General features: G+C 38.4%; 3 protein-coding genes across 9 annotated transcripts; 1 reads left to right on the top strand and 2 right to left on the bottom strand.

The window, feature by feature from the left end:
- Positions 1-42,935: 42,935 nt before the first annotated feature.
- Positions 42,936-130,095, bottom strand: ENPP3 (ectonucleotide pyrophosphatase/phosphodiesterase 3). Of its 2 annotated transcripts, XM_067011305.1 has the most exons (27): positions 129,774-130,095; positions 128,714-128,804; positions 109,819-109,959; positions 106,039-106,114; positions 101,904-102,026; positions 100,011-100,136; positions 96,218-96,278; positions 91,926-92,023; positions 87,106-87,185; positions 84,637-84,756; positions 83,960-84,069; positions 82,044-82,109; positions 81,462-81,534; positions 79,252-79,360; positions 77,721-77,849; positions 77,306-77,337; positions 74,295-74,422; positions 68,665-68,731; positions 66,589-66,676; positions 64,866-65,044; positions 63,177-63,228; positions 61,415-61,569; positions 54,710-54,845; positions 52,324-52,401; positions 51,454-51,586; positions 49,374-49,530; positions 42,936-43,270 (listed from the first exon to the last, which is right to left on the bottom strand). In XM_067011305.1, the coding sequence occupies exons 3-27, from the start codon at positions 109,894-109,896 to the stop codon at positions 43,100-43,102; spliced, it is 2,625 nt and encodes an 874-aa protein (XP_066867406.1). In that variant the 5' UTR covers positions 109,897-109,959; positions 128,714-128,804; positions 129,774-130,095; the 3' UTR covers positions 42,936-43,099. The 2 variants fall into 2 exon arrangements, with proteins under 2 accessions (XP_066867406.1, XP_058939066.2); XM_059083083.2 differs by lacking the exon at positions 128,714-128,804 and having other exon boundaries at positions 42,937-43,270; positions 129,774-130,055.
- A 103-nt stretch (positions 130,096-130,198) lies between these two features.
- MED23 (mediator complex subunit 23) lies at positions 130,199-172,777 on the top strand. Of its 6 annotated transcripts, none has more exons than XM_067010797.1 (31): positions 130,330-130,460; positions 130,665-130,709; positions 130,816-130,847; positions 131,006-131,093; positions 133,871-133,995; positions 136,333-136,444; positions 137,894-137,992; positions 138,564-138,665; positions 139,150-139,219; positions 140,505-140,617; positions 141,940-142,035; positions 142,580-142,597; positions 147,643-147,843; positions 149,414-149,557; positions 151,184-151,329; positions 152,307-152,552; positions 154,762-154,904; positions 156,051-156,225; positions 156,909-157,072; positions 159,818-159,942; positions 160,986-161,191; positions 161,280-161,460; positions 162,630-162,800; positions 163,242-163,458; positions 165,119-165,355; positions 166,340-166,502; positions 167,058-167,130; positions 167,933-168,147; positions 169,037-169,157; positions 169,904-170,035; positions 171,680-172,777. In XM_067010797.1, exons 1-31 carry the CDS (start codon positions 130,413-130,415, stop codon positions 171,845-171,847), a joined length of 4,176 nt encoding a protein of 1,391 aa, XP_066866898.1. In that variant the 5' UTR covers positions 130,330-130,412; the 3' UTR covers positions 171,848-172,777. The 6 variants fall into 6 exon arrangements, with proteins under 6 accessions (XP_058938991.1, XP_058938993.1, XP_066866899.1 ...); XM_067010796.1 differs by having other exon boundaries at positions 166,337-166,502; XM_059083010.2 differs by lacking the exon at positions 130,665-130,709 and having other exon boundaries at positions 130,244-130,460; positions 166,337-166,502.
- A 167-nt stretch (positions 172,778-172,944) lies between these two features.
- Positions 172,945-195,017, bottom strand: ARG1 (arginase 1). The gene is made up of 10 exons (XM_067010802.1): positions 194,931-195,017; positions 186,799-186,981; positions 186,320-186,525; positions 181,944-182,016; positions 179,394-179,568; positions 177,414-177,573; positions 176,122-176,216; positions 175,694-175,798; positions 175,338-175,474; positions 172,945-175,092 (listed from the first exon to the last, which is right to left on the bottom strand). Exons 3-10 carry the CDS (start codon positions 186,374-186,376, stop codon positions 174,926-174,928), a joined length of 969 nt encoding a protein of 322 aa, XP_066866903.1. The 5' UTR covers positions 186,377-186,525; positions 186,799-186,981; positions 194,931-195,017; the 3' UTR covers positions 172,945-174,925.
- Positions 195,018-240,133: the final 45,116 nt, after the last annotated feature.

The following is a 240,133-nucleotide window of genomic DNA, read 5'->3' as shown; positions in this document are numbered from 1 at the left end:
TGATACTTTGTTTTTGAACTAGGACACGGACAGTAGGCTATAATTCTTGGTGGGTTTTGCTTCACTTTTGATTCTACAACTTTTACATTTCCTTGCTCATCAATTAGAAAAACCACAAGTGTGTAGTGACGTGAGTCTTGGTTGTCAAGCGGAAAACAATGACTTTCCACACCCGGAACTGACTTTAGTGACCAAGGAAAGTTATACCATCCAATATCAATTAATTTTCAATTCATTTTGATTTCAGGAATATATACAAATATTTTTTTAAATGAGAATTGATGCTTAATAGATATGAGATGTGTGTTGTCCCCTTTAAAATAGTTAACTTGGGATGCTTTCCATTTATATTGCTTGATTGATTCATTTGTTCAATAATGAATCCTTCAGTTCAATCTCTTGGCTTCCAACAATGTCAGTGGTCTCCAACAATATCAAAGATGCACAGAAGTATATCTTTCCCAAGTGGCTCTCAGTCTGATCAAACAGAGTGAAGGCAGTAAACAAAAAACTAAAACCCAAATTATATATGCATAATAGAATCACACATAGGATGTTATGAGAGGTTAGTGGAAAGGGTAACTGACATCTGGAAGAAGTAAAGGCCATCCCTCAAAACACTATTGAGCTCTTTTTTGGGGTTTTTTTTTTTTTTAATTACCTTTGAGTCAGCTTTCAAACCAAACCACCCAAGAGAAACAGGTTTTCACTACCACATAGTCACATATTTTTTTACCCCAAACGTGGCTCTAAATTTTCCTTTGACTGTTTCCAAAAATCAGAGTCAAGGACAAAGATTTACAGAGACTGGTCAAATGAGTGTCAAAACTTCTAAAAGCAACTCAACAGAGTCATTCCAAAGTGGCTTTGAACTTGAGAAAACAAATGAAATAAGTGTATTGTCTGTATCCCAAGTCAACAAATCATTTTAAAGACTCCACCCATTGGTGGCGAGGACTGCAGGGTCACAAATGCAAACATCCAGGGACCAACAGGAACCATAAAAGAGTGAGGCAGCCCCCTGTAGGTGAGTGCGTGCCCTGTTAAAGACTATGGCACTAACTCAGAAGGACTGTGTGCCCATTGTGGCCAGATAGTTAGATTTTTCAAGAGAAACAGGAAATGTAGATGTTTGTGTGAATTCTCCAGACTGCAAAAGTTTGTCTACAAAATTCAGAAAAACAATTTCTTTAAATACTTTCAAGGCCAAACAAAATGTAACACATCAGCAGGGTGGGCCTGGCACTCAGGCCAACAGGATGTGGCCTCTGCCTTATGCCCAGGCCTTGCCTGTGCCAACTGGGACTTTTATGGGTAACTATAAAAATCCAGTTGAAACCCTAAAGTTAGAATAAAAGTGGATCAAGTAGGCCACTCATGTTGTTTAGCCATACACTGAGCTATAGACAAGTCTTATCTCCATCTTGTTTATATTCAAAATGATCTGAGGGACAGCTTCACACTCCAAAGTACAAAAGTACAATAAGGTCAAGAGACAGAAACTGCAACAAAACTTCTCCGGTTAGTGTGAAGGTGAACAATGAATGTGTTATCCTTAGTCCTAAACCACTCTGCCTCTAATGATTGAGAACTCTAATCTAGTACAGCAGAAAAGATGAGGGTGTAAGATTTTATGATTCCTTAAGTTGTACTGTACAAAAATTTGTAAACACTTCCCCCTTGGTGCCTGCAACTTTGGATATGAGTAAGGCCAAAACAGCAAACACAACCAACTTTTTATCTATGTTTGAACTATGACTTCTCAAAATGGAGAAACAACTCTTCTCAGCTTTTAAAAAATGAAATATACTATAGAGTAATTATTTTAGCACCTGCTCCAGAGCTTCTCCAGCTGAAATCCCTCCAATTCTCCAGTGAAACATGGAAGACACCTAGCCCAGTCTAAAATGAAAAAACAAGTTTCTTTCATCTTTATGAGATCTAGAAAAACAATTTTTTTTCCATGGCATTAATTTATTTTTAAGACTTTGCCTGACATCCTGATTTCTCTTTCTTTTTTGTAAGTGCAAAAATACTCCCCCTGGAAGAAGCTTGGATTGCAATGTGACCTTGTACAGAGTACAAGAACTCTCTGAGCCTCGGTTGCCTCATTTATAAACTGGTGTTACAAATAATAACATAAAATTACACGAGTATCTCTAAATGTCAACAAAATGTTTTACATTTTCCCAACTTTATATAAAAATTTAAATAGATCCTTTCCATATTAAATCACCCAATCCTTAGAAAGAGAAAAAAATGATTTAATTTTACATAAATTATGCATGATTTAAATATTTAAATAGAACAACTATAAATGATTTAAATATAATTTCTGGGAAGGTTTGAGAGCTCCCATTGGATATATGCATCTGCAAAGGGAGAGCCCATGGGATCAGGAAGTGATACTGACCCCTCTGTGACAGAGAAAAAACACCTCATTGTCAGGTAACAAAATCAGTGAAGTGAGTGCAGAAAGTGAATGCAATTGAGTCACAGAAACTGTGGAAAAATGGCAAATGCAGACTCCATTTAAAGGGAACTGCTGTCCAGTCTTCACTTTTTGGTTGTCCACAGCCTCTGCCACCCCCCACTGTCTCTTTTATACCTCGTGTCAAGCAAAACCTGGGGTTGCCAGATAATCTGAATTCATGCCTGCCATTTTGCTATTTGTTTTCTCTATGCCTCGTGTCTTTTTTTTTTGTCCTTCTGTTTCTCCTTCACTTCTTTAAAATTGTATTTTAAATATATTTTATTATACCATGTTAATTCCTCTGTTGAATTTTACCTTTTCTAAAGAGTTATTTTCTTAGTAGTTGCTCTAGAGGTTATAATATGTTTCTTTAATTTACCATCTACTTCAGATTAATACTGACTTCATTCTGGTAAAATATAACGTTGTCTTCTGTAATAGATCTCCATGTTCTGATTCTTCAGTTCTGCCATTATTATCATATGTATTAATCTATATGTTATAAAGCCAGTGATGCAGCATTATGATCATTGTTTTAAACCTTAGGTTTTTTTAAAGAAATTAAGAAAACAGAGTATGCATACAGACACACACACACACACACACACACACACACACACACATACACACACACTGATTTTATTTTCATGAATCTGAGTCAAACTTTCTTGCCTCCTTGCAAGTACTGTAATTTTTGGTTGAAAACTGGACTTGTAGGTAATATGTTATAGCTACTCTGGATTCTGATTATTTTTCTGAGAATTTTTTCTTTCCGTACTCTCCTGGACTTAAAACTTCAGATTCTTCCTGCTGTTTTCTATAGATTTTGCCATTTTCACACTCCACCATCACCTCACGAAATCAAGTCTGCCCCTCTGATGGCTAAAGGCTACAAACTCCCACTGTTCTTATCCAACCCTAGCAGTTTTTCAAGATTAAATGCGTTCTCAACTTGTCTGCCTTTGGTCAATTTACGGAACCCTGAGATGATTGTTAGGGTCATCTTATCTTTGACTATAAGGCCCACTAGGTAACTCCACTGGCTCTCAACTCAGGTAACTTCCACATCCCCAAAAGGCATGCGAGAAATTCAGTATTGCTCCCTTCCTATAGTAGAGCCAACTTTCATCCGCTACATCAGATTCTGCCTAGCCACACGGTGTAAACATTTTTCATTTGGACGAAGCCCCTCCATATCGATGAGGGGAACATTCTGCCCACAGAGGCCCAATCAGGAAGTAGGGTAGAAGCATCTCTGCTTCAGGCTTTCTATTCAACCTACCTAACACTTACGTTCCCATCCAGGATTTCAGCTCACAAAAGGTAAAGCCATCATAAAGGTGTCTAACTGAGCACTTACCTCTCACCCTTCTCCTTTCCACACTCTACAGAATCCAAGAGTCAACTTTCTCTCATTGCAGTGTAGCAGGGACTTTTCATGCATCATCTCCTGAGTTCTGTATTCCCACGGTTTATAGTATACTGAACATTCAGGTCTTTCAGGCCTCACACTTAATTTGTTTGTGGGAGCTTAAAAAATTTAAAAATTGTTTTGTCTCTTAACAACACCTGGCTTTGAAGTAGGTGTTACATATCCTTGAAGTGGGTATTACAATTAAATTCTTGCAGTTGAAAACTGATAGCAATTCCTTTATCTTTGTATATTGGGCATAATAAAGCCAAGTCTGCCCACCTTATCTTCCTCTCCCAGCTCTGAGGCAGGTGGATAATTCTAGTTGGTCAGGTATCAGATCCCTCACACAGAAAAAAAAAAAATTTAACTCACCATTCTTTTCAAAATTAGTATCCATTTTTACCCCTGCAAGTATATAATCACATATAACATGTATATAGGAAAGATCCTGACATTTTTTGATTCATCAATATGGGGAATCCCATTTTTTCTGTTGATGTGGTGATCAAAGCTGGTTAGGTATGACCATGGGACACACAGGACCAAGCCTGAGACGAGTACGTGGCTTTCCTTCTCACTCATCTGAGAGAACATTTGCTACAAAGATGCCATAGTTGCAGGATAGTCTAAAATCTTTGGAGACAAGGAGGAAAGTTGCAGCTGTGAACCCCAAAGAGTAAGAATTTCCTCTTCCTCACTGTGCTGGTGACATCATCCAGAACATCAGATGCTTAAGTCTGGCCCAGTGTAAGACAGATTTGTTCATTCTCGTAATATGGAGAATAGTGGGGAAAAAAGCTTTGTACTTCTTTATACCTTAAGCCACCTAAAACCAAAATATTGGAAAAAACAGTATAAAAAAAGATATCTCATATTTTATTCCAGTATAAACCTCTAAAAGATAACAATGTGAACATAAGGCTTCCCTGGTGGCGCAGTGGTTGAGAGTCCACCTGCCGATGCAGGGGACACGGGTTCGTGCCCCGGTCCGGGAAGATCCCACATGCCACGGAGCGGCTGGGCCCGTGAGCTATGGCCGCTGAGCCTGCGTGTCTGGAGCCTGTGCTCCGCAACGGGAGAGGCCACAACAGTGAGAGGCCCGCGTACCGCAGAAAAAAAAAAATGTGAACATAAACACATGCACAAAAAACCCTCAAATGCATATGAAAAATATATAGGTTATTATCAAAAACTACCTCATAGCTCCTGGTTTCTCAAACAAACGTTTTTTAGAAGAATGAATAAATGAGAGAAATAAAGTATGATCTTTCTTAATATGCAAGGAACTTTATAATCATTTAAAGTTAATGATATTTTGAAAAACTTAAGTATTTTAAAAAATGACATAAAGCCCAACTCTTTTTATTTAAAAAAAAAAAAAGGCACTTACCAGAAATAGAAAAGTATATGGCCAAGAAAACATTCAAAGCAATGCCCTAACTAATAATAGAATTGCCAATCAAAGGAATACTATATACCAATAAAATAAAATTAGACAAAACATATTAAAAATGTCTTTTCATCATATTAATAATGGGCAGCTAAGGACTGTTATCTTTTATATAAAAGAAACAAACATAGTGAAGGATAGAAATTAATGAAATCAAAACCAGAAAGAAATGGAGAAACTCAATGACACCAAAAGATATTTCTTTACAAATCTTAATAAAATTGATAAGCCTCTAATTAGACTTATTGGGAAAGAAAGAAATTCCTAATATTGTGAAACAGGTGGCACAAACACTACAGATTCTACAAACATTAGGAGGATAAGGGAATATTATAAACAACTTTATGTGAAATTCTAGAAGGACACAACTGTAGTGACAGAAAGCAGGCTTGTGTCTCCTAGGATCGGGTGAGCAGAGGAAATTGACTATAAATGGGCACAAGGGCACTTTTTGCAGTGATAGAAATGCTCTACATTATGATATTGGTGGTTATATGACTGCATATATCTGTCAAAACTCATTGAATCATAGACCTAAAATCAAAGAATTTTACTATGTATCAAATGTACCTCAATAAAAGTGATTTTTAAACATTAAAAAAAGAAAATCATGCAAACAGGGACGTCTGGAAAAAGATGATGGATCAAACAGGTACATTTGCTTTCACTTTCTCCCCAGACCATACTAAGACAAAAGAATGCCTTTTTTAAAGGCATAAATCCTCGGGGACAAAGAGAATTGGCAAGACATGACGAGAATAACACAATGGTGGATGGAAAAACAGGGGGACACTTGATAAATGCTTTAACAGACCAAAGAAAGCCTAACCCTAAACCAAAAGAGAAGAAAACCAAGATGTAACCAGACATATGCAAAATGGGCTACACCAGATACTTCTGTTAGAGGCTGTGAGGGTAGGACTAAAAAACAGGCAAATTGGTTCAAAGTCTGTTTAAGAAGCAGTTAGAGGGCCAGAACTTCTCCCCAGTTCCATGCAGCTGGTGACTATCTCTTCCCCTTTGTCAGCAGAAAACTGGAGGTTTATTCTGTGGAGAAAATAAAACAGAGCCTTTGGACTCTAGGGTTCCAGAACTGAAAGGCAAGAAATTACCACATCAGCATATTTGGCTAATTACCATAAAATTACCCAAAAAATATATTTAGTGTGAAAAATACGTTGCATATATGCATACTGAATGCTAATCCTCCTGCCCTCTGGAACACACATTTATTGATTACTTACTATATACCAAGGACTGTACCAGAAACATGGGATAAAGAAAGAAAAACAAAAATGGTCCAACCTCACGAGAAGCTCCTAGCCCAGTGTGGAAGCCAGAAATATTCACAGTTCATTGTAATACAGTACGTTGAGAACTATGAAAGGGCAGCACAAGGTATTGGGAGCCCATAGAAAGGTACCAGTCCCAAATTGGAGGGCTATCGTCCTTATGACTATCATTGCTTATACCTCCTGTAGTCCACTTTAGAAAACCTCTCCTCCTGAGAGCCACTAGAAAGGACAGGCTTACATACCCTGGGACATGGCCCTGCTCTTGTGGTCCCAAATGATTTGATCAGATGCCTCACAGAAATCCAGCCCATGCATTCACTCTGCTGTGACCGGGGTTTTCTCTGGCTTGAGCTTTAAAGTTTGCTGTCGCTTGAGAATTATGCAATCAGACAGAGCCGAAAGTCACAATGTAGAAAGAGCAGCTGACAGAGACCACGCTGGACACTGTGCAACATGAGTCAGAAGAGGACTCTGGTAGATACAGAAAGGGAAGCAGGGAGTGGGCACTTGGAGAGAAGCAGAGTCAGGAGAAAGCATGAAGTGACCTCCTGATTTTCAACACCCTAACCCACTATAGGTGTGACTCAGTTCTACCTTACTTACTGTCTTTGGATCTTACCTGTTGTTGTATTCTCAAAAGAATGCCCCTCCTTTTGGCCATGATCTGATTTTAGTGGGTTTCTTTCCCTTCATACAAAAAGAATAGAACAGGGGTCATGGAAGACTTCCTGTTATTAGTCTGTTACTTCCAGGGACCAGTGACAGTCAGGCAAAGAATGAGAAGGATGGTATTTGAGGATGAAGGAGCAGCCCACACAAAACTCACAGGCACAGGAAAGAGTACTTGCAGTGAAAGCACTTGAGTACAGCTGAAGCCCATCGCAGCGGGAAAGAGACCAGGAATGTACAGCTGGCATCTAGGCACTGAATGAGAAAGGTGATGGGGTGAACTGAGCCCAGCCGTATATGACAAATTTGTTTCTACAGCTCAAAAAAAGGTAAATCAGTTTACTGGAAAGTTTGACAAGGCAATTAAAAGACAGAATGAGTTGTGACATTCTGGTTCCAATAGAAAAATTAATAAAAGTATTGCTGTGTGTAAATGTTCTGTTTAGAAAATAATTTCAATGGGAAAAAAAGTGCTTTCAAAATATCTTCATTGTCTATGAGCTATAAGTAAATTAATTTTAAGAAATCAAATGTAACAATGGAATGGTAATTAATCACAAGTCTCAAACTTTCCATGTGGATCTAATACCAAGTAATTCTGAGTCCTTGCTATCACTAAATTGAGAAGCAAAATGAAAATTAACTTTATTTTAATAGAAAAATAACTAATTATCCAGAAATCCCCATATAATTGAGATTATCATATTTTATTCTAAAGAAAAATGAAGTCTTGAACTTGCAAATTTTATTAAAGTGTTCAAATTAAAAGGAATAAAATCAAACTTTTCAAAAAATGCAAAAAATGTAAAAGTGATTAACCTTGTTTACTTCTGGTCATATACTCTTGATTTTGGAAGTCCCGATAAGAATTGATAAAACTTATACTAAAAATTTAACTGTTTTAATAAGAAATTAAATCAAGGTGTATATATGTTATAATATGCATGATTACTAAATAGAAAAATTATTTCACATATTTTTATATCTAAAAAATTATTGATTTTTTCCTTATTAACACAGTCACATGTACACATACACACACGTGTCTCTTTCTATCTCTATCTACATGTTTGTCTCTTGCACAACTATAGAAAAGAATTCAACTGTAAGAAACCACGTGTTTGAAAGAGCATGTAACTTTGTTTCTGAAGCCACAATCAAGACTTCAACAAACTAAAATATTCAGCAAATTGATTTGATCTGGAATGGAGACCAGCAATAGTAATATCAACTACCATTTCATTGAATGCTACAGTATACTGGTCACAGTTCTGGGGACTTTAGTCATTCATTCATTTTCTTTCACCTCTCTTTATTCATTTATTCACTACATATTTGTTGAATCCCTACTATGAGCCAAGCGTTATTCTAGACTCAGGATACATGGGTAAGAGAATATCAGTCTCCTCAAGGAATTTAAGAGTCTAGTGAAGGGAGATGGATATTAATCAAATAAATGCTGAGAACTATAATAAAAATGGTAATAAACACTATGGTAAAAAAGTATAAGAGGACAGAATATATAACTGGAATGTCTGAACCAATCTGTGGTAGGAGGATTTGGTCAGTGAAGGGTTCCCTGAGGATGGAATGCTTTCACTGAGATTTGAAAAATAAGGAAGAAGTAGAAGTAAGACCACAGTTCTAGATGATTTTGAAATATGGCTTTTGCTAGTTGTGTAAGATCTGTGCATAGGAAGAAATGAGATATATTGACTATGAGTCATAAACTGGAAACTATTCGGACATCAGTTCTTAATCCACCAGTTTTATGGGTTCCCTTTTATAAATGAGAATAAGTCAAGATCCCCCCTGACAATGCCAGAAATAGTTTGATAATTCAGAGAACAGGGAAGCACTGGAATTGACAAGTTAAAAAAAAAACAAAACTTGAAAGGGATGATAACGATAATATACATTTGAAATGTGATTCAGGTATGTACATTTTGAACATAGGAAACAGTGAATTAGAAGATCGATTCAAATATCTATTTGAAAATAAAGGTTTTATCCCAGTAAATGAGGTGGTATACATCTGAAAGGAGATTTGAAAAGAAAGCAAATCACTGAATGATGTTGAGGAAGGAAAACAATAAAAATATTTCTTGTTTTAACTTGAGTTCTAAGACACTCTAAGTAACAAGTGATCTACAATAGGTTATAAAGGAAATTGAAAGTTGTGCCTTGGGCTTCCCTGGTGGCGCAGTGGTTGAGAATCCGCCTGCCGATGCAGGGGACACGGGTTCGTGCCCCGGTCCGGGAGGATCCCACATGCCGCAGAGCGGCTAGGCCCGTGAGCCGTGGCCTCTGAGCCTGCACGTGTGCCCCGCAATGGGAGAGGCCACAACAGTGAGAGGCCCGCATACCGCAAAAAAAAAAAAAGAAAGTAGTGCTTTTTCTCCTCAATCTTACACAGTTAAAGTTGCAAAAACATTTCAGAGGAATGCGTGCTTGACAACATGAAAAATTACAACATAAAGATTCATCCGGGTTATTTTTACACTTTCTTCAGACTAGAAATATTTGAACCTTGTCACAAATTGTAAAATGTATCAAAATTTTATTTCCGTAAATTATTATGTGTCTTTCCAACTGGGGTTGGGGGATGCGGACTCTGTGGGTCACAATGTTAGGCCTTTGTCCACAGGGAAGCGATTGGCCTCCCAGCTGGGAGCAGAAGTTGCCGCGTGAGCAGCGTGGCCAGCACTGCTCTCTAGCAGTTGCTGTACTGTAAACAAGTGAAGCAATCCCAAGCAGAGATGAAAAGAACTTTAAGGATTCACTCAAGCATGCTCTCCTGCTCCCTGGCTGTAAGCCATGACTGGGGCTGTCTGGGAAACAGCTGCTTGTGACAGACCCGTCTGGCAAGCTGCTGAGAGATGCTTTTTTTTTTTTTTTTTTTGAGCAAAGGCTTAAAGCCAATGATATCTCTAGTAGACATTGATACAACTCCAGATGGCTCGTGGAGCCCGTGGCAATGTGGCTCTCTTATATGGAGAAAATAAATGATGACAAATAATAAAACAATGCCAGTCACCACTTTGGGGGCCTTTACAATACGCTAGGCACTGAGCTGTGCAATTTACAGACTGTTTTTGCTCCCTTCTCTTCACTGTTTACAAGACAGTGACAGCTAGAGAGCTGTGCCCTCACCCTCCCTCCCTACTCATGAGGCAGTTCTCATCATCTGTTTACTCTGAGGAGACTGAAAGGTTTTCAGTAGTTTCACAAGATTTTATTGTTCCAAGGAACCACATTTTAAAACCAATTCCCTGTGGATGGAGTGCGATATTAGGCTGTTTCTAGTCTTGCCACTACAAACAATGTTACAATGAATACCTCTGCATATACCTTATTTCCCAAATGTGGACCACATATGTAGGATATATACTTAAATACATGGAAATGCTGGATTGTCACTTCTTTTAGTTTCTAAATATCCTGGCAAATGGCCCTTACGTGGAGTAAATGAATTTACTCTCCCACAAGCAATGCATGTTTTCCAGTCCCCACCCCCAGCCTCTCAATTTAGCAGTAATGACTGCAATCCCTTATTGATGTCTATTATAATGCTGGATGCTGTTTTAAATGGCTTACATACATTAAGTCACTTAATCCTCACAAAACCCTAAGAGATAAATACTATTGTTATCATCACCATTTTACAGATGAGGAAACTGAGGCAGGCAAAGATTAACAAATTTGCCAAAGGTCAGCCAGGCAGCTTTGGATTCCAAAGTAATTCTCACACTACTACAACCAGAAAGTACTTTTCATGATTAATTGCTTTTTAGTCTCCAACTCCTGGAATACAGCTCTGCTGGTGAGAATGCACTAACAGCTCTCAGAAAACCCATGAGCAAGGTTGAAATCACATATGCTGAACACTCAGGAAACAATCAGGAAATGTTAACACATACATGTTGTGATGTTGACCTTTTCTTATGGAGAAATAAAGACGGAAGTCAGTTTGCCACACAGAGTAACAAATGGGAATTGACCAAAACAATGATGAATTGGCTAGCTTTCTACACCTAAGAGTTACTGAATATTTACATTTCTTCCTGATCAATGGTGATTCCAGAGGAGTGAAGCCTAAAGATTTTATGGTCTCTACATTCTCTCATCAAAAGTAAAACACCTACTGTACATGGATCAATCTTTCAAGGACCCTGAGGGTCCCCAGCCTTAGGAAGCACAGAACTGAAGATGTCAGCAAGGCTGGCTGGCTGCATTTCGTCTACTTGCTCACCGACAAAGACTCTGGTCTCAGAAACCAAAGCCTCCAGGTTCCAGTATCCACCACCAACCAGGAGATGCTGAAATTACATAATTACTGCATTAAGAATGCCTTTGATTGGCTTAACACTTTATTTACCTATATCTACAATTTATTTACCAAAATGCAAATATTCTTGAGAAGGATAACAGCGTTTGTTCCATCTAGTGTTTATAACTTAATGGAGAAGGATTTATGACAACTCGAGAGCTGGTTCTGACAGAGAAGGAAGCGAGAGAGGATGAAGGTACTGAGCATCTGAAATGACTGTGACAAATGAGGGGGCACACAGAGGACACTGTGGACTCTGAAATCAGTTTGCTTATTTATTTTCCAGCCTTATTTTATTGAACCTATCCCTGACAGCATTCCCCTTTTACGATAGCATTGGTTATCTGGATAAAAGCAAGCAGAAACTAGTGAGCTAGATGAACCAGGATCCCGCGTCTGATAAGGCAAGTGGAACAAAATGGAACATCCCTTGGTCAGTAGGGATGAGAAAATCCAGGGTAAGTGGCCGGGCACACCTGGAGAAGGTGTTACAGAGGGCACACGTGGACATGCTCTAAGAACACATCCATATTCCCAAAGTATTCAGGTTGCCCTAGTTTCTACTGCATCTCAGTGTTCTCTCTGCTCTCCTACCCTCCTAGGGCTGTCATATCTATACTCCGACAGCTTATAATATCCTCCATCCCCATGACCCTTGGATTCCTGGGTTGTCCTCCTCAGGATTCTGTTTTCAGAAAACTGTGCTCTTACTTAATATCAGTGACATGATGGCCCAGGAATTGTCACCAGACGTCTAATCTCCTTCCAGTGTAGAACTAGGTCAGAAATATGTTTAATCTCGCCAGGCCCATCAGACCTTCTCAGTCCCTCAGTCTTCCCACCTCATGGTCAATCTACCCTCCTTGCTACCTATTTGAATCTCTACTATTACCATCACCACCACCATCAAGGCCCTTACACCCATTATTTATTGGGCATCCATCCATGTATCAGACAGAGAGATACCGGGAGCCTGCTACATGGCTGACACTGGGAATCTAGCAGCAACTGAAAGAGACACAGATCCCTGTCTTCCTGGCATTTACAGTTTAGTGGGGGGGGGGGGGGTGCAGACAACAAGGAAAATAAATAAATACGACATCTGGTATATTAGCAAGGGGTCAATTCTGTGGACATAAATAAGTGGGGAGAGAGAGGTGGCTGCAGTTTTTACCATGGTGGCCAGGGAAGGCCTCACAGAGAAACTGACAATTCAGTAAAGACCTGAAGGAGAAGAGGGGGGACATCTGGGGACGAGTGTTGCAGAAAGCAGGAAGTGCACAGCCCTGAGGCTGGAGCCTGCCTGGCCGGTCCCAGGGATGCTGGGGAGGCCAGTGTGGCTGGAACAGAGTTAGTGAGGGAAGATCAGAGCAGGTGGGGTGGAAGAGGTAAAGATGATGGGCCCTGGAGGTGAGAAACAACTCTGACCATCCCCAGATCCCAGAAACGTGGAGCATTCCTCTAGGGAGCCCTCCACAGGGACTTTATATCCTTTTTACCTGAGAGCAGCCAGAGGATTTACTGTTCATTTCTAGACATTCTGCCCTCCATTTGGAACCTCTGCCAATTTAAGGCAAAACACTTATGTCGGGGCTTCCCTGGTGGCGCAGTGGTTGAGAGTCCGCCTGCCGATGCAGGGGACACGGGTTCGTGCCCTGGTCCGGGAAGATCCCACATGCCGCGGAGCGGCTGGGCCCGTGAGCCATGGCCGCTGAGCCTGTGCGTCCGGAGCCTGCGCTCCGCAATGAGAGAGGCCACAACAGTGAGAGGCCCGCGTACCAAGGAAAAAAAAAAAAAAAAAAACACTTATGCATTTCTTGGTTCCTTCAATGGCAGTTACATTGATAGGTTTTGTCAGGAATTGTTTTGCTCACAGTTGCTACAAAGATAGAAATTTGTGGAGGTTTGTTTGCTGTTGACTCTTCAGTCAATTAATTCAAGATCAAAGGAGGTATACAGGAGGATTCACAACCAGAGATATATGCATTTTTCAGCCATGTCACTAAGAATATTGAGGTAAGATAGTGACCCACAGAATATGGGAAATGTGGTGATGCATTCTAAAAGGAACACATGGGCTTACACCTGTTGCTAGGGAGCCCCAGTGCCTAGATCGCATCACAATGATGTTTCATACAACTTCTCTGTATTAAAAGCAACTATTTAGAACACTTAATCTGTACCAGATATTTTGATAAGCATATATTTTTACATATATTAATCCATAAAAATGTCTGATGTATTCTATTATGCCATTTTAAAGATGAAAATATCGATGCTTAGAAAGTTACAGAAATTTTCACTGTGTTGCTATGTGTAACTGCCAAAGGCACACATTTTCATTCACTCTGCAGAGGGAGGCATGGAGAACTGGTAAAATATATTCAAATCTCAGTAAGCAATACCATTTTCATTAGATAATGATACCAATATCATTAGATCTGTCTGTGATATTTAATCTATCCAGAGTTAATTCTCTGATGGATTTCTCTGATGGATGAGGGAGACATTCCCTTAAGGAGCTGGGTGTAGGTCAGGAAAGCTGTGGGAAATCTTGGCTTTTTCAGGTTTTACAGGCCCACGAATTGGCCTGAAAACCGTGGAAAAATAGATACAGACACGTTATCTCACTTTTTCCACATCAGAGTCCGGTTTCAACCAAGGTCAGAATTGTGTGCTTCAGGAGAAATCACGGAAATAAGCTGAATGAACTGAGATACACTGAGGTACATCGCTGTTCTGCTGGACCTCATGCAGCACTGCTCCCCTGGGCTTTAGCTGCGCTTTCCTTATCTCAGGATGAGGAATTCAGAAATGTGTAAGAAGTGAAACAAGTAGGATGTACTTGTTTCACTTGGGTCTTGGCCATTCCTTTCTTCAACCTCAGCAGACAGAGAAGTGGTTCTGAGACCCCAGAAAACTCCCCTGTGGGGACACTGGTGAATCCAAGGACACGTTGTTTACTTTCCTTGTGGTCGGGTCCCTCAGAAGCACACAGAGGGCCAAGTATCTCAGAATCCCAACTCCCCATGGTTTCTGCATCAAGATCCTCCACCCACTTAACCCCACACCATTTCCTTGTTCACTTATTTCAGTACCATCTACTTAAATCCATAACGTTTACATAAAGTGAGTCTTTCTTTACAAGCTTGTAGCATTCTAGAAAAGTTCTGATTTGCTTATTTGCAATTTTTATAAATCTTATTCGTGTTTTTCCCTGGGATGCATTGTCATTTCAGACATGCCATCTCACTTGAAGAGAACAATTTATATGTATACATGTATCTTTTTGATTTATATATTTATATATGCAAATATTTAATATACATCTATCAATTTACAAGCTATATTAATAGTCACATGTCCTGATGCCTCAAACTTGTCAAAATTCTCATATCTAGGACAAATATAATTTCTGATAAAATTGTTTTTTTAGTCTTGAATTAAAGTTAGTGGATACTTCTGGTAAAATGGCATGGTAATGAGATTTGAAAAATTCAAAAAATATTTTGTTCTTATCTCCACATATTTACAGATCAACATCCCTCTTCCAAATTAAAAAAAAATTCATTCTTTTAGCAAATATCAATTCATTCAACAAATACTTATTGGGTGGTTGATATGTGCCTTGAAACCTACCACCTGCCAGGCACTACTGCTAAGCAATGGTAATAGAGTGACCAAATGAGCACAAACAAAGGTGATCCCTGCCCTCCTGGAGTTTAGAGTCTAATGAAGGTGCTAATAAAAGAATCATACCAACAATATAATTATAAGCAAATAAGGACTATGAGGGAAAGGTACTCAGGGCTTACCAACAATTCAAATCATATATATGGTAAATGACTTTTATTGATAAACTGTATTAGGATGCATAAAACTGATTGAGACGTACCCAACTGCTTACTCAACTACTGCATTTAGATGTCTGATCAATATCTGAACCTCAAGGTGTCAAAACTAAGCTCCTCGTCTTCTCCCTAGCCTTTTCTGTTTTAGTTAATGCCAACTTTATCCTTTGAGGCAGAACAAATACTTTGGTGTCATCTTGACTTTTCTTTCTACTTCAATCCTTGTATCTAATCCTTCAGCAGATCTGTGGCTCTATTTTCAAAATGCATGCAGAATCTGACCACTTATTCCCTCCACTGATCCCACTGACATCCGGATTATCAGAATACAAGTGATATTAAATCTTGCCTGGCTTTTGCAATACCTCCTAAATGGCCTGCCTTCTACGTTCTCCCTGTTAACAGCCTGTTCTCAACGTGGGTGATGTAGTGATGCTGCTCAAAGTTAAGGCAGAATGTATGACGCTTCCGCTCCAAACGTTCCAGTGCCTCCTACCCACCCATTAAATTCACAGCCCTACGTGGAGCCTCGTTTCCCCTCTGACCTAACCTCTGGCTCCTCTGTCCGTCACTCCTTCTACTCAGCATCCTGACCTCCTTGCCGGTCCTCGGACTGGCCAGGCACATCCCTCTCCAGAGCACTCGCTCCCACTGTTCCCCCTGCCTGGAAATCCTTTCCTCAGAGATCTGCCTGGCTCGCTCACTCCCTCACTCCCTCACCTTCCAGTCTTGGCTCAAATGCCACCTTCCAATGAGGCTCACTCTCTAATATGGCAACCTGCCCTGGCACCCACTGCCCGGCGTTCCTGATTCCTCTGAATGGGCTCTTCTTTTTCTTTTTGCCCCAGCACTTAGCCCCTGTTAACGTGTATATAATTTTATACGAAATTATATTGTTTCTTTTGTCTGTCTCTCCCACTGGAATCTAAAACTCATAAGGGCAGGAGACTTTGTCTTTATTCACTGGTGTATCCTAAGCACTAAAAACAGTGCCTGGCATCTAGTATGCATTCAATAAATATTTTTCAAATAGATAAACGGAAGTCAGTAGGCAGGGTCATGTCATGGATGAGTAGAAGCCTTGAGGAAGTAAACCTGAGTTCTGATACTGACTGTACTTTTAGTTGGGTGAGTTACTACATACTCTGAAGTTTCAGTCCCCACCCCCATAAAAATGTAAACAATAGTGTCATTATAAGAATTACACGTGAAGCACTCAGTGTGACATAGGCTTTACAGATGTAGTAATGACTGATCACAGTATTTTCATTTGAAATAGTTGACAAAAGATTTAATGCTCTATTTTTTCAAACAATGTTCTGTAAGTCATAAAGATACCTTGAATACTTAAAAATACTTGCTCATTTTGGTACTGTAGGTACTACTAAAAATGTGAAGCTCATCAATTGTGTTAAATTCTTCCGGGTTTCTCTGTAAGAACTTCAGCAGTTCAGTTAATGGAAGGTGTAGGGGAACAAAATGTCTCTTTGGCATGTGGATTATTTCTAGCTAAAAACAGTCAAGGCCCAAAAGACTCCGAAAGAAACTCTGACCTTCCCCCTAACTGCCTAAAAGAATGTAGATAGAGGAACAGTTCTAGGAAGGGAGCTGTCACCATTCATAACTATGGTATGAGCCAGGTGTCGTAACAGGGTAGAACCCAGCAAAGCCTGTTTGTTAAAATTTCTCTCTGTGTCCCACTGTCTCTGCCCGGCCCAGCAAACATTTCTTTACCAAACATTTGCTTTTCCATCTCCATGTAAATTGCCTTCCTCCCCTTTGAAGTCCCAAACCACTACCTCCAATATCCTCTTTTGTCCTTAGCTGAAGGTATTTAAGTTAAGGGAGTCACCATTTTGGCGAGTTACTCAGTTTTTCTCAGTCTCTCCCACGTATACATGTTATTAAACTTTTGTTTGCTTTGCTCCTGTTAATCTGTCTCACATCAATTTAATTCTTGGACCAGCCAGAAGACCCTAGAAGAGTAGAGGAAAGTTTCTTCCTTCCCAGCCTAGGTAACAGCAGCTGAAAGACACACAAAGTTTCTTAAGCCATAAACACCTAAGGACAAAAAATAGTCTCATTAATAGTATTCAAAGTTAGAAAATTAGAGAAAACAGGCCCATTCCTTGTGGCACATAGTGAAATGTTAACAAATGACAGAGAGGAAGACAGAAATAAATGACAGATGACATTGTCATTTATTTATGTTAAATGGTAACAAATGACAGAAATAAAAATTTGTTCGATTTTTTTTTTTTTGGCCTTCTTTCAGGAAGAATGAACTTCAGACCAAGAGTGGTAGAACAAACATCAGTGAGAAGATGTAGATGCCTAAGATATGTGAGGTTGTGAGAGAGAAAGGGATGCTATTCTGAACCAGTTCATCCCCACAAAGTAAAGTGGTGAGCACCCAGGAAAACTGCCTTTAAGATTTCTGAGCCACTTTCAGTTACTTTTGAGAAGCAAAAGGAAATATATTTTCTGAGAGATGGAAGATGAGAGTAGGGCTGCTTTAGTTATAATTTCCTAAAGTAAATTGCATGAGCCATAGCTTGACTTTAAAACATATATGCTAAAAGCTAGTCTGAGGGAGTAACAGAAGCCAATATAATTCATGAAGTATTCATGCAAATTCATTCATTCATTCATTTATTCATTCATTCTAATGTCACTTATTGAGTGCTTACCATGGGATGGGCACTCAATAAATGTCTTTTGAATGAGAAAAAATTCCCACCCTCATTGAAAATAGCACCCTGTTCTTTTTTTGGAGACTGGTAAATAAAGGCAATGCCCTAAGAGCAGAGCTAGATCTCCAAAAAGCACTTGATAACACCTTTTATGGGATACTAATAACGTAGTTATCTTCTCAGCAGACTGAAGGACGAGTCCCTGACCAATGAATGGTGAAATGTGTAGGTAGACTCTGCGACTTGATGTAGATCAGTAGCACATTCAGTGGACCAAGAAAGTGATTTTGATCTGCTTTGTTAGAGAAATCCTGTTCAGAAAGGATAGAAAGGCCACCTCTGCGGAAGTCACCTCACCTGGGTACTGAGTTCAGTTCCAGGTGCCAGAATTGAAATGCAAAGAAATGTTAATCTGAGGGCACTACAAAGGTGCTGAGGAAGTACAGAGACTCATACTGGGAGTGACTGAAAAGAAGAAAGCCCCAGGTGTTGGCCCTGAGAGAAAAGAAGGACCAGGGGACCCATGATAGCTTCCTCTATTATAGAAAGGGTGTTGCCGGGGTGGGCTGGAATTTGAGGAACAGGCAGAACATTTGGGGCCCATCTCTGAGTCAGCCACTACTCAGGTACATTATCTCATTTAACCCTCATATTTAGCATTAAAGTGCCTGATCCCTGATGCACGCACACACCTGACATCTCTCCCCAAGTACCTCGGGAACGCTGGAAGTCACCACTTCTGTACATCCAGGCTCATCTTCCAAGGCTTTGAATTACTGCTTTTGTGTTAACAGGATCCCATTGTTTGTAAAATTTCCGTGCAGTTAAGGTCAGTGAGTATTCCAAAGAGGAAAAAAAGCAAGTATTTTAGCCTGAGAGGCAAATATTTAATGGAGAAGTGGAGGTAGAGAAGCCACTCCAGCCATCAAAAGTGATTTCAGAATCGGAAAGGACACGGGTTGTGTGTGCCACCTGGAACGTCACAGGTAGAAGCCCAATCTCACAGAAAACTGTAGACACGTAGCACTAACCTGTGTACAAGGAGCTGTTGGCAGATTTCCTAAACGGGACTTTAAACTATGGGGTCTGCTTTGAAAATGAGAAAAATTGGGGTGTCTGGATGGGAACGTCAGTTGGAGTTCTCCAGTTCGATAAACATTTCTGAATCAGGCTTCTGTTCCTTTAAGAAGCATGCTTACCTTCAAATTCATTTTGGTTTCTAGACATCCTCCTAAATAGCAATGTTCACGGAAAAAGGAATCCTTTCAGGGAAACTTCAGAAAATATATGAAAAGGTTCTTTGAATGCTATAACATTTTGCAACTGACTTTCAAAGAGCTGCTGCCAGCTGCAGTGATCAGTTTACGTAGATCCAATGGCTTTTCTTTATTTTCTGTGTTTCATAGTTCACTTTTTCCTACTATTCTCAAATAACCTAAATATTCTGAGCTTTCTGGTATTTGCTTTACCAGGAAACTGACAGCATGAGAACAAGCTTTCTTTTTTTCCCTGGTAACGTTCCCAGCAGATTTATGCACATCTGAAGTTCTGTGGTTAAAGAACATAGATTTATAGGCATAAATTTTAAGAACTGTTCAAGAAAACAGACATCCAAACATAACCTCCATGAAACAGTAGCGCTGTTTGAAATACTATGGTTTGGGGTTTTGAAATAGAAAGAAGTACATTTACTGAAGACATAAGTACCTAGATGACTCCACTGGAGGGACATAGGGTGGTCACATTCCCCAGAGAGATGGAGTCTGGTCATCAACTCAGTCCCGTCTGTCCTCCCACCACCCCTCAAACCAGAATCAGGCCAATCCTGAACTCCCTCACAGCTGTTCTTTGCTAATGTCAACTTTTATTAAATACTTATTATATACCAGGCATTTAAGGACACAATTGAATTTAGTCCTCACAGTGGCCTCTTGAAATGAGTACTGTTTTTATTCCCATTTCACAAAGACAGAGACTGAGGCTTAGAAACTCTGCTTTAAAAATTGCTGGTAAGTGGTGACTCAGGCTCAGAGCCCTAGTCCTTCACCGTTACCCTAAAATGCCTCTCTCCGCCTTGTTCCTTCTACATACACTGGGTCCACGGATGCCTAAATTTAATCAGAAGTGTTCTAATGAAAAGGAAGATCCCAGCTAGGCAATGAGTTAGTGGAACCTGAAATCTCTGGTCACTAGAAACAAAAAGAACCCCCTGGCAGGAGTATCAGAGAATACCACGCGTGAGATCAGTTATTCTGGCAGGTTCACCCCCTCAGCCTTGGCTTGAGAGAAGAGCACAAGGCTGGCTGCCTAAGCCCCGAGAAAAGAATCTAGTCTTTTTCTGTTCTTTTTTTTTTTTTTTTTTTTTTTTTTTTTTAGGCTTCTGGGCTTTGGGAATCTGCCTGCAAAGCCTGCAAACAGCCTTAGGAGACCTGTTGGCAGCACCCCTAGGAGTTGTTAGCCAAAAGTTTCCAGATCCTCTTCTCATCGCCGAGACTCGTCCATTGGGAGTAGCTCAAAGATACTCTTTCAACCAAGATAATTAGTTTAGCAAAAGGGAGCCATTGTGGTTTGGAGAGCTCACCATTGATTACTAGGTCGAGATAAAGATTGTTCTCTCCCTTTTTCCCTCTTGAGACCCTAGATAGTAAAGCACTTTTGACCTTGTGCAATAGAGATCTTCTTTCCCATTGAGAATGAGGTGGGGAGGCAGGGGAGGGGTGGGGGGAAGAAGTACGTGTCCATTGTACTGCTTCTCGGCACTTGCGTTTACCCCATCAGCCTCCACTAAACCTGCAGGTATGTGGCCCTCGCCAGCAGTGTCGGGAAAAACATGGCAACCCTAAGGCCAGTATGGCCCTGAAGGGGTTCAGAACATGCCACCCCAAAATATGCTGCTTTGACATACTGATTATTTTGAGTTGAAAGCACTCAAGAAATAGCAGGTACGGGAAGGGCTCTCTGGCCTCCTTATTCTACCTAAAAGCACAGGATAAAATTTCCCATGAGGGAGGCGCCCACCCTACACCAGGAAGAGAAGAACATCCTCATCACCAGAGACTGGTGTACCCTCATCTTCCATTAGTTCCTGCATACATTCTCTATCACTGTCTCACAATTTACTCCCCCTAGCCAAAACCCCTTTGTCTTATTGTAGTCCTACAATTTATCCTTCTTTGCTTAAAAAGACATATAAGCTTTGGGGTCCGATGGCTTCTTCTGGCTGTCATTTTGCTTTAGAAGACACCCGTATACACGTAAAAGTATGTATGCTTTTCTCCTGTGACTCTGTCTTCTGTCAATTTCAGTCCACAGAACCTAGGAGGGTAAAAACAGGTTTTTCCTCCCCTGTAGCCCTCTTGGAATGCATGGAAACTTTTCTTCCCAAATAATTTTGATGACATAAACTAGCCAAAGTTATAAAATGCCTCTTTAAACTATTTTTCTCCTTTTTTTTGCCCTTGTGTATTCTATTCATGATCATTGAAGAAAGTTTAGAAAATATAGATCAACAAAAAGAAAATAAGTAAATTAAAACCACTCAAAATACCACTACCCAGAGGTAATTATCATTAATAATGTTGTGCCAATTCTTCCAAGCCTTTTCTATTCAAATATAAACATATAAAAGTTAACTCTTGGGCTTCCCTGGTGGCGCAGCGGTTGGGAATCCGCCTGCCGATGCAGGGGACACGGGTTCGTGCCCCGGTCCGGGAAGATCCCACATGCCGCGGAGCGGCTGGGCCCGTGAGCCATGGCCGCTGAGCCTGTGCGTCCGGAGCCTGTGCTCCGCAATGGGAGAGGCCACAACAGTGAGAGGCCCGCGTACCACAAAAAAAAAAAAAAAAAAAGTTAACTCTTTTAAGAAAAGTGTCAAATTCTACACATGGTTTTGTAACTTGCTTTTTACTTAGCAATAGATCTTTTCATATATAAATTAAAATTTATCTTATTTTACTGCCATCTATACAGATGAGCATACCATCATTTATTAATTTGTTCAATATTGTTGAACATTTAGGTAGTTCCTCATTTTTCACCATTACTTTAAGCAACAACACAACAGCATCATTCATACATTTTCGAGCACTTGCCAATTATTCAAAATACATTGCCAGACTCAAACCAGCACATTTACTGAGGTTTCTAAGACATTGTCCTCCAGAAAGATGATCTCCACCAACAGTTCACTAGCAATGTTTGAAAAATGCCATAAAGCCTTTTCAAAGAGCAGAGCAAACCAATGATCCCAAAAACAATCCTAGGAGAGGGAAGAGGCAGATCCACTGCTCTGCCAGGAGGCTCTTCCACTGGGGCTCTGACAATTCACTGAGATAATATAAATGATTGTGGCTCTGTTGCCCCCATCCCAAGCTTGTAAAATGAGAAAGCAGCAGAGTTAGATTGTTATCCAGAACAATGGAGAGTCCCGGGGGCCTTCTGAGAAGGCATTGCTTCAGTGCCCCGCCTTTGTTAAGAAAACAGAGGAAAAGCCAGCATTTGGTGAAAAGCCCGGTGGCAGCAGTTGATAAAAGCTGACGGTTTGGAGGTGCAGAAAGTATTTATTAATCAAATACTTATACAGCACTTATTATGTGCCAGCCACTCTAAGTGCTTTATAAATCTCAAATCATGTAATTCTCCTAACAATCCCATAATAAGGCAGATACCAATTTTAGCCTCTTTTTTACAAGGAGGTTAAGTAACTTGTTGGAGATAGTTTTCGAGTCCGTGAGTCTAATTACAAAGTAATGTTGCCCGTCAGGGAATGTCCCCAGTCCCACTAAGAGCATCTCCAACTGCTTCCACACATACAAGGTAGTAAGCACTCAATTTTCCAATCAAGCAGGAAGCACCATTTAACTGGTATTGCCACAGTAAAAACAACTAAGACCAAACTTTGCACACAAAAAGCCACTTAATACCTAAAATAACTAAGATAATTTTAGATAGCAACATGTTCCCTGTACCTGATTTAGCCCTGGTTTCATTTGTCACTTATTAATTTTAACTATTTATTTGTCTGGAAAGATTCATTTTTCTTTAATAAATCATAACTGGACCATGTAAGGTCTTATACTTTGCAAAGCCCTGTGACATATTTCATCTCATTTAATCCCCAAAACAACCCCTTTGGAAGGTATTGAGGCTTAGAAAGGCTAAGTGACTTGTTTGTGGTCACTCAGCTAGATAAATAACAGAGGCAGGACATAATGCATGGCTTCTAACTACTTGCCCACTCTGTCCTAGCTACTAGCATCCATAAGCTTGCAGCAGACTTTGAAGCTAAGGAAAGATGTGAGGAGCATGCTAATAGATTAAAAGGTATAGGTAGTTATATAGATAGATAAATACCTAGACACACACATCATAATATTTCATGTATTTTGAATTCAACCATCTGGGGAACTCACCTTCCAGAACTCAAAACTACCTGGTTGGTCTATCTATCTATCTATCTATCTATCTGCTCACCAATAATAAGCTTTCTTTTCCAAGCCCCACAGAACTATTCTTAAATTTCACACATCTCAAGTCTTCTGGATTCTTTTCTCTCTGCAGTTGACAGAGGAAGTTAAGACCACTTTTCATTCATTTATTCATATGTTCACTTCTATAAACCTGCCCTGGTGTCTTCTACACAACTTACCAAAACATTCTCAGTCTCTTTCAACATAAACATACACACACATACACACACACACACACACACACACACAGAGGCCTACAGGTGCATGCACGTACCTATTAGTTGTAGCTAATTTTTGCAAATTTAGCTACACGTTTAAAGCATGTTTGTCATATCTTATCCAACATACCTAGGTGTTACTTAGCAAAGATGTTTCTGGTTAGCTGGTCCTTCTTAGTGCCTGAAAAGGGAAGTTATTCTTTTTCTCTCTAAACTTCCCTTTTCTTTAATGTGTCCACATTTTATTGCTTCTCTTCCTCTTTGTTTCTCTTCCCATTTCTTGCCCCTTAAATATCAGAATTATCATAAAATCTGTCCAGGCCCCTTTATTACTCTAATGTGCACTTCGTGTGTGATCATTTTCATAGATAAAACTGAAAACAGTGTGCTGATGACTCACAAATCAGGAACACAGAATTCTCTTCTTGATGTCCAGACCTTTATATCCAATTACCTCCTGCATATATTCACCTGAATAGGCCACTGGCACTTTAAATTCAGCATTTCTAAAACCTAACTCACTCCTCCCCCAAAATCTTCTCTTTTTCTTGTATCTCTAAGAGACAGGCAATGTCACCCACTCAAGTCAAAAAAACTTAAAGTCACTCTTGATTCTTCCCCTTCCCTCAGTTTCCACTTCTGTTTCCCACCAGAATAGTCAACTACCATATCCAATTAGGTCTATTTCCCTTCTCTTTTATTCAATCCTCCACTTGCCTACCTTTTCGGGCCTTTGTCATCTCGCTTTGGGAAAACACAATAGCAACCTCATCTCTGCTCTATGCTTTCCAACCAGGACTGACAATTCTAGTAAATAAATATACAAGATGCCCAATTAAGTTTGAATTCCAGATAAACAATCAATATTTTTAGTGAAAATATTTTCCAAATATTGATGGGAAGACTATAATTTATCCAACAACCCTACAAACACATCTTTGATATTGTCATCAAAGTGAGCAGAAAATTTACTATGGTATTCCTGGTTTAATATCCTCAAACATTCCCCATTATCCACAAGATTGTCTTTGGCATGGCACACAAAACTGTCCATAACCTCGCCACTCTATACCTCTCCAATTTTTCTCACCTATCTCTCCCTTTATTCACAGTGTTGCAGCCCCACTGGCCTCCTTCTGGGTCCTAGAATGCATGGAGCTCTTTTCTGCCTTGGAATTTGCAGGTCCATCTACCTGGACCACTCTCCCTCAGATCTTTGAATGGCTGTCTGACTCTTATTTTTCAGAACTTAGCTAAATGTCACTCATTCATAGAAACTTTCTGTGGGCATTCTATCTATAGTAGCCCCTGGTTACTCTTCACCTCATTCTTATTTCTTTTTTTGATAGCATTTCACAGTCTCAAAGTATCTTGTTTATTTGCTTACTAGTTTATTATATATTCATTAGAATATAAATTCTGTAAGAGCAAAGACTTTGCTAGTTCACCACTGAACTCCCAAGGTTTAATACAGTTCCTGACACACAGTTGGTGTTCAATAAATATTTATAGAACAAATGAATAAATGTATGCATGAATGAACAAGTTAATGAACAGTTAAGCCCTGGAGCCATGAGTTTCTTTTGACTCTTTGTTTATGCCCTGTGCTTCATGCCCTCTCTTAGTCAATTCAGGCTGCCAAAACAAAATACTTTAGACTGGGAGGTTTAAACAATAGAAATTCATTTTATCACATTGCAGAGGCTAGAAGTCCAACATCAATGTACCAGCATGGTCACGTTTTGGTAAGAGCTCTTTTCTTGGGTTATAGATGGTTACCCTTCTCACTGAATCCTCACATGGTGGAGAGAGAGAGAGAGTGAGCAAGCTCTCTGGTGTCTCTTCTTATAAGGGCACTAATCCCAACATAATGGCCCCACCTTCATGAACTCATCCAAACTTAATATCTCCCAAAGTCCCCACCTCTAAATACCATCACATTAGGGATGAGGGCTTCAACTTATGCATTTTGAGGAGACACAATTCAGTCCAAATCATGCCCCAAGTGTGATTCCCTCTTTTCCCTTCTGTGTGCTCAAGAATCACCATTTCCATAGACAGATTTCAAGTAAAATAAATCACTTTTTCCTTTGAAGCTCGCCACCATCCTATGCACCTCTAGTGCTTTACTGTAACTAGTTTCATACATGACCATCTTCCTTTCTGAGACTTATAAGCTCCCTGAAGTTTGTACAAACACTTCATTGTGCCAGACATGTCTGGCACAATGTCTGGTACACAGAAAGAGTTCAATAAATATTCACTGATTAAATACATAATTGGATGAATGAATATTAGCATCTAAGAAGGCAACATAATGTGACTAGGACTCAGGGTAGCCAATATTCATATCATAAAGCTCATAAGAGCTACTCACAGAAGATATATTCTTTCATTCCCTCATAGTCTATTTATAGCTAGTTTTCATGGTATTAATGATTTCCAAGTCAACCTGTATTAGTTTGCTAGGGCTGCTGTAACAAAGTACCACAGATTCTGTAGCTTAAACAACAGAAATTTACTTTCCCACAGTTCTGGAGATGGGAAGTCCTAGATAGGATGTCAGCAGGGTTGGTTCCTTCTAAGGGCTCTGTGGGAAGGATCTGTTCCAGACCTCTCTCCTTGGCTTGTACATGGCCATCTTCTTTCTCTAACTTCACATCATCTTCCCTCTGTAAGTATCTGTGTCCAAATTTTCTTTGCTTATAAGGACACCAGTCGTATTGGAGTGGGGCTCATTGTAATGATCTCATCTCGATTTAAGTATACCTGCCAAGATCCTATTTCCAAATGAAATGACATTCTGAAGTAACAGGGGTTAGGACTTCAACATACGGATTTTGGGGAAACACAATTCAGCCTATAAAACCATCTCTGTTATGCTAATGAGAAAAATGGCAGGCAAGTCTGGTCTAAGCAGTCACACAACAGCAGAAAAAGAAGTGATATCCAACCACCTGAAGCCAAGGGAGAGAACATGGTGGATGTGGGGACCATAAGGGGTGGGGGAAGAACCCAATGAAGAACAAGCACAAGACATTAATAAAAGGATACCAACCAAAGGGCAGCGTGCACTGCTGTTCGTGAAAACACACAGGGTCTTTAGGAAAATATTTGATTATGTGTAGAGTAGCTTATTTAATGGAGCAGGAAAGGCTGTAATACATTTTATAAAGCAATCCTTCAAGTATGGTTACATGGTTTTAAATATTGCTTCTTAAAGGTAAACCTCCAGGCACATGAAAAATTTAGCTACTTAAAAAGACTCAGCCCCTCAGTGGTCCCATTGTTTCCTGATAACTTCAATCTTAAAGTAAATTACCACAGATCATAGAGTAGAAATGAAAAAAAACAAAAGATCAAGTAGTTCCCCCAAATGGGTGAAAATACCAGGAACATATATTCAGATGAGAACCCATATGTGTAAAATAAGACACCTTATACTCTTTAATTCTTGTTCTTGTTCTTAGCTTCACTTCTTTGCCACACACCTTCTAGGACATCCGCTTAAACATCCTGGAAGAGTGAATCTCCATGTGTACATAAACCCAGTATTGGTTTCTTGGAGGTCTGTCAGGTGACTCATATTTCATAAATTTTGCCTTTAACAATTTCATTTGGAAAGAAGGTTTCATGTTTCCCAAATGTACAGTGCGTCTGTTAAGAAACTGAAACAAGGTAAAAGAATGCATAGCTTGTTAAAGCTAAAAAGTGTTATGTTATATACTTTTTGTATCATAAGATTTTTTCACATCATCATGTTGTCTCTATATTCATTTCTTAACCACAACTATTATTGTAATTGCATTAATTATGGTAATGCTAACTGTTTTAACAAATATCCCAAAATATATATAAGGTTCAAACACACGGTCTTGATTATTTGGGATGGCTAAGCTCCTCCTTTGGCAATCCTAACACTTTCATATTTGAAAATGAGTCAAGTATAAGGATATTATATTCCAATTCCAGTTAACAAAGAGAGAACTCTTTGTATGTTGGATATTCCCAAATTCTTTCCTCAGTAGATTAGGAGATTTGGATTTGGTCTGAATTTCTTTATATTTCTGAAATCTCCTTGTGGAATTCTTCAACTTAGACCAGTGTCTGGAAAGCTAGAATTATGGTGAGCACTGCAACATAAGTGGCAACAAAGCTTACCTATTTAATGTGCCATAGGCCATAAATAAATAAGACTGCTCTTTGGAAAACTTCCAAAGGGGTTAATTTCTACCTCTTGGAAGAACCAAGTGCTTCCATTTATGTAAGATCGCATTTATTTCATAGTATAGAAAGAGGTTTAATAAAATATTGTATGTAGAGCACTTAGCTCAGTACTTGGATATAGGAGACAAATCATAATACACAGAATATGGCCTTATACAAGCAGCACTCGAAAGATATGCATTCAGATATTAGCAGTGATTTGCTCTGCTTGGTAGTATTTAGAGTATTATTTCTTTTGCCTGTCTATATTTCTCTGTTTACAGTAAACATTTATAGGTTTAAAACAAGTAAAATTTAAAAGTTATTTTTAGTTTTAAGGTAATATTTTAAATTCTGCGCTCTTTACACCTGAAGTTTCCCGTCTAAGTGGATAGTCCAAAATACCCATTTGCAAAAAGGGTCCTATTAACATTAGGAGTTTAACATGTGTTTAAATTTTTGTTAGTGGCACACAGAGAGAACCATAAAGCATACATGAAAGAAAATACTTTCTCATCTAAGAAAGAAGTCATTTTTTGCTTCAACATTTCAGGTTGGAAGACAAGTATTAATAGCGGATAACGTGATCATCATAACAACATTTTCAATTGAGAGATGGATCACTGCCTGAAAGTCTAAGTAACCCAGGTGTGCCTGAAATTCTGTGGTGGCTTCTGTTCTCACCCTGTGTCTACTCTGAAACTAAACTCAGCTCTTTGCCACATCCCCAAAAGAAATGTGACACTAAAATTCATTCATAAGTAATGCCAATTTTACTGAAGATTTCTAGGGGAGATGAAGAAAGGAAATTACATCATATATCACCCAGAAAGACTTAGTAAAGTTAATCTTCACTGTTTGCCCCCTTCTCCTGTGTCAGTCAGAAAATCCTCTCTACTGTCCAAAATCCAGCCTTGGGCTTGTTGCTAGCAATACCCTCCACAAACAATAGCCCTCACCATTGCAATAAAAAACAGACCAATAACTACTTAGCACGGGTTAAGTCTGGCCCGTGAGTGTTTTATGTTCCTTCTCAGGCAGTTTATCAAAATATTCACCCAACAAAACAGGTATGTGTGTGTGGTGGTGGTGACGGAAGTGAAATTTCATAGCTCAGAGAATATTATTTCCACCAGATGGATAAATACACAAAGTCATTGTATACCCATAAACATATATGAATAAATATACAATATGGAAGTGACAAGGACTCTTTCAATTCTGCTCTCAGTCTGTCCTTGTCCCAAGCTTTGGCTCCCGAGAAGAAAGAGCTGGCCATTCCTGGAGCTCTTGGTGACAGGACTGGGGCTCCTTAACTTAAGTTCCCTCTATGTGGGAGCCTTCTGTATGCCCTCTCAGAAAGCACACTGCGGTTGCTTCCAAGAACACATGGAGCCTCCCAATGCAAAGTATTTTTTTAAGAAAACTTTTTTAGAAATCTAAAAAAAAAAAAAAGTCCTCTATACTTTTGTATAACACTTGACAAATCAAGATGAATTTTAATTGGAAATACATAGCAAACTTTGACTTTGCTTCAATAATCATGTGTCCTATTAGTATATAAACTATAACATGAGGGTAAGAAGACTTACCTTGATAGCTGTCATGAATCCAAATTCAAGCTTTTTTCCAACTATTTACACCATCACTCAGCAACCATTTAGTAACTGCCCAGTTACTGTTTCCAAGTATGTGGGCTCTGGCTCGTAAAGTCAGAGTGGGAGAGAGGAAAACCCAGCCTACAAAGTTTCCATCAAATAAGTCTAAACTCCAGACGTGTCTTGAGTCACTCTGACTCTGCTTGGTTATTGAAATTCTATGGAAATTTTTTCTCCTCATTGGCACTACTCAAACCTCCAGACCACTGGTTTCCAGCCTTATGGTGCACTGTGCTGTTTTTCCCTAATTTCTTTTTGAAACACAAGAGTGTAACCCTTCCACTTTCATCCTTGCTGTTTTGGGGGTTTCAAAATTTATGTTCACATATTATCTACATTATTCTTATTTTAAAATAAAGACAATCACAATTTTAGGTTTTAATAGCTGACTTCTTCATATGCTATTGCGTCTCAAAACCCAAGTTACCCACTCTGTCTGAGGCGGCCACATTCCACAGTTGTCCCAGAAGTACCTAATGAATACAGTTTTCCCACAGCAAATCTGTGAAGGAGGAGAGCATGTTAGCCCTGGATAGCCTCTGACTCCCCTTTGCTAGTCCTTCCCCATTATCATCAGCATCTTATCCTCCAAGCATTACCCACATCTCAGCCATCTATCATTTCTTGAGATTCAAGAAAATAATAAAGAACTGAGTGAGTTAATCTCTTAGGAATATATGCAGTTCAAAAAAGGCACAAAGGTTTCAGGTGAATTTAGCAAATCTCTGATTGGCATAGTTAAGACTCCAGAAGGAAATTGTCTCAGGGCAGGGCCCTTAATACTAGTTGGTTTCACCCTGTTGGCCACCATATACTCTTCAGAGGGGGGCATGATATTGGACAAGGGACAACACTCTACATTCTCTGAACCTCACTTGCTGCATCTGTACCTACTCTCAGGGTTGTGTAGAAAAACGGTACTGTGTAAATATAAATGAGTAATATTTTATGAGTGCATGTGAAAACTGGTGAAATCTGAATAAGGCCAATGGGCTAGTTAACAATATCGTACAATGACATTTCCTGGTTTTGGTATTTTACTATAGTCGTGTAAGATGTTACCGCTGGGGAAAGCTGGGTGAAGAGCATACTGGACTCTTGTAATATTTTTTGAACTTCCTGTGAGTCTATAATTATTTCAAATATAATTTTTGTGTGTGCATGGAAAAAGCGTGAGAAAGGATTTTAAAGTCTTCCTAGAAAGGTACAGTGCGTTAAAGAAATACTAAAGTTTTACCTACCTCATTTCCAGTATCTTTTATGTCCCTAAGTACTGTGTGCAACATTTTTAAGTAACTAATAATAACTACCCCCCCATAAACTCATTAAGCAAGAAGCATCTTTAACTCTCCAAAAAAATTCATTTTGAAAAGCATTAAGGTGATTTTTCTCTTTTGCCTATTTTGAGCACAAGCCATCATCCTGACTTGCCCAAATGTGGATATGGGTGAAGTGGAGAAATTAGTGTTTTGCATTCTTTTATCAAATACCAAAAGAAAGGCTGATGTTCTAATATTCAAAAATAGGACTTTGCCTCAAGACAACTAGACCTTTATGGCAGATTATTATTTGGGGAAATGATTGTCTAAATTCCTCCATCTCCCCTTTAACATATTCAGGGACTGACTTGATTGCCAAAACATAGAGTTTTCATTGAGGAAGCTCCAGAAGGAGAAAAGACTACTCCTTTTTGGCTTAGTGAACTGCAGAAAGGAGGAGAAAAAAGAACGAGTAGAAGAAGCAATCAGATATTTGTATCAGTTTTTATATCTCTGGCAGCCCAAAACATGTTAGGTTCATCAGGCAATAACTTATGGGGGTACAGGGGAGGTGGTCTTGCATTGTGAACTTGGGGGGGAAGCTATCCTGATCCAATGTAAGGTGCAGTCATAGACACAGAGCAGAGTGGTAGACAGATGGAGTCCCTGAAGTTAGCTTTCCTGAGCTACTCGGTTTCCCTGTGGCCTGGATCCTGAGGTCAGGGCCAGCATTGTGAGAGAGGAAATCCCACAATAGGGGATAAGACTGGATTTCAGGGCCAGCCAGGATGTCGTGAGAGACTCAGAGACTGAGGTGACCAAGCCAAATGGATGGACCTTGAGTTCACCACTGGTAGATTTTAAGCCTGGAGATGAATAGGGCAATTCCATGAAAGGCAGAAAGGAACTTACTTCTGAGGCCAGAAGATGCCAGCCAGCGCACGCTCACAGACAACAGGAGGCCAGGGATCTCTTGCCCCAGCCCCACAAGGTCAGAAACTCCAGTTCTTTTAAACCTGGACTCCAACCAAGAGAGAAGAAGAGGGGAGACACTATATGAGAACTAAATATTTTCATCCTAGGGTGTCTGACCACTACCCCAAAACATCACTTACATTGTAAGGTCACACTAGGCTTTAAACAGGACTGGAGTTTGGTTAAATTTTTTCCCTGTCAACCAGCATATGGTGACTCCTCTGCGTACCTGACTATAATGCAGTTAATTATGAGTTAAAGTTTTTAGTCTGCTGTCCATGTGTCTTGTAAACTACAGGCAATCTACAGGGTACCTGGGTGGCTAAAGAAAAGAAGAAAGCTCAGAATTGAGCAGAATTTATTCTCACTCAGGTTTAAACATATGACAGGACAAATTATGTTATTACATCCTTACATCTAAAGCCTCTCTAAGCATAGTTTAGTGTAGCCGAAGCTCTTAGCGTTTTTCTAAAATAAGCTTAAATGGGTCCAGATAAGTTTAACTTAGCATTTATTGAGCCCTTCTCAATCAGACACATCGGTAGTTACTGGTACAAAGATGAGTAAGACAAAGTTCTTACTCTCAAATTGCTCACAAGCATCTAAGTAAATCATTGTGATACAATATATGCACTAAAATTACTTTAAAAGACAGTGATGTCAACGTAAGTTCTGAAGTTAAGGTCCATCAGAACAGAACAAAGATCTATCAGCCAGTCTTTCACTAAGACTCTAGTTGACAATGTAACTGAATCTCAATAATGTGTCTAATAGTACCTCTACTGTGGTTTAAAAAAATTATATTTTAAAATTCATGGGTTGTTTTACATGGTCATTAAAATGCATTTTTTTCTGAAATCTAATTTTTAAGATTAGTCTAAATTCTATCACACTGGGATCTATAAGCTTGCTATAAATTTTCAGGGGAAGTATCAACCTATAATTGAAGCACTTTTCACTTTTCTAAGCATATTTCATGTGTTATTTCACTTAATCCTTACAACGGGCATTAAATTATCCCATGTTATCAATGAAAATGAACCACAAGGAGTTCATGCAATGTGATGCAAAAGTCCGCCTCTGACCACTTTGCACACTTCCTCTTCCCTGTGCTTTTCCTAAAGCACTTGGCAGGTCTTTCCATGTAGTACTACTTTATACAAATTGGCTTTGTTGCTCCACATTTACCAAAGTGTATTCTTTAGAACACTAGAACTATATGCATAGGTTGCTGGTACTTTCTGTTTTGATTAAAGTTTTTTTTAAGTAAAACTAATCCTTGAAGCTTTTGATATATTAATGTGTACTGTGTATATTTCCAAAGGCCATAATACTGTTTAGTACTTTCTAAACATATAGACTGTTTTGTAATGGAGCTTTCCAGGTCTATTAGGTTTCTCTAGAGAAACAGAACTAATAAGATATAAATAACATATATAATATATTACATATATCTTAAATATATATAATATTTATTGATTTATTGATCTCAAGGATTGGCTCACACAATTTGGAGGCTGGTAAGTCCAAAGTCTACAGCGTGGGCCAACACTCTAGGGGACCAGGGAGGAGACAATATACAGTTCAAGTCCGAAGAGCTGATGGAAGTCGTCTGGAGAGTTCCCTCTTGCTTGAGGACAGCAGACTTTTGTTCTATTCAGTCCATCAACTGATTGGATGAGGTCCACCACATTATGAAAAACAATCTGCTTTTCTCAAAGTCCACAGATTTAAATGGGGCAAAAATACCTTCACAGAAATACCCAGAATAGACCCAGGCAAACTAATATGGAAAATTAGCTGTCACACCCGTACGTTAGAATTCCACAGAAATCACCTTAGAAAACACTGTCCTGGCTGGATTATCAGCTCCTTAAAGGCAAGACCTGTGTTTTTAAGTTCTTGTATCCTTCAATATCTTGATTAATTGATAGTAAAAGACTGTAATTTTGATAAAATGGAATGAGCACTGGACTTAGAATCAAAAAACGTGGAGTCCAATCCTAGCTCAACATTCTAGTAACTTTGTGGTCTCAAGGAAATAATTCAATCTCTATTCTTATCAGGTTTGTTACATGTGGACTGGGAGTAACCATAACTATATCAAATTAAATGAGAAGGTATGTGAAAGTGTTTGGTACATACACTTATGAATTTTGAAATGTTTCATAAAGCAAACAATTAAAACTCCATGACAATGTCAAAGCATATCTTTGAAAATCAATACACTTCATGTTATTTTTTTCTGTTATCTATATTTATTCATTTTGTTTTTTAGCCAGAAATGAAACACATGTCATTTTAATGTTACCAAAGTGGGGTACAGGTCAGACCATATGAAATTGTCAGTGTTTAGCAGTTTTTGAGTTACAAGAAGGGCAATTTCATTTGGTTTATCCTAATACGAATAGGTGGTAAAATGCAGGGTTATATTTGAGGTTATTATAGCTAACAGACTTGTTATTGCTAATTAGGACTTGGTAGGCCCCATTCATTATTGTCTCTGCCTACAAGAAGATTTTATTCTCGGACAGAATGACTCAGAGTGTCAAACAGAACTGAAAGAAAAAAATTTGATCACTTTTTTGATTTGGTGGCAACTTTTTAAAAAATCTCCTTTATCTAGTTTTTTATTCTTACCGCGTATCACAGGAAATGGTTATGAGAGGTCTGAGGGGACAAGAAACTTCTCTTAATAGGCTTTCTGGCTTCTTACTGCTCCTTGAACATACCAGGCACATTACTTCAAAGCTTCCCCCATGCATCTGCCTGGCTAACACCTCACCTCCCCCAGTTCTTTATCAGATCTCACCTTCTCAAGAAGGCCTACCCTGACCACCCTATTTATTATTTTTAGCAAACTATCCTCCACATTTCCATACCCATTGTCCTGGTCCTTTTTTATTCTGCCTTCCTTTTCCTTTTTATCCATAGCATTTTTCTCTTATCTAACATATATAATTTAATTTTCTTATTTGTTGTACCTATTATTTATTGTTTATCTTCCTCACTAGCATATAAGCTTCTCAAGGGCAGGGATCTTTGTTGATTTTGTTCACTGATTATCCAAAGCCCCTAGAACACCGTCTGGAACATAGTAGGAGCTCAGTAAACATTAGTTGAATAAATAAATTTAATGAGAAGATCTTGAACAGGCAAGATGTGTTGTTGAATGACTAGGAAATGGTAGTTGGTTCCAGACTCAAAGGGACAGCAAGAGAGGAAGATATTTCATATCAAAGTAATCGATTACATATTTGGTTCTAAATTTCTGGGGGTTTTTTGGTTTTATATGATTTATTAATTAATTTATTTATTTTTGCTGTGTTGGGTCTTCGTTTCTGTGCGAGGGCTTTCTCTAGTTGTGGCAAGCGGGGGCCACTCTTCATCGCAGTGCGCGGGCCTCTCACTATCGCAGCCTCTCTTGTTATGGAGCACAGGCTCCAGACGTGCAGGCTCAGTAGTTGTGGCTCACAGGCCCAGTTGCTCCGTGGCATGTGGAATCCTCCCAGACCGGGGCTCGAACCCGTGTCCCCTAGCATTAGCAGGCAGATTCTCAACCACTGCGCCACCAGGGAAGCCCCTAAATTTCTGTTTTTAGGGCTTCCCTGGTGGCGCAGTGGTTGAGAGTCCGCCTGCCGATGCAGGAGACACGGGTTCGTGCCCTGGTCCGGGAAGATCCCACATGCCGCGGAGTAACTAAGCCCGTGAGCCATGGCCGCTGAGCCTGTGCTGAGCCTGTGCGTCCGGAGCCTGTGCTCCGCAACGGGAGAGGCCACAACAGTGAGAGGCCCGCATACCGCAAAAAAAAAAAAAAAAAAAAAAAAAAAAAAAAAAATTTCTGTTTTTAATTTGTGGAAAACTCTGCTTAAATGCTTTAAGAGACTGAAGTCACAGTCTGAGGTGACAGCTGATGATGAACTCATCAGAATAAGTCCATTTTCTGAGATGACATCCAGACAGATTGGGAGGAAACATATGAATCTACTGCCAAAGCCAGTTGATTAGAGCTACTGTGGACAATCTGTTTCCAGTTTTTTCAGTATCCCAGAGTAACAAGATTAAGCATGCCACGGTTCCTTTTTCTTCCCCTTTAAATTGCTAATGTGTGCATAACTTAAAAATATTCTTGGACCTAACCAATGAAGAAGAACTGTAATAGAGGCAGACCAAATTTAAAGATCAGGGCAACCACAGACCATAATGGAGGACGCTGTTAATGTGACTAACTCATCCTGGCAGGAAATATAGGAGTCAAACCTCCAAATCACAGGGCAAAGATCAACCTGACACAATCCACAAATTTGAGTCACTGAAATTGTGCCCAAACCTGAGTGAAGCAGAAACAATTGCCTCGTTCATTCAAGAAGAGTGCTTTCTATGTGATTGAGAGAGGACAACGTTACCATGGCAGAGCCTCTGTTGCACATATTCTAGATCTGGTAACTTACTGAATCCTCATAACAACTCTATGAGGTAGGTACTAAATGATTCCCCTTTTACAGATGAGAAAACTAAGTTGTAGGTTTAAGAAACTTGCTCCAGGTCACACAGCTAGGAAGCCAGGATCTAAACCCCGGTGTCTGTAACTTAGGAATTCATGGTCTTATCAGTTCACTACCACCTCATAACACAACAGAGAAGGGATGATTCCTTGGGAGACTATTATAAACAAACTTTACAGCTAACACATTAAATAGAGAAGACACTATGCAAATCATTAGGCAAAATTTCTTAATTTTAAGAAATAGGAAAAATTGTTTAAGGTCTTTGTTTAACCCGTAGACATAGAAAACATTATACTTTAGTGGAGTCAGCCATATGCGAGGGACTAGCTAGCCACTCCAGATTTCTTCTACACCTACACATCTTTAATTTACACACTGAGAAACATAATATCGTAGAATAACAGAACCAGCCTAGGTCTAAGTGTGGTGTCATGGTTTACTAGTTGTTATTCAACTACGTTTACAACATGGATTTGGGACAAGTCAGAATTGCATGAATCCCCTGTTGTTGGAGGGCTGAGGTTTGTTCCTGTCTTGAAGTTTGTTCAAGCGTGAGTCCACTGATTGAGGGAGTGATTGTGGTCTTCCAAGGGTGCTGTGTAAAAAGGAAGTTGTTTCTTCCAACAGCCTTGTTTGTGATTTTGAAAACTGTTTCAGTTTATGTCCTGTCTCCATTCCCAGGCCCAGCCCTCTCAAAGTAAACAGATGACAAGCAGTAGTGGTAGGGTAGTGGTGATGCAGGGGTGGGGATGGAGGTGGAGGAAGGAAAGAGATGTCCCTAGGGCAAGAAGATTTTCAAAGAACCCAAATGTAATTTGGAAATAAACTCAAGTGCCAAAACCAAATGGGATTTATAGCATCAAGATCAGTCAAATCTAGAAGCATAAATATAGACTGAGAGAAGTTTCATGTACTTATTCTAAAATGATCAAACACTGATGGATATTCTTATACTAAATGCCAGCTAAATTAATGGCTAAAGATGAATTCTTGGCACATAAATAGGTATACCTCTTTATCCCATTCATCTCCACCCATCTGCTTCTACTTGCCCAGAAAACTCATTTGTTTCTGATGTTTTATGGAAGAACAGAATCTGAGCTTCTTTAATTCAGACTATGGCACTAAAATCCATGAAAGGAAAGCAAAGAAGGAAGGAAGGAAGGAAAGGAGGAAGGGAGGGAGGGGAGGCGAGGGAAGAGCAGGGGAAGGGAAGGGAAGAAAGGAAGGAAGGAAGGAAAGAAAGAGAGAAAGGAAGGAAGGAAGAAAGAAAGAAAGAGAGGAAGAAAGAGAGGAAGGAAAGAAAGAAAAAAAGAGAAGGACGAACGGAGAAAGGCATTGAAAAAATAAATTTCCATAATCTTAACTAAATCTGGAAAATAAGCCAACATTTAAAATTTCCAAGTCTGCTCACAAGACCTTAGCTGACCCCATTTGGGTTAGAATGTTCTCTTTCTACAAACAAGAATTAATTGTAATCCTTGATTCAGTAACATTGGAACTCACAAAAATGTCCCTCTTATATGCCTGTCTACCCAAACACGTACAACTAAAAACAGAAGTAATATGAGTTCCCTCTATTTAAAAAGCAAGTAGTTCTATAGAATTAAATTATCATTTATATCCAAAGCACTTGTCAAAACTTTAGTTGATCACATACTTTGATGTCAGCAGAATAAAAAGGAAAGACAACTGCATCACCTGAGAGATGATATAGTTCTATTGGCCAAAAGACAAAAAATAACTCAAGAAGACTTGGGGTGATGACTGGTCATGGATGCTAACATGGATACTTACTACACCCACCTAAGGCCCCATTAATTCTCAGCTACACATTTTGGGTACCAATTTGTAAAAAATCAAGGCATTTATTGAAATATCAAGTAGTCATTTCCTTTACTCCAATAAGTTAAATTTTCTGATAGAAAGGGTTTGTTGAATCCTTAAAACATAAGTATTTTCCTGAAAATTCTGAAATTCACCTGAGAAAAACATTTGACTCTGAACCAAAGTAATGTGGATTGACATTTCTCCAAATCCTATGTTCAAATATTACATTCAAAGGAGAGCTATGCCCAGGGGCCATGAATTAATAGAGTTTAACTGTTATAATCATTGGTTGATGTGATTATGTATGATTTTAATAATGCGTAATATATATTATATATTTTTATATGTAAATGTATTTTATATATAAAATGTTTATATATGTAGTTAAATAGTATAAATATATACATGTAGTTTGGTTAGTGTTACAATGAGTATGTGTTTCTTTTATGATTTAGAAAAAATAAATTATTTCCATTCTTGGTGGGGGAAAACTACATCTCTGTAAATTCAGATTTTGAATATACCAATTTAGGAATTAAAGTTGTGTAAAGGGCCGTATATATGTTTACCAACTTCTAGGAATTTTCACAGAAGATACACTTTGAACAAAATTACATATGGATTAGGTTATTCATTGCTGTATATTTGTAATGACAAAATATTGGAAACAGATAAAGGCCCTTACCTAGGAGATTGACTTAATTAACTATGGTAGTCAACAGATCTTTGACAAAGGAGTGAAGGCAATACAACGGAGCACAGGTAGTCATTTCAACAAATGGTGCTAGAACAAGTGGACACCCACGTGCAAAGAAAAAAAATTAATCTAGACAGAGACCTTACACCCTTCACAAAATTAACTCCAAATGGATCATAGATGTAAATGTAAAACACAAAATTATAAACTCCTAGAAGAGAGCATAGCAGAAAACCTAGATGGCCTTGGGTATGGTGATGACATTTTAGATACAACACCAAAGGCGTGATCCATGAAAGAATAACATAACTATACTGAATGGGGAAAAATTAATACAAGTCATTCTGGAACACAGAATTGTGATTATAATTTTTTAGTCTAGAGACACAAAGAACTAAAAACATTTCTTGAATTCTACTTAGTAGATGTGTTTCTCTCAGTGGTGTTGGTTAGTAATTCCTTCATTCTTCGTATTATAGGATTGAGCAAATGAGTAAATATGTTGATAATGTTGGGCACCAAGTTTCTCACTGTTGGAGAAGGAAGATACCATTATGAACTGGGAAAGGGTTAGAAAGAACCATGTAGTACTGAATAGTAATTGAACTCATTGTATTTTACACATGTAATTATAAATATAAATAGAGATATAAATAGAGACACATAGACAAAGAGATGTAGCTATAGATTGTACTCTTGTTGACTAAAGGAGCCTAGATACAATGATACGCCAGAAGTAATTAGGGCACCAGCACCCACTAAATGGAACCAGGACTCCTTGGAGAAGTGGCTGATTCCAGAATTAGCACAGATAAGTACAAGACGAGCTAAAAACATTATTTTTGGTATCAGAAAGTAAGGAAGTGCTCAGAAAATAATGAGGATATGTCAAAACCCACCTGTAGGAGCTTGCACAGGCCAAATTTGGGGCAATTTGAATACTTAACTAAACAATGATTCCGTGTATTTTAATCAATTGGAATAAAAAAGAATCCATGAGTCTATATAAATAAGAAGCAAGTAATAGGGCTTCCCTGGTGGCACAGTTGTTAAGAATCCGCCTGCCTATACAGGGGACACGGGCTTGAGCCCTGGTCTGGGAAGATCCCACATGCCACGGAGCAGCTAAGCCCACGTGCCACAACTGCTGAGCCCCTGCACCACAACTACTGAAGGCCACGGGCCTAGAGCCTGTGCTCCGCAATAAGAGAAGCCACTGCAATGAGAAGCCCGCGCACCACAACGAAGAGTAGCGCCCCCCCGCTCACCTCAACCAGAGAAAGCCCTCACACAGCAACGAAGACCCAACGGAGCCAAAAATAAAACATTTTTTAAAAGAAATAAACAAACAAACAAAAATAAGAAGGGAAAGCTTTTCCTTACAGTAGAAAGCTAATAAATGTAGAAGGAATAACGGCAGTTTTTAAAATCACACTTTTGCAATTGTCATAGTAAAAATTGAATCAGGGAAGAATTATTAATGGGTACTAAAGACAGGTGAAAATTTAATGAGAAACAGAATATTTATAGGGGCTCGAGTATCTCCCCACAAATAACTTCTAAATTATATGGAGAAAGTACTATCTTTCCAGCAGAGAAACCTGGTGAACACCAACTTAAACAACTGACCAAATTTGGAATCAATAATAATGGCAAAATTGAACACCTTGTGCTTCCAGAAGTGAAGCACCAAGGACACACTATCACTGATGTAGTGTTCCTTCCAAAAATGCAAAACATGGATCCAATCATAAGGACATATCAGACAAACCCAAACTGAGGGACAGCCTACAAAAGGACTCTTCAAAACGTTGACCTTATTTGGTAAAGGCTGAGGAACTGTTGTACCAAAGAGGAAAGAAAACTTAATGCAATGCAAGATTCTGTTTTGCATCCCAGAAAATAAAATATTTTAAAGGACATTATTGAAAATGAGAAAAAATTAAATTTGATCTGAAAATTAAATAATGATATCGTATCAACATTAAACTTCCTGACTGTGGTTGTGTGACTTAATGTCCTTGATCATAGGAGATACACCTTAAAGTTCTGGGGTGGTAAATGGGCATAATGACTCCAATGTTCTCTCAGAAAGTTCAGGGAAAAAAATAAAGCTATCCATAAACATACACAGAGAGAATATTTACAATCAGTGAAGATGGGTGAAGGTTATACAGAGTTCTTTATACTGTTCTCACAACCTTTCTGTATCTTTGAAGTTCTTTCTAAATAAATATTTTTTTTAAATGCAACTAACTTTATTATTTACATTTTCAGATTTTTAAAGTAAGATAAAATCATTATTTAAAAAGTAGGCTACATACTGAAAGTTATAAAGTAATGATTGTAAATCCCGTGTAATTCCATGAGTTGTTAAATCAGTGGTGTCTTTCTTTCAGAATTTTACACATACATATTTCTTTTTAATGGGATAAGATTATACCAAAAAAATTTACATAATCTCTATGCAAAATATGCAATTTTAATGTTTCTCTGACTGAATTTTTTATTTCTATGTTGAGCACCCATTTGATCTAATATCAAAAACAATTTAGTTGCTTTAAGAGAAACTCAGAAGCAATGAGGGCAACCAGAGTTAAACTCAGTTCAAGGTTGTAACCATCCTTCACTTGTCTCCCCCCATAGTGGAGTCTAAATTCCAGGTTATCTTAGCTAGTTTCCAGGCCACAGTGGGGCAGGGGACCACTGATTGAAGGAATTCTGTCTATATACAGGGCATCGACATTTTTGCCACATAGCTGGAAATAGTTTCCAATTTTTTTCTTGTCTTTCAGCTTCTCTGAATTGTACATTTAAAAACTAACTCTGTAAGTAGAGTTAAAAAAAAAAACCCTAATGGCCCTAAGCTAATATTTAAATTACTTGTGATGACCATAATTCCATTGAAGTCCTAGTAGAAATAATTTGTTCTTTTGAAGCTCGTGCCACAAGATTTTTTTCTCACCAGCAAAGCCTGTGTCCCCTGTATGAACTGGTCTATATATATCAGAAATGAATCTGGAACATTGCCAGTCTGCAAATCCAAAAATCTGACCAATGGTATTGCCTCCCAAATAAGTACTGGGATCTCTTTGCTTAATACTCACATTTTGAAAAATTAAAGAGATTAAAGAGATTTAAATTTTAAAAAATTTTATGCAATGCCAAAAGTCACAAGATAAAAATTTTATCTCCCTCTGTCTCTTAGTATTAATTCCTGCCTCTCTCCACCCAGGCTTTAGTGTACAAATCAAGGTTGACAAACTTCAGACCATGGACCAACTCTAGCCCCCCATCTACTTTTGTAAATAAAGTTTTATTGGACACCAGTTACTCTAATTCCTTTTACATATTATCTATGACTACTTCCTTGGTGTAATGGCAGAGTTAAGTAGTTGCAGAAGAGTCTGTGCAGCCTGAAACATTTTACTATCCAACACTTAAAGAGAAGTTTTGCCAGCCCCTGAAAAATGATAGTATACTATACATGCTATTCTACCACTTCTCTTCATTTAGCAATAGTCATACAGTCAATATGTAGATCAACTTCTTTCTTTCTAGTAGTGGAATCGCATCCCATTGATTGCTTAAATAAACTCCAGAATTTGCTCAACAAGTCTTTTAGGTTATTTTCTGGTTTTCGTAAAAGATGATATTTTCATACATTTGTGCAAAGTTTATCTGTTGGCACCACTTTTACAAATGAAATTACTAAATAAAGGTAATGTGTACTTTTTATTTTAATAAATATTGCCTGATTGCCCAGTATAAAAAGTTTTATAACAAAACTGATGTAGAACTGATTCAAAAGGGAGACCTACTTCTCCTACTCTCCCTTCTATTTAGATAATGGTGGGAAGAAAAATATAGCCCAGGATAAATGAGATAATAAATATAATAAGGAAGAAACAACATAGCACAATCTCTGACAAAAAAAGTGTAACTTTAAAATGATGTATTTTTATTGAAATGAAAAAGAGAAGAGAATAATGAAAATTATACAACATGGCTTTTAGAGGAGTTAAGGAAAAATAGAAAACTTTGTTTTACATTCTTCAGCAGAAAAAATCATTTACAGTTTGCCAAAGTTGTTTTATATATTAAGTTAAATAACAGTTTCAAATGTGGGCAAATATGTCTTTAGTTGCAAAATTTCAGAGACAGGCTGTACTTTTTCCTGATAAAAGTCAAGCCCAGTAAGAAGTTCTACATCACGGACCCGGGCAACATGTGCGTTGAATCTTTCTTCAATCCAAAGAGCTTCTGGTTTATTTTCCTGAAAAAGGAAAACAAAAGACTATTTTCCCTGGGGCATGAGTTTTTATTAACAGGAAGATCTTTTATTACTTAGAAGTTGTTGCTTTTCCTGTGTTTTTTTGGTTGTTGTTGTTTTTGTTTTTTTACTAGGTATAATTGACATAAACAGCATTATATTAGTTTTAAGTGTACAACGTAATGATTCAGTGTTTGTTCCTGTGGCTTTTATTGCCTTAAATCTTAATTTGATACAGCTAAATTTTGTTGTATATTAAAAGAAAAAGTACAAAGTATACTATAACAAATACAGACTGCCATAAAGTCGTAAAGTACAGCCATTTTTATATTTACTTCAGATACAAATTATTTTTAAAAATGAGACATTAAAGATGAAGTTAAGTCCCCACATTCCTCTACTCAGAGTTAATCGTTATCATGAGTCGTGTGAATCCAGTCTGTGTTTTTACACTTTTACTGCACATCCATCAATATAGCATTGATTTATGTTTTCAAATTTATAGAAATCATGTAAGTGGCATTCTATAATTACTTTTTCATTCAATATTATGTTTGTAATCTATTCATAGTGAAATATCTAGATCTAGTTAAATCATTTGTTTTTAGCTATGGTGTGTGGTAGCACAGTTTATTTTTTTCATTGCCATATTGCTAGTATTTTTGGCATTATAAATAATAGTGTCATGATAAATTACCACATGTCTTCTGTGTTTAAGAACATGAGTTTATAGGATATAGAAATGGAATTGCTGGGTCATAGAGTACATGTAACTTTAACTTTACCAGATATTAAACCTAGCACTCCTCAAAGTGTTTATACCAATTTATAGTTCCATTGGCAATGGAGGATAATCCCCATTTCCCCACATCTTTACCAAACCATGATGTGAAATAGTGCTTTATCCCTGTTTAAGTGTTTTTACCCTGAGTTTTATTGAGTATCTTTTCAGATATTTCTTGGCCATTTGACTTTCAATAGGTTTTTAACTACATATAAAAAACAGTATAGTTAAAAATAGTATAATAAATAGTATAGTAAAAAAAAATTTATACCATATATACTGTATATATATATAAAGGTTAGTGCAATAATTTAGAGCCATGGATTTCTGTGAAATTCCTTATTCTTTATTTATTAATGTTCTGTATTCATATGATATTACTAAATTTCCAGTTAAATTTTTAAAAAGTAAGAAAGTTTACAAGTTTGTTTAATTAGATGAGTCTACTTAAGTGACTTTCAGTTGACTTCAGCATACTGGTTCACTTGTTTTTTAAATATTCAAGATTAAAATAGGCAGCTACTATTTGAGCCAGAGGAAGTATAAGACAAAATCACTGTTTGTTTCAAACCTCTAAAGTATTTCTCCACGTGAGATTCATGAAGTGAGTTATTATTTTTTAAAATAAATATGTGATATACTAATATTAACTCATATTTCTAATGGGAATCCAATTCAGTCTTTTTTTCTTGTCTGCACTATTTCACATTTTAGTAACATTTAATAGTTTTGATGACTTTTTTCATAAAGTTTCCCCCCTCATGGCTTTTATAACTCTATTTTCTCCCAGCTTATTTGGTATCCATCAAACTGAATGTTTAGGGAACACCTGACAGTCTTCACTTTTTTAAAACTGCAATGAAATGATCTTAATGATCTTAAATGAAATGAACTGTACTTAAATGATCTTAAGTACAACATAATTATAACTAGGCAGGGGTGATACTCAAGCTATTCCATATCAGATAGTTCACCAGCACCAACCAATCTGAACAGAAGCCAGCTGTAGACAACTGCTCTAGCTGTACCACAGCATCCCAAGAGAATAAAAGCCATGTGTATATTGAGTTTTTATGAGCCATATTTAAATATATGCTTTTAGATTTATATATATGTAATTTATTGGTTGATTACATATGTATTATACCTGTTACATAAATAGAAGTATTGTATACACCTAAAATACAACTCAATTTGTTAGTTTTTTGAGGTGATACCAGTTTCAGTATTTTTCTCCCCAACCACCTCCTTAATCTCTTCCTTATTCACTTACAGTCTCGTTATCACTGCTGTCACACTAATAAAATCATTTTGTCAAGGATGACCTAATTGAGTAGAATTTTTGTAGACCTTTCACTTAGCTATTACCCCACGCTTCTGAAAGTTCCTTCTTTGTCTTCCATAGCTCTGCTTACTTGTTTGATGACACCTTCTGTTTCCTCAGCTGACTTTAGTTTTTTCCATCCTGGAAGAATAGACATTTCCCTCCATCTGATCTTTGGATCCCTTCTCTCTATTTTCTTCCCTTTGGAAATTTTATTTCACTCCCGTACCAAATCTATCTCTATAAGTTCTGTTCTCTTCCAAGTTCCATATCTGTATTGTCTACCCCTAATTCTATTTACAGTACAACTGTGTACCCCAAATTGCATTTCCAATATATACTAAGTTACAGTAGTGATAGTCACTTGGAGTTATGGCAGCGTTCTCATTTATCTGACAGAAATTCAGCAATACAAAGTTGAGGGGAAAAAAAGAAAAAGGAGGAGGAAAGAAATGATTGAAGAACAAAGGAAGACAGAAAATATATAAGGAAATAAGAATCTAGTTCCCTACACCAAGTGTGAGGTGGAATTGTGAATCTACCATTTCTACAACTCTAATCTGTTCCCTTAAACATTTTATAGTGCGAGTACCTTCCTCCCACTCAGTGATTAGAATATTTAAAAGTGCAGAATTTTCTTACACCATGACCCTTAAAGAAAGCCTATTGCATTGGGGGCTTAAAGCACAACTACCTGTTCTAATGCTGGTGGAAATGTTGGCTGAATTGCACTTATTAAGGTACAGCTTGTGTATGTACAGTACTTTGTGGGTGATTTGATTCTGGGTGATTTTATCTGTAAACAATTTCACTTTATGTTGACTTTAGAATGTAATTCCTTAATAAAATGTGATTTCTTTATAATGGCTACCATTTGCTTACTATTTATTTAGAATTCTTAGGGGTTTATATGAAATATCTTATTTAATTTTCAAAACATCATGAGGGGGTGAGTTTTTTATACATTTGAAGAAAGTGACACTCAGTTGTTTACCCAAAGAGGCCAAATCAGTAACTGAACCCAGATATCCAACTCCAAAACTCATGCATTTGCATTCTATTCTGTACTGCTTCTCACATACCCTCCTAGATATTCAACTAGTTTCTTAATTGGAAGACCATCAATAGCAAACGTATCCTTCCCAAAACAACTGATTGTCTTTTATATTTCCTGGCCAATCACACCTACATTTTCAGTCACCTTTGGCTCTATCATCCTCTCTTCCCTCCTTATATCGAATTGACAGTCACATCTTATTAATGTCACAATCTCTCTTATAATTATAGTTTGGTTTAAGTTTGTTTCATACTCATCATATTATGCCTCATAGTTATCTTTATAGATATCATAGCCTGATTACTATACTGCCCATTCCTTAAAATTCTGGAATATGTCCAATTTATTAGTGATAATGTCTTATTCAATAGATATGATGCCCTGTTAATTTCAAGATCATCTCCACATTGGATGTTCAGGGAAAGCTTCATACCATTTGCACTTTACTTTGAAGCGTAGATGGAATTTTTAGCAGATGGAAAAGAAGGGCATTCTAGAAGAGAGAAGAGCATGAGCAAAAACATGGAGGTAGAGGGAAAATCAGAGGGTGTTCAAGTAATTTCAAGAACCTCAGTTGGCCTGGAACTTGGGTCTGCAAAGTCAACTGAGGGTAAATTGTGAAGAGCCTTAAGTACAGGCTGGGAGATTTTTGTTTGTTTATTTTTGTAGTTTTATTCAGGGTAGCTAGATAATCAAATGGATGAGAAAGGATGTTGTCATGAAAAACTAAATCTTAAGATGAGCAACTTGATAGTGAAATACAGATGTGAAGGGGAAGAGGACAGGAGACAGTAAAACTACTTAAGATTCATTTTCAAAAGTCCTGATAGAAGACAATAAAGGCCTAGACCAGGGATTGCAAATCATTTCTTCTTTTTGCACCCATTCTAACCAATCCAAAATGGCTACCTAGAACCTCTATGATAAAGAACTATTTATTCCTGTTCCAGTGGAAAAGAGTACCACACTGTATCAGTCACCAAAGTCTGCCACTGGAAGAGGAAGTGAAGAATGACGGCTTCCCTTTGTCTCGACTAAATAAACTTCTGACAGGACCAATAGGAAGAGATTCAATTACACAACATTTCCTGATAGCTTCTTGTTTGGAAACTCTTCCTCATTCTAGGACTATGAGTGACCCGCTGCTTAGCCTCTAAACTTTGCCATCCATTTTGAGTCACTGAAAGCAACCATTCAACACTCAAGTGCAAATCCTATCTTCAAGACTCAGCTAGAATGTCGTCTTCCTTGCCAGAAAGTATTTTTCCTTTGAAATCCTACTACATTTTATCTGTCCCTCTTTGTGCCACTTATTTTTCTTTCTTTTATTTTACTAGGCTTCTAAGTGATAGACTATGAGCCTTTTTTGCTAGAATTCATGTCTGATTTATCTGTATATCGCCCATAGCACACAGTATGGTGAAGGCAGTTATGTGTTGAACAGATGAAAGAATAGAGATGAATCCCAACCTGCCTTAGAACCTAAGCTTTAATTTCCATCTCTACTAGCTCATGGGATTTTCCATGTGAACACCCATTTCTACAAACCAGATGTACCTACACTTAATTATCCTACCTACCTGTCAAAACAGTTCTCATTCCTAACTTCCCTCTTTTTTTCCCAATTACCTGCATTTAAAATCTCTGATTCAGCTTTGAGTCCCCCTTTTCCTTTGGCTCTTGCATCCAGACAGTTGCCAAGTCCCTCCCTTCTTCATTTCCTCCACAGAAGAATCTTCCTAATCCTTTCAATCTGTTCAAATTCTGCCCAAACTTCAGGGCCCAGCCCTACTCCCACCTCAATTTATGTAACCTTTATTGGTTATTCCAGCCAAAAGTGTTTTGAATTTGAAACACTAAATACTTACAACAGTATTTGACAATGAATCCCAACTTTGTAATGTCTCTTACTTCTAATTTTTAAAATAATTCTTATATGATCGACTGGCCCATTTATGTGTCTGTATCTCATTTATATATCAAAGTTATATATGAACTCCTTGAGGGCAGAGACAATGTATTCTTCCTTGGTACATTCCAAAAAGCTTCTATCATGATACTGTTTACTTAATAGGTATTCCATATACTAGCTGAATGACTTCAGTAAAACCCAATTACCAGAATACATATGTTTTTCTATAAAGAACATATATGAAGTTGAAGTAACTATTTACATATAATTTGCCTTGAACCAAAAGGTTTTGAGGTGGCCTAATACATGATGTTAAAAAAGGAATGTTGGGCTTCCCTGGTGGCGCAGTGGTTGAGAGTCCGCCTGCCGATGCAGGGGACACGGGTTTGTGCCCCGGTCTGGAAGGATCCCACATGTCGCGGAGCGGCTGGGCCCGTGAGCCTGCGCGTCCGGAGCCAGTGCTCCGCAACGGGAGAGGCCACAGCAGTGAGAGGCCCGTGTAAAAAAAAAAAAAAGGAATGTTATTCGAACTAACTTATTTGGTAAATACATATATGTATATATGTATTTAGGTAAATATATATACACATATATATACACACTATATATAAATGTATTTTCAGACCTCATGTTTCAAATTGATGGAATTTTTATATTTACATATTCATTTAAGAAACATTAATTTAGTGCCAACTTTGGGACAGAACCTTAAGGTTTGCATTCAGAATAAAAAGCCTAATAAGATACAACCCCTTTCCTTATTAGTGAATGTGAATAAAATATATCTAAATAAAATATATGACATGCATCTATAAACACATGTTCATGTAAGCATATACATGTTTAAATTGATATTAATTACATAGAGATCAACAGTCTAAGGAAAAGTTCAAAACTGAGGTCATATTTACTACAACTCTAACCCATGAAACACCTAAAAAATATACTGTAGTCAGAGCCACTTTCATGAAAGCCCAGATGAGCTCTGACTAATCATTTTCTCAGGGCCCAGGGCCTCTCCAGACTCACGGGACAGCTCTCCACGTTGGTAGGTCGGTGAGGGATGACAAAGGGTAAGACGTCCAACCACCCAGGGCAGGCGTCGGGGGTTTGGCTCTTATTTTTACAACTGGTCAACACCACGAAGTAGTGTGTTGGGATGGGAACACTGGTGTTGACTACATATCTAAAAACATAAGTGAAAAGATTTGATGTTATTATACTTTTGCTTCTCAAGAGTAGAAATGTCTTTATATATTTTTAAAGAAATGTCAAAGTAAAATTATAGTAAGAGAAAGTAAATAAATAGAAAATACAAAATCTTACCACACATTTTTAAACCTAATAATGAGCGTGAATCAAGATTTATAGAAGTCCAAGCCTGGTCATTTTAACATCATGGGAAAATATTAAAATACAATGAAAAGCAGAGCATGGTCTTCTGCCTCCCAGCTTTGTTGACTTATACATCACTGTGACGTTTCCTAATAGAGCAGGGGCTGGAAATGAAGGAGCTGGGATTTCAACTGTAGCTGCGCACTTCTACTAGTCGTTTGGATGTGTACTAATGAATCGTCTAATAGTCTATGACTTTCTAACTTTCCTCAACTTTAACATGGAGGTTTTCCTATGCAACCAACTTCGCAGCGTAGACGGGGACAAATCCATACAACTGATATGACAGTCCTTTAGTCTCAGATAACAAACATGAAAGTGCTTTTAAAAGTTTCAAGTGCAAAATAAAGGTAAGCTATTAGTATGAGTCCACTAAAAGGAAAATGAACTGGTATAAGTAGTAATGTATTACTGTGATTTAGAATCAGAGCTAGTCTTGTCTGGGTTCTGGCTTTACTACTTAGCTGTGGAACTTAGACAAGTTAGTTAACCTCTCCGTGCCTCAGGTTCCTTTTCTAAATGGGAACTAATGGAATCTAACATGTGGATGTTTTTCAGATTAAATGAAGTATCCGTAAATTCTTAGAAGCATACCTAGCATGGAGTAAAATGCTATCAAATTGTTTGCTAGGGACCTACTAGAGCATGGACTTGAGGATATGGGGAGGGGGAAGGGTAAGCTGGGACGAAGTGAGAGAGTGGCAGGGACATATACACACTACCAAATGTAAATTAGATAGCTAGTGGGAAGCTGCAGCATAGCACAGGGAGTTCACCTCTGTGCTTTGTGACCACCTAGAGGGGTGGGATAGGGAGGGTGGGAGGGAGGGTGATGCAAGAGGGAAGAGATATGGGAACAGATGTATATGTATAACTGATTCACTTTGTTGTAAAGGAGAAACTAACACACTATTGTAAAACAGTTATACTCAAATAAAGATGTTAAAAAAATTGTTTGCTAGGATTATTAAATGGTGAAAGACAGGCTCAATAAACACTGAAATAAGGACAAGGCAAACAAAATTTAAGGCCACACACTTAGTGATGATGAATGTTATCTTATCAGAAGGTATAAGTAGAAATCATTGTTTTACATAATCTAGGCTTAGTACAATAGTTTAGTACTGTCCATTTTGATAATAAAGAGAAATCATGGATGACACTTCTAAAACTCTCTATTCCTGTGTGCTGGGATCAAAAGTAATTCTTAGCAGTACGTATGACCAGGTTTAGTACAAAGATGTACAGTTTAGTAGGACTAGTTTTCTATAGGAAGATATCTCCTGGGAGATACTTTTATAAATCATCCACTATCCAAAATATTGGGCAATATTTTGCATAGTCACTTCTTGATTTTTTTTATTTATTGCTGAACTGGTTCTCTATTTACTGATAGCACAGTGAGTCTTCCCTACCTCCTTAACCTTGACAAAACCATGTTTTCCCTTTCACATTAGTTTAGAAATTTTCCAAATAAAAATTTTTCTAAACTATTCCTGGACATTTTTTTCTTTGCCTATTAGTTTAAATCTTTGCCATATAAAATTTTTGCTAAATATTTAGATAGACTAGTTGAAAATAGTCAACAATTGCATCTTTATATAAATATGTTATGTAACGTTTAGAATACTGAGCTTTAATTTTAAATATTGAGATTTCCCCTTATGATACCCTATTGCCAAATCAAAAGTCCATTTTGTTTCAAATTACTTACTCTGCAATTTCATCTGGAGCATCAAAATGACCATCGTAATTATAATCAAATATTGGTCCACTAACTACATTGACTCCATTTCTTTCCATGGCATGTTTTACAAGAAGAACACTATGGAAGTAATTCCACATTGCTAAAAATAAAAGAATAAAGCGTTAAAATGTCTGCCTCTATTAAACATGGAAATATTTTCTATTATAAACAGGTACATTTAAATAGCATCCAATTCTGCTTTAATACTTGTCAGTGGTCAGTGAGTAATACTGCAAAATAGTCTATGCAACAAAAATAAACAGCCACATCCATGATAGCTTTTTGTTGTTGATGTAGTTACAGTCTCGAAATTAGTTAAATATGTCTCCAAATGCCTCCCTAGGGCTGAGTTGCTTTGGGGACTGTATTAAAAAATGGTCAGAACACACATACTGTCTTATTAATTGTGACTCTAGGGACAAACATTTTTCATTTACTTATGGTGAGTATCAGCAAAATTTTATTTTGTGGTTAGCTCTTTACAGTAAAATTAAGATTAAAAAATTATCAAAATTCTAGCAACAAGTCACCCAAAGTTGAAGTAAGTTGAAAAGAATTTACGTTAGACATCCTTCCTGTTTCAATATTTAAAACATTAGAACAGGGACTTCCCTGGAAGTCCAGTGGTTAAGACTCCATGCTTCCACTGCAGGGGGCGCAGGTTCAATCCCTGGTCTGGGAACTAATATCCCGCATGCCACAAGGTGCGACCAAAAATAAAAAAATTAGAACAAAATGACTGCTAACAGGAACAAACTGCAATAAAAGATGTGTTTAGTTTAGAAGTTCAAGGAGTCACTTGGGTATTTTAGTTTATTATCCTAAGTATATACTTACTTTTGAATGCTTCATACATAGGGACCAAATTACTTGTAATTAAAGCATCATATTGACTGTCAGAAGTTCTGTTGTTTGCTGCAAAACAAATGAATTAAATCTAGCTATAAGAGAAAGTAGGACATTCCACATAATAGGCCCAATAGTATTACATACTAATGTAAATTTATTAACACACAAAACACAGAGATACAAAGCACTCTCCAGTGGAAGTCATCAATAATGCAGGCAGTTTTATGCATTTGATTGATACTTGTAGTGGGCTGGTGACCCTCAAGAAGATAGGTCCACGTCCTAACCCCCCCATTACCTCTGAATGTGATAGGTAGGAAAATAGTGTCTTTGCAGATGTAATTAAAAGTTCAAGATGAGATTATCCTGGGTTTAGGGTGGGTTCTAAATCCAGTGACTGGTGTCACTATAAGGAGAAGGAGGATTGAGAAGAGGGGAGACTCAGGGGAGAAATCTATGTGAAGATGGAGGCAGAGATTGGAGTGATGCAGCTACAAGCCAAGCAGCACCTGGAACCCCCAGATGCTGGAAGAGGTAAAGAAGGATTCTACCCTAGATTCTCTCTTGCAAAGGGAGCGTGGCCCTGTCAACACCCTGATTTCAGACTTCTGGCCTCTAGAACTTTGAGAGAATAAACCTCTGTTGTTTTAAGCCACCAAGTTTGTGGGTAATTTGTTACAGCAGTCTCTAGAAAACAAATATAATACCGATAGAAAAGCATCATTATTGAATATACATAAAATAATAATACTATGATAAATAACTCTTCCAAAGTAAAATTTTCTTAAGAAAGTGGGTTTTAACTCAGTGAAGACTGCTGACAGCACCACAAATGGTCGGCTTTGAAGACACATGGACTTGCCCTCTACAGGAGTGTGTGCTGAGCCTGTATGCTCTGGAACCAGACTGCCCGGGTTGGAATCTCAGCTCCACTGCCCGCCAGCTGACCCACTTGGGCAAAGCGCTATGTCCCTCTGTACTTCATTTGTCTCATGGCATCTCTCTCACTGAAATATTGTGAGGATTTAAACTGCTGCAAGCCTATGAATGTTTACTATAATGTTTTTTATATTTAAACTACCCTTGGCTACCTTAACTAATACTCAAATGAAAGGCCAATATATGGGAACCAAAAGGCAAGGAGAAGCAAGATTTTTTGGTTTTTTCTTTAAGATTTCACATGCTGCTCACCGTCCTCAGATCTTCTACAAGACTTTTCTACTTTTTAAACTAAACTTTGAAAGTTGTAAAGTCAACGAACATAACATTATCTTCTTTTCAGGAAACATAAGAATTTGCTTATAATGGAAATGCTAACAATTCGTAATGGAGAGTTAGAAGGTGGTTTCATTCAATCCTTAATATTTTTTGAGACAAGCTGTTTAGTTTTTCATTTCATTTCCTTGTCAAGACAAACATTTATAAATCAACCAACATCTTAGGGCTTGACAGATACAATTTTATAATGCCAATTTAAAATTTTTTATTAATAAAATGTTGCAACTATTTAAGGTTTATCCTAGGGTTTACATAAATTTGGTGGTGCTCTAATTGTCTCTAGATATTGTAACAAGATATATCAGTTTATTATCCTAATTCTCTGTTAGGAATTTTACATTGATGTGCTACTTGCTTTCACTAGGCCTTTTTTTCCCACTATAAATCTCAGAACCTCTAAATTACAAATCTCTAAATTGACCTCTTTGGTCATGGCTTCCAGAAAAATGAAGCCAAATATCTGGAGAAAACCCATTCTCAGAAGCTGAAATTGTTGAAAATCTCATGAGTAAATCAAGGAAATGACAATCCCTGCTGAACAGAGAAGAGATTTGGGTTTTAGAAAAATCACATTGGTTTTTGCATGTTCCCAAGAGAGAAGCTTTCTGAAAAAATATTTCAAGTTAATTCAGCTGCTTAATCCACATAAAGCTGTTGGATATACAGCCTGAGCGAGAGGCCCAAATTCCAGCCTGATTCGTCTTCACAGGCACAGCTGCATTCTCAATGCAAGCCTTAGCTTGGCCAGTCACCAGAAAAAAAAAAAAAGAAAGAAAAGAAAAAAAAAAAGGGTTTTTAGACGCTTGTGTCCCTCTCCAAAGAATCTTCAGTTTTAAAATTAAACTTAAACCTACCGAACTCTCTGAACATCTGGGCCAGATTAGAGCTGATGTGTGGTTCCCAGTGCAAAAATTTATTAGTCTTTATTATAGCTGTTGCACTGCTCCAGGCCAGCCCACAATCACTGGAAGCCTCCTGGGCAGCTAGTTTAGCCCAAGCAGGTAGTTTTGGTGGGGAGCATATGTTTAGGGCACATGCCCACATCCAGCTGATGAGGGCTTTCTAAGCTGCTGCTCTAAAAAAGAGTTATACAAACCAGGAGGATAGAGGAAGCCGTGGGTGATATTCTTGTCTGCTAAATAGAAGGAACAATTTTGGCTCTCAGAAGGAGCAACCCTGACATCAGCCCGCAGACAGTCTGGGACAGTGGGAGGAAGAGGCGATGTGTCTCCCTGTTGAAAGAGAGAAAAGAAAAGAAAAAAAATGACGCCCACATTGTGGCTCACCCATCGCCTTACTTGGTTTGTAACTTCCCTAGAATGTTTTTCATTTAACCTTTTCTTATTTTCTTAGTGAATCAGGTCTACGCAAGCAATGGAAATGGATGTCTTCAGCAATGTTTTCTTCTGTGGTTCCCTTCTGGTTAGGGACACAGGAAGGGCAAATCAAATACACCTTGGAAAGGAATATTTGCAGGTTAAAACCTGAATTGAGTGCAGAGGGATAGTGGGAACTACTGCTAAAAACCCCACTCCATTTCAGGCTCTAACTTTAGGTGGTGATATATACTGTGCTTGCAAATAAAAATTGAAAACAAAATATAAACTATTTTTAAAATACAGATAGGACTTAAGGATAATATTCTTCAGTTGAGCAAGAACTTCTAATTAACCTAAGATTAACTCAAAGAAGCTGCAGTTGTATAAATTTACTTATTTGGGGACTTTAATAAATTTTTAGCTATGTTTTATTCATCTTGAAATATAGGAATATATTTTTTATAATTTTCTTTGCAACTTTAAAGACTAACAGGATAATTTATTTACTAGCAGGCATCTATAAATGTGCTGCCTAAGTACTTAAGGTAATACAGTATTACATAATCATATTTTGATGAGCATATAATTATGAGTATGTAAACATTTTGCTATTCATTTAATTTTTTCAGAAATTTTGATTTATATGCTCTTTACTGCCCACAACATATATATTTCTTAAAAAAATTTTATAATTTATAAAAAAGAAGATTAAATTAAATTAGAATGTTCTTCCTCTATTCACTATATTGTGCTAAAAGCAAAAATTAGCTATGGTGTCTAAAACGTATGTGGTAATTATTTTATAATATATGCATATATCAAATCATCACATTGTATACGTTGTAAACTTACACAATGTTATATGTCAATTATATCTCAATAAAGCTGGGGGAAAATAAATAAATAAAATGTACAAGATCAATTCATAAAGGAAAAGGAAACATACACTGTGTGCTATACTCATAGGCAGGAGAGCCCCATGATGAGCTATAGGACAGGAAGGAGATGAAGATGAGGGGAAACACAAGCAGAGGATGTACTCCTAACATGCTGCAACACTCTGGTTGGAAAACACTATACAACAGTGGAGTAAATTTCTCAACTTGATTGTACACAAACATTTATCTCTGATCCCCTCTGAAATCCCATTAAAAGAACAGTAATGATGAAGACACATAAGAGATGATAAGAAATTTTCAGAAACTGGAAGTCAGATAAGCATATTTGTTTACTACTGTAACCTTGACTTGGTAAACCAGTAAACACTGATAACAAAGAGCCTCTGGTTGGGAAAAACCCAAAGAAACTGATTCCTTCTGTAGAACGCCAGAAGCATAGAACTTGGAGTCTCCTAAAGACAGAGGTTGTATGTAAAGTTGGAAAGAAGAGGATAGGTTGAAAGTCCGTAAAAGAGGCCAGACAGAAGCTTTACTCACTGGAGAAGTTGATCCAAAGAGACAAGACTAAAGGACACAAGGCATCCTGGAAAGCAGGTGAAAGCAATGGAATTAAATTTTAAAATCTATGTACTGAATGGTAAAATTCCCTCCAGTCTCATCACCCCCACGTATGTTGGTTCACATGAGAAGTGTCCTTTCTTTGAAAAACAAACCAGCCTGAAAAGAAAACTAGATACAATTGGGAGTCCCCAACAAAATGTCTGGTTCTCCTCCTGATTAACCTATAATGAAGCCTATCAGCTGGCAAGCTCAGCCCTGTAGCTTAGTGCCTCACCCTTAAAATATGAGCTGACAGTCAAGGACCACCAGATATGCATTGGGGTTGGGGAGAGGAACCAAGAAGAAAAAGAGACAATACAGACAGCAGAAGAAAACTCACTTCTCAGAGAGATGAGAGTATGTATGGCATCCATAGAGAAAGAGCAGAAAGCATTTAAAAAGGAAAGAGATAACAGAAAGAGCTCTTGGGATTTAAAAATTTGACAGCAGAAATAAAATTTTCAATAAGCTCTAGAAGATGAAATTGTAGATATTTCTCAAAAAGTGAGTTAAAGACAAGAGATGGAAAAAAGGAAGGCACATATAAATACATTAGAAGTCTAATGTCCTATTAATTTTGAAGAAAAACTGTTTCTAAAATTCTAAAGCTAAGCCATCAATTAAGCATATAGATAGAATAAAAACATTTTGAGATGCACAAAGTCTCAAATATGTATCTTCTCTTCTTCCTTTCTTAGGAAGCTCCTCAGTGATACAGTCACCAAAACAAGGAGTAGACCAAGAAATATGAAGATATTAGTATTAGATGCAGTGTATCCGCTCCCACCATTTATTTCATTCTCCTTCTGGTGCAGATACTAGAAAGTTAAAAACATTTGTTTATATTCTTTCAAAAACATATAGTGAACAATTCTGAATGACCAGGTTTCTTCACTTGGTGTAAAGGGGCACATAGAGATGATGCAAAGTGGGAGAACTAGGGAGATTGACAGCTGACCCAGTCAGCCCTATAGACACCTAGAATATTGTGAGTTGATGTTTCCTACCACACACCTTACCATTTTAACTCAAGAAATATATAATACATGAATGTAGCCATGGATGCATTTTCCATGATATAAGGAAAGTGAAATGCCTATATACAATAGTTAAAATTATAAAAATCTTAAGGAGGGAAGTTTATTGTAATTTTAATGAGCCTGCAGCTATGGAAGTTGTGCTCAAACAATTCAGTTGGGCAAAATGTTTACTATTTTCTCAAAGTGGCATAGACTTTGGGTTGGGAGAAAAGGACCAGGATGGCTTTAGTCAGAAAGTACTAAAAAAAGTTACACGTTTTCTACTAACTGAAAATCTTAGATGTGTTTCTTATATATCAAACTTGAACCCCCAAATATAAATACATCAAGACTGGGAAAGACAGGATATGACCTCCTTTATAAAGGTGAGATCATGCAGTAGGCAGCTCTCTAGAAGGATGGAGGGGAGGTATAGTCACATCATTTCTGAATCTTGGGCTCTTGAGAAAAGGCATAGTGAACTACCACCTTACCACCCCACCACTCCCTTACAGACAGAGAAACACGCAAACAGACACACACACACATACATACACACACACACAAATAGTTTCATCCTTCCATCTGTTCAGAGTTCCTTAGAGTTTTTTAAGCCAGAGGACAGAAAGTCAGGAAAATGATAAATAGAATTCAGACACTCAGATGAAATCTAAACTCTAGCTCTCAAAATTCTTCAAGGGAAGTAGATGATAAGCACAGACAGGAAAGTGAGATACTTTCATTTCTAGTCTGGCATGGAGACAAAATAGAGCTTAAACAAGGGATAAAACTATTTTTATTGAAGTTATATAGACTCTCCTTATCTGGAATGTCAAAGCTAAAACGTATTTATTTGAAGATTGGATAATTGTGATCTTGCCTTATGGTAAGGATAATAATTATACACGTGTTTAAATTATTTTTCTGGTCGTGATTTTTTTCTATAGGGAAAAGTATTTCTTATAGTTCAAAAAACAAAAAAAAAAACCTTTTGCAATACACAATAATGTCCCTAGTTTTTAGAGATTCACAAAACACACTTGGGTCATAATTTACAATATCAGTGCTAACAAGCCTTAGAAACAAAAAATACTTTGTAAAAATTTAGTTATGGGCAATATATACATATGTATAGAGAGAGAGAGAGGAAGAGATTTTTCAAAGTGTACTAGATTTTCTTCTCTGCAAAAGCCCTTCGACTTCATATTCAAATTCTGAATTAGATAGGCTAAATAATTGTAATTCTTGCTATTATTTTTAATTTTCTACCTAGCAACAGAAAAAACAATTCTCATCTTCCTACTGAGGAGGGCCAGAAGCAAAACCCTTATACCATCTGATCAACCTTAATGGTTTTGAAGCAATTGCTGTAGGACCGTGATTTCAAATCACAACTACTTCCCCCAAACTCTTCTGAAATAATAACAATAACAACAATTAGAAAACTCGCCAAAACCACAGAAAAACAAAAGTTCCATAAAACTTAAAGACACAAGCTAATTGGGTCCATGCTCCAAAAAGTGCTTATTTAACGTCTGATTTTTCAAACACAGCTGATTTACAACATTTCTATGTGAATCTCAAAACATCCTTGTATGTAATTTTCTTGAACCATGACATACTAACAGAGTAATTTCTGAATTAGAAAGCAGAAAATTGCTAGAATTCCATCCTCTCACATGGAAGGAGAAATACACAAGTAGTTCTGTGGGATCCTGAAAGGACAGGAACTTTGTGTAACAAAGAAGCTAGTTTTAAAACAATAACAAAAAAAAGAATTGTACTAAACTCTGAGTCTGAGCCCACTTGAAATCTCTCTGCCTTTGGTTTCCGCTACAGCTCATATAAATTCAGGAATGCAAGACAGCAGGGGAAAGTATTAAAAACGTAAACATTCCCCTTAACTCCACATAATCCCTGGTACCTGGACTTTTCAAAATAGAGAATTGAATAATAAAACTGTCCTTGAATATACTGCCCCTCTCAAAACCAAAAACAAAATAAAAATTATTTTCAGGAATAAATAACTTCATATTATTGCTTCATAGTATGCTTCATAGCATGTTGAAGAAAATCCCAGACAACTGAACACTGCGCATATTAAGAAAGTGATGTTGCCATTAACCATACATATGAACTCAGGTAACTTTGTAAAATATTTGCCCACATTGGGAAACAACATTAGTGCTCTCCTACCACTGACCATAATTAAACCATTGTCAGCGGGAGAGTTGAATTTCAGAAAACATAAAGCCATAATTAGTAGTGGGAAAATATGCTTATTCGAGAAATCTTGAATTGGAACAAGAAGAGTAAATAAACTGGATACAACCAATCATTTCCTTTCCATAAAAAGAGATGGAAGATCTGTACCCTTAACAAGAACAGTAATGGGTAGGGGTTTGTCATCAGAATCTTTGTATCTAAAATACTAAGATTTTCTCTACAAAAACAGCTTCCTGATTATTTATTTACCCTTCTGGTTGGAAGTACTGCTTCATCTTTAGTTCTTTAAAAATAATGGTTGGGGGCTTCCCTGGTGGCGCAGTGGTTGAGAGTCCGCCTGCCGATGCAGGGGACACGGGTTCGTGCCCCGGTCCGGGAAGATCCCACATGCCGCGGAGCGGCTGGGCCCGTGAGCCATGGCCGCTGAGCCTGTGCGTCCGGAGCCTGTGCTCCGCAACGGGAGAGGCCACAACAGTGAGAGGCCCGCGTACCACAAAAAAAAAAAAAAATAAAAAAAAAAAATAATAATGGTTGGGATTAATTTATCTAATGCATTCACTCAATAACCATTTACTGGGCAGTGGTATTGTGCCGGGGAATACATTAAATAAAACCATTCCTGCCATGAAGGAGTGTTTGGGCTGGTTTTTGGCCAACTTTGATTTTTGCTTTAATTTACATTTCCCTGATTGCTAATACGTTTCAATTGCTTGGTTCATACCCTTTGCCCATTTATTAACTAAGATGCTTGCCATTCTCTTGTTTATTGGTAGAAATTTACTAGCCATTCCGGATCCTAATTAGTATTCTGTATACTCATCACTTGCTTCTTATAAACAGTGCAAATATATTGTCCCACCCATAACTTCATTTTTTGGGTCACACATTAATGTTAATGTAGTAAATTAATCAGTTTCCTCTATGTAATTTTTGTTTTTGCAGTTGTTCTGTATCCTAAGAAATCCTTCCCTATCCTGAGGTCATAAAGATATACACAAAGGAAAATATGGATTTGCTGTTCACATTTAGGTCTATAAATTCATCATCAATTTAATTTTGTATGTGGTATGAAGTAGGGATCTAATATTTCTTTTTGTTATGGTAGCCAATTATCCCAGTGACATTAATTGAAAAGGAGCTTGCCAGATAGTGAAAGAGGTAAGAGGATTTAAACAATTGGATTCTCAACCTCAGTCTGCAGAGACCTGTAACATAGGACACCTATACATGTAAGTCTAGCCTGGCTTTTTAGAGTACTAGATCCTTTAGGGAAGGATTACCTCTTATTCACATTGTGTTTACTGTGCCTACCACGGTACACAGCAGATAGTATAGTATTTTAAAGTAATCAAATAAATAACAAAACCCTTTATAACTTAGTTACCATCACCTTTTAGGTACACCCACCATATACTTGGGAAATACCAGAAACGTGTGCCTCTGTACTTCCTGTTGCTTCTCTTTGAAATCTTTTTTTCTACCTGCCATACCAATTAGCCAATTGGCCTGGAAACACTCTGCTTTCTCCAGGCAAAGCACAATGCATTCCTCTTTTGCACCCACGTAGCACCTACAAGTACTTGTGAGTAAAACCTGGGACACTGTCTTATCAATACAAGCCACAGGTCCGTTGAGCTCCCTTTGGGATCTCTACTGCAAATCAAAATTCAACTGTTAGTATAGTAAAGAACTACAATTTCTTTCCAGCCTGCATGAATCAATGGACACAGGAACTTACCGGTTTAGGGACTGTATATGAACTCCAAAGGGGCATCCTGCTAGTTTTGTCAAATCCACTGACATATTCCCTGTGATAAAGAAGACAGAGTTCCTTGTTCTTCTGTATAACTCTGGGCCTTCCAAATGGCAAATTTAGTTTCTCTGTTGTTGTTACTAAAATAAAAATAACATAAAATAAAAATGTTTGTGAAAATTAGCAAATGTTTCTATGTATAGTAACTACCCATCTCTGATGGATTATTATTTTCCAGGTACTCTGATAACTATTTTACATATTTAACCTCTTTCAAGTCTTACAACAATCCTATGAGGTAGGTGGTATTATTCCATTCCATAAATTACAAAACTAAGGCTTAGGTAAATTATTTAGCTAAACAACTAACAGTTCACAAGACATATCCGAAGACGTGAAACCTTAAAATCAAAAGCACATACTTTATAACAAAGATGACTTACTTTAATAATTGTCCTAGGAAAGAAATTGGAATTTTATTAAAAGTATGCCTACTGTATTTATTCATTTTTAATTGTCTGCCATTAGTCTAAATTCCACCAATTACTGATGGTTTAAAAATTTGCGGGGTATTCATGGCATGGAATAACACTCAGTAGATTATAAGATTGTCAAAACAGCCATCGTATTTAGTGAACTGTTACTGTGTGCCAGGCACCATTCTAAGTACACAGATATGTTAACTCATTTAGTCTTCATAACAACTCTAAAAGTAGGTATTTCCATTTTACAATGACGAAACAGGCCTAGAGAGTTCAATACAAGAATACTTGAAAGATAACAGGCTGATTGTAGTTAATAACACAGTATTGCACATTTGAAAGTCACTAAGAGAATGAATCTTAAAAATCCTCATCACAAGAAAAATAAATTTTTTATAACTATGTGTGGGGACAGATGTTAACTAGACTTATTGTGGTGGTCATTTTGCAATATATACATATATTGTACACTTGAAACTAATAAAATGTTATACATCAATTATACTTCAGTTAAAAATTTTTTAAAGTAAAAAATAAAAGGGATAACAGGTAATAATAATATTGCTCCAGGGCAGACACTGTTCTATATTCTTTCCATGGGTTAGCTATTTTTTAAAAATTTTTATTTAATGTCAGAGCACAGCTAATTAACAATGTTGTTTTAGTTTCAGGTGTGCAGCAAAGTGATTCAGTTATACATATATTCATGTATCTATTGTTTTTCAAATTCTTTTCCCATTTAGGTTATTACAAAATATTGAGTAGCATTCCCTCTGCTATACAGTAGGTTCTTGTTGGTTATCTATTTTAAATATAGCAGTGTGTACATGTCATGGATTAACTCTTTTAATCTTTTCAATTATGTGAGGTGAGTACCATTATTATAGATGAAGAGACTGAGGCACAGAGAGGTTAAGTAATTTGGCCCAGGTTACACAGAGGGGAAGAAGTAGACAGAGGACTTAAACCCAGGCAGAGGACTTAAACCCAGGCAGTTTGTCTCTTCACATCTAAAAACGTGAATAGGGAACTGTAGACTATGCACCACTATTTCAAGGAACTGTTGAGTGCTTGGGACCATCATAACTATTCCATGCTGCTACTGTTGTTATTAGATCTGGGGCATTTTTCCCACTTGTATATTGGCAAGAAAATCTTTACGTTCAAAAGAACCTGTAAGCTTATTTTGGAGAACCTCCAAAAGGCAATATGGCATTCTGTTAGGTCTAAACATGGAAGACTTAACATGCTTTCTATTGACCTACTTTCATCCTGGGTCAGATTTAGCATTTGATTCACGTATTCAAGGTCAGCATTCTGCAAGATAACGTGGGAGATGGGGAGAAAGTGAATCATAGTAACAACACATGTTTTAAAAGGTGATCAAGATTATTTCTGTAGTAGTCACATGAATGTTTTACTATGGAACAAAAAAGCCAGACTAACTTGAGTTTAAATTCCAGTTCTGCCACTAACTCAGAAGTATAGAGACATTGCTACTCCCGGGAATATATTTTTTGTGTGGGAGTCTGCAAAGATGTAATTGATAATGGGGCAGATCATTCTGACCATAGATGGAATCAACTACTAAGCTAGGATGACACACGAAACTCCCTTAAGAGTCTTGCTAAAATGTACATTCTGATTCAGTGTAAGTCCAAGCTCGGGGGGGCCTGAGATTCTGGATCTCCAATGAGCTTGCAAATGATGCAGATGCTGATCCTGGGACCACACTCTGAGCAGGAAGAGACCTTCCTTACAGAGAAGAACTTGGGGTTTGCAGTCACACAGACCGTGTGACTTCTGTGACACTGGACAACTTACCTAGCTTTTCGGAGCCCTCTTTATCTCTAAAGTGGGGAAGAAAACACCCACTTTATAATATTTATTATTATTACTTTAAATAGTGGCTCCGTTGAGGTTATCTGGAGCAGTAGGAAAGCCACACATTTACTCTGATCTTCAGGATGGATTTGATTTTTACTGGGAAGTTTAGACTTTTGCCCCTTTAAATCTTTTTTGGTTGGTAATTTACTTATGCATTTATTTCTGTGATATGACGTTATTTTGAGGATCAGAGAATGGAAAGTCTTCCCTGTCCCCTGGCTCTAAGAAACGATTCTTACCTGAGGCAGCTGGTGTTTATTTAGCTTTACAACCACCCTTGGAACTTGGCATCAAATGTACCTTGACATTAGTTTTAGCTTGATGGACTCCTGATAGTGGGCTCCAATTCCATTCCGATATCCCAGCCCCACCCATGTGCTTTAATTCTCACAGCGGGGCTTGGTCCTTGCATTTTGAGCTCCTGTTCTGATTGCTTGCCTTTGGGAGACCCCTCTTAGCACTGGAATTTCACCTGGCTGAGAGTCTCCTGGGATCTGAAATCCCGCTCCTGAACTCAGCTAGGCATCTGATCCACTAAAAATACCTTCCCAATGCTGTTTGTCAGCCAGCCTCCAAGCGTCCTCTCATCAAAGGGTTCTTCACTACTACCCAAAAGAATACCTCCCACTTTAAATTCTAGGCTTCCTGCTGAGCAGACTCCCCACAGCACCTACCCTAGTGGGTGTGTCAGATGCCAGATCTCAGTCCCTGCCCCCACCAGCTATTCCTGCTCTGAAATAACCTAGCATGACCATCTGATTCTTAAGCTGTAAGAGAGACGGTTTATGAGGGAAATCAAAGAGAGCCCCAGGATTCCACTGTTTTGAACGATTACAGACAGTTAGCTCACCATGGGTTAACAATTGTCAAATAGTGCTTTCCAGTTTACAAAACATATTCACATACTTAATCTTACAACGTACCTCTCATTTCCAGATAAGGTTCAGAGAAACCACATATTCTCTTAGTAAATATCTGAGCTAGAACTCAAACCTGGTTGTTTGCTACTCTGTTAGAGATGAGTTTGCCCCTTTACAGTTTTATGGATACATGAAGTTATTACTTACACTTTGTAGCCTGGGGCATGAACATCCTAGAGTATCTGTGAGCAATGGAACAGTAAAGCCACAAACAGAAAACTCTGACACTTCCTCTGCATGAGATGGTTCGTAAAAAGGCACCTTCAGAAGATAGTTTAAACTACCATGGGTACCATTGTTTGGTGCTGGTTGAATGTGTAGAAGATCTGTTTAAAAATTAAATTCAAAGTAGTTTTAAATTAGAAGGCAACAACATCTATGCAGAAGATGGGAGAAAACAAACACTTAGTGTTCACTTCCTTTAATAAATTCTGCTGCATACACCATTCAGTTTAACAGCTTCCCCCTCCCCTCCCAATTTCCATACCTAGTCTTTCTAGAAAATAGGAACAGTTGCTGTAAATGAGCCACAGGAATGTTTATGAACTGTTTCTGTTCCTCCAGAGAAAAGCATCTTTGCTTAAATGATCACTTTGTGCCTTAAGCATATCATGGTTTTCTAGCATAAAAAAGCTATACTTTCAGTAAAAACAAGTTTAAAGAACTTAAATAATTGACAATCTTACTTGTAGTGTATTTATTTAATTATAGGAAAATACTCTAAGTACGGATACTTTTCAAGTATTAAACTAGTGAATTTTGCTTAAAATTTAGAGAACTTTTTATAGCTTTTCCTATAAAAGCAGAACATACAAATATTGCACAAACATAGCCTTGTAAGTGGCTCCTGCTGAGGACTACCAAAGAGATTTCTCCTTAGAACTGCAATCCTAACTAGCTCTCTCTTTTTTTTTTTTTTTGGTGGTACTCGGGCCTCTCACTGTTGTGGCCTCTCCCTTTGCGGAGCGCAGGCTCCAGACGCACAGGCTCAGTGGCCATGGCTCACGGGCCCAGCCGCTCCGCGGCGTGTGGGATCCTCCCGGACCGGGGCACGAACCCGTGTCCCCTGCATCGGCAGCTGGATTCTCAACCACTGCGCCACCAGGGAAGCCCCTAACTAGTTCTTTTTAAACCTTTCCTGGAAAGGGCCAGTAGCCCTGACCATAAACTCAGCCTTGGAAACAAAGAATTTAAGTTAATGCTACAACACATTATTTTTAAATGGATACTCTTTGGTCTCTAAGTTACATTCAATTACCACAGGCCAGTGGCAAGATTAAAAGTGACAACTGTGAGCGTATTTATGTTCCCAAATTCCTATAGCTAAAGGTGAAATTGCAACTCAGTTCATTGCCTTGCCTAGCTAAATGATGTGTGGTCTGAGGTAAGCACATAGGCAGGAAGGTAGGTTAGATTCCCCAAAACTCTAATTCTTTATGGTTTTTTAACATTGAGTGTAATGTGTCGATCCAAATAGGACTTTTTTACCATCCTTTTATTCCAGAAGGTTTCTCTCTGTAATTATAAGAAAATACTTGTTTTTTGCTATGTTATCCCTGCTCTGAAAAGTTGGAAGTGTAATTTTATTTATCTAAGTTCTAGCAAATTAAATTTTCATGTAGTAACTAATAGAGAAGTTGGTCTCCCAGGGTCTAATGTTTATCATTACTAAAACAAAACAAAATGAAAAGAACTCACATTGACCGCTAAATAATTCTGAATAGTAAATAATTCTACCTCATCTTTTCTACTTTCCATCTCCTTAGGACAGAGCATCTACTTCTGGGATTCAATTTATCACCAGCTTCAAAATTCATATTTTAAAAACTCAATTCATATATGATTGTTGAAGTTATATAGGTATACTTACCACACATTAGGTTATAGATTTCAATATTGTCAAATGGTTCAACTTCAGTCTGCTGTTTAAAACTGGGTCCATGTGCCAGAAAGATAGCCTAGGCGGTAATAGTCCACCTATTACTAGATGCCACGTAATCTCAAAAACAGATGTTGGAAGAGACACAATTTTCTTTTTCTAACAGCTCTTCTATTTGTATCTTAAGCCTCTTTAAGAATTCCTTTCCAGATTTTTTTTAACAGTATGACTTTTTTTTATTATTGAAGTACATTTGCTGTACAATATTATATGTTACAGGTGTGCAATATAGTGATTCACAATTTTAAATGCTCCATTTATAGTTATCATAAAATATTGGCTGCTTTCCAGATTCGAAAATGATTTTTGCAACATTTTCACCTGAGATGTTGTACCAAGTCCAATCAAATATAATCCATACTGTGTTTACATCTAAATCCACATGCTTCCATAGCACCTCCTATGTCAACAGACTGGGAGAATACAAGCAACACTGGACAACCGATGCCCCCACAATTCTACAACATCTGGACAACGGAAATTAGAAATTCATCATACAACATCATATATTCTTTTTATACTCCTTTCTTATCATTGTTCACATATGTTACTACTACATGACAAAAAATGTTGACATTTCTAAGCATTAAATATTTTTGCACAACTTATACGTGCCCTCTGATTTCTCAAAGACATCTCCCATTTACTTTTGGGATGAAGAGACCTAAATATTTTTATTTATGTTTAAATAATTAAAGGTAACTTAATTATATTATTTATAACAGATCTAATTTGTTTTAGATTCTAAATATCTAGAAGAACAGTATCAAACACGGATAGGCAATTCTTTTCAGGCAACAGGAATATAAATATACACATATATATTTTCCCAAGATAATCAGCAAAGAATTGGAGGCATAGGTTTTTCTTGCATTAATTAACTCAATTATCAAATGTACCCTAATTAATAGAGAAGGATGCTGTCTCCAGAAACTTCTCAAGTATTTACAAAGAGATATAATACATGACAATGTTAAGAGGCAGTATATTCATATAGAGCCTAACACATTTTTCTTGCTTTGGAAAGGGGCGTGTGTGTGTGTGTGTGTGTGTGTGTGTGTGTGTGTGTGTGTGACAAATGGAACTAGATAAGACAATCAGGTTGCAAAATCATGAAGCTTTACCGAGGGGGGAATATTGGCTACACTTTACTCATGGGCTCCTTCAAATAGTTTCCTCCCTGGGCTCCAAGGACAGCACACTCTCCTGGTTTTCTTCTTCCCTCACTGGCTCTACTCCCAGGTCTCTTTGCTAGTAACTCTTTGTCTCCCAATCTCTTCAAGGAAAAGTGCTTAAGGCTCAGTACTTGCTCTTCTTCTCCGCCTACACTCAATCCCTGAGAATACTATCTAGTCACATATCTTCGAAATAATTTATATACCCAAAACTCAATTTTTTTATCCCTTTAGGTAGACTCTCTAATTGCCTATATGTAACATCTCTACTTGCATGTCTAATAAATATCTTGAATTTAACATATCAAACTAACTCTCCCTCTTTCCTCTCCAATCAGCTGCAGCCATGGTCTAATATCCAAACAGCCTAACAAAAGTTCTCTCACCTCCAACATATCAGACACGTTCCCACCTTAGGCCCTTGACACTGGCTGTTTCTTCTGCCTTGGACACCTGTCCCCTGAATACCTGAAAGGTTAATTCTTGCATCTTCTTCAAGTCTCTGCTCAGCCGTCATCTCAATGACTCTTACCATCTCCATCTTATTTAAAGTTGCACTCTGCCCCCATGTCACCCCAAAACACCCCCAATTTCCACCTACTCTGCTTTACTTTTTCTTTGTTTCCTGTAGCACTTATCTCCTAACATACCAACCATACATTGCTTTGTTATGTCAATTGTCTATATCCACCTGTTAGAATGAAAACTTCATGAGGGCAAGGGTCTTTATCTGTGTTGTTCACAAAGGTATTCAAGAGTCCTGAACATTGTCCGTCACAAAGTAGGTGCTCAATAAATATTTGTTAAAAAAAAAAAAAAAGCAGTAAGTTACCTCCATGCTCTTAAACTCATTGTTATAACCATGGTTGCCTCCTCCACAGGATGAAAATGCTTTAGTCCTATAAAGAAATAATATTATTACACTCTGATGAATCATGAGACCTTATTGCAAACTGAACTTTAATGGATTTTGATGTAGCTTCTCCTTTTATATAAGTAAAATTTTCTGTCAACAACAGCATAAATATATTTATTTTCATGCTCAAATTCAGAGCCACAGAGGAACAGAGTGGTAGGAGAGAAGGAAGGAGAATTTCAGCTTCTATAAACAGAATTCAAAAGTATTTGACTTTTAAACATTAAGAGAAGGATATACAAAGCCACTGATCTTTAAAAAATTTGCCTTCGGGCTTACCTGTACATTTACATATCATGTCTGTGTGATTAAGAGTAGTTTGATTAATGTGTAAAGCATTTCAGTGCTTTAAAAATAAATCTTTGGAACTGGGAAAAAATATCAATTCCTATTTTAGGTCAGAGATATCTAGGGAAATAATATGAAAATATGAATAGAGAATACTCAGGGCAAGTTAATTATAATACTTGGGAAGGAAAAGCCAGTATATTCTGTAAAGTCAGAGTTTATTTTTAACTTATGGGATTTTCTTCCATAGGTTGTTGTTCTATTACTTGAAAGACTTTTCAAATTTAATTCATTTGTATTTTGCCTACATTTTCATATTTTAGTCTTTGAATTGAGCAGTATTAGCAATTTTATATGTAGTTAGTTTTTATACTCGAAAACAAAATAGTGATAAAGGAACCTAGATTTTTTTAAAGCAATAATGTTATACAGGTTCAAATTAGGCCCCTAAAGGGAAAAAGACTAATATTTCCAAATGTTGGCCTTAAAAAATTTATCTCATCTGTTTCCCCAATCCTCAGCTCCCAACCCCTGAGCAAATACACACACACACACACACACACACACACACACACACACACACACACACACAGAGTTTTTGCTTTTTACATTGTAACCTTAATTGAGAGCAGGACTTTAGTGTCTTAAAAAATCAACTTTTAAAAAATTCATAACTGATTCTCACTCAGCTTAAATAAAAAAATAAAAATAAATCACAGAATAAAAAATAAATCACAAAACTCACAAGGCCACACTCAACTCTACCCAGTAGAGGGAAGAAAGGAGAAACTAAGTACCACCTAGAATGGGGACAGCAAGAGTAGTCCTTTTAATAAGGGGTTTAAGTTCAGTTACTCTAAGGTGCCAGCTCATGTCATCTTAGTTAATGCCAATAAAATTGTTGGTATGAGGTAAAACTTGTTCTAAAAAATATTTTTATACTTATTCCATAGATATTTGGTTCCCCAAGATTACTGGAACTATTTGATTGAGGATAATTAAGTTTTAAATTCTGTGTGGGGAGCTAGAGTATTCATTAATGAAAGAAAGGAAAGGTCTTTTGAATTAAGCCATTGGTAAAATTCTCTAAAATTGATCCTTTATCTTTCTGTTTTCAGATAAATCTAGTTTTTGTTGGTTTGTTTTTATATTTCCAACTCCTAGTCCATCTTCATTAGAAAACTTTAGTATTACAAAACCATATTTGGAAGCAAAAGATAAAAATATTGTTAGAAAAATCTATTTTTTATAGTTTCCAAGTGAAAACTTTAGAAGTCTGCTTTTCTAATTGCTCACATTCAAGCTTTCCAACCATTCATTGGCTCTGGAAATTACATATGGAAAAATGAAAGCTGGCACTTGGAAAAGATGAGTTGATTTTATCTTTCATAATTTAGCTCAACTTCCAAGTACTATCTAAAATCTTTTGGAACAAATCTCTTTTATCTTCTCCATGTCTAATTAATAAAGTCAAAATTAAGGCCCCGTTTCCACAGCTGGAACATGACACACATGGGCAATGAGCAAGACTTCTCTCCTGATACCCAGTTAGTTGCCAAGTCCTATCTTTCTCTGTCGTACCTGTCACATTTCCCTCTCTTTCCTCTACTGCCACCATTCTAAGCTAGATCTGACCTGAATTGGTTATCCTGACTCTGAACTCCAAAATCTTCCCACATAACTTGTACACATACACACACACCCTAATTGTATTTAACCCTATATGTCCCTGCTGGATATGGAAACATATATTTTAATGAGTACAAATGGAAAGCAGAATATAATGAACTGGTACTATCCTGGAAAATCTGAGTCATAAGTTCACCATACTTTTCCAGAAGTGTGCTGACTAGTTTTACCATCCCCTACAGCTCCACAGCCTCCCTTGGGGCTGTCATCACGCTGAAGACTGGGTCACAACACATCCTTCTAACTGGCCTCCTGCCACTTGCTTGACCGTCCTCCTCCATATGGCAGCTGGAGTGAGCTCTGAGAAATGCAAATCCCAATATATTCACCTCCAGCCACTTTGTATCTCCAAGTGGTCTCCTACTCTTTTCACAAAGTCACACTCCTTAGTCCTGACAGATACGGTCCTTCATGCAGGAGGACCTGAATGAAGGCAGCTTCATTCACTAGGTGCTCTAGCAAAACGGAACTACTTGCAATTCATGGAATCTAGTCCCTCTGCCTGGAAATCTGACCCTCTGTTTCTACCTTTCCTTGCCCCAGAGCTGCTACTGACTTAAAGAAAAAAAAAAAGGGGGGACTTCTCTGGTAGCGCAGTGGTTAAGAATCTGCCTGTCAATGCAGGAGACACGGGTTCGAGCCCTGGTCCGGGAAGATCCCACATGCCGCAGAGCCACTAAACCTGTGCGCCACAACTACTGAGCCTGCACTCTAGAGTCCGCGAGCCACAGCTACTGAGCCTGTGTGCCACAACTACTGAAGCCTGTGTGCCTAGAGCCCGTGCTCCGCGACAAGAGAAGCCACTGCAATGAGAAGCCTGCGCGCCGCAATGAAGAGTAGCCCCCGCTCGCCACAACTAGAGAAAACCAGCATGCAGCAACGAAAACCCAATGCAACCAAAAATAAATAGAAAAAAAAATTTTTTTAAAAAAAGGTGCTCCACTGCTCTGAGCAGAGCATTCAGAGAAAGAAGCACCTCTGAGAAGACACAGCCTGGCAGTGCTCAAGGCGTGGGAAGCAGAGGGGTGCCTTCCAGTAAGGAAAAGGGGTCCTTCTCCTCTGCAGACACAGCGTGTCCAGGCTTGGTGAGCTGAACAAGGGTTAGATTCCTGCTCCCACTCGTCTCCTTGGTTGAGTGCCTCTGTACAATGCACAGACTAGACAACTGCACAGGGAAACCCACTTATGTGACATGACAGCATTTAGCCTAACCCATCCTGAGCCTTCAAAACCCAGAGCAGGAACCACACCTACGAGGAAGCATTCTCTGACATTCTCTGGCATCTGCACCTCGGGTGTGAAATCACTCTTTTTGTTTCCTTGTGCCTATACTTGATCCCAGTGCAACAGTTGTTGCACCTGATTATAACTGTTGTCATCCTCCCTCCCTGGGTGAAGATCCTTTGGGTGGGGACTGTGTCTATATCCATTTCTTAGAAACGTGCCTGGACAAACCAATGTTTTGTCAGTTTCCAATCATAACATAAAAAGCTATTATTCATGTTATCTAAAAGGGAACTTTAACATTACTTCAACTAGTTTCAAATAATTGGGTTTCCTCAAATTGGTAAAATCTAACACTTTATAAAGGGCAAAATAAGGCGGAGAAGGAGGAAAATAGATTACACTAAATGATGAAATTTGCTATAATTTTGAAAAGGGAATCTAGTTATCAAATATTGAACATTATAACTAACGATGACATATTTTAACTTAGAAAATAGGTAGCCTGAGACTCATGTGTTAGGGGCTGGAGATAGAATACACCCAGGACATGGGGCTTCCCTGGTGGCGCAGTGGTTGAGAGTCCGCCTGCCGATGCAGGGGACATGGGTTCGTGCCCCGGTCCGGGAGGATCCCACATGCCGCGGAGCGGCTGGGGCCGTGAGCCATGGCCACTGAGCCTGCACATCCGGAGCCTGTGCTCCGCAACGGGAGAGGCCACAACAGTGAGAGGCCCGCGCACCACAAAAAAGAAAAAAAGAATACACCCAGGACTTAATCAGATGAGACTTCCTGTTGCTCTGATTGGGGCTATAGTCAGCATTTCCTCTGATGTAAGTTAGTTTACGTTGTACATGAATAGCAAGAGAACAGTAAAACCAGGTTCGTCTTGTGCTACAGATGAGACAGATGAAGACCTGAGATATTTATCTGTCCAAGTCCTCACAACAAACTAGGTATGGAGCCGGGTCTTGAACTCTGGGGTTGCTGCTGTATTTACATCTGACTGCTAGCTAGTAAATGTACAAAGCTCACAATTTGAGACTGAGTGTTAACGTGTGAAACCCAGAGGTATCCTGGTGGCTGGGCTCTCCTTCTATAACCCATAGTATAGTCCATGTTGTTGAACTGATGGGCACCTTCTCATTTCGTACCATTGGTCTCCTAACTCCTCTGATCTCATACCCTCAACAGTAAATATTTGGAGAGCTCCCTCACATTTATATATTACATACACACACTACTAACAATCTTATATATTTAACGTTAGTAAAGCTTAATTTACCTCACGTAATTTAATCTTCTTTTAGAGAGTGCTGTCCTGACCCACAGGACAGCCTACTAAGCCAAAGGGCTATGAAACTCCAATTCCAAGAAGAAAGGCTAGTGTCATCTAGTGGCCACGTGTTAAACTGCACACTCCCTGGCCTAGCAGTGCCCTGCTTGGCTTTCCTGTTATCTCAGAGAATAGACTCTACCAAATCTCCATTTCCTCATCCTGCACACATTTATTATGTTAGAGCCCAACTTCCTCTCTTCCTTTGTCTCCTCTTCCTTTATTAAACATATCTTCTATTTATATCCACCTATGCTTATGGAAAAAATACTGGAATAAAATGCAAAAATAGGGAATGTGAGTTAAACCACCAGATAGTTTGTATTTATTTGTTTACTGGCTTATTATCAGGCTTCTCCATTTGACAAGGAGGGCAGGAATAATTTCTGTATCCCAAATGCCTAGAACAGGGTTTGGTACACACATAGCAAGCATCAGTAACATTTTGTTGAGTCAATTAATTAATTGGTTATTTGGGAATAGAATGATTCAGAATGCTTTATATTTTCTCAAAATGGCCTTATATTTTGCAAATGCTCAATGACCAATATGAATCACAATTATAACTAGGAAAAAAAGAAATGTTACAACTAATTGGTTAGCTTGGCCTTAGAGCCATAAGCATGCTCTTTCAGAAAAACCACAAAGATGACAAAGATCTTAAAGAGCTATCTAATCAAGTACTCATCACCAGCCTGTGAGACAACTGATGCCATCTTTATATCCTGTCTGCCACCTAAAGGAGACCACAGTGGTCTCAGTGGTTAAGAATGTGCTGGACAGTCAGCCTTCCTCATTCTCATCTACATTGTAAAGATTAGTAGGCTAAGACGGGCGAACTCGTAACAGTCATTTCAAATACAGAAGTGCTAGATAGAATATAAAAGGTCAAGAAATTGTCATACTCAGGAAAATTCATGTGATCAAAACAGCCGGGTAAGGTCAAGGAAATTTATAATGAAAGATGGCTGTTAAAAGTATTATGAGATAAATTAATAGGCACACAGACCTCACAGCCTGCCACTGTCGATCCACCAAAAGATGAGCTTTGTCAATTCTGACATTTTTGGCATAGTGTAGGCGTTTTGGCAAATCAGGAGACAAATAGGGTGTGAAATGCTGATCAGGTTTTCGGCACTGAAAAAGAGGTAAATTATTTCCTCATGACACCTATAAGATATGCAAACTAATTCAACAATTTCATCTCCTAAGATGATTTGTTAAACACGTTTTAAAAGTAAGAGAATTTAAGCCTGGCTAATAAAATAGGAACATTAAAATTATTATGCTTAGTCACATTCTCTAGTGATATTGTTTTTAATTGTTGCAACAATATTTAAGTTGCAATTTAACATGTGATGTAAATTATAGTGTTTGCTGTCTGAAGTTTTATTCCTGTGTATATATGTTAAACCACCATAAATCTCCCCTCCTTTTTCAACAGAGAATAAATATAAGTTTGGATTTAGAGTGGCAATTACAAGTTTGGAGTCTAAATTATACATGAAAAGTTTTATATAGACATTAATAAATATGAGTAAAAATTTTTTTAAATTAATTAAATTGCACCAAAAATCCCTTCACAATTGACTCAATTTACCCTTTAAATAACCTACATTTGCTTAATTTTCAAATCAAGTCAATAGTTTTTGAAATCTAGTCCAGTTCTCCCACTTGTGAAAAATTCATGGGTTTCTTCACAAACTGGAATGAAATTTTATTTCTTAATAATAACTGCTGTTAACTAGATGGCATATTAAAAACTTGGTAAAGGTGCAAATCATACTGGTATCTATATATGTAAAAAAAGTGAGAAAATGAGAAATAGAACTACAAAGAAACTTTTTCTCCCTTGACTTTTTTGAGAAACAACAGAAAAAAAAATACAGGTAAGGATAAGGGGAAATGAATTGTGGTCTACTTGCTCAGTTTCTTATTTATTTTAAGCCTCAACAATCTCATAAATATTTCAAGTCTATGTCACTATTATCTCATGTTCAATTTACATAAGAAAGAGACACTACAAAATTGATTTTAAAAATTTAAAAGAAATATAGAAAGTAGGAGAGTGAAGAGTTATAGAATGAAAAAGGGAACAGAAACATTTATTGCACAGATATTTCTGCCAGATATTTTTTTTCTTGCCTACTTTTCCAGTCTTCTTATTTTTCTACTTTTTCATTTATCATTACTTCTTTCTTAAGCTGCTAGTTTTGTAACTTCCAGGGAAGCACATTGTGGCAGCTGCTGAGGATGCAGCTTCCTCAAAGATCCAAGGGACTAGAATGTGCCCTTAAGGACCACCGATCATTTGATGAGGTGCACCTTGCTGGCTGGATGTACACCCTGAGTAAATCCAGAGAAAACTGGGGGTACACCGCCAAACTCTGAAGAAGTACGGGGTTATTCTTTGCATCTGAGAATTTGAGTTGAAGACACTAGAGTTGAGATAAAATTTTGGTCCTTTTATCTAGGAACAGAGTTGATGCTGCTGTCTGTCATGCAGCCAGAATGTATGGAACTTGCCACTTCATGTTTGGTTATATTTGTCCAATATAAGCTCAATATAGGCCCACAAATCAGCATTCCTGGAAATATTGTACTACCACTTGGAACTTTTCCCTGGGAATAATGGACTACTTCATAAAATGACAGTCCATTTCCTGAGGGCTCTGCAGCTCCAGGCCTGGTCCTATCTGTGATGCCATGTAGTGGATTTCCAAAGCCTGCGGTATCCAATCCCTTTGCGCCACTAGGATTATTAGCCATTTGCCATCATTTCACCGATAGGACTACAGCTGTATGGATCATGAGGTGATGGAAAAAGGGGAAAATGATATGTGGATTTAGAGAGTCCATTTGCTGGATATTCTCCACAACCCTTCCAGTCAGCATGGGCACATTCCAGGTACAATCTTCACCACCTTCTCCAGTAGGGAGTGAGGGGATCCATCATGCTTCCTCAAGATCAGAATATTAGGTGTAAGAGACAAAAGGAGTGACTAACCCTAAAGAATTTCTGCTCAAGGGCTCATTCCTACTTCAAACTTGCAGTGGGTCCCAGGTTATAGTAACCACTCTTTCCCCAGCGTTTCCTTATTCACATTTTCAGCGTTCAATGATTCACATTTTATTCTCACAGTTTTAACTATGTTTTCATATCGCCTATACGTAAATAAATCTAGCCCCATCCCAAGCCATGGTAAACTCATGAATCCATATAACAGATGTATATTTGCAAATATACTTTAAACATAGAACCATTAAAACCACCCTACAAGAATATTTCAGGTCTCTCCAGGCGTAGTAAACTTCACCTTGAAAAATCCGAATGGCGGGCTTCCCTGGTGGCGCAGTGGTTGAGAGTCCGCCTGTCGATGCAGGGGACACGGGATCGTGTCCCAGTCCGGGAAGATCCCACATGCCGTGGAGCGGCTGGGCCCGTGAGCCACGGCCGCGGAGCCTGCGCGTCCGGAGCCTGTGCCCCGCAACGGGAGAGGCCACAACAGTGAGAGGCCAGCGTATCACACACACAAAAAAGAATCCTGACCGCTTTAAGCTATCTGAAATTTGTCCTGCTTATTTACTTACAACCTGAGATGCAAGAACCAATTAAAAGCAGTTACAATTATACTTAAGGGAGTTGATTTTTCTGACCTGTACAAAAAGATCTATAATATCTGTGCTTCACTATTTTCCAATAATAAATCATACAAAAAATATGAAAAATGATGCCGCCTGAAGTTCACTAGCCCAGCTCCTTTAAATGAAACATCAGCCCATTCAATTCAGGAGTCAGTGCCTCTGACACCCAAACAAATTTCCAATAGTGGTGTCAACTCCAAAATAAAAACAGCTAAGGTAAAACCAACTGACAGGAATTTAAAATAAAGTTGATGGAGGTTTAAGAAATAAATTACAAATGGTTTGGACTGGAAAATATAGAATACAGCTTTCTTGAAACTTAGAGTAAAGACATCCATTAATTTAAACATATGTATTAGAAGACTGTATACTTACACTGAGGTTCCTAACAATTTCTTCAGAATTAACTGTTTCAAAAGAAAAAGAAGTAAATCACATTACAACTGATACCTGACAACTGCAAAAAAATATAAACAATTCAGGTGAATTTGACACAGACGTTTATTAATGACTATGATCTGGTAAAATTAAGTAAAAAAGTGCTTTAAGCAAAGAATTATTTTAGCATTTAAGAATGGAGTATATTTTAACTTAACAATATTAGATATTACCATAGACTTTAACCACAGACTGTAATTAAACATGGGATTTTCTCATTTGTTTCTGTGTGGCCTTCCCAAGAGGTCAGAAGAGGGGGCCTGGTAATCCCTGCATCCTCAGAATCAGGAGGCTATGGTTATTCGCTTTCAGTATTACCTTTATTTTTTTATGTGGTCATCTTCATACTTACAAGTAAAAAAATCATGAGGTATATTACGGGTCCTGATGCGGGGGGCAGGTCCTTCATACATGTAGAAGTTTATTTGGGAAAAATAATTAGTCATATATTCCACTTTGTCGCAATAAGTCTGATCCATTCCTGAATTAAAAAAAAAAATTATTCACTGAATGTATAAGATGGTAACAATCGGTTATCTTTGATCAGGTCAAATAGGAGATATTTTATGTTATAGATCTCAAACCAAGTTTGACTGAGAACCTTTACAATTTACCCAATTACTTTATTCTAATTAGCAGGCCTTGAAAATCCTGGCAGTGGAAGAGAAGGATCATGTTTATAAGAGAAGAACAGATAGGAATTATAAACAGATCATCTGTTCAATGTAGATCTATTAAAGTAATTTCAAAGAAGAAAGTTCTCTGTAGGAAGCTAATTAAATCTTTATAACATCTGATTTTACATAAAGCAACATGATATATTTTTAAATCAAAAAATAACATGCATTTTTATAAAACAATACATTAAGCAAGAGAACAAAGTCTAGATAATTTTTACTTTTCATAAGTGTATTATTTAAATTTATATAAGAAGCATATGCTTTAAAAAAGAATTGGTAGTTAAACCTTTTTTATTTGAAGATTCTTCAGACTCCATCCCAATTTTTATTTTTATTATTTTTACCATTCATTTTATTATCTTTATATTTTATAATTTTTTAACAAAATATGCATTAAAATATTTTCTTTAATTTTAAAACAATAGGTCAAAGTATTAGGGAACCATTTTAGAAACTTTTAAAATAAATTACTATGTCTCACATTATCTTGATGTAAGATATAAAAAAAATTCTGCAGATGTGTTCCTTTTCCTCTTCTCACCCCATCTAGACTACCCTGACTAGAAAAGGTCCACTTCTGCTTTATGTACTTCCTACCACACCACATCGAGGAAAGTACTTGGCATTGAGTTAGCACTTAAAAAATATTTGTTTAATGAATGAGCACTTTAAAAGTGAGGTTGCAGAGGGCATGACATCTGTCTCACTTCTTTTAATATTCAGGTTGACTGAAATGGAGAGCTACCCTCAAGCAGAGAAATGTGGAGTGACAGGGACTTTATAGAAGTCTATTCACATGACCAACAAAATACACAGAACATGGTAAAACTAGCCAATTCAGTAAACTGCAGCCAATCTATATGAATGAATCATTCACTGAAAAGAAGACATTTTTTATGATAACAGCCCAGCCACAACCTTGTTAAGTACTACTAACTCCAAATATATAGAAAATTAAGTGTATGGATAGATTTTTCAGAGTGAATATTAGAATAATTAAACTAAAAGTATAAATTTTAGTCCTCTATTCATCACAGCCTACTACAAAGCTCATTCTTTGCTCATTCAAGAGCTTCTAGGTCTAGAAATAGACTTTTAAAATCTCTATTTTTTTGTATGCTTCCCAAAGTGATAAGATTTAATCAATGATAAAATACGATTTTTTAAAAAGCACGATAAAATATGATTTTTTTAAAAGCATACCATGGTCAGCCAAAAGGATTATATTGACACAATTGACTAAGTTTCTCTGCTTTAGGCCTTCCATCAACAATCCAAAAATGTAGTCTACTAACTGTAAGGCTTGAATTACCTAAGGAAAAACAAATTGGAGTTAAGATTATCTTCATGAATTAAGGCTTAATTAACCAAACCATTATCTAATCAAGTAAAAATTAAATAATTTCCTTCTCTGAAATTGTTGGGTTTTGAAATAGGATATCAGAGCCCAGCACCCATACTACATTTACCAAATACCACTTCCCTATATTTCTATAGACATAAAAAAAAAAAATTAAACCATATTCCTTACAAAGGAAAATAGACTACTGGCCAGTAAATACCTGAGAAAAAGTGTTCAACGTCAACATTATTCAAACATTATTTAACTGCAGAGGTTTTCATGATAATTTCCAGTGCTGAGGAGAAGAGTCCATAGACACTTCTATAGGAGCCTAAATGGTTACACATGTTCCAGAGAACAATGTGACAATGTGTAGCCAGAGAATTCAAAAGGGGCATACCCTGTAACCTAATAAATCTGTTTCTGGGCATTTGTCCTAAGTAAACAGAGTACAGATGGAGATTTACATACAAGGATATTCATCACATTATTTATTTATAATTTAAATAGAAGAAAAAAATTATACCATATCCTTAAGTATGTATACTCAATAACCATTGAAAAATATTTAAGCAACCTAAATGTCCATTAACAGAGGAATGGATAAAGAAGATGTGGTACATATATACAATGGAATACTACTCAGCCATAAAAAGGAACGAAATTGGGTCATTTGTAGAGACATGGATGGATCTAGAGACTGTCATACAGAGTGAAGTAACTCAGAAAGAGAAAAACAAATATCGTATATTAACATATATATGTGGAATCTAGAAAAATGGTACAGATGACCTTCTTTGCAAAGCAGAAATAGAGACACAGATGTAGAGAACTAATGTATGGATACCAAGGGGGAAAGGGGGTGGGGATGGGAGGAATTGGGAGATTGGGATTGACATGTATACACTATTGATACTATGTATAAAATAGATAACTAATGAGAACATACTGTATAGCACAGGGAACTCTACTTAATGCACTGTGGTGACCTAAATGGGAAGGAAATCCAAAAAAGAGGGGATACATGTATATGTATAACTGATTCATTTTGTTGTACAGTAGAAACTAACACAACGTTGTAACGCAATATACTCCAATAAAAAATAATTTTTAAAATATTTTTAAAGAACAACGACATAGGAAGATGATCGCAACACAATGCTAAAGTTAAAAAATTAAAGCCAAACTGTATACGCACCCATACATATTGCATAATCCAATTTTGTTTTTAAATATATTCAGCATCTCATAGTAAAGTCACATATATGGAAAACCAAAAGAAAATATATCAAGGTACGGTTGGTTAACAGTGATTGTCTCTGAATAATGAGTTGGAGTTCATTTTTATTTTATTGTTTATATTTTGTATTTTTAGATTTTTCTACACTTTATTGATATAGTATATTTAACAGACTTAAGGTTTAAGTGAATAATTTTTAACTAACATAACCTCATTTTTTTTCAGTGAATAAGAAAATATAATAGCACTTTCCCCACAGGATTGGGGAAAATGTTTAATCTTCTTAGTACTATTATAACAATGATTGCCCTTTTTTATTTCTTTTTTGAGAAAGGATTTTACAAGCCAATTACTGTTAAGAGTGTTAGTGCAAGGGCTTCCCTGGGCTTCCCTGGGCTTCCCTGGGCTTCCCTGGGCTTCCCTGGTGGCGCAGTGGTTGAGAGTCCGCCTACCAATGCAGGGGACACGGGTTCGTGCCCCGATCTGGGAAGATCCCACGTACCGCAGAGCGGCTGGGCCCGTGAGCCATGGCCACTGAGCCTGCGCATCCGGAGCCTGTGCTCCGCAACGGGAGGGGCCACAACAGTTAGAGGCCCGCGTACGGCAAAAAAAAAAAAAAAAAAATGTGCTTATCTGCTTTATGGCAGATATTCTTTTTACACTTTTAACCATTTTGTGGTTAATAAAGCAGATAATCATTTAGACTTTTAACTATTTTTATATCTTCATATATATCAAATACACTTGTATTCCGTGGAAATTAAAGAATAACGTTTCATGCTATGGGTGAAGGCTAGATGATTTTAGCTTTGTTTAAAAAGAAAAACTTACTGCAGCACTGACTGGTCCCTGAGCATGTCCTGCAGAATCAGGTTGTTCCACGTATATGGTATAAAAATCGGGTCTAGGGGTGAAATTGAAACAGAGAAAGACGTTACCCATTTGGAATAAAGGTACAAGTTGGGTGTGGGAGATTTGTAGGTCTGGAACTTTGTGGCAGTTTCCTCCTCTTTTTCTCTGGTCTTTCCTTCTCTACAACCAGGCCCAGTGGTTCAGTGGTTCTGCTTGGCTTTGGCAGGGATAGTGGTCTAGCAGGAAGTAAATGAGACCTTCCAGGATGTAGGCCCTTGTCTGACTCAGTGCTGAAAATCTGTCTTGTTCTTGCTGTTAAGACCTCTCCTGATGAGCCTCAGCCCTCTGTATTTCCTACTTTATGACTTTCTGCTGACTCTTTTCTCTGCCACACTAGTTCTTTCTTTAAATGTCTGGTTTTAAGAATAATTCTTGAAAAATGCCCGTTAAAAAGGAAACGCCAAGTTTTTTTCCAAAATGGTAATTTAAACTAAGAAATACTTTCATTTTATGCCCACAAACATCCCGCTATGCCAGCACTTCCCTGACACTAGATATTACCGTTCAGCTTTGGGTAGGTCCAGCCACTTTAACAATGTAAAGACCCTCTCTTCATATGTGACACTTCTGAAATGAAAAGTAAAAACAATTTTTAAAAATTAATCAAAATAACTTCATTATATGCCTGCTCAGGAAGGCAGGTTGATATTTTCGGATATTTTGTGTCCATATATTATAAAAGTACTGAAAGGGATCCAGTACTGCTCAAAGGGATTCCCGTTTTCAATATCTATATGGAGATACACTCGACTCACTATAAATTCAATGTATATTGTTTTCTTTCCTTCTCATCCATCCTTCCTTCACTGTTCCCCCGATTAAAATAGAAAGCTATTAATTACTATCCATTAGTTCAATTTGTTGATTTTTAATTACTTCATTCATTTATGCATTTATGTGCACTATCTTTTGTCAGACATGATTTGTTCATTTTAAACAGAATTTATCAGTGAGCAAACCAAAGACGACGTCCTTCCTAGAGGCTACATTCTAGTCAAGGAAGACAAACAATAAATAGGCCTAACACATAAATAAATTACAGAGTGTATTAAAAGGTGAAAAATGCTACGGGAAAACAAAAGCAAGACTAGAGCCAGAAAAAGGGGCAGTGAGAAACTGGAGTGGGAGGATTTGAATTTGAAATCTTAGTGTGATGAGGCTAAGTTAATACTGAGAAGGTAATTTTTTTTTTTTTTTTTTTTTTTTTTTTTTGCATTACGCGGGCCTCTCACTGTTGTGGCCTCTCCCGTTGCGGAGCACAGGCTCCGGACGCGCAGGCTCAGCGGCCATGGCTCACGGGCCCAGCCACTCCGCGGCATGTGGGATCTTCCCGGACCGGGGCACGAACCCGTGTCCCCTGCATCGGCAGGCGGACTCTCAACCACTGCGCCACCTGGGAAGCCCCTGAGAAGGTAATTTTTGAGCTACAGCCAGAAGGAGGTGAGGGAGTGGGCTGTACAGATACATGGAGTGAGATTGTCTCAGGCAGAGGAACAGCCTGTGCAAAGGCCCTACAGCAGGAGCAAGCCTGGTATGTTGGGGTCACCGAAAAGGTCAGTATGGCTCGAGCAGAGTGACAGAACCCAGGAACGTAGCTGGAGAGGAGTCTGAGAGGCAGGGGCACAGCAGGGCTCATACCACAAGGGCCTTGTAGGCTTTACTCTTTGCTAAACTGCAAGCCATTGAAGTTTCTGGTGCAAAAGAGTGTCATAATTGGACTTGTTCTTTTAAGTAATTATTCTGGCTGATAAACTGAGAATAGATTATAGGGAAGAGAAATAGAAACAGGGAGACGTGTGAAAAGGCAGCTGCAGTAGTGCAAGCAAAAGAGGATGACAGCTGGACCAGAGTGTTAATGCTGGGAGTAATAAAAAGCTCTCAGACTGCATATAAAATTTTGAATTAGAGGCACAAGGGTTTACTGACAGACGGGATGAGGGATGTAAGCGAGAGGAATCAATGTTGACTTCAAGATATTTTGGCCCAAACAACTGGAAAAATAAAATTACCATCAATATTAAGAGCAAAAAAAAAAGAAAATTCTAGGGCTTCCCTGGTGGCACAGTGGCTAAGAATCCGCCTGCCAATGCAGGGGACACAGGTTCGAGCCCTGGTCCGGGACAATCCCGCATGCCGCGGAGCAACTAAGCCCGTGTGCCACAACTACTGAAGCCCACGTGCCACAACTACCGAAGCCTGCGCGCCACAACTACCGAAGCCCGCGCACCTAGAGTCTGTGTGCCTCAACAAGAGAAGCCACCACAGTGAGAAGCCCGCGCATAACGAAGAGTAGCCTCCCCTCACTGCAACTAGAGAAAGCCCGCGCACAGCAACAAAGACCCAATGCAGCCAAAAAAAAAAAAAAAATTCTAATCATCCCTGCCTAGACGAGATCACATCTGCAGGTGCTTTAGTACCTGTTGTAAATCCTATATATGGAAGGAAAGGTGCCATTTATAGCCACATCTGATCCTGGCCAAAAGTAGGTACCAGCTTTTAAACCCTGATACATTGCTGTCAGCCAGATCTATATAAGAAGAGAAAATTTCAAATAAGTGGAGGTCAAGAGAATAATCAGTTTGAGTAGAAATGGTGCCATTTATGAGAAACTGAACAGTATTAACAGTTGCAAAATTTATTCAACTCTTAAAATGTATTTAAATTATTTAAAATTTGTCTTTGTCACAGTTTTAAAAAGTAGTTATCCAGCCATGCACTTCCAAAATCAAAAAACATAGGACAGTAAGAAAGATCATTTTTCAAATTGGTAAAATTGTACAGTTCTTCTTTCCCTTTTAAAGATTTATAAAACAGAATGAGTAAAAACGTTAATGGATAATCTTTCTGAGTAACTTCCAGGTTGATACGTTTATAATACAACATCCAAGTTTCAACTGAAGACAATTTAGGTGAACAACTTTACACGTTAAAAAGATTCAAATTATAATTATAAATAGTGGTGAAACACCATCCCACCCCTAGCCCTTAGCAATTAAAAAGATCATGTAAAACTCAAAGTGGAGAGAGAAGAGAGATCCACTGTCACGCTGGGAAATGAAGGTTACTTTGGAGCCACATGAAGAATGCTACATACTGGTTGTCCATGCCACCAAACTGGATTATCTTTCTCCTTTGAAGAAAGTGAAAACTTCTTGTTGAGGTATACATCATACATATTATTGTCAATGATGCCATGTGATTCTGGATATAACCCCTAAAATGATAATTTTTTTAAAGATTTAAGATAAAATAGTAAATTAATAAAACATGCATTTAAATTGAAATAGTATAAGACTTATAACTCATATTTGAAAAGATGCCATATACCTTTCAATATAAAACCCCTGGATCTGAACCCTAATACCAAATATACATACTAGTATTATATATATACTAGTTCCACCGTGGTCTATAGCTGCAAATGAATGACATCAGGCAGATGATTTGGGCTGATGGTTTTAATATAACTCATGTTATTAATAACTGTTTGCTAATTATAGAGTCTATATTATAATAATGATTAGCCATCGGTTTTATTGGCAGTAATAGAAAGGAATTTGCTACATGGATGCTTCTAAGTATCAGATAGCCTGGCAAATGGGTTAAAGTGTGTTACCAGCATTTTAAAAGGAAGCCTGCCAAGTCTCTGTACTTCCTCCCTTCCATCCATCCATCAATCCAGTCATTCCTTCAATTCACATATTTTTATTGAATGCCCATGATACCCTATGCAGTTGTAACTACATTCAGAGAGATTTTTAGGGTCATTATTTCGGAACATTACTATATATATGAATATGGATACATATGCATATGTAGGAAATTAATAGCACTTATGTATAATCCCTTATTTATACATACATGTATAAGTATTATATATTATGTATGTAGACTTATGTATGTGTTCATATAGTCAATTCTTGCTACTTGCAATAGTTAGGCTCTATAAAGTTGCTGCAAACACTGAATTAGTGAATATCGAACCACTGCTCCTAGAGAAAATAAAGGGTTAGGTTCCTCTGAGCCTTTGGTTACAATATTTTTGTCTACTGATCCATATGTAATCTTGTTTTATGAGTGTTTCTGTGAAGATCCCTTATTTAATATATATTTTTAGTTCAGTATAACTCATGACTGAACAGAGCTTATCTAACACACATATCCTCTCCATAAGGTACATCACAGACTTCTTGCTCTTAGGAACACTAGAAAGTACTTGAGCACCACATTGAGGGCCATTGTAAACAGCAAAATCTCCAATAAAAAACCACAAACATTGTGAAAAACATGTCACTAAATAGACAGTAGACTGCGAAAAAAACATTTGTTTATAGAATGAGAGCTAAAAACAAGAAGGCAGAGTATTGCCTTGTTAGACCTCAGCTGGAAACATGTGAGCTGGGTAACTCAAATGTTTAGGTGAATCTGCAAAATGGAATCTGCATTTATACATGCACACACACACATGCAAACACACATATCTACATATATACATACATATAATTACTTAAGGGCTAAAATTTAAATAAGTTGTAATTACTGTTCCATACTAATAAAAGACTAAATGCAATGTAGTAAAGACATAATATCCTTTGGCAATAAAGGCTGAGGCAGAGGACGCCTTTAGATGTGTTCTAAATCTATAAATATTAAATAAGTTAATCTTCCTTTGAGTTCATTTTGATCATTTCATGTACGTCTTCTCATACGTTGAGGAGAATTCATTTGCTTTACTTGCTTTACCTGAAGAGATATAGCCAGTTAGGGACTTCCCTGGTGGCGCAGTGGTTAAGAATTCACCTGCCAATGCTGGGGACATGGGTTCGAGCCCTGGTCCCAGAAGATCCCATATGCAGCAGAGCAACTAAGCCCGTGCTCCACAACTACTGAGCCTGCACTCTAGAGCCCACGAGCCACAACTACTGAGCCTGTGCACCACAACTACTGAAGCCTGTGCACCTAGAGCCTGTGCTCCACAACAATGAGAAGCCTGCACACTGCAACGAAGAGTGGTCCCTGCTCGCTGCAGTTAGAGAAAGCCCATGTGCAACAACAAAGACCCAACGCAGACAAAAATAAATAAATAAACATTTAAAAATAAATAAATAAATTTATAAAGAGATATAGCTTGTTTGAATTCAATTATGAAACAAGAGAGTTTATCAAATTAAATATAATTTTAAAAGACTAAGAAAGAAAGAAATTTCCCACATCAGAGTGGCTGTCCTCATACATAGCCTACCATTCCCAGCAGACCATCAGATAAATGGAGGTTAATCAAAAGATCAGAATAGAGGGTATTTCTCACATCCAAGAGGCTATCCTGGCCTGTCATAGAGGTAAATGAACCTAATGCTGGGACACTCATTCATAGTTAACATCTCACAGCCCTGGATTGACCCCATACTGAGACACTCCTTCTCAGCCTGAATTAGCTGTGACTGCCACCACACATGCTTGTGAAATGTGTGACCTGTGGCTTCGCCCGTTCCGCCTAAGCATGTCTGGTGTGGTCAGTTCCCCTTCAGGGGCCTGTAGTCTTGCCACTGGGTTAAGCACTTACCGTGACAATGGTGTAATGATTTGGGAAGGTTTTGGTCGGATAGGCAGGTCTCAGGTATTTTGAATGAATTCCACATGTTTCTGCAGCAAAGGATAGTGAGAAATTAAGACGTTGTTTCTTCCTCTGAAGTTGTTTGAATAACTAAAACTCTGAACATGAAAGTTTCACAGAGAAACAGAAAACTAACTAAGGGGTGAATTAGATGGAAAGAGGTCGAAATTCTGATGCTTAAAATTCCTCCATTCCAAGCAATGACAGTTTTCAGGAGAGGGGTGAGAAAAATCAAAGGTCAGGAAAATTTTTCTATAAAGAACCAGATAATCAATATGTTAGGCTTTGCAAACCCATATGGTCTCTGTTGCAACAGCTCAACTCTGCTGTTAAGGCCTCTAAGCATCTATAGACAACATGTAAACAAATGAGCATAGCTGTGTTCTAATAAAACTTTATTTGTAGACATTGAAATTTGAATTTCACATATTTTTTTTTGCATGGCACAAAATATTCTTTTTTTCCCAATCATTTAAGAATGAAAACAATTCTTAGCATTAACAGACCTTACAAAAACAGGCAGAGTGGGCCGGATTTGGCCTGTAGGCCACAGCTTGCTGACCCCTGGGCTAAATGTACCCTGCTTTAGACAGTGCCAGCTTTGTTTGCTTTGGCTGCTCCCCTCTTTCTGACCCAGATCATTACAACAAGAATTTCTATATAACATCCGCTTCTCCGCTAGTCTTTATACATAAAGTATCCAATATAACAAAAGTGAACACAACTATCTAGATAACTGAGAAGGAATTTAACTTGTGTAAATGCATAAGCCCATGCCACAAAGCAATGTTGAACTAACAAGATGAACTAACTTTCCCACTTATTATTTTCAGTCAGTACAGATTCCATCTTATCAGTGAAGTTTCCTGCAATCTGTTTTCCCCAAAGCACGGCATCAAATTTGCTTTCAGTTATTCTGTTGTTTTCATCTGTGCAATAACTCTACTCAAGGAGGTCAGAACCACTAAGGCACACTGATATTTCCTCTGCAGCAGTGAAGTATGAGAAGTTTTCCATACCAAAATCCTACCAACTCTAATTCTAAAAGAGAGCTTCACCATTAGAGATTCTATTTAGGTTAAAACAAAAAGTGCAAAGGATTGTTGTCCAGAAAGTAACAAACATTGCAACTGGAAATAATGAAGGTTTTCTCAAATAGGCTTGGAACTGGTCTCCTTCCCAGCCTCAAGAACAATGTTTCCAATATGATACAGGAATTTCCTCCTTCAGAAGATTCTTGGATCCAATACCAAGTCTACTAAATAGGACTCTGGTGGGGATGGGGGAGGTTGAAAGGTGGAGGAAAAGGAGCTCAAAGAATCTGCATTTCTAGCAAGCACCCCAAGTGGTCCTGATGTACTCGAGTTTGAGGCCTGCTCTAGGACATAATGTATAATCAACTTTTTTCTTTCTCAGTCAATACCCCCAATAAATAAATCATGTCTTCAATCAGGGAAAGACACATTTAATATTGTTAAGAAGTCATGTGATAGAAAATAAAATGAGATCTCATCCACTGATATAAGAATTTAAGTGGGGAAAACAATCATACAATAGAGAGAGATATAAGGTCAGTTTCTGTTTTTATTTCCCTGAAACATGGGTAACAGTTCAAATTCTTAAATGCCTAAAGGCACAGAGTATAAAATAAAAAACAAAGCTACCAGTGATGTAAAAACATGACACCTTTGTAGTTTTAAACAGGACACATCTGTTGACTATTTACAGATTCAAGCTACCATTTTCAATCAATGGCTTTGAACCAGAGCTATTATAGAATAACTGATCAAAAGCAAGATCTTCTACCATTGTTTTTTCCAGATCTTAATAATCTAAATTATGACTGAACAGAATAATTCTGGAAGGACACACAATAAACCAATAAGAATAGTTGCTTCTACAGAGAAAAATGAGGAAGATCAGGAAAGAGAGTCTGTTGGTTGGTTGGTTTTTTTGTTTGTTTTTTTACTGTATACCCTTTAATGTCACTTGTAAAAGTTTATCATTTGCATGTTTTACTCCTTAAAAAACATATTTTTAAAAAGAAGTACCAACCGAAAAAAACCCTGAAAATATAAATGGAATAAATATATATCCATAGTAACTATAAACTATAAGAAGAAGTGGAAGACTGAATGGATGAGTAGGTGAAATAGCTGAAGAATGTACAGGTGCAGCAAAAGCAGTACTAGGAAAGAAGTTCATAGCAATAAACACCTACATTAAAAAAGAAGAAATTTCAAATAAACAACCTAAATTTACACCTTAAGGAACTAGAAAAAGAACAAACAAAATCCAAGGTTAGTAAAAAAGAAGAAAACCACAAAGATTATAGCAGAAATAAGTGAAATAGAGAATAGAAACACAGTTCTAAAAATCAACAAAATTAAAGTTGGCTTTTTGAAAAGATAAACAAAATTGACAAACCTTTAGCTAGATCAAGGGAAAAAAAGACTCAAATCAATAAAATCAGAAACTAATACCACACAAATAGAAAGGATTATAAGAGACTGCTATGAACAATTACACCCCACGAACTGCATAACTTAGAAGAAATGGATAAATTCCTAGAAACATACAACCTTCCAAGTCTGAATTATGAAGAAATAGAAAATCTGAACAGACCAAAAACAAGTAATCAAAAACCTCCAAACAAAGAAAAGCCCAAGACAAGATGGCTTCTCAGGTTAATTTTACCTAACATTTAAAGAAGAACTAATGTCAATTCTTCTCAAACTCAGCCAAAAATTTGTAGAGGCGAAAACACACCCAAACTCATTTCATGAGATCAGCATTACCCTGACACCAAAGCCAGAGAAGGATACTACAATAAAAGAAAATTCCTGGCCAATACCTTCATGAATTTAGATGTAAAAATTCTCAACAAAATACTAGCAAGACAAATTCCACAGCACATTAAAAGGATCATACACCACTTTCAAGTGAGATTTAACCCTGGGATGCAAGGATAGTTACTACTAATCTTGTCCTATCCCCAGTTTCACATCTAACTTTACAAGCAATCTGACTTCTAGTTCAAGCTAAATCACTTCTATCTCACCTGACAGTTTGTTGATCCTGGCCCTTCTTTGTCTGCTCCCACCCATGTTAGGACAAGACAACAACCTCATGTTCTCACTAGAGTCCATGACCCCTTAGTAGTCACTGATATAACTCACTGCACTGTGGTATTAGTCCATGCTCAGTTTCCAGGCAGCTTGATAAGACACTAGAGATGAGGTTCTAGACTTCCTTAACGTGATGCCTGCTGTCACATGACTCACCTCAACCCTACCATTCTCGGGAGGTCCTAATCCTAAATCTTTTAACACATCTACTCTTAATTGGACCTCCTAGAAATGAAGAGGCCATTTTGCCTTGGTAGACCTAATTAGTTATGGCTTCACACATTAAAGGATCGAGATGTTGTATAAATGACTTAAAAAATATTTTAAGCCTTAGAAAGGAAGGCTCTCAATGGCCCAATATTTCACTGGTGTCCTTTCCAACTCTCAAGGGGATGAGCAAATAAAATAATTCCACTTCTAGAGGGGTCCAGTTCAGCCTGGCTAGATAAATTCCCTTTTGGACACAGGATTTGATATGCAGACTACCAAGGGAAACGCAGATAAGGAAATAGAAGCTGAGAGTTGTTAATGACTTTTCAGGCTAAAGTAACTCAGCAGTAAGTGACAAATCCTGAATTTGGAGCCAGTTCTGTCAGAGACCCAACACCTAAATCTCTTTGCTAAAGATCTGCCTCAGAGAGTGTAGGAGAACTTGAAGAGACAAAGTCCTTTATGCTGTAGGGGGGAAGTAATTTATCTTTCTACAGTCAAGGAATTTTAGTGCTGGAATTAGTAGTAGAAATCATCAGGTCTAATCGTCTCATTTTACAAATGAGGAAACTGAGGCCCAGAAAAGGTGATCACCTTACTCAAAGTCAAAAGCTATTTTTTAATAATTTGGAGAAAAATAAAAAGAGGAAACCAGTAAAATTGTCAGAAATTTTCAGGGCCATGGAGTAAAAAAGGGCCTGGTAGAAGGGGGAAGTTAAGAGAGGAATTGAAGGGCAGTGAAGACTGCATGCCCTGGAGCCAACCCTCTGATACTTCCTAACTTTGTGTCCTCGGGTTCTCCATTCTTCTTTATTATTGACTTTATAAAATTGTGTGAAGTCCAAGTACCCTAACTCAGAAGTACATCATGATAAAGATGACAATAAAAATAATAATTATAGTAATAACTGAAAATCATCCAATGTACGCTATGTACATAGTCTCACAGTATTTCTATGAGGTGGTAAGTGACCATTTTACAAACGAAGAGACTAGGGCACCAACCGTGGAAGTAAACTTGCCAAAGGTCTCAGAGCTAGTAAGTGGTGATTCTGTCCAGTCTACTCAGGCTCCTTCAGGTTCCCATCCTTACTGGTCATAGCCACCTTGCTGAGACCCAGAACCCAGGTCTGACAAATGCCAATTTTGAGAGAGTATCCATGAACAGATTTTCACAGAGCAGAAGTTATATTCAAATACTAAACAAATAAAAATAAACAAACAAAAAGATAAACACGCTGCAAAAGAAGGAAGGAGGAGCTAAGAAGTATGAAAATAGATATCGTGTAGTAAACGCATCAAACTCTTGAGAGGACCCAGAACTAAGACAAACCACTAACATTAAAGGTCAGAAAGAAAAGGGTTAGTTAATCCAGACATTAACTAACTAGGTGTCTATCATCTGCGTGTCCCTGATTATAGGAGACTTACTCAGTTTATTGATATTAGGTATTAGAGTACCCCATGTCTGTAAATATTCAGCTCTAAATCCATCCATGGAAAACAAAATAACTGGTGGCAGGTCAAATCTGAAAATGGAAAACAAGAAATTGTCCATTATTTTGATTTTTTTAAAAAGACACTTTTCTGTACTACTTATAATTCTCTAAATTAGAAAATACTAAGAAAGTACAGTCAGAAATAGTTCTAAGTCAAGTTTTCCTTTCTCTTTTTAAAAATTATTTCCCTTTACAATCAGTATGTCCACTACGTTATTAATCCATAGTAAAAATGTACAGTATTTTTTAAAAGGTGTTACATAAATTATCTGGGTCTTTCAACTTGGAGATCTACCACCCTTTGAGTTCTAGAGTTTAAATAATGTTAGCTAGCTTTATTTCCATTTGTCCCTTGGCACTGGCTATCTGTGACACCCAGGTATACCATATATGAAATTTCTCTAGCCCTGAGTGTTTACAATGACCAGGCAGTGCACTGTGGAGAAAAAGGAAGGAATTGGCCTCAGAAAGATGAGTTTAATTCTCTGCTTCATTCTTTATGAGCTATTTAACTGAGCATTTATTCAACTTCTCAAAACTCAATCCCAACCCGCGCACCCAGCACTTTGGAATCATTACAACATGGCACATTAGTATCATTGCCTCACCTCAAATATATGTAGTATTTTACAGGGGCAGGTATACATGGAGCTAATTATTTGTAGTTTTACAGTAGAAGTCAGCAGCGTGGAAGCAGAGCACTAACAAAACATCACCAGAAATGAGATTTTATATTAGAGACATTTCAAAATCCCAGCTTTGGCTAAGGATCCAAAAGCAATGATTACTGAATTCAATGCTCACACTCAAAAATTATAAAAGTTACAGTTATTCTACCCCCTTTTGGATACAACTATTGTTATTATGATATGGACTTTAGGAACTCTGAAACTTACAAGATGTTTTATTAAAGTTCTACATTTTTTTTACTCTTATTCCAATATCTCAGGATATTAATATTAACCTCCAAAGCATTACAATCTCATTTTAGTTGAGTATTTAAGTTAAAATGATGAAAGGTGACTTCTGGGTTACAGTCAGAGACTGTCTTTTTTCCATTCAATTTTTTTTTTCACTTCTAAAATTTTATTTGTATTTTATACACACACACACCAGAGATGTATAGTTTCATAAATTTTTCCTAACTGAACTCCACTGTGTAGCCATCACCCAGATCAAGAAACAGAATATTACTTAGAATCCTTCCCTCGTTCCCCTTTCTAGTGACCAACCTCTACAAAACACTCACCACAGACGATCAGTGTCTTGACTTCTAACAGCATAGATTAGCTGTGTCTATTTTTGTACTTATATTTATATGCAAACAGAATCATACAGTATATATTCTGCTGTGTCTAACTTCTTTTACTTAACATTATATTTGAGAGGCATCCGTATTTTTTCATATAGCTGTAGATCATTCATTCTCATGGCTGTCTAGAACTCCAGTGAATGAATAAACCACGACTTATTCATTCTGCTGATGGACATTTGGATGCTTTCCAGTTTAGGGCTATTATGAATAACAACTATTAACAGAGTAAGTTTGTCTTAAATTTAAAACGTAGTGCACACATGGGACTTCGCCAGCGGTACAGCAGTTAAGACTTTGCTTCCACTGCAGGAGACGCGGTTCAATCCCTGGTCGGGGAACTAAGAACCTGCATGCCACATGGCGTGACCAAAACCGAAACAAAAACAAACATAGTGCATGCAAATAAGAATGCCAAAAGGAATTTTCAACTCAGTGCTCAAGCGGTTTCACATCTAAATTTTTGAAAAAGAACATACGTTTTCAAGAAATTTGATTAGAATTTGTCTTTAAAAATTCCAACAAAGGCCCAGTAGTATTGTAAAGAAACGTCTGAATGCTGATACCAGCCAAAAGTAAGAAAAATAATGTCAGTTCTTTTCAATGTGTTTGAGTAGAGCTAGAAAAAAATATTAGCATAGCCATCTATTTGCACATTGTAAAAGAAACTGTGAGTCTGGAGGATGTGTATTTGGTTTCCCAGAATATGTATTTATTGTAGCGTAACTCATTTAACAAATATTTGAGTTGGACATTGTGTCAGACACAGAATAAAGGCATGAAGGAACTGCAGTCCTTATCTAGGGGATGAAATTGAGAAGTAAACGGAAGTGGTTAATGAGTAGATTTGGGTACAGGATGCTATTCAAGTACATAGGAGGACGTCAGGTTCGATCTTTGTAAGGTGAGAGCAGGCTCTCCAGGGGGTTGACCTGTGAACTGACCCCTAAAGTACAAATAGAAATAATATGAAAAAAGAATGGGACCGATGTTTTACTCACGGAGAACACACGTTGCAAAAGCTCATGTGAGATAAATGATGCATGTAATAACATTTAGGAGTCTCAAATACATTGGGTTAAGCAAAAAACAAAAGAACACAAAAATAGACTCAAGAGGATATGTGGTATGATTCCATTTATATGAAGTTCTAAAACAAGAATCTATGGTGTTAAAAATCTGAACGTGACCTCTTTCTGTGGAGATGAAAATATTCTGTATCTATGGGTTACACAGATTTCTGAATTTCCAAATCTCATTATACTGTATACATAAGTGTGAACACTTCAGTGTATATGAACTACACCTCAAAAAATAAGAATGGAAAATTTTGACTGTTTTAACTACAATGTGTAAAAAATTCATCAAGAAATTAAAGTGACATATTGCAATTTGCATTGGAAAATACTTATTTTTTCATAAAGTCATTAGCATAATGCTGATTTTTAAATTTATATTTATAAATATGCCATCAAAATAACCATGCAGCTTAAAAACAGGGTAGGGGTTTTTTAAAAAAAAAACTTCTGTAAGAACAGCATCTGCACTAACTAGGATAAAATTATAAGGTCTCTCAACCTTGATGCTGCAGGGTAAAATCGAATCACCAGCTGAGCCAGCCAGAAATGCTTCCCAGTGTTCTAGTATTGCATAATTGGCGGTGTGAATTCCAGGGTTCCCAGCTTCAAACGGAGGGCTTGGTGCTGGTCACTCACCAAGGGAAAACACTGAACTAATGGTCTTTCCAAAGATTTTAATAAAGTCTGACACATTGTTCACATGATTTCAGGTTTGGGGGTAAAAGAAATATAAATGCATCTGTATGTGTGTATGTCTACAACTGCTCAGAAGAGTCCTCTACTTAAAAAAACAATGTTAAGCGTGGAAACAAATGCGATCAGGATGTTGATTCAATCCTCATATAAAATCTTCTGAGCTTGGTACATTATTGTTGTTGTTGTTATTTTTACTATTATTCTGATTTTACAGATGAAGCTTGGGGAAGTTACCAGTGCAAAGTCCCACAGGCAAAACCAGGACTAAAACTCGAGTCTTTTTTTTTTAATTCTAAATTCTTTACTCTTCTACCTAGAAGCTTCTGAAGAGGGCAACTGGATCTGAGGACTGTTGTAAACCAAAGTAACATGATATACAAACAGACACATTATACACACACATTTTTTTTTAACGTTATCTACAAATGTCTCCATCAATTCTTTCTAGAGTCAGATATTCCTTTCTCCTTCTTTTATCTCACTGTCATCCTCCCACTGCTTGGGCCAGAAGAGTGCAGCAGATAAAGGGCAGAAGGGACAACTAGAGGAAAAGGGTAAATCCACCTTGACTGGGAGGTGACGAGGGCCACGTTTCCAGGGTTGGGCAAAGTCTGGGGAGCAACCATCATAAACGGGTGAAGGAAATGCGTGCCAAGTGTGGGGTGAGGAGGGCCTCACAAGTCCATCACCCGTGCCCATCTGACAGTGTTCTCCCCATCCATTCTTCAAGGTCCATCCTTCCCTGTGAGGCCATCCATGGACAATCCTCTTCCCCTTCCCTCAGTGAAAATAAATCTGAGGTGCCAGGATGATAATAGATAGAAAAGAGTCCTGGCTGGAGTCATTTAGATCTAAATTCTAATCCTGATCGTAGGACCTTGGGATGTTAGTACAAATATTTCAACCATTTTTCAAGTCATTGTTGTAAAATATGAATATAATAACTTAATGTAAAAATGCTTTTTAAACAATAAAACGAAAGTATGTTATGGGTTGGAAGCCACAAGGAATCTAATCTTTTGTTAACTGTTTTGTTCTAAGATGTAAACAGAGCGGGGGAAATTCCACCCTGCCTCTCAGCTACATTCCTTCGTGCCATCTGTTAAAGGAGAATAAATATGCCCGTGTCCTTCTCACCCTTCTGGGCACTGAGGCTGCTGGGCTGTGCCACACTCTTCTTCAACCCATGAAGTTTCTCCTGAAAAGCATAAGATCAAAATCTTTAGATAAGAAAAGAGAAACCAATGTTCAATGGACATGCTCTTTCCAAACGACTTAATGCATGTTACTCCAATGACGAAATTCTTCCAGAACATGTTAAATGCTACTTCACATGTTGGCAAGGTCAGTGCCTCTAGCGATTTGCACAGATTAGTAATCTACACTAACTGAATACCAGGAGGCCCATCTTTACCATGAAAATAAAGGGAATTCCTTTAACTGGAAAGGGACAATTTCTTCTTTCTTTTTTAAATAATGTTTTTTCCCCTCAAGGACAGTGTTTTCCCAACTGCTAGGAAAAAATGAGTTTAATAAATATAGGTATATAATCTAAAGAAAAATGAAAAGAAAACATGAAAAAAAGAGACATAGCCAATGAGAATAATTGATATTAACATCAAATGGGGAAAATCAAACAAATTTTTAAGACCATAACTAAAAATTCTCACTCCATGGATGTTTCTGTTTATAAAACATTCCCACTAGTTAATGAAGTAGAAATGATAGAATATGAATGTCATCATTTGCAACCCCTAATGGATCTAGGCAATGATCATCAATGGCTAACACGACCAAGAAAGAGACAAGCAGACAAGATGTGCCTCTTGATGGAAGTAACACCACTACCTGTGAAGGGTACATGGTAAACAGGTAGATAGATAGAAGACAGATAGAAGATAGATAGATAGATAGAAAGATAAACACCTGAATCTGAACAGTCCTCTAGTTCTAACTACCAATTTGCAGGAAATATAGGGGATGACAAACTGCTTAAGTCACAGAGGATGCAATCTGCAAAACCCAGACTGGAAAATTCTACAGGACAAGTGACTCCATGTATCCAACATGTAAATTGCATGGGGTGGAAAAAAGGAAGGGAGAACCCACTTTTAAAGAACTTTAAATATATCAGCCAGTTGCAATGTATGGAATCTGTTTGGATCCCTCTTCAAAAAAATATTTTTTAATATCATAAAACAAAAAAATCTGAACACAGATTGGACATTTGTTAACAATAAATAATTATTGAAGACATTTTAAGATATATTGATGGTATTCTAATTTTGTTAAATCTTCATCTTTTTTAGATACATACTGAAAATATTTATAGATGAATGATATTAACCTTGGGATTTGCTTTGTAGTAATCTAAAATTTTCAAAGAGAGGTTGGAGGTATTTTATTAAGAAAAAAAAAAAAAAAAAAACCCAAAACTTGAAAATAAGCAAAAGGAGGACTGATCATTAAACTTCATTTTAATGCCATGCTGGGAATTATTTTAAAAGCCCACCTATGGGGCTTCCCTGGTGGCGCAGTGGTTGGGAGTCCGCCTGCCGATGCAGGGGACGCGGGTTCGTGCCCTGGTCCGGGAGGATCCCACATGCCGCGGAGCACCTAAGCCCGTGAGCCGTGGCCGCTGGGCCTGCGCGCCCGGAGCCTGTGCTCCGCAGCGGGAGAGGCCACAGCAGTGAGAGGCCCGCATACCGCAAAAAAAAAAAAAAAAAAAAAAAAAAAAAAAAAAAGCCCACCTATGGATTATCTAGTTACCTAGGAGTATATACCTTTATCTAGCTTATTCTTTACCACTTATTCATTTTACAACTTAGTAAGTGTAGGAGTTAATTGGTAGAAAACTAATAGCAGTGTAACTGATTCTTATCTGATAGCAGATAAATTGTCCTGTAGCACAGCACATCATTTGTGTCCCACCACAAATTACATCTGTAGTGATTTTATTCCAACATTCTCTCAGTTCTAGTCTCTTCGATCCTCTGAGCCAGCTTAACATTTATACTGTATTGGTATGAGACAAGTTTGGGCATGAGTTGATCACTACTGAAGCAAGGTGATGGACATATGGTTAAACACACTATTCGGGCTTCGCTGGTGGCGCAGTGGTTGAGGGTCCGCCTGCCGATGCAGGAGACGCGGGTTCGTGCCCTGGTCCGGGAAGATCCCACATGCCGCGGAGCGGCTGGGCCCGTGAGCCATGGCCGCTGGGCCTGCGCGTCCGGAGCCTGTGCTCCGCAACCGGAGAGGCCGCAACGGTGAGAGGCCCGCATACCGCAAAAAAAAAAAAAAAAAAAAACACTATTCTTTCCATATGTTAGAAATTCATCATATTTCTTTTCAAAATTCTGAACTTACAATATAAAAGTTAACTAGCTGGTTTCTTGCAGAAAAATTATTCAAATTCCCTCCAACTACGGTCTGGAGATACAATTTTGGCAAGAACCATATAACATCTTTAAAGTGTTGAATTCTTAGAGTGAGAAAACATTTACCTTTGTTTAAAAAATAAACTGAAATGATTCAATGAACACCATCAAAGTGGTTAATTAGTGGTAAAAGTAAACTTCAACACTGCTTATAAAACTTACTTTTGTTTCTGTTAAATTCAAGAAATGTTGTGCAATGAATTCAGTGAGAAAATTTGCCACGTGACCTGAGGATCACTACTGAGATCAAAAGTTAAGAGTTATAAAATTAGGGCAGATGGGCTTCCCTGGTAGCGCAGTGGTTGAGAATCCGCCTGCCAATGCAGGGGACATGGGTTCGTGCCCTGGTCCGGGAAGATCCCACATGCCGCGGAGCGGCTGGGCCCATGAGCCATGGCCGGTGAGCCTGCGCGTCCAGAGCCTGTGCTCCGCAACGGGAGAGGCCACAACAGTGAGAGGCCCGCGAACCACACACACACAAAAAAAAATTAGGGCAGAAGGCAGGAGACCACAAAGCTCAGAGGCACTATGCTCAATGAACCTATTAGAGAAATAAGCAAACTACACTTGCCTTTGTGAATTTAGGGGGATTTTTAATGATATAATATTCACTATTAAATATCAATTATTATTTAAAAACAGACTTACCATTTCAGGCTTTTACTTTCCTTTCTGGTTGCCCTTTCTAGTGGATTTTCAGTTATATTTTGCATAAAAACTGATTCATCTATTAGTGTAAAACCTATTTTTTACTGAGGGACTATACTTAATAATGTTTCTACTATAACATTTTCCTCTTATTTAAAAACACTCAAAATTCACCTTAATCTCTTTTTTTGTCTAAAAATGTTACACATGTAAGTTAGTTAGCTCTACTGGGTGTGGAGTTAGGAAAAAGGGGTTGATAGATTGAAGCAGTCTTGTTGCTATGTGTATATGTACGTTTTTCCTAAGTCTCATCAGATGTGCAGAGGGATTGGTGACTTTTTAAAAAAATCGACATCACTTATAAAGTGGCAAAGCAGGTGAAATCAGGCATTGAATAACCTGGATTCTAAACTTGGCTCTCTGCATTACCTCCCTGCCAGTCCTAAATCAGTCATTAAACCACTGAGGACATAGTTGTTTCAACAATCACATTGCTTTAACTAACTGCTATTCAGGCCAGAGAATCTCTTCTGTGATGTTTTAACTTTAGGATCTGCAGTCCAGTGTCTCAAACCACAAGAATGTCTAGCATAGTCATTGGACTGAAAAAGACCTTGCTTTACAGAACATGTGGAATGTTAACTTTTCTTTTCTATAATATCTTTGCTATGAGCTCCCTTCCTCTATTGTACACAAAACCCATTTCTTCCCACAGTAAACACATTGGGTCTTTTCTTCCACATAGAGTGGCTAAAAATTCTTTGACTTGTTTTAATGTTGCAGCCTAGGCCAGCTCTAGGGTCACTGAACTCACAGAGGCAAATGGGTCAACACCCGCTTACCTTGACAAACAGTCTTATAGTCAGCACAGCAGTCTTTCTTCTGTAGACAGTCGTCTGAACAAGAGCAAAGGCTGGGTTCCAGTCTGGTCTCCCCACAACGAAATTTATTGCACGTCCATATTCGAGCTGGAAAATTACACAATTCGGTTTTGAGCATACAACTTAATTTAAGCATCCAATAACAAAAATACAAATTCCATGCATTTCTTCTTGTATTATCCTATGGTCAAATTCTTGGTTTATCTGCATTCATAAATAAAAATTCATAATACGAATAAGGGGCAATCTACCACTTTTCTTCGTTTGGCATTGGTGGCAGAGAGAAATGTAGCTTTATAAGCTGCAGCTCTGGTCTACCTATCAGGTACACCTCTGAGTTTGCAGAAACTCTGAACACCTGTCCTATTCCCACCCAAGGGTAGGAACTTCCAATGGTAAAGAATTACTAAGCTTGAGTGACTGTTGCCACCCAAGAGCAGCCTGCCGAGCCTTATCTAAGGACAGACAACAAGGAAGTGGCAGTGTCAACAGAAGTAACAGGAACATGGTCAGGTCTGTAAGAATGTAGGCAGGCAGGGTACCTCCCAGCTGAGAGTGAAAGAAAGGTAGAGCAGCTCCCCACCATGTCTCTGATATTTTCCCAGGCTAGGCACTTAATGTGAGATCAGTTTCAACAGATCCCAGTGCTAACAACAGCAACAGGCTGGACTGAGGCTGCTTCCCAGGGCCACCTGCCAGGAAACAGTGACTAGAATCAACATCAGCCTCTGTGCTCAGACAAATGCATTGGCTAGGTGACAGCTGTGTGTTTCAGTCATGCACGGAGTTCTTCATTCTTAATTATATACCATGTACTTAGAAAGAAAAGAGTTCTGGAGATGAATTAAAAGGAGTACAGATCTCATCCATACTAGGCTATACCCTCCTTCTTGCCCTTTTCAGAGAGCATAATTTAAGGAGCTGTACTGTCCTAATCTTCTCTCCTCGAACCACTAGACACCTCCCCCCACCACCTCCTTGACTTCTTAGAAAATTAAATATTGCAAACTGTCTCTTCTGCCTCAAGAACAGTGTTTCTCAAGTTGTGTTCTGTGGACCGCTGGCTTCAGAATTGCTAAGAATCACCAGCTTTCCCGTGGAGTCTTATGCATCCTGAAATTTGAGAACCACTAAACGTGAAACTAAATAAGATGATAAGCCATGAGAAAACTCCCTTGAAACTTGTGTAAGTTGACAACATTTCATCTACTGGAGACTGTTATTCCTCAACCTCAACTAAATCAAGTGTGGATTCTATCTTTAGTACTGAAAGGGGGGTCAGGATAACATTAGATCCTGAATACAAGGTGTAATGGGCTGAATTGTGTCCCTCCCCTAAAATGTTGAAGTCTTAATCCCCCATGACTGTGAATGTGACCTTATTTAGAAAAGGATTTTGCAGATAATCAAGTTAAAATCAGGTCATTAGAGTGGACCCCAATCCAGTATGACTGGTATTCTTACGACAAGAGGAAATTCAGACGTGGACACACCCAGAGGGAAGACTGTGAGGACACGGGGTGAAGACCATCTGAAGACGAAGGCAGAGCTTTGAGTTACGTCTGCCACAAGTGGAGGAACACGCAAGATGGCTGGCGACCCACCACAAGCTAGGAGAGAAGCATGGAACAGATTCTCCCTCACAGCCTCAGAAGGAACCAACCGTGCCAAACCTAGATCTTGGACTTCTAGTTTCCAGAACTGTGAGAAAATGAATTTCTGTTGTTTAAGCCACCCAGTTCGTGGGACTTTGTTATGGCAGCCTGAGCAAACCGACACACAAGGTGAGCATTTGCACATGCATTAATGATAGCACAATCAACATGCTAATAAACTTGCTCTCAGGATTCGTACTTGATTCCACACAGGTGTCTTCAAAGTCCCAGCAGCAGTCACCTCGGCCTTTACATCCCACGTCACACCGGCAGCCCTCTAGTCCTCTGTGTGAAGCATCAAAGCATTTTTTCCTGCAGCTGCCTGTAGAGTGAAAGAATAAGGAAATCTGTGCTTAGAAGTTATCCGAAGTCTCATAGCTTGATCGTGCAAGCAGAAATACCCAGCACAGACTATGAGTCAATTAGATAATTTTTATTGCACTCAACAGTGCAATAAAATAAAACTTTTAATTTTTATTGCACTCATCCGTGCAATAAAATAAAATTTTTATGATTCATCAGTGCAAAGTGAGAAATAATGAGTAATACATAATGAGTGATTTTTCCCCAGGACTCCAGAGAGGTCCCAGACTCAGATACACCAGGGGCCATAAGGAGAGGGTAGGAGGGACAAGCAGCGGCTAAATGTAGTGGAATTGGTTGAAAGTCTGGATACGAAGCAGCAGCTACCCACCCCACCTCCCACTTCAGAATAGAAGGCTCAAAATTTGGAAGAAATCGGGAGGAGTTGCTTTCATCACAGAGACAGCAGATATGGAAGATGGCCATAATGAGAAAAAAAGATGAACAAGTCTTACTCTTAAATGTGAGCAGATTACCAGACCTTTGAGGATAGCATCCAACATGAAAGACCAAAACAAACAAGAAGAAAAGAAAAACTTTTGAAGAGGAAATAATGCAAGGAGCAGAAGAGTTAAACACACACACGCTCATGCACACACAAACACACAGTTGATATTGAGATGCTCAGAAAAGAAATCGCATCCATTAAATAAGAAAGTAAACTATAATTTTAAAAAGGGAAATCACATTCAGGGTGCTCTTGGAAATGAAAACATGAGAGCAGTAATGGAAAACTCAATAGAGGGGTGTGGTAGGCAGAATTATGGTTTTCAAGAAGATTCTATCCCCTAATCCTCGAGACTGTGAATATACTGCCTTAGATGGCAGAGGAACTTTGCAGATATTATTAAGGCTACTACTTAGGTGCCCTTGAAACAGGGAGGTCGTACTGAAAAGTGAAAACAAAGAAAATGGAAATGATATTATTAAAGAAATCATAATAAAATTTCCCAGAATGAAAAGTAAACATTATTATGTCAAAGGTGCCCACCAAATTTCACAGCAAAACCCACACCAAGGGATCAATAGGGATAAAGAGATCTGGAAAGCTCCCAGAGATAGATCAGGAGAAATATACACAGGATCACAAGTCAGAATGATATCAAATTTCCTAAAAGCAACTCTGGGAGAGGGCATAGGTCAAATGGCATGTTGGATACATACCAAAGAGCACATGTATTAAGTAGATAGGTGCATAACAATAAGTGCATGCGTGGCAATTAGATAGCTACAAAGTCCAGTGAGAAAGTAAGGGGAAAAGTTTATATGCCATTTACATAAAAGGTCTTTACATTTTTACATTCACTGTCCTCCTTTGAAACATTTTCTGCAATTGAATTTCAGGACAAAACAATCACCTGGCTTTCTTCCCACATTCTTGGCCTTCCTTCCTAGTCCTCTGTGTTCTCCCCCCTTCATCTTCCAATCCTTTAAGGTTGGCATACCCTGGTCACATTGCTTTAAATCCCATGTGTGATGCTGGTAACCACCAGGTTGCATGTCCAGCCAGAACTTCCCCCAAAAGCCAGCCTTATATATCCAACTACTTTTTGACTTTTCTACTTGGACATCTAGTAGGTATTTCAAATTTAACATATCCAAAACTGAGTTCCTGATTATTCTTCCCAAACCAGCTCCTTCTATAGCCTTCCCCATCTGAATTATGGAAATGCCATATTTTCAGATGTTCATGCTGAAAATCTTGAGGTCATTCTTGACTCCTCTATTTCTCACTCCATATCCAATCTGTTGATAAAATCTATCTACTACATCAAAAGATCTCCAGAATCCAAGTACTTCTCATCAGTTACAATGCTACTGCCCTGGCCCAAGACATCTGGCTTCTCTGTATTATTGCAATAATTTTCTAATTGGTCTCTCTATTTCTCCTGGTTTCGCTCTGCCATGTATTCATAACACAGCAGCTTGAGCGAGCATATTGAAGCAAACCACAGCATGTCATGTCATTCCTCTGCCCAAAACCTCCAATCACTCCCCATCACACTCAGAATGAAAGCCAAAGTCCGTATTTTGACCTACCAACCCCTCTGTGATCAACTCTTCTTTGGCTGATCTCATTTTATGACTACCCTCCCTCTGGTCCTCTTAGCTTTAGCGCACTGATCTCCTGTTATTCTTTAAATAGAACACGCCAGGCAAGCCCCTGCCTTAGGCCTTTGCACTTGCTGTTTTCTCTTGCCTGGAATGTTCTTTTCCAAAATATCCTTGTTTCTTCCTCACTTCCTTTAGCTCTTTACTCAAAAGTTATTACACACACCCCACCCACCCTGACTCAATATTTCATGTTCCCCTTTTCAGTTTTACTTATTCCTTAGCACTTTCCCTATCATATTATACATATATATTGCTCAATTTTAATCATCTGTCTTCCATGCTAGAATGTAAACTCTTTGAAAGACTTTTGTCTGTTTCCTTTATCACTATATCCCCAGTAATTAGAATAGTGCCTAGCACAGAGTCAGTGCTCAATTGTTGAATAACAGGTAAAAAGGATGTGCACATAAAATGAGAAATTTGCCACTCAAACTAGAAAAACTAGTTGAAAAACTCACACTAGAAAAAATATATATTGCCTATGAAAAGTAGGTTAATTGGAGCAGAGAATGGTGAAGATGATCAAGGGTTGGGGTTTAGGAAACAGTTGTGGTGGAAGAATGAGGGGGTGACTATGTTAGGACGCTGGCAAAAAGAGGCTGGCGTCAAACACCAATCCCCTGGGTGGGAGGGAGAGGAGAGTGATGCCACACAAGCCCTGATAGACTGAGATGAAAGGAAGAGAATAAGGAACAATGGCTGGGGAGCCAGTCAGTAGCTGTACTAATGTAAAGAAGGGAGGGAAAGAGCTGGAATAATTGGAGATTTTGCTCAGAGATTACTATATGCCTTTTGCAATTAGTTTATGTGATTTGTGGGATGAAATAACCAAGAAATGATGCCCACCTGTGCACACTAACATCTGAATAATACCACCAAAATGACCTGCCAACATTTGCTAGATCCAGGACTGGTACTGCAGCTCAGAAACACAACAGCCAAGTGACCAAGAAAAGACAGTAATTTTCCAGCCAATGCCCATCTTTTCAGTTCCACTGTGTTCCCGTGTTACAGCAGGGGTACTGAGTGTTTGTAAATTACTAAGTGAAAACATAATTGGAAAATTGCCAGTTAACCTCACCAAGAGTCTCCCAATGAAGAAGACTTTCCCCATTGGAGTCAAATTAGAAGTTAATCAACCAGATAAAAAAGGAGAATAAATTATCTAACACTTGACCTCATACTTTCCCTTAGTAAAAGTGTCAAAACAATACATAGTAAGATTATAGAAAGTGCTTTTTATTAAATCGCTTGCAAATGGCTTATTTCATACTAATGCGATATGGCAAAAGGGATGTGAGGTGTTTTGCTACTTTGAGCCAAGGATCTCCTATTTTTTCTTTGCTTCTTATGAGAAAAAAAAAATGTGAAGCTTTTATTGTGCACTACATTTCAGGAAAGTGGCACTGCCTAACCAAGAAACGGTGAGATTTCTGGGATGGGGTAATACTAATGTGATATCAAGGTACAAAAGTGGTGGTAGGAAGTCATGGGAGTGAAGCAACTAAGATTTTCGAAGCCAAGTTTATCATGGGATATTGATGATTAGCATAGGAGCTGGGAGAGAAGGAATCTCTGATTCAGTTACCAAAGTCCTCTATGAAGGTGAGGAAAAGGGGGAAGTACTGGAATGATATGAATCTCAAAGGAGCAGGGAGATGAGGTCAAAGAGAAAAGTCCAGAAGCGGCAGTGGAGATTGCTAACCACAGATGTGGGCTCCTGACAAGTGGGGCATGGGAGAAAGGGGAGCCTAGCCTAGCCTAGCCTAGAAAGGAGGCGAGTCCAGGTTATAACAGGGAAGGGGAGGAGAAAGAAGAAAGAAGGAAAGTTTCTGAGAAAATGCTGAGGGGAATACCTTGCTCTTCTTGTTGCCTGAGTCCAGCCACCAGGCCTAACGCAAGTGACACAGCCAACAACAAAGTGAGAAGAACCTATTACCAAAAAAATGTGACTTTTACCATTTTGTTAAAATATACAAAGACCCAGATAACTGCCCTCCCTTGGTGATTGTTAAGGGAGCACAGCCTGCTAGACTTTTTTTTTTAACATCTTTATTGGCGTATAATTGCTTTATAATGGTGTGTTAGTTTCTGCTTTACAACAAAGTGAATCAGTTATACGTATACATATGTTCCCATATCTCCTCCCTCTTGCGTCTCCCTTCCTCCCAGCCTCCCTATCCCACCCCTCTAGGTGGTCACAAAGCACCCAGCTGATCTCCCTGTGCTGTGCCGCTGCTTCCCACTAGCTATCCACCCTACGTTTGGTAGTGTATATATGTCCATGCCACTCTCTCACTTCGTCGCAGCTTACCCTTCCCCCTCCCCATATCCTCAAGTCCATGCTCTAGTAGGTCTGTGTTTTATTCCCGTCCTACCCCTAGTCTCTTCATGACATTTTTTTTTCGCATTACCAGATCCAACAATGATAAGGGGACAGAATTTTATTTAATGCCTGATTATCTTCAGGCATTAAGTAAGAAAGGTTTGGGAAGAATGTTAAAATACCATTTATTACAGATCTTCAAATTCAAATACGTTAGTCCTAGTTAGTTTAACCCCAAACTGAGTTAAAGTACAAGTGAAACCAAGGGGTCATTTACCTTTGCCCATTTTCCTTTCTTAACTAGATACATGTTTGGAGATCATTTATTTAAAAGCATTCCAAAACTGTGAAATTGGTAACTACCTCATTCCCAGGAAGCAGGGTTTTTTTCTCCCACTCTGACCATCGGAGAATAATGAGAATATTTAACATATAAAATTATAATGTCCAAATAATTAACTAGCAAATTATCTGCTTTGATCTGCAGTGCAAACAGATGTTTTAGGGTAACAGGGAAGTCATGTAACCAAAGATTGTGTATGTCATTCATTATCACTACTATTGACAAAGCTCTTCAGTGTAATGGACTTTATACTATGACTGAAATTAAACTGTGATATAAATTAAAGAGAATTCTTCCCATTGACCTCTTTTCCTACCCATTAAGTCCAATGATAAGCATACTGGATGACAGAGTTTAAATAATATGTATCACTATAAAGAATACAAATGCAACAGGTACACAGATTACTTAAAGTATTTTACAATACAAATAAACTTAGTTATGTTTCTTTTTTAAAGATCACTTTTATAAAAGAAAAAAAAACAACATCAAAATTTGCTTAGATAATAAAAACCCTACATAAACTATAGATTTTGTCTGTTTTCCGTCTGAAAATCATCTGAAAATTAACATATCTCATTTTTACAATAGAAGTGAATTCAGTGATTGGGAAAATATGGTTAAAATACTGTGAAAACAATTTTTACATGAAGACTCAAAATTAGCCCAAGGGTCAGTGACCTTCCAGCAGGTATTCATTCAGTGGAGAGGATGGAGAGGGAAAAGTAAATATAAACAGTTATTAAATAACATCATTAGCACTTTTTCCCTTATTATGATGCTCAAGAGCCACAGGTGACTAAGGCTACTAACCTACAAAGCAACAAAGCACTGGGAAACTTTCCTATGATAAACCTCATGTGTCATAGATTTACATTTCAGCTATATCTCAGTTTACATCTTATTTTTGGTCCTTTGGCCATCCAAACTTGCTGGAAAAATAGACAACACCTAGATGTCCTTAGGATGCTTTGAAACTTTGTAATGTTAAATCTTCATTCTATTTCTTAATGATTTTGTACATGTTCCATATGTTTATGACTTGCTCTCCGCATTATTCTGTAATCTCCTCAAGGGTAAAAAGGTTCATTTTTAATCTTGTATAATCATTGACCTAAGTATGTAATTCTGAATAAGCTTCATGATATTAAGGTGCAAATATATCTTAAACTATCTTATGCTATCTACAAAGTGGAGAGGGGAGTGCTTTGGACTCCAGAAATCACTGAGAAACCAACATTTGGCTTTAGCTTGGCTGAAATAAAGAATGCTAGAAACACAATAGATACCTTAAAATTTTTTAAATAAAACTTTTACTAAAATTTAGAAACAATAGGGTAACTTTGAAACTATGATTTTAAACTATTGAGCTTCTGTTTACGTGTACTAATAACCCACTAAAAGGATACAACGAAGGGAAATAAACATGAACAGACTTTGCTCCTGAGGAGTTGATAATTACCTGAATTAATAAGGTAGAATAAATATAGCAAATGGCGTAAGAGCGAAAAGAGAATGCCAAAGTTCCCAGAATAAGGAATAAATAGAATATATTGAGAGTCTCCTTTGTTATAGTCACTGAGCTCAATACTTATACAAACTGTTTCATTTACTCTTCCAAACAATGCTTGCGTGACAGAGAGAATGGCAATGACATTAAGAAAAGTAGGGGGGCTTCCCTGGTGGCACAGTGGTTGAGAGTCCACCTGCCGATGCAGGGGACGCTGGTTCGTGCCCGGGTCCGGGAAGATCCCACATGCTGCGGAGCGGCTGGGCCCGTGAGCCATGGCCGCTGAGCCTGAGCGTCTGGAGCCTGTGCTCCGCAGCGGGAGAGGCCACAACAGTGAGAGGCCCACGTACCGCCAAAAAAAAAAAAAAAAAAAAAAAAGAAAAGTAGGGAATTTAGGAGAAAACTACAGCAGTATAGGTGTGAGAAAACTATGCAAATGGTTTTGGCTACAAGGAAGGTGCCAGATGAAGAGCCAGCAAGCAGGCACTTGGAATGGTGTGATAGAAACTCAGCAAGAGGTCAGAACTAGTGGCTGACTTGGAATTCTTGGTGGAGAATATGCTCTTAAAACCATTAAAGAAGGTGAGATTTCCTAAAGAAAAGATCTTTAGATAGGGTTTGGTGAAATGCATAATGAGAAGAAAGATAAATCAGCCAACAAAGCAGATAAGGAGAAAAGTGATAAAAATGGGAATGTCAATGCCATCATGAAAGCAAGGGGAGAGAAGAATTCAAAATGAGAAATTACTCAACAATATCTGTGTATTATTGTTAGGAGACTCAGCAGAAGGACAGGGGAGAAGGGCTGACTTTTGAGGAGGTGACTTGAGTACAGTAAAAACAAAGCTAGAGAACAAAAAATGGTTGGGTGGTGAGAAAATTGAAACAATGGCTAGAGCTGAAAGTTTGATGGTAAAAGGAAAAGAGAATGTAATAAAGTCAAAGAAAGTTTTTTATTTTTGTTTTTGTCTTGTTATTGTTGTTGTTTTAGGACAGGGAAGATCTTACCATATAAGGGAACAAGAAAGAGAAAATAGGAAAAATAGACCATCTCTAGGAGTGAAGTAAAATAAGATAAAATCAAAAGTCCAACAAAGAATATAAGACACGGTGATTTTAATTCCTCACTCTCTTGTCTTAAAATATGCATGCAAGAAAATTTTTAAAGGTGACTTGGGAGATAAATATAATTATAATCAGGGTAAAATCAGTGCTGCTAAGTGTTCTGCTACAGATTCCAACCTTTTAGATTGATCAAATATTAATTTGTTGTTACTCCAATTTCTTATTTGCAAAATGTGATTCACTTTGCTTTAGAGTTGTCATAAGGGATAAAACTGAACACAATTACTTAAAACTTTACATTTAAATAGCAACACAAACAAATACAAGCGGGGAGTCATACCCCTACCATGAGTCACAAAGCTACAGAGACGAAAATGTTAAAATGTACTTACAATACAAATTATTTTGTACTTCTTAACAGTGTTGTTCTTATTATTTTCTTCCATTGATAAACTCAGCGTAGAATCCATTGTTCTGTTAGCTGTATAAACCTGTTCTACCAAAAAATGGTAGAACTCCTTCCGTTTTCCAGTCTGGCAAAGAGAAACTGTATGAATTACGTGGCTGTGACTGACTTTTAAATGTTTGGGAAGAGCACAGCTCTTCAGTGATTGGGCAATCGAGAGAGAGGAAAAAAGTAATAACAGTGTCGAGAGATGGAAGTTCATTTCTAGTACATTGTAGACAACTGTTCTTTCTCTCCTTATAGTTTCTACTAAATACTAATCAAAATATATGTAACAAGAATAATACAATAATCAAATTTTAATACAATGATCATTGATTTTCTTTAAACATAACCCAAAACACCTTGTTACCAAAATTCTAGAAAGTTTCTACATTTATATAAACTTCCTGTCACTGTTGAAAACTAACATATTAACCATGTGCTTTAAACCATATAAAAACTCCAACTCTGCTAAATCTGTATAAAGTATGAATCATGTGATAATTATGACTTGCATTTTAGAGCATTCACAATTTGACAGGTTTTCACATGCATTATCTCATGTCAAACATAACAGAATCCCTTACAAACATTGTATCCCTATTTTGTAAGATGAGTAAAGTAAGGCTCTGATTATTTAAATTATGTGACTTACTTGTCCCTCACATTTACTAGATGCCAGAAGTGAAACTGGAACCCAAGTCTTCTATAGCCCCAAATCCAAGGTAATTTTCACTAACTAATTAAATGTGATCCTTTCTTATTTACATAGACGAAAATGGTCTCATGATACATATGTTTCATGCTGAGAAGGGGTTACTGATTTCTGATGAAAGAAGCTAAATTAGTAGCAGTGTAGCCAAAGAGAGTTCTAATAAATGGTGAGTTTTACACATTTCTATTTTAAATGGTAAGGCAATAATTCTCAAAGTGTGAGTCTATGGAACTGATAAATGAAATATTTTCTGCCATGTCAGTAAACAAAGGGTGTCACAGTCATCAAGGATTGCACTGAAAAGAATACCTGCCATTTAGCAGCCATCAGACGGCAGCCACTCCGTACCGTGAGCCCTGCGGAAACTCAGGATATGAAAACACAGGACACTGGCCCCAGAGAGCTGAGGTGCATAACAAAGGAATGATTTCAGTGAGCCCAGACTCTTGCATCTTCCCGTACATAGAAAAGCGCTAAATTCCTTAACTTGAGATATCTGGTTTTCTTTAATGAACAGTAATTTTTTGACATTCAGACTACCTGCCCTTTGTTACAAAACTTCTATATAAACTGGCTCCCCGCCTTGCCTCTTCGGAGCAGTTTCTCAGAAGCATCTGAAACGCCGTCTCCCAGGCCGCAGTCCTCATTGTGACCCCAATAAAACTTAACTCACAACTCTCACGTTGTGCGTTTTTTTTAAGTCAACAGAACATTAGTCCTATGATAACCTCCTTTATTTTAATCCAATAAAGCTTGAAAACTCTCTTTTAGTGTAAAGATTATAAAAATCCTGTAGACTGCAGTACATTCTTTGGAAACCAATATCCAAATTATTCCAACCCTAAAGACCGTGAAAAGAAATAGGAAGTGAATCTATCCTAATATACAATGACATAAATATTAAGAATATTTCTGAAAATTGTAGCTAAATCCCTTTTTCTGTTTTTGAAGTGCACTCCCTTCATGAAAAAATCTGCAGCATAAAAGCCATGTTTCCTTCCGGGGCTTTGAGGTTTTGTGCTATTCTTTCCCATCACTTTCTCCATCCACTATGCCCCCCACTTCACCAATTCCACCTACAGACCTACTAGTGGAAGCATCTGCATTTGTTGCAGTAACAGAGGAATTAAGTTTTAGAGAAAATCTAATTCACGGTCTTGCTGTAAATGACTTAACCACCTTTTACGGGGCTCCTCCTCATTGGGGGGGACGCCCGTACCCTTTCTCTCCTGGTGTGTATCTCTGCCTTGCTTCTGTCTTAACTAAACAAACTGTCTCTCTGTGTGCTCTCCCACTTGCTGTGCTGTGTCTCTAATAATAAACTTTGTACCTGTTTTTAAAGTTTTTGCCTCCCTGAGAAATGCATTTTTCAATGGGGGAAAGAGCCAGGGAAAATTTGCTTCTAGCCTCTACCCCTTGCTGGCCTAGTGGCTAGGGTTCCTGGTTTTCATCCAGGCTACCCAGGTTCAACTCCTGGGCAGGGAACTAAGATCTCTCTTCAAGCCACCACTCACTGCTGCCTCTCTGAAATCAAGTCTAAACACTTGCTTTGAGTCCTGTATGCACTTTTGGATTCTCTTCTGCAAACGTTCAGTCTGAATTCTAATCAAAATTGAGGACTGTACAGATAAATCTAGAGGACCCAAGGGACTTGATCATCTGCCCAGATCACCTTGGTGAGTCATCTCTCAGAAACGAGATTCTGCCATGTCTTCAGGCTCCCACTGCAGAGTATTTTGTAGTCATTGTTGTGTTATGACGTACTGATTCTATAAAAGATAGATTAAGTCTACATTGCAATTTGCCTCAAAATGAGGAGATTCCTAGGACCTATGGCTTTTGTGTACTCATCTGACTTAAGTCTTCAGTTTTTCTTGGTTTCTGGGTTCTAATTGCCTATTTGCACTTAGGACAATCTATCTAGTCTCCTTGAGTCTGGTTCACAGTGCTCTTGGCTTTATCTACCTCTCTGTGGTGGTCTGTTTTGTAAGTCAACTTGGCTACGCTATCATAACCAGTTGTTTAATCTCCCACACTGTCAGAACACCCCTCCTCTCTTCTTCCACCCTCATTCCCCAACCCCCTTCAACCTTGAGAACACAAGAAAACTTTAGGTAAGGAAATCAGGAGGCCTCTGATAAAGTCTTAAGTTTGCTACAAGTTAATTGACTCTTGACATTAGATTCTTCATTTTCAAAGTGTTCTCAGCTTACCTCCATACTAATAAATGTTGGATATTATAATGGAGAGATATCTTAATCCTTCAGCTCCTGAGGGTAGTAAAGCTCAGAGAATCTACCTGGGACATGTACAGGTATGTACAGTAGAGATATTGGCATTGCCCAGTTTCTAGTCATATTTTCTGCTATAACAATTCCCCTGAGTCCTAAGCTCCAAACTCTTCTGAGTTTCTCAAGTCTTAGAAACTTCTTAACAGTTCTCCTAAACATTGGACACCAGCCAAATCCACAGATTCCGCGCAATTTAGACTTTGGACTAGACTGCCTGTGTCATCTGAACCTGTGCTTTCTAAGTTACTTGAACCTTGGAAGCCTCACTATTCTTCTTCCCTTCAGTTTTAGAACAATCTCCACCTTCTGGGTTCTGAAAGCTTCACTCTGCATATTCTAATGCTTAGAACACTTGGGCTCTGAAAGGCAGCTATCATTACATCCACCACCAATCATAAATATTTTTTACATTCTACAAGGTCCCCCTGTCCACAGATTTCTGGGAATTTTCTAAAATCACAGAAAGCCCACTTGTTAATGTCTCAGGAAAACCCCAAGGGCCTGCCAACATCAACTTCCTTAGGTCTTATAGAACTGCCCTTCCTGGTTCTCCCACTGAAGCTTGGGTGGTAGTTGGACAAGCCAGACTGGGAAAGTCCAGAGAAACTAGATACTCTGAGGGTGGTGGAGGTGAAGTAGGTATTAGGCTCAGGTCCAGCAGAAAAAGTCCATCAAGACAGGGAGACCTCAAGTAACATAAGAGCAGGGATGCGTGGGCAGGTGGCCAACTTCAAGGAGGGCTTATCATGGAAAAAGGCTAACCAGATAGGCAGATGGTATAGAAAGCACAAATGCTAGCCCTTGGCAAGTGGAGATCCAATATTGGAGCTGAATCTAGACCAAGCTGTCCAGGTGGGACTGGTGTTAGCAATGCCAAACCAGGGCCAAGAGGCAGCAGTATATAGGAAAGGACAAGACAAAATCTCACCATGGACTATAGGACCCTGGTTCTTGGAACTGAAATACTAGTAAAGTGACTGGTTTACTAGATATCCAAACAATGATTGATAAAGTAGAATCAATGCTTGTGGACTGATATCAGTATTTTGCATACCAACGTGTATGAAAAAACACTTTTCAAGATGAAATACATAAAATCTCATTACCAGTCAGCACAGATGAATATTGAAGACAGGTAACAGTAATTTGGAACCTCAACTCAACAAAATGTTATCCCCCAACCCTAGGGGAAAAAAAGGTCTACTACTTTATTTTTAATTTTATCAATAAAAATTTGTGAAATTTGTTTCCTTTTACTATATAAGTACACACACTTTTAATTTCATACACATACCTACGTAGTATCTTTGGTTATGCCTCTTGGCCCACAAAGCTTAAAATATTCACTAACTGACCCTCTGCAGTTTTGGAGGCTGGCACTAATGTACTTAACCAGAGAAACCCACCCCAGCTCATCACTTGAACCATTGATTACTACCTCTGATGATTCAAAAAGTCAGAAACCTGATTTGATGCCTCCAATTGTGGCAATTGTCTTCTACTGAACAGTCAACTTTTCTAAGGTTGTGTCTAGGGTCTGGAGAACTACTTCTCTTTCTTTGCCTCCAGTGCAGATCTGCCCTACTAGTGTTCGAATTCTAGTGGCCCACTCTTGTTCATTTCAAAACTCAGAAATTTTATTTCCAAAAAATGTCCAAGCTTTCCTAGGCTCTTGATGTTTTTAGTGTTTTCAAGGGAGTGTCATTCATGACACAATTTCTAGGGACATCTCCAGAAGAGACATCCCAAAACCGGAGTCCCGCCGTGCCACCTGAGTTCACCAGTGTTTGGGAGAGCAGCCCCACAAGTGTCAGTCCATGAAGATAAGGGCTGTGAGTTCACTCCACTTCTTTAAACCCTGACAGGCACTGGATTATTCTCCCAAAACTTGGAATCTCTCTGGCATTCCAGCTCCTTTGAGGCAGGGGCTACATTAGTTTAGGCTTGCCATTTTGCTCCATTTTATCTAGCACAATGGCTGGCACCTAGAAAACATTCAATGAACATTTGCTGAAATTATTTAATGGTTTCAGAAATGACCTTGGAGGTTTAAGTCATAAATGTCTAGTGAAAGAAATTGTTATAAATTATGACAACCTTACAGGTATGTGATCCAAATCTTTCTCTACATCCAGCATTTCAGAAATAGCTATTACCTCAAAGGAAGCCTCACCCATGAAGTAACACCACGTTGGGTGCTTTTATTCAATGCAGAGTAACAATAATAACTGAGAACCACCAAGCCCCAGATTTTATGCCAGGTGTTAGGAGATGCAAGAATGTTCCGTTTCTGTATCTCTTCTAAAGAACTTCAGTCTGGTAGAAGAAACAGACATGTTAAACCATAATATAATGTGAGATGTGCTATACTAGTAGTATTAATGAAATGCCAGGGGAATAGAAGAGGAAATAATAAACTTTTTTCAGGGGTTTCAGAAAGGTACCTAGATTAGTTTGCTAGGGCTGCCATAACAAGGAACCCCAGACTAGGTGGTATAAACAGCAGAAATGTATTCTCTTATAATTTTGGAGGCTAGATGTTTAAGATCAAGTTGTCAGCAGAGGTGCATTTTTCGAAAGCCTCTATCCTTGCCTTGCAGACGGCTGTCTTCACACAGTGGTCTCCCTGTGTGTGCACTTCCCTGATGTCTTTGTGTCATAATCTTCTCTTAAGGACACCAACCATCATGGATTAGGACCCACCCTAATGACTTTATTTTAACTATTTCTTTTCCCCCCCAACTTTTTATTTTGAGAAAATTTAAACCTAGAGAAAAATGGCAGGAATTTTGCAATCTTCACATGTTCTTTTAAATATTTTACCACATTTGCTATTTCTCTGTCTCTTCCTGTCTCTCTCTCTCTCCTCTCTGTCCCTCATCTTCTATCAATCTTTTATCTTTATATGAACTCTGTGAGAATTATTTACAGATGTCATAATTCACTCCTAAATACTTCATTGTGTGCTTTCTGAAAGTCATGCATGCACTGTATTGCATTGTGTGAATAATAAAGTGTAAATAATAGCTGTAGAGTCAGAACAATATAAACAGTCTGAGAAGGAGGAAATGTGAGAGGTACTTAGGAACACTAAACACTCATCTTTCATAGTAAGTCAATACATAATACTTAGAACTGAAAGAACAAGAAATGGTGGGATAAAGCATATTGTTTAAAAAAAGAATTGAAAGTAGTTAATTCTGGGTCATGAGAGTTGAAAGTGGGGAGGAGTTTGGTTGGAATGGATATACTTTAAATATGAGGTTTGGAGAATTAGTCATCTTTTTATTGAAGTATTATTGATGTACAATATCATATAAGAATTGGTCATCTTTCAACATTTACTTTGAAAAATTATAATACCAAAAAGAAATGAACAATTATAGTAATAGTATTGTCAAGTGATTTCACAGTGAATAACCAAAAACTAAAGTTTTAAACTCTGGACAGCACAATGATCACTACCGGTCTGAGTTAAAGTACTATTTGCATCAATGTTTCTATAAACAAATAAATGACCCAGGACACTGAGGTTTTTACATGACTGAATCGATTATAAAAATCAGAGTTCTTCAGTCTGTAAAATCTGTGTGGTATGATTAAAAGAATAATAAATTTGGAGTCAAAAAGCATTTGTGGCAAAAGAAAGAAAGAAGAAATGAAAAGGTTAAAACTGAAGAAATTGAAATGTGAGTCTGTTGAGAATGAAACGCCAAGGTTGGATTTAGAGGCAGAGAGTAACATGATAAAAGATGCACTTTAGGAACATTTTCCCGGTTCTAGAGAATGGAATGGACCGGAGTGGGGAGAGATGAAGGCAGAGGGGCCAGGTAGGTGTAGCTGTCACAGTCCCGTGAGAGACCACAAGTCAGATGAAGGCTGTGGAAAAGGCTAATACATGTTGGGTTTGAGAAATATGAAGCCTGAGCTTGGAGAATGAGTCTATACCCAGGTGACCTAGAGAAGAGTAGGGCCAGAGCAGAGAGAGGGGCATCAGGATGGGAGGCTAGTTTTCTGGAAAGCTGACAAGTAGGTTTTGGACCTAATGAGGCAGAGGTATTTATAGAACACACATCTTGAATTATTCAGCATCAAAAGTAAAGAGAATGTCTTTTAGGAAAGAAGTGTAAAAATGCCTCTATTGTATTTTTTAAAGTAGTACTTTATAATAAATAGTATAACACATCCAATAATCTCTCCCATCCCTCTCAGGTAGCCAGTGTTGATACTTAGGCATTTATATAACTTTTCTGTGGCTGCTATAGCAAATTACCACAAACAATGGCTCAAAACACCACAAATTTATTATTTTACAGTCCTGCTGGTTTAAAGTTCCATCCAGATCTCACTGGGCTAAAATCAAGATGTCAGATGGGCTGAGTTCCTTTCCGGAGCCTCTTGGGGAGAATCTGTTTTATTGCCTTTTCCAGCTTCTAGGAGCCACCTACATTCCCTGTGACTCCCTTCCTCCGTCTTCTAGGCTAGAAAACTTGCACCTTTCTTTTTTTTTTGTGGTTCACGGGCCTCTCACTGTTGTGGCCTCTCCCATTGCGGAGCACGGGCTCCGGATGCGCAGGCTCAGCAGCCATGGCTCACGGGCCCAGCCGCTCCACGGCATGTGGGATCCTCCCGGACCAGGGCACGAACCCGTGTCTCCTGCATCGGCAGGCGGACTCTCAAGCACTGCGCCACCAGGGAAGCCCATTTCTGACCATTCTTCCTATATCTCCTTCCGACTCTCCTCTTCAGCCTCCCTCCTCCACTGCTAAAGGCCCTGCAAATTACGCTGGACGTACCCAGATAATCCAGGATAATCTCCTTATTTTAGGGGCAGTGGGTTAGCAATCTTCATTCCATCTGTAAATTTAATTCCCCTTTGCTATGTAATCTAACATATTTTCAAATTCAGGGATTAGGACATGGACATCTTTGGGGGGAGTCGTTATTCTACCTACCATAGGCAAAAATACTTTTATGCTTTTGATGAAATAAAATTTCTATTTTAAGGCAGGACAAGAAAAATTAAACATAAAATTCTCTGTGTTTGTTTGGGCCTCCTCCCTCCCTAATGTGCTGTGTGCATCTGCACTGCACATTAACCAAAGCTCCTCAAAGATGGGAAAGCTTGTTCAACTGTAAAGAGCAATTTTTTTCTTTCTTCTGACGCTAGCAGTGTAATTTCTTAAAGAATAGCATGGGGTCACGGTGACTTCCTGCTCACTTTGTACGTGCTTACCTGGACTATGCACCCTTGGTGCACTTTATGTAAAATATTATTATGTCATTTGATATATGAGCCTTTGCCTTGAAAATGTATATGGCTGGGCCCTTGACTTCTAACAGGCAGAAAGTTTTCAGAGCTGCCAAGGTTATAATCCTCAATTTGGCTCAAATAAAATTCCTTTGTTTTCTTCTTAACTCGACAATTAATTGAATTTTTGTCGACATTTTCTTGGCGTGGTCAGCAGGATATCAAACCTGGCGTCTACCCTGAACCAGTGCTTGATACCAGCATGGGCCCTTTGAGCCTCACCTGTTTCCTGGTATTCCTCAGGTGCTTTGGTGAGTTCTCGTGATATCCAGACATCATTGCTTTAAATGTCCTGAATTTTACTCCAGCTGTTTTTCTTGGGATTTGGAGTCCTAAGAGTAAACCAGTACATTTCCTAGGTAGGGACCTAGGGGGAATTTTGGAGTAAACTGGCTGGCTGTCCTTTTTTAAAAGTTGCCTTAAATTGGAAAGATATGTATATTTGGTCTGAACAAACTGTTCGCTAGTGAAATGAAAGACTGAGCCTGGTCAAGTCTGAAGAAAAAGAGACATCTGCTCCTTCTGGCCACAACACATGTAGTGTTTGAGGGTCAATCCTCCTGCCAGGCAGTGGTCCCACAGAGGATCCCACTATAATCACTAAGTAAATCCTGCTCACCAGGTTGCATAATAAAGGCTAATCGCCTAGTGCCCTGAGCAGTTTTAGACCACTGGAGGGAGAAACAGACTCATAAGAGGGTTGAACTGACCCAGGCTCCGTGGGGAGCTAGACTCAGAAACAGCACACATTTGATCCAACTCACGGTCCTCAGAAATTGTTCAGATAATATCTAAATTAGGCCATGAAACTAATAATGGGAAACTGTACCTCAAAGGTCAAACAGCTCCTGGATGGGCAGCCACTCACTGGAACTCTGGCTGGCTTCATATACAACTGGAACAAAGCCAATGCTTGCAAGCACTTAACGCTTAAATGGTCAGGATGGAGCTCTTTTGATATTCTAGAGAAAAACAGCTTCATAAAACACCTGCTCAAAATTCTGACCCCAGGAGAATAAAAGTATTCCTAGGAGAAACCTTGACGTTATAACTCTTATTATGTCCTTGAAATGTAAACACAGTCCACAACACCTGAGAGTACAGCGTTAGCTCAATTAGCAGAACTTAAAACTGAAAGGAAGAAAAAAAAGGAAAAGAGGATTTTTAAAACTCAAGAAGGAAAATTATGAGATATCTGTCTGTGTTTGTCTCGATGTATGCTTGTCTGTGTGTATTTTATAACACCCTACCTCCAGATGGTGTGATCAAAATTAATTTGTAAAAACTCTATTTAACTGACTTCAAGATAAGTGCTAAAAAATCAAATATTTCTAGACGTAACTTAAATTAGCCCAAATTTGTAAAGGATCACATGATCTAGGATTAATCTTGCATGAATAAAAACAAGTTAAAATTCATGGTTTAAATAATATAGACATGTCTCTAGAGTCATCAACATTAAGTATAATACTTTTGTTGTAACTAGGCTTACTGAAAGTCAATAAGCTCATATTATCTATGTTACAAACTTTGTCAATTAGATAATTAATGGCCTGATTATATTTTCATAAGTAATAAAATATAAATGGGATATAAGCTTTTAGTGAATTCTTTTTTTTTTTTTTTCTTTTGCGGTATGCAGGCCTCTCACTGTTGTGGCCTCTCCCGTTGTGGGGCACCGGCTCCGGACGCGCAGGCCCAGCGGCCATGGCTCACGGGCTCAGCCGCTCCACGGCATGTGGGATCTTCCCGGACCGGGGCACGAACCCGTGTCCCCTGCATCGGCAGGTGGACTCTCAACCACTGCGCCACCAGGGAAGCCCTTGGTGAATTCTTTAAGAATAATATGTTTTATGGAATGTCTACCTAAAAACAGTTTCTCTGGATTTTTGGCAACCTGAAACTTTAGAGTTCTCCTAAATTAAATTAAATTATGGAAATTCATTGAATGTCTAGATCATTTTTAATAAGATAAAATACTGAAACATTGATTGCTAAAGAAGTCTATGTTTACCTATTTTTGACCTCTTATTACAGAGAAACTAAATATGTTTGAAACTATTAATAAATATATTTTGTGCTTTTTAAAAGCATATATTTCTAGAAATATATATTTTTAGAAACCAATTTAAAAAGAGAATCTTGAGAAAAGAGTTTTATGCATGGTCAAGACTAAGATTAGATTGAATTTAATTAAATAAGTGAATTTTAATATTAAAGGTGAAATGATGGAAAAACTAGAATGTTTTTTTCTCTGTCGAGAGGACAAATTTTTCTTGAAATATTGATCTGCTTTTGATAACAGATTGTAAAGTTTCTTTACCAGTAACTCTCTGTACTTGCCTTTGAAATCTTATTGTCATTTTGGTTATGTGAATAAGTATTGTTTCACACTGACTTACTTACAATCCTACTTGGTCAAAATGTTTAGAACCTTTTGATATCTTTGACAACCCTTCTGAAATCAAATTCATTAAGTTCTTTTGACCTCCAGTTAACTTTGGGATGCTTCAGAGGGTCCTTGAACATCCCAAAGAAATAGGTAAATATTATTAACATAAAGGTTCTAGAAATTATATGAAGTGCCTAAAATTTGAAGTGTCCTGGTATGTTGTCAGTGTTAATTCTAGTTATTATCCTAAAATGTTGTATGTCACAGAAATTGCCAAATTTCCTTAATGACTGCATCATAATCAGGTCTTGAACAACGCTTTTTAAGTCTTTCATTTGTAGACAGTTATTGTCTTACTCTGAGGCTTTTACAAAAATGCTTATAGATGACTTGCTTTTATGCTCCAAAACTAAATTAGACTAGGTAGCAAAAGGATTTCCACTTTGTCTGAAGGTTATTTCAGAAAGGCTACTGAAGAAACAGGAATAGGGTCTCCTTTAAGTATTTATGTCCCACACCCAGTTGAGTCTCTTCTAAACTCTCACCACATTCAGCACAATTCTGAAAGCCAACAAACTTCTTATGAAGTAATGCTGCTTTCTGCACCTCATACCACCTTGGTTTGATGTAATAACATTAATCTTGTAACTTTGCTTCCAGCATCACAGGAAGAAAAGAACTACGACTGCGTTTTGTTGACAGATTATCTTCTTGCTCCCTGGAATGACAAGAAGCCCCATTGATAAGGCTGATCTAATTAGATTTACAGATGGTTCCTACTTAAGGGATGAGCAGGGACATTACAGAGCTGGAGATGCAATCACATCCGTAGAGGATATAACTGAAAGCTTTTATTTATCAGGAAAAAAGTCAGCACAACAAGCCAAATGAATTGCCTCAACTCTAGCTTGTCAACTAGCTAAAGACCAGGTGACAAATATTTATAATGATGGTCGCTATTCTTTTGAAGTGGCACAAAACTTTGGAATGTTATGAAAACAATGAGGTTTTTAACCTCTTCAGGACAACCTGTAAAAACTAAAAGAAAAGACAGGTTGCAGAGTTATTAACTGTTATACGGTTGCCAAAACAGTTAGCAGTTATCAAGACAACAGGGCATTCCAAATCTGACACTAGGGAAGCTAAAAGAAACAGCTTGCTGTTGCTGCAGCCCAACAAGCAGCTTTAAATATTCATCCTCTTCAGCCTCGAGAATGCTCTCCGTTAATCCTGCTAACCCAGTAAAAGGTTTCTTTCTACAGGCTCAAGAAATTGCCACTACAGAAGGGAAACGGACACGTCAACAAAAGGGGGGGAATTTTGACCCCCCCACGCATATCTGGTTTAGACCTGATGAAACAAAACAAAACAAAACTTAGTGTCTAGTGAAGCCGAATTGCCGTTACTCCAGCATGTACGTTCTTTTTTAAAAAAATAAATTTATTTATTTTTGGCTGCGTTGGGTCTTCCTTGCTGCACAAGGGCTTTCTCTAGTTGCAGAGAGCAGGGGCTACCCTCTTGGTTGCGGTGCACAGGCTTCTCATTGTGGTGGCTTCTATTTGTTGCAGAACACGGGCTCTAGGCACGCGTGCGCAGTAGTTGTGGTTTGCAGGCTCTGGAGCGCAGGCTCAGTACTTGTGGCGCATGGACTTAGTTACTCCGCAGCATGTGGGATCTTCCCGGACCAGGGCTCGAACCCGTGTCCCCTGCATTGGCAGGCGGATTCTTAACCACGGTGCCACCAGGGAAGCCTCCCCAGAATGTTCATTCTTTAATCCATTGGGCATCTGAGAAAATGGTTTTCTGGGAAAACAATATTTTGGAAACTTTCACCCACAATGGTTCAAAGGAAATATATTACATTATTGACAGGGTCTTATTAAGACACTTTAAAAAAATTAGTGGGGGCTTCCCTGGTGGCGCAGTGGTTGAGAATCCGCCTGCCGATGCAGGGAACGAGGGTTCGTGCCCCGGTTCGGGAAGATCCCACATGCCGCGGAGCGGCTGGGCCCGTGAGCCATGGCCACTGAGCCTGCGCATCCGGAGCCTGTGCTCCGCAGCGGGAGAGGCCACGACAGTGAGAGGCCCACGTACCACAAAAAAAATAAAATAAATAAAATAAAATTAGTAACTACCTTTACAGCAAACTCCCAAGAAATGAAAAGGATCATAAATTACAACCTAGAGATTTTGTTTATTGGAAAGGACATCAAATAAAAGATTCTTTGCAGCCACAATGGGAAGAACCTCGTCAGGTATTAGTAACTAATCCATGCACAGCCAAACTGAAAGACATTAAATCATGGTTCACATCTCTCATTTTAAAAAGCCTCCTCCGCCTGAATGGACTTTGACCCCTGTTTCTACACCTGGCTTCAACTAAGACAAGCATCACCAAGCTAGGGGGAGAAGAAGATGCCAACAGTAGGAGACAACTGACCGGTCTATTCCCATCCTCCAAAGAATCTAAGCTGCTTCATCTCCATCCTCAGCATCTAGGGTTTCCAGCTTTCCATTAGAATTGCTATATCGTATTCCTTAGGGAGATAGGTGCATCTCCTGATCCTCAGATCTGGCCCAGTATTTCTTCTAAACCAAATGTTTACTTTCTAAGAGACAGAAAGAAAACCAAATTTTCTTTCTGCTCTTAGCTCACCCCATTATTTACAAGTTCAAAGTGATCATCGCATTAGCTGATGACTCAAACAACCCATCCTGGTCTTCAGGGCTCTCCAATTCTGAAAGGTACTACCTTTGTTTTGACTCACTCTCCAGGATGATTCAACTATTTGTCCTAAGACCAGCTCTAACAGCAATCCAAATATACTAGCCGTTTTTACAAAGACATCCTGGTTGATCTCACTTTGCCCAAGTCCTGCTGGTCACTTTTACCTCTATTTCTGCCTTAGCTTGTTTTCTGAACTTTTGACATATCTCCGGTTCTCAGCACCAAGCCTCCACGATGCAAAATTGCACTGATAAATCACACTGATTTGACCCCTAGTATGCTTCTTTAGGTAAAGTTTTATGTTCCGCCTTTTGCTCAATCTGCTGTTCCACATAATTTTTCTTTCTGCTAAAGCTTCGGTCATGTTTGAGGAAAGCTAGGACAGCTCACACTGTATTTATTTCTAAAACTACCCATCTATTAAATTCATGAGTTCATATCAAAATATCCAATTTCAATCGAGCACTTTAGGGTTCATCCTAGTTTTCTCTTTCCACATAGGTATTCCCCTTCTCCCGCAATGTGAAACCAGACTTTCACTGAACTTACTATTTCTGCTTATCTGATAAACTCCCCTGTATGCAACCAGCCTCTCAACCTCACCACCACCCCTCCCATGCTTGGATGCCCATGTCATGCCACTTAGGTGCCTACAAGCTCCACCGAGCCACCCCCCCACCCCCATCCTGGAGGACAGAAGAAATAATCAAACCAAAAAGGATTATTCTCAAGCCTCAAAATCTAGTGGAAATTGCCCAGCTAGATTTCAGAGTTGCTTGGCACTTGTAATCCCTTTATTCTTTTCAATTTTTCCCTTTTGGAACTTTGGGAATGTATATATCCTAGGCTTGTCCTATCATTGTGCTTTGGAAGCAGATAACTTGTTATCTGGTTTCACAGCCTCATAGCTGAAGGGGAATTTTGCCTCAGAATACCTCACACCTGAAGCACCTATACCTGATTTAGAGGATATTTAGATGAGAGTTTGGACTTGGAATTGATGCTGGAATGGTTAAGATTGGAGAGCTGTTGTAATGGGTTGAATGTATTTTGCATGCTAGAAGGACATGAATTTGGGGGCCCAGAGGAAGGGGTTTTGAGGCTGAATTGTATGCCTCCTAATTCACATGTTGAAGATGTAATTTATTTGGACAGAGGGTCCAAATAAAGAGGTAATTAAGTTAAAATGAGGTCATAATGGTGGGCCCTAATCCAATATGACTGGTGTCATTATAAGAAGAGAAAATTAGCCACAGACATGCACAGAGGGAAGACCGTGTGAAGACACAGGGAGAAGACAGCCGTCTGCAAGCCAAGGAGAAAAGCCTCCGAAGAAACCAATCGATAAATTTATGAATCATAAGTATCTTTTATATTTATCAAAATAAATAATGATAATAATGGATTTTGACTTATTGAGTAAAATAGGAAACCTTGGTCTCAAATTTCTAGCACCTTGATCTCAGACCTCTAACCTCCAGAATTGTGAGAAAGTACATTTCTATTGTTTAAGCCAGCCAGTTTCTATTGTTATGGCAGCCCTAGCAAACTAATACAACTCAGCCTAACTCCTGAAGCTACTCTGCAGCAGGAAATTTGAATTCTTTCATTTCAGGATTTTAGAAGCTCTTACGTGGTAACAAGGGCATATCGTGTTGTATATACATATTACAAATGTTAGGGAACTAAGTATCTGCCAGGTCAAAGCCACGACAGGAGAATTATTAGCTCGTCACCTAGCAAGTGAACGACATGAGTTCAGCTGTACGGCCTTCAAAAAATAAAAAAAGTTAAAGGGCTTTTGGAGGCCTATGACTCCCAGCAGTTTTCTTCACTAGTTAAAGTTGATTATTCAAAAAAAGGCATGTTTTATTAGGAGTTAGCAATGATAGTGGCATATGAAAAAAAAATACAATCTCAATAAAATATTAGCAGATAGAATTCAGAAATATATAGAAAGGATAACATATCATGACCGAATAGTATGTATCCCATGGAAGCAAAATCGGTTTAGCATTTTGATGGGGTTCAGGGCAGGCTGCCCCAAGATGTGTCACTCTGGCATGCTGAAAAGACTCAGGAAGAACCTTTGAACTTCCCCCACTTATTGTCTAAAAGAATTTAAGCTAGAAGACCTGTTTGAGGAAGGAGTCAACCATGGATACTATAGTAAAATATGAACTAGGTGTAGTAGACAGGGAGGAACCTACCAAGGCTAGTTAGATCAAAGTCCTATCTGTGTTCCACTGTCTCTAGATGGCCCAGCAAACATATGCTTACCAAATATTAATTCTTTTCATCTTCCTGTGAATGCCTCATGTCCCTTTGAAGTCCCAGACCCCTACCTCCTTCTCTCCAGTCCAGAATAATAAATATACCTCATCTTGCCTTACTGTCTTTGGAATTCTTTATGCTTATGAGGGTTCCCTGTATATATGTAATAAATTTGATTTTCTCCTGTTAATCTGCCTTATGTCATTTTAATTGCCATCCAAAAGAACTAAGAGGAAAAAGAGGGGGAAATTCCCTTCTCCCACAATTCAAAACCCCATCAATTAAACCCATCACATTAACAGAGTAAAACTGAAAAATCTCAATAGAGGCAGAGAAATACTTGACAAAATTCAATATCTATTCATGATAAAAACTTCCAGTAAACTAGGAATAGAAAAGAACTTCCTCAATCTGACAAAAAGCATCAATGAAATGATAATGAAAATCAGTGAAAAACCTACAGCTAGCATCAGACTTTATGAAAGGTTGTTTTCCCCCTAAGATCAAGAACATGGCAAAGGTGTGTGTTCTCACCACTTCTATTCAACATTGTACTGCTGAAGGTCCTTGCCAATACAGTAAAGCATGAAACAGAAATAAAGGAAGAAGTAAGTTGGAAAGGAAGAAGTAAAACTGTCCTATTTACAGATGACCAATTGTGGACATAGATAATCCTAAGGGTTCTATAAAAAACTACTAGAACTAAAAAGTGAATTGAGCAAGGTCACAGGATTAATGACCAATATCCAAAGATCAATTGTATTTCTATATGTTAGCAATAAACAACTGGAAAACAGAATTTTTAAAATGCTACTTGAAATACCATCCCCCAAAAACGCATATAAAATACATAAGATTAAATTTAACAAAAGATATGCAATATCAGCACACTGAAAACTAAAAAAGATTGCTGAAAAAAATAAAAGAAGACTAAATAAATGGAGAGATCAACCCTGTTTGTGGACTAAAAGAGTTAATATTGCTTAGGTATCAATTATCTCCAAATTACACTACAGATTCAATTTAATCCCAATAAAAATCTCAGTATTTTTTGATCAAAATTGACAAGCTGATTTTAAAAGTTATATGGAAATGCAAAGGATTTAGAATAACTAAAATAAGCTTCAAAAAATAAATTTGGAGAACTTAAGCTACCTTACTTCAAGACTTACTAACTAGCTACAGCAATTGAGACAATATGATATTGGCATAAGGATAGACAAATAGATCAAAAGAACAGAATAGAGAGTCTAAAAAGAGACCCAGACTAATACAAGGCAATGCAACGAAGAAAGAAGGGTAATTTCAACAAACGGTGATGGAACAAATGGATGAAACTAGAGGTATGATTCATCCTTTGGCAAAATGCCTTTCTATGAACATGTGAAACTACAAAACAAATTATCTGCTTCAAAATACACTGGTGAGGGCTTCCCTGGTGGCGCAATGGTTGAGAATCCGCATGCCGATGCAGGGGACACAGGTTCGTGCCCCGGTCCGGGAAGATCCTACATGCTGCAGAGCGGCTGGGCCCGTGAGCCATGACCACTGAGCCTGTGCATCCGGAGCCTGTGCTCCACAATGGGAGAGGCTGCAACAGTGAGAGGCCCACGTACCACAGAAAAAACACTGGTAAGACCAGTATTCCTATTCCAAAAGGAAGAAGTCAAAAAGAAGGGGTCACATGGGTCCCAAGGGAGTCTGAGACCTGGCAGGGAAAATTCCATTAGATTTTAAGGCTCAAGAAAAATTCTCTTTAGCTTGAGGCTCTGTTCTCTAGGCCCATCAGGGTGACAGTTGAGCAACTCAGCCCTAGGCAGCAGCCATGACCCCTCTGGAAACAAGGAGGAGACAGCCATGACCCACCCTAACACATACACACACATGCACCCCACCTACAAAAACTAATTAAAGATGAATCATGGATCTAAATATTTGAACTATATATCTACACTATCTATACTAACTATAAAGCTTAGTTCTTAGAAGAAAACATTGGAGGATAGCTCCATGACCTTAGAGTAGACAAAGATTTCATAGGATACTTAAAACAATAACCATAAAATTTAAACATAATAAATTGGACTTCATCAAAATTAAAATTTTCTGCTAACCAAAGACATCATTTTAAAAATGAAAAAGCCAAAACAGAGAGAAAACGTTCACCATGCATGGATTTGATAAAAGACTTGTATACAGAATATATAAGTACTCCTACAAATAAATGAGTATATAAGAAATCACCTGATTAATAGTAAGCAAAAGACTTAAACAGACCCTTCACGAGAGATATCTGAATAGCTTATAAGATACACATTTTTCAAAAAATCAACATCATTAGTCACTAGGAAAATCCACACCCATTGGAACGGCTAAACGTAAAAAGATTGACAACACTAAATGCTGACAAGGATGTAGAACAATTAGAAACCACACAAATGTGTAGTATCAGAGTGTAAAAAGAGTAAAAACCATTTTGGAGAACTGTTTGCCAATTTCTTATAAAGTTAAGCATATACTTACCATATGACTCCAAAATTCTGCTCTTAGAAAAATAATATGTCTACATAGAGACTTGTTTGAGAGTGTTCATAGCAACTTTATTTGTAGTAGTCAAAACTGAAAATGTAAATATCCATCAACAGGTGAATTGAAAAATAATCTGTGGTATATTCATACAATGGAATGATATACATGGATAGATCTCAAAATAAAAAGTTGTGTGAAAGAAGTTAGACACAAAAGAGTAAATACTGTGTGAATCCAACTATATAAACTTTGAGAACATGCAAACTAATTAATGATTACTTAAATTAAACCAGTGTTTGCCTCTGGGAGGGGGATTGGCTGCAAAAGGACTCTAAGAACTTTCTGGTAAGATAGAAATATTCTATATCTTGCCTGAGGTAGCAGTTAAACAAGTGTCAACATTTGTCAAAATTCATGGAGCTGTATATTTAAAATATGCATTTCACTGTATACAAATTATACATCAATTTTTTAAAATGACTTGGGAAACACTTGAAGAAGGTCTAGAAATGGATGGTCAACTTTTATTCAATGAATAGAGCATCAGCAAGCATAATATAAAAATTAATTTGTATTTGGTTATGACAAATAATTCTTACCTGACCATTTTACCTACTTAATTGTACAAGCCCTGGGCAATATCAAGAGTAGCTGGCATTTGCTGAGAATATACCGATTTCTCTGAAGAACCTAGGGGCAGGACAGGAATAAAGACGCAGATGTAGAGAATGGAGTTGAGGACACCGGGAGGGGGAAGGGTAAGCTGGGACAAAGTGAGAGACACTTTGGACATATATACACTACCGAATGTAAAATAGATAGCTAGTGGGAAGCAGCTGCATAGCACAGGGAGATCAGCTCGGTGCTTTGTGACCACCTAGAGGGGTGGGAGAGGGAGGGTGGGAGGGAGGGAGACACAAGAGGGAAGAGATACGGGGACATATGTGTATGTATAACTGAGTCACTTTGTTATAAAGCAGAAACTAACACACCATTGTAAAGCAATTACACTCCAATAAAGATGTTAAAAAAAAAGAGAGAGAATATACCAATTTCGAAACACAGAGCCGAAACGTGGAAATCTGCTAGTAAATGAAAGCTGTCTTAGAAGTGAATCTGGTTGAAGACAATCCACAATAAAATAATCTGTTTAGCATACAAAAAAGAACAATAGGTTGCTAGGGTACTTGGCTTTTAATAATTCTGGCTCTGTCACACTTCTATAATAGCTCAGATATTCTGCAAAATACACTCTGCAATACAGTTCATTGAATACCTAACACCGTGTCTAGCACTGAGGGAACGGTGGATAAATATTCCATAAATGAAGTCCTCTACTACTTATACACAAAAGTGTTGTATGAAGACAAAGAAGAGACCTAAATCAGCTTGAAGAATGAGAGCAAGTTTCCACAAAAATGTCAACTGATGCTTGAAAGAATACAGCGGTGGGGGACACACCAATCAGTGTATCTGCTCCAACCATGCCACTGAATCAACCTTCCTCTTTGCCACCCTTCTCCATCCCTACCCACCACCAAAGAGGCTATATGTATTCAATAATTGATAAATATTATTTTTAGATGATCATAACTGAAAACAGTATATATTATTATTCGATTATTTTAATTAAAAATCAGTAGTGATGCGTTCATTCACCTTTTCAACATTCATTGAAAGCCTTATGTACTTCTGGCACTCTGCAAGGCACTGAGGTTACCATAGTCGAGAAGGCATTGTCCCTGTCGTCTAGAAAAGTGAGCTTTCAACTCCTGGCTCCAGGCTGCTGACGGAGTCCTAGAAGGTCAGCAGCTCGTAGACATCAGGTTGACCCAGGTCGCAAGAGAAGCATTTCCAGCAGGCTCTAGCCCCTGGGTCTCAAGCTTGTTTTCTTCCCGCCATGCAAAAGCATCAGCACCAAGCTGGAAGCAATTCCCGCTTCAGCCGGGAAGTGGCGGCCAGCAGCCGACCGGGCCTCGGGGTGGTGACTTAGGCTCGAGGTTCCACTTAGGGGCGCTCTCGTCTGGCTCGCGCGCCGCACTTCTCCACAGGCGGAACCATCTGGCTGGGTCCCTGGTTTCTGCGGGTTTCGTAATCAGCGGACGCTTCTGTGCAGCTTCCGGTTGTTTGCTGGGCCCTGCAACAAGCAGGGGACGGACTCAGGCTGGGCGCTTGGGGAAGAAACCGACTCCGGCGAGCTGAGGTTTCCTACAGGCGTTTGCGGCCCTCTGCCCCTCCATTGCCGGATCTCGGGGCTGACCCGGGCAGCAAGCCTGGTGTCCAAGGAAGGCGGGGGAAATGGTCCAGATGGAGACGCAACTGCAGAGCATTTTTGAGGAGGTGGTGGTGAGTGGAACGGCCAGGGAACCAGGACGATGGCTGGGAGAGGGGGGTGGCTCGCGGGCAACGGCTCAAGAAACCCGGCCCGGGCAACCTCTCCCCCATCTCTTCTTTGTTGTGAAACAGTGTATGTGTGCAACGGTTGAGCAGTTCTCAAACTGCTGTCCAATTCCAAGTCTCCTTTGAAATCCACAACACCCTTTGTTACAGGCCAAGCAAGCAAGTATTGTTTGTTTCTGCGCGTTGCTGATTAAGGTGATTTGCCCTTGTTGCATTGTATTATTTTGCTCGGGGACGCCCCTCCCCCTCCCTTTTTAAAAAACAAAATTCACAGCGTTTACTTTTTTTTTTTTTTTCACAGAAAACGGAAATTATAGAAGAGGCTTTCCCTGGGTGAGTATATGCATGGCAGATTTTTGTGTTTTTACCTGAGTGTATCTTTGTAAGATTTTATTTAGGTCTGTCTTGGAGGTTTATAAGATCCCCTATTCTGGTTATGTTGAATTACCCGTTTAAAACTAGTGGCAAATAATGCTATTTTTGTTTTTTAGCATGTTTATGGACACCCCTGAAGATGAAAAAACAAAACTAATTAGCTGTTTGGGGGCCTTCAGACAGTTTTGGGGTGGCCTTTCTCAGGTGAGCTCTGCATTTTTAATACACTCAGCTGATGATTTTTGACCCTCTCTTTTTTCACATGATGTTGCTGTTAAGGTCTTTCTGGAAAAGGAGAAACAAAACTGTCATCGTCTTTTATTTGTCTATTCTGATTTCCATTTGTTTCCATTTGTATTCTTCCAGTAGAGAATCTGTATTGAAAAATCAGGTTGACGACAGCACATGTGAGTTGTTTTTATAAATCTCTCCCAAGTTAGATTATATAAAACCATTTTGATCCTATGCTGATTTATTTGGTGCACTTCAAAACAGCTGTGTTAGGGATTGTAATGGATAAAATTTTCATTCATTTAACTCAACAAAGGAACTGGCCCAGCATTGATACAAAGATGCCACAATAAGGATACAAAGATATAATAAAATTGAGGAAAGGAACAGTAAAACTGAGTAACAGAACATTCACCAGAAAATGCAGCCTTGAAAAAGACAAAATGTGTGATCCTTAAAGAGCGCATAGTCCAGTGGTACCTTATCTTCTCATGGTGCATTTTGGTTGGAAAATGAGAACTGTTTGCACTTGAGCTGCTGGTGGTTAAGACTTGCTACTCAGACATGAATCACAGAGTTTCAATACATTAGTTTTTTTTTAATTTCTTTTACTTTTAATTATATTTTTTCTTTTTCTTTCTTTCTTTCTTTATTTATTTTTGGCTGCGTTGGGTCTTCATTGCTGCATGTGGGCTTTCTCTAGTTGTGTCAAGCGGCTTCTACTCTTAGTCGCGGTGCACGGGCTTCTCATTGCAGTGGCTTCTCCTGTTGCAGAGCACGGGCTCTAGGCACGCGGCCTTCAGTAGATGTGGCACACGCGCTCAGTAGTTGTGGCTCGTGAGCTCTAGAGTGCAGGCTCAGTAGTTGTGGCTCATGCACTTAGTTGCTCCGCGGCATGTGGGATCTTCCCAGACCAGGGCTCAAACCCATGTCCCCTGCATTGGCAGGCTTATTCTTAACCACTGCGCCACCAGGGAAGCACCCTAATTATTTTCTAATAGATAATATATTCATACGGTACAAAATGCAAAGGGTTGGACCAAAAGTTGGACCCAGTGATGAATCTGCCTTCCATCTCTCTTAGTTTAATTGCTTGTTTCTTTTTCTGTCTGCAAACAGCATTCCCAGTTTATGTTTCCTTCTAGAAGCATTGTTCTTTTTAATACATTTATTTTATTTATTTATTTTTGGCTGCATTGGGTCTTCGTTGCTGCGCGCAGGCTTTCTCTAGTTGCGGCGAGCAGGGGCTACTCTTCGTTGCAGTGTGTGGGCTTCTTATTGCAGTGGCTCCTCTTGTTGCAGAGCACGAGCTCTAGGTGCACGGGCTTCAGTATTTGTGGCATGCGGGCTCTAGAGCGCAGGCTTAGTAGTTGTGGCACAGGCTTAGTAGTTGTGGCACAGGGGCTTAATTGCTCTGCAGCATGTGGGATCTTCCCCGGCCAGAGCTTGAATCCGTGTCTCCTGCATTGGCAGGTGGATTCTTAACCACTGCACCACCAGGGAAGCCCCTAGAAGTGTTTTATGCATAGAATGTTCATATGCCATGTACACTGTTCATTAGCACCTTGCTTTTTTCCTCTTAATATTAAATTCTCAAGGTAATTCTACATCAATCCATTAAGAGTTACTTCTGCCTTTCTTACTTTCTTATAGCAACATAATATTCTGTTATATGGCTGCATTTCCTTTATTTAATCAGTCTCCTACTAACTGACATGTTGCTTCTTACCTTTTTTCACTTTAAATGATACTATAATGAACAGTTTTATGCATGGGACACAGAATAAATTTATAGTATTGCTGGGTCAGAGGATATGTCTATGTGTAGTTTTTATAGAAATTGCCTAGTAGCCTTCCATAAGGGTTTTACCAATTTATACTTCCGATAGCAATGTATAAGAGTATCTATTCCCTAGAGCCTCATAGTAGAGTGTTAATGAACTTTTTGATCTTTGCCAATCTAAAACAGGAGAAATTTTATTTCAGTGTGGTTTTATTTTTGCATTTCTGAGTGATGTTGAACATCTTTATGACATACTTTAATATTTTAATAATTCATTAAACATTTTATGAGTTAAGATACAGCCCTTGTCTTCGAAAATTTTATATTCTGATGGAGGAGCCGGGAAGAAAATAAGTATTTCTAAATCCGCATTATATGTTCAACAATAGAAGTGTGTATCAGGGACAGTGGTAGTACAGAGGAGCAGGATATCTTGAGGATATCCTAGAAGATAATCTGTGATTTGGGTACTACATTTTGGTATCAGATTTAAAGTTTTGCAACTCTAGAAATTGGATATGTCATTAGATTCATAACTCATTGAGCTCTTAGGGATTAGACTCACGAAATTCTCATGAGGCTGATATACTAATTCATAGTGGATTTTTCCCCCAGTGACAGGAATATTTATATCTGCCATTAAGGGCACTGCTTACAATGCCGTACACAATCTTTGCTAGACTTTTCTATTGATCATTAATATGTTAATAAAATCGTACTCTTTTTGGAAGTGGCATGTAGTAAAAATGGTGGAAGTTTATATAATTGTATGATTTTAAGCTTACTATAACGCAAGTACTAAATCTGAATTTTTTCAGTTTTTTTTTTTTTGAATTTGTTTTCATCCATGAATTTATAATGGAGTATCTCATTCATAGTCTTGATATACTCCCAGGTACTATTAGCTATTTGTTAGTTCCAAAATGTAAGTTTAGACCTAAAACGTAATCATTTTTTGATTTTCCAGGAATCTCATGAACAATGCATCCAGTGGATTGTTAAATTCATTCACGGCCAGCATAGTCCTAAAAGAATTTCTTTTCTTTATGACTGCTTAGCAATGGCGGTCGAGACTGGTCTCCTTCCACCCCGGTACGTTTAATGGTGAATATGAGCAATCTAAAGAATTTTCTTTCTTTCTTTCTTTTTTTTTTTTTTTTTTTATAAATTTATTTATTTTATTTTATTTTTGGCTGCATTGGGTCTTTGTTACTGTGCATGGGCTTTCTCTAGTTACGGTGAGTGGGGGCTACTCTTCGTTGCCGTGCGTGGGCTTCTCATTGCGGTGGCTTCTCTTGCTGCGGAGCACGGGCTCTAGGGCGCCCAGGCTTCAGCAGTTGTGGCGCGTGGGCTCAGTAGTTGTGGCTCGCGGGCTCTGGAGCACAGGCTCAGTAGTTGTGGCGCATGGACTTAGTTGCTCCTCAGCATGTGGGATCTTCCCGGACCAGGGCTCGAACCTGTGTCCCCTGTATTGGCAGGCAGATTCTTAACCACTGCACTACCAGGGAAGCCCAGGATTTTCTTTTTTATTAATGTTTAGAAATTGGTTGAGGTTGTGTTGTAAAAGGATAAGGGAATGAAGAAGGAAGTTGGGCTCAACAAGAAATCCTTTGTAATATCTCAGTTTTAATTTCTAGGATGCAGTATTCTTAGAAATGTATACTTATGGTGCTCAAAACCAGGCAGACTTTGCCTTTCAGTCCAGAGACTAAAATCACTTATGTTGATGAGCTTGTTCCAGTTAACTTTTGTTGTTTTTGTTATATTCACTAGTTTGTTTATTGTATTTTTTAGATTCTACATATAAGTGATATCATACAGTACTTGTCTTTCTCTGTCTGACTTACTTCACTTAGCACAGTACCCTTCAAGTCTATCCATGTTGTTGCAAATGACACAATTTCATTCTTTTTTTATTGATGAGTAGTATTCCACTGTGTGTGTGTGTGTGTGTGTGTGTGTGTGTGTATGTATGGCATGTCTCCTTTATCCATTCATCTGTTGAGGGACACTTAGGTTGCTTCCCTATCTTGGCAATTGTAAATAATCCTGCTGTGAACATTGGGGTGCATGTATCTTTTCAGTTTAGTGTTTTTGTTTTTGCGGTATGCGGGCCTCTCACTGTTGTGGTCTCTCCCATTGCGGAGCACAGGCTCAGCGGCCATGGCTCACGGGCCTACCCACTCCGCGGCATGTGGGATCTTCCCAGACCGGGACACGAACCTGTGTCCCCTGCATCGGCAGGTGGACTCTCAACCACTGCGCCACCAGGGAAGCCCTAGTGTTTTTGGTTTTTTTGGCTATATACCCAGGAGTGGAATTGCTCGGTCGGTTCCAGTTTACTTTTGCTGCGTGATGAATTACTTCAATACTTTGTGGCTTAAAACAATAATAATCCTTTTATTATTAACATTCATGATTATAGTGCTTGACTGGGCAAATAGTACATAGTTTTTTCTCAGGTCTCGTGATTGCAGTCAGATAGTAGCTACGACTGGAGTCATGACAAAGGTTTCCCCATTCATATCTGGTGGATGATACCTGTCTGTCATCTGAGACATCAGCTGGCACTGTTGGCCAGAACCTACATATGCCTTCTCTGTGTAACCTGGACTTTCTCACAGCATAGTGGAGTCCAAAAACAAGCATTCATAAGAGGGCTAGGCAGAAGCTTTATCACCTTGCCTTGAAAGTCATACAGCATCCCATTTGCCAGTATTAGGCCTGCCCAGGTTGATGGGTAGAGAATGACACTAATACTTTTCATGGGAGGAGTATCAGTGTCACATTTTAGAAGAGTATGTGGGATCGAAAGTCTTACTGCAGCCATCTTGGAAAAATACAGTTTGCCACAAACTGGTAAATGGCAAATATTTAACCAATAGCTTTTGGTACATATCTTTCTAGTAAAAATATAATGTAATTAATATCATTTAGTTCTACTTTGTGTTTAGTCTTTCATATAAGTAAAAAGTGTAAAATACTATATGTAGTTTTTTGAAAGTGTGCTTGAATAGTATGTACCTTTATGAAAAATACTTACTGGGACTTCCCTGGTGCACAGTGGTTAAGACTCCGCCTGCCAATACAGGGGACATGGGTTCGATCCCTGGTCTGGGAAGATCCCACATGCCACGGAGATCTAAGCCCGTGAGCCACAACTACTGAGCCCATGTGCCTTAGAGCCCATGCTCTGCAAGAAGAGAAGCCACCACAATGAGAAGCCCGTGCACCACAACGAAGAGTAGCACCCGCTCACCACAACTAGAGAAGACCTGCGCCTAGCAATGAAGACCCAACGCAGCCAAAAAAAAAAACAAACAACAACTTACTATGGCAAATATAATATCCAGAGTACGCAGACCTTGGCTATTAGAGAACTTGCAAAAATTCTGTCTTGTAATTGGAATGGGTATTCCTTTTTTCTAGGATGGTTTGTGAATCCCTGATAAACTCTGACACACTTGAATGGGAAAGAACACAGCTTTGGGCCTTAACTTTTAAACTGGTTCGGAAAATAATTGGAGGAGTGGATTACAAGGTATATTTTTTCCTATTTATTCAATATAAAAAGTAATCGTTGTTAGGTGTGATTACTTTTTCATTGTACATATCTTAATTTCACATGGGAGAAATGAAGTGGAACCATTTACAAAATCTCCTTTTTTGTTGTATTTCCTGAAGGGATTTAAAATTGCTCAGTGTTTCTCACAGCTTCTCTGCTCCCCTCCCAACATTCTTAAAAATGCAGGTGGCTGGTAAATTTCTGTGACAAGTAGGGAAGTCACCAAGCAGACTCTGGGTCCCTTCATGCCACAGATCTTATGATGTTGGGGCCCCTTTCCAATTAAAGAGCACAGAGCAGGTGTGTATGGAACTGAGAAGAGATGCAGGCATCAGCTGATGAAGGGAGCAAGTCCTGCTTCACCTTGACCTCTCTTGGACACATTTCCTTCCTTAACTGGTGTCTTCAGCACTCTGCTCTTGACCAAAAACAACAGCATACACTCTCTAATTGTGTCTCATAATACATCTCAGGAGCTCCATAGCTGCCGAAGCTTCTCCTTCATTCAAGCCACTTTTGTTATTGTCCTTTTTGAAAGACTTGCCAATACCTGACCCTGTGCTTTATGTCTGTATTTTTGCTAATCTAAAATGACTTAACTGATAAGTATTGGTTTGAATCGTGATTTAATACAGAATTAATTCTAAGAAGCTTTTTCTGATTCTTTTCTCTGTACTTGTACTTCACTTTTCTTAGCATTAATGTGTAGTTTTTACCTCCTTACTTATTTGTATGGTGCTTTATAATTGTTTCTAATTTCTTTCATATACATGTTTTGTCTGTCTTTTTTACAAGATTGATCACATTGTTTATACCATGGAATGAAATTTCTTCTCTATATATCAGATGCTGCTCTGAAATAATGTAACTGGTAATAGATATGAGTAGATGACCAGTTAACAGAATGGCCTTATTCGATAAGTTGGAGGGATTAAAGTATGTGATGGATGATGAGAAGGGGAATAAAGTTAGAATGTGCAACGGGAAGGAGTAGAAAAGGTCATCTGCCGGAAAGCTTGTATTATTGTCCATGTTTTCAGAGTATTTTCAAGTTATATTCAAATATGTTTCTGTCTGTTAAGCTCAAATTAAACTTTTTGGACCCTCATAGTAATAGAAACTCTTCTAATGTTGTGAAGGTCAAAAAAGCTTAGCAGTGTGGAAAGTTTAATTTTTATTTATAAGTGACTTTCTTTGTTCATTCATATTGCAAGCCATTCTTTAGAATTCTGCTTTGGAACACGACACTTCTCTTGGGTTAATGTTAGGGGGTTGAATGTTAGCTCTGGTTCAGAAAAAATCAAAAGTGTGACCTTGAGGGTAACATTTTTTTTTTCCAAGTGTATAACCTTGAAAACTTTAGATGTTTTAACTAGCACCAGGGACGTTTTTATATTTTAACCTATGACTTTTTTTTTCTATCAGGGTGTTCGAGATCTCTTAAAAGTGATTTTGGAGAAAACCTTAACAATTCCCAATACAGTGAGCTCAGCTGTTGTACAGCAGCTTCTAGCAGCAAGAGAGGTAATTTAAACATGTCTGCAATTCATTGATCATATCCTAAAAAAAGTCTAGTTTTACATAGTTCTGTGCTTTTAAAACTTATGGTAGTTTGTAAAACGTTCCATTTCTTTACTTCTACAAAAATCGTGTTTTAAAGGTTCTATTTCACTTTCATTGTATTTCAAAGGGAAATTTTATATTTTAATTAATCATGGTTTTTAACTATGAAAACAACAATATTGATGTTAAAGTATTTCCAACAATTTTAAAACATCAGTCTGTGGACCACTTAAAAGATCTTTGTGCTTTGTAACTAATGTTGCAAGAATTGTTAGTCTCTTGCCTTCCTATTAGAGTCTACCAATAATTGATGCATTTTCAGTGTTTCTTACTATCAGCAGTCATTTTATTATTTATTAATCTTCATTTTAGATATTCACATATAAACACATTTTTTATGCTACAGTTTAAGCCCAGTGAATCCATGAAGTAATATCTCTACTCTTTAATACCATAGTTCTTGTTGTTGCATTTAAAGGGCTTATCTGTGGGACTAGTCAAAATAATAACATCGCCCTCTTATTTTTCTCAGGTTATAGCATATATCTTGGAAAGAAATGCTTGTTTATTACCAGCATATTTTGCAGTCACAGAGATCAGGAAATTATATCCTGAGGGAAAACTTCCACACTGGGTAAATTTGATATTTTCTAAAATTTTTAATAGAAAGTTTTATTAAAAATCATTACACTAATCTGATTTTTTGTGTGCTTATTCTTTTAATGGTCACTTTATTCTTAGATAATAATGTGATTTTTTTGTGTGCTTATTCTTTTAACAGTCACTTTATCCGTAGATAATACGTAATATGTATTTCTTTCATTTCTCTGCTGTCCTGCTGAGACAGTTTATATATTATGTGATGAAATATACATAGCTTCATCAAATAGCTAAGAACATGGTGGTATGACCTGGCTTAATTCAGGGAGAAATGAACTGGTAAGTAATTGTTTGGAAGGAAGCAAAAGAGAACTAACCTTTGAGTAATTTTATGTGCCAGGAATTGTACTAAATCTTTACATATTATCTCATTTTATGTAAATGATTCTTGTATTCAGAGCAGTCTTGATTTTATTTTTATACTTATTTGTTTTCTCTTTTGTTTTGTTTTGTTTCAGTTACTTGGAAACCTGGTATCAGACTTTGTGGATACCTTCAGGCCCACAGCAAGGATCAACTCCATTTGCGGTAGGATTATAATTCAAAATATACTAAATAGTACCTGATCTTTAGTGATCTGTTGAACAAAGTTGATGGATGGTATCTTATACATGTCTTGGTGACTTGTCATTTTAGTAGAACTCTAGGAGCTTAATAATGTCCTTTTACTTGCTTCAGGTACTTTGTGTGTTAAGTACAGGGAAGGAAAAGCAACTGTCTGAACTGGTCTAAGCTTCAGATAGAACCATTCTAGAAGATGTGTTTCCTGGTGATTAGAGGGAACTTTTAGTAGAGCTAGTAAAGCACCATGGAATCTCTAGGCAACTGGAAGTCACAGTAGATCTGCCCCTCGATTATCTGACTCTCTCAGCCCATTCCAATTTACACCTTTGCTCTGTATTTCATTTATTTTGTTTTCCATTTTTTCATGTTTGTTAGATTCTCAGAATTTTCTTTTACAAATAAGCACGTGATTTGCAATTTTTGCAGTGCTCATATATATTCCTGAATAACTTCTAGAAATCATGGTGGCCTCAGAACAGGCTGGAATATAGACATTATTTAGTCAATGATGACGTTTTTAGCACTTTCTGTGAGTCAGGTGCTATTCTGGACACTGGAAATACAAAAATAAACTAAACAGACACTAGACAGATAATTCTTAGGCTTTTAGCTTTTGTAACTGAGTAGATATTGACATCATTTAATGAATTATGGAAGGACTGAGAAGGATGATGATGAATTTAGTTTAAGTTATGTTGAACTTGAGGTGCCTGTGGGACATCACAGTGACAGTATTTATCAGGCATAATATGGATACATGAACTGATTGATGGTCATACACTACATCTACGGTTTCTAGGAGCCTCATGTTTAAAGTTACTCAGGTTGACCCTAGATTAAGCATCTGTAAACTTTTTCTATAAATGGTGATTTAACAAATATTTCAGGCTTTGTGGGCTATACAGTCGGCTACAACTACTCAACTCTGCCATTACAATGCAAAAGCAACAGTGTTCCAGTACAGCTTTAGAAAAACAGGTGGATTTTGTCCATGGATTTTAATTTGCTGACCTCTGTCCCTGGACAAATGTAACATTTGTGAGTTTGGAAGGCCTGCACAAATTGGTCTTTAACCATCTGGACTAAATATAATGAAAGAAAATTCCCAAACTTCTATCTAATTAAAACATATTTTTAACCAGTGCCTGGTTCAGCATAGATATTCATTAAATAGTTGTAGAGTGAATGAAGGACCAGGCATTGCTATGTTCACATTTATTTAGAAACATTTTTTTTGTAATGCATACAGGCCGTTGCAGCCTTCTGCCAGTTGTAAATAACTCAGGCGCCATTTGTAATTCATGGAAATTGGACCCTGCAACTCTCCGTTTTCCTTTGAAAGGCCTCTTGCCATATGATAAGGTATGTTGCTAAACATGATGGAACTTTTTTGATCCATCTAAGAGTCTTCATCCTGGATTATTTGATGTGTAATGCTAAATTGTCTCTTCATAGACTGAAGAAGTAAATATTTAATGAAAGATAGTTTATGGTTTATCATATGATTTCAATATCCAAGTACAGCTTGTGGTTTATGATATCGCAGGTGTCTATGTTCCAATGGTCCACTTCTGGCAAAGCACTTGGTGTTAGAAAATTGAAGTTTTTAATTGATTCCTTGTTTTCACTTTTCCTTTACAAAGCAGGGACCAAAAATGAATTTGCAGTGTCCCTAAAATTTGAAGAGTGAGCCTCCTATTTGTTAGATTTTTTTTCGAAAGGGGAGGACAAAAGTAGAGTAGAAATTTCTCAAAGGAAAAAAATCCACAAATATCCATAAAATGAAATATGTGATATAGACATAAAGCTATAATGAAATATGACAGAATTTATTTTATTATCTTGGAGTTTGGAGTAGTGACAGAGCAGGGTATGGGAAGGGCAAGATAGTGTTCATGTAAATGTTTCATGTCAAAAATGACATAGACAGTGATTAGGAAACTTTTCCAAAAGTGAGGAGCCTAAAATAGTGCAACTAAAATGACAATTCTGGGTTCTTGGCATGTTAGTCAACAAAACTTTGGAAGATGAAAAAGTGGTAAACTAAATGGAATTTGCAATCATGATAGCAGTAATAATGAAAACAGAGAAACTTATTGTGAACTTACTATGTGCCAGGCACTGTTTTAAGAGTTTACTTTGCAACAACTTTTATTCTTAACTATCATCTTAATATTTCCATTATCCAGTTGATGAAACTGAGACACTGAGTGGGGTAGTAACTTGACTAAAAGGCCCCACATTTAGGAAATAATCAAAATTTGAACTCTTAACCCATGTGCTATCAAGTCATTTGTCCTCTCCAAATTTGGAAATGATGTTTATGTTTACACTTGTAGGGGAATGATCAGAAACTGCCTCCATTCCTCTTTGATTAGATTTCTGGGGAAAAAAATCCTTTCCCTACAGTGATGCTTAAGACTTTCACGTGACTGTAGCTGAAGTCATTTCTAAGTGTTCCTCCATGACCTTGGGCAAGTCCCTTCAACTCAGTTACATCATTTATCAAATGAGGGGTGGGAACAGATTAATTGTAAGCACTAAAATCCTGTGATTTTTTCCCACTAGATACTGCCTACTGTGTGAAGGTAACAAGTGCCTTTAGAGGATTTTTTGATCCCAATTTCAAATTATTTGAATTAACTTTGATCTTGAAGCAATAATTTTCTTTATTTTCTTTAAAGGATCTGTTTGAACCACAGACTGCTTTGTTGAGATATGTTTTGGAGCAGCCTTATTCCAGGGATATGGTCTGCAATATGCTAGGTTTAAATAAGCAGGTACTGTACTGTGCTGGAAACCTAGTAAATTCTGCATAGAATCTGCACTATTCTTTTCTCTTTTCTTTGCTATAGCTAACTGAGCAAAACAGTTAAGAACTATTTGGTGATTTTTTTAAATATATGGTTTATTAAACAATGTATTGTTCTTATCATTTATATATTGCTTTAAGAATATTTAAATTAAGAAGGAGATATTTTAAAAATTGGTTTATTTTGCATTGCTTTTTTTTCTATAAGGCCAGTTTCAAGTATACCTTTTGCCAGAGAAACCTACACATGACTTAACCATAATTTTTGACTTTTTTTGTTGTTTGGGTGTCTATTTTTATAACCCTTGGTATTTTCAGCATGGCCTCAATTGCTGATTTTTTTTTTTCCTTTTTGGTGTGTGTTTGTTTTTGGTGGTTTAACATGTGGGAGGGTTTGTGCTGACTCTGGGTTCCTTGAGGCTGGCCTCATAGTCACTGTTTTGTCTTTTCTTTTTTTCTTCCTTTATTTTTGTTCTGTCCTGTCTTGTCCTGCCCATCCTCCAATGCTCTAGACCTTGAACATTGCTCAGGTATGTTCACAACCTTACTGTTGTATTGTGACTAACGATACGCTGGCCGCTTTGTAGCCACTGATTCCATTTAGAGAATACATGTATGGTCGGGGCTTGAAATTGGCAGGACCATGCTGAGACCAAGGCCACTAAAATGAATTTCTTCTTGGGATATGAGAGTTGTTTTTGGTGGATTGTTTTTGTTTTTGGTTTTTGGTTTTTGGTTTTTTTTTAATATTCTTTTTTTTTTTTTTAATCAAATCAAGAGACAACACCTGGCACATGATAAAGCCTGTCACTTTTTTGATGGGTTGTTTTTCCTTCCCACTCCATTTTATTGTTTTTCATGCTTTAGGGCTAAAGCTAGCCTGGTGGAATTTTCAGAGATGGAAAGATTTGTGGTGGCCTTTATCTTTCCAGACTATTAAAACATAAATAAACAACAACTTCAATAAAAATACTTACAGTTGCTTTGCCTAAAAACAAAAACGAATTAAAAACAAAACAAAAAAGAGAACAAAAGCACTTTAACAGAGATATGTTACTTTTAAAAGTTGGAGTGGTACGCTTTACATGGGGAAGTTTTTTTGGAAACATGGAGATTGACTAAGAAATGTCACACTCTTAGGTGACCCCACACCTGCTTGACAAACACCCTTCTTTGTCAGTCTTTGCCAGAAGTGTCCTCCTCCTGCAGCTGAAGTCCACCTGTGGCAGGAGGAACACGTAATGGCCAAACTTTATAAACCAAACTCTTATACAGTCCCAAGTCTGTTCCAGGACTTTTCACCTTTGAGATTTTAAGCAAAATAGTGGTTCTCATTATTTTTGTTAAAAATTTTTGAGCCCAACATATTAAAATAGACCAGCTTTTTGATTTTAAAAAGACGTTATTGTCTAGGTTATATAAAATAGCGTTGCTGTTTGCAATACTATAGTGAAGGTTGTGCCAGTGCTTCCATTTATAAAGCCCTATTTTTAAGGACATATAGCTTGGCCATAAAACTTGCTCAGTGTTGAAACTTTGCATGCCAAACCTCACCCTAGTAGCAGTATCTCTTTTATTATTTTAAGTTTTTTCTTCTGAAAAATTTACCAAGTCTCCTTGTTTGGACAAGCCTTTGTTCATGTGAAACTGAAACTTCTTCACACCACAGTATCTGACAGTTAACCTCACATAACCTGTCAATGTAACATCTTAAACACCAAGTCATTAACTCTGATCAGCTTTCACTTGAGTTAGAGGTAAGTATTTCATTGAACCTTGAAAGAATGCTTCATGCTATGTCTTAAAACTAATTTTTGCAGTGAACTTTAAGGCATACTTGACTCAGTTTCTTTTTGCAGTTTGATGAATAAAATGTACCCATGGTCATTTGAGCTGCAAGTACCTTCCCCCAGATATCCTTAGCCATCCTTAGCTTTTTGCTTTTGGGGGGCAGCTGCTCTTCTCAAACTAGAAATTGACAAAATTTAGAGAAGGGTGTTCCTGATCTGATCCTTTCAGTAACAAGTTTCAACCTAAAAAAAGTTTATGACTAAGACATAAATCCGTAAAAAATAAAGTTTATAATGGAAATGCTGACAGAACATTATTAATATTGATCTCACTGTAGTGTAACATTGTCAGAAGTTCACAATTCATCATTAATTGTTTTGGGAGAAAACTGTAGTGAGTGCACTTGTAAGATATATACTGCATTGACTTGATATATTATTTTTACCACCTGGAGAGTAGGGTAGAAAATGAGAGCACACTGTATAAGAAGCATATGATTAAAAATAAACAAGTTATCTCATCACATCTTTTATCATTACAGAACTATATCCTGCACTATACTTTCTTGTCCTCTCTCTAGCAATGCAATAATTTACTTAAAGCTTTGAAACCTTTTAAGAGCTGTCCATATTGCATTTTCCAGTAGGAATTGGGCTATGGTATTTTATCCTAAAATTAGTTGCATTCAGAAGGTCATAAATAGCCCAGTTCTGTGATCAGCAAGGTAGTGTTCACAGTGTAAGAATCCCGTTTTGTGTATTTGCACAAGAGTTTGTATTCTTTCTACTGAATAAGAGCATTACAAAACAGATTCACTCCTCAAGCTCTTGTGTGGTGGTATATGAACTCTGGCTACCCTGAGACAGTGAAGTACTAGACTGATCACTCAGTTTATCCTTAAAAGGCACCATTGAAAGTGGTATTAACTGGCATGGGACTCCAGTTCTGATTGGTAGAGAATATGACAAATGACATACAACGGGAGTTTTCTTCCCAACCTGTCCTAAATAGATACTGCTTTAAAATTGATTTCTAGCACTGAAATAATGATTTTAAGTTAACTTATGCCCACCTAAGTACAATATGTTAAAATTGCACCACATAAGCAATACCAAAACTGTTATATGAAAATGTCAGGAGCCACCTAATATAGGATATGCTTACTAAGACGGAAAGCATTATCATCTGCCATTTTAAATAGTGGTGGGAAAAAAATCAGGGGCATGGGTGGGGCTTAATGTTAATGTTTCTATTAATTCCTTGTGCCTGATTTTCAGCGTTTACCAAAACTGAAAATTTAATACAAGTTTCCGATACACATTGAGCTGTTATGCAGAAATTGCATTGTTAAAATACTGAATTTAGATTCTTATTGTAAGACAGGCTTTAACTAAACATGCATATACATATGATGTAAACTAATTCAATTTGTAGGCCTATATCTTGAAGACTTAAATTTATGAAAGCTTTCAGCAAGTTGTGAAGAGCCGTAGACATAGCATCCATTGGCTACCAGAATTACCACACCCTATGATTGATAATTAGCCTTTATTCACAGATCATTAAACTGACTTACAAATTTTCATTTCTTCCACTTTATAAAATAACTTATGTGGTGGAGAATCTTAATTTTAATGGAATTATCTTTTAGCAGTTGAAAACGAAAGCAAAACTTATTCTAAAGTAGTTAGTAGCACAGATCATTTTATATTCCAGACTTTTCCCTCTTCTTTTTTTGTATTATTAAAATTGGCGAGTAAAAAAAGGAACATGTGTAAGCTATCCCTAAACTTGGTTTGAGAACTATCCTTGGATTTAACCAAAAACACCTGGGAAATACAGAGTTCATTCTGATAGATGTTCTGCTACCCCCAGACTAACCAGTGCCTTTGATGCCATAGAGATTCCTGACTGATTTAATTGTTAACAGAAAATCTGGGGGTAGTCTTGAGTCATGGTATATACTGAAAGCTTATCAACTTTGACTGTAAATTTCCTAGTTGTTCTTACTTTGCCAAAATCTTAATATTTTTGGTTTTCCTCTAAATCATTAACTATATGACCATCAATCACTGCAGTCCTAAAAATATGTAGGTAGAAATCCAGTTCTCTGAAACAAATAGCTAATACTAATAAGGGAAACTCAAAAATGACCCAGGTGCTAAAAATTTCTTTAGTTTATTCTTTTTTCCTGAAGCAGACTGATGGAAGACCATCATGGATGGAGGAATAGATGACACATTGGTTAGTTTCCAACTAGCAGCAAATTCCCATCCCTGAAGAAAAATTCCTACTGGAAATTCTGGCTTTACTTCTTTTCACAAATTTTTCTGACTCTTGTATACTTTGAATGATCTCGCTCTAAATTTGTGTTGTCTGACACATTTCTTAGGTTGTTGGTGGTTGGCAGAACTAGTGAATTTCAAGCCCTGTACACAGTAGTTTTGCATGCCGATTTAAGAAATAGTTTGTAGTGTTGTCTGTTGCACTTTGCTCTGCTTCATAATGATAATTACATTTGGAGGAAAAGTACTGTAGTCCCAACTGGTGGTGTTAATATTGCTCTTCGTAAACCTGTAATGTGATTGAACTGTGATCATGGCATTGTGTTTTTGGAAAAAATATGAAACAACCGTTGATGCTTACTGTTTTGGATAGATGTTTGTTGTATTTGCATGCTTTAAGAAAGTGCAGCTATATTGGAGCTTTACAAGTTTGGAGCTGGCAGAAAGCATGCAAAAGAGGGGATGCTATTCATTATGTTTTGTTTTTTTCCAAATTCGTCCCCATTTTGCATTTTTCCCCTAAATTTAAAGAAATCATATCCCTTTTTCATGGCAAAAGACTAATAATCACATCTAAAGTTTACAGGGAAAGCATCTATGTTAGTATTGTATTCATTAGAAAGGCTTCCAACTGCCTGGCTATTAAGTCATATAACATTTTATTAAAAGTATAAAAATGGCTTTAAATATGGCTTAACATATTTCTTTTGGTAAAAGTACATTTTTTAAAATCACTTTTAAAAAGCATAAATCATTTTGCCTCTAGAAAGGGAAGTTGCATTTTCATTTTTAGTGTTTAAACTCAATTCTTTTTCTTGTTTTAGATTTTTTAAATAGTCTAATTTAAAATTAAAGCTGCATTATGTTTGGCTTCTAAGAGGGAAGAGCAGAGATTTAACTTTGAGATCAAGTTTTTTTTTTTTTTTTTTGTAGAGGAAGTTTTCCTTTCAGTGTCAGATCAATACCACACATTGAAAAATAGACATCGAGTAATCTGGAAGCTATTTAAATATACCTCTGTATATAAAGTTAGTATAAACATGTGGTGATTACTTTTAAATAAATAGATCACACACTGCTTTGTTTGCTCTCCTGTCATAGTATTTAATCCTGGAAATCCAGGGTTTTCATATTTTGAGCTAGATTGCAAAATTAATACTGTTATCCCCATTTCGTTTGTCTTTTAAGTGATCTTTGTTCAAAAAATAAATAAAATTTTCTACTGTGTCATATTGGAACAATGATGTCTATAGTAAAAGTCAAAAGTTAGTGGGAAGGCTGTTTTGTGTGAGACCTGAAAAATAATTTTTTATGATACTCATCCTCTATGATAATGTAACATGATGCAGCTTTAACAGACTAAATCTAACCTTAACTTTCTAAGTTCAACTTCATTCCATGCTTCTCAGCCTCTTGTTACGATTAATGCCCATTAACTGGTAACTTCTGAAACTAACCGGGAGGCTTTTGGAATACTGTATTTAATCTCTGCCCTACAGCACAAGCAGCGCTGCCCTGTGCTGGAGGACCAGTTGGTGGATCTGGTGGTTTATGCCATGGAGCGATCGGAGACCGAGGAGAAGTTTGATGATGGGGGAACAAGCCAACTCCTCTGGCAGCATCTCTCGAGTCAGCTCATTTTCTTTGTGCTTTTCCAGTTTGCAAGTTTTCCACATATGGTCCTCTCTCTTCATCAGAAGGTAAGTACCACACCCTTTGTCAGAGCCACTGTACCTGTTGATTAGTATGTTTTAGACTGGTGTGGATGTTACCTAGTGAACAGAATTCGGAGCTCTGATTTCTGTTTTGTTCAGTGCCTTTATGGTTTCTTAACTTCTCATTTTCTTGTCACCGTAAAAACTGCATTCACTTATTCATTCCACATATTCACAGTGCAAGGACCAGGAGATACAAAATGAAAAGGCACTAGTATAGTACCCTCAGAGAGCTCTTTACCGGTGGGAAGATATGGGTATAAACAATTTGATTATAATATTATAGTTCACATTATGGAAGCATGTTTCCTTGTGATAGGAATGAGAGAATAGTCCCTATTAAAGACATCAGGAATGGCTTTGTCAAAGGGATCCTGAAACTGTTACTTGAAAGACAAGTAGAAATTTGCCAAGAGGAAAAGATAGGAAAGTGTTTCCATAGCAATAAGATGGTCATTTGGAAAGAGACAGAAGTGTTTGATAACTGGAAAGAAAAATATAAAAGGGAAAGTGTTGGTGAGATGAGGAAAGCGGGAAGGTAAGACCAGACGTGGAGAACTTTATATGACCCTGTGTTTGTTCTGAGTTAAATTTACTTTGGGAAGCAAATGAGGAAGGGAATGACATCATCATATTACAAGTTGGAAAAATTACTGCTAATGACCACATGTAGGAAGACAGTGATGTAGAGATGGATGGAGCCAAAATCAGAAGCAAAGAAATTAGTAAGGGAGAAATTAGTGAGAGATGCTGAAGACCTAAACCAGGACAGAGAGGAGGAGCCAGAAACCCGGTATGGGTTTCTGGGAGGTGAATACGACTTGGTGACGATAGGTGGCAGGGAGTAACAGGAATCTATGATCACTCACTGGTTTCTGCTTAGGCAGTGAATGAAAGAGTAGAGCAATGAATCCAAAACAGGGAATACGAGTGGAAGAGTAAGTTGTGGAAAGGGTTGGTTTTAGGCATAAGGCTTTGGACACATTGGATGGGAATAAAATAGTGTTGTTGTATCTGTAACATCTTGATAGTCCAGATTATTTGGGGGAAATTTTTTCATAAGAGTTGTTAAAATCCTTTCAACCACCACTTAGCCACCACCCCTATCACCACCACTGGTTTCTGTTATAATCTACAGGAAGCCAGGAAAAGTGTTTTTGATAACCAGTCCTTGAGGAGTAAAAAAAAATAAATTTAATCCTTTGGGTACAATAAAGTACTCCTTGTGTTTTGATGAAATATTTTTAGTAATATTCCCAAATTAAACTTGATTCTCATGCATACATGATCGACTTAATCATGTTTTAAAACATTTAATTTTTGATATGCATAGTTGTTTTGGAGGTCAGGGAGAAAACATATAATATTAAAATAATTTAAAAGGCTTTGCTGGGTGTGCCTTGAGTGGAGAAAAAGTAATTAGTAAATGCAAAAGTTAGATGCTAACTTTCTGAGAACAAGGTTTCTCTCTCTCTCTTTTTTTTTTTTCTTTAAACTTTACTATATCTGTTTCTTTAACTGGCTGTATAGATTTGTATTTAAACATTTTTTACAGTTAGCAGGGCGAGGACTGATTAAAGGCAGAGATCATCTGATGTGGGTTCTCTTGCAATTCATTTCTGGAAGTATTCAGAAAAATGCACTAGCTGATTTTCTCCCTGTCATGAAGCTCTTTGACCTTCTGTACCCAGAAAAAGAAGTAAGTTTTACTAAATAGTTAACAATGTGATTAGAATTATGTCTAATTTATGTTTAAGGATTTTAGTGTGATTTTGTGAAAAGAGCACTGGACTTGAAAGCTGGAAACATGGTTCTTTTCCCATTTTTTGTGATTGCTGTGATCATGGGATAGACATTCAGTTTTTCTTTTTTTTTTTCTTCTGTTTTTTTTAAAAAATTATTTATTGTTTTAATTTTTGAATTTAATTTTACTTATTTTTTTATACAGCAGGTTCTTATTGGTTATCTATTTTATACATATTAGTGTATATATGTCAATCCCAATCTCCCAATTCATTCCACCACCACCACCCCGCCACATTCCCCCCTTGGTGTCCATACGTTTGTTCTCTACATCTGTGTCTCTATCTCTGCCTTGCAAACCAGTTCATCTGTACCGTTTTTCTAGGTTCCACATGTGTGCATTAATATATGATACTTGTTTTTCTCTTTCTGACTTACTTCACTCTGTATGACAGACTCCAGGTCCATCCACCTCACTACAAATAACTCAGTTTTGTTTCTTTTTATGGCTGAGTAATATTCCATTGTATATATGTGCCACATCTTCTTTATCCATTCATCTGTTGATGGACACTTAGGTTGCTTCCCTGTCCTGGCTATCGTAAATAGAGCTGCAATGAACATTTTGGTACATGACTCTTTTTGAATTATGGTTTTCTCAGGCAGTTTTTCTTGACATTAGTTTACTCCTATATAAAGTGAAGAAATTGAACTAGATTATTTTTGAAGTTTATCTTAAATCACAGTTGAACATCAAGTATGACAAGCTCTTTTTCTACATTCTAAAGAGGGTTACAATTTTTAAAAGCATGAAATTGTTTTAAGCTATACACATTGAATGACCACATAATATCAGTATCTGTTAATATGGTTTTTTTGGTTGTTTGCCAATTGAGTGTGTCACACTAGTGTTTTATTATATAAGGTATTTGAGTAAAATATGATATACATTGATAATTGTCATTTTTTAGAAACATTTTATTATGGAAATTTTTAATGCACAAAAAATGTAGAGTAAATAGAAAAAGGAACTCCTGTCCCATAACCAAGAAATATTCTTTTTTTTTTTTTTTTTTTTTTTTGGCTGCGTTGGGTCTTCATTGCTGTGCGCGGGCTTCTCATTGCAGTGGCTTCTCTTTGCTGCAGAGCACAGGCTGTAGGTACACGGGCTTCAGTAATTGCAGCACGTGGGCTTCAGTAGTTGTGGCACATGGGCTTATTTGCTCTGCGGCATGTAGGATCTTCCCAGACCAGGGATCGAACCCGTGTCCTCTGCATTGGCAGGTGGATTCTTAACCACCGCGCCACCAGGGGAGTCCAAGAATAAAAATTTAATGATTTTGAATGCTTTGTGGCAGTAGGAAAAGCTTGACTAAGCACCTGTGGATTTCTGTTATTTTCTTGGCAAGTAAAAACAATCTTGTAATAGTTTCAATATTTGATAGCTGTTAGATCTTCTGATTTGTGTTGTTGGACAGTCAAAGTTGGAGCTAAATTATGAGATATAGCAGAAATGGATTACTAAAATATATATAATTAGTTAATTCGACTCTTTCTTATATTTAAATTGTTCTTTTTTTAGTTTATCCCAGTTCCTGATATTAACAAACCCCAGTCAACTCATGCCTTTGCAATGACCTGCATTTGGATTCACCTCAATAGAAAAGCCCAAAATGACAACTCCAAGCTACAGATTCCAATACCTCATTCCCTAAAGCTTCACCATGAGTAAGTTGTTTATAGCTTGACAATTCATTTAATTTAATAAATAGTGGGTTGTAGACTAATATTGGTCTCAGTATTTTTCTGAAGTATGGAAATCTTCCCACATCCACTGGAGGTAAGGGTAAATATTTAATGTGTACATTATAACTAAGGGAACTTGACCAATTGCAGCAGAAAGCAACTAGAAGATTAACCAAGCCTGTTTATATGTATGTGGAGATATATATTTATATATATATATATTTTTTTTTTTTTAATTTTCAGGTCTAATCTTTGCTTTTACATGTTTTACCTTAGTTAAAATACTTAATTTCCAAAACTATGTGAAAATGTTTCAAAATTGCTTAAGTACTTGGAATTTGAGCATGATCTGACTGCGATATCTTTCACTCCCTGGGCTGCCAGGATTGATTGAGCTGATCTGGCTGGCATGCTCCCTTTACATCATTCCCAAAGCTGCGATTACACAAAGAAGATACCCTCTTTTAGATAGGACTGGGCTTCCGTCAAGGGTGTTAGGAATAGCTGAACTTCTGAAAAGGACTGACTGTCACATCTCTTCATAGGAGACTGTGGGGTAGTCAGACTTCACATTTCATTTGGCTTTCATTTTATGAGGTAACCCTTAACCATTTTTTCTTAGTGACATCTGTAATGAAGGTATATTATTGTACTTAAGCAAATAGATAAGTAGAAGGCTAGTTCATGAATCTGTGAGTTATTTCTTCATTATCTGAATCTTAGTGCAGTATTTATAGTACATACTTAACAACCATTCAGTGTTCACTTACAATTACTTACATTCTTTCTGAAATGCTTCTCAGTCTTTTATATGTGTTAACACTATGTTTTGGGCAGAAACTATAATACCTATAGGAATAAATATATAGTTGCATGAAATTAAACTTTTTTAGAAATGCAAATTACCTTTCTAAAAATCATTTGCATTTTTTTCTGTTTAATGGAACTTGAAATTTTAGGTTCCTACAGCAGAGTCTTAGAAATAAAAGTTTACAGATGAATGACTATAAGATCGCCCTGCTGTGTAATGCATACTCCACAAATTCAGAATGTTTTACATTACCCATGGGAGCTCTGGTTGAAACTATTTATGGAAATGGAATTATGAGGATACCTCTTCCTGGAACGAGCTGTTTGGCTTCAGGATCTATTACTCCCTTACCAATGAACCTCCTGGATTCACTGACAGTTCATGCCAAAATGAGGTATGTTCTTTTTTTTTTTAATAACCAAATTTTTGTGAACTATTACTACAAAAAACTTCAGCAAGAGGGAAGATAAAAGTTTAATGATCTTTTAGTAAACATTTTTAGCATAACAGTCTTTGCCACCAGATATTTTTTAAAAATCAAGCTCATATATACTGTTGCTCTGTATCCAACTGGTATACACTAAAAATAGGATAATAAATGGAAATACATGTTCTTATAGCATTTCCACAGGAAATGTTTGTATTTTTCATGACATTCTAAATCATTTAGCAGTTACATATGCTACATTAACTAAAACAGAGGTATTCTTTATTGTACATTTCAAAGTTGTAAGGAGGCTCTAGCTTACAAGGTGATTTTTATTTGGGGGTGGGGGGAAATGATATTTTTTAACTGTTTGGCTCAAAAATGCACACTGCCAGGGCAGCTTAGTTCTAAAAACAAACCTTTTAGAATCAACTTTTGGATTTTGAAGCCAGTGAAAATCCTCTACTGTCATGAACAGTGCACAGTCCACTTTCTCTCAGAGTAAATGTCCGAGGTCAGTTACGGGCTCTGTTTGAAAGCCTGCGAACAGCCCTGGCTAGTGCTCTGAGAGGCAGGCGGGGGCTCACCTCTGGAGCTGGAAGCCGGTCCTATGTCAGGGAATTGATATCAGTGCAACAAAGACTTGATTTCATGATTATGTGTGTATATTTTATGGCCAGGTATATTTTTTAAAACCTTTAGGTTTATTTCATTACAAAAATGGTATTGTTTATTTTAGGAATTCTAGAATATACAAATAAACCCAAAGAAAATGAAAATAATTGCTATTATCCCTCCATAAGAAATAAGCATTGTAAAATTATATTTATATGTATGTATTGAGTCTTTTTTCTATGTATAAATATATGAATTTATAGGGGGTATTTTTGTTTTTTCAAAATGTGTTCTTAACTACAGTACTATTTTATAACCGCCTTTTTCTCATATAATCTATTAAACACCTGGGTTTTTTTTTTTTTTTTAATTAAACACATTTTTAGATCTAGTGCTCTTCAGAAACATCTGTTTTAATTGCTACAAAGAAGTCATTTTTGTGTCTATGTATGATTCTTTAGTCAGTTCCACGTAGTTGGATACTGAGATTGCAGTGTCTCAGTGTTATAAAGATGGCTATGAAGATTATCTTTCTGGCTGTCTTTGCACCTATCCATAATTCCATTGTTATTAAATAATTTGCTGGAAGTAGAATTGCTGAGTCCAGGGATGCAAAAACTGTAATATCTTTCCTATGTTGACTATACATAAGAGTGCTTTTAAGAATTGACATTTATGGTTTCTAAAAGACGGAAAGGGCTCTGTTGGGTGTGATTCTAGAACCTCAGGTGCCCGTAGGAGCCAAGCTGATAATGTAAGTGCGTGATGCCTGCCTGGGGCTGCGTGAAGGCGAGTCAGGTAATAGTGTGCATGGAAGCCTGTGTGTATAGAGGGGTTGAGGCTGACCGGAGCATGAGGGGCTCAACTTACGGTGCTGCCACTTGTGCTAATTTCTGCAATGTAAGAATGAACATTAGTGTAGCTAGTTCTTGTTTTTTTTTGGAAAGGGCTTTTATTTCTAGACTCTCAACCATTAAGTGTTGGCTCAAACTTCAAACACTGCATAGGTCAAAGAGAATGTATGTGTGGGCCTCCAGGTGGGGGGTCATTGGTTCTAGAAAAAGCATTCTCTTTTTCGAATGGTTAACATTGTGCTAGAATTATACAAGCGCTTTACTGGCATATGTGACAAAATTGAGGAAAGTCCCTTTAGTACCTAACAGTTGGATCTCACCAGTGATTTGTTAAGTAATTCTGTAACAAAAGTTAATTTCTTAAATGGTTTTAGTTACATATTTGAAAAAGAAAAACAGCCTAAAACCATTCAAGCATGTACCCAAATTGTGAGTTGGGTACATGAGTTGTACCCAAATTTTGCTTTTCCATGAGCAGGGAGATCCTGAGGCACATTGGATGCAGCGTGGAAACTAGAGTTAGTCTCAGGTTGTACAGTGCATCACTACCATGTGTCCTGTACAACCTAAATGATTAAAACAGAGCTGATTCATTTCATATATTTAAGTTCAGATTTATACCAAGTTCTCTATAAGTAGAATAATTCCTGTGTTTACGTCAAAAATAATGACTTTTTATTTTATTTTGTGTTGTTGTTTCTCCTCAGCCTTATCCACAGCATTGCTACCAGAGTGATAAAACTTGCTCATGCAAAGTCCAGTGTGGCCTTGGCTCCAGCCCTAGTGGAAACGTACAGCCGTTTATTGGTCTATATGGAAATAGAGTCTTTGGGCATCAAAGGATTTATCAGTAAGACAGGACTTTCTGGTGTTTTTAACCATTAACGCTTCCATTCATTCAACGTATACTTTTCTGGTTACTAGGGATATAGCAGTGTACAGAAGTCACTGCCATCGTAGAGGTGATCTGCTAAATGAGGAAGACAGACAAAAAAATGTAAATAATCGAAATATGGAATATGTCAGGTGATAAACCTTACAGAGGAAAATAAAACAAAAAAGAGGGATAGACCCTCACAGAGGGTCAAGGGAGTGAGATGCATGTTTTAAAGTAAAGTTATGGTTAAAAAGGGGGGGGGGCGTGTAATTGTGCTAGGTGCTTGGGATGCAGTGAGCAGGACAGACATGATGCCTGTACTCAGGTAGAGAAGCCCACGGTCCCATCTGCCTCTCTTTCTGGTTTGCCCGGGCAGCAATGAGTACCAAGTCCGACTGGTAGTAGTCGGGAGGTGTCCCTGCGCTGCAGAAGACATTGCACGATGCCTGTTGGTTGTTATGCAGTTCTAAATAATAGATGTGTTCTAATACGGAAGTGTTTTTCTGATTTGAGGTAATTTTAACTTTTTACTAATACAGTATCATTTTAACCATGGTTAGTCTTTTTTCCAGATAATTGAAAGTCAGATTAAACTTTATTAGCAGGGAGGAGGGGATGTGATGCAATTTGTGTATTAGAAAGTAAGCCTCATGCTTCAAAAGGTTGGGAACAGTAACTTTATAAAAGTAATTTAAAGGATAACCAAATAAAAATAAATAAAGAAGTGAGGAAGGTTAGAGTAATTTTTTTCCATATCCTGGCTCTTATTTTACCTTTCCAGATGAACTTGAGTATCATTTGTCAAATTCCAGGAAAAAAAAAAAAAGCAAAGTTGGTACTGTTGGGTCAGCCAGAAAGTTCGTTTTGTAACAGAAAAACTCAAACGAACTTTTTGGCCAACCCAAAAATAAGGATCTGGATTTTCTTCCTTAAAATTAAAGTAAAAATTATGGAGAAAATTTGGAAAATATATGTGTGCATGTGTCTCTGTATGTTTGTATGTGTGTGTGTTCATGATCAGAATCCTTGCATGGATTTTACTCAGTGTGACTTTTCTTCAGATATCTTTTAATACATAGCTTTTACTGATTGGTGCCTTAAATTGTCTTGTTCCTCAAGGTCAGCTTCTGCCAACTGTTTTCAAGTCTCACGCCTGGGGAATCTTGCACACGCTTCTTGAGATGTTCAGCTACCGGATGCACCACATTCAACCTCATTACAGAGTTCAGCTCCTGAGTCACCTTCATACTTTGGCTGCAGTTGCACAAACAAACCAGAACCAGCTCCATCTCTGGTGAGCTCATTGGAGACTGTCTTTCCTTGGGTTTATTAGAAACTTTTTTGGAGATGGGGAACTTAATCCATTACCTTACAGTATTTTTATTCACTGTCATAAAACTCCAGGGCTTCTGGAGTGTTTTATTTCCAGTATAGAAGAAGTAGAGTCCAGCTTTTTAAATAGAAACCTAGTAAGATAGTTGAATTATTGCCTAGAGATCTTTGGACTGAGAACAAGTACTTCCAAGACCTTTGACACTGTATTCTAACTTAGCCCTTGAGAATACTGGATTCAAATATATACTTCAGATTATGGTTAAAGTATCATGTCATTTTGATTTTCTCTAAGTGAAAATACATTTCACATTTTAAAAGATGTACTTTTTGAAATGCTGTGCATCCAGGTGAAATTTTTTAGTCCTGCAGGCTACAAGCTATCTTTTTCAAAGGTGTAAAAAAAAAATGTCAGTTGGTTTTTGCTGTAAAATTTGGCACCTCGGGTTTTTAAAACAAATTAAGCAAAGCTCATTCTCACACAAAAGACGAGTTCATTTGTCTGTTTTTAATCAAAGAAGGGAAATTTATAGTTTGCATGTTTTCCCGTTGTGATTAACCTAGAATTAGATTTAATTCTATAGTTCTGAGATTTTATCTGCAGCTTAATCTTTTAATGATTGTTTTTGTTCTCCCACTTTTCAGTGTTGAGAGCACTGCACTCAGGCTTATAACAGCATTAGGTAGCTCGGAGGTACAGCCACAGTTTACACGCTTCCTTAGCGATCCCAAAACGGTGCTTTCAGCGGAATCTGAAGAACTGAACCGCGCCTTGATATTGACCTTAGCTAGAGCAACTCACGTAACAGGTACAGTGAATATGCAGCCACCACCAACAGAAACAGATGAGTCCAAGTGTGCTTTGTCCCTCCTGACTACTAAGGGGCGGGGGGAGGGTAACCTACTGAAAAGATTCTTCTCACTTGTTTCCGAAAAACCAGTTGTTGTTTTGGTATCCTCACCATTTCAGTAATTAACGTAAATTCTTCTTTGTGTACTACCATTTTAACTAGGTTGAACATCAGTTTTTGGTCATCTAACATCATTTTAAAGTCATGGTTCCTGAGCCTTTTGGTCTCAGGACCACTTTATACTTAAACTATAATAATAATAATTGAAATTCCCAAAGATTTTTTGTTATATGGATTACATGTATGATATTTACTTTGTTAGATATAAAAGTAGGAGTTTTTAAAATATTTTATTTATTTTAAAATGACAGTAATAAACCTCTTGCATGTTAACATAAATGATGTAATTTTTATGAAAAGTAAACCCTATTGTCTCCAAAACAAAACTTTAGTGAGAAGTACCATTGTTTTACATCTTTTGCATTTTTTTTTTTTTTTTTTTTTTTTTGCGGTACGCGGGCCTCTCACTGCTGTGGCCTCTCCCGTTGCGGAGCACAGGCTCCGGACACGCAGGCGCAGCGGCCATGGCTCACGGGCCCAGCCGCTCCGCGGCACGTGGGATCTTCCCGGACCGGGGCACGAACCCGTGTCCCCTGCATCGGCAGGCGGACTCTCAACCACTGCGCCACCAGGGAAGCCCCTTTCTTTTTTTTAATAGAGCTGCTTTTATTTATTTGTTTGTTTGTTTGTTTATTCATTCATTCATTCATTTATGGCTGCATTCGGTCTTTGTTGCTGTGAGCGGGCTTTCTCTAGTTGTGGTGAGCAGGAGCTACTCTTCGTTGCAGTGCGTGGCCCTCATTGCGGTGGCTTCTCCTGTTGCGGAGCACAGACTCCAGGCGCGCCGGGCTACAGTAGTTGTGGCACGTAGGCTCAGTAGTTGTGGCTTGTGGGTTCTAGAGCGCAGGCTCAGTAGTTGTGGCACACGGGCTTAGTTGCTCCGTGGCATGTGGGATCCTTCCAGACCAGGGCTCAAACCTGTGTCCCCTGCACTAGCAGGCAGATGCTTAACCAGTGTGCCACCAGGGAAGCCCTTTGCATCTTTCTTTAATGTCTGATGTAAAGGAACATTTCTGGATTCTCATATTTGCTTCTACATCTCATCTATTGCAAGTGTTATTTTAGTAGAAGTAAGTAAAAAAGAAATGGCCTCACACAGGTGGGAGATGGAAAGGGGAAGAGTATTTTAATAGCTTTTTCAGTTAATTATGAATATTCTTTGATGTCACACAAAATTGAAAAATTGATAGTTTCTTAAATGGAGTACAAAGTCCTATCAGTGAACTCTTCGTACTCTGTTACCTTATAACCCACTGGTCTGTTTTGTACATTTAATGGATTTTGTGTTCATGCATATTTTGTAAATTCATGAATTGGTTTTTTTTAGAAAACATTGGTTTACTGAGTTCTGTAGATAGAGCTTGTAAATGTTGACACATTTCATTACACAGTATCAGAAAATTACATTTTTAAATCTCACTACAGATTTCATTAGAAAAATTCTTTAAGTTTTGGAAAACTGTTAGGCTTGTGGTAGTGTATATAAGTTTTCCAAAATACGAATTTTCACTTGAAAGGTCAAATTTTATCATTGGTAAAAGATGCAGTCATTTGTTCTTCTTGAAGTGACAGATTCCCTTTGTTAATTTTCAAGAAAATGTCTGCCTAATGCCCAAATCCAGAAAACTATATGTTCTTTCAAGTAAAATTGGAATTGCATTGAAAAAAAAAAAGAACTAATTTGACCCAGTACTCAATCGGCACAAGTATTTTTCCTCAAGATACCCATCATACTTTGGTGTGTAGGTGGAACACCTTATGCGTACTTCCATTTTATCACACAGAATATTACAAATAGATGTACTTAAGGGCTGAGATGCAATCTTTTTTACTACTTTATCAAGGATATTCTTAAGTGAAACTGGCACCCTTTTTTTTTTTCCTGCTAAGAAAAAAAAACACTCTTACTGCTAAGAGTGTTTTGTGGTGAAGATTACAGTGGCTATTAGTATTGTTTGGGCCAACAGTGTTACCCACCATTGCTTTTGTGCCATCAGTGCACATTTCAACACAGTAAAAAGGCCAATGATATCTTAGTATTATTATTATTTCAATAGCATTGACCTCATCGAATCCTTGAAAGGATATTGGGGACCCACAGAGTCTACAGACCACACTTTGAGAATGGCTATTTTAAAGAAATAGTTATTGAATTTAGCAACCTCAAATACCTTTGTGTAAACTGTCTTATTTTACATAAATAAACCTCTTTGGTTTAGAGAGTTATAGTCTATAGCTGTTTCACCCACCAGAAAGGATATGTGGGACTTTATTCATTCTGTTTCCTTGGCTCAGTAAAGTGCTAATACCTCATTGTCAGAGTGAACTAAATGAGCAGTGGTGGTGGGCCTGTACCAATCTTTTATCATTGGTGCTCTGTAATTTAAAAAAAAAGATACCAAATGTCTTTTGTCTTCTTTTCACTAGTTATGTTCATATTTACCAATGTGATTACTAATTAAGTAGTGAATACAGTGCAGTGAAATTCTCTGAGTGTACATACTTGTGATTTTCTGTGAAATCATTTATGAATTGTGGCCATGATCTTTTATATCTGGGTTATATTTGTTTGCTTGTGTTTAGATTTTTTTACAGGCTCTGATTCAATTCAGGGAACTTGGTGTAAAGACATCCTTCAGACCATCATGAGTTTTACTCCTCATAATTGGGCTTCACACACTCTTAGTTGTTTTCCAGGCCCACTGCAGGTAATTTCGTCTTGAATTATATATTGAATATACAGTGTATGAAATCGTTCTTCCCATTTACTGTGTTATTCTAGAGAGTTTTGATGATACCCAGAGAAAATTAGCTTTTATTTCTTTTTTTGTAAATCCTTGCTATTACTTCCAGAATCTCTGGAGTATTTCCTTGTCTTATTATAGGACTGGATATGTTTCTAAAAATTTAATTGTTATGGCTTCATCTTACTAGTTAATAGTTTTAGAATCTTGTGAGATTTAACACATTAACTGAAAAATCCTTTCTCATAGAACAGGAATGGGGAGAAATACAATGTAATGGAGCTTCACAGAATACACATCATATACATTTGACTGATTTTTTAAAATCACACAGAGAGAAAAACTATAAACTTGGCTTTTATAATATGGAGAAAGGAAAACCTCATCTGTCTTCCACTTTTCAGAGAAAATTTTAGGCATAATGAACATCTGTTTTCTGTGACTTCTAATAGGGCTGGAACAGTAGGTCTCAAACTTATCAGAATCACCAGGAGGGCTTGTTTAGCTAAAGATTGCTGGACCCCAGCTGTGGAGCTTCTGATTCAGTAGATCTGGGATAAGGCCTGAGAATTTGCTTTTCTTACAGGTCCCAGGTAATGCTGATACAGATGGTCTGGGGACCATACTCTGAGAATCACTCGGCTAGTGTAATGGATTTTCCTTATAGATATACTAAAATATGTAACCAAAGAGTACTTAAATTTCTTTTTCTTTTCCATTTTTTTTTCCAAAGATGAGCAGAAGTATCAACAGATGATTGAAGAAAATTTGAAATTCAGCCTTGCTTGGAATTTCTGTTTAGAAAATCTAGGAAAGAAATCGTACAGATGATCCAATCAAGCCTTTGTATTTTCCCAGTATAGAAATTCAGGCCTTGATGGCTGAGCTGCTTGAGGTCACCTGGAATTTATTAGTGTTAGAGTCAAGCCTGGAGCTGGTTTCTTGACTCTGTATCCATAGCCCTTTTTACTACAACCATTGAAATAAACTTCTGATCTTCCTTGTAGGCATTCTTTAAACAAAATAATGTACCTCAGGAAAGCCGTTTTAATCTGAAAAAAAACGTGGAGGAGGAATATAGGAAGTGGAAGTCAATGACTAATGAAAATGACATCATTACCCACTTTTCTGCACAACGCTCTCCTCCTCTCTTCCTTTGTCTTCTCTGGAAAATGCTCCTGGAAACAGATCATATTAATCAGATTGGCTATAGGTAAGCCAGAAACCTAGATCTGCATTCCATTTGGCAATCCATTATACCCTACAGCAATGCAATTTATTTTTTACTCTCTGCTTTCCAGAGTGTTAGAGAGAATTGGAGCTAGGGCCTTGGTAGTCCATGTGAGGACATTTGCAGATTTCCTAGTATATGAGTTCTCTACATCAGCTGGGGGTCAGCAACTCAACAAGTGCATTGAAATTCTTAATGACATGGTATGGAAGTACAACATCGTTACATTGGACAGATTGATTCTCTGCCTGGTAAGAATACACTTACTTAAGAACAGAATTCTAAGCAGTCCCATTCTCTTTTGGATCGATGTGTATGACTAATGGATCTTGTGCTGATCTGTTGTATGTTGTTTCTAATGATTTAATGAATTTATCCTATAAATCAAGTATTGCTATCAATTCCCTAAGGAACTAGAGAGTCCCCAATTTCTTCATTCATTCAATAAGCATGTATTGAATATCTACACTGTGTTGTATGCACAGAAGGTATAGAAGTAAATAAGACAGGTGTGGTCCTGGCCTGGTAATGCCCTGAGTTGATTCTCAAAGGCTCCTACTAGAGGCAGGAAGTAGTAAAAAGTCACAATCTTTTTTGAGTACTTATAACCATTTCTGTACACTTTGGTAGCTGCAGTCATAACTGAGTGTTTCTTATAGCCCGGTATTACCCAAGCAGTTTTTTCTCCTGATTTTGATGTCTATTTCAGGCCAAATTTTACACTGAACCAGGCTGGACAATGCTGCATTTTTTTAAATACTGTAGTGGTGATATTTAGGGAGCTTAAGTGGTTAACATTTAGCTCATAGCTGTAGAGCATAGATGTAAAGATGGTTATAGTCTAGTAAGGGAAATAAGGTAAGTCTATAAATCAGTAAAATAAAAGGATAAGTTAGAGGTGTAGGGAAAATATTGCCAGGCAACAATGAGAGATTACATCTACCTAGGTGGTGGATCTTAAAAGGTAGGTTAAATTTCAAAAAATAAAGATAAACATTCTAGGTGAGAGCCAAAAATAGGCAAGAAACGGGCTTCCCTGGTGGCGCAGTGGTTGAGAGTCCACCTGCCGATGCAGGGGATACGGGTTCGTGCCCCGGTCCGGGAAGATCCCACATGCCGCGGAGCGACTGGGCCCATGAGCCATGGCCGCTGAGCCTGCGCGTCCGGAGCCTGTGCCCCGCAACGGGAGAGGCCACAACAGTGAGAGGCCCGCATACCACAAAAAAAAAAAAAAAAAAAAAATAGGCAAGAAAGGGTCAGATATGTTTGAGGAATGCTGAACAGTTGTTTTGGGGTAGCCTAGACATATGATGAAATTCTAATAATCGTGAGTTTCACTGTTTTCAAATTGAGACTCTTGAGAGCCATGCTTTTGCACAGGTTGGGCGTTTTCATTTAATTTTTCTGTTCTTCTCCAAAGGCCATGCGTAGTCATGAAGGGAATGAAGCCCAGGTTTGTTATTTCATAATTCAGTTGCTGTTGCTCAAACCAAATGATTTTAGAAATCGAGTAAGTGACTTTGTGAAGGAAAATTCCCCAGAACACTGGCTACAGAATGACTGGCACACCAAGCACATGAATTATCACAAGGTACTAATTAAAATTGGCGCTTCAGTTAATCCTTTTTAAGGCCAAACGTTAGGTATTTGGCTAATTGACTTAAGGCTGTTTTCTCTGCAGCTCTGCTCTTTTCTCTCTGGTCTGTATAGAAGTGAATTAGCTCCCTAAACTTTCTCAAGGTTCTAGAGTATCTCTAACGTTAAGAATAAATTGAAACTACAGTTTTAGTAGACATGGGTACTTGCAATACAAAATGAAAAGAGTTATTACCAGTCCTTTCGTATGTAAATCTCTTTTGGTGTATCTTTGGGATAATAGAGATTTTGGGTGAGCAAAGGACTATAGATTTCGTTGCATTGCAGGAACGAACACAGTTGCATATTCTTCGAAAAATGACAGGTTTATTGAGCTCCTTTTTAAAGAAAATTACAAAAGATCCTGTAAACATCTACCATTTCCTCACTTCCACAGAAATATCCAGAGAAGCTCTATTTTGAGGGCCTGGCAGAGCAGGTCGATCCTCCTGTGCCGATCCAGTCTCCGTATCTGCCCATCTATTTTGGAAATGTGTGTCTCCGATTCCTTCCAGTATTTGATATAGTAATCCACAGATTTTTAGAGTTGCTCCCAGTATCCAAGTCATTGGAGACTCTACTAGATCACCTGGGAGGCTTATATAAATTTCATGGTGAGCTTTTTCAAATTTTAATTCCATCTAACAGCTCTATAGACAAAAGTAGGGCATGACCATTTGGGTAATAGTAGTTCTAAAGGTTTTATTTTAATAATTTTTAATACAAGTGTTTTTGAGGGGCAGTGCTATGTGATGATGCCATGAAGTATAAAATAGAAAACATAAGAATATCAATAGTTAAATCATAGCCAAAAAAAAATAATAATATACAGAAGATCCCTTATTTTATATATTGTGTGATTAACAACCAAATCAGTATAGAAGGAGGGAAGTATGAGTTCAGAACAGACTAATGTTACTATGAACTAAACAGATCTTGGCAGGCTTCTTGGATGGATAATGTTTGAACTATGATGTATGTGATTTGTATAAAGAGAAAGGAGAAGAGAGCATGATAAGCAGAAAGAATCCTTTAGAAAAGTCATGGAGGTGTTAAACACAAGGCATTTTGAAAACAGTAGGCTAAATTGCACCTGATGGTAGATCACTGTAAACGCCAGGCTGAGAAGTTAAGATTTTATAACCTGCAGATAATCAAGAGTTAACTAGAAGTTATTGAGTAAAGTCATGGTATGGAAAGCGTTCTTTTAGAAAGGTGAATCCGATTCTAGCCGCAGCATGTCTCGGAAGGAGGAAGCCATTTCAAAGACTTATGTCAAGACGTTCAGGTGTACGATGAGCATCTAAACAAGTATGGTGGCATTGAAAATGAGAAAGAAGAGACAGATAGTCAAGGGAGTAGGAATTGGGCTTGATTGACAAGTTATGGGGAAAATATCAAAAGAAAGAAATCAAGGACAACTCTAAAGTTTTGAGCCTGGTAACTGGAGCATGGTGAGGTCAGTGACAGAGCACAGAAGTGCTAGAGCAGCCACTGTGGGGACAGGGCATATTTATCTGGGGGGCAGTTCTCCTTAGTTCTTGATCTGAGATGTCTCCCTTCAAAGCAGAAGTCTGAATTGTGTTTTAGCACTGCAGAGTAGGTATGAAGTTCAAGGGAGCATTCCTTTAAAAATGCTTTTCTTCTGTATTGGGTAATGTATGCACATGATGCAGTGAAAAGTAGTTAGTCCCACCCCTATCCTATAGCTAGGCAGTTTCTTTCCCGATCGGCAATCACTATTACCAGTTTCTTGTATATCCTACCTTAAATACTCTGGAGTTGGTCGTTTATTTTTTTTTCACAAATATTATGTAATATACACATTGTTCTGCACCTTATTTTTTTTAACCTTTATAATGTATTAGGGTTGACTATTTTGTATCAGTACGTACAAAGCTGCCTCATACATGCCATAATTGACCTGACCAGTCCCCTGTTTTTCACCATTTGCACTGTTCTAATCTTTTGCTAGTATAAACAGGGCTGCAGCAACATTGCTTACACATAAGTCATTTTTGCAGGATAAATTTCCAGGACTGGAATTGCTACGTCAGAATGTGATGACTATCCTTCAGTATAAGCTGTGTATATTGTTAGAAGCCTTCTGCATTGTCCTAGAATAAAAATATTCATTGTATCCAATTGCCCAACATGTGAAATAGTTTTATAACCTTCTGAGCTGTTTTTTGGTAATCTTGAAAATAGAGGATTAGTTTTTCACAGTTGTCAGTAACCAGGTAACATTGTAATGATCTATTTTCTTCTTGGCAGATCGTCCAGTGACGTATTTGTACAACACTCTGCACTATTATGAAATGCACCTGAGAAATCGCGAAAGTCTCAAACGAAAACTTGTCCATGCAATCATTGGGTCGCTCAAGGATAATCGACCACAGGGCTGGTGTCTAAGTGACACTTACCTGAAATGCGCTATGAATGCACGAGAAGACAATCCCTGGGTCCCAGATGACTCCTACTATTGCAAATTGATTGGCAGACTAGTAGATAATATCCTTTTTACTGTGATTTTTTCCAGACTCTTCAGAAATAACTATATGTTGATTTGTGTGAACATATTTTGTCTTTAAATATTCCAAGATTTTGATATATTCTAAGATTTCAATTTTTTAAGATCATCTTATTTGAAATGTTTTGAAGGTTTTGAAATCTTAAATTAGCAGCATTATGCCAGATAGGCAGAAATTTACTCCATTAAAATTTATATTTCAACAAAGACCTTAGAGAAGATCTGTTTTAAAGAAAAAAAATCCCATTCCTAAATAAATGTACTATGTGTTATAGTACATTCATCTGTTTGCCACTGGAGAACATAGAATTTTGTTGCTTTAAATAAATCCCTGAATGTTTTTTAAAACATTAATAGATAACAATAATAGATAACAATTATTATTATTTTTTTAGTGAAAGAGATTCTATATTGGTGTTTTTATTTCTTCACTTTTATGTTGTTTTAAATTATTAGCACACTGTGCTTAATATGTCTATACACCATGCCACTATTTACTAGATAGAGCAGTTTTTCATAAATGGGCATGATTTCTTTTTGTATGCAAGGAATTATTTCCTGAAGTAAAAGAATTACTCATGAGAAAGTAATGTTCTTATTAACTTTCCTATAACTATTAGAAGAAAATAGGTTGATAAAGCCTACAGATACCTTGGTTGCATCTATAGCTATCATGTCGCAGTTACAAGAGCCCACTCATATGAGACCAACCGTTTATACCTGTGGTTGACCACACGGTTGATAGCAGTACACTTCGGTCGTGTCAAATTTATTTGTATTCGGTTTGTAGTGTTTGCCTCTTAAGCTCGCCAATAAATCACTTCTTGAGGCCTCATAATCAGATGAATTGGTAATCGAATGAGATGTTTACATGTGAAACATTTGAAAACTGTAAAGCATTATACAATTGTGAGCCTTTAATCTCAAAATAATCAAATAGTTATTGCTTTAATCATCTGCACCAATGGCTGGCAAATCTCCTGGTCCGTTCCCAAACTGTGACTGGAGATTCAATGAGTTTCCCAACCCCGCTGCCCACGCACTGCATGTTACTTGTGTGGAGCTCATGGCCTTGGCTGTTTCAGGCCAAGATGTTGGAAATGCTCTTCTAAATGTTGTCCTGAAAAGGTGTGTATCCTGTTTCCTGCAATAAGAGTCATTGTTTATTTGTAGAGAATGATATTTTATTTGGAGCTGTTTGACAAACCCGTTGTCCCAAGGCCAATGCACACTGACTAGTGACTGTCTTTTGGGTCCAGATCTTGTCTTTGTAATATAGATGAAGTGGAATGAGCCCTGAACAGGGTCAGAAGACCTGGGTTTGTTTCCACTGCTACTCTTTATTAGCTGTTTGACATTTAATTTAGGAATAATGTTAACTTCTCACTAAAGATAGTCTTTCAAGATTCCCTTCTTAAAGACCAACATAAAGTAGGGGATAATGATTGGAGAAGAAGTATACATAGTGAAATAGTCTTTTAGCTCAGCAACCATTGTTAAAGGAGACAACCAAAAAAAGAAGAAAAGCCTTGTTTAGCTTTTGTTTATATTTTTACTCGCTAAAAACCCATTCTGGTCTTGAAATAGGTCAGTTGTCACCCCCCAAATGATATATGTTCTCAAAATAAGATCCATTGTCACTTTTATAATTTCGCTCTTTTATTCTTTTTTCCCCACTAATAGTCAGCCTTTAGTGCCAAGAGAGAACATTACAGCATGGATGAATGCAATTGGATTGATCATCACTGCCCTACCAGTGAGTTAATCATTGTGATTTGTATAAGCTCGTCATGTAATTAATGAAATGTTTCATATTTTTTAAGCTTTCACATTATTATTGCTTCAGAAATCTACAGTGACGATTCTGTTGGCCTTTTGCATCAGATCTAAATAAACCTACCTGACTTATGGGTCCCTGAATCTCTGGTCCCACCTTACCTATCCAACCTTAGTTTTCCCATTAAAATCTGATCTACTTTCAACCCCGTAACATGTTATGTATGTAGAGCCTTTGCTCCTGGAAATAATGCTTGTGGAGACGTGTTTCGGGTACTTCTGCCACGTAAGAGAATATATCAGAACGCTTATTCCCTCTGTCACCTCCTCTAAAGCTTACTCATTCTCTGCTGGCTTTAGGGCTTGCTTCTTCAGTGAAGTCTTCCATGACTTCTCCGCCCATGCGAAGTCTCCCTTCTGGGACCTCCACACGTGTCTAGTCAGCACCACACCGTTGTCTGACATCTTTGAATGTCAGTAGTACTGTCTAAACCTGAGCTTTCCAAACTTGTTTTTTATGCACCTCTATGAATCACTTTTTCCTTACACTCCTCCAAAATATATATGTACACACACACATAGTTATGAATTATAAATGTGTACCAGTGTTATCTGTATAATAAATATAGGCAAAGTCAATTTACCATGTAGTAAATATCAGATACTAAATGAACTAGACATGAGGAAGTGCTATTATTTTAAGCTTTGGAGTAGAATACTGGATATGGGGTGGAATACCGGATAAATGCTATTTTTCATCAGGCTTTCTCCTGGTTTTAAAGGAGCCGTATTGGATTGTCCTTCATGATCGAATTGTGAGTGTTATCAGCAGTCCCAGCCTGACGTCTGAGACAGAGTGGGTCGGCTATCCTTTCCGCCTCTTTGATTTCACTGCTTGTCATCAGTCCTACTCTGAGATGAGCTGCAGCTACACGTTAGCTCTGGCACATGCGGTGTGGCACCATTCTAGCATTGGGCAACTCTCTCTCATCCCCAAGTAGGTATTATGATTTCTTCAAGACATTTGATTTATCATTTTGGTTGTGTTTTTTTTTGTTTTTTTGTTTTTTTGGGTTTTTTTTTGCGGTACGCGGGCCTCTCACTGCTGTGGCCTCTCCCGCCGCGGAGCACGGGCTCCGGACGCGCAGGCCCAGCAGCCACGGCCCACGGGCCCAGCCGCTCCGCGGCATGTGGGATCCTCCCGGACCAGGGCACGAACCCGTGTCCCCTGCATTGGCAGGCGGACCCTCAACCACTGCGCCACAGGGAAGCCCTTGGTTGTGTTTTTTAATCTCATTTATGCATGAGGTATATATCTCATTCAATAGAACAACTTAGAAGTAAAAGTCTTAAGTAGATTCTAGGTATCAGGAAGCCTCCTGTATTTCAGAATTGTTTGAATGAAATTAATTTGTATGTATAAGTAACAATCTGGTATCTTGTTTTCCGTTACCATTTTGGGAGGCTTAGTCAAAGGCATTCTTTTTCCAGAATATATCCCAAAAGTTGGCTTTTGAACTGCATAACTAATATTAGGCTATCTTCTGATTTTTTTTTTTGACTGTATAATTGGTATTAATTAGACTCACATTTCTTGAGAATGGCCTTTATATTAGGTTGGTTGTTCTCTTTTTATTTCAAATAATTCTCATTCAGTAATTTTACTATTAGGAATGACTTCCAGATCTGAAGTAATTTATTTCAATAATCAAATGAAAATAAGAACCAGTGAGAGATGTGAGATTAATTTAAAATGTTACCAAAATTAAAGGAAACTTTTTTAAAAAGATTACAAATTTTGCAAATACTCGGGTAGGCTGTATTAACAAAGTTCAAACAATTCAACTGATTTCAAGTAACAATAAATTTTTATTTTTAAATTTTAGGTTTCTCACTGAAGTACTTCTTCCTATAGTGAAGACTGAGTTCCAGTTGCTTTATGTGTACCATCTCGTGGGACCATTTTTACAAAGATTTCAGCAAGAGAGAACTCGATGTATGATAGAGGTAGAATAAAATCTGGGTTTTTCCGTGATAAGATTAAGTTCTAAAAGATATATTAAGATTTCTTTCCCAGTGTTTTTCAAACTGTATATCATTACCATTAGTGGGAAAATCATTTTAGTGGGATATAAGAGCAATTTTTGAGGTCTTAGTGTTCCCATAACTTAGTATGCCTATAACGAGTTTGATGTGTGATGTGTCGAACTGGAGATGCAGGGGAAAATATCTGTCATCAGGGTTGAGAAGAAAGTTAAGGACGGAGAAGTGCATTTGAGAACATTCTCTGTAGTACAGAGGAATTCAGTAAAATCATGGGAATGGTTGAAGTCAATCACCTATAACAAGAGTATAGATAAAAGAAAATGAGCCAGGAGTAGACCCTTAAAGTATGAGCCACCAAATGGAGCTAAGAAGGTCCAGTATAAAGGCTCCCCGAGATTGCAGATATCCCAGAAATTGAGAGGTGGTTTCTAGAAAAGGGATTGTCTAGCTCTGAAGTTTAAGAGAATACTATTAGAGAAATTGCATTTAAGCTCTATTAGGAGGCAGATTGTAGCACTCTGGATTCCATTATAAATACAAGCAGTATCATATCACCCATGTGCATAGAGGTCTGTATGATAGTGACAATTCCTCAACAAACAATGTTATCCTCTGTGCTGGTCTTGTAATGGAGTCTAGCTGCATCAAGCTGAATTATTGAACCATTTTCTTACCATTTAAATAATCGTATATTATTTGTTAAATAGATTGGTGTGGCATTTTATGACATGTTGCTGAATGTAGACCAGTGTAGCACCCACTTAAACTACATGGATCCCATCTGTGACTTCCTGTATCATATGAAGTACATGTTTACTGGTGACAGTGTAAAAGAGCAAGTAAGTTCACTTTAATTATTTTTTAATGACATTTAGTTTAGAAAACTTAAATATATGGCGGATAGACTTTTTTGTTTGGGTGAGTGGGGTTTTTTGGTTAATTTTTTTCTTTTAAGGGGACAAGGTTGATAGACCTTTTTAGGCTACATGGCGTATTACTCTGGACATAGTGTTAAAGTAAATACCTATTATAATTTCTCACACTTTTCCCCTTGATATTTGCAGCAAAACATCGGAAAAAGACCTGGGGGGTTATTAACAGTAAACTCATTAGGAAGAAACAGTACGGTATGACTACAGAAAAGATCAGAGAGGCCTTGTGTTATAAGTGAAGCAGGGCCTAGTTTCCCCCACAGTGATTAGGGTACACTGAGGACGTGAGACAAACCGCAGCGTGACAAGAAGACTAAAACCGGGAGGGTCAGGAGAATAACTAATGAAGGGTATTTGAAGGAACTGGGGGTGCTTAACTTGAATTTTTTAAAGTCCTGGGGGATTAACTGTATCCTTACTATTTGGGCGTTGCCATTTGGAATAGGTACTAAATTTGTTCTGTGTCACTTTAAAAGGTATACAAACTGGTGAAGTTAAAGGGAGGCACGTTGTAACGCAACCTGTAAAGAGCCATTCCCTGGGAGAGCTGTCTCAAAGTGGAAGAGTCCTCCTTAAATCATAACTGAGTTTCCTGTCTGTGGGAACCAGGATCTCAGCTGTTTTAGAAGGGTGGAGAGAGGGCAGATAGGTGGAATTAAGTGACCTTCCCTCCATACTTCAATGTTATTTCTCTCTAAAATGGGAAAGGAACGTAAATTGATAGACATAAACATATGACTCCTAGTCTGAGGGATTCGTTCCTTGGAGCTGACGACGTGGGGTGGGGAGGGTGTCGACACCTTCATGCCTCAGCAGGATTGTCAAGTGGGAACCAATTCAGAAATGTTCTCGTTAGCGTATTCCTTATATTCGGGCCTAAGAAACTTTGACACAAGGGGAATACAAAAAGGAACAATTCTTAATGGGCTGATCTTTCCTAGTAAGATCCAAAAACATTTGAGTAAAGCTAAGAAAGCCATGGAACTGGTTGATGTATTTATTTCTTTAAAGTTTTTTAAGTACGAGTAGATCTAATATTATTTCGTTTGAATTCCAAGTGTAAATCAAAACCAAAAAGTTAGCTTTATAGATAAATGTTATGAACGTAAGTTATTCAAAGAACTTCGACATATAATCGTGCTCCATGCTTCCCTTGCGTGATACCTTACGTGAAGATGGTATTTAAAAGGATGATCCCCTTGGTGGGTATGTAGAATTCCCAGTGTAAACGCTACTAGCTATCGTCAGTGGGGCGACTGGCTGGCTAGGTAAATGAGTATGTTTTTGTAAGTATGTGCATACATAGATGCATATACACGTATATACATATATATATAATGTGTGTGTGAGGGACAACACATGTTTTTTCTCATGTAAGAGAGAAAGAGTTTTATCTGCTTTTGTTAAAACACAAAACATGCAGAGAAACATCTCATCCACCCATTCCACTCCCTAGTTTATTGTCTCAGGATATATGTAAATTGCTTCTTTAAAGGTTGGAAATTGAAGTTCTCTGGTTAAAATACTTTTTAATGTGTTTTCATTTTTTAGGTAGAGAAGATTATCTGTAATTTAAAACCAGCTTTAAAACTTCGTCTTCGATTCATCACTCACATTAGCAAGATGGAACCGGCTGCAGTGCCTCCACAAGCCATCAACAGTGGGTCTCCAGCCCCTCAGTCTAATCCGGTGCCAGTGTCTCTACCAGTGACTCAGTGAAGTCAGGGTGTGCTGTGGTAAAAACGGACTCGAATCTATTAAATCTGAACATGACCGCGCTACGTAGGTGGAGTAGAGGCAGTGATGTTCAGATTGTTTTATTCTGATTCAAATGGTGAATCTGTTGACTTCCAACTCCCATCTCCCTATGTTTTTGTCTCTAAGAGATAAAGTAAGCTACACGTTGTTCATATCCACAACAATGTACCAGAGCTACTTAGGAATGGGGACATATCTGATCAAATGACTTTTACTAGGCACTCTCAATCTTTCCTATCTTGGCCATTGTTTTTATTTTTTAGTATTAATGACTTATTCAGTCTTCAAATACACTGTTTTAAAGGCACCACACATGTAAAATAGTTATTACAAATCCTTTTATACATAAATCTCTTTTGGTGTATCTGGGATAAGAGATTTTTGTCAAGTAAAGGAGTCTAGATTTCATTGCATTACTGGAGCAAATAGGTTCATATTCTTTTTAAAATGGCTTAAATTTTTTATCATAGACTTCCAAGTAAATGGGCTAATATTTCTAGTGTAGATTGGCAAGTTTTTGCCTTTGCCATGGACTTGCACTTACTATATGAAATGAGTTGGAAGTCATGTAAGAAAAGAACATAGCTAGAAATGCATAAACCTAATAAAATCATCCTTAAGTGGTGATTCTTTAATCTCTGCTTTTAAAAATAAATCAATTGCTTTTCCAGGTTGACACTCTTACCTGACAAATGATGTGATTCTTTGAATTTTTATAGTCTTAAGGCTTTTAAGTATTTATATTTTTAAATATCATGTACATTTTGGTTCTTTTGAGTTTATTAGATTTTGAGAGACATACTGTTAATGAGGGGGGTGGCATTAAGATTGTAAAAGAGTTGAAAAATAATTAGTAAAATCTGTTGAATGAATAAACTGTCTGATTAATTACTCAGTTTGAATGAGCATCTGCTGTGTGCCAGGCAGTGTACTGGCCGGATTAGAACAGAGAACTGAGCTACTTCCATGGGTTGTACACTGTAGTTGGTGACTGACATTGACCTAGGAATTAAGAGGTACATATTTTTTAAAAGAAAATTAGTGAAGTTTAACCAACTGTACTTCAAATTTTTATTTCCAAATACATTCCTCCTAGACCTTCATCTTCTTCGTGTTTCATATTGTCATAATCACAAAATGTTTATTTGTCATGCAAGGACAGCTTAAAATTTATATAATGGTATAAGCAATTTTTCTAAGCTAATAATATTCTTAAAATTCTCCAGAAATTTTATGCTAGAAATGATTTCAAGTATAACTCTTAACCTAGTCTCAATATATTCTTGCTGCCTCAAGGACTATATTGCTTTGAGATCCTAGAATGGGAATAATTGTAACACTGCTATTATACAACCATACTAAGGGGAAATGAAAATCAATATCACTTTCTTAAGGACATACACATTCCAATTAATTTTATTAAAAATTCAATTTTTCCTCTCTGGCTTAAAAAAAAATGGGAATATGATTTTCCCCATATAGGCTTTTAAGAGATTATTATTATTAATCAGAGACATTAATAGAAGACAGAAGCTTTGTGTGTTTAGAATGCAGATGAGGAAAAAATATTTATATCCATTACATCCTAAAATTTTTCTTTTTGAAAACTAATAGTAACTTTAGAGTGGCTACGTTCACTAGGCATTTCTGCAGTGGTAGAAATAGTCTGTATCTGTGCTGTACAGTACAGTAGTTAGTAGCTCCGTGTGCCTGTTGAGCACTTGAAATGTGGAACTGAATTTGTTATTTTATTAAGCTTTAATTAATTTAGCCACCTGTGGCTGCTGTATTGGATAATGTTCTCTAGAGTAAGATCCATCATAATTGCTCTTACCTAAAAATCATTCAGTAAAATATTTATCCTACAAAGTCCATAGTGTCAACAGGTTTAAAATTCTGGGTTGCAGGCAAAAAAAATCAGATGGTAGAGGCTTTTTAACACATAAAGCAATTATAACAAGAACAACAATAAAAATTATTTAACAGAGCCTGCTTCATTACAGAGTCCACTTCGAGTTCTATATAAGTTAGAGGAAAGGGGAGGAGTTTGCTTCCCTTGTTTTGATTCTAGTTTATTCTAATTTATTTTTCCACTTCCTTCACTATATAGCAGCCGAGCTGAGTTTTTAGGATGTTTAGGAGTTCAACAAATGAGACACACACTGTAATTGCAATGAGTGAAAGGTGGGGCATTTGGAAGCCACAAATAATTTTAGGTGAAATCCCGATCTGAATTAGCATATCTTAGAAATAAAATATCAGCTTGATTTCCTTCCTCTTTCCCAGAAGACTATCATCTGAATAGCAGTCATGCTTAAAATATCAACCAGTATCATGTTTGAGGCTTAAAAAAAGTAAAACATGGTCATCTAACAATAATGAAGTTGGAGATTGCCCAAGCCTTATGATTACTCATTTTATAGATGAAGGAACCAGAGCCAGAGAGTTTAAATAACTTCACCAAGGTCTTACAGTGTTTGGGGGCTAATGATTTCACTGTGGCTTTTTAATATTTATGCTAGTCTTAAGCAGGATGTGTGTGTATCTTGGTGTGTGTGTGTTTTGCATGTATTTAGAAACCTGTGTAGCAGTGACAGAATCTTACAAAGAGATAAAGAGAAAAGAAGTTTCTAGGGATTACAGCTTTGAACAACATGGAAATATGGTCCCTTTTCAGGTTGGGTAGCTTTATCTCCGGAAATCAAGAGTTCCACTCTATGTGCAGGGGCTGATACAGGTGTTTATTTTTAATGCCAGCACATTTTTATTTGGAAATGAATGTGTATTTCTCTAACGATAAGGCTTTTGCCAAAATGGAAATATAAGCTTTTTAATTTCACAAAAGTTTGCATTTCCATATCTTGAATTTCATACCAAGAGGGAATTGATACAGTTTATACTAATTGTACTAATTTTTACCAAGGCAAAACATTTTTCTGAAAGACCAAATCTTTGGGAGGATAACTAGAAGTTTAACTAAACTAGTCGATTTGCTAATTATGTCATTAACTATGAGATTTTTATATGACGTTTCCATGTTTACTTAGGTGGGTTAAGGTAGTCAGCAGGCTTATGGTTACCCTCCCGAGCAACTCCAAAACAAGCCAAGGTTATTGCTACTGCTGTGTTCACTGTCCGAGTTACTTCTTCTGGTGTCTTCCCCAGAGATGGGTTCACTTCCATTATATCTAATCCTGACAGTAGCCCTACAACAACAAATGGAAATAATGTAATTTATTAAATAGTTGACATTTTAAATTTAGTACAGACTGACTTGAAATATTATCTGGGAATAGAAAGAGGTGTAACAACTGAAAACATTTCAGTCATTGCATCATGCAGTGGACATTTAGGAAGTATCCGTTGGGGCTCGATTTTCAGATTTGGGAGGTATCAATGTATATTGGCCGGGTGTACACTTCCTTCTTTATTTACTCAGATTTTTACCTACCTGTTTTGTAAATTTCTTCTGTGATGTAGAGACCTTCTCTGTAAGACAGACCTCCCTGGACTGGTGTGCCAGTAGCTGGTGTGAAAGACGGGTCCAGTCCATCAACATCAAAGCTCAAATGAATTGGCCTTTTCTTTCTTTTAAGAGGTGGGAAAGGAATTCAGCTTAAAGTTGGTGGTTTAATATTTCGTAGAAAAATACAGTTCTTACTTTGCTTTATAAAAAGTAACAACCCAGTGAAGTTCCATTATTGTACTTACTGGCTTTTTTAATAACTTACATTGACCAGTGTCAGTAGCAAGTCCTTTTCATAACATTTATGTTACACACATACAAACACACACAAAGTATCATACCTTCCTAGTAGATAGCTGAATGCTTCTTCCATCACCTTGCCAATTCCCAGTTTATCCACTTCAGTCATTGAAAAGTATTTAATTCCCAGAATTTTCAAAATGTAGCTATGAAAGAGGATATATTAATCTACAATTTATAAGGAGGCTGACCCTATGCCCTCTTGTTTCCTTTTAAAGAAAAGATCAGTGTGGTGAGATTAAAAAAATATTTAAGTCTGGTGAACTGTATATATCAATATATTTTTAAATAGCAAGTCAAGGTAAAAATCACCTGAATACATACACATATGTGTATGTACGTGTATACCTATAAATATGTGTAGATATAGATATATAGACTTGGTGCTGAAAATAAATTTTTCTCATCGGCACGCCTAGCAAGAGAAAGGACAAAAAGGAAGATAAGTCACATCAAGGAATAAACTTACTGTTCCCCAGGGTCCACGTCTCTCAGGCCGATATACACAATATCTTTGGCAGATAGGCAGGGAGTCACCCAGGAGAATCCTGGGACATCGGGCATCTAGAATTGCAATGGTTCCATTGGGTTATATATGTTTCTATTGAGCAAATCTTACACTGAAAGTTAAGGACACTTGTTAGATTGCATGTATCTTGCTAGAACATAAATCTCAGGGAAATCATTAAAATATAATACAGAATTAAGAATGAAGTGCCTGCCCGCCTGTGCTACCCTTGTTTGCTTTGGCCTTACCCAGCTTCACCCTGTGGCCCAGACCTAAACCTGAATCACTTGTCAGCGTTTACCTGCCCTGCGCCCCATTTCCACTCCACCCTGCTTTCCTGGAACTCTTCTGTAAAGAAATCAGTGTGCTTCCATTACTTTCATAGCTTCCTTCTTTTCTTCTCTTTCTCAGTAAAGACTTAATCCAGAGGGTGGTTGAGAGTGACTAAGGGACATTTTCGATCAGACATTTGGTTTGACCGTATCTTCAGATGTCCTGGAGCCAAGCCTGGCTGTTTCCATGAGCTAGCTACGCATTTTGCAAGCCTATCACTTTGGTCGTCTGTTCGGAAAACATCGTTGCCGACATTTAACATTAAGGAGGTTTTGATCCCCAAGTATCATCACAACGGCCAATTCGCTACGGTTGAATCAATAAAAATTGTTTTATTGATATGCTACAGCATATCAATAAAATTATGAACCACAATGTTAAATCTTATTCTGGAATTTCATCTTAACGTCTTTTAGAAAAGAAGTTTCCAAGGAGGAGGTAGTTCTTCCTCTTGTGGTTTAGATATATGCTTCTCATAGTGAAGATGTTAAATAATAAACCACCATAATCCTCATTTTAAAACTCCCATTTTTGAAAAGGCCCTATGATGTGGGGGGGGGGGTACACTTGGTAAGAATGAGAGGCTATGGGGTTTGTAGTAGAAGGAGGAGGTGCCAGGAGACCAGTTCTGGCCCTTGTTGCACATTTGGTATGTCTGTTAACTTGCTTATAGAGGATTCCTCTCTGCCCCACCTAGTAAAAAGGGAAGCTACATATGAAGTCAGTTTGCAGACTGTCAAGTAAGATAGAGGTACAGAGCCTCACCACCTCTATCCGCCCACCCATTGCTTATTGGCTGCCCAGAAAAAGGTTTGAGAAATTAATCAAGAAGATGGCACAGGGGTTCTTAGTTCCCCTCCACTTCCTGCACTTCTGCTAAAGATAATTCTTTTGTAACAAAATACCAACCAGCTGTTTACCTTTCCCTTTAGTTCCTTCAGGAGGAAAGATACAGGTTGTCCATGTAAGTTCCCAGTGGTAGTTGTCAGTGGAGTGTTGATGTCGGTGTGAGCATCCACCCAAATGACACAGAGATCTGGGTGGACCCTGGCATGGCCAGAGATGCTGCCAATTGCCAAACTTTAGAGGAAAAGAAGTTTGTATGGACATCAGGTTTGCAGTATCATTACATACATCATATCATAAATGCAGTCTCCTCACCTGATTTTCCTTAAGTCGAAGTGGCTAATATTTCTGAGAGGTTTTAAACTGGAGATGCCAATTAAACAGTTTTAACAATAGAGAAAGTATAGCTTATACTTACTATTTACTAACAAGTTATTTTTATTCACTTCAATGGCATTACTAATAAATCTGTCATTTTTTCAAAACCACCTTCTAATAAAATTGCCAATTATAGTTTAAAAATTAACTGTGAAAAGACAGTAGCCACACAGGAAATTTTTTAGCATGAGACACCACTCAACTCTCAGGATTAAATCAGGCTCGTTTTCTGTACTCTCATCTCTCTTGGTAAATACTAATTCTCCCAAGTGAATTGTGACAGAGTCCTTCCATTTTTCTTAAAATCCAATTCTTTTACAATTGGGGAGCATCACTGAGAAGTCCTTACATCCACTTCAGCCAGTGTATCCTGGGAGCTCACTCACTCAGATCCTCTGCTTTCACTTTCTAGTCTCCTGCTATGTATTTAAGGACCTGCTCTTAGCCAGATCCAGAACCCTCAAAGTTCATCTCAAACATTCCAAGTTCCAGAAAACTTGCCAGAATGAAAATGCTAAGTAATATCTTACACAAGAGTTAAAAGATCAGGATTTGCCATGCAATGCTTGCATTCTCCCACTTGTGAATGTTCAGGGATCTTCCAGAGAATCGTGAACTTTCAGATTCTCAAAGTGGAAGCAGTCGTTTCTTGATGTTCAGGTATTGATGATTCAGCTTGATGTCTGTCTTTCCCTACAGGTTTCTTTTCCTTTGGCCATTTGCCCCTCTTAAAATTGCCACTTACAAATTTTTCCACTTAAAAAAGAAAGTGAGCTCCAGTTTCTCAGTGGCAGTTTTGTCACAGAAGCCCTGGTAACACTTTGGCTTTAGGGGAGAAAACAGAGGGGGATGAAGTAACTGACTCTCGCATCAAGAGCTATTGTAACGTTTGTACTTTTTATCTAATTATACTTCTTCTGATAACATATCGTGGGACCTTGAGAGTAAACATGGAAAAACTCGCACACAAAAATTATCTTTGCCACATTATTTATAATGGTGAAAATTTGAAAATAACCTGAATATCTGAAAATATGGATATATATAGTGATATCATACCTTGATGAAAAATTAAGCAACAGTTAACAATTATGCTTGTATATATCATGAAGTAACATAAGGAAATTTGTAGTGTAGATTGTTAAAATCATACACAAGGAAAAAATTATGGCAGGAAGGAAGTATGCCAGATTTTCAAAATTCCAGTAGAAATGGTTGTTAGAGCATTACAGCTGCCATTGTTTTTTCCCTTTTATATATGTGTGTGTATTTCAAAATGTTTACAATTATTAACTTTTATAATGGGAAACACATGCTTTAGTTGTTGACCTAAATGAGCTGTTTCTATTATCAGTAATCAAGTACAATAAGCTGACTATGAATTTCCTCAGTGCTCATTTATTTAGAAATGTAAGCCTGAATATTTTGCCGAAATCCATTCATATGTCATGTATTTTCTGCTGTTACAAAGATAATGCAAGCCTTCAAACAGAGCTAAATCTGTTTCCAAAATAAGTAGTAACCAATACAATTAAAAGAAAAAAGACAGAAAATTTGGTATAAAGTATTGATCAATGCTCTCTCCCTTCCTTATTTTCTCTCTTCTCGTGGTTTTGGTGGTACTTCCTCTACAGTATTTGTGCCAGACTTCCATAGAGATAATCATTAAAAAAGACCTGTGGTCTCCGCCCAGTACAAGACTGGTCCTTCCGTTCCTCTTGATTTCTGCCACCACATCAGCCAGCTGTTCACTTGCTTTTCCCACAGACCTTGGATTCTTCACGATTTGAAAGGGACTGTCATTAGGGACATCAGCAAAGGTCAGAGCCCCATAATCTTTCACATCGCACTCTATAATTAAAATTAAAAGTGTCAGGTTACTAAGTAAAAAAAGAATTACAAAACAGCCTGTAGGATGATTCCAATTTTACCAAATAGGTGTATTTGCAAAAAAAAAAAAAAAAAAAAGTATGGAATGGCTGTAAAAACTTGTGAAGGTAAAAACCTTGTCCACTGTTGCCTGACAGCATCATCCCACCTTTGCTGTACACCCGCGCCTGCTGTATACTGGGTTCTCTGCAAATATCGATACTTCTTGAATCGAGCCAGTTAGGCTAGACGCGAAAGTATAACAGCGATAAGCTGGTTCGGGCTTAATGGGTGGCATCACTGTCTTGCTCTCTGTCTCTGTTTATGTGCTGTCTACTTTTCTACAATAAGCGTGTTTTGTATATGTAATGAAGAAATTGTTTTTAAAAGAATATGTATACATATGTGTTTATGCCCAGAAGAAAATACACCAATATTTTCTAAATTTTCTTACACTATATTAACAGCCCGTGGCTTCAGTCCAATCTGTCACCAGCTGAAGCAGCTCAGCGCCCTGCTCTGTCCATTGTACCTGCCTCATAGTGGGACTGTCTGAATTAAATAAGAACGTGTGATTAGCAACGAGCCTTAAAGCTTCTGTGAGGTCAGGAAATAAAAGCTCTATTATTATACTTCTTTAATAAAGAAGTTGCAGCTAGCCCAAAGTTTCTAAGGACCCAGGTCACTCCCTAAAAGGCCCTGTTTAGGCTTCAATTTACAGAGCTTCATGTGATATAAGTACAGCGTTCTGAACTAACCAGTCATTGTACGCTGTAGTCATTAAATGTCCGTGTGTATCCATGATTCAGTAACACCTTCAAGAGATTCAACCTGATATAAAATATGACCAAATTACGCTTGTTAACAGAGGGACTAGTCTAGTCCATTTCCCCAAGCCTTCTGTTCTCTCTTGGGGTCTTTTTTTTTTTTTTTGGCTTTATGAGGTATAATCGTTATTCACTAAAATTCACTCACTTTAAATGTACAAGTCAACCAGTCTTAGAAATATCTACAGTCTTGCAACCATCACCATAATCAAGATTTAGAATATTTTCATCACCCCCTAAATTCCCTTGTGCCCCTTTATGGTCAATTCCTGACCCCCCCTCAGGCAACTACTCATCTTTGTCTTGCTATGCTTTCGTCTTTTCTAAAATTTCATACAAATCATACAGTCTTTTGTGTCTGGCCCCTTTCACTCAGCATGATGTCTTTACCATTCATCCATGTTCTTGCCTATGTCAGCAGTCTGTTCCTTTTTATTGTTGAGTACTATCCCATAGTATGGATGTACCACTTTTTGTTTATCCAGTCACCAGTTGATAGGCATTTTGTTGTTTCCATTTCTTGGCTTTTATAAATAATACTGCTACAAACATTCATGTAGTAGTATTTATAGTATATGTTTTCACTTCTCTTGGGTAAATATCTAGGAGAAGATTTGCTGGGTCAAGAGGTAAATGTATGTTTATTTAAGAAACTGCCCAAGTGCTTTCCAAAGTGGCTGTATCATTATGCATTCCCACCAGAAATACACGAGGGTTCCAGTTGCTCCATATCCTCCCCAACACTTCATCAGAGTTTTAAATATAAAGATGACGTTTACGTTAGCCCATACTTTTAAAATTATATCACTTTGCATTTGCATGCTCATATATATATGTATATGTGTACATATACACACATATATATACACCATGCAAACACTAGGTACTATTATTATATTACTGTTTTATTTTCTTTCCTTTCACAAATAGGGGTCCTCTTGCTAGTAGTGTACTTCCTGCTGCCCCTGGCTTTTCATTTTCAATTCCCCTGACTCCCCTACCCTACCACCCACCCCCAGTTCTTGCACAAACACATTCTCTCATACAAGAGTCTGGCTGGAAAGACAAAATATCTGAGTGAGGATATTCATCCAACAGTATTTACTGAGCATGCTCCCCATCGCTGCTTTTTTTATGTACTTTTAAGGTTATAGCCAATGCTGCAATTCTGTGGTTTAAAAGTCACTCCAGACACACCCTCTTTTAGCAGGAGCCTGGTCCTTCCTTCAGAGTGAGAAGGAAATCAGGCTGATCTTTCAAGTTAAAAATTACCTTGCTCAAACTAGTGGTTACCAGTGGGGAGGGGCAATATAGGGGTAAGGGATTAAGAGGTACGAACTATTACATACAAAATAAGCTACGAGGATATATTGTACAACACAGGAAATATAAGCCAACATTTTATAACAACTGTAAATGGAGTATAACCTTTAAAAATGTGAAGCATTATATTGTACATATATGTAACATATAATATTGTACATTAACTATACTTCAATAAAAAGTAATTAATTAATTTTTTTAAATTACCTAGTTCTTTAAGTTTCTCAAGCAGACCAGCCTTCCTCAATACTGTAGGGCCTTCTTCCACCCCTCCTCGTGGCTGAACAATTAAAAAATAGAGTAATTCAGACATTATCATGACCATCTGATGCCCACAATAGGAACCCTTTTCATTAATCAATTGAAGAGTGACTATCCATTTTTGAATACCTACAGAGTCAGGAATTTACATTATCTCATTTAATCATCACGGCAAGGTAGACTGAATTACCCCTATGTCAAATATGAAGATCTAGAATCAGAAAGGTTATATAACCTTCCTAACAAGTGGGAGAGCCTTAGTTCACATCCGCATTCTTTAGATTCCAAAACTTGCATCTCCTCTTCTCCATCACACCGTGTTACCAGCACAGTGAACACATATTTTGTACAAAAGCACTCTGAGAGATGGAGATACAGTGATTAAAAGGAGAGGGCTTCTGTCTTTGAGTAACTAACAATAGGGGATTTGGATATTTAATCCCAATTACAGTACTTAGAGACTTGCTTCAACGCAGATACAAGATTCATAACCACAAAAACAGGATGATCCTAACTCTGCCAGGGGCAGAGTGTGTCAGAGAAGTCTGCGTGGAGTAGGCTGATATTTCTGCTGAGTCCTGCAACATGAGTAGGTGTTCAGGAAAATAGATAGGGTGATAGAGAAACTTCGCAAACCAGGGGAACAGCTTGAGGAAAAATATAAGGAAAAAAAAAAGAGCGTGGCATGAGAAAGACCTACTTGCAGGTCCTCACGGTGGTAAGTTAGGGCTCTTGGGGAGAAAGCAGGCAGCAGGGAAAATCATCACCCAAGAGCCGAAACCACAAAACTAACCCAGTGTTTCAAGTGTTGACCTGCTTAAGCATAGTTGGCACAATTCTACCTTTGCTCATTCTACATCAGGGAAGCTAACACGCTTCTTCCTGGCCGTAAGTCTTCTCCAGCCTCCTGGCAGATTAGCCATCTAAAGAACAGGTTCTTGCATGTGTCTCTCTGATTCTCATTTCCAACAAGCCTTTTCAACACAGGAGGTTACTTTGTGTTCTCAGGGGAGAAGGTGTGACAAAAGACATGTGGATCTATCCCCAGGATTGTGCTGTGGCCCCAAACTAAGTAGATATTTCTTCCCAACTCAAATTACCGGATGACTTGCCCTGGCTGCCAGGCAAATCCTCCATGTCAAATTCCTGTCCCTGGGCTTCCCTGGTGGCGCGGTGGTTGAGAGTCCGCCTGCCGATGCAGGGGACGCGGGTTCGTGCCCCGGTCCGGGAGGATCCCACATGCCGCAGAGCGGCTGGGCCCGTGAGCCATGGCCGCTGAGCCTGCTCGTCCGGAGCCTGTGCTCCGCAATGGGAGAGGCCACAACAGTGAGAGGCCCGCCTAGCACAAAAAAAAAAAAAAAAATTTCTGTCCCTGGCATCCAGGGACGCCCCATGCTCAGCTGGACACATTTGCTCCTTCACTCCACTCCTTTTTTGTATGACTTCCACCTCCTCTCAAGTAGATACAATTTCTCCTTCTTTAAACTCCAACAGAGTGCTGCTTGGCTCAATTTTTGCCTTGGTTTTGTGTTTGTTTTTGTCTTTTCTCCATTATTAGATGTCAGTCCAATTTTTTCTACACTTCCAGCACTGTTTTTGTAGTATGGAGCTGACACTTAGTAGATGCTCAAAAATTGTCAATTTGATAAAACTCCCTGCCCTTTTTCCCTCTCCCTTTCAAACTTTAGAACAAATCTCATACACCCCTTACAAATGAACTTATTTACAAAACAGAAATAGACTCACAGACATACAAAACAAACTTATGGTTACCAAAGGGGAGATGGAGGAGGGGATAAATTAGAAGTTCGGGATTAAAATATACACACTACTATATATAAAATAGATAACCAACAAGCACCTACTGTATAGCACAGGAAACTATACTCAACATCTTGTAATAACCTATAATGGAAAAGAATTTAAAATTTACATACATATATAAAACTGAATCACTTTGCTGTACACTCAAAACTAACACAACATTGTAAATCAACTATATTTCAATAAAAATTTTAAAAATAAAATAACACCATTCTGAACTTTAAGAATTATATTTTTTAAAAAAACAAAAAAACAAATCTTATACACCCCTTAGTTGATACGAAAGTCCTCCCTCAGTATCGGTAGAGGGTTGCTTCCAGGACACCCACCCTCCCCCACCACCTCGCCATCCCCCCACCCCTGCTCCCCCTACCCCCTGCCCCCTGCATGGATGCTCAAGTCCCTTACATAAAATGACATAAAGATATTCCAGATACAGAACCTGCAGATATGGAGGCCCGGCTGTATATTTATTATAATATCACAGTCAATCAATTTCACAGAGTGACACTTTTTAGTTTGTTTTTTTTTTTTTTTTTTTTGTCTGATTCAAACTGCTTCTAATGATTGGTCTTTTCTCATTGTTCTTTGTTAGCTCTACTGACTTTGAACCTGGGCTCCATTCCCTAACTGACCACAGCTCTAAGATCCGCTGTAGATCTAAATATGCACCAGTGCAGGTCAGGAGCACAGGCTTTGGTATCAGACAGTCCTGTCTGGAATTACAGAGTCAAAGCTGTGTGACCTTGAGGGAATTCTCAAATCTCTCTGGGCCTTAGCTTAGTTAACTCAACGGTAAAATAAATATAATACCTACTTCACGCTTTGCCACCACCTCCTCCCCTTAACCACTGCCCTGTAAGGGAATGGAGTCCTTTTTCAGATTCAACCTTCTAGCCCTTTAATCCTCTCCTTTGCCTATTTATCCAACTTTACCTCCTTTAAGTGAGGACAGAAATTTATATGTTGGCCATTTTTTTCCCTTCTATGCTATGGCTTAGTGTAGAAAAATATCTCTCTCTGAGTCCTTACCATCCTGAGACAATAAGCTTCATTCTCATGGGGCCATGTTTTAATAAGGAAGAGCTGTAGAAGGCAGGAAGGAAGAATTATGGAGAATGGAAAATGCATCTGGCTATACTGTCCCCTAGAGTGGCTGTTATTATCAGCATTTGGCCTTCTGCTGAGGTCCACGGGTCAGAGCCTATTCAAGCCGTTTCCTCCCTTGCTTCCTTCCTTCCTTCCTCCCTCCTCTCTTCTTTCCTTCCTTCTTTTTTTATCAGTTATTTCAGTGCTATCTTTGTTAGAACCTGTCCCAAGAACAGGTGAGCACACTGTGGATTTTGCAATTACCCCCAGCATTAAAAGAAACACTTCTTTATCAGCAAAATGTCCCTGTGTTTCAGGAGAGACCTTTGAAAGATTTCCAGGGAAAGTAAAGCAGTATTGACTGACAGTCCAAATGCAGTTTGCATCTCTAACCTCCGACCTGTCCCAATTTGTTTTGTAATAAGAAAGCCAGAGTGCAAAGCAAGAGTTCAAAACTAAGAGAAGAAATACATTGCTCAGACGGGCAGAGAGAAAGTTCTAAGAAACCTAAGAAACCCCATTTAAAACAACCACAACCACAAAAAATCAGCCTGGGAAGGTGTCAATTCACACTCTATCCTGTTTGTTTTTGTTTTGGTTCTTCCCCATCCCCCCTCTTTGAGCACAGACGCTTACAGGAGTCGAAGATATCTGTAATCTCATTAGATTTCCCAGAATGAGTGTGCCTGGGAAGAAAAAAAAAGACTGTATATTTACGTGTTGCTGGAATGTTTTGGAATCTGGGAGTTTGATAAATTCATTAGTCCTTTCAATGTGGTCAACTTGCAGGTGGGTTTCCTTTTTTGTTTTTCTTTTTTCCTCCCTCAAAGAGAGGTGCACAAGGGACTCTACCTAGTCCATGAAATCAGCACTTTTATAGAATCATGAAAGCCCTAAAATAATATAAATCACTCACAAAGTTGATAAGTCAATAATGTTTAGGTTATTCACATTTTTAAATTCTAAAGGTTGCTGCCATTTATGAAATTTTTCTAGGTGTAAATTATATAACTAAACAAATGTGTTTTCTTAAAATTCTATCTCCTTCTACATATACACCAAAAGCAGTAACACCAAAAGCAACGAGAGCACGGAAATCTAAAGGAGTAGCTACAATGCAGAAATAGTCAATTTCCATTCAAATAAAAATATTTTCTCAAAAAAATATGAGGAAAAATTCAGCAGATTTAAATAAAATTAGCTGTGGCTGAGATTAGGAGCCATAAGAATAAACGGACTTGTGACCATAATTATACAAGGATGCAAAATGGTGAGAGGACTTTAAAATATAGATTTCAGGTCAGGTTGTATCAGGGAATTTAACTCACTAGACATTCACACCTTACGAATTGTGAAGTTCGAAACGTTCTCATAAATTCCTGTTATTCAAAGCCAGGGTTTTTACTCACCTGGCCCTTTGAGAAAGGAGCTCCGATGATCCCTATGGATTTTGGCTTGGAACTCATGCTCCAGCACTGCTCACCGCTGCACCCAAGGTCTCGAGCCTGTCGTCACTCTGTGCAACTCTCAATGACCGAGAGCACATATTTTTTTCTATTTATAATTGAGTTAAATCTGTTTACTTTATTCTAATGAGGGAGAGTGGCTCCACCTACTGAAACAAAGCAACAGTCAAGTGGAAGTCCAGCAAGTTCATACTTAGAATAACTATGAGTCCTCCTGGGTCTAGGTCTCTAATTAAATGAGATTATTCATGTAGCCAGTTCACACCCCTTTGACAAAGCCAGCTGGGGACATTAATCTTTCCCAATCACCACTTTGATTTCCTAATCGTAATTATCTTTTCTAGTCATAATTAATTAATCAAAACCACAGGAGAAGTGCTATGGTTCTAGCAGTACAAACTCAGGGCATGGATGGCACTTACCTCCTCCAGGTCTTTGCATCCTCCTGTGTCGAAAGGGCTGGGACTAGCAAGATGGTCTCCCACATCCTTTCCAGCTCTACAATGCTGAATTCAGTTTTCACTCTGGGATTAATAGTTAATCCACGAGGCACACCTCATACACCACCAGAGCACAGTCTCAGGGAAGGCATATGACTTCTTTTTCTGATTATTAATTAAAGAAAAAATAAATTGCCTGATTAATAACCCAGAAGTGTTACCATACTAATTTTAAAAGACGATATGTGGGAAAGTAACTGTTATTGGACTCATAATATCAAAATGAAATAGAGATGCAAAAACAGCCACGACTGAGTTTTTATCATGTGCCAGATGCTGTTCTGTTTTATATTATCTCATTTAATCCTTATGTGAATTTTATGACCAGTCATTATTTGTGTTATTTTACTGATGAAGCAACTAAATTTCAGAGGGGTTGCCAAATGTCATAAAGAGGAAGAGCCATGACACAGTCGTAGGCATTCTGGATCCACCTAACCACTGGACTTTACATTCTAAACGCAGATGAAGTGTCAGCTATGTGTGCCTGTCAGATCCGTGTGTAAGATTTTATAGAAAAACCCAGACGAACTTTTTGGCCAACCCAATATGTCCTAGATATTTACTTGGTGTATTTTGTATAGCTAAGTATTAACCTCTTATGGTTTCACATTGCAAATAACTTTTTTCTAATCTGTCAGTAACCTGATAACTTTATATATATGTCATCACTCAAGATTCCTATTTTTTGAAATAGACAGTTGAATAATTTTTTCCTTATGCTTTGCACTTTGGAAGTTTCATTAAAGTCCTTTGTACTCCAAAATCACAAATATATATTTCTGTATTTTCTCCTATTTGCTTTAGAGTTTATGTTTCACATCTAGTTCTTTAATCCATCTATACCCATCTTTGTACATTGTGTACGTTTTCTAACTCTATTTTCCCTTGTAGAGTCCATCAGTTTCCTCAACAACACCCACTGAGCCATCCTTCCATTTTGCCTCATGGATCTGAGTGGTACTTCCCTCGTGTACCAAGTTCCCCTACACACATGGGCTCTTTCTTCTGATCCATTGACTTATTTAACTGTGGCTGTACCAGGTGCACACTCTTTGATTATCCTGTCTTTATGGTACATCTTACCATTCTTCGGTTAATAGTAACATTTTGCTCTTCTTTTTCAAAACTGATTTAGCTATTTATGAGCCTCTGTTCATCTACATATTCAGAATAAATTGTTGGTTTCCCTAAAAAAAATCCTGCTAGGATTTTTACTAAATTTGTAGATGAGTCCACAGAGATTTGATATCTTTCAGGTTTCATTGTGGGTGTATTATTTTTACTCTAACGTCTGAAAGTTCCTTCTATATCAAGCTGAGGTTGCCTTCCTATTTATTACTTGACCCGGTGATTACAACCCTTCAATCCAAGTAAAACACACTGTCCCTCGGCTTCATGTCTTTCTTGCATTCTCTATTGTTTAGCCTGTATATCCCCAAATACCTCACCAGTTTCTTATATTACATGATGGCTACTCTCCTTCAGGTCATCAACTTGGTCATTCCCTTCAAAACATCTTCTGGCTTCCCTATGGCCGCCTTAACTATGTGGTTCCATCCAGAACCAAGTGCACACATCCAGGTGTAGATGTTGTCATCTAGCCCATCAAAGACAAATTTGGTAACGCTTGACTTTCCAATTCACTGATAAAAATACTGAACAGGGCAGCACCCATGAAAGAGCTCCTTGGTATTCCAATGGAAACCTCAGCCCAGATTGCCACAGTTCCATTAATTAGTCATGGACCCATAGGTACAGCTCTTCCCTCAATTCCCAGCTCAACCACTCTATCCTGGCTGTAAGGATATCATAAGGAACACTGCCAGCTATGTCAATAAATTCTTTACACTTTGCCTGCTACATTTTGTCACTTACCAGTCTGACCTCCCTGTCAAAGGTGATGAATTGACCCTGAGAGACACTTTCTTCTTGGTAAACCCATGCTGACTTCTAGTGATTACTGTTTCCTTTTTCTTGTGAACATAAACCATCTTTTTGACCTCCAAAGCTGTCATCTCAGGACTTCTAAAGGAAGTAGACAGAGGGCATCTTACCTATATCATCCTATCAGAGCTCCAGTTTTTCCAGCTTAATCCTTTCATTTATCTTAGAGTGTACGTATTAAGTTTTTAAAGCCCTCCTCCTAGTAATACAAACCTCTTATCTAATATCTCTCCTTCTTTCCCTCCGTCTCTCACTGTCTCTCTGTCTCTGTCTCTGTCTCTCTCTCTCTCTGAAATCCTATCTAGCGCTTTCCTGAAGATGGGACCACATCTTATTTGACTTTGATCCAAAGCCACTAGAATGAGGTTTGACACACAGGCCCTTGTATTAGTTGCCCAGAGCTACCATAACAAAATATCACAAACTGGATGACTTAAAAGAGCAGAAATCTGTTATCTCATAATTCTGGAGGCTGGAAGTTTGACATCAAGGTGTCACAGAGCCATGCTCCTTCTGAAACCAATAGGAGAATCGTTTCTTGCCTCTTCCTAGCTTCTGGTGGTTTTCCCACGACCTGTGGCTTTCCTTGGCTTGTAGATGCATCACTCTAATCCTCCATCTTCACATGGTCTTCTCCCTGTGTCTCTGTGTTTTCCTGTGGCCATCTTCTTATAAAGTCACAGGTCATATTGGATTAGGGCCCACCCTACTTCAGTATCATCTCATTTGACTAGTTATACATGTATGCAATGACCCTATTTCCAAATACGGCCACATTCTGAGGGACTGGAGATAAGGACTTCACCATATCTTTCGGGGAACACAGTGCAACCCTTAAGAGCCCTCAACGAATGGTTTTGCAATAAAAAGAAAGGATGAATAAATAAGTTACATGATGAGAGAAACCAAAAAATCATATAGCTCTTACTCTCTACCTCTTTCTCTTTCTAAGGCTTCAAACTGTGGCCCATCTCTGCATTGTCCTTTCATCAGCCAACTAACAAACAAGACTGTCTTCCGATGAAGCCCAGGAGTCTTAGCACTTTTATAAAGAACTAGAAAGTACAAAAAATCCAAAGGACTAAATCTCTAATGAAGTGATTTCAGGGAACCATTTTGTTTGATGCATTGCCCAAACTTTTTTTTTTCTTCTAAATACTTTTGTATTGTGTACATTCTTTATATTTTGTTGTAACATATTATTTGAGAACAGATTCCATTAAAGATTTTCTTTTTCTTTAAGCCATCTCTTACTCAGGAAGTGACCTGAAAGGCTGGCATTGGAGCCTGTTTCATCTCGGTCTGGGTCAGGGTGGGTGTGAGGGATGTGGGTACGACAGCAGGGGGGTGGGTCTACAATGTATGTGCTACAGATGGGACATTTGCGCTCGGCACCAGTGTTTCCAGCTTGGTGGTTCTTAAGCTTTTTTGAATTATTGAGTGTTCTTTTTTTTTTTTTTTTTAATTTTTATTGGAGTATAGTTGATTTACAATGTTGTGTTAGTTTCTGCTGTACAGCAAACTCATTCAGCTATACATATACATATATCCAGTCTCTTTTGCCCAAACTCTTTAAACCCAATACAATAAGAAGGAGCCTGGCTCCTGGAACACTTTGATTTTATAGAAATGTTCAAACTAATGAACCCTGGTACATTACCTAGTCATGTCTCTAGGAAGGAACTCTTCTAACCTTTTGAGGCATGCTAGAAGCTTAAGCAGAGTGGGTGGCCATGAAAGAAGCTTCACTCTGCATGTCTGGCTCATGTCACTTCATGACTATGTGTTTATAGCCTCCTCCTCTTTCTTTGCCTTCCTCTCTTTACGCAGTCAGACTTGAGGCAGTCCTCCTGAGGGTGTGGAGGCTATAAGAAACAAAATGTCGGGACATCACTGATCTCTCTATGAACGTAGGAGCTCGGGGCAGCACTGCACCAGGAGACGGTGAGTAACCCCAAAGTGGAAAACCCACCCACCTGGTGCCCCGAAGTCTCCAGAGCTATCCCTCAGTTCCCAAGGGCACCCTGAACTGCAGCCTTGGGATGGGGAAGATATTTAAGTTTCATTTCGGATTCTGCAGCGGCAGACTCCCAGACAGAATCTAAGAGAGAAGGAAGAAGGTATAAATCACAGAAAATGATCATCACTGGTTTCAGGAGCACACGTGAGTCACCTGAGAGTGCCCTAGAAATGTGGGGACTCAAGGTCTTGCACTAACAGGCAAAGATTGGAGCCAGAGAACTACTGTGTATGCCTGTTATTGGGATCTAGATTTACTCCAAGGCAAGGTGGCTGGAAAAGTAGGAAGGCGGGCATGTGGAAAAACCGTGTCCCCTGAGGTAGAGCAGCTTGCTCAACTCACACAACGAATTGAGTCTAGAGCTGAGAACGGGATCCACATTTCTTGGGCCCCTCTAATGCCACTCCCACCTCTCATGTGCCACTTCTCTTCACCTGCAAGACTTCTTCATTCTTATAAATGAGACAGTCAAACTTTAGCTTTTAAAAAATTAAAAGGATTTTCGGCATTTTTCAGAAATGAAACCTGGTGAGTAGTGAACCATATACTCTGAGAAAGTTGACAAAGAATCTGTAGAAAACTCATCCGGTTCTCTGCCTAGACCCAGAGAGTCAGATCATTATATATTATGTTTCAGTGGTTACTTTCTTTCGATTTGTCCTACTAAATGGTGGATGCCCTCAAAGTCTGACTTCTCTGGAAAATTAAACTGAAATTAAAAACAAAATGTTATTTTTTGCTGAGGAGTTTTAGTGTGTCTGTGTATTAATCGGCACTGGATATCAATTTCTTGAAACTATCAATGGAAACCAGAAGTGTGTTAATTTAAGAGATGGCAGGATTTTGTTTTAAGGTTATCTTGGCTCATGTTCTGGGAATTACGTTATCTAAGCTTCCAATGAGGCATTTCTGGAGGAAAGTGGGGTTTTGTCTAGTTATTTTCAGGATTTTTCTCTTTGCCTTTGGCTTTCTGTAGTTTTGGTGTGCTGGGTCTAGCTGTGCATTTCTATATATCTTTCTTGGATTTGTTTGGCTTCTTGAATCTGTGGATGAATATTGTTTATCAGGGTTTTTTTAATTCCCAGCCATTTTTATATGTGCAAGTGTCTCATATTCTCTGCCTCAGCTTCTTTCTCCGCTCCTTCTGGGATTAAAGTTAAAAGTATGTTAGGCCTTCTAAGTCTATTCTCTTATCTCTTGCTCTTTTTGTTTTTTTATCTTTCCATGTTGCATTCTAGGGAACATCTTCTGATCTATTCCCTGGTTCAATAATTTGTCCATCAGCTAAATCTCTTTAATGAATTCTCAATTATTATCCACTTTTTTTTGATATGGGTTTCTTCTCCCTGTAGCTATTTCCAAGTTTGTCTTTCATTTCTTTAAACATAGTAAATATAGTCAGCTTGTAGTCTGTAGCTGGTAATTAGTGTTTGAAATCTTTGTAGGCCTACTTCTATTCTTACTGTTTCTTTCTTATGGTGATTTGTTTTTTAATGCTAGGTCACCTTTGTGCTGGTCATTGATAATGAAAATATTTTCAGGAATAATGTGAGAAGGTGATAAAAGTATCTTCCTCCGATAAAATCTGAGTAGTTTCCAGGTACCTGGGGCACAACAAGTCTAGAACTACCTCAAATACAATTCAGGGCTCAGAGTCTCAGTGCCACCCAGGTGAACTGAAACTTGGATGCAAATCTTTGTAAAAACTGGTTTCTTGTCCACCTTACTCTGAGGATAGTTCCTCTAAAGGGTCACAGCTTTTTTTTAAGGTCTCTTCTTTAATTCTGAACTTTTTATATTCCCTGAGCTTTGATTTATGTCCATTTCACTCCACAAGGCTGTCAAAACAAAAGTTAAAATTTACCTGAATTTTCAAATGCCCCAGAGCAAAAGCAGCTTCTGTTCTAGCTTACTTCCTGAGGCTCCCATTTTCCCTTTTAATTTTAACCTCACAATTCTTTACTGTCATGTTAGGTCATCACTGCTTTTAAGTGAGTTTTGCCCATTATTTTTAGTTGTTGACATCAAGAGAGATGATCTCAATAACCTTGCCTACTATTCTTGGAAACTGGAAGTTTACAGGTGAATTTTTGAGAGTATTCTTGCAAAATACAGTAGAAAGTTGAAATTATGATCTTTCCAGTGACATTTCCCAAAAGGGGGAATCGACAAGATATCCACTCTTTGGGTAAACCGTTTGAAGATGTGTCCTTGGGACACATCAGCAAGGAGGCTTGGCTCTCTGGCTTTCCAGAGTTAAGGACGAATGAGAGTCACCTCTGAGATCATGAAACATCTTTACTTGGCAGAGTTCAGCACTTTCAAGGCAGCCACTCAGTTTTTTAGCTTATATGCTATAAATTCTCTGGTGAAGGACAGAGCTCCTCTGACCTGTATACATGCACACTTACATTCTGTGGGTGGTTCAAAACACATTGCTACTCAGAGAGAGGGAGGCTGATGAAGACAGAGGGCTCTACCTACCTAGATTCCTCGGTAAGTAATCAATCAATAAGTATTTAACAAAAACCATTTTATTTACTGCTTGCTTCTGTACTTTTTGTTATGTGGGACCAGAGGTATAATATATAGACAGAGCCCTTAACTCAGGATGAATCTAGGATCACAGATTGCATGAACTTGTTATGTCCCCTTAGTCTCCTTTAATTGCCACAGTTCCTCAGTTTTTCCTTGTCTTTCATAAACTTCAGACTTTTAAAAAGTCTCTCAACTTAGGTTTGTCTGAGGTTTCCTCTGATTAAATTCAAGTTTTACATTTTTGCAAGAATACCACAAAAGTAATATTGTATACTCTCAGTGTATCACGTTAGAGGGCATGTGATGTTGATTTGTCCCATTACTGTTGAGGTTGACTTTGATCTCTCAGTTAAAGTAGGATTTGCCAGTTTTCTCCACTGTAGAGTTAATATTTTTCTCTTTGTGATTAATAAATGTCTTGTGAGGTTAATCAGTTTTATGTAATTATCCTGTTTCTCATTATACTTCAACCCACTAAGTTTAGCCTTCATTGATGATTCTTGACTAAAACAGTTATTACTGTGACATTTGCCAAATGGTGATCGTTTATTTCCATCACTTTTTACATTTATTAGTTGGAATTCTACTCTAACAAAGAGCTTTTATTCCTTCCCCATTTACTTATTTATTCAGTTATTCATATCACCATGTGTTCGTGGTTTCTACTCTATGGGTATTGATCCATCATATTCTGTTACAAATGTTGGTGTCCCCCACATCCAGCTGATAGGCTGAATCCCTCACCCTCAATGGTATTTGAAAATAGGAGCCTTTGGGAGGTAACTAGGGTTAGATGAGGTCATGAGGGTGGGGCCCTCATGATGGGATTATTGCCCTTATAAGAAGGTACACCGAAACCTTGCTCTCTCTCTCCATGGATGCATAAATAAGAGGTCATGTGAGCACACAGAGAGATGACGGCTGCCTACAAGCCAAAAGAAAGAAACCTACCTTACTGGCATCTTGATCTTGAACTTTAGAACTGTGAGAAATTTCTATTGTTTAAGCCATATAGTCTATAGTATTTTGTTATAGCTGCCTGACCTAAAACATTACCGTTTATTATTTTGTTCTCAGATTACCCCAGATCTGGCCAATGTTTCAAGCTGACTTGTGTATCTTGTTTTAATGACACCATCTTTATTGAGCACTTCCTTACTTTCTGGAACCATGAGATATTCCAGGCTTGTCTTGTACTTTCACCTTGTTCTTTCCCTATGACAGCCCTGGGGCTAGCCATTTGTCCAAGAAGCCCCAGTTCCTTTTATTTGAGAATGGTATGTGGAAACCAAGATCCAGGTGCCAGGAATGCCCATTGCTCCTGGGAAATCATTGCCTCTGTGCTCTTTCAGCAGGTGGAGCTAGGAAATACACGCACACACACACGCACACACACACACTCACACACACTCCTATTCCTATAACCATCCATCCATCTGAAAACAAACCCTCACAGAACCAGAACCAAACAATCCAGAGATTATTTGGGGGAGGGGGACATCCAGGAGGAGAGAAGGGCAAGGAAATTCCCAGAAAAGAGGGTACTTACATGTTTATGTGTTGTTTCTCAGTAGTCTCCCAGGAAGCCTCTGGGGCAGAAAGCTCTGAAGGGCAGCAGCAGCTTGGCACCTTAAATAGCCACAGGGTTTATCTTATCTATGACCAGCAGATGTTGGGCCCTATTCGGTGAAGTATGCAAAGCAGACAGGCAGCTCTAAATGGCTACAAATTTGCTTATTTGGGCAATGCTTAAAACAACTAGATATGTAAAAAAATTTTTAATTAATTAATTTTATTTTATATATATTTTTTGGCTGCGTTGGGTCTTCATTGCTGTGTGCAGGGTTTCTCTAGTTGCGGAGAGCGGGAGTTACTCTTTGTTGCTGTGTGTGGGCTTCTCGTTGCGGTGGCTTCTCTTGTCATGGAGCACAGGTTCTAGGTGCATGGGCTTCAGTAGTTGTGGCATGCAGATTCAGTAGTTGTGGCTCATGGGCTCTAGAGCACAGGCTCAGTAGTTGTGGCGCATGGGCTTAGTTGCTCCATGGCATGTGGGATCTTCCCAGACCAGGGTTCGAACCCGTGTCCCCTGCATTGGCAGGCGGATTCTTAACCACTGCGCCACCAGGGAAGTCACTAGATGTGTAAAAATTTGAATTTGGTGCTAGCAGGCTTTTGAGCTAATTGGTCCCAGTCCACTGTTGGTGTCTTTTTCCGGTTTGATTGAGATGTAATTGACATACAGCACTATATAAGGTTAAGGTGTACAGCATAATGATTTGACTTACAAATATCATGAAATGATTCTCACAATAAGTTTAGTGAACATCCATCATCTCATATAGATATAAAATTAAAGAAACAGAAAAAAATATTTTTCTTGTGATGAGAGCTATTAAGATCTACTCTCTTAACAATTTTCATATATAACATACAGCACTATTAATTATACTTATCATGTTGTATATTGCATCCCTAGTACTTATTTATCTTATAACTGGACGTCTGTACCTTTTGACCACCTTCATGCCATTCCCCCTTCCCTTACCCCCTGCCTCTGGTAACCACAAATCTGATCTCTTTCTCTATGAGTTTGTTTTTGAAGTGTAATTGACCTATAACACTATGTTAGCTCCCGTTACACAACATAGTGATTTGGTATTTATATATGTTTCAAAATGATCACCATGATAAGTCTAGTTACAATATGTCGCCATACTACATAGTTATTGACTATGTTCCCCACACTGTACATAGCAGTATATATATATATTATTATATATATGATTATTATATATGTGATTATTTAAAGTTGCTGATCTCTTAAGTACAGATACATTTTAAAAACCCTGCATTTTTACTAACCCCCCACCAATGTTTACTGTTTTTCAAATTATATTTCACATCTTTTTGTTTTGTGTATCTCTTAACTACATATTGTGGATATAGATGATTTTACTACTTTTGTCTTTTAACTTTCCTGCTAGCTTTATACATGGCTGATTTACTATCTTTATTGTATATTTGCCTTTACCAATGAGATTTTCCTTTCATAATTGTCATGTTTCTAGTTGTGGCCTCTCCGCTTTTGCTTAGATAAGTTGCCTTAACATTTCTTGTAAAGCTGGTCTGGTGGTGCTGAACTCTTTTAGCTTTTGTTTGTCTCTAAATCTTTTGATCTCTCCATCAAATCTGAATGAAAAGTTTTGCCCGGTAGAATATTCTTAGTTGTAGATTTTTCCCTTTCATCACTTTAAATACACCCTGCCACTCCCTTCTGGCCTGCAGACTTTCTGCTGAATAGTCAGCTGATAGCACTATGGGAGTTCCCTTGTATGTAATTTGTTGCTTTTCCCTTGCTGCTTTTAATATTCTCTCTTTATCTTTAATTTTTGCCATTTTAACTACAATGTGTCTGGCTGTGGTCCTCTTTGAGTTGATCCTATTTGGGACTCTCTGTGCTTACTGGACCTGGATGTCTGTTTCCTTTCCCAGGTTAGAGAAGTTTTCAGCTATTATGTCTTCACATAAGTTCTCTGCCCCTTTCTCTCTCTCGTCTAATTCTGGGACTCCCATAATGCAAATGCTATGCTTGATGTCTCTTAAACTGTCCTCATTTCTTTTTTTTTTCTTTTTTCTGTTCAGCTTCAGTGTTTTCTACTACTCTGTCTTCCAGTTTGCTGATCCATTCCTCTGTATCATCTAATTTACTATTGATTCCTTATAATGTATTTTTCATTTCAGTTATTGTATTCTTCATCTCTTGTTTGGTTCTTCTTTATATTTCCTAACCCTTTGTTAAAAGCTGCTAACTTCTCCCTCTGAGTTCTTGGAACATCTTTATAGTCATTATCTTGAATTCTGTAGAGTAGATTGCCTATCTCCACTTCACTTAGTTCTTCTGAGATTTTATCCTGTTCCTTCATTTTGGACATATTCCTCTGTTGCCTTACTTTGCCTAATTTGCTGATTTTATTTCTATGTATCTTGTAGATAGGTTATGTTTCCTGGCCTTGGAGAAGTGGCCTTTGGTAGGAGATGTCCTATGCATCCGAGGAGCTCTGCTGCCAGTGTTTACGCCCCCAGATTGCCTCCTGCGTCTTCGGGAGGTCCTCCAAGATTTGCAGGTAGGTCTGACCCAGGCTCCTTTCAAATTACTGCTTTTGCCCTGGATTCCAGAGCATGTGAGAGTTTGTGTAGGCCGTTTAAGAGTGGAGTCTCTATTTCCCGCAGCCCTCTGGCTCTCCTGAAAGTAAGCCATGCTGGCCTTCAAAGCCAAATGTTCTGGAAGCTCACATTCCTGGTGCAGGATCCCCAGGCTTGGGAGCCTAACATAGGACTCAGACTACTCACTTCTTGAGGAGAACCTCTGCCATTGCCATTATCCTCCCATTTGTAAATTGCCCACCGGAAGGTACAGGTCTTGACTATACCATATCTCTGCCCCTCCTACCCATCTCACGTTTACTTCTTTATATCTTTAATTGTAGAAGATCTTTTCTGCTAGTCTTCCAGTTTTTCTCATCAAGAGTTGCTCTATAAATAGTTGTAATTTTGGTGTGACCACGGAGGAGATGAGCTCAGGGTCTTCCTACTCTGCCATCTCGGCCACTCCCCTATTAGTTGATCTTAACGGTATTTGGCTGGAACATCCTTCAATCGATGACACTTTATACCTACATCTATTACTAGATGAGTGATCTCAAGTGAAGCAATTTCATCCATTCTGATTTTTTTTAATGTAGGTTTTATTCAGGGTTTGAATCACAATCTAAGAAAGTAATATCCTTGGGCACTGTTTTGATTCATTGCAGACTGATCTCCCAGGGTTGCTTTTTCATATCATGAAATTGATCTTTTTGGAAGGACACAATAAGAAGAAGCCTTATATCTTATAAGCCTTAGATATAAGCAGCCTTATATCTATATTTGCAGTGAAGTTATTATTGAAGTTATTGTGTGCTATATCTTTAAGTGTTCCCTGAGTAAGTAAGTCCTCTGAGTAATTTCTTTCAGAACTGAATGCTATAAAGTGTTGCTTGGACTGAGAAAGTTAAGTTTTCTTCTTTTGGACTTTTCTTTGGGGCTATGTTTTCCAGGAAGCTCAAAGCTGATTGTGTGTGTGTGTGTGTGTGTCTGTCTGTCTGTCTGTCTGTTCAATTTCATTTTATCTGATCCTGATTTGTAGTATATTTTTTTATTATTAGATTATGTGTGTTGCCTAAAAGCACCCTCAAATTCTTCATAGTCTCAAAGCATGGGAAAAATAAATAAGCAACTAAATAGTCAGTTTAAAATGTTTTTATATACAATTTTTTTTTCTTGAAATGCCATAGGCTGATTTGTTTGTATCTGTTGAAAAAGTGGTCCTAAGTTGTTTGTGAGAGTCAGTGGCAAATAGAGACTGAGGGAACAGCCAGAAAGCCCTAAGAGTATAAAAATACAACTTTAGTTAGGGATAAGTGGTTTCTCAATTGGGTGGATCTAGTCACTGCTCTTTTCTCAGATTTAGGAATATCCATTGTTTTCCATTCCCACTGAGGTCTACCTTCCGGTACGGTACTTCCAAAGTTTCAAAATTTTTGCCAACAAGGCTGTTGAAAGCAGGGATATAAGTGGTATTTACAGTGTAATGTCCATGGACTTTGTTGCCAAACTCTATTACAAGTGAACTTCCAGGAAGATTTGTGCTATTGGGAAGAGCTTCTACTGTTTTCAAGGATACCAGACAATTGTATGCAAGTTTAAGATTTGATGCTTTCTTTTCTACATTGACAAAAAGAAGTTAAACCCTCATTAAGACACATGTAGTTTTAGTATTAGTTGAATTCATATTTCTGTTTTAAGCATGTTTATACTAATCCTCCAAGAGAAGGCTTAGAGAAAATTATGATGAAAATATTTATAGGACAATGCTCATAAACATACCAGCTGATTGATTAAAAACAAAAGAATCCAAGATTGCAACAGTAAAAGGAAGTTGACAGAAGGTGACCTCCTTATGCATTACAACCTGAGAAATCGTCTCCTACTCATTCATTCATTCATTCATTCAGCAAACATTCATTGAGAATATACTTTGTACCAGGCACCTTCTACTCTATTTCTAGCATGAAAACAATGACTATATATAAACCAATATTTTATAATGCCAAACTCACAAGGAAAGTGTTAGTAACATGTGGTTTTCTATAAAACAGACATAGTTTCAGAAAAGTTTTATATCCAAACATGAATATCTCTAATGAGACTGACTGGAGACATTTATCATTTCAATTAGACAACTCAATTATTCACTGAATAATCTGTCAGGTTCTTCATAATTTTTATTTTTCTTCCTGATGATAGACCAACATAATATTTTTATTATTAAAAATGGATATGTACCCATTGTAAAATATTGAAAATATTGAAAAAATAAGAAAATGAACTTTACCCACAACCCTACCTCTCATATATAAATACTGCTAATATTCTGATATGTTACTTTCTAATATTTTATGTATTTACATGTGTTGTTCATTGCAAACAATTTTGTTCATTGGGAACGATTTTATATCTCGTTTTATTCTCTTAGAATTATTTTCTGAATAGTTCCTATATTATGAATAATTTTTTGAAGAATTCTTTAAAGAGATATCAATATTCTATCAAATGATCTTACCATAAATAACTTGAATGATGAATAGCTGGATTGTTTCACTCTTCACTACTATTGAAATTACTGTTAAAATTCCAAAGTTATCCATTCTACAGGCTCTCATACAACTGCCAAGATAAACCCAATACTGAATAAGAGTATTCTACCAGCTTAAAACAGAGGCAGCTCTCAGGGCTTCCCTGGTGGCGCAGTGGTTGAGAGTCCGCCTGCCGATGCAGGGTACACGGGTTCGTGCCCCGGTCTGGGAAGATCCCACATGCCGCACAGCGGCTGGGCCTGTGAGCCATGGCTGCTGAGCCTGTGCGTGCGGAGCACAAAAAAGACGTCATAGGAACGAGAAAGGGCGATTATGAGCATTGTGCAGTTAGTTCCCCAAATTTTTGGCCACAGTGCACCGCTTGCAGGATCTTAGTTCACTGACCAGGGATTGAACCCATGTCCCCTACAGTGGAAGCACTGAGTCTTAACCACTGGACCGCCAAGGAATTCCCCTCAAACATTTTAAGCGTTCAGTTACACGAGGAGTTTGGAATTCTGTCATAATAGTCTTCCTCATGGTAACTGATGAAGCATGATATGAATATTAGGACTCTATGTGTCATAATAGGATGGAAGATAGAGCAATACTGTGAAAAGTTCATAGATTCTGGAATCAGAAATGTCTGGCTTTGAATCTGGAGTATTTGACCTTGACCAACATCTACAAAATGGGGATAATAATAACTTTGAGTGATTCTGGTGAAGAATATACTAACTAATGTATGTAATGTGTCTAATACAGTGTCCATCTACAATAAATGCTCAATTTATTATAATGAAAAATAATGGCTATTATTTTTAAATTATATATACATGTATATTTCATTATTTAATAAAAATCATTCTATTGGGCAAGGCAATGTCTTTTACCTGACTTTAGTGACCCTATGCAGATATTCCAGAGGACAGTGACTTGCAAAAATTTCTTCTCGTGTGAATCAAAAGCCTACAAACTCTTCAAAACAACAATTTCTCCATTAGTTGTGAAATAGATGTCTTAACAGAAACTGTTAGCAGAGCAACTGATCAGTAACAAAAATTGATCTATTTGTCACTAAGGACAGCAATTGGAAGTTAAAAGCCTCCACCCCAGGAATGGATTTTCTATTCTCTAGTGTCATACAAACCACTCAGAGATTGTGTTTTATCTTTTCCATTAAAACAACTCTAAAAGATAAATTAATATTTATTAATTAACTAGAAAGCAGGACCTGGGGCTTCTGCTCTTAAACAATAAATTAGTTGGAAGGAGGAGGAACATTGGAACATCACCTCCAAAGTGCCCTCATGAGTGCAAAAGGGCTGCCTGGTCGTAATGGACACCTTTAAAACTCCAAGCCTAGTGTCACCGTGCATGCTGGGAGCCATAGATACATAGGTGTGGACATCAGATTTTCTTCCTTTAGGGACCATGAGTGTTTATCAGGGACCAGAAACCACATTTCCAACGTTTAAACCAATTGGTCTCAACTCTGCCTGTGTATGAAAATTTCCTGGAGAGGTTTTAAAAACACCAGTGAGGGCCCCCCACAAATAAATCAGAACCTATGGGGAGCATTTTGGTTTAGGCCAGTGAATATCAAACTTTAGCATACATCAGAATCACCTGGAGGGCTTGTTAAAACACAAATTGCTACCCCACATCTAACACAGTGCTTTTGCGTAGTGTAAGAGCTCTAAAAATATTTGCTGAATAAACAGTGTTAGATTTGCGTTTGAAAAGAGCAAACTTCTAGGACAAGGTAGATTAACGGGTGTCCACGGATGGAATTTTCTGCAGTGTTTCATAGGCATGTGCATCTGTGCACGCCTCACTTTCATCAGATTCTTAAGAGGGGGGTGGGGTTCCGTGATCTAGAAATATTACAAGGTACTCTTATAGGAATTAAATGTTATATCTTCATGAGTAGAATGAAGAAAAAAAGTAGTCTTTTGTTTTTCAAAAAAACTAACTTCAGTATTGACTAGCACAAAAAGCATTTCATCTCGTTAAAAGTAATCAATTAGCCACTAAAGACACTCGCCTCTCAATCTAAGAGCCAGTCTGTACTCTGCCTCTCTCACATGGTTGACGTGGAGAGGAAACAAAAGATGTGAACATGCTTTGAAAACTGTCTATTTCATCAGTGCTTTGTAGTCTCTTCGAATACACTGCATGCCTAGTTTTACTCCTGATGCCCAGTTTTACCCTGTGCACGCAGTAAATGCTTGTTAAGTGGGAGACTGTACATGGGTCTTCCCAGCGTTTCTCAAATCGTGGTCTGTGTACCACCTGCCAATGAGTCACCCAGTGGACAAGTTAAAAAAGAAGATTCCTAGGACCCCCTCCCTGGTCTAGCAAATTAGAATCCGTGTGGAGGGGGGGAAGTGAGTGAAGAGGACCCGGATTCTGACTTTTCTCAAACTTCTCAAATGATTTTGAAGTAGATGAAAATTTGAGAACCACTGAACTAAGCTGACATTGGCATTGCTAGCCCTCACTGAAATCTTCCTAGTAGGCAAAGGAAACTTAGCTCCTTGGGTGGAGGAGAAGCAAGTTCAAAACAGGAAAACGTTTCCTGCGCATTTTACTGACTTGAATCCCGTCATAGGGTCCTTAGAGATTCATCTCAGAGTGGACACACTACCCAAACAAGGCAGTAAATTTCCTGCAAAGCAATTTCCCAAGAGGGGCTTCAGCTTTCTTATCAAGATTTAGGCTTGTGTGGATGTCTAGATCCAGCCGAATAAAATATTACCTGCCATGATGCTACCAGTCATGCTGAATGTGGGCTGTGCAAAATGTCCATGTGGACACAGAAAACTAGGCTGGCCCTTTCTGGGTAACGAAGGCCATGAATAATGCACAGAGAATGCAGTTTCTTTTCGTGTACTTCTTACTGTGCTAACATTTGTGACCACTTTAGAAAGTAGCAAATGCAGGAAAAATAGGAGCAGGCATACCTTAAAATATATATCAAGCAAAAAGTTCAACAACTTAGATATTGCTTTCTCATATAGTGGTATATGACTATGGGAGAGGACGATGAATAAGGTGATATCTCTGAAGATCGGGTAATAGGATTAGCTCACGTAGGGAGCGCTTGCTTGGTGTCAAAGCTGTGTTAAGTATTTTACATTTTTATCTTATGAAACCTCATTAATTTGCCAATTAATACAATGTTCTTTAATAAAATTAAATGTGGAACAAAGTTAAGAAAACATGGACAAGCACTCCAGATACTTCGAGCCACCAGGTGAAGCCAGAAATCCTGGTGTGTCCTCAAGGTTATTAGCTTCAGCTTCTATGAGGTCATTTATCAGGCAAGTTTATTGGGCAGGGTTACGGTTTGATGAGCCACCAGGTGAAATGGCTTGGGGAAGTACAAAGTAGTCCTCTTGGGAAAGAAAAACAAACACGTTTGGAACATCCAGTGCTATTTGTTATTTTCACCTGTGCCGCTGAGGCTGGAGCTGCCAGCTTTCCCATCAGAATGGAGGGGTCTAGTCAGTCAGTTAATATTTGAAAACTCTCCCCCGTTTGCATAGTACATAATATAAGGCATCTTGTAGAAGGCGGGTTCCTCTGTCTTAGAGGAGTTTACAATCTATTATGAGGAAAGGAGGATAAATTCCCATACGTTTTTACTTATAAACTTGTATGTTAACCCTTAAAAGCAGCCTGAGCCTTACAGATTCGTGGGAAGGAATCAAGAGATGAAAAACAAAAGTAACGGGGCTCATGGAACCAGTTGGAGTGCCCTATCTTCGGAGGAGTCCCAGTGTCCGGGGTTGGTTAGGCATAAAGAGAGGAGTCGTAGAAAGCACCCAACACCACCTCTGAGCTGGACCGAGAACAAGGGAAGATGAAAATTAAGTCCCTGGTTACCAGCCTTGTCCAGGTCATGTTATGCTTTCCTGGCTCTGTCTCTGGGGGTTCTGCCATGTCTTCTCTCTGTACTATCAGCCTCTCAGGACTCCTGTTCCTCCTCCCTCTTCCTGAACCTACACAGCCTGACACAGCTCCTGCAACATCAGACAGTGACAGAGGCACCAGTGAGGTGTGAGGTTTCTGGCCTCCCAAAACCCAATATTCTACTTCTTTCCTAACTCTGACTCTCCCTGGAGGTCTGAGTGTGCCCAGGGCACAGCTGTGCACCATGTTCTCTCGGGAGTCCTCCAGTCCCTCTTTTCAGTAGCCTACGGTGCCTTTTTCTAAAAAAATATTTATTTATTTGGCTGCACTGGGTCTTAGTTGCGGTATGCAGGATCTAATTCCCTGACTAGGGATCAAACCCGGGCCCCCTGCATTGGGAGTGCAGAGTCTTTGCCCCTGGACCACCAGGGACGTCCCTAGCCTATAGTAACTTAATGAAGTGTGTGCTTAAGTCCAGTGGTGACCAAGAAGTGCTCCAGCCTATTGATAATAATGTGATAACAACAGGAGAACATTATTACCTAGATCCCATATTCCAGGCAGTGAGCTTGATAATACTCAACTAGGATCATGGCACCAGGGCCATGCAAGGGTCTGTTATGCAGCCACTTCTCTGGGGATACTTGCTGCTGATGTTAACCATTCCTCTAGTCCCTTATTGGCTGCTTCTACTGTGCCCCTCTGCTCTTGGGCGGCCAGATCACAAAGCTCTCTCCCATGCTCCTGCATCACCCCAAGGCACCTCCAGGTCCACTGACCCACTCAGCCACACATCTCTAGAAGTGGGAGAAAACCCAAACCTCCCCTTACGATATCCCCTATTCTTCTCAGGGTGTTTTGGCATAAACATTAATGTGTGAGTTCTCCTGATTTTGCTCTTGATATTCAAAGATGAGATTTTCGGACTAAAACAAAAACAAATAATAAAATTTCGTGGTACCCTCAAATACCTGGCTCTTGAAACTAAAAATCACGTTTTGAAGATTAACATCTCCCTTACTGAGGGAGTTCACAAGAATCTCCATAGAGACCCGAAAGTCAACAATTTGACTCTTCTGTCTTTACCATTCATATCTCAAGAGCAGTCATCCTCAAAGCCATCTTTGATGCCAGAACAAAAGAAGGAGGCTCAATGCTGAGAAATGCTGGCATTGGGTAGAGGGCTAAACTTCAGTTTACTATCTGCAATGATCATCCTGGTACACAAGGAGGAAGCAAAACAAAGAATTCAAAATTTGGTTGCTTTTTATTTTTAAGCAGAAAAATGAGGATAATAGAAATATTGAGGACAGGCTGAGAGAGAGTGGGTCAATGATAATCTATTACAGATGAACTAAGGACAGATGGTACACTCCTTTTCCTCACTCTCTTTATTTAGTCTTGTTTAATCATTATTTTTTCATAAAGAGCATTTAGGTCAGAGTTCCTAGTTGTAAGCAAGGAAAGCATACTCTGGCCAATTAAGCTGAAAAAGGATTTTATTAAAAGGATCCCAGGCAGCTCAGGGAAGTGTTGGGTTGACTGGAAAACCAGGCTCAAGGCTGTTTCTGGGAACAAGCCCCCAAACATCACCACAGAGGGGGCTGACGAGGGGGCCCTCACAGTGACTGCTGCCACCAGATGTTACTGTTTGTCCTGATGCCATTACGTGGACTTTATCAAATCTGCAAATGCCATTGTCACCCATGACGCTTCTGTACCAGGAACTGTTGGAACCACGCAGAAGCCTGACCATCCTGCTGCCAAGGCCATCAAAAGGGGTACGACGCATAACTGCCTTTCGCAAGCACTCACTGCCAGTTCAGCCTGACTGGAGGGACCCAGGAAATATAAGAATGCCATTTTGAAAGGGGGAGGAAGGTTTGCGGGGAGATGTGAGAATCAGTTTTTCTGGGCTCTATCTACCCTTGTGAGGCTACATAGTCCCCTAAATGTAGTGAGACTATTCAAAAGATGCTGGATTAGGAAACTCAATATATGAAGTTAGAAGAAGGTAGCGATAACACCGCTGTGGAGAGATCACCAGGATATATGGTTATGTACAAAAGCAAGGGAGTATAAAAATAAATAATATGCTGCCCTTTGTGTAGGAAAGGAAGGAAATAAGACACAGTATTCTCTTGCAAAAATAAACATTAGGAGGCTAAAGAAGACACCATTAAAAATGATTACCTATGGTGGGGAGAAATGAGGTGGAAGAGGAGGGATGGAAGGAAGATTTCTTATCTGGATCTGATTTCTGAGTCATTACCTGCTAAAGAATATCATTTTATTTAAATCTCAATGACTGAAATTGAAAGCCAAACAAAACAAATGACCCTGGCTGTATGTTAAATTATTAGGGTTACTCCACAGAGGAAAGATGTATTTCAAGTAACTTTAAAGAGAGTACCTTGGGTTTCCCTGGTGGCGCAGGGGTTGAGAGTCCGCCTGCCGATGCAGGGGTCACGGGTTCGTGCCCCGGTCCCCGAAGATCCCACAAGCCGCGGAGCGGCTGGGCCCGTGGGCCATGGCCGCTGAGCCTGCGCTTCCGGAGCCTGTGCTTCGCAACGGGAGAGGACACAACAGTGAGAGACCTGTACAAAAAAAAAAAAAAAAAAAAGAGTACCTTGACTGTGCATTCTTTTTTTTTTTTCTTTTTCTTTTTTAAATATTTATTTATTTAGGCTGTGCCGGGTCTTAATTGCAGCATAAGGACTTCTTCTTAGTTGCTGCATGCAGACTGGACTCGGTTGCGGCTCACAGACTCTTAGTTGCAGCATGCGAACTCTTTAGCTGCGGCATGCATGCAGGGTCTATTTCCCTGACCAGGGATCGAACCTCAGCCTCCCGCACTGGGAGCACAGAGTCTTACCTACTGGACCACGAAGGAAGTCCCAACTGTACATTCTTACTGGGATGCACTCTAAGGGGAAGAAAATCTATGGAAAAATAATGTTTTAACTTTTTTCAGTGGTAATACTGGTATTGTTTTTGTTTTAATTTTTGTGTTCTTTGTTTTTTTTATTGGGGTATAGTTGTTTTACAATGTTGTGTTATGGTATTGTTTTTAAAAGTAGTTTCTTTACATTATAGGATGAAATATAAGTGGAGGGAGATAAAACTATAAAATTAAAGAAATTAAGTAAAAATACTGTAATGACAAGATTAGAAATACCCATATGAACTCAATTTTTTAAATCTGTATTTTTTAACTTTGCTCACTGAAATGTCTAAGATATGATGTCATTGCATTTGCCTTTAGCACTCTTAGAAGAGAAATTTTTGTCTCTCATACCAAGGATTCAGATTTGGTGCCCCAAAGCAAGCAAGAACACTTTCAAAGACTAATGGAGTCATGTGCAAAGGACCCAGGAGCCAGCTTAAGGGGTCTTCCACTTGTTATATTTGTGATGGTTTGAAACCTACCCCCTCCATAATTGTAGTTTATTGAAATTCACTGAATTATAAAAATCCGTGAATCCATAGTGATACTAACAGAACGAAAAGTTAGAAAAAAACAAACAAATGACATTCTCTTTTCACCATTTGAGGCAGTTATTAAATTAACTCTTCTTGCGGGGGGCAATAATTTTCCCTCTACCCCTCTAGGTTCTTAGCTGAGACCCCTCTGTAATAAAAGACAGATTAACAGGAGAGAAATAAACAGAAGTTTAATATCATGTATACCTCCTGTATAAGTGGGAGATACCCAGTGTGAAAGGGTTTCAACCTAAAATGGAACCAGAATATATGAAATGGAGAATCTTATGCATGCCCTCTCAGAAGAATGGAACTTAAGAAATGAGAGACTGATTTCCTGTGAATGCCTGGTTTACAGAAGTCCAAGACTTATCTCCTGACCAACGAATATCTGCCAGGAATTCCTCCCCACCCTCAAGCCAATGAAATTACTGCTTTAACTCTGGCTGGACTTTCCCTTCTTTGAGCTCCTTGCCCAGAAGTACAACCCACCCCAAATCTTCAACGGACCTGCCTGTGTTTCCCAGATTGCAATTCCTTGGCTATTCCCAAGTAAACCCAATTTCTGGTAATTTGAGCTCACCTCAATTTACCTCCTTATTTAGGCTGACATTCAATGGTGACAGAATGTGAGATCTGAAGGAAATGACCCCTTGAAGGGACAATGACCCTTGGAATCCAGCAAAGTATTTGCACTGAATGCCTTGAGCTCAGTGCTTCCCTGGGTCACCTTCTGCTTCTGATTTGATGAGTCTCCTCCTGGATTTTGAGCTCCCTCCTTTTGGTCTAATTCTCTGACTTTATTCAGGATTTGGATAAGGACAGATTGTCCTGCTGAGTACTCTTTAGGTTTCTGAATTAGAGTGTGCTTGGTTTAGACTTAGACTGTGAATTTCCCTGAGAGCAAAACTAAAATCAGCAGGCACCAGTCAAGAACCTAAACAGTGTTAAAGAACTTGTCACCTTTATCTGAGAGAAAATTGTCTCCAAAGCACAAGATTCCCATGTAAGGATGGGATGTAAGGATCCTTTACTCACGGATGAGTAAGTTTGACAACAGGTCTCTAGCCACCTGCAAGAAAATTCCCTCCAAGGAGGAACAGCTGGTCGTGGGTCAAATAGGGCTAAGGCCATCTACCAGGAAAAAGAAGTATGCTGTGAAAGGCATACTACCAAAAAATACCCAAGTCCCAACCCTAAGCATACCCCTTGAGGAGGTATCTTTTTTTTTTTTTTTACGGTATGCGGGCCTCTCACTGTTGTGGCCTCTCCCATTGCGGAGCACAGGCTCCGGACGCGCAGGCCTAGTGGCCATGGCTCACGGGCTTAGTTGCTCCGCGGCATGTGGGATCTTCCCGGACCAGGGCACGAACCCGTGTCTCCTGCATCGGCAGGCGGATTCTCAACCGCTGCGCCACCAGGGAAGCCCCCTAAGCATACCCCTTGAGCTATCTAGAACTTTTTTCTTTGCCCTCAGGAAAACTCCAAAAGTGAGATCTCAGTCATCTAAATGTTCTAAGGATGGCCCCCCTTTAGAAACCTCAGCCAGTTTTTGTTTTTTGTTTGTTTTTTGTTTTTGTGGTATGCGGGCCTCTCACTGTTGTGGCCTCTCCCATTGCGGAGCACAGGCTCCGGACGCGCAGGCTCAGTGGCCATGGCTCATGGGCCCAGCCGCTCCGCGGCATGTGGGATCTTCTCGGACCGGGGCACGAACCCGTGTCCCCTGCATCGGCAGGCGGATTCTCAATCACTGCACCACCAGGGAAGCCCTCAGCCAGTTTTATGTTAAAAAAATTATGGGACTTCCCTGGTGGTCCAGTGCCTAAGGCTATGTGCTCCTAATGCAGGGGGCTTGGGTTCAATCCCTGGTCAGGGAACTAGATCCCACATGCTGCAACTAAGAGTTCACATGCCACAACTAAAGTTCCCGCATGCCACAACTAAAGATCCCACAAGCAACAACAAAGATCCTGCGTGCTGCAACTAAGACCCAGCGCAGCCAAATAAATAAACATATAAATAAATATTTTTTAAAAATTATGATCTCTCTTTATGTGCATGGATCAATCTTATTAAAGACAACCTTGAATTACAATGGCCTTACGAGGAATGTTCCAATTAGACAAGATCGTTTATTTAAGGAGTTCATTTGAAAGCAAGGGCTCCCAAATCAAACAAACAGAATGGGATCCCTATTTTAATTGGCATGCAGAAGCCTCCAAAAAGCTTCAAAATTCCAAAGTAACTTTATTCAAAGATTCCTTGAAAAAGGCTAATGAAAAATTAAAGATACAAGAGGTACCTAAAACAAAAGACTATAAGGCACACATAACATCTACTGCTTCCTTCTACCCTTTACTTGAGTACTCATTCTATTAATTTTCTGTCTGAATTGTCTCTCCACTCTGAAGACACTATACAACCATTAAAAAAAGTCCACCAATTTACTGGCCTTACAGACACCCCCATATCTACCCTCGAAGTTCCTCCTTATGGGTCCATATCAGTGTTGACAGGACTACAAGGGGTTCTCCTGTAACCAGTTATTCCCTTAAACAGCCAAAGGGAAACTAAAATTAAAATTATTGGAAAATCTTGACAAATTCTGGTAAATAGTGGAGCTACACTCTCTACTTTAAACCCAACTTACTCCAGAACCTACAGATTAAATCCTAGGAAATCTGACAGAAGGATGAGAACTCTTTTGATAGTCAGCTCTCCCAAATCTCTGTCTGTACTGCCCAGTCTAGAGAGGAAAATAAAATTTCACATTGTCCCTACTTTTCCAAATCCAGACCTACCAGTTACTGCTCCTTTCTTTCCCAGGGACAGCTGTTACCTTCCTGTTTGTTTCATTTTGTGTCCTGAGAACTTGGCTTGGCAACCATCAGGTTGGGGACCCCAAAATGTGGTGGAATAGAAATATGGGTTGCAACACATTTGTAGCTTGGGTCCTACCAATTATTGCCAGCCCTAGAGGAATTGTCTAAGTCTTTCTTTTCTTTTTCTTTCTTTCTTTCTTTCTTTCTTTCTTTCTTTCTTTCTTTCTTTCTTTCTCTCTTTCCTTCTTTCTTTCTTCCTTCCTTATTTTTTTGGGGGCGGGGGGGTCGGCGTTCTCTTTGTTTGTCTCCACTGAGATCCGACAAGTTATCTGAAAGGATTTTTTTCAGTAGCTCTATGGTCAAAAGTTGGCCAAACTGGCAGCTGATATTCAGAGCCTGATAGAAACTTCTTTTAAGGCATTCTTCCCTAAGCTAAATGAAACTATGTACCCAAAGGGAAAGAAAAACCTTCCAAAGACAAAGCTCTAAGTCTCAAACAGAAGAATATTTTATTTCTATCTAAGTTGAAGATTTCCCTGATCTAAAGAAGCAAATTGAAGATTATATAGTCAGATGGGTGGATCAACCTATGATGTCACTCAAGCTGCAACCCAATCCCTTGAGGAATTAGAAACAATTGTACTTGTTTACGAATCTAATCTTTACAAGAACAGGAATTCAGCTCTAGAAGCAAATCAAAGCCCACCTATCCTTCTTACCAGTCCCAAAACCTTCCCTAGTCATCTCAAAAGGCTTGCAGATATTGTATTTAAAAAAAAATCTGGGGCTTCCCTGGTGGCGCAGTGGTTGAGAGTCCGCCTGCCGACGCAGGACACACGGGTTCGTGCCCCGGTCCGGCAAGATCCCACATGCCGCAGAGCGGCTGGGCCCGTGAGCCATGGCCGCTGAGCCTGCGCGTCCGGAGCCTGTGCTCCGCAACGGGAGAGGCCACAACAGTGAGAGGCCCGCGTAACGCAAAAAAAAAAAAAAAAAAAAATCTGAATTTAAGAAACAAAAGTCCTTCTTGGAGGAACATGCATTTTCTCTGTGCCCTTGAGATGTAAATGTTCTACCTGGTTTTCCCTTGGAATTCTTATTATGTCGTATCTTTGAAATGCAAACTTCAAGGAGGTCATTCTTATCAGAAGGAGGGAAGAAAGGAAAGCTATTTAGAATCTAGGCAAATGAAAAATCTTAAAACTCTACAAATGTTAGTAAAAAATTTAGGCTGTCTGAACAGATAAACTTATGCCATCTGCCAGAAACACTATTTGGATCAAACTGTTCTTTTATAAGCTAGTGAGTTTTGCATTATCTTACCCATCTCACAGCTAAAATTTAAATACAAAATTATAAGATTTCTGTTTTCATCTGTCTATATGTTTATGTATGTCTATGTATGTACATTATAGATGTGTGATATTTTTCTACCTGCAGATGGTACTGCCAACGTTAATTTGTAAAAGAACTCTATGTAATTGGCTTAAAGAAAAATAAGTGCCTATATGAATTAAGTATTTCTAGACTCTCAGAAATATTGAAAGTAACCCAAATGTTTTTTCAAGTTCACATGATCTAGGGTAAGTCTCTAGTATCTACTGAAAAAATGCACAATCTAAAAGTTGATAATTATGTTTTGTTTAGTGGACATACTGAGGACTTAAGCCTGGGAGACAGCCTCTCAGATAACTCTGAGGGACTGTTCCAAAGAGGTAAGGGAGAAATCAGGATATATAGGAGTTCAAACAAAAAAACAAAGAAAACAGGTAGTAGAACATCAAAAGATTATCGCTAATTAAACAAAAGCAGACTTCTCAAGTTAAAGAATGCAGCGCTTTTCTATGAAGATGCAAGAGTCTAGGGTCAATGAAATTGTTCCTTTGGTATGCACCTTAACTATCTACTGCCAGTGTCCTGTTTTTCTCCATCCTGAAGACCTTCAGGGAGCACCATCGGGGTGGCTGCAGTGACTGATGGCTTCATGGCCACAGCATCCTTTGTTTACTGATAAGGTGGGCTGACTTTCTCTGCCCATATTAATAAATACAATCTAGTTCGTTGATTTAATTTTAGAAGTCATGCCTTTAGAGTCATCAGCATTAAATATAAAACTTTTATTCTACCTAGGTTTACTAAAATAAGCTCGTGTTTTCTCTGTCACAGAATGTCAGCAAGAAAGATAACTTAAGAACACGGTTACCTGTTCAAAGTCTCATGAAATTTTCATGAGTAATCTAAACATAATGGTTATTAACAAGTAAATTAAATAGATGTGAGACATAAGTTTATAAATAAACTTTTCAACAATAATTGTGCTTTATGGTATGTGTACTTAAAAATAATTTCCAGGGCTTCCCTGGTGGCGCAGTGGTTGAGAGTCCGCCTGCCAATGCAGGAGACACGGGTTCGTGCCCTGGTCCGGGAAGATCCCACATGCCGCGGAGCAACTAAGCCCGTGAGCCATGGCCGCTGAGCCTGTGCGTCCGGAGCCTGTGCTCTGCAACGGGAGAGGCCACAACAGTGAGAGGCCCGCATACCGCAAAAAAATAATAATAATAATAATTTCCAAAAACTTTTTGCTTACTTGAAACTTTACAGTCATACTGCAGTAACTTGAATGATGGGTATTCATTGAATATCTAGATCATTTCCAAATAATATTAAAAAATAAAAACATTAATTACTGTGCATAGGTTTGTATACTTTTGACTTCCTTTTACAGAGAAACTAAAGCTTTTTTGTTCTATTAGTAAACAAGTTTTTGTGCAACATTGAAAATCTTACTATGAGGAAGAATATACTTCTGTAAGCAGATAGGGCAAGAAGTGCCCCGAGGAAAAGAACCAGTTATAGTTTTTGACACAGAAGCCACTTTTGGCCTAAGTCATTTTGTGATTTAAGCCTGGCCGCAGTGCTTGCCCTTGAACAGATCTCAGTAATAACGATATTAAGGGAACAGAAGAACAAATGACTGTTATCAGGCAACAATAACAAAGATAATAAATTAGTTGTAAAGATTCTGTTTCAATGGTAAAGATCAGCTAGAGGGAGAGGGGAGAAGATGGCGGAAGAGTAAGGCGCAGAGATCACCTTCCTCCTCACAGATACATCAGAAATACGTCTACATGTGGAACTGCTCCTATAGAACACCCACCGAACGCTGGCAGAAGACCTCAGACCTCCCAAAAGGCAAGAAACTCCCCACGTACCTGGGTAGGGCAAAAGAAAAAAGAATAAACAGAGACAAAGAATAGGGACAGGACCTACACCAGTGGGAGGAAGCCGTGAAGGAGGAAAGGTTCCCACACATTAGAAGCCCCTTCGCGGGCGGAGACTGCGGGTGGCGGAGGGGGGAAGCTTCGGGGCCGCGGAGGAGAGCGCAGCAACAGGGTGCGGAGGGCAAAGCGGTGAGATTCCCGCAGAGAATCGGTGCCGACCAGCACTCACCAGCCCGAGAGGCTTGTCTGCTCACCGGCCGGGGCGGGCAGTGGCTGGGAGCTGAGGCTCGGGCTTCAGTCGGATCCCAGGGAAAGGTCTGGAGTTGGCAAAGTGAAAACAGCCTGAACGGGTTAGTGCACCACGGCTAGCCAGGAGGAAGTCCGGGAGAAGTCTGGAGCTGCCAAAGAGGCAAGAGACCTTTTCTTCCCTCTTTGCTTCCTGGGCGCGAGGAGAGGGGATTAAGCGCTCCTTTTAAAGGAGCCCCAGAAACAGGAGCGGAGCTGCCGAAGAGACAGGAGACTTTTTCTTACCTCTTTGTCTCCTGGTGCGAGAGGAGAGGGGATTAAGGGCACCGCGTAAAGCAGCTCCAGAAACGGGCGCGAGCCGCGGCTGTCGGCACGGACAGTAGAGCCAGGTGTGGGACGCTAGGGTTGCTGCTGCCGCCACCAAGAGGCCTGTGTGCGAGCACAGGACACTCTCCACACCGCCCCTTCCGGGAGCCCATACAGCCCGCCACTGCCGGCGTCCCAGGATCCAGGGACAGCTTCCCCGGGAGAACGCGCGGCGCTCCTCGGGCCGGTGCAGCGTCACGCCGGCCTCTGACGTCACAGGCTCGCCCTGCATCCGTGCCCCTCCCTCTCCCCCCCCACCTGTGCCAGAGCGCCCGAATCAGCTGCTCTTTTAACCCCGTCCTGTCTGAGCGAAGGGCAGACGCCCTCGGACGACCTACACGCAGAGGCGGGGCCAAGTCCAAAGCTGAACCCCAGGAGCTGTGCGAACAAAGCGGAGAGGGGAAGGTCTCTCCCAGAAGCCTCAGAAGCAGCGGATTAAAGCTCCACAATCAACTTGAAGTGCCCTGCATCTGTGGAAAACCTGAATAGACAGCGAAATATCCCAAATTGAGGAGGTGGACTTTGGGAGCAAGATATACTATTATTTTCCCCTTTTTTCTTTTTGTGAGTGTGTATGTGTGTGCTGCTGTGTGAGATTTTGTCTGGATAGCTTTGCTTGCACCATTTGTCCTAGGGTTAGACTGAGCTGTTTTTGTTTTTTTTTATAGAAATTTTTCTTCTTAATAATTATTTTTTATTTTAATAACTATATTTTATCCTACTTTATTTTGTCTTCTCCCTTTCTTTCTTCCTTTCTTCCCTCCTTCCCTCCTTTCTTCCTTCCTTCCTCCCTTCCTTCCTCCCTTCCTTCCTTCCTTTCTTCCTCCCTTCCTTCCTCCCTTTCTTCCTCCCTTCCTTCCTCTCTTCCTTCCTCCCTTTCTTCCTCTCCTCCTTCCTTCCTTTCTTGCTTTCTTCCTTCATTTCTTCCTTCCTTCCTTTCTTCCTTCCTCCCTTCCTTTTTTCCTTCCTCCCTTCCTTTCTTTCTTCCTTCCTTCCCTCCCTCCCTCCTTCCTTCCTTCCTTCCTTTCCTTTCTATATTTTCTCCCTTTTATTTTGAGCCGTGTGGATTAAAGGCTCTTGGTGCTCTAGCCAGCTGTCAGGGCTGTGTCTCTGAGGTGGGAGAACCAACCTCAGGACACTGGTCCACAAGAGACCTCCCAGCTCCACGCAATATCAAACGGCAAAAATCTCCCAGAGATCTCCATCTCAACACCAAGACCCAGCTTCACTCAAGGACCAGCAACGAACAGTGCTGGACACCCTATGCCCAACAAAGAACAAGACAGGTCCACAGCCCCATCGATTAGCAGAGAGGCTGCCTAAAATCATAATAAGGCTACCAACATCCCCAAACACACCACAAGATGTGGACCTGCCCACCAGAAAGACAAGATCCAACCTTATCCACCAGAACACAGGCACTAGTCCCCCACAACCAGGAAACCTACTCAACCCACTGAACCAACCTTAGCCACTGGGGACAGCCACCAAAAACAGCGGGAACTACGAACCTGCAGCCTGCAAAAAGAAGACCCCAAACACAGTAAGATAAGCAAAATGAGAAGACAGAAAAACACAGCAGATGAAGGAGCAAGATAAAAACACACCAGACCTAACAAATGAAGAGGTAATAGGCAGTCTACCTGAAAAAGTTTTCAGAATAATGATAGTAAAGATGATTCAAAATCTTGGAAATAGAATAGACAAATTGCAAGAAACAGTTAACAAGGACCTAGAAGAAATAAAGAGGAAGCAAGCAACGATGAGAAACACAATAAATGAAATGAAAAATGCTCTAGATGGGATCAATAGCAGAATAACTGAGGCAGAAGGACGGATAAGTGACCTGGAAGATAAAATAGTGGAAATAACTACTGCAGAGCAGAATAAAGAAAAAAGAATGAAAAGAACTGAGGACAGTCTCAGAGACCTCTGGGACAACATTAAACGCACCAACATTCGAATTATAGGGGTCCCAGAAGAAGAAGAGAAAAAGAAAGGGACTGATAAAATATTTGAAGAGATTATAGTTGAAAACTTCCCTAATATAGGAAAGGAAATAGTCAATCAAGTCCAGGAAGCACAAAGAGTCCCATACAGGATAAACCCAAGGATAAACACACCAAGACACATAATAATCAAACTGTCAAAAATTAAATACAAAGAAAACATATTAAAAGCAGCAAGGGAAAAATAACACACAAGGGAATCCCCATAAGGTTAACATCTGATCTTTCAGCAGAAACTCTACAAGCCAGAAGGGAGTGGCAGGACATATTTAAAGTGATGAAGGAAAAAAACCTACAACCAAGATTACTCTACCCAGCAAGGATCTCATTCAGATTTGATGGAGAAATTAAAACCTTTACAGACAAGCAAAAGCTGAGAGAGTTCAGCACCACCAAACCAGCTTTACAACAAACGCTAAAGGAACTTCTCTAGGCAAGAAACACAAGAGAAGGAAAAGACCTACAAGAACAACCCGAAACAATTAAGTAAATGGTAAAAGGAACATACATATCGATAATTACCTTAAATGTAAATGGATTAAATGCTCCAACCAAAAGACACAGACTGGCTGAATGGATACAAAAACAAGACCCATATATATGCTGTCTAAAAGAGACCCACTTCAGACCTAGGGACACATACAGACTGAAAGTGAGGGGATGGAAAAAGATATTCCATGCAAATGGAAATCAGAAGAAAGCTGGAGTAGCAATTCTCATATCAGACAAAATAGACTGTAAAATAAAAACTATTACAAGAGACAAAGAAGGACACTACATAATGATCAAGGGATCGATCTATGAAGAAGATATAACAATTGTAAATATTTATGCACCCAACATAGGAGCACCTCAATACATAAGGCAAATACTAACAGCCATAAAAGGGGAAATCGACAGTAACACAATCAAAGTAGAGGACTTTAACACCCCACTTTCACCAATGGACAGATCATCCAAAATGAAAATAAATAAGGAAACACAAGCTTTAAATGATACATTACACAAGATAGACTTAATTGATATTTATAGGACATTCCATCCAAAAACAACAGAATACACATTTTTCTCAAGTGCTCATGGAACATTCTCCAGGATCGATCATATATTGGGTCACAAATCTAGCCTTGGCAAATTTAAGAAAATTGAAATTGTATCAAGTATCTTTTCTGGCCACAATGCTATGAGACTAGATATCAATTACAGGAAAAGATCTTTAAAAAATACAAACACATGGAGGCTAAACAATACACTACTTAATAACGAAGTGATTACTGAAGAAATCAAAGAGGAAATCAAAAAGTACTTAGAAACAAATGACAATGGAGACACGACGACCCAAAACCTATGGGATACAGCAAAAGCAGTTCTAAGAGGGAAGTTTATAGCAATACAATCATACCTTAAGAAACAGGAAACATCTCGAATAAACAACCTAACTTTGCACCTAAAGCAATTAGAGAAAGTAGAACAAAATAACCCAAATTTAGCAAAAGGAAAGAAATCATGAAGATCAGATCAGAAATAAATGAAAAAGAAATGAAGGAAACAAGAGCAAAGATCAATAAAAGTAAAAGCTGGTTCTTTGAGAAGATAAATAAAATTGATAAACCATTAGCCAGACTCATCAAGAAAAAAAGGGAGAAGACTCAAATCAATAGAATTAAAAATGAAAAAGGAGATGTAACAACTGACACTGCAGAAATACAAAAGATTATTAGAGACTACTACAAGCAACTCTATGCCAATAAAATGGACAACCTGGAAGAAATGGACAAATTCTTAGAAATGCACAACCTGCCAAGACTGAACCAGGAAGAAATAGAAAATATGAACAGACCAATCACAAGCACTGAAATTGAAACTGTGATTTAAAATCTTCCAACAAACAAAAGCCCAGGACCAGATGGCTTCACAGGCGAATTCTATCAAACATTTAGAGAAGAGCTAACACCTATCCTTCTCAAACTCTTCCAAAAGATAGCAGAGGGAGGAACACTCCCAAACTCATTCTATGAGGCCACCATCACCCTGATACCAAAACCAGACAAAGACGTCACAAAGAAAGAAAACTACAGGCCAATATCACTGATGAACATAGATGCAAAAATCCTCAACAAAATACTAGCAAACAGTATCCAACAGCACATTAAAAGGATCATACACCGTGATCAAGTGGGGCTTATTCCAGGAATGCAAGGATTCTTCAATATACGCAAATCAATCAATGTGATACACTGTATCAACACACTGAAGGAGAAAAACCATATGATCATCTCAATAGATGCCGAGAAAGCTTTTGACAAAATTCAACACCCATTTATGATAAAAACTCTGAAGAAAGTAGGCATAGAGGGAACTTTCCTCAACATAATAAAGGCCATATATGACAAACCCACAGCCAGCATTGTTCTCAATAGTGAAAAACTGAAACCATTTCCACTAAGATCAGGAACAAGACAAGGTTGCCCACTCTCACCACTCTTATTCAACATAGTTTTGGAAGTTCTAGCCACAGCAATCAGAGAAAAAAAAGAAATAAAAGGAATCCAAATAGGAAAAGAAGAAGTAAAGCTGTCACTGTTTGCAGATGACATGATACTATACATAGAGAATCCTAAGGATGCTACCAGAAAATTACTAGAGCTAATCAATGAATTTGGTAAAGTAGCAGGATACAAAATTAATGCACAGAAATCTCTGGCATTCTTATACACTCATGATGAAAAATCTGAGAGTGAAATTAAGAAAACACTCCCATTTACCATTGCAACAAAAAGAATAAAATATCTAGGAATAAACCTACCTAAGGAGACAAAAGACTTGTATGCAGAAAACTATAAGACACTGATGAAAGAAATTAAAGATGATACAAATAGGTGGAGAAATATACCATGTTCTTGGATTGGAAGAATCAACATTGTGAAAATGACTCTACTACCCAAAGCAATCTACAGATTCAATGCAATCCCTATCAAATTACCACTGGCATTTTTTACAGAACTAGAACAAAAAAATTCACAATTTGTATGGAAACACAAAAGACCCCGAATAGCCAAAGCAATCTTGAGAACGAAAAATGGAGCTGGAGGAATCAGGCTCCCTGACTTCAGACTATACTACAAGGCTACAGTAATCAAGACAGTATGGTACTGGCACAAAAACAGAAATATAGATCAATGGAACAGCATAGAAAGCCCAGAGATAAACGCACACACATATGGTCACCTTACCTTTGATAAAGGAGGGAAGGATATACAGTGGAGAAAAGACAGCCTCTTCAATAAGTGGTGCTGGGGAAACTGGACAGCTGCATGTAAAAGTATGAAATTAGAACACTCCCTAACACCACACACAAAAATAAACTCAAAATGGGTTAAAGACCTAAATGTAAGGCCAGACACTATCAAACTCTTAGAGGAAAACATAGGCAGAACACTCTATGATATAAATCACAGCAAGATCCTTTTTGACCCATCTCCTAAAGAAATGGAAATAAAAACAAAAATAAACAAATGGGACCTAATGGAACTTAAAAGCTTTTGCACAGCAAAGGATACCATAAACAAGACCAAAAGACAACCTTCAGAATGGGAGAATATATTTGCAAATGAAGCAACTGACAAAGGATTAATCTCCAAAATTTATAAGCAACTAAGGCAGCTCAATAACAAAAAAACAAACAACCCAATCCAAAAATGGGCAGAAGAACTAAATAGACATTTCGCCAAATAAGATATACAGATTTCCAACAAACACATGAAAGAATGCTCAACATCATTAATCATTAGAGAAATTCAAATCAAAACTACAATGAGATGTCATCTCACACCGGTCAGATTGGCCATCATCAAAAACTCTAGAAACAATAAATGCTGGAGAGGGTGTGGAGAAAAGGGAACACTCTTGCACTGTTGGTGGGAATGTAAATTGATACAGCCACTATGAAGAACAGTATGGAGGTTCCTTAAAAAACTACAAATTGAACTACCATATGACCCAGCAACCCCACTACTGGGCATATACCCTGAGAAAACCATAATTCAAAAAGAGTCATGTACCAAAATGTTCATTGCAGCTCTATTTACGATAGCCAGGACAGGGAAGCAACCTAAATGTCCATCAACAGATGAATGGATAAAGAAGATGTGGCACATATATACAATGGAATATTACTCAGCCATAAAAAGAAATGAAACTGAGTTATTTGTAATGAGGTGGATAGACCTGGAGTCTATCATACAGAGTGAAGTAAGTCAAAAGGAGAAAAACAAATACCGTATGCTAACACATATATATGGAATCTAAAAAAAATAAATGTCATGAAGAGATTAGTGGTAGGATGGGAATAAAACACAGACCTACTAGAGCATGGACTTGAGGATATGGGGAGGGGGAAGGGTAAGCTGTGACCAATTGAGAGAGTGGCATGGACATATATACACTACCCAATGTAAATTAGATAGCTAGTGGGAAGCTGTCATATAGCACAGGAGATCACCTCTGTGCTTTGTGACCACCTAGAGGGGTGGGATAGGGAGGGTGGGAGGGAGGATGACGCAAGAGGGAAGAGATATGGGAACATATGTATATGTATAACTGATTCACTTTGTTGTAAAGGAGAAACTAACACACTATTGTAAAACAGTTATACTCCAATAAAGATGTTAAAAATAAATAAATAAATAATTTTTTAAAAAAAAGATCAGCTAGAAGAACTTTCTTCAGCTCTTTTGCAGAATTTAAACACCCCCTTGAACACTCAAACACCAGATCAACTGAAACCTAAGGGATGATGATGTTGACCTTTTCTGACCCTCAATGACATCAATCAACTAAATCTTAGACTTCGTCAACCTTTGCCCCAATTCTGTGCTGAATTCTCCTCTGCTCAAGACCCTTCATGAATATGTGTGTACCCTTAGCTTAAAGATTGCCCAATTTTGCTGTTCAAAGAGACACTGCTTTGGGAAACATACCAGCATTCTCCTTACTTGCTGCAAGTAATAAATCCTTCCTTCCCCCAATCTTTAGCTTGGCTGTGTCTTTTGGCTCAATGTCCATCAAGAGGTGAACCCAGTTTTTGGGTAACAATTCTAGAAGTTATGGAATATGCTCTGGCCTGGAAAGATGTTTCCATTGTTCTAGTATCTCAGGCCACTGCAAAGAGGATAATCCAACATCCAAAGACTGTTGGATTTGCCACAATGCTGCTGATCCTTTGGCCTCAGTTTCTGTGGAACAAACTCAGCCTCCTCTCTATCATGTCAGACTCCCTAACCCAGGGATCCATTTCTCTGTTTCTGGTCACCAACCCCAAACCTGGGAACTCTGCATCCAGGCACTGAACAAAGAAAAGGACACAAGGCAAGAGCAACCAAAGTAAAACCACCTGTGTTATCTACAGACCCTTAAATTTTACTGGCCTCCATGGAGGTCAATTTTCCTTGCAGCCTTGAGCCACAGACTCAGATGGGGATTACCAGGAGGCATTCATGATTCAAATTCATTTCCTTTGGCAGATCCCTACCTCCCTGTCTAGGAGTAAGTGCAAATGAGGCTACAATCAAGAATCTCTCCTTAGCTCTTGAAGATATTGTACAATCTACTGCTAAAGCAATAGCTGCCCAGCAAATATCCCTAGACTGTCTGGCCAAAATTGGCTTTGATACCAGAATAGCAGAACAAGGAGGTGTTTGTGCTATGGCCAACACCACCTGCTGCTCTTGGACTGAAACTTCTGGGGACGTTGAGACTCAGCTACATAAGATGCCTGAATAAACCAGTTTGTTTAACAAAGTGATTCCTAAGTGGGGTTGGTCTTTAACTTTTTAAATTCTGATTGATTAGGGTCTTGGGAACCATGGGGAGGGAGGGAGGGAGGGAGGGAAAGAAGGATGATTAATTCCTGTACCAGAAAGAGCAGGATGACAAATTCTCTAGAAACTCTTATCAATGGAGAAGGCAAGGACTTAAATCTACATAACAACTGTGCTTTGCCTGGTAAACTCTCATAACTCTGTTCCCATCACCCACACCCCAACCTCTTCTTTTGTCTTTAGCTGGAGATGGTATTTAAGGTGGTGGCTGGGCCATTTCAAGGAGTTATCCAGGAGGTACACATGTTATTAAACTTCTGTTTGTTTCTCTCATTAATCCTTCTTTTCATTACAGGGGTTTGCAGCCGAGAACCTAAAAGGATAGAGGGAAAGTAATTTTTCCTCCCCTACAAGGGTAACCAGATAGCCACAATCAATATATAGGAAATAATAAAAATTAAGAAATACTCTCTTGGCCACAATTAGTCCAATCATTGACTCAGGCAAAGAACTGGTGTTGACCCCCTTAGAAGAATGATTGATGGAGAACTGGAAATGTGAACGAGGCCACAGTAGCACCACAGATAACTGGTTTCTGGTTGCCATGGAGGGATCAAGATGTTAACCCTGCCCCCAGTGGTTTCTCTGAGCATCGCACTGGTGGACAATCACATATCAAGGGTCCCCTGGTGAGATGCAATATGAAGTGAAGTACATCATCTAGGGTGTATTGTAGCCAAAAATATTTAAATTGAATCAAACCTTTATATCTAATTTCCAATTAACAGGCAAAAGGTAATTGTTGCCCCAAGCAAACAATCAGATAAATCCAGAATTGGGGATATTTTCTTCACTGTGAGCCTTTCTCTTCAGCAAGACAGTGCCATTAAAATGTTACTGGCCAATTTGCAGCAACATGGATGGACCTCAAGATTGTCATACTGAGTGAAGTAAGTCAGACAGAAAAAGAGAAATATCGTATGATATGGCTTATATGTGGAATCTAAAAAGAAATGATACAAATGAACGTATTTACAAAACAGAAACGGACTCAGAGACTTAGAAAACAAATTTATGGTTACAGAGAGGGGGAGGGTGGAAGGAAGGGATAGTTAGGGAGTTTGGGATTGACAGGTACACACTGCTATATTTTACTTTTTTTTTCTTTTTTTTGCGGTACGCGGGCCTCTCACTGTTATGGCCTCTCCCGTTGCAGAGCACAGGCTCCGGACGCACAGGCTCAGCGGCCATGGCTCACGGGCCCAGCCGCTCCGTGGCATGTGGGATCTTCCCGAACCGGGGCACGAACCTGTGTCCCCTGAATCGGCAGGCAGATTCTCAACCACTGCGCCACCAGGGAAGCCCCGCACTGCTATATTTTAAAAGGATAACCAACAGGGACCTACTGTACAGCACAGGGAACTCTGCTCAATGTTACGTAGCAGCCTGGATAGGAGGGGAGTTTGGGGGAGAACGGATACATGTATATGTATGGCTGAGTCGCTTTGCTGTGCGCTTTAAACAATCACAACATTGATAATTGGATACACTCCAGTATAAAATAAAAAGATTTAAATAAATGTTACTGGCCAGATTAAAAGGACCTTAAAGCACCAGCAATCAGATGCAATGTGTGGTCTCAAATCGGATCCTGTTTTGGAGTTATATATGATTTGGGAAACATTTAGGGAAATTTAAATGTGGACTGGTTATTAGATGATACTAAAGATTTTAGAACAATGTTTTTAAGTGAGAAAATGTTATTTTAGCTATGTAGGAAAATGCTTTTATTTTTTTAAAGATTCAACTGATATACTTACGGTGGAATGTCTTGGTGTCCGGGAAGTTACTTTAAAATAATTCTACATAGGGCTTCACTGGTGGCGCAGTGGTTGAGAGTCCGCCTGCCGATGCAGGAGACACGGGTTCGTGCCCCGGTCCGGGAAGATCCCACATGCCGCGGAGCGGCTGGGCCCGTGAGCCATGGCCGCTGGGCCTGTGCGTCCGGAGCCTGTGCTCCGCGACGGGAGAGGCCACAGCAGTGAGAGGCCCGCGTACCACAAAAAAAAAAAAAAAAAAAAAAAAAAAAAAAATAATAATTCTACATAAAAGTAAATGTTCAGAAAGCTGCTAGATATAGGAGAGGAAAAATAATTTTCCAGTAATGGGAGGTTGTGAGGCAAAGCACAGTAAGCAAGGGTTTGATTACTATGTCAGCTTAAGTTGTTGTCTTCTCCATTGACAAGAGATTCTAGAGATTTAGTCATCCTTCTCTTCCTGGTACGGAGAGGGAGACACCTTCACAAATGGAGATTTCCCTTATAAACGGAAATGTCCCTTACAAAAGGGTAACTTCTACCTAGTTTTCAGAGCTTCTCCTGTGTCTCCTATTTCTTAAAAATAACCAGCTCAAGATAATCCTTACGTCAAAGAGGCATATTTTGGGGTGGCATATTCTGCTCCCTTTATGGGCAATTAGAAAACACATCTTTCTCTGAGTTAATTACTTTCTATAATAGAACATTTAACTGCATTATATTACAAAGTGGTCATATCTCTGAGGATTTTTAATTACTCAGCCTAAAACTTAAGTCTGCGTTGGCTGTACTACATCAGGCAGCAGTAGCAACCCACAATTCCACTGACAGCAAATGTTGGGGTATTGGCTTGCTAGGGCTGCCATAACAAACTAGGGGACTTCAATAGCAGAAATGTATTCTTTCAGAGTTCTAGAGGCTAGAAGTCCGAGATGAAGGTGTCAGCAGTGTTGGTTCTTTCTGAGGGCTGTGAGAGAGACTCTGTGCCAGGACTCTCCCCAGCTTCTGGTGATTTATGAGCAATTTTTGGTGTTCCTTGGCTTATAGAAGCATCACCCCGATCTTTGCCTTCATCTACACAAATTTCCCCTTTTTATAAGGACACCAGTCATGCTGGATTAGAGCTCATCCTAATGACCACGTATTAACTTGATTGCCTCTGTAAAGACCCTATCACCAACTCAGGTCACCTTCTGAGGTACTGGGGGTTGGGACTTCAACATATGAATTTGGAGAGAGAGGGCACCATTCAACCCTTTACAGTGGGGAAGAGCAAAGTCTGTGATTGTGGCGTGAAACCATGGTCTTGAGAAACCTAAGGATTCACAGACTACACCAGCCTGAGTAGCTACCTAGAGAAGGGCCCAGGGGACAGGGCACCACCTCCCCTGCCTTAGATTAAAAGAGCACCGCTTCTAACTCTTCACATATTGGTGTCCACATGATATTTCCCGAAAAAAGAAAAATTGTCAGGAAGAAGAAAAGGGGAGTCCTTGTTCAGTGGATATAGGGTTTTGGTTTTATAAGATGAGAAAGTTCTAGAGTTCTGGTGCACAACAATGTGCATATAGCTACTGTACTGTGCACTTACAAATGGTTAAGATGGTAAATTTTATGATGTGTGATTTTTACCACAATTTTTTTAAAAAACAGAGCATGCCAAATTAGATTTATTCAGCTGACTTTTGTTCTACAGCAATATTCCCTAAAGAGGTGACTCACAGACAGTGAGTCTTTTTTTGAAAATAGACAATTCTTAAAGGTTACACTCCATTTACAGAGTTCAATACTGGCTCTATTCCCCATGTTGTACAATACATCCTTGTAGCCTATCTTACACTCAATAGTTTGACCCTCTCACTCCCCACCCGTATGTTGCTCCTCTTCCCTCTCCCCAATAACCACTAGTTTGTTCTCTGTATCTGCACCACAACCTTCTTTAAAAAGAGAAATTTGTCATAAAACCACGCTCCATATGAAGGACTAATAATGCCGTTTAGCCTGTGCTGCCCTCACACGGTGACAGCAGTATTTGCACAGGAAACACAAATGCCAACCACTTCCTGCCTCTCACTAGGTCTCCACATTTTCTTCTTGCCCTGAAATTCCAAGAATCAGAACAAATTCTCCTGTTTTACAAGTTATTTTTCCTTTATTCCTGAGAGTGAATCTGATTTTCTTAAGAAATATCCTGATGCATAAGTGGTTTTTGTTCAGTGACAGTCACAGGCATAGTATGAAACCTGAAAATTTCAGTCTCACTCCTTTCTATATTTTTTTATTATGTATGCCTTTCGAAATACCGAAAAAAAAGGGAAAATAATATCACGATCCAATATTCCTTTAGAAACTAGAAATCAAAATATAGTATATAAGCCATCCTAATGGGTGTGAAGTGCGATTTCATTGTGGTTTTGATCTGCGTTTCCCTAAGGATTAATAATGTGAGCATATTTTCATGTGCTTATTGGCCATTTTGTATATCTTCCTCGGAGAAATGTACATTCAAATTCATTGTTCATTTTTTAATTGGATAGTTGGGGGTTTTGTCGCTGAGTTGTAAGAATTGTTTATATATTATAGATACCAGAACTTTATCAGAAAACATAGTATATATATATATATATATATATATATATATATATAGACTCCCAAACTTTATTAAAATCTATTACACAAGGGGGCGCTAGATTAACATATAATAGGTTGACTAGCGCAAGAACCAACATTTAAATTAGCTTTGGAATCTAATTTAACCTAAAATAAGTTTTAGCTATTGTTTTCCAGAGCTGAGAATTGTCAGTATTCACCAACTGAAGAGTTTTTTCACATTCCACGTGGAAATTAATCTCTTTTTACACCTGAGATTTCAAAAGTCTCTGAATGAATCCTTCCAGCGCGCGCGCGCGCACACACACACACACACACACACACACACACACACAAAATGCCCGGCAAATGAACACACACACCTCTCACTTGATCTGAAATAGCAATGAGGTCTCATCCTATTAAGCATTTTTATTACCCATGTAATGCATTATATAAGTAATTAGAAGCAGTTGTCAAAATAAATTAAGTAAACTCTACTGGTGATGCAGCATGTCTGTCCTTAAAAAGGTTATTCATTTACATGCATTCTTAGTTTAAAACTTTAAGGGAATTACGTGTTGTCATTAATCATAGTTCATTCTGGCAAACTTCTTCCTCCCAACTTTACACTTCCCCACCTCACAAAGTTATTTATAGGAACTATCAGTCCAAAACAGCAAAATTTTCAGGAGTGGTAAGAAATATCCAGAAACATTCATGTCCTCATTTCAAGTTTGCCCCATAAATGTCCATAGTATAAAAATTTGAATTTATGTAGAGGAAAAAATCAGCAAGCTGTAATTAAAGTTTAACGGAAAAAAATGCTCTCAACTCTAAATCTCATTCTATGGACTGGGTATTCAATTAATAACTTTGTAAAGATAACCCTATATTTTATTGTCTCTCCCTATCCCCACCACACTACACTAAGTTAAAAACAGTGTGAGTTCTTGGTATAGATGGATGTGGATTTAAATCCCAGACTCTGAGCCTCAACTTTCTCATCTCTAAAACAGGATCAATATTCTCAACCTATCTGGTATACCATGATGGCATTTTAAATAAGATAATGTTTGTACATCATGCTGGTCAAATAATATCCACAAGCATCAGATATTCTTCCTCTTTCCTTTCTTTTCCTTCCTTCCTTCTTCTCTCTTCTCCTTCCTCCCTTCCTAAATTCTCTGATTTTAAAAGGTGTCAGGCTTCAAAAAGTGGCAAGGTTTATACAATACGCTGCTCTTACCACCATGTTTAATATTTGGTTGTTTTTCTCTGTCCTTCTCCTTGTCCCCTTCCCAAACCACGCCATTCCCCACACCTGTGTTCAAAAACGCTCATGGGGAGCTCCTTAGGGGCTGTACTCCAAGCACTTTGCAGGGTACAACACATGGTGCAGACTAAGTGAATCGACTCTACTGTTTCAAAGGTCTTCTTCTTTTCCTATTATTGTTCATTTCAGCTATACTGAGGATTCAGTGACATACTATACCAATTGTCTTAGGCAGACTTTTTAGTGGTAGGCAACAGAATCCACTCCACTACTGAAAGAGTTTTCTTTCAGGGATAGAGACAATTCCCAGAATTGTTGGGGTGACTGCAGAAATGGGCTGAACTTCAGAAGCTGCTGGCTCTTCCACAATAGGAAGCTGTTGAATCTGAAAGCCACTGCTGCTGACAGCAATATGCCACTGGTGCAATGATCTCTATTGGCAAAATGGATACCCCAAACTCTTCCTTTCCCTCCAAATAACTCAGAGAGAGAGCCTCTATGAATGTTGCAACCTGAGTTACACCTGGAACTCTACCTTTAAGAGAGACGGCAGACTATAACTGTTAGTTTTACACACAGGAAGGCACAATAGAATTGATGTTGGGGAGGATTTTAAATGAGTCAATCCAGAGAATCTCTACATTCTTTGTTTTCTATTTGGTTTATTTTCATATAATTATTAGAGCTTTTAAATACATTATTAGAAAAAAATGAAGAAAACAGTAGTAAAGATCAATAAAACTAAAAGCTGATTCTTTGAGATGAGAAACAAAATTGATAAACCTTTAGCCAGACTCATCAAGAAAAAAAGGGAGAAGACTCAAATCAATAGAATTAGAAATGAAAAAGGAGATGTTAAAACAGACACCATAGAAATAAAAAGGATTGTAAGAGACTACTACAAGCAACTATATGCCAATAAAATGGACAACCTGGAAGAAATGGAAAAATTCTTAGAAAAGTGCAACCTTCCAAGATTGAACCGGGAAGAAATAGAAAATATGAACAGACCAATCACAAGCAATGAAATTGAAACTGTGATTTAAAATCTTCCAACAAACAAAAGCCCAGGGCCAGATGGCTTCACAGGTGAATTCTAACAAACATTTAGAGAAGAGTTAACACCTATCCTTCTCAAACTCTTCCAAAAAATTGCAGAGGGAAGAACACTCCAAAACTCATTCTATAAAGCCAACATCACCCTGATACCAAAACCAGACAAAGATATTCCCCAAAAAGAAAATTATAGACCAATATCACTGATGAACATAGAGGCAAAAATCCTCACCAAAATACTAGCAAACAGAATCCAACAACACATTAAAAGGATCATAAACCATGGTCAAGTGGCATTTATCACTTGCAAGGATTCTTCAGTATACGTGAGGATTCTTCAATATATGCAAATCAATCAATGTAATAAACCATATTAACAAACTGAAGGATAAAAATCATATGATAATCTCAATAGATGCAGAAAAGCTTTTGACAAAATTCAACACCCATTTATGATAAAAACTCTCCAGAAAGTGGGCATAGAGGGAACCTACCTCAACATAATAAAGGCCATATATGACAAAACCACAGCAAATATTATTCTTAATGGTGAAAAACTGGAAGCATTTCCTCTAAGATCAGGAAAAAGACAAGGGTGCCCACTCTCACCATTTTTCAACATAGTTTTGGAAGTCCTAGCCATGGCAATCAGAAAAGAAAAAGAAATAAAAGGAATACAAATTGGAAAAGAAGTAAAACTGTCATGGTTTGCAGATGACATTATACTATACAGAGAAAATCCTAAAGATACCACCAGAAAACTACTAGTGCTAATCAATGAATTTAGTAAAGTTGCAGGATACCAATTTGATACACAGAAATCCCTTGCATTCCTATACACTAAAAATGAAAAAACAGAAAGAGAAATTAAGAAAACCATCTCATTTACCATTGCAACAAAAAGAATAAAATAGCTAAGAATAAATCTACCTATGAAGGTAAAAGACCTGTATGCAGAAAACTGTAAGACACTGATGAAAGAAATCAAAGACAACACAAACAGGTGGAGAGATATACCATGCTCCTGAATTGGAAGAATCAATATTGTGAAAATGACTATACTATCCAAAGCAATCTACAGGTTCAATGCAATCCCTATCAAATTACCAATGGCATTTGGAATTAGAATTAGAATTCTACAAATAAGAATTAGAACAAAAAATTGCACAATTTATATGGAAACACAAAAGACCCCGAGTAGCCAAAGCAATCTTTTTTTTTTTTATGGCTTTCTTTTCTTTTTTTTTTTTTAACATCTTTATTGGAGTATAATTGCTTTACAATGGTGTGTTAGTTTCTGATTTATGACAAAGTGAATCAGTTATACATATGCATATATCCCCACATCTCTTCTCTCTTGGGTGGATCATCTTTACTATCATTAGTCTGAGTTCTTTTTCAGGTAGGCTGCCTATTTCCTCTTCATTGGTTAGGTCTGGTGGGTTTTTACCTTGATCCTTCATCTGCTGTGTGTTTCTCTGTCTTCTCATTTTGCTTAACTTACTGTGTTTGGGGTCTCCCTTTCGCAGACTGCAGGTTTGTAGTTCCCGTTGTTTTTGGTATCTGCCCCCGGTGGCTAAGGTTGGTTCAGTGGGTTGTGTAGGCTTCCTGGTGGGGGAGACTAGTGCCTGTGTTCTGGTGGATGAGGCTGGATCTTGGTTTTCTGCTGGGCAGGTCCACGTCTGGTGGTGTATTTTGGGGGTGTCTGTGATCTTATTATGATTTTAGGCAGCCTCTCTGCTAATGGGTGGGGTTGTATTCCTGTCTTGCTAGTTGGCATAGGGTGTCCAGTACTGTATCTTGATGGTTGTTGAGTGGAGCTGGGTCCATCACTGATAACAAGCACTAAAAACTATACTAAAAAAAAAAAAAAAAACAAAAAAAAAACGGACAGACAGAACCCTAGGACAAATGGTAAAAGCAAAGCTACACAGACAAAATCACACACAGAAGCATACACATACAGACTCACAAAAAGAGAAAAAGGGAAAAATATATATATATATCTTTGGTCCCAAAGTCCACCTCCTCAAGTTGGGATGATTCATTGTCTATGTAGGTATTCCACAGATGCAGGGTACATCAAATTGATTTTGGAGATTTAATCCACTGCTCCTGATGCTGCTGGGAGAGATTTCCCTTTCTCTTCTTTGTTCGCACAGCTCCTGGGGTTCAGCTTTGGATTTGGCCCTGCCTCTGCGTGTAGGTCACCTGCGGGCGTCTGTTCTTCGCTCAGACAGGACAGGGTTAAAAGAGCAGCTGATTCGGGGGCTCTGGCTCACTCAGGTCAGGGGAAGGGAGGGGTACGGAATGCGGGGCGAGCCTGCGGAGCCCAGCATGACATTGCACCAGCTGAGGCGTGCTGTGTGTTCTCCCGGGGAAGTTGTCCCTGGATCATGGGACCCTGGCAGTGGCGGGCTACACAGGCTCCCAGGAGGGGAGGTATGGATAGTGACCTGTGCTTGCACACAGGCTTCTTGGTGACTGCAGCAGCAGCCTTAGTGTCTCATGCTTGTCTCTGGGATCTGCGCTGATAGCCACGGCTCACACCCATCTCTGGAGCTCCTTTAAGCATCACTCTTAATCCCCTCTCCTCGTGCACCAGGAAACAAAGAGACAAGAAAAAGTCTCTTGCCTCTTCGCAGCTCCAGACCTTTTCCCAGACTCCCTCCCAGCTAGCTGTGGCACACTAGCCCCCTTCAGGCTGTGTTCACGCAGCCAACTCCAGTCCTCTCCCTGGGGTATGACCTCCAAAGCCCGAGCCCCAACTCCCAGCCTCCACCTATCCCAGTGGGTGAGCAGACAAGCCTCTCGGGCTGGTGAATGCTGGTCAGCTCCCATCCTCTGTGCGGGAATCTCTCTGCTCTGCCTTCCACACCCCTGTTGCTGCGCTCTCCTCCATGGCTCCGAAGCTTTCCCCCTCTGCCACCCACAGTCTCTGCCTGTGAAGGTCCTTCCTGGTGTGTGGAAAACTTTCCTCCTTCACAGCTACCTCCCACTGGTTCAAAGCAATCCTGAGAAAGAAAAATGGAGCTGGAGGAATCAGGCTCCCAGACTTCAGACTAAACTACAAAGCTACAGTAATCAAGACATTGTGGTACTGGCACAAAAACAGAAAAATAGATCAATGGATCAGGATAGAAAGCCCAGAGCTAAACCCACTCACCTATGGTCACTTTATCTTTGACAAAGGAGGCAAGAATATACAATGGAGAAAAGACAGCCTCTTCAGTAAGTGGTGCTGGGAAAACGGGACAGCTACATATAGAAGAATGAAATTAGAATACTCCCTAACACCATACACAAAAATAAACTCAAAATGGATTAAAAACCTAAATGTAAGACTGGATACTATTAAACTCTTAGAAGAAAGCACAGGCAGAACAGTCTTTGATATAAATTGCAGCAAGATCCTTTTTTACCCACCTCCTAGAGTAATGAAAATAAAAACAAAAATTAATAAACGGGAGCTAATGAAACTTAAAAGCTTTTGCACAGCAAAGGAAACCATAAAAAAAGATGAAAAGACAACCCTCAGAATAGGAGAAAACATTTGCACATAAAGCAACTGACAAAGAATTAATCTCCAAAATATACAAGCAGCTCATGCAGCTCAATATCAAAAAAAGAAAAAAACCCAATCCAAAAATGGGCAGAAGACCTAAATAGACATTTCTCCAAAGAAGATATACAGATTGCCAACAAACACATGAAAGGATGCTCAACATTACTAATCACTAGAGAAATGCAAATCAAAACTATAATGAGGTGTCACCAGTCAGAATGGCCTTCATCAAAAAATTTACAAACAATAAATGCTGACGAGGGTGTGGACAATAAATGCTGACAAGGGTGTGGAGAAAAGGATCCCTCTTGCACTGTTGGTGGGAATGTAAATAGATACAGCCACTATGGAGAGCAATATGGAGGTTCCTTAAAAAAATAAAAATAGAGCTACCATACAACCCAGCAATCCCACTACTGGGCATATACCCTGAGAAAACCATAATTCAAAAAGAGTCACATACCACAATGTTCATTGCAGCACTATTTACAATAGCCAGGACGTGGAACCAACCTAAGTGTCCAACAACAGATGAATGGATAAAGAAGATGTGGCACATATATACAGTGGAATAATACTCAGCCATAAAAAGAAACAAAACTGAGTTATTTAGTGAGGCGGATGGACCTAGAGTTTGTCATACAGAGTGAAGTAAGTCAGAAAGAGAAAAACAAATATCATATATTAACACATATATAAGGAATCTAGAAAAATGGTGCTGATGAACCTATTTGCAGGGCAGGAAAAGAGATGCAGATGTAGAGAAAGGACTTGTGGACATGGGGGAGAAGGGGAGGGTGGGAGAAATTGAGAGAGTAGCATTGACGTATATACACTACCATGTGTAAAATAGTGGGAACCTGCTGTGTAGCATGATGACCTAGAGGGTTCGGACGTGGGTGGGAGGTGGGAGGGAGGCTCAAGAGGGAGGGGATGTGGGGATATATGTATACATACAGCTGATTCACTTTGTTGTACAGCAGAAACTAACACAACATCATAAAGCAATTATACTTCAATTTTAAAAAATGTAATTGGAGACAGAATTGAAACAACCATTAAAAATAAGCAAATAAATACTTTATTAAACACAAGTACATGTTCTTCTAACATGGCAAATGCAGAGATTCAGTAATGTGACACTATTTTTAGGACTGCCTATTTTAAAACTATGTATCTAGAATATTTTTGAAAGTAACCAAACTCAGTAATATCATATTATCTATTTTTCTAAACAAGACTCTATATCATACCTATATAGGTTAAATACAGAATTTTAAACACCACGGAAGAGATTGGTCAGTGGGTTATTGTTTTCAATAATACTTTTTTCCAGAGGTATTTGTTTAACCCCTGAAAAAGCTGGAAAGCTGTAGTCTTTAATACCTTGGATTTTTAAATTCACCAGAAATTTCTTTTTATCTTAGAATAATTCAAAACATACTATAAGCAAGAATATCATCAAGTGAAGGATTGCTACGGCTTTCTCACTGGGATGATTATTGAACAATTTTGCAGTTTCAACTTAACCTCTACTGGGCCCATTATGTCCGTCTATGGCCTTTTACAAGCTATGGAAGACATTCCAAAACGAGAAAGATTGTCAGCATAACCAAGAAGAAAATTAGAGTAAACGTGGGTTCCTTTTGATATGTTAAATAATTTCCATATCTTTGCCTTCCAGATCTGACTTGTGCTCTATAATTTCCATTATAATATCACAAAATGGAAGTAATATTAGGTTTGCAGAGCACAGTGAGCTTGAAAGTTATTAAAATGGCTCAAATTTCTACTCCTGAAACCCTTCACAATACCCTTTCTTTTTTCCTTTTAAACAAAACAAATGTTAGAGTGCCTTTAAAATGCCTCAAAGCATAGTGCTAGACTCGTTATATACATTGCTTATTCAACTCTGATTTAAAAGCTGCAAGTAGTTCCAAACAATGACAACAGAGAAAACAGTTTTGACAAAATCAGAGATAATAATTATTAATTCAATCATTTAAATCAGGACAATGAATAGTTGTTTCATTGAACAGAAGAAACACTTGATTTAAAACTCATCCATCTGGACAGCTACATGTAAAAGAATGAAATTAGAACACTCTCTAACACCATACACAAAAATAAACTCAAAATGGATTAAAGACCTAAATGTAAGGCCAGACACCATCAAACTCTTAGAGGAAAACATAGGCAGAACACTCTATGACATAAATCACAGCAAAATCCTTTTTGACCCACTTCCTAGAGAAATGGAAATAAAAACAAAAATAAACAAATGGGACTTAATGAAACTTAAAAGCTTCTGCACAGCAAAGGAAACCATAAACATGGAGAAAAGACAACCCACAGAATGGGAGAAAATATTTGCAAACGAAGCAACTGACAAAGGATTAATCTCCAAAATTTACAAGCAGCTCATGCAGCTCAATATCAAAAAAAGAAACAACCCAATCCAAAAATGGGCAGAAGACCTAAATAGACATTTCCCCAAAGAAGATATACAGATTACCAGCAAACACATGAAAGAATGCTCAACATCACTAATCATTAGAGAAATGCGAACCAAAACCACAATGAGGTATCACCTCACACTGGTCAGAATGGCCATCATCAAAAAATCTACAAACAATGCTGGAGAGGGTATGGAGAAAAGGGAACCCTGTTGTGCTGTTAGTGGGAATGTAAATTGATACAGCCACTATGGAGAACAGTATGGAGGTTCCTTAAAAAACTACAAATAGAACTACCATATGACTCAGCAATCCCACTACTGGGTATATACCCTGAGAAAACCATAATTCAAAAAGAGTCAAGTACCAAAATGTTTATTGCAGTTCTATTTACGATAGCCAGGACATGGAAGCAACCTAAATGTCCATCAACAGATTAATGGATAAAGAAGATGTGGCACATATATACAATGGAATATTACTCAGCCATAAAAAGAAATGAAACTGAGTTATTTGTAATGAGGTGGATAGACCTGGAGTCTGTCATACAGAGTGAAGTAAGTCAGAAGGAGAAAAACAAATACCGTATGCTAACACATATATATGGAATCTAAGAAAAAAAAATGTCATGAAGAGATTAGTGGTAGGATGGGAATAAAACACAGACCTACTAGAGCATGGACTTGAGGATATGGGGAGGGAGAAGGGTAAGCGGTGACGACGTGAGAGAGTGGCAGGGACATATACACACTACCAAATGTAAATTAGATAGCTAGTGGGAAGCTGCCGCATAGCACAGGGATTTCACATCTGTGCTTTGTGACCACCTAGAGGGGTGGGATAGGGAGGGTGGGAGGGAGGGTGATGCAAGAGGGAAGAGATATGGGAATATATGTATATGTATAACTGATTCACTTTGTTGTAAAGGAGAAACTAACACACTATTGTAAAACAGTTATACTCAAATAAAGATGTTATAAAAAAATTAGTGATTCTTGCAAATGATGCAACTGACAAGGGCTTAATTTCCAAAATATACAAACAGGGCTTCCCTGGTGGCACAGTGGTTGGGAGTCCGCCTGCCGGTGCAGGGGACGCGGGTTCGTGCCCCGGTCCGGGAGGATCCCACATGCCGCTGAGCGGCTGGGCCCGTGAGCCATGGCCGCTGAGCCTGGGTGTCCGGAGCCTGTGCTCCGCAATGGGAGAGGCCACAACAGTGAGAGGCCCGCAAAAAAAAAAAAAAAAAAAAAATTATATATATATATATATATATATATATACAAACAGTTCATACAACTCAATAACAAAAAACAAAATACCCAATCAAAAAATGGACAGAAGACCAAAATAGACATTTCTCCAAAGAAGACATACAGATGGCCAGGAGGCACACGAAAAGCTGCTCAACATCACTAATTATCAGAGAAATACAAATCAAAACTACAATGAGGTATCACCTCAAAAAGTCTACAAATAATAAATGCTGGAAAATATGTGAAGAAAAGGGAACTCCCCTCCACTGTTGCTGGGAATGTGAATTGGTGCAGCCACTATGGAAAACAGTATGGAGGTTTCTTTAAAAACTAAAAATAGAGCTACCATATGATCCAGCAATCTCACTCCTGGACATATATCGAGAGAAATCTCTAATTTGAAAAAATACATGCACTCCAATGTTTATAGCAGCACTATTGACAATAGCTAAGACATGGAAGCGACCTAAATGTCCATCGACAGATGAACAGGTAAAGAAGATGTACATATATACAATGGAATACAACTCAGCCATAAAAAAGAATGAAATAATGCCATTTGCAGCAACATGGATAGACCCAGAGATTATCATACTAGGTGAAGTAAGTCAAACAGAGAAAGATGAATATATCACTTATATGTGGAATCTAAAAAATGGTACAGATGTTTTTATTTATGAAGCAGAAACAGACTCACAGACATAGAAAACAAACTTATGGTTACCAAAGGAGAAAGGAGGGAAGGGATAACTTATGAATTTTGTTTTAAAAAATAACGGTATTAACAACCGTACACGTGTCATGTGGCATGAACCCACTCCAAGCCATCCTAACAGGGAAAGTGCTTAGCAAACTGTCTGGCCTGTGGCAAATCTGCTTTCTGTGGCTCAATCACATTGATCTTTCAGAATGCCTGATGCTTTCTCCAACCATAGGACCTATTTACATGCTAATGCCATGTACTTTACTTCACAGCACTCATGTGACTGGGTAGTTATGCATTTACATGAGCAGTAGTTTGATTAATTTCCATCCCATTGCTAGGCTGTCAAGTTCCATGAAATCAGAGTCAGTATTACTCTGGCTCAGAGTCATATCCACAGGACCTAGTATATTTTCTGGCTCCTTCAGTACACTCTGGTTGAAAAGTGAATGCATATGCACTTAATAAATATTAACTACTGATATTTTGTTATTCTGTAACTTGAACAAGAGCATACAGCTAGTAAGTAAGTGAGTTGGAATTCAAAGCCATCTGAAGGAGTGTAGAAGTCCTTACCCCTGGGTTGACCCTATATAGCTAGGTCTCCTGAAGAAGTGTCAGCTGGGTCACCACACATTATGGGAGCATGAACAAGGGATGTCTAAGCCATTGGTTCTCTAAACCATTGGTGATTTTGCTCCATATGGAACACTTGACAAGGTCTAGAGACATTTTTGATTGTCATGACTGAGGGAGGGGGTGTGTTCCCAGCATCTAGTGGACAGGGCAGGGATGCTGGTAAACATCCCACAATGCAAAAGACAGGCCCCACAGCAAAGAATCACCTGGCCCTAATGTCAGTGGTGCTGAGGCTAAGAAACCATGGTCTAGGCCACCCTAAGACGCATCTTGGAATTAGGACCATATTGTAATCACCCCTGGAAGACAAGAATCTTGCAGAGCAACCTCTTTTTTCCTGTCACAGTAGATCTGAGCAATTAGGCTGCTCATTAGTGAAGTCTCAGACTTCTGGATGTTCATCTAAGTTGCTTTTAAGTGGCCAGCACTTTGGAGGTTTACCCATTAACTCTGAAATCCTAAAGGGCTCTGCTTTTTCTTTCTTTCCTTTTTTAAACTCTGGTTTTTCTTCTTGGGCCATTTACAGGACTCTGGGTGAAACCTAATTCTTTCCATTAACTTTCAGGTTTTAGTTTCAGTGGGTTTGGGTTTTTTTTTTTTTTTTTTTTTTTTTTTTTTTGCGGTACGCGGGCCTCTCACTGCTGCAGCCTCTCCCGTTGCAGAGCACAGGCTCCGGACGCGCAGGCCCAGCGGCCATGGCTCACGGGCCCAGCCGCTCTGCGGCATGTGGGATCCTCCCGGACCGGGGCACGAACCCGTGTCCCCTGCATCGGCAGGCGGACTCTCAACCTCTGCGCCACCAGGGAAGCCCTCAGTGGGTTTTTTTTTTTTCTTCTGTTTTCAACATTAAGAACTACTTCTCAGTCATGGAAAGATGAGAATCAAATATCTTAATGAGCTTTGTACAGTACGGGTTCTCTAAGGGAATAATAACTGTGCCTTTCACAGTTGTACTCCCATTCCTTTCTGTTGCCTCAGTATATACAGCGTGTATTTTTATGTCACCCCAGACTGAGAGTTGTTTTCTCTTCCACCCACAACAGTGCTGACTGCTAATGGGCTTATTAACTAAGGCGGGTTGCATCATTGCCACCTGGAGCCGTTAGCATGTGCTGTGAGTCAGGGATGCAGAGCATGGCTCCCGGAGAAGAGGAGGAAGATCCAAATGGAAACACCAGCATCACAACGACCTCGGGGATAGTGCTCTGGATTCCACAGTCTAACTAACTGGAGATAGTTTAGTATTACAGAGCTACAGGAAGTAGATTTAACTCATAACAAGAGAGATGTTAATAACCCAAGATGTAGGACAAAGGACTAGAAATGCCTTGGCTTAATAAAATATTCCCTGATAGTAAACATTCTGCTGCAAATGGTCTGTGTGACATTTACCTTGAGAACAAATGAAGATGGACTTTTTATTAATGAAGATGAGTACCAGTCAAATCCAAAACTTCCTCCCCTCTCCTCCACTATTTAGGAGCTCAGCAAATTAATCTCTTTAAGCCTCAGAGTCCTCAGTTTTTAAATGGGGCTGATGATAGTACATATTCCACTAGATTATTATAAGGATTAAATGAGGTAATGAGTGTAAATAGGCAGATCACCATGCCTAATACATACAATAACTATTATTACCATTGGTATTACCAATCCCAGTTAGTTCTGCACATTCTTCCTACCCCTAGAAAAATCTGAAAGATAATCATTAAGACTGAATATAAAATATAATTAAATAGGGTGGAATTTTTTTATTTTCTGAAAACTTTCCTAGAGCATATTTTATTACCTGAGGTAAAGGAAACTGCTTCTCTACCAAATGTGTTTTGAAATAAGACAGGAAGACAGCCCACTGATTGGAATTAATGTTCTGTCTCTTCTTTCGCTAATTTGACTGTCTTGTCATTTGACAGGTTATAAACCCTTCAGCATTAGGATAATCTGAGACTCTCAGAGTAAAATCTAAAACAAACTGCAAATATGAGGACATCAATAGTTGGTTGTGTTTGTGTTAGCAGAAAAGAGGGAAACACTATCTGACCATATTATCGCTAATTTTAAATTTACAGATTCGTGCATCATACACATGAATATACTAGGTGCTGTGTTGTTAGTGTCCCCAGGGAAGGAAAGGCTTTTTTGCTTCTCTTTGTGTTTCTGGCACCTAATTTTACACCTACCAGATAGAAGTTTCTTGCTACTTGCTGTGAGAACAAAATAAATAGTTTCTAAATGTTAAATGCTCATAACAAGTCTCACATGACCTGTGTGAACTATTAAATCAAAACCTCATGAAAACAACACAGTCTGAGTTTTAAAGCAAAGACTTAATATGTTGTTTAGTATCTCTGGTTTTATCACCCACAAAAAAAGTTAAGTCAAAATGGGGTAGAATGAAACCAAATATTCTATTTATAAAGTATGTCTAATGGTCTGAATGGGACTAAGGACAGTGTGTTGTCATGGTGATAGGATGTGGGGTTGTGAAGCCCAAAGACAGTGACGGTGTATAAAAGGAGATTATTTGGAGAAATATTCAATTATTCTTTTCTTATTCAAAGGTCCTAACAATGACCATCCAAGGATGATGACAATGTAGCAAAGTATTTTGATTTAAATTAGAGGCTGTGCACTATGAAGTCCAATGTAACAACTGAAGAGGACTGAGACATTCACACAATAGGCACTTAATGAGTGCCCCTGTGTGCCAGGCACTTTGAGGCTTGGGACTAAATAGCTAGGATTCTCTATTAATGTAGACTTACTGGTATTGGTAAGGGGATGTCTAATTACATTTGGGCTGCAGACTGGGTGACTTAAAAATAAAAGAAGTTTATTGCCAC

The sequence above is a fragment of the Kogia breviceps genome, chromosome 13 (assembly GCF_026419965.1).
Source record: "Kogia breviceps isolate mKogBre1 chromosome 13, mKogBre1 haplotype 1, whole genome shotgun sequence".
NCBI lineage: Eukaryota > Metazoa > Chordata > Mammalia > Artiodactyla > Physeteridae > Kogia > Kogia breviceps.
This window is presented reverse-complemented; position numbering and strand designations above follow the sequence as displayed.

Bases quoted from the DNA above. Each gene is read 5' to 3' on its own strand.
- ENPP3 (XM_059083083.2), bottom strand. The intron at 79,361-81,461 runs GTAAGTTTTTCT...GTTTTTCCTTAG, and splicing joins AGGGACCAGTCAGTGCTGCA to GTAATTCAAGCCTTACAGTT. The intron at 43,271-49,373 runs GTGAGTCTGGAG...TTCCTTTTTCAG, and splicing joins CCAACGTGGAGAGCTGTCCC to GAAAATAAACCAGAAGCTCT.
- MED23 (XM_067010796.1), top strand. From the start codon at position 130,413: ATGGTCCAGATGGAGACGCAACTGCAGAGCATTTTTGAGGAGGTGGTG. The intron at 130,848-131,005 runs GTGAGTATATGC...TTTGTTTTTTAG, and splicing joins ATAGAAGAGGCTTTCCCTGG to CATGTTTATGGACACCCCTG. The intron at 156,226-156,908 runs GTGAGCTCATTG...CCCACTTTTCAG, and splicing joins CAGAACCAGCTCCATCTCTG to TGTTGAGAGCACTGCACTCA.
- ARG1 (XM_067010802.1), bottom strand. From the start codon at position 186,376: ATGAGTTCCAAGCCAAAATCCATAGGGATCATCGGAGCTCCTTTCTCA. The intron at 182,017-186,319 runs GTGAGTAAAAAC...TTAATTGTTCAG, and splicing joins CTCCTTTCTCAAAGGGCCAG to CCACGAGGAGGGGTGGAAGA. The intron at 179,569-181,943 runs GTAATTTAAAAA...TTTTAATTATAG, and splicing joins TGAGAAACTTAAAGAACTAG to AGTGCGATGTGAAAGATTAT.